The sequence below is a fragment of the Lagenorhynchus albirostris genome, chromosome 21, assembly GCF_949774975.1.
Source record: "Lagenorhynchus albirostris chromosome 21, mLagAlb1.1, whole genome shotgun sequence".
Taxonomy (NCBI): Eukaryota; Metazoa; Chordata; class Mammalia; order Artiodactyla; family Delphinidae; genus Lagenorhynchus; species Lagenorhynchus albirostris.
This window is the reverse complement of record NC_083115.1, coordinates 17,956,911-18,202,094: the sequence shown is the minus strand read 5'-3', so window position 1 is coordinate 18,202,094 and position 245,184 is coordinate 17,956,911. Positions and strand designations below refer to the sequence as shown.

General features: G+C 41.5%; 3 protein-coding genes, 2 long non-coding RNA genes and 1 other non-coding gene across 7 annotated transcripts; 2 read left to right on the top strand and 4 right to left on the bottom strand.

Annotated features, from left to right (window-relative positions):
* Positions 1-30,988: 30,988 nt before the first annotated feature.
* LOC132512804 (basic proline-rich protein-like) lies at positions 30,989-49,475 on the bottom strand. The gene is made up of 3 exons (XM_060136722.1): positions 49,350-49,475; positions 31,206-32,796; positions 30,989-31,043 (listed from the first exon to the last, which is right to left on the bottom strand). Exons 1-2 carry the CDS (start codon positions 49,473-49,475, stop codon positions 31,837-31,839), a joined length of 1,086 nt encoding a protein of 361 aa, XP_059992705.1. The 3' UTR covers positions 30,989-31,043; positions 31,206-31,836.
* Positions 32,002-192,008, top strand: MTUS1 (microtubule associated scaffold protein 1). Its single transcript, XM_060136618.1, is given in 16 exon segments — positions 32,002-32,091; positions 85,199-87,450; positions 92,808-93,003; positions 114,955-115,116; positions 123,957-124,091; positions 126,405-126,443; positions 155,564-155,778; positions 164,310-164,376; positions 180,203-180,417; positions 181,854-181,959; positions 183,389-183,462; positions 183,617-183,712; positions 186,424-186,540; positions 189,066-189,163; positions 189,712-189,915; positions 189,917-192,008. Coding segments are annotated over 15 exon segments (3,873 nt in total). The 5' UTR covers positions 32,002-32,091; positions 85,199-85,353; the 3' UTR covers positions 189,969-192,008.
* On the bottom strand, positions 147,213-147,332 carry LOC132512838 (U6atac minor spliceosomal RNA). The gene has a single exon (XR_009538357.1). It is a non-coding gene; the product is annotated as a U6atac minor spliceosomal RNA (small nuclear RNA).
* On the bottom strand, positions 184,800-192,240 carry LOC132512751 (uncharacterized). Of its 2 annotated transcripts, none has more exons than XR_009538338.1 (5): positions 190,893-192,240; positions 189,483-190,216; positions 188,861-188,998; positions 188,313-188,732; positions 184,800-185,137 (listed from the first exon to the last, which is right to left on the bottom strand). It is a non-coding gene; the product is annotated as an uncharacterized LOC132512751 (long non-coding RNA). The 2 variants fall into 2 exon arrangements; XR_009538337.1 differs by having other exon boundaries at positions 188,313-188,563; positions 188,665-188,998; positions 190,893-192,237.
* Positions 192,241-192,641: 401 nt separating this feature from the next.
* Positions 192,642-239,179, bottom strand: PDGFRL (platelet derived growth factor receptor like). Its single transcript, XM_060136538.1, has 6 exons — positions 238,980-239,179; positions 230,066-230,363; positions 204,502-204,653; positions 200,004-200,297; positions 194,846-194,985; positions 192,642-193,155 (listed from the first exon to the last, which is right to left on the bottom strand). The coding sequence occupies exons 1-6, from the start codon at positions 239,032-239,034 to the stop codon at positions 192,967-192,969; spliced, it is 1,128 nt and encodes a 375-aa protein (XP_059992521.1). The 5' UTR covers positions 239,035-239,179; the 3' UTR covers positions 192,642-192,966.
* LOC132512700 (uncharacterized) lies at positions 238,678-244,636 on the top strand. The gene is made up of 3 exons (XR_009538280.1): positions 238,678-238,841; positions 243,669-243,817; positions 244,382-244,636. It is a non-coding gene; the product is annotated as an uncharacterized LOC132512700 (long non-coding RNA).
* Positions 244,637-245,184: the final 548 nt, after the last annotated feature.

The following is a 245,184-nucleotide window of genomic DNA, read 5'->3' as shown; positions in this document are numbered from 1 at the left end:
GGGCCTGGGGACGAACTCAGTCCCTGGGAACTGATTGTCCCTCACGTATGTTATCACTTGTATCTTCTCAGGTGTTGCTTCACCAATGCCTCGTAAGATGCTAATAAAGAAGGGCTAGAATATCTTCCCTTCTTCTCAGGTAATGGAAAGGCCCTTCAGTAATCAAACAACAGCTTTATTTATTTGGGGTGTAACTTTTATAATGGGAATTTCTGGACAGAAAGGAAGGGAGCTGTGACTAGATGCACCCTGAATCACCTCAAAGACATGGACACCTACTTTTTCAGCATTCCACATCGCCTCAGTGCACACAGGGCCTCACTGTCGGGAGAACTTGTTTCATCATTTTCTATTAATTATCGCTTGGAAGCATTGCTATCAATGCTAATGTGGAAATTGTATATCAAGTTTGCAAAATCCAATAGAATTTACAGTCTTGGGGTAGCTGTTCCTCTGTGTTCAGTATAGCAGCTGTTACCAAAGAATGTGTATTAACCAAAGACCAAATAAGAAAGGATATGAAGGACATATTAAAAACCCAAACAGCAGAAACATAACCCTAACCTTCCAGGCTCCTATGTTTAGTTTAAGGTCAGAGTCATTGCGATCTCCTGAAAGGCATGCTGTTCTCTAAATAAGTTCTCTTGGTCCAGGCCGTTGGATGTCATGTAACTGCCAAGGCAGCAGAATTCACGGGAACTTCCCAGCATCAGGTTTCCTTGGAACAGGGTTGCTCATGGCTTCAGTCTTCTAAAGCTGATTACTTTGTCACGGTGGGTGCTGACGCTGCATGGTAACCCGTTCATATCTTACATGATGTTTCCAATGGTTGTACAGTTGGAGGCATACATAGGGCATACACTTGGCTAAGCTATTAGGTTTAATAATCCCTTTTCCTGATGTTCACTAGATTTAGGTTATATAACTCTTCATCTAGATGGTTTGGTCTGCAGGCCTCTAGGAAAGGAGATGGGTTTATTAATCTCTGTGGACCTCTTCTATCAAAATTTTCATGTGACTTTATGGTACAATGATCTTTGTTAACTACAGTTACCTTTAAAAAGCACTATAAAGGGATTATGCAACATTTATTCAGTAAACATGTTTTAAGTAACAGATAAGTTATTAGTCACTACAACAAAATGTTGAAAAATTCACGTATGTGGAGTTCATAGTCAAATGCAAGAACACAATAAAATAATTAGAAGAAATTAAAATCAAAACACAATAAAATAATTAGAATACCTTTGCACTGTGTCTTATAATAGAAGTCTATAGAAAATGCTATGGAACCTCCAAAGAATGAGTTGCTAATTAGATCTGTATTGGGACAGTCAGTTGGACAGAATTAATACAATATTATTCACATGAGTGATGTAGCTACCAAAATTAAGCTAATATGATCTTGGGATCCATTTGTAGAAGTATAACATCTAGAATGTAGAATAGTAAATATAGGTAATAACTACTTTGGACTTACCCAGCTATATATGGAATATTGGGTTCAATTTGGGACCAAAGTTAAAAGGATATTAAGAAACTATAAGTTCATGCAGAAAAGACTGTCTACAATGAACAAAATTAGTAATATTTAGCTCAACAGGGGATACTCAGAGAGAACCCCAGGAGAAACATGTGAACAGTCGGCAAATATCCGAAATATTTTTATGGAAATATGTATTATATTTATTCCCTAAGAACTCAAGAGTAAACTAAATAAATACAAGTATGCTAATTTTGACTAAAGTTAGGAAAAATCTCCCAAGATTCAAAGCTACCTAAAAGATAATATAAGCTGCCTCTTGAGTTGATAAGATTATCATCACAGGATTTAATTGAAGCTGGAATTTTTGTGGAGAATATTGCGAATGCACACAAGCATCAGCTGGGTAGTAAATGAGTGATCTTTTTGGTCTCTCCCAAATCTTAGCTTTTGGAGTTGTGGTTGTAATGTTACACATTATTTCCAAAACATAACAAAGTAGATGAGCGTTCTTTTAATCTGTGCCTTTCGATTGTCTTATGACCAGTGCATGACAGTAGTGGGTAATAAATGAATCACTTAGCAAGTGACGGTCTTTACACTTATACCAAGCTCTTGGTAGTTAATAATAAAGGTCATTCTCTACCACCTGGGGAATCTTATGATTCAAAACCACTGGGGGAAATCTACACCAAGAAATAAACAAACAAATGAAGTCACCGTGTTAATGTAGAGTGAAGGCTAGAGTTAAGCCTAGGAGAGAAGCAGCATCAGGAAGAAGCAAATCATCGGGCAAAAGGTACAAGAAAATCCCTCAGCAAGAACAGGAGTAAAGCTGACACTTAACGTGGTGTTTAAGCAAGTGTCGGATGCTGTTCTTGGTGCTTCATCTCTGCTTATCAATCCTCTCAACAGCCCTCTGAGCTAGGCTTTATAAAAATGATTCCCTTTCGATGAATGAAGAAACATAGACACAGAGAGGTTGAGTAATAATGCCTAAGATCACACAGCTAGCCGGCATTGAGTTGGGATTTGAACCCGAGCGCCCTAGCTCTAGAATTCACACTCTTAACACCTAACACCTATGTGTCTAAGCTCAGGAGAAAGAAATGAGTCATAGAGGAAGAAAGTACGTGTGTAAAGAAAACAACTAAAGAAAAATGGACTAACAATTTCAATTCTCTAAATTCTACTTTTTAAAAAAAGGTTAAGTAACCATTATCCATGAATTTTTAATTTAAAATTAGGAAAAATGGCGACTTCCCTGGTGGCGCAGTGGTTGGGAATCCGCCTGTCAATGCAGGGAACACGGGTTTGAGCCGTGGTCTGGGATGATGCCACATGCCGCACAGCAAATAAGCCCATGCACCACAACTACTGAGCCTGAGCTCTAGAGCCCGTGAGCCACAACTACTGAGCCTGTGTGCCACAACTACTGAAGCCCACACGCCTAGAGCCCATGCTCCGCAGGAAAAGAAGCCACCACAATAAGAAGCCGGCACACTGCAACGAAGAGTAGCCCCTGCTCACCACAACTAGAGAAAGCCCGCGCACAGCAACGAAGACCCAACACAGCCAAAAATAAATAAATAGATAGATAGATAAATAAATAAATAAAATTAGGAAAAACGGAAATATTTTCTTAATACATTTCTAATTCTCCTCGTTAGAAATCATTTTAACAAACTGGCTTTTGAATGTATTTTAGCTACATGGCATTTGTGCCTGTGGATCTGACCTAACCCCCAATGATAAAAGCTGGAAAGGATCCCCTTTGCAACCATCTACAAGGACAAAGGAAAAAAATCATGTCTTTTCAATCGTTGTTTCTGTATCAAAGCCCAAACTAGGGCATGATGAAGGAGGATTCAGACACCCTCAGGCTCAGAGCAATTAGAAAATACTATGTATTTCATGTATTTCACCTGGTTGATGGAGGTGAGCAGTGGAAGAATATTTACAATTTCAAAATGATGTTCCACCATGGAAGCATTCATCTGCACCCGATGCTATAGGCCAAGATTACCTAATGCTCAGTCCTTCCTCTGGATCCTAGAAATCTCTCTCCCCCTAATTTGATAGAGTTGAGTGGGGGAAGAGCTTACAAATATTCTTTATTATGCCTTAATCCACGCTGCTATGCAGAAACTTCAGCTTCAGCTTCTGCCTACCTGGCAGGATGTATCCTTGAACCTGAGGGTAGGAGCTCACTGAGTCTTATCTTAACCAGTTGCCTTTGATATGTTACAGGTTAACTTCACAGAATGAAACACATGATACACCAATGTATTGTCAATATTCATAGAGACATCACAAAATTTTGACATTGGTAGATGGGACCTTTCAAGCAATTTTTAAGAGTTTGTTAATTGAAATCCTGTGGGCTGTATACTAATCAAACCCCACCCAGAGCCACTGCAGCAATGGGCAAATGAAAGTCCAGAGTAAAGATCCAGTTGTTGCCTGCTAATTCAAGTCCAAACGCCCAATCTGGGTTACATTATGAAGGAAGGTGGAGAACTAGCCCACAGGGAATCTCAAAAACATCTAAAGGCATCTGTGGGCCTGAAGCATGTGTCATTTATTTATACAACTTGTATTTTAGAATGTGGAAAACCATAAAATCTGACAGAAAACCCCTAATAAGAGTCAAAGCCAAGAATTTGTGGTCAGTAAGGGGCGCCGTGTGGGAGAAAAGGGAGAGAATGATTCCACTCCCTCCTCCTCCGGATTCTGACTCACAAATTCAAAGCAATCTGAGGCAACCATTACTCAACAGAAGGCATATTCATTGCATGTTAGTTATTCAATATTCTCCCCCAAATGTTCCACTGAGGCATTGCATACAATGCCATGGGTAAATTGTAATATTACCATGTCAATTCCATATTTAGCAAAGGTATTCCGATGCATGCTAAAGTTTGGGGAAGATATGCTGCAGAAGGGTTACTGTCTTACCTGTCTGACTATATGATGTAAGTTGATTTATTTATTAATATGTTGAACATCAAATCTCCAAAAACCATGTCAAAGATAACCATTTTATCTGCAGTCATTCAATTTGTTTGTTTGTCTATCTGCTTATTGGACTACATAATGAATATGAATCAAATTTTTGAAACACAGAGACTTCCCTGGTGGGGCTGTGGCTGGGAATCCACTTGCCAATGCAGGGGACACGGGTTCGATCCCTGATCCGGGAGGATCCCACATGCCTAGGAGCAACTAAGCCTGTGTGCTACAACTACTGAGCCTGCGTTCTAGGGCCCGCGTGCCGCAGCTGCTGAATCCATGTGCTGCAACTGATAAAGCCCACGTGCCTTGAGCCCGGGCTCAGCAACGAGAGAAGCCACCACAATGAGAAGCCTGCGCACCACAACAAAGAGCAGCCCCCCCCCCACCGCTCGCCGCAACTAGAGAAGGCCTGCGCACAGCAACAAAGACCCAACGCAGCCAAAAAGAAATTAAAAAAAAAAATTAGACAACAAAAAAATTTTTTAAAACACAAAACGGCATACAAAGAAATTTCTCCCCTTTACTCCTGTGTCCTGGAGGCAAAGCAAGATTAAGTTTGTTTCGTATCCTTCCAGGATTATTTTATACATATACCAGCAAATAGGTGTATTCTTTTTTCACTTTTTTTCTATACAAAATGTGGCACACCCTACTCACTGTTCAAATGTACTCAATGGATATGACTCCACCATTAAGTTTTGTGGCCTTTTCCAAGTTTTGCAAAAGAAGGTATGCTTTCTAGAAACTTCTTAAAGTAGGGATTTGTTTTGCATTTAAATGCTTCCATTTAAAAAATTCTAATGCTGTGTACTAACAAAGTTTTTACTTGATTTTCAAATACCCCATTTAATTGACCAAATAGAGTTATCATCATCACCAGGTACTGTTTCGTTTACATCATGCCCCCAAAGCTCAGCTTTCTACAAATGTCAAGGTTTCATCACCTGTAGCTGATTGGGTTTTCAGATTAAGATTTGAACCATGTGTTATTCATTCAATAATACTGAAATGTATTCCAAATTATCCTGGAGGCCACTTGCTTTTAGCCTCCCATCAGGAGTTATATTGAAACTCCTTTTTGAATTTACTTCTATTCTGTTCTCCCACACTTGGCATGATGTCAGCTCACTTTCGGCTGAAAGGCACAGCCATATTCTCCTTCTTTATTCTTTTAGCAATATTGCAATCCTGACACTTGATCTCTGCAAACAATTATCTGGTTTCTTCAATTCTCCTTTTAATATTCTTTAAAGGAGTTGAAATATTTAAAATAGCCCTTTGGTCTGTGCCAAAACGTTCCCAGCTGTCTCAAAATATGAACCAAATTATACCAAGGGGCTTATCTTTTTAAAATAAAGTTTTACAAGAGTGATTCTAAATTCCCTAACTTAGAATTCATGGCCTGCAATATTCTGCTTTTTTCCAGAGATATCTCCCTTAATTGAGCTTTCAGCTCAATAGATTATGTTGTTTTTAGTTTCCTGTATCTTTGTGGTGTATTTCTCCTTCCATGACCTCATGAAGGCCATTACCCATGCTAGCCTTTTGACTTTTTTGCAACTCATATATCAAGGTTTCACCATGCCACTGAGATGCCCTGAACTCTTTTTTTTTAAATAAATTTATTTATCTTCTTTTTGGCTGCGTTGGGTCTTCGTTGCTGCGTGCGGGCTTTCTCTAGTTGCGGCGAGCAGGGGGCTACTCTTTGTTGCGGTGTGCAGGCTTCTCATTGCAGTGGCTTCTCTTGTTGAGCACGGGCTCTAGGCATGTGGGCTTCAGTAGCTGTGGCGTGCAGCCTTAGTAGTTGTGGCTCGCGGGCTCTAGAGCGCAGGCTCAGCAGTTGTGACGCACGGGCTTCGTTGCTCCGTGGCATGGGAGATCTTCCTGTACCAGGGCTCAAACCCATGTTCCCTGCATTGGCAGGCGGATTCTTAACCACTGTGCCACTAGGCAAGTCCCCTGCCCTGATATCTTAATGATGCTATTTCTTATTTGTAAGTGGGCATATTTTATCTTCTTGAACTTTACAACCGCCCTCTGAGATAAAAGGTGTGAGCATCGTTACCCTGTGTTACAAATGAGGAAATTGAGGCTTAGAGGGCTTAATCCTTCTTCTGAACTATTCTGCACTAACAAGGTTCTCCACTCACTTGGCACTCACTCTTTACTACCTCCTAATGTTATCTTTTTACATGTGTATGACTTGTTATGACAGCTTAACCTCCTTAAAAGCAGATGGTTTATCTGTTTCTTGTATTCTCCCCCTGTGACTTGAACAGGAAAGGAACTCAGTAAATATTAGTTGTTTGATGAGATACAATTAGAGAATCATAAAACTTTGAGCAAAAAGGGAGCCTTATAGATCACTTAATGAGTGCTTGTGTCTCTTGGAACTTCCCTGGTGGCACAGTGGTTAAGATTCTGCACTCGCAATGCCAAGGGTACAGGTTTTTTTTTTCCGGTACGCGGGCCTCTCACTGTTGTGGAGCACAGGCTCCGGACGCGCAGGCTCAGCTGCCATGGCTCACGGGCCCAGCCGCTCCGCGGCATGTGGGATCTTCCCAGACCGGGGCACGAACCCGTGTCCCCTGCATCAGCAGGCGGACTCTCAACCACTGTGCCACCAGGAAAGCCCAGGGCCCAGGTTTGACCCTTGGTCAAGGAACTAGAGCCTACGTGCATGCCTCAACTAAGGAGCCTGCCTGCCACAACTAAGGAGCCCCTGAACCACAACTAAGGAGTCCACCTGCTGCCTGCCACCACTAAAAGAGCCCACATGCTGCAACTAAGGAGCCCGGCTTCCACAACTAAGACCCGACGCAACTAGATAAAAATAAATAGATAGGGGGACTTCCTAGTTCCCCAACCAGGGATCAAACCTGTGCCCCCTGCAGTGGAAGTGTGGAATCTCAACCACTGGACTGCCACAGAAGTCCTGGCAATGGCTTTTATGGGAGGGTTTTTAAAAGGCAACATTTGGAGTGAGGGTTGCAGCTCATGGACTTTCTTCTGATTGGTTTCTGGTGAGGCAACAAGGTGGTGTTTCAGGAATCTTAATCATCAGCCTTTTGGTTCTAACCAGTCTGGGGTCTATGTGCTTGTCAGAATGTAGTCACCATTTGCCACCTGGAGTGGGGGTGGTCTTAGTTTCTGCAGAATAACTCAAAGATAAGTGTCATATTGTTATGTATTATCCCTTGAGAAGGGACTAGAACTCTGTTTTACCTGCTGACTATTGTTTAAGGTAACATTACTTTTCTTGCTTAACTACCTTTCCTTCGCTTCTGCATTTCGTCACTTCCCTAATTAGTAACTGTTTGAGTCTGTTTTTTGGAACTCAGGGAAGGCCCAGGAAACTAAAGCCTCTTTCTACAAACAAGAAGTGGTGGACATGGAAGGGCTTTTGTACCTGGAAGGGCCCCTCAGGGTCCTGCTTGGTTTCAAAACTTCAAAGAATCTTCAGAGATATATCAGAACTATAATTGGATGCTTCAGGCTACCCCAAACTTCTAGGTGTAATTTTTTTTTTTCTCTTCCGCAGTTGGTGCTATCTATTGAAAAAGTTGAGAAGCATAAATTGCAATGCTAGTTAAGGCCTGGAGAGGCTAAGCAAATTGCCTCAAATCACACATTAATTCAATCAATATTGATTCAGCATTTGCTGCTAATTGTGCAAACACCAGGGCTAAAACAATGAGCACAACACATAAGGCCACTGACCTTATAAAGTTTATATGCAAGTGGGGGTGAGGAGAGGAGAGAGTTGTTAAGTTAATCTTCAATATGTGTAACCCATATAAACCAGCCACCATCTTGGTGAGTCTAGAAGAACATATTAAATAAAAGCAACTCAAAACTTTATTGCAGACTCTGCAGAAAATACCCAAGGGTGGGTCCATCCTTATTGCACAATAAAATATCTTTTATTTCCTTTATCTTAAATTCTCAATATGGCACCCAGCCACTAGTACCTGACCAAAATAGATTTTCCCAAAGTTCTTCCTGACCCTCAGCTTGAAGAGCTCCTAGCTTCTTGGCCTCCCACCCTCTCTTTTTCTATCTAGTCTATCCTCAGTACAAATGAAGTTAGCTTCTGGCAAGAGATTTCAGTGATAATGGTAGAAAAAAATCTCATGAATAGATTTTTGTACTTTTCTTTTTCCTTTCCACAGTCATGCAAATGTAAAAGTGCAGAGTACTTGACCTAGGCTGAGGGATTAAGGCAGAACTCTTTGAGAAAGGGTCCTATTAAGCTGAGACCAGACTGTTAAATAAGTATTAACCAAGAAAAGGAGGTGCTGACTAGAAAAAAAAAAAGCACAACCTAAAAGTTGAGAATTATATTTTATTCAAGGACATTACTGAGGACTATAGCCTGTGAGGACAGCCTCTCATATAGCTCTGAGGAACTGTTCCAAAGAAGTAAGGGAAGAGCCAGGGTATATAGGAGCTTTTGCTAAAAGCAAACAAAAAAAACCCAAAAACAACCCCCAAAACCCATAACACATGTAGTTGAACATCAAAAGACTAATGCTAATCACAAAAAACAGACATCTCAAGTCAATGATTTTAGTGCTTTTCAACTTTTTATTTTATATTGGAGTATAGTTGATTAACAATGTTGTGTTAGTTCCAGATATACAGCAAAGTGATTCAGTTATACATATACATGTGTCTATTGTTCTTCAAATTCTTTTCCCAATTAGGTTGTTATATAATATTGAGCAGAGTTCCCTGTGCGATACAGTAGGTCCTTGTTGGTTATCCATTTTAAATGTAGCAGTGTGTACATGTCAATCCCAAACTCCCTAACTATCCCTCCTCCCATCCTTCACCCCCTGGTAACTACAAGTTTGTTCTCTAAGTCTGTGAGTCTGTTTCTGTTTTGTAAATAAGTTCAAAACATTATTTTTTTCCAGATCATGCATATAAGCAATATCATAGGATACTTCTTTTTCTCTGTCTGACTGATCACTCAGGATGACAGTCTCTAGGTCCATCCATGTGGCTGCAAATGACATTATTTCATAGGAAGATGCAAGAGTCTGGGCTCATTGAAATTATTCCTTTGATATGTGTCTTAACTATCTAGGGCCAATATCCTGTTTTTCTTCATCCTGAATCCCCCTCAGGGCACACTGTGCAAAGATTTGGTGGGGACTAGAGATTTGGGAGATTTGGGGAGAACTTCTAAGTAGACTTCTGTTGAATTGAGATAGGGTCAGAGGAGATGGAAAGAAGAGTGAAAATTCAGAAGCTATTTGGTAAGAAATGGTCAGGACTTAGTGACTGACTGGATATGGGTGCTGAAGGAGAGGTCAAGGATAATGCCCAAGCTTCTGGCTTAAGCCACTGAGTGGATAAGAATGATAGACATGGAGACAGGAAATTCTAGAAGAAGACCAGATTGTGGAGGAATTTTGAAGGTTAAAATGCCCTAAAAATGAGACAGAGAAAAAAAAAAAAAAGAATAGTGATTTTGGTCCAGCAGGTCATGATGCTTCAGAATTTTTAATCTCTTCTTGCTTTAATTATTTCCTTTTATTCTTTTTTCTCATCAGTGAGAAGCACATACAAAGTATTTTGAGTTTACTTGGCTATTTTTTTCATTGATTTTAAAGAATGACACACACAGTATCATTTTGCTTGGTAAAATTGATAAGAAGCAGATTTCATTCTAATTTTCATATATTGTATAGTGAAATGTAAGTATAAATTTTATCTATGTTCATAAAATGAGTTGATAAAAGATGTTCATGTTATGTCTCTGTATAATAAGTCACTCTAAAACTCAGTGGCTTAAAACAACTCTATTATTTTGTTTCTATTCCTCATGATTCTGGGGGTTGGTTGGAAGAATGGAATTATTCTTTAAAGCTTCCTTAGTCTTTTGCCTGCCCGTATCATTGGGCTTTTGCCTGGAATACCAACATGATGGAACACATGATCCTCTCCATGTGCCTGAGCTCCCTCATATTATGGGAGTTGGGTTCCAAGAGTGATCTTCCCAAGAGAATGGGGCAGATTCTGTTTTGACTTTTATGACCTAACCTCAGATAGCAAAACTACTACACTCACAGGCCTGCCTAGATTCAGAACAAGGGAATATAATGGGAAGAGTGACAACTTTACACTGTAAGATGAGCAGGTAGGGTTGGAGACTTTGTTGTAACTATCTTGGGAAACACAATCTGCAACAGAAGATAAACGCAGATGGAAAAAGACTCTTCTCCTCTGGCCAATGTCTACAACAGTACTGTACATGGCACTCAATAAGTATTTGTTCAATAAATCAATAGGTAATTAGAATAAGATATGCTATCTTCTAAAATGGGTTCATGTTTATTATTTTTCATGATAAACTACTCTTTATAATCTTAAGTGTAGAGAGAACTGAATTAATGGAAAAAATAAGATTAATATTATAAAAGTGATCATTATAAATTTAGCTTTGACAGTTTTCTTAAAGATTCTAATTTATAAGAAATAAATTAATTCACATTAAGAGTAAAAGCATAGGCCTAAATTATTATAATTCCAAATTATTCCTAAATTATATAAATATTCCCAAATTAAGTTCCTAAATTATTAAAATTCCAAGTATTTCATTTAATTTTGTGGTGGACAGAGATGGAATAGTTAATCAATGTTTTAGGTTTAATAATGCCCCCCCAAAATGTCCATGTTGTAATCCTCAGAACATATGAATTTACCTTATATAGAAAGAAACTTTGCAGATGTGATTGAGGTAAGGATTTGGGGATGAGGCAATTACCTTGAATTATCTCAATAGACCCTAAATGCAACTGCAAGAGTCCTTACAAGAAGGAGGCAGAGGAACATTTTGAACTTCAGTAGAGGAGAAGTCCATGCCACTGAGATTAGAGTGATGGGGCAAGGACACGAGGAATGCAGGCATGGAAGGGAATCTCTCCTGGAGCCTCCAGATGGAACCAGCCCTGATGACACATTGACTTTAGCTCCTTAAGACTTATTTTACACTTCTGCCCTTCAGACTGTTAGAGAATAAATTTGTGTTGTTTTAAGCCTTTCAGTTTGTGATGATTTGTTACAGCAGCACCAGAAAACTAATACAATCAATAGAATGATGAAATCAAAGAAAAAAGTTTGCATTTCACATAATTCAAAGCTGTATGTTCTTCTGCTGACATAAAGAGGAGATTGATATGGTGAATAAAAATGCTGAATAAAGATTATAGGTATTAAAGTGAGTATATACGTTTATAAAACCCTATGTAATCTATGTTACAAAAATTTCCCTTTTGAGGTCTGCAGTACAGTAATTAGTCTTCATCTCTTTCAAGTTACAAGTCCCTGCCTTTTAAATCTTAGTTATAGCTTTTGTGAAGTCTTGCCTATGTTCCAGCTCTAAGACCAAGATACAGGGGCCCAAGGGTTATTACATAAATTTAGATGACCACTTTTTGCATAATGTTTTATTTTGATCTAATTCCGAACTTATAGAATAGTGGCAAGAATAATACAAGAAACTTCTGTAATCCTTTACCCACGTTCACCATTGCACTTTGCATCATTTACACACATGCTCTCCCTCTCTCTACACACACACGCACACACACACACACACACACACACACACACACACACACACACACTAGATTTCTGAAAAATTTGAGAGAGTTGGAGACATTTTTTTCTCTTTACCCCAAATACTCATGTATATTTCCTAAGAATATGGATATTCTCTTGCATAACTACAGTATTAATTTCAAAAAACAATTAAACTTTGATAAAATTATCTAACCCCAAAATCCATATTCAAATGTTGACAATTGTCCCCCAAATATCTTATTATCGCTATTTTTTTCTCCCAGTCAAGGATCCAATACAGTAACACTCATGGCATTTAGGTGTCATATCTTTTTAGACTTCTTTCCTGTGCAGTTCCTGGGCCTTTCTTTGTCTTCCCAGTCTTTGACACTTCTGAAGAGTGCAGATTAATTATTGTGTAAAACATCCCTCAGACTGGGTTTGTCTGAGGTTTCTTTCTAGTTCAGTTTTGCATGCTTGCGAGACACATGGCAAAAAGTACATCAAAAAGTGCATCTCAGGGCATCAAATCAGGAGTACTTTGATGTCAGTTTATCTGTGTTGGTGATGATCATTTTGAACACCTACTTAGGGTTATGTATAGGAGGTTTCTCCACAGTCAAGTTATTATTATTATTATTATTTTTTTTTTTTTGCGGTACGTGGGCATCTCACTGTTGTGGCCTCTCCCATCGCAGAGCACAGGCTCCGGACACGCAGGTTCAGAGGCCATGGCTCACGGGCCCAGCCGCTCCGTGGCATGTGGAATCTTCCCAGACCGGGGCACGAACCCGTGTCCCCTGCATCAGCAGGTGGACTCTCAACCACTGAGCCACCAGGGAAGCCCCAAGTTATTATTTTTTTCGCCTCTTAAATGAATAAGAAAGTTGTGGGGAGAAACTTGGAGACTCTGTAAGTATCCTTTTCTCACCCCACTTTCATTCTCAGCATGATGATTTTCTAATTCCACCATTCCCTCAATATTTATTAGTCGGCACAGTAGAAAGCATTTCCTTTTTCTCTTTCTTCCTTTGTTTCTTTCATATATATCAGTGTGGACTCATACTTTGTGTCTACCTTCTTTCTTTCACTCAGCATAATGTCTGAGATTCATCCCTGGTATGGGAAGTATCAGTAGTTCTTTCCTTCTGGAGAATTTCCCACTGTTTGAATATACCACAATTTGCTTTTCCATTCACCTGTTAATGAGCATTTGGGTTGTTTTCAGTTTTTGATGCCTGTGAATGTTCTCATGCCTTTTTGTAGATGTATATTTTCTTTCCTCTTTGGTAAATATTTAGGAGTAGAATTTCTGAGTCATAAGGTAGATGTATGTTTAACTTTGTAAGAAATTGCTGCAATGTATGGGAGTTTCATTTCTTCCACGTCTTGGCCAATATTGGGTATTTTCAGTATTTTTCATTTTAGCCATTCTAGTTGGGTATGGAGTAGTATCTCATCATAGTTTTGGTTTTTTTTGCTGCACGGCTTGCGGGATCTTAGTTCCCTGACCAGGGATCAAACCGGGCCCACAGCAGTGAGAACACTGAGTCCTAATCACTGGACTGCCAGGGAATTCCCTCATTGCAGTTTTAATTTGTGTTTCCCTGTTGACTAATCATACTGAGTTCTTTATTGTGTGCTTACTGGACGTTCATAAAGCTTCTTTTGCCATGTGTCTCAAAGTTTTTTATCACCTTTTCTTCTTGGATTGGTATCTTTTATTATTGAGTTATAGCAGTTATTTTTTCATTTTGGGTACAAGTCCATTTTCCAGTCTGTGGTTTCCTATTCACATTCTTAAGTGATTTTTTTTTTTTTTTTTTTTTTTTTTTTTTTGCGGTACGTGGGCATCTCACTGTTGTGGCCTCTCCCCTTGCGGAGCACAGGCTCCGGACGCGCAGGCTCAGCGGCCATGGCTCACGGGTCCAGCCGCTCCGCGGCATGTGGGATCTTCCCGGACCGGGGCACGAACCCGTGTCCCCTGCATCGGCAGGCGGACTCCCAACCACTGTGCCACCAGGGAAGCCCCCTTAAGTGATTTTTGATGAGAAGTTTTTTAATTTTGAGGAAGTTTAATTTATCAATTTTTTTTCTTCTATGGTTGTTTTCTCTCTCTGTTCTAAGAAATCTTTGCCTTTTCCCAGGTTTTGACAATATACTGATATTTTTCCTTTAGACTCTCTAGAGTTTTAGCCTTTACATTTAGGTCTATGATTTCTCTTGAATTAATGAGGTAGAAGTCACAGTTCTTTTGTTTCCACATGAATATCCAGTTTTCCAGTATAATTTATTAAAGACTTTTGTTTCCTCATTGAATTGCTTTGGTACCTTTGTTACCTTTGTTTGAAATCTAGAAGTGTGATAACTCCAGCTTTGCTGTTTTATCTTAGGATTGCTTTTGTTTTTCCAGGTCTTTTGTGGTTCCATAGAAATATTAGGATTGTTTCTTCTATTTCTGTGAGTTGGCGTCTTTGCCCAAAATGAAATAAACATATAGGTGTTGGCCTATTTCTGCTCTTTATTCTGTTCCATTGATCTATGTGTCTATTCTGTTGCCAGTATTATGCATCTTGATTACTATAATTTTATATTTTAGGTCAGAAACTACATTTTATACTTTGATTTATACTTTGTACAGTGGATACTTTAGAGTATCTGCACATGCTAAAACACAGAGAACATAACATCCATTTAGTAAATATCTTTGGATTAGCTATAATAAAAAGCAAATGACACACCTTAAAGTTACAAACATTATATCCATTATATCTCAATAAAGCTGGGGAAAAAAAAGAAAATAACTATTATATGTATCCATGTATATTTTCCATTATAATTGACCCTTCTTAAGTATTTACCATGTCAAATATATAATGAACATAAAATAAAACTATTTTATTTAAATCCACTTTATGGAAGATAAGACATCGCACACTCAAACCAAAGAGGGGTCTCATAAGAACCTGGATAAATATGTGATAAGTATCCTGTAAAAAGGCACTGAGGCTGCTTGGAAGGATTCTATAAAGCACAAGCTCAGGTTTAAACCAGTTTTAAGTAAATCTTGATAAAGGGCCTTCTCAGTTAAATAAAACTATTTAGTTCTTCCCCAAAGAAGGAAAAAATATACCTGAAGCCTTTAACTTCAGGGCTCTCTGAAGGCACCATTCTTCACTGTTTGTATAACTTCCTTTTAAAACAATTGAAATCATGTCTGGAAGCGTGCAAAGTGGTCCTGTTTCCTATTTTAATATTTTTGTAAGTAGATACAGTTCATTTACAGTTCAGTATCATTTAAGGTCTTCATTAATAATGAGAGTATAGACAAGATGAAAAAATAAAGATCTAAGTTCTCAGATTCCATTTTTGAAGTAAGAAGAAAGAAATATATTTGCCAATCACGGAGTAAACCTAAATATCTTTCAAAACTATTGAACCTACTGAAAGCTTTTCCTAAGGACAACCCAGGCAGGAATCAATACAAAGCAGTAAAGTGACTGCTTTGCTTGCCTTCCAAAAAGTGCTGTAGAAAATGAATATTTAATGATAGACAAACCAATATGCTGAATGGAAGGAATAATGGCTTGGATAGAAGGATATTGTTACACTGGAGGATCAAGTGAATTACAATTAGTCTAATGATGAAACTTTTAAGTCTTTGCTTTATGGCTGTTGTCCTGAAATACTAGTCATGGGTCTGTTATAAATCCTACTTTCATGGTCCACAGAGCTTTACCACATGCATACAGATAATTCATCCTTATAATTATCTACAAGGGGTCCATGAACTTAAATTTACCTATTTCTTTTCCTTGGCTTAGCATTTTTACCTGATAAAACAGAAGACATATCAACAGTCTACAATGTTTTTAAAAAGCCATTTCAAAGATCTCTTAGTTTCCGGTTCACCTTGGTCTCTCAAAGATAAGGAATAATTCCATCCAGCAGCAACAAAGATGTCTGACAAGTCAGGCTTACCTGGGAAGAGTCAACCTACAACAAGGTTTGAAATCAAACTAATTGGGAAAATTTCCCCCTTTTAAAGCGATGGATTTGTTAGTCCATTTCCAGAGAGATGAAATGGCCAGTCCTTTTATTCCATGAGGATTTTTTTTCTGGAGGTACTAAACTTTTTCTCAGAGGGAGCCACTTGATTTTCTCAAAGCCTTAGAATTGTTGGGGTCCATTGGGTGTGTCTGTGCAAGTTATTGAGTCAGAGAATGAAGAGGGAGATGACTGTGGGGGTGGGGTGGGGGTGGGGAGGTGGTTATAGAAAAGTCTCTCTTTTGAATCCCAGAATATGTTTACTATATCATTTTTATTTTTACCTCCCTAAATAAACTCTTTTGGGATATGGTTCTATTTTCTCCTTTCCAGTTCTATATTCAAAAATTCATTGTTTCGACTTACTGGAATAGTCTTGAGATTTTCAGTTCTTAATGAATGGGGTTATTGACAAGAGATGGAAGGCCCAAAATTTGGGGGCAAGTTAAAGCGATCAGCTAATAGAAGTCGTCTAAACTCTTCTTAAGACACTGTCATTTTGGAACAACTAAGCAAAGCTGTATAACCTAGAGTAAATTATTTGACTACTCTGTGCCTCAAATTCTTCATCCATAAAATGGAACTTAAAAATAGTACTAAGCACATAGGGTTGTTACAAACATCAAATAAAATTATTACATGGGAAAATACTTAGAACAATGCCTAGCACATAGCAAGTATTCTACAAATGTTACACGTCATTATTATAATTGCATTTTCTTTAAAAAAAAAAGAAATCTAATGAACCATCTTGTGCCATTTATATCAGTCAAAGTCCTTTTCTGATCTAGATCAATTATATTCATACATTTCTATATAATTTTGTAATATAATCATGGGTTCAAGTTGTTTTATTTTACTTTATTTCATGTAAATGTATTCACTATTACATCCTCCACTTGTCATTTTAATTTGTATATGACAATATATTGCAGTTTACTTACTTATTTAAATACTTTGGGGCATTTGAACTGCTGCTAATTTTCCCTATTGTAGGTAATGCTGCTCTGACAATTTCAATGTAAATTAGTTTTCCTCCCTCGAAGAGAAAGAATGCGTAATGGGTCAAATAGCATGTTACAGATTATCCTCCAGAAAGATCTAACCATTTTACCATGCATTTCTACCATTAATGTATAAAGTATACCTTCTGCCTCTCCCCAGAGACTAGTCAAGATAGGGTTTTACAACTTTTAAATTTCTTCCAGTTTAATATGTCTGTAAGGGAGACATGAAGTTGGCTGGATTTGCCTTTTCTTTTTCACTTTTAATACCACTGTGATTTTTTTTAAAAAACGTGATGATTTAGTCTACATTTTCTTGACTGTATACTTTTTGACCATTTATCAAGTGGAAAGTAGTTATTGACTTACATAATCATTTATTTCCTCATATATTTTTGGGAGAAATCTATAATCAGGTTATGTTTATAACATATCTATTCTATATTAGAAATTTTCTCTTATAATACTTTAATTTTATATTTTGTTACATGAAAATTAAAAGTTTTAAAAGCATATTCAATTAATCTATTTTATTCCTGGTAACAACCTTCATTTTTCCAGTGGTTAGAAGTACATGTTCTCTCCACATCTGGGATAAATAAGCTACTCTTCAGTTTTTAAAAAATTCTTTTACTCTTTGATACAGCTGGAATTTATTGTAGTGTTTGGGTCTCATGCGTTTATCTGAGTTGATTCTTTCCAACTTGTTAGCCAACTATTTGAAAGACAATGTATTAAGAGGTTATCCCTTGTCCAATATTTGTTTTGTCTCTGTTATAGGTCATATTTCAAACTACATTAACTCAATACCATGATTTTGATCACTGTGGCAGTGAGTTCAGTTTTCCAAATCTGCTAGGCTGAATCCATCCTTATTACCTGTGAAAATGTTGATATTGTCATTCATTTATTTTTCACTACTAGTTCTCTCAGGAATTTCACTTTTACTGCAATAAATCTATATATTAAAATAAAAAATATTGATGTCTTTATTTAGTCTCTCTGAAAAAACACATGGCCCAATTCTTTAGTTATGTTTTTAATTTTTTTCCCATTAGGATTTAAGCATAAAAAAACATGTTTCAATTAAATTACTTCCAGGTATCTAATGCATTTGTTGATATGATGAACTCTGTTTTCTAGTTGTGTATAATAACTAATTTTTATTTGCCTCCATTGAAATTTTAAGCGTGCAGCCATGCAATATGCAAATGTATATTTGTTTACACTATCTATTTAATGATGTGGTAGCAGAATTACCTCCTTATGTTTCTGTTTTTTAAGTAAATTGACTAAGGTGTGACCTGACTCTAGTGTTTCCTCACTAAGAGATCTTTAACAACAGATTATACAATTATTCCTGATCCTTTCATTTAAAACTTACAGTTAGTTTTAAGTTGTGTATTACTTTTGAGCTATAGATCTGGGGTTGGAGCACAAAAGTAAATCTAATGGAGAATTATGAAGAGTTATAAAGTACAGTTGTTTGGTGCTTGGAGGTCAGATTGACCTGGGTTTCCATCCTAATCCTGTTATTTATTAGCTGTGTGACACTGGGCATATTTCTAACCAAACCGGGTTTCAATTTTTCATTTATAAAATGGGTAAAATAATACCTACTTAATAGGGTTGCTGTGAGTAATTAAATAACATATATAAACTATAAAATGCCTATAACAGTGCATGGCACACAATCAAGGTTTGGTATTATTATTTTTATAATCATAATTAACCTTAATGACTCAGAATTTTAACCAAGAAATTCTTGAATCCATGCTACCTATCAAGCTACCATTTTACTGCTGTTTAATCAGTAACTTCTCAAGTGTATGTTTCTTTATTTTCTTTTTAAATTTTTTATTGAAGTATAGTTGGTTTACAGTGCTGTGCCAACTTTCCTATATTTTCTGAATTGCCTGCATTGATAGGAGTATCTCTGTTATTAAATCCACTCTTTTTACATCTTAGTAAACATATTTTTCCTATGCTTTTTAATTTAAGTTATGTCATCCTTTGCATTTAAAAGATTTTCATAATCTTACTTCAAGATTCCAACCAAACAACATAGTTTTGACTAAAACAAAAGGATCCTCCAAAATTCTCTCATGCTGAAGCAGCTATCTCTACTGTCGCATTTTAATCAATTCTTATTCCTTCACAGAGATTACATTTCTCATAATTACAAGTGAAATGAACATAGGGCTTATGAAGACCTGGGTTTAAATTCTATTTCAGAAGATCGTGGTGATGATTAGATTAAAGCAAATGGAAATAACAGATGTGGAAACCACTAGCAAAATGCCTGGCACATAGTAGACTTCAAGTAAAAGCCCGTTGCCTTCTACTCTTTCCCTTTGATTTCTCTATGGATCCCTTTTAGCATCCACAGGGGCTTCTGCCAACCTGTCTGAACATATCATTCTCTGTGCTGTCAAGAAGTGTCCACCATACAGGGTTTGTGGTGACCAAGAGCTTCTATTTGATAGTCACTGTATCTGCAAGATAGAGGGTCATCAATCTCCTCATAAAAACAGCAGACCACGGGTAGCAAAATCAAAACCCGTGGATAGCACCTATAACAGGTTTGTTATAGGTGATAAGGTATTTGCATGAACCCCAAGATATGAGTAATTGAGGAAAAGTACAGCCACAGGAACTGGATGGTAGCTGCAGCTGTACAGTAAAAGCAGAGGGAAACAGTGAGGCATTCATAGATCTGAGAGTCTCAAAACAGCCCAAAAATGCTTACTAGAAAGCTTGCTGGTTCATTTTGAGAATCGTAGCTAAAACTGGAAGAAATTTTGCCCACACTGATGGCAGGGGTGTGCAAAGTGTCTGGAGAGGCTCAATGAATGTTCAAAAATAATCAGACAAATTTCAACTCCAGGACAAGCACAGCACAGAAGAGAAACTTCTGGGAAAATAATGCTGAGTATAACGGGGACAATAGAGACAAAGAAAAGAGAGAGTCCAATAAGTGAGGAAGGAGAACAGCTAAAAGATCTCAGAAAGTAAGCTGCTGTATTTTTAAACATTACACAAAACAACAAAAAAGAGAGTAATAGAGCTGTGAAATTGGAAAAGCTATCTCAAATCCTGGCCTCCTTCTAAAAGTTCAGGAAAACATAAAATGAGAAAAAAAATTATCAAGGTTAAATTCCGTATAAAATCACTGTAAGAAAAAAGAAAATATGAAACTGAATAACATCCATACAGACAATAACAAAAATGCCTGCCTACCAAAAAGATAAAACCATTACCTACTTTTTCAATATGAGCTAAAAACATTACAGAAATCATACAAGATACTTCAAAAACAAACAAACACATAAACTCACAGAAGAAAAAGATCAGATTTGTGGTTACCAGAGGTGGGGGTTAGTGAGAGTGGGAATCAGATGAAGGGGATCAAAAGTTATAAAATTATGCTTACAAGAAAAATACATTTATCTTATTTAATAAATACATGTATGTGCAACATGATTAATATAATTAACACTGCTGTATGTTATATAAGACAGTTGTTAAGAGAGTAACACCTAAGAGTTCTCATCACAAGGAAAAAATAGATTTTTTTCAATTTCTTTAGTTTTGTATCTATATAAGATTATGGATGTTCACTAAACGTATTGTGGTAATCATTTCATGATGTATGTAACTTAAATCTTTATGCTGTCCACCTTAAACTTATACTGTGCTGTATGTCAATTATAGCCCAATAAAACTGGAAGAATATAAAAAATAAAAAATTCTAAATAGTTTTGAAATTAAAGAATAATAAAAAGACAATAACAAAAATGAGAACTAGAAAACCTCAGAAATGAGGTGATAAAACTCAGGAAAAAGTTAGAAACAGAAACAAAATCAATTCAGAAATGAAGAGTAAACTAAAAGTAACTGAAGAATTAGTAAACACAAATGGGACTTCCCTTGTGGTCCAGTGGTTAAGAATCTGCCTTCCAATGTAGGGGATGTGAGTTCGATCCTTGGTTGGGGAATTAAGATCCCACATTCTACAGGGAAACTAAGCTCACATGCCACAACTACTGAGCCTACACGCTCTAGAGCTTACGTGCTGCAACTAGAGAGAAGCCCGTGCACCACAACTAGAGAAACCCGCATGCTGCAATGAAGAGCCCGTACGCCACAACGAAAGATCCTGTGTGCCACAACTAAGACCCAGTACAGCCAAATAAATATATTAGTTAAAAAAAATTAGTAAACACAAGAGATGTGAATTAAGAAAAATAGAAGATGAAAGAGAAAAAAATTACAAGAAAAAAAAGAATTGAAGGAAAGATACTGAAAGAATTTGAAAGAGACATATTTAGAAATAGTCAAAGAAGCTATAACAAATGTTTAATGGGAGTCCCTAAAGCAGAAAACCAAAGCAAGGGACAGAATAACTACAAGAAAACATGATCAAGGACACTTTCTTAAATTTAAAAATATATATATTTGAAACTACATATTGAAAAGTTATACTATATACCTGTAAAAATTGACCCAGAACTAGCAAAATCAATACATATTATAGTAAAATTACTAGATTTTAAAGAACAATATTCTTATGGACTTCCCTGGAAGTTCAGTGGTTAAGACTCTGCGATTCCAATGCAAGGGGCACGGGTTCGATCCCTGGTCAGTGAACTAGGATCCCACATGCTGTGTGGCATGGCAAAGAAAAAAAGAGAAAAAAGAACAATATTCTTTTGGGCATCCAGGCAAAAAGTCTACTCATAAAGGAAAAAAATCAGATTTGTCATCAAACTTTTTGACAGCAATGATTTAGACAGAACCAAATGGTATAACATACTTAAGATATTCAAAGTAATCAAATGTGAATCGGGGGCTCTTAAGCATAAAGGCTGCATACAAAATGTTATCACTGTGGTGCAAAACTCAGGGAATGTTGTTCCCAGGAGCACTTCCTAAGGAATCTATTTGAGAACCAGCTTCAGACAACCATAATGACAAGAGACATTGGCATATGGACTGGCATAAGCATTAAATACACACATGCACATATGCATATATTTGTATGTATGTATATGTGTATTTGTACTTACGCTAGGACAAATAAGACTAAATAAGGATGTGTGAGGCTACAATCTGAAGTGGCAATACACTTGACAATGTAGATAAAATACAGCTATAAAACATGAAAAGATAGTGGGGATAGCAAATACAAAAAAATTTTTAGAAGGAACCAAGATGGCAGAGTAGAAGGACGTGCTCTCACTCCCTCTTGTGAGAATGCCAGAGTCACGGCTAGCTGCTGGACAATCATTGACAGGAGGACACTGGGGCTCACCAGAAACGGTACCCCACATCCAAAGACAAAGGAGAAGCCACAATGAGATGGTAGGAGGGGTGCAATCACAGTAAAATCAAATCCCATAACTGCTGGGTGGGTGACTCACAGACTGGAGAACACTTATACCACAGAAATCCACCCACGGGAGAGAAGGTTCTGAGCCCCACATCAGGCTTCCCAACTTGGGGTCCAGCAACTGGAGAAGAAATTCCTAGAGAATCAGACTTTGAAGCCTAGTGAGATTTGATTGCAGGACTTTGAAAGGACTGGGGCAAACATAGACTCCACTCTTGGAGGGGACACACAAAATAGTGTGCGCATCAGGAACCAGGGGAAGGAGAAGTGACCCCAGGGGAGACTGAGCCAGACCTACCTGCTAGTGTTGGAGGGTCTCCTGCAGAGGCAGGGGGTGGCTGTGGCTCACCGTGGGGACAAGGAAACTGGTGGCAGAGGTTCTGGGGAGTGATCCTTGGCATGAGCCCTCCCAGAGTCTGTCATTGGTCCCACCAATGAGCCCAGGTAGGCTCCAGTGTTGGGTTGCCTCAGGCCAAAGAACCAACAGGGAGGGAACCCAGCCCCACCCATCAACAGTCAAGCAGATTAAACTTTTACTGAGCTCTGCCCACCAGAGCAACAGTCAGCTCTACCGACCACCAGTAGATCAAGCCTCAGTAAATTTAAGAAAATTGAAATCGTATCAAGCATCTTTTCTGACCACAATGCTATGAGATTAGAAATGAATTACAGGGGAAAAAGTGTAAAAAACACAAACACATGGAGGCTAAACAATACGTTACTAAATAACCAAGAGATCACTGAAGAAATCAAAGAGGAAATTAAAAAATACCTAGAGACAAATGACAACGAAAACATGATGATCCAAAACCTATGGGATGCAGCAAAAGCAGTTCTAAGAGGAAAGTTTATAGCTATAAACTTATATATGAAAACAAAACCAGAGACCTATATGGTTACCTTTGTAGGATTCCAGGGAAATAGCTCATTGTTTTATTAAAGGTGGTAAATATAGGGAAAGAACTGAGAATTTTCCCCAATTTTTCCTATATTACCTATTTCACTGGGTAATGAAATATTAGTGGAGAATTATGTTTCTTTTTGTAGAAATATTCCAACCAATATGTGAGGATGGAACCGTTGAATTAGAATATCATTTGTTTTTGCAACCTCTGATGAATTAATGGATGAAGGCTTTGAGCATCCATGGCTGCTAACATCACAAAAAGTGAGTCAACCAGTCATTTTATGCCTCCTGGTGAAAGAACACAATACCATCGATGAGGCATTCTTCCCTCAATCATGATCAAACCTGAATCTGATCAAGCCTGTAGGCCCAACCATCTGGAGATAGAACAAAGGAACAGGGATGCATCAGCAAAATCCAGACAGTGGGGAATTGTACAAGTCAAAGGATCCCATTTCTTCAGCAAATATATTGCAAAGAGAATGGGGGAGCGGGAGGGAGATAGAGAGAAAGAGAACATGCAGATTAAAATAAATATTTAAAAGAACAGGCAAAACTAAACTTTATTCTTTCGGAATAGAAAAATAGATGATAAAATTACAAAGAAAAGCAAGGAAGTGATTATCATAAAAATCAAGATGTGTTTACCATTAGGGCTGAAGGAGGGGTCATGATTAGAATGGGTGCTTGGCAACATTCTATTTCTTTCCTATTTTTTTTCTTTTTCTGGCAACAATCTAAAGCCTAATATTTTTTTCCTTCCAGTTTTATTGAGATATAATTACATACAGCACTGTGTAAGTTGAAGATGTATTTACACATAATGATTTGACTTACATATATTATAAAATGATTATCACAATAAGTTAGTGAACATCATCTTCTCATTTAGATACAAAATAAAAGAAAAAAATTATTTTTCCTTGTGATGAGAACTCAGGATTCACGCTCTTAACATTCATATATAACGTACAGCAGTGTTAATTATATTTATCATGTTGGACATTACATCCCTAGTATTTATTTATCTTATAACTGGAAATTTGTACCTTTTAATTACCTTCATCCAATTCCCCCTCCCCGTCCCCCTCCATTTATTTCTTGACCGAGGTAGTGGTTTAAATGATGTGTATTTTATAAAATGTATTGTTATGAATTTGTTTCATGCGGTTTTCTGTGTCTGTTATATTTTACAATTAGACTGTGGTGTAATAAGAATTGTACTAGGTCTTTGATCTGGATCCTGGCACAAAGCTCCTTAAAACTCTTGGAATTTCTCAGATAGGAATACCTTCTGTCATTCATAAGGTTGGTGAATGCGTCCAGGTCCTGGGAGGGTGGTGCATCCCACTTGCACAGGGGCAGGAATTCCTGTGCTCTGGATCCTTCTGGACCGCGCTCTATGTACCTCTTCATCTGGCTCTTCTTCCTGTTCTTTACAATATCCTTTATAATAAACTGATAAATGTAAGTCAGTGTTCTTCTGAGTTCTGTGAACCTCTCTTGCAAATTAATCAAACCCAAGGAGGGAGTCATGGGAACCTCCAGTTTATAGGCAGTTGGTCAGAAGCACAGGTAACAACCTCGACTTGAGTCTGGCATCTGAACTGGGGAAGTCTTGTGAGACTGAACCCTTAAACTGTGGGATCTGATGCTATCAAAGAACTGAGTTAAATTTGTAAGACACCCAGTCAGTGTTCGCAGAGAATTAAATTCCTTTTGTTGGAAAAAATACAATGGAGAAGGTTAAACAAATTCACCCGTATCTTTCTGGATACAAGCTTTGAACTAGTTAAATTCATATTTAAAGGGTTTCTTCCAGGTACATTCAATTTAATGGAAACCTGTTGGAGTTTACCTAGAATGCCAAACTGTTAAAAGAGGCAACTCTGGGTATTTACACTAAAAGTGGTGCTTAGTTTTGCCTTTTAACTTGTCAGCAATGGAAAATTCTCCACACTAAAGACCATTAAGAGGAATGGGATTGTTTCTTGGCACCAGAGGGTACTTCGTGGGGTATGGAAAGAAAACATGAGAACTTTTATCTAGCTATCTGCCTATTTTTTTTTGAAAGAAAATATTTTGATTTCTTTATTGTATATGTAAGGACATCTTTTCAGACTGGGATCTATCTTGTCTATTTTTAAATCTTATCCTTTTCTATTTTTGTGTGTAGCTTATTGTGTATATATCGGTACTCTAATGCCATATATAATTTATAAATAAATAAATGTTAGGCATGCATACTCAGTATAAAATAAACATCATTTAAACAAGGAATGGTGTTGGGGAAGGTAAGTCTTTCCTTAGCCTCAAGTTCACAGGCCAGTGGGAAGGGAAATGAGTGATATCCAATTCCAAACATGAGCTCACACGAAAATCGTAAGTACACGAATAATAATATCCTATATTTTGTCCTCACAACAATCCCATGAGATCTAAGGAACTAATTTTATAGAAGAGACACAGATCTCAACAGGTCAAATCAATTAAAACATATCTAGGTGTCAAAACTAAGTCCAGTTTTGTCCTCGGTTTTGGAGGGATAATGGTATTTTTATTTTTTATCCATGCCGCATGGCGTGTGGGAGCTCAGTTCCCTGACCAGGGATTGAACCAGTGTTCCCTGCAGTGGAAGCACAGAGTCTTAATCACTGAACAGCCACGGAAGTCCCAGTGGTATTTTTTGTTGTTTGTAGTAGATTTATTCTCCTATTTAAGATTTGCGGACAATAAATTTTTTTTCCCTGGGTTAAATAACAAACACATATATATATATACGTGTGTATACATATATATATATGTATATATACATATATATATATATGATATTTGGATTGTAAATTAGGGAAAATTAACCATAATTTTGTAGGTACTCAAAAAGAGATCAGAAATATACTTATCCAAAATAGATAAATCTTTGGTGGTGTTACATTACCACCCTGGATTATCAACCTGACTTCTCAATGTCCTAGAAACCCAAAGTTAAGATTGTCTTACTTTCTGGTAACTAACCAGGTGCTGACTTGACAATGTTGGCACAGGGCAATGAGACTTAGGCCCACATGATGCTAGTGAGTACACTGTATGGATAAAATAATGATGCTAATATTTCCAGTGGCTGTTTCCTGAATTGCCAGCCTATGTTTAGAAAGGTGATTATATTTTGAGGAACGCTTATGTAACAGCATGAGGGCTGATGTCTGTTGTTCATTGAGTATAGGGCTGTTCCGACATCATTATGATTTTCAAACATTTGTTAGAACTTAGAGCACTAGGCCCACTTGACTGCATATCATTTGCAAGGAGGGAGATCTCAGTGTCAAGTATGGATCAGGAACTCTGAATCAAGACCAAAAGGTGCAAAAGAATTGAAGCAAAAATCAATCAGTAGGTGAGGCCTGGACACAGGGTATCGGTCACAATGAAGCAACACTGAACCCATTAAGCTCCATGGTTTGCACGCTTTGCACTCTTTTTAGGTGATCACTGATCAATTAGAAAGGCCCAAGGGAAACAGAGGTGAGTTGGAAGGCTGCCCCCAGCTCTCTAAGGGTTTGCATTTGGCCAAGAGCATAAGGCCAGAGGCATAAATTAAAAGCAAATTCAAAAAGTCCAAGTAGACTGTGATAGTCTCAAAGATATGAGACTTCAGAGCTACATACTTACTATATTTGTCATGAAGCAGTAAATACTTTGAAATTGAAAATACATCCACTTTTTAAGGGAAGACTCTGTCAGATCAGAGCAAAGGCTAACCAGGTCCAAGTGTGACACAGTTATGTTTGTCAAGAGCAGATTATGAAGAACAGTAGTTTCTTTAGTCATGACATTTTAAGCAGTCAAAGTAAACATTTTCAAAATGGTTTCATAACAAACTGATGGTGCTATATATTTTTTAATTTCTTCCTAACATGAAGTGGTCAAAAGCAGAATTACAGAACCCCTTGTTTGTGTGTGAGCTAAAATAATTTTAGCATCATGCTATAAGAATGATTCCTTCTACAGAGTCTATAAATGGAATAAAAGGACCATTGAAGATGCCTTCCATGTTATGGGAGGATGGAAAATTTCTCGGATGTTCTCATGTCATTTTGATAAGAGAAAGCTATATTTCCTTATTATTGCTACTGCTCTGGACTTAACAAGAAACTTTTTTCTTTCTTGAGATACTTATTAATCTGCAGACTTCTACCCAAGAACAACCCTACTCTGAGAGTCACCTTCCGGAACATTGAGAGAAGCGTCCACTTGAATCTCCAAGTCCATTAAGAAGAAAAATGGATACTTAGGAAGCCAAGAATTATTTGTAAATAAATCAAGACCATTCGCTGCTCTGATGCTGTTTTCTTGTTGTGCAATCACTGCTACAGCTGGTCAGTGTACACATTTGACCATGCATGTGTCATCATCTTGGGATACAAGTAACCAAAGTCATGTGGCAATTTGTAATGTACATTTTTCTCTTAACAAAGATAGGAAAAAAGTCATCCACAGTACCACAGAATTCCAGCATTCTGGGTCTCTATCACTTCCAATAATTCTTTATCAAGTGGCCAACTAGAAAATTTCTGGAATGTTGTATAAAGCAACTATGTCTATCTCTGAGGTGAGGGATGTGTGGAGATGTTAGAATTTGACTGTGAGCATATTTGATTTTCTGAAGCATATATGAAGGAACTGCTATCCATGCACATCTATTTACAGTCAATCCTTGATCGCAGTAGGCTGTTAAAAGGTTTGATTGACATTGGCCTGGTCCCTGATTGGGTAAATATCTTTAAGTTGAGTTTTATTATACTTTGGGTTTTATTCAAAGTCACTATAAAAAAATAACCATATAAAGTTCCTTACAGTATTATCAACAATATATTGTTGTTTTCCATTCAGTAGTCTTGATTGGAAACATGAGTGAGAAAAATTTTTCTTTGAATTCAGTGCTAGGAAAAGCTTTGCTTCCACTGAGGAACTATCAGTCCCTTTTGAAAAATGGTGATTATGTAACTGGCTGGGGCACTTGGCTACCAAGAAGCTCACTGGTTTACTCACTTGTTACTCAGTGGCATGTTTACCCTTACCTGTGTGCTTTTCCTTGGATTCTATTTTATACTTATAAATATTTATTTAAAAATTTTACTGCGCCTGTCTTTGTGAGTTGTTCAAATCCCTCGTTCAGTGAAGTGGTGGTATAAGTAAATATAAATTAATACCAAATTTTTAAAAAGAGATCAAGTTTGGGAATAAAATAAATGACTCCATGGAATTCCCATGGAATTACTTCCTCCCTACTCAAATCAATGGTACTAGAGTTTCCCTCTTGGGAATTAAGGCTGGAATCCTTTTTCCATTTCTGATTGAATGTGACTTTGGGAAAATTAGCTGGAAGCTCTACCCCAGGGAGACGTCAATGTTAATAAAATTCTAAGGTATTTGCTAACTCATCATTTTCACCATAATCACAGCATGTTAGAACTTTATGTACTAAAGTTTTCCTTTTTAGATAAACTAGAGAACAAATAGTTTGAAAGCATCTATTGAGCATTTTGCTTTTTTCCCCCATTCATGCATGAGAAATTTGATCATTTATTTTATCTCTAAGTGAAATTAGTAGGGAGGGAATATGAGCCATTCCTGATGGCAAAACCTGAGGTGGTGAAAAATTTTAAGTTTTAGAATGGGTACTATTATTTACATGGTTCAAAATTCAGAAAATACAAAATTATGTCTAGTTCAGTTTATCTTCAAACCCTGCCTTCCAGTTGTCTAGCTCCCTTCCCAAGAAGCAACCAATCTTATCAGTTTCTGGTCTATCTTTTCAGAGACATATTATGCTTCTACAAACAAACAACTGTATACAATTTCCCCTTTTTAATAGAAAATAACGTACTATTACATAATTGTTTTGCATTTAAAAATTTGTGCACATAATGTATTTTGGAGATCATTTCATGAAAGTTCAAAGAGCCTTCTCATTCATTTTTTTTAAGCCTTCATAGGATGTCATTTTCTGGCTATATCATAATTTACCAGTCTTTTATTAATGAATGTACTTTAAAAACTCTTTTGTTATTAAAAATGCTGAAATGGACAAGCTTATATACACCTGCCATTTCTCATGTGTGTTGTAAGATAAATTCTTATAGGTAGACTTACTGGCTCAAAGGATATGTGCCTTTAATTTTGTAAGGTATTGTGAATTGCCCTTGACAGAGATCTTTCTAATTTACATTCATAATCTGCATTGTGACTACTTGTTTCTCCACACTTCTGTCAACACACAGTGGTTATTAAACTTTCTAATCTTTGTTAATCTGAGCAGTGAAAAAATGGTTTCTCAGTATAGTTTTAATTTGCAGTTTTCTAATGGAGAAAAAAAATGCTAACTTTTTTTTTTTTTTTTAGGACAAAGGACCACAAAGTTATGTGGGGTTATTATCACCCTTAGTATTGTTCCTGGAGTCTGTAGCAGGTCAACATTAGAGTTCAGAGATCAAGAACATGGCAACATGCCCAGAACTGAGATGGAAAAAAGTCAGCAGGCCCCATTTCAAGCATATTTGCCTTGACAGCGTCCCAGATGATGTCCCTAGAAGGTAACTTCTGTTTTTATGTGGATGCAATTAGAAGCTAAGTTTCAGATTCCCCAATGGCCCCAAAAGCTGATTCTAAGTACTTAGGAGAAGGTTTTGTTTGTTTTTTCCCTTCAATCTATACCATGGAAAAATGAAGTAAAACAGGTTCTATATTTATAGATATAACTAAGCCACACAATAGAACTGTGGGGGGTTGGACCAAGTCACCTGGGTCACATGAGGGTTATAAAGATTAAATGGTATGTTTAACACCCCAGTTATTCTGCTTAGGGAGGAGGCATGTTGCTAAGTAGCATATTTGCCTGGTGACTTGCAGAAACACTGTCAGTGCTTTGTTTTATTTTGGGTTTTTTTTGGTGCTTTTGCATAAGAGAGAACCATTCAAAGGTGTTTAATGCTGTACCACTTTAAAAATAATCACAAAGGACTGTCATCATGTAATGGAATTAAAAGATTAGGAGTTAGGTTAGCTGGGTTTGTGCTTGCCCCTCACTAGCTGTGTGACCTTGAGCAAATCGCTTCACCTTTATGAGCTTCCATTTCCTCACTTGAAAAATGGAGGTAATAATCTGACCTATATACCACTGGATCTTGCTGAAGAACTAATGGAACACTGTGCACATGAAAAGGCTTTATAACAGTAAATGGCACTACATCTGTTAGTTGATCTGATATTGATAGTATAGAAAACTTGTCAATTACAGTATCCTCAGCTTAACTCTCAGAAAAAAACTTACTTCTCTTAAAAATCTTTTGGCAAATCCAAACCAGGTAATTAAACATTTAAAAAAAATTTCGACTCAAGTTCCCCGACATTTAATGGTTCAATAATGTTACATCCCTCGTAGGTGGACTAGCCCCTTTGGAAAAGCTTGGTATTAAAAATATGCCGATAGATGAAAATATTTTATGGGCCAAATAGACAGCTATGGTTGAAATTTGTTCAGTTTAGCAAAAAGGACGTAATTTGTGTTTAGAGAAAAGTGGGTCGGGCTTCGTTTCTGCCCCTGGTGTTCTAGTCTCCTTTCCACTTTTTTTTTTTTTTTTTTTTTTTTTTTTTAAGGATTGCTTTTTTTTTTTAACATCTTTATTGGAGTATAATTGCTTTACAATGGTATGTTAGCTTCAGCTTCACAACAAAATGAATCAGTTATATACATACATATATTCCCATATCTCTTCCCGCGTCCACTTTTTTTTTTTTTTTTCGCGGTGCGCGGGCCTCTCACTGTTGTGGCCTCTCCCGTTGCGGAGCACAGGCTCCGGACGCGCAGGCTCAGCGGCCATGGCTCACGGGCCCAGCCGCTCCGCGGCATGTGAGATCTTCCCGGACCAGGGCACGAACCCGGTGTCCCCTGCATTGGCAGGCGGACTCTCAACCACTGCGCCACCAGGGAAGCCCTCCTTTCCACTTTTTATTCGAAGATCTAACAGCTGGAGCTCATGGCTTTAACCTTTAATAGGTGTTTGCTGGTAAACCTCTTAAAAGCACGAAGATAGTACAGAGCGGGAGTCAGACACTCTGAAGAGACAATCACTGCTGGTTCCTTGCAAACCTCCACCCAGATAATTCTGCCACCTTCCCACTCCCTATCCCCACCCTGTCCTCCCCTCGCGGCCCTGCCCCATGCCGAGCGGGAAGCCAGGGAGCTGGCATGGAAAACACAGGTGGCAAGAGGGGGAGTAGGAGGCAAGATCCACTCGGCAGCAGGCCAGGTTTGGGGCCCCAGCTCCGGGCACGGCTGAGCCCCGGTCGCCCGCGGGGACCTGCGTGGTTTCGGACCTGTGGGGTCTCGGGCCTCTGTGGTCTCCGACCTGCGCTTCTACCAGGTGCGCAGGCAGCAGCCCGGGGCGCCGCGTCTTGCGTGGCAACAGGTGCATCGCGTCCAGGAACAGACGCCGCAGGCGTGGGGCGGGTCGGCACTTAGCCCGGGAGCGCGCGCGGCTCCGGGATTGGGACCCGGGAGCGCGAGAGGAGGGAGGGAGCTGGCGGGCGGGCCAGGCCCGCCTACCTGCGGAGCGGAGCCCAGCCGAGCGGAGCGGAGCGCGGCGGGAGCCTCCAGGGCCGGTGTCTCGAGGTACAGCCCCACGCGTCTTTCAAGTTTCTTGGGGCGCAGCGCCCTTGGCTGCCGCCTGGCCTTTGTCTCCAGCTGCGAGGCGCAGGCTGGGGCCGCCTGGAAGGGGCGGCGGCGGGCGTGGGGGGCAGAGGGGGCCGAGTTTTGCCATTTACAAGTTTCCCGAGCTCCCAGCCCTGGCTCCACCCCCGGCGGCCGGAGAGGCGGGGAGGCTGGGGCGCCCCGGACTCCGGGTTCCCGCCTGGCAGTTGCAGCGGCTGGTGGGGGCGGGAGTTGGCGACAAGTCGTGGGTCCCCAGGTGCAGGCGCTGCCCGCTGGGCACTGGTGGCACCCGGGCCTCCCGGGTGGGCCTGGCGCGACTCCGCCGAGGGTCCAAAGGGCGCCCGGGCTCGGAGTGCTGGTCTCCCGGCTCCCCGGGGGCTCGGGGTTGGCTCGGGGTTGGCTCGAGGCGCTGCGGGTAAGTGCGGAGTTGCGTCGATTGCCCAGCCGGTGCGCAGTGGGGAATCTCGGGAGAGTGTGGAGAGCGGACGCCCTGAACGCGACCGTCACAGGGTGCCGGACTGGCTCCGAGGGAGGGGGCGGGTATACTGGGACCTTGGGTGCCAAAGTTGGGGGAAAGATGGGGAGGCTGTGGAGGGCTGGTCTCACGGCGGGGAGGAGGGGGGAGCAGCGCAGCTCGTGCGGAAGGGACGGATGCGGATTACGTAGCTGTCACCTTGAAAGTGACCGAAGGCGTTTACTTTAGAGTTAGTTACGCAGACTGACAAGCCCGCAGCCGGAAGCCGCCCACCAGACACTTGACCCGCCTGGGCCCGTCCGGACCCCCCTGGGCCTGGCACTCAGTCTTCCTGCCGGGCGGTTCGCTTGGGCCCATTCTCAGCATAAGCAATCAGGGCTGAAAAGATGGCATTAATGAGGTTGCTGCAATTCCCAAGGTCCTCTCGCCTGTGTCTTATTACTTCCTGCGGTTCACATGTGCTTTTGTAGCTCTTTAGAAAAATGCACTCTTAACTAAGGTCACCTGATTGACTACAGTAATTAGTGGAATTAGGTGTTTACCTACCTTAAATAAATCTGTCCTTTTTTTTTTTTTGTCAGACATAAACTCTTTTCTACTAAGTTATTTATTGATTCTGACTTGGACTAATTTATTTTGGAGTAAGAATGGAGAGATTAATTCTTCATTTAGCCTGCAAAAGTTTCACATGCCCCATTAACTACTATTTGTTTCAAGTAGTCAGTGTACTAAGAAATCCAGTGTGTTTTGTTTTCTTTGTTTGAATAAAGTCTTAGGCGAAACGGGAGATGAAAGCATTTGTGTTTTGCCAGGTGATAGGAATTCAATCATCTTCACATTAAACCTTGAGCCCTTGCGCTGGAGGGTGAGCCTGGAGGGAAAGAGGCAGACCATCTAGGAGGCATGGGAATTAAAAAAAATGAGAGTAGCTCCTTCCTGGGAACCTATGACCTCCTTAGGGAGTTTAGATACACTTAGAAAACAGTGTGTGGTTAACCCTGAAAGGAATTGCATAGTTGGAATTGCAGTTCTGTAGGCAAACCTATTTTTCAGGGATAATTAGGGCAGGAAATGATGGGCAATTTAAATTGAACCAATGATGTCCTGTTTGTATAATGCTTTACAATGTATAAAGTGCTTTTATTGATTTTTTTTTTTCTCCCCTCAAGTACAAAATTCCCTAAGGAAAGTTAGGCTCTAGAGCACAGGCTCAGTAGTTGTGGCGCACAGGCTTAGTTGCTCCGCGGCCTGTGGGATCATCCTGGATCAGGGCTCGAACCCGTGTCCCCTACATTGGCAGGTGGATTCTTAACCACTACACCACCAGGGAAGTCCCACAGTATTTTCTTTATACTTGCTAACTATAGCAGATTTACTTATTACAGTATATAGTTTATATAAAACTATAACTGTAGTTAATAGTGTTGCATGATGTTTTCTTTTCTGCTTAACATATCATGAGAAACTTCCCATGTCATTACAGTTCTACATAATATTAGTGGCTACATAATACTACACTGTATAGATGTAACAATTTATTTAACCATTTCCTTATAGCTGAACTTTTCATTTATTTCCAATTACTATTATTAAATATATACTGATGCAACAAATATCCTTTATAAAACTTTATATATCTCCTGTATTTCCTTAGGGTGGAGTCCTGTGGAATACAGTTGATGGCTCAAAGATCTATTGATACAGAGTGACCACTGCTTCCAAAAAAAAAATGTTTTACCAAAGTTTGTTCCCACCAGTTCCCATTCTATGAGAGTACTTGTGTTACTGTATTTTGTTAATATGGAGACTCATCCTGCAAAGGAAAAATAATTATTGCCAGCCTTATAGGTGAACAGTGCTATCTCAATATTTAAATTTCATTTTTTTGATTCCAAATGATGTTGAATATAAAAAATCTCTAGTTATTTTCCATTTTTATTCCCTTTTAATTGAATGTAGTGCCCAGTTTTTCTCCTGGAGATACTAGTATGTTTCTAGTAATTCATAAGAGCCTTTGATAGTAAACTTTTGCCTTTCGTCGTGCAGATATTCGCCCCCCTCCAATTTTGTCTTTGTTTTATAAAGACAAACACTTAGCACATGTTTATAGTAGTTTTGACTTATAGAAGTTCTGTACTTTAATGTAGCCAAATCTGTTGACTTTCTCGAAAACAAAAATTTTAACTCTTCTGAATCATAGCCCAAGAATGATGTATGACAGTGGCACAAGATAACTTTTACAAGAATTCTCCAGAATTCTGAATTGGATTTTTTTCAAATCCATTAGGAGAATCTCCCTGTCTTGGAGTAGAGACTGTTGCAAAACAGATTGCTCTGTTGATGAGAGATAATTGTGCATGGTATGTAACATTAGGAACAACATTCTTTGAAATCTGAGAAGAAAGTTTTAAATCCCAGGGAATGAGCTTTCAGATCTGTTCTGTGATTATGTAAACTGGGCTCACAATCCATTTATCTTCAGTAGTTCATTTATAGTATTATCTTGTCACAATTCTTCTTTTTCTATTCATTATTGTAGTTTCATACTGAATTGTTTTTTTAAAAATGTTAACACTTTTTAAAAAATTTATTTTATTTTTTATTTTTTGGCTGTGTTGGGTCTTCGTTGCTGTGTGCGGGCTTTCTCTAGTTGCGGCTAGCCAGGGCTGCTCTTGGTTGATGCGTGTGGGCTTCTCATTGCGGGGGCTTTTCTTGGGGCAGCATGGGTTCTAGGCGCGCCAGCTTCAGTAGTTGCAGCATGCGGGCTCAGTAGTTGTGGCTCACAGGCTCTAGAGCGCAGGCTCCGTAGTTGTGGCACACGGGCTTAGTTGCTCTGCAGCATGTGGGATCTTCCTGGACCAGGGCTCAAACCCGTGTCCCCTGCATTGGCAGGCGGATTCTTTTTTTTTTTTTCCACACACACACACTGTATTTTATTTTTACAAGAGATAAATAAACCGACACCAAGCATTGCAAATGGATGACCACAATAAAAGCAACAATGATTGCAATTACCAAACACGAAACACACTCATACTACGTCATAATATTGACAATCCTCCACTGTAACAGCTCCTTTACTTTGCAGTGAAAATTGATTTGTATATTTTTTGCCTCTGAGTCCTTGTGGGATTTTGTTTTTTATTCAAACAGAAAGTCACAAAAATTATAATCATCCTCATCAGTTCACTCAGTCCCATGTAATTTTTTTTTCATCTTGATCTTTTGTTAGCACTTTTATGAATTCATCAGTTTTCCATTAGACTTCTGAAAATGTTTATTCATTCAGCAGTATAGTCAGTTATCAGAAACCTGTACTTGTCAGAGTCTTTTCCATGAATTCCTTGAAGCTGAAACCCTTTTATAGGAACATTTTTGCAAAAGCATCAGAGTACACCCAGAACTGTCTGTAAATGACAAAAGACTTAAAAATGACCAGGGTTAAAGTTTTGATGAAAGTTCATAATAATGCAATTGACAAGGAAATTTAGTTATTTCTGAGATATACATTTTAAAGTAATAACTAGAATTATGACTTATAACATTATACCAGAACATATAAGATTTTTAGAAATTTCATGTTATGTCTGAAGCATTTATATTAACATATTTCCATACAAATAACCCAAAGAAAGTTTTGTATTAGTTTTTTTTTTGTTTGTTTTTTTATATTGCAGGTTCTTATTAGTCATCAGTTTTATACACATTAGTGTATACATGTCAATCCCAATTGCCCAGTTCAGTACACCACCATCCCCACCCCACCATGGTTTTCCCCCCTTAGTGTGCATACGTTTGTTCTCTACATCTGTGGCTCAACTTCTGCCCTGCAAACCAGTTCATCTGTACCATTTTTCTAGCAGTAACCACTGCTCCAGCAGGGAAGCCCCATACTGAATTGTTGATATGAGTCTTTTTTTTTTTTCTTGTGAATTATGACTATTTATTTCACATGCCCCCCCCTTTGAACAACCACAACATAGACATTCAAGAAAAAGAAGAAAACAGTCTTCAGCTGATTCAAACCAGTGATACCAAAAGACTCACTATCTATTTATACACAGGATAACTATATTCTTAAGTAACCAGAGTTACTCCTACACCTTTCGTTTTCTTTTCCTTACCCATCCTCATCTCTATTTTTTTTGAACATCTTTATTGCAGTATAATTGCTTTACAATGGTGTGTTAGTTTCTGCTGTATAACAAAGTGAATCAGCTATATGTATACAAACATCCCCATATTTCCTCCCTCTTGCGTCTCCCTCCCACCCTCCCTATCCCACCCCTCTAAGTGGTCACAAAGCACCGAGCTGATCTCCCTGTGCTAGTAGCTGCTTCCCGCTAGCTATTTTACATTTGGTAGTGTATATATGTCCATGCCACTCTCTTCGTCCCAGCTTACCCTTCCCCCTCCCCGTGTCCTCAAGTCCATTCTCTAAGTCTGCGTCTTTATTCCTGTCCTGCCCCTAGGGTTTTCAGAACCTTTTTTTTTTTTTAGATTCCATATATTTGTGTTAGCATACGGTATTTGCTTTTCTCTTTCTGACTTACTTCACTCTGTATGACAGACTCTAGGTCCATCCACCTCACTACAGATAACTCAATTTAATTTCTTTTTATGGCTGAGTAATATTACATTGTATATATGTGCCACATCTTCTTTATCCATTCATCTGTTGATGGACACTTAGGTTGCTTCCATGTCCTGGCTATTGTAAATAGAGCTGCAATGAGCATTGTGGTACATGACTCTTTTTGAATGATGGTTTTCTCAGGGTATATGCCCAGTAGTGGGATTGCTGGGTCGTACGGTGGTTCTTTTTTTTTTTTAATAAATTTGTTTGTTTTATTTATTTATTTTTGGCTGTGTTGGGTCTTTGTTGCTGTGCACAGGCTTTCTCTAGTTGCGGCGAGCGGGAGCCACTCTTGTTTTCAGTGCGCAGGCTTCTTGTTGTGGTGGCTTCTCTTGTCGCAGAGCACGGGCTCCAGGCGCATGGGCCTCAGTAGTTGTAGCTTGCAGGCTCTAGAGCGCAGGCTCAGTAGTTGTGGCTCACGAGCTTAGTTGCTTCGCAGCATGTGGAATCCTCCCGGACCAGGGCTCGAACCTGTGTCCCCTGTGTTGGCAGGCAGGTTCTTAACCACTGCGCCACCAGGGAAGCCCCGTATGGTAGTTCTTTTTTTTTTAAGTTTTATTTTATTTATTTTTTTATACAGCAGGTTCTTATTAGTTACCCATTTTATACATATTACTGTATACATGTCAATCCCAATCTCTCAATTCATCCCACCCCCCCACTTTCCCCTCTTGGTGTCCATACATTTGTTCTCTACATCTGTGTCTCTATTTCTGCCCTGCAAACTGGTTCATCTGTACCATTTTTCTAGGTTCCACATGTATGCGTTAATATACGTTATTTGTTTTTCTCTTTCTGACTTACTTCATTCTGTATGATAGTCTCTAGATCCATCCATGTCTCTACAAATGACCCAATTTCGTTCCTTTTTATGGTTGAGTAGTATTCCATTGTATATATGTGCCACATCTTCTTTATCCATTCATGTGTCGATGGGCATTTAGGTTGCTTCCATGACCTGGCTATTGTAAATAGTGCTGCAATGAACATTGAGATGCATGTGTCTTTTTGAATGATGGTTTTCTCTGGGTATATGCCCAGCAGTGGGATTGCTGGGTCATATGGTAATTCTATTTTTAGTTTTTTAAGGAACCAGTATGAGTCTTTTCTTGATGTCTGATAAGATGTATATGTAATTTAAAATGTTTTCCAAATTAATTTTTAACAATACTCATAAACTATTGATTTGAAGGGGGAAAAAAAAAAGCGTTCCAGATTTCTCAAACTTGGGTTATCTTTCCATACATGGAAGCTTAAATATACCCTGAGGATGTCTAAAGACCTCACTAAGAGTGCACTCTCCGTAGGAGGCTGAGTTCCTGCCTTTCCCTCCCCATCTTTTTGAGCCTAACAATAAGCCATAGGCCCATATATGAGCTGTGAAGATGAGGTTGGTATGTGGTGTGTGTTTGGAGGTACTTAGAAATGGGCCCAGACTCTCTGGAGGTAGGTGAACCTAGGAGGAAGTGACCATCAGCACTTAGCTGGCAGCAGTGGCTTGTGGCCGCCGCAGGAGATAAAGAGTGACCAAGAATGAGTGATCCTGACCTGCAGGAAAAGAAGGATTAAATGGTTTGGCATGACATTAGCCAGCCTGAAATGTGGTACAGAAAAGCATGCTTTGATCAGGATTCTCTACACTTGGCTTGGGACAGTCCAATGTAACTAGGAACTGAGTTTGCCAACTTCTAACAATTTACTTCTAAACAAGTTTTATAAAAGATTGCCCTAATGGTAGTTTCCTTTTTTTTTTTTTTTTGGCCGCATCAGGCAGCATTCGAGATCTTAGTTCCTCGACCAGGGATCAAATCCGTGCCCCCTGCAGTGGAAGCGGGAGACCTAACCACTGGACTGCTAGGGAAGTCCCTGGTAGTTTCCTTTTTAAAATGACCTCAGTATTCTTTGAAATCAGCAGTTATTACTCTTCTGTGTGGGTGGTTATTCATGATATTAATGCATGACTTTTTCTTGTTCACTTGGCTCCAGATGAAAAAGACGTTTCCATTTTGGGGATGACAGATTTGGGGACTAATCTTTACTGTGTAGATAGATACAATAAAACTTCATTTTCATATACCATAAGTAACTTTGCAAGTTGTGATTGCCCTGATGTCTAACTTTTACACAATCAAGGAAGAAATGGTTTGCTCCACAAATTTAGAGTGTAAACAAGGTTGAACCTAGCGATATTTTACTTAGGTAAATAGCTTTCGAGCATTTTAGAAGTACATATTTGCATACAAGTCTGATTCCCAAACAGCTTTGTTTGTTCATTAAAGCTAGTAGGTTTTCCTTAGCCTTGTGTTTAAGTCCCATACTGAAGAGAAGTAAAAATGTATTTACTTAAAGATAAACTGTATTTAGGTCTTGCGAGTAGGCCCAGATCTAAATTAATAAATGTTTTTGTGTACACATTACTTACATGAGTAAAAGAAAAACCACACATCCTGCCTGTAGTCTAACCTAAAATTTTATTTCATTTTGAATTTGTAAAACTACAGATAGTTTTAAAGGCAGTTAAAGTTTCTTCTAAGGAAACGTTTACCTCTTTAGTAGGGTTGAATAGATTCTTCTTGAGCAGTGAAGGAAGATGAAGAGTGGGCCATAAGTTCCTCAAGCTAGCTAGAAAGGGCAGAGTGGTTGCGAGGAAATTTCTTCAGGTATTGTCATTTCGTTTGAAATTGTACTGATTTCACGTTTCAGTAAGAGCTGTGCTGAGCTGAAGGGCAGGCCTGGCCAGCCCCTTACTGTGTGCACACAGCAAAAGGAAGAGCCGAGACTAGGAAGAAAACAGCCAGGAACGAATCGGTCTTCTAGGTAAGGTGCCATGGAGAGAGGGTTTTAAAGCCATTAAATTACCTTATCATTCTTTTAATTCATGCCTTGTCAATTTATATTTAAGTTCAATGCAAAGAAAAGAAAATCAGTGTTTAGTTTGAGGGCGAGTCATTCATAATCACCCTGATCTTCTGCAGTTAACCAAAACATTTCAGGACATTTTGTGTCCTCAGTTGGCACTGAGGAAGGAGCCCCTCTGGGAGAGAGTCACACGTATCAAAAGAGTAGGAAGGAGAGGTGAAAAAATATATTCTTGTGTGAATAAACATATAGCATGACTAATGTTGATGGCAGTGTTCACGTTTGACTGTTGGTTGTTAACTCATCTTCTATGCTTTTTCTGCATTAGAAACTTGGTAATATTTAACTCGGGCATTATTTACATACACCACAATTCTGAAGGAAAAGTCAATATTTCTTCATCTTATTTCAGATAAGCAGGTCATATAATGTGTTCAGTGTTCAGTGACAAATGAGAAATTCCCTTTTATATTTGTCTTGTGGATGGTCTTGATGGCTGGTAACAATTAATGATATCCAGTTGAAACTGCATCTTTTAAAAACATAGTTCCCTTGTCTAGCTTCATGGAACAAAAATAGAAGGCAGTATAGATATAAGCAGTCTAAGATATGACATCCACACATGGACTCACCCCCTTTTCCCAAACTCTGTGTCAAGTTGATTGAGTTGTATTTACCAGAAGAGCTACCAGTTAAACCTCCCTGTGCTATAAAAAGTCTTTTTTCTTGTACAGTAAACTGCTACACTATAGTCATCTTATTCCTGGGCAGATTATAGAGTTGAACCATGTTTGCACACTTCTACTAACCTAATAGTCTATAATTCAAATGAGGATTTCAGATGTCTTGGTGGTGAGAGAGTAAGAAAGATGGGAGAAATGGGTTACAGAGGGTAAATTTTTTTATTAACCAAGAAAAATATGCTTGTTTTGTTGGTCTTCGATCTAGACCCCATTTTTTTTTTTTTTTTTTTTTTTTTTTTGCTGTACGCGGGCATCTAACTGTTGTGGCCTCTCCCACTGCGGAGCACAGGCTCCGGACGCGCAGGCTCAGCGGCCATGGCTCACGGGCCCAGCCGCTCCGCGGCATGTGGGATCTTCCTGGACCGGGGCACGAACCCGTGTCCCCTGCATCGGCAGGCAGACTCTCAACCACTGCGCCACCAGGGTAGCCCGAGGATTATGTTTTTATGTTAAGTGATGAATAAAAGGCATGAGTAACAGTCCTTGCTGTTGGAATCTTAAGTTTGATTTTCATCTGCCTCAAACCATGATTTGAGCACGTTCTACGGGCCAAAGACTGTGCAGGGTAGATATGGGGGAAAAAAAGGAAAACTGCTTCAGTTCTCAGAGGAGTCAGCCAGAAGAGCCTCCGCCATTGGGAAAAGGGCAGTTTGGGACAGTTAGTGTGTCCAGGTTACTAGACATATCCTCTTGAGTCGTTACCATTGTGTCATACATTGGAAATTCTGCTTACTACATTGACCAAATTTTGGTAGACATAAAGTTTTTTTTGACATTTTTGGTTATCTAAAGACTTCTGATCCTTAATCACTCTTATTCTTTTCCTTCTCACCAAATGATACTTAGCACTACAGTCTGTGGTTTCACTTACTTTCTCTGGATAAGCTTTTTAGTGACTTTTTCCCATGTCTTTTTATTACTTCTTATGAGCTTCTTGAGGATAGGGTTTAGACCTTACGATGCTGGGTAAGATTGTACTTTGAATAATTATTCGTACCAGATGTAGCCTGGAATAAATCATCTAGAGCTCTGAGCTCTGATGGCATGGAAGTTTGAAATTCTTTCTTCAGTTAGTCACAGCTACTAGAGGTCTTTTAAGCCTGAGATATTAATTTCCTCACTGCTTTTCTCGACTTTTCTCCTTGTCCTCTCTTGGTGCCTCTCCCCTCCATCCACCGTGATACACTCAGCAAGCAGCTCAGCCTGTCACTTCATGTCCCTCTGGAAGACAGTACCGTTAGGAGTTAGGGTCCCATAGAGCTGGAAGGCATGAGGCTCCCATTCCTTTGCAGTTATAATTCTGTTTTATTATGAGGTGCCATTCTCAGAACATCTGGCAAACCCACGTGCAAATGTACAGAATTAACTCCACTTGTGATCATTTAATTCCGCTCTCCATTTAGGCAGACAGTCACATGTTGACAGTTTCTCGTGAATAGAGACTTGGGCTGTTTCTTGTCTGGGGAAATATGTATTTACATTTTAAAGGGGGATTTAGATGAATTTTCAGTCTGGGATTGTTTCTCTTAATACCTTTAATATGATTTGTTTCAGAGTAGTTTTGCGTTTCTGTAGAACTTTTTGATGATTCACTAGAATTGCTGGTTATTGAATTTGATGTAGTTCTCAAGTATTGAATTTTGTGTTTAACGCTTAAAAAGTTCTGATGTGGCTTTACGGAAATATTAAATGACAACTATGCAGAGTGATTTACTAATTCATTTTAATGCCAGTGTAAGAAGAATGGGTCCAGTCAATGAAAAGGGAATGGAGATGGGAAAAATCCTGCATTTCTCTTTTTATGAAAAATACTTTAAGTGATTTTATATTGCAGATGTGACCATTTTTTCTCTTAGTTGTGACTATTATGTTAGAAAATGTTGGTTACATCTTGTTACGCTGAACATTTAAAATTTATAACTGTATAGGTACATAATCAAATAAAAATTGTTTTCTACTTATATGGTATATGTGGAAGCCTCCAGGGCTGATTATTGTTTTTTTGTCTCTGCTTGCTCTTGTTTTTATTAAAATTGGAATAATAAAACAAATAGAGGTATTTCAACCTTGAGCTAGATTTTGCTCACCCTGATGTCCATTATGAAACCTTGGGGGCATACTGTGTTATAGAACTGGAAAAAATGTTACTGGTATCCAGAACATTTGGCACAAGGATGTACTAGAGAGCGCACAGACTTTGAAGTTAGACCAAATAGGGTTCGTGTCTGAGCTCTTCAATGTTAGCTTCGAGGCTTTGGATAAGTTAATTCAATGCCTTTGTGCCCAGCTGCCTCTTCAGGACAGTGGGGATAATACCTGTCTCCTGGAGTTATTCTACCACAGTGCCCAATATATGAAAGGTATAAATGCTAATAATTTTCCTTTGTTTCTTGTTTTAAACCTCTTCTTATTCATGGATAGGAAGTTTCATTAATTTTCTCCACTCAATTTTGGGGGTGTTGCTTGGATCCTCTGGTGCTCTCTGTAGGGAATTAAATTCCAGGAACAGGAGCCTGATAACTTTCCTCTTCCTTAAAAAGAATTGGTTTATACCACTACCAGTTGAGATTATTCATTATTTATTCTTCAACTCCACCTTTGTTACCTCTTGGTTTTCTTGGAAGTTTGTGTTTAGTGGAGTTGCTGATTTTTGTTTTTATATTTGAGCTGTATTTTTTTTAATTAAAGTAGATACTTTCATCTTTGCTAAAATCTGTAAATTATGTTGCCAGTTTGCTGTCAGCACATTCTAAAAGCTCTCAGAATTGAATCATCACTTTGAACCAGTAAAGCGCTTGTGGATTGTAAAGTACTGCCATCCTCTGTTCTAATTTTTAACCTGTAACTTAGTCCAACAACATTCATATTTAAGAGTTTTGGTTTTAAAATGTTACCATTAATATATATAATTATTGAGGTAATGCTGAATTTTCATCTTTTGGACAAAGTGAAATAAAACAACACCATATGTTTTTGGAAAGTAACTTGTAAGTACGACATTAAGGACGTTTTCATTCAATTATCACATCAGCCCTATGAGGTAAACAGGGCAGGTTGTGAGAGCTCTGTTTTATACATGAGGAAATTGAGAAGCAGAACTCTTTGGATAAATGTTTTGTATTATGATGAGTAAGTTATGGAACCAGGACTAGGACCGAGATCTTCCCTCCTGGTCCATTCCCCACTCCAAATATGATACTGTTACTTGACCACTTCTAATGCCATAAGAAGTAATAAATCACTGTTGCTAGGATTTTCTTCATATTGCTGCTGCAATGGGATCAAAGGCACATGGTAGTTTGGAAATGTAAAATTTCAGATGACATAGCTTAGAATTATGGTTTGTTGTTTTTCCATTTTCTAGCCCCAGAACATAAAACAGAATGTTAAATCTTGTAAGCCATTATGATTAGTAGCAGAAATGGAAAATTGACAGTTACAGATCATTACAACAGTATATTACATTTCTATAAGAATTTATAGTTTTCAGACTGCTTTTTCAAAAAGAACCTAATTAGATTCCTTTGAACGATCATCTGAATCATTTGATTATACAACAATACATTGTAAAGTATACCCATTTTACAGATAGTAATGCAGGGTCATGCATGTTGAATAGCGACTAATATTTTTGTGAAACATTTTTTTTTCCTATGGAAGCTTTGAATCCTATTTCCTTATTTTAAGCTACATAGAGGCAGGTAATTCTTGGGCAGATGGAGTTAATCCCAGGTAGAAATTTAAATAGGAGGTGAGGCCTGTTGTTAACCAGAACTGGGAAGAGAATGTCCCATAAAACCACAGTTACGCCTTGGGTATCAACCATGGTTTCTAGCCCTAAAGGTCAACAGTTCTTATTACCAAAGTGACTTCGAAGGAATGTCTGCTGTTAGGACTTGGAAAGGAGGCCCCTTCAGGGAGGTTGGCTCTTCTTGGGCTGCCCCTGTGAGTTACATATGTACATACATTGACCTTCTGTTCAGGCACTCATATTGGCCAGTGGAAAGCCCAACACAGATAATCATTCTCAAGTAAAGGCTACAGGAAGTCGATGTTTAATGAAGGTTGCGAGATAAAATGTGAGGTGTTGACTTGTGTAACTGCACCCACACATAATGACACACACACGCACACACAGTGACATTTTTCAATTGGTCTTGGAGTGATTCAAATGGAAAATTATTTCCTTTTCGCCAAGTGGATTTTGAAGGGATATGGCAAGTGTCTGAAAGAGTCTAAACATGTCCCTGTTCATGATCATTTAACACTTTCAGGAAAAGATTTTATTTTAGCTTTGAACTCTACCCTGTGCACCTGGTCTGTCTTATTTCCCTCAAACAGCCTGGGCTATTTTTTGGATAATTTCTTTAAGTAGCTGTACATAATTCAGAAATGAAAAGGATGCACAGTTTTTACATCAAATCATTTCTTTAGCCCAGTTGTACAAAGCTTGACAGTGGCCTTTGATAGGCACTGTGTGTAAATGGTGGTTAGGTTTTAGTGATTTTACTTTCATAAAGACAGTCCCTTCTGTGTTGTCTCAGTACTATCCTGAGACTTTGTCTTATTGTTTTAACTCATTCTTTTTACTGATTTTCATGAAAAGGCTTACTTTTTGATGGGATTCTGAAAATTATCTACAGCATGATGTAATATCCACAAAAGTAAGAATTTAATTTTGTTTGCCTCCCTTATCAGGAATACTTAGAAGAGTGCTTTATATTTAGTTGACCCAAAAAATGTTGAAGAAATGCTGACTTAGACTGAGAGAGAATATTTTAGATTCTTGGGGGTCTGTTGGTTTGGTTATAGGCACCTGGTACATGATCCTGCTGACCTGCTTTTCAAGGCGACTGTTTAGGTCTGAAGCTGTAGTGCCCTATAGGGTCATGGCCAGAGACTTACTCCTCTAGGAGGGTCAAGGTGAATATGTTACAGTAAAATGTAAAAATCTCCATAAGTAGAGCAGGTTTGATGTCCATAAGATCAAAGGTGGTAGTGGGCATAGTCAGCCTTCAAGGTTTCAGTTGAGTAGGAAGGGTGAGTTGGAATGTAGATTATAGAACAAGAACCAGGAAAAACATCTCTCCCCGCACCCTCATGGAAAGGCATTTTATTTTAAATATAGCAGTGAGTACATGTCAATCCCAAACTCCCAATCTATCCCTCCCTCCACCCTTCCCCCCTGGTAACCATAAGTTCATTCTCTAAGTCTGAATCTGTTTCTGTTTTGTAAAGTCATTTGTATCACTTTTTTTTTTTTTTAGATTCCACATATGAGTGATATCATATGATATTTGTCTTTCTCTGTCCGACTGACTTCACTTAGTATGATGATCTCCAGGTCCATCCATGTTGCTGCAAATGACATTATTTCATGGCTGAATAGTATTCCATTGTATACCATATCTTCTTTATCCATTCATCTGTCAATGGACGTTTAGGTTGCTTCCATATCTTGGCTATTGTAAACAGTGCTGCAATGAACATTGGGGTGCATGTATCCTTTGGAACCATGTTTTTCTCTTTCTCTGGATATATGCCAAGAGTGGGATTGCTGGATCATATGGTAGCTCTATTTTTAGATTTTTAAGGAACCTCCATACTGTTCTCCATAGTGACTGTATCAGTTTACATTCCCACCAACAGTGTAGGAGGGTTCCCTTTTCTCCACACCCTCTCCAGCATTCGTAGATTTTTTGATGATGGCCATTCTGACTGGTGTGAGGTAATATCTCATTATAGTTTTGATTTGCATTTCTCTAATAATTACTGATGTTGAGATCTTTTCACGTGCCTCTTGGCCATCTGTATGTCTTCTTTGGAGAAATGTCTCTTTAGGTCTTCTGCCCATTTTTTGATTGGGTTGTTTGCTTTTTTGATATTGAGCTGCATGAGATGTTTGTAAATTTTGGAGACTAATCCCTTGTCGGTCTCATTGTTTGCAAATATTTTCTTCCAATCTGTGGGTTGTCTTTTCATTTTGTTTATGGTTTCCTTTGCTCTGCAAAAGCTTTTGAGTTTAATTAGGCCCCATTTGCTTGTTTTTGTTTTTATTTCCATTACTCTAGGAAGTGGATCAAAAAAGGTCTTGCTGCAATTTGTATCAGAGAGTGTTCTGCCTATGTTTTCCTTTAAGAGTTTTATAGTATCCGGTCTTACATTTAGGTCTTTAATCCATTTTGAGTTTATTTTTGTGTATGGTGTTAAAGAATGTTCTAATTTCATTTTTTTTTTTTTTTTTTTTTTTACATGTAGCTGCATAAGTAGAGCAGGTTTGATGTCCATGAGATCAGGCAAAAATGGTAGTGGGCATAGTCGGCATTCAGGTTTTCAGTTGAGTAGGAAGGATTAGTTGGAAAGTGGATAGTAGAACAAGAACCAGGAAAAATATCTTTATGTTCCAACCTGAATTAATGGATGTGTTCTGGAATACACAGTGCTGTTTATTAGCCATGTGATCTGTGAAAAAAATTTTTTTTAATTGAAGTAAAATTAAGTAACCTGAAATATGCTTAGCTTAAGTACACAATTATGAGTTTGGACAAATATGCACCTGTGTAACCAACACAGTAATCGAGGTATAGAACGTGTCCATCACTCCCAGAAAGTTCTTTCAACCATGCGAGCAAGTTGCTAGGCTTTGGTCATCAGTAAAGTGAGGATTATAATAACGCTTGCTTTACAAGGTTGTTGCCATTATAACAGTAGCAGCTAACAATTGTGTGTGAGTCAGAAAGTTTCCAAAAATTTCATGTAACTCTTAATCCTATGGGATGGAATGTTACTGTTATTTCAGTTTTTACAGATGAGGAAAATGAGGCCAAGATTATTTTTGGCTTGATCAAGGTGGGTAACCCAGTTACCGAGTAAATGTGGGAACTCTCCATGAGTAATGCCTGCCCTCCGTGTCTAGGCAGCTGTGGGTCTGTAGCTGTATAGAGCTACCAAATGTTAGTTGATTTTATTTCTGTGAAAAGGCGAGTTTGGAAAGAGATCAAGAGTACACATTTGAACTGAGTTTAATATCCATTGCTATTTATTAACTGTTTCTTGGGCAAGGTACTAAATGTCTGGAAACATCAGGTTTAACGTCCAGAAGGGGTGGAGGGATGGGAAGGAGGTGACTGTCATGGGACCTGTGTGTCCCACTGGGCTGTCAGCTGAGAGGGTGACTGTGAGAACACTCGGAGGACTTTCAAGTGCTACACGCTCCTGCCGTTGTCCTTATCCGTGGAAGAGGGAGCTGCCTGCTCCCCCATACTGGCCCCACACACTGGCTGACTGTGGGCGGACAAGTAGGACTTGACAATGTGTCAGGGAGAGGCAGTTCCCACTTGTCAGTTTCTCGGTGCCATGAATACTGTGTTTACACAGGATTTTCTGTCTCAGGCCTTTCTGACACTCAAAAGCCTCAGACAGTTTTTTCAGCTATTAGGTCAGCCTCACTCCACAATACTTGTCATTTTATTTGGAAAGCGTCTTTAAAGAGAATTCTATTTTGATTTTCTTTCTGAAAAGTATACCCTTGGTACAAAACAGTATGCGTTGGTTTGACGTGGGTGAATCCCTAAGTAATCCGAAGGACTGCAGGATGTGTTCTGGCCTGAACAGATTCTCTGGTGCGTGCTTCCATATTCCTGAAGATGAGCCTTTCCCATCATGTGTTTAAATGCCAGTGATTAAACATAGCCCTTAACTTCAGGATTTAAATTTGGTCAGTTCAAACATCCTCTTCAAGGCTGTTCTCTTAAGGATTGTTTTCCGCCCTCCCCAGTACACCCACTCCTGGGATGGTTCTTAATCCTGGAGGAGCGTTATAGCATCATAACATCACAGCAACGGGTGAGGGTCGTCTGGTCCAGGTGCTTCCTTTCAAGCTCTTGGCCTCTGCAGAGGCAGCTCATCATGGTTGGTCTTTAGGTGCCTCTGTCCGTGTGTATCCCATGGGGCTTTTTTGTGTGCTGGCTTCTTGGTCTCTGTTTTGACTTCCAGTGGAGGGGTAGAGCATACACTCACCCTTCCGTGAGCTGTCCAAGGCCTTTCTGATCCATTGGCCGTCTCAGCACTTCCTTTTGTGTGGGTCTTTCTGGTCCTCCCCTTCGATCTTCCTGGAGAGGGGGAAATAGCTCCTTGTAGCCCATCCGGCATCCTCCCTACTCTGCCCACCCTCCTCTTCCTCACTGCCCTTTTCATCTGACTCAGAGGTTCCTCGTGAGATGTTATGAACCAGGTGTGCTTGGTGACAAAATGTCTACCATGATATACTGAAGTGGAAAAGAACTGCAATGTACTAAGATTTTCATCAAGCCAATTTATATGATCTAAACTGAAAGAATGTTCTTTACTCTGCAATTATGTACTCCCTTCATTTCTGTGTTAAAATGTCCTTTTATAATGTGTTGGTAGTAGTAAAAAGTTATTTTGTCTGAAGTATCTTTAGTGACAGAATTAAAAGCTGGCTTCCCCAGGTTGTCTCTCTAGATTTTTGGAGGGGAAATTTTACTTGTCCATAAAGTCGGAAAGGCTGAGACACACTCATTGGCCTGTTGCTCATCTTCAGCCCAAGCTTCATCTCCTCCAGGGAGCTATGCTTAATCATGCCCTCCAGATCCGCAGCAGTGGGGTCCATCCTCTGGGTTCCCTTAGGCTGTGTCACTTCTACTTTTTTTTTTTAATATTTATTTAATTAATTTATTTTTTTGGTTGCGCCGGGTTTTAATTGTGGCTTGAGGGCTCCTTAGTTGCGGCACGCAACTCTTAGTTGCAGCATGCATGTGGGATCTAGTTCTCTGACCAGGGATCGAACCTGAGCCCCCTGCATTGGGAGCGCGAGTCTTAACCATTGCGCCACCAGGGAAGTCCCTGTCACTTCTACTTTTGCAGTTTTTGTAATTATTTATTTGTACTTTCTTGCCTTAACTGAACTACAGGCTCTTTGAAAACAGGGACTGTCTTCACCATTGTGTCCCTAGCAGAGCTGCTGGCACATGGTAGGTGAATAATGAATTTTGTTGAATGAATGGCAGCTCTTTTAGTAAAAGGGCACTTTATAGCAGGGATGAGGAAACAGGCAGGGTGGTGTGTGAAGTAACTGACCCTCACTTAGCTTCTTGGGACTGTTCTAGTGCTCTTGTATGGGTTTTTTTTTTTTTAGCTAATTGGAAGCTTTGAATATAATAAAAATCACATAAGGATTATTTCATGCCTTGAAAGTCTCTAGAATTAGGAGAATAGTTCTAAGGAAATTGGTACGGTTTAGATGGCTAACTAAAACATCTTACATTTATATGTTGCGGGGAACAGAGTTATTCTCAGCTGTAAATATGGATTAAGTGAAACCACACTGCCCTCTTGCTTGTAACAGCTAAGCTAGGAAGTTAGTATCCCAAAAGAATGATGTTATGTTATATATTCTGATTAAAATATTTTGTACAGGGGTTACAGCCATGCAGAGAAAGGCATGAATGGATACCGGAATTCTTCACTTAAAAAAATAAAACTGGGCTATTGAATTTCACAAATTATTTTGTGAAGCAGTCCTTTCCTGTTTTTAAGTACAGATCTTCATTGCATCCATCTCTGCTTTTAAACTCCAAGCCGGCCTGTCTTTGCCATCAGGGCCACAGGTCTGTGTAAAGGGAAGCAGTGGTCCTGGCCTCAGTCAGTTTGGAATTTGTTGACCACAACTGGGCTGCAGGTTGACGTTGAGGCTGGAGTCTTATTATTGAATTATTTCTGCTGAGAATTTATAGCTGAAGGTAATTATTTAGAGGTTTCTGTCTCAAAATTGACTTTCATGTACCAATGATTTTAAAGGCTGTCACAGGCTGTCATTTGATTGGGAGCCAGATTTGGACCACTTTCACGGAGCTAAAAACTTGGCATTAAACACGTTCACTTTAGAAATATAAAGCTAAACAGAGCCCAGCTTGTGAATTTCCAAGTTCTTCTATAGCACAACAATCTGCATATTAAAAGTCTTTTTTTTTTTTTAATTTCACTGTCCATTCTTCCAAGTCTCTGGAGGACAGAGTCTAAGATCCCATAGGCTCATTCTTCCTACACCCCTATTTGAGAAATGTAAAAAGTAGCCAATTTTGAAGCAATGACCTTTTGTCCTGCTTATGAGGGTAAAGGAGGAGACGTGGCTGGGTTTCTCACTTCCTGAGGTCCATGTTGTATTCCTTTGTTCTCCTGGCACATTTCCATACATAGCTGTCCTGGAACTCCGGAGTACATGGAGGGGAGGATACCTGACAGAGGGATACTCACCTTCAGGGCTGGAGACCCCAATAAGATGCTAAACGCCACAGCCAGGACCAGTGAGTGAAACTCCTTTATTCCTTGGATCTGCAGCTCTGGGTCAAGCCTATCTGTCTTTTTCTCAAATACTAGAGCCTATGTGTTGTTCTTAACGTTTTCATGAGGTCTCCATTTAATGTTGTCAGTAGAAGTCTGGAGAGCAAATATTTGACACTGTAAACTTGTGGGTTCAGAAAACATGTACAATTCTTTATAACATCCAAGTTGGGGATGAATGAAAGAGATAAATTTTGATATGGCATGATGTTGTTGAAGGAGAGGTACAAGGTGAAATACATAAACGTATTTTCCCTATTTTTTTTGTATGTTCTCCCTTGAAATTTCAGTTGTTAAAACATTCAAACCTAATTTGAGGTTCTTATGCTTCATTTTAGCAGTGAGAATGGAAAAACCAAACATTTAACTTGACATTCATGTTACCATAGCTGTATTTTATAGAGGTGTAGCAATAGATGGTGCAGACTTTTTTTTTTTAACATCTTTATTGGGGTATAATTGCTTTACAATGGTGTGTTAGTTTCTGCTTTGTAACAAAGTGAATCAGTTATACATTTGTTCCCATATCTCTTCCCGCTTGCGTCTCCCTCCCTCCCACCTCCCCTATCCCACCCCTCCAGGTGGTCACAAAGCACCTAGCTGATCTCCCTGTGCTATGCGGCTGCTTCCCACTAGTTACCTACCTTACGTTTGGTAGTATATATATGTCCATGCCTCTCTCTCGCTTTGTCACATGGCGCAGACTTTTAACACCAGATATATTTAGTATTTCTGGTAGGCCTGTTCCAATTACAGAGTTATAGTATATGGTTATTTTTATAAATAGCGCAAGGGGATATTTAACTTACTATGCCGTCTTGGTATGCTATTCTGTTTTTGAAAGGTGACTAAAATTTTCTTTGAATATTTTTATCAATACCTACCTCTTCCCAAGGCTGTTATACAAATCTGAAATCTCAAGGTTGCTGCTGGACATGATACTTCAGGGAAAAAACCCTCATCACTGAGTTGTTTAAAATTTCCTGGTACATGGGTTAACATTCTCACAAGAGCAGGAAATCTTTCAGCCTTTTTTTTTTTTTTTTTAACCCCGATGAAATCATGGGCACTACTGGTTGCATGTTTGGAATGGGAGCACAGCCTTGGTCAGGCCAACTGAGGGCAGTGTGTGTGTGGTGGTGGGGGGTTGCGCTATAAAGGTCATGACCCTGCTATCCTTGGAGGACATTCGCCTTTGCAGCCCTTAAGAGATTCTTGCTGTGTTAGCAGAGGAGTGTAGCTAATCCTACTGAGACTTGCCTGGCTTCTGAAGAGTTTATCTCTAAGGACATGATGATCTAGGGCCAAGTTCAGAATCAGAGAGGGGCTGCTGGCCTAAAAATAGTCACAGTTTAGGAGGAGGGCCTGATGGCACAGAGCCACTTCTGCCTTCCTGCTGCCAGAAGATGACCCGGAAAGGAGGCAGTCAAGTGGGGAGGCTGTGTGTCTGCAGACAAGTGTGAAAAGTGTAGGGGAGAGGAGTGTTCTCTTCCTGGCTGGTGTCCGGGGAGGTAAGAGTTTCAGTGATTGACTTTTTAAAAACCCCAGAAAAAATAAAAGTAAACATTGGAGGTTATTCTTTTTATGAGGCTGGGTTTGGTGAGGTGTATTTCTAGTTGTTTCTAATTTGCAAGAAAATATTTTGTATTTAATGTTAGTCATAGTATGTTTGAGGAATGGAAACAGTAACGTGCCTTGTTTCCTATACTGCCTGGGAACACAAAGTGAAGCATTGTTTGAAAACTTGCAGACAACAGGTCATTTAAACAAAGACCTATACATTTTAAATTGAATTTTCTGGGAGGATTATTTAGCACACTTACTCATAACTCTTTTCAATACATATGGTGCACGTTTTATGTTGAAGTCACGTGGGCTTGAAGAAAGTTCAGTCTCCAAGTGAGACACAAAAGAATCTTTTCAGAAAGGTAGCTGTTTTTGTTTGGGTATAACATATTCAAAACTTCATATTTATTTTAGAGACTTTTTTTTTGTTATTTAAGGTGAAACCAGATCACTTTAGAACTTAATCAGTGGTCAGAAGGCCAAGAACACCCTTTTCCCTCCCAGCCTTCAGGTAATTGTGGAGGTCTGAGTGGTGAAGAGGTGGAAAGTATTTTGTTTGAACACATACCTATTGATTTAGGAATGGATGGTCGTTTATTTTCAAGGACTCTTCCACTGTATCTTAGAGTTGACTATTAAATATAAGCAATATCATCAGATTTGGGGGCCACAGCGAGGACTCCCTTGCCTTTGAAGATATTCCTTGTCACCTTTAGCACAAAGACTAATCTGTTGCTAATTGGTGTTCTAGATCTGTGGGTCTGTTTTTTCTCATAAGTGTGATGAGAGACCATAGAGGGCTTTGGGAGGGGATTTGCATGAGCTCGCAAATTCAGAAGGATCATTCTGGTCGCTGTGTGGAAAATATATTGTAAGGAGACAAGAGGCTAATGATTTGCTCAATTAGTTCTTCAGGAGAGGGACAGCAGTGGCTTGGACCTGGGGTAATGGTGAAGGTGAGAAATGGCCGCGTTTGGGATGTATTTTGAAGGTAGCCCCTATTTAGGAGTGGCTATTGGGGTAAGAGGGAAAGAGAGGAATGAAGACTGACAACTGGGTTTTCGGCATGATCAACTTGGGTACCTAGTGGTATAGATATTCTCTTTCAGGGAGAATAAGGAACACTGGGGCAAAAAGGAAGCTGGGGGTGTCCAGAAGCCCAGAGTTCTCTTTTAGATGCAGGACGTGTGAGATACCTATTAGACAAGCAAATGTAGGTGTTGACTGGACAGTTAGGCATTAAAATCTGGAGCTTTAGGGAAGATCAGGGCTAGAGATACGCTCCTGGGAGTTGTTATTCCAACAGAATGTATTTGTAATAAAACCACGCGTTAGGAAGAGAAGAGGTTAAGCGTCTGAGCCCCGCCTCACTCCCAACATTGGAAGGTTGGTCAGAGAAAAATCCAGCAGAGGCGTTTGCCAAGAAGCAGCCTGCGCGTTTCAGAGGATAAAGATAGAGTCGTGCCTTTGAAGCCATGTGAAGAAGGTGTCTTGGACTGGAACCCTGTAGGGTGGGTGAAGAATTTTGTTCACCAGAGAACACTTTTGTTCACTCTTTGGTAAGTGTGTGTGTTCACTTTTTGTTAAGTGTGTGTGTGTGTGTAACTGTCATTTAGAATCTTTGATAAGCTTGAGGAAACCATGGTAGAATTCAGCCCAAGGTAAAAACAAGCACAACCGATTTCTTTAAAACACCAGAATGCGAGATTTAGTTACCCTTAGGCAACCTCATTTCAGAGAAGTGTATACATTCTGTTAATCATTTTTGAAATATTGACTGTGGATGGAGGAACCATAATGCTCTTTGAGGGCCCCTAAGGTCCAAAAACACTTCTTTATATCTGGCCACTGCCCCTGGTGCTGTTTTAAGACCTGGGTTTGTCTGGGCTCTTACTTCAGAGGCCCCATTCCACATCACATTAAAATATAACCACACTTGATATATTTAAACAGTCGAGTTGCTGTTGACTGCTATAAAACACTACATTTAAAACCTTTCTGTTCCTCGCCTCCTTGCCTGGTACTTACAATACTTTTCAGGTCTCAGCTGCGCATGTGACTTGCACAGAGACCCCCCCCCTTCCACTCCTGTAATAGCAGCCAGAATGCCCCTGCCTTTCTTCATTGACTACAATTTCTGTTTGAACAGTTGTGTTATTTATTTTTTTGTCTATTTTGTTCACCCTGTAGTAACACGTAGCAGCATGTTTGGTGTACAGCGAGCACCCGACAGATTGGACGAGTGAATGTCGTCTAGAAAACAGATCTCTTCGAGGTGCCTCCGTAGCTTTGGTTTCCAAGCTCAGTGTCTTCTTTATTTTAAAGTTAGACTTACTGAGGTATAATTTATATACAGCATACGTTGCCATTTTTAGTGGGTAGTTCATTGAATTGGGATAAACATAGAGTTGTATAACCACCAACCACAATTTAAAAAAAATAGAAATTTCCATTATCCCCCAAAGTTTCCTTATACCCCTTTCAGTGCTTTCCCCTTACTCTCAGGCAAACACTGACCTCAGTCCTGTCCTCATGGTTTTGCCTTCCAGATAGTATATAAATGGATTTATATACTTTTGGGGTCTGGGATCTTTCCATTTAGCGTATGTGTTTGAGATACCTTTCTATTATTTGTTATTTTTTAAATTAATTGATTAATTTATTTTTGTCTGCGTTGGGTCTTCGTTGCTGCACTCAGGCTTTCTCTAATTGTGGCGAGCCGGGGCTGCTCTTCATTGCAGTGCACGGGCTTCTCATTGCAGTGGCTTCTCTTGTTGCTTTGGTAGTTGTGGCTCGCAGGCTCTAGAGCGCATGCTCAGTAGTTGTGGTGCATGGGCTTAGTTGCTCCATGGCATGTGGGATCTTCCCGGACCAGGGTTTGAACCCATGTCCCCTGCATTAGCAGGCAGATTCTTAACCACTGTGCCACCAGGGAAGTCCTCTTTCTATTGTTTGAATCAGTGGTTTACCTTTTTATTGCTGAGTGCTATTTCATTACATTGAATATACTGCAAATTTTTTATTCATCCACTAGTGATGGACATTTGTGTTTACTTCTAGTTTTGAGAAATTATTAGATTTTTCTTCCTGGTTTTAATTAGTAACACAGACAGGGTATTAAACCAGCATCAACAGCCCATAGCCCTGTATCCCCTTTCACATCTAATGTATTCACTTTCTCATGTTCTTCTACTATATATTTTTCATGATTGTAATCATAAAACACAAACATTTTTCCTAGTTGTTTTGTACGCATAGTTTTATATGGTTGTATTTCATTGTTACTCTACTGTAATCTTCTAATCAGCCCCTTGTTGGTCACATTTAGATAGTTTTCTAAGACAGTTGTAGAAAATATGCCAAAAAGCCTCAAGTCTCTCCTGTGACAAATTCTTGGCCACAGTTTACTTAAGACTCTTAATTTAGAAGTGATAGAAATCAATCCAAGCGAACTGAGGCCAAAACCAGATAGGCGTTATAAGCATATGGAAAATTGCTCAGAACCCAAGTGTCAAGGAAGTTGTTAGGAACCAAGTCTGGTCAGTCATTTCGCCTCATTGTTTTCACTTCTGCTTCTCTTGGGACATTGGTAGCTGCCTCTTTCTGGAGACACTTGCTGCCTCCACTTCTGGGCACGTGGAAGAAGGGGGTTACCTCTACAGGGCTTGGACTGATAGGATTTTCAGTCCTAGGGAATTCCGTGGATACACTCTGCCTGACTGTCTCTTTCAAATCCAAGCGCTTGTTCGGAAGAGAGGATCTGACCTCGTTTGATGTAGGTGTCTACACCAGGGCCAGTTCATCTAGTGGACCCACCTCGGGAGTAAAGGGGCTGTTGGCAGAGAAAGGGGGTTGTTGTGACCTGAGCCCACCCTCCAAGTTTTCCATCTCACGTAAGATTACATACAAGTCATTTTTATGACTGTTGAAGTTGCTTTCCCAAAGAGCAATAACAATTAGGTCTTAAAAGAGGAGGGATAGTCGGGGTTATTGTATGTATCTATTGTTTTGTATTTGTGTTTAGATATTAAAAATAGTTGTTTACCACTTCTTAGTTTTGATGCATTACCTGTGAGAGATGTGTAAATCTAACAGAATCTGATTTACAGGCAACCTTTACTGAATGCTTACTTTATGTAAGTATTGTGCCCGAGACATCTGTAAAATACGGGTAATTTATTGGAAGCGCTTATTCTCTGAACCGTGAAATCAAGTTGAGATTTGTTTAACCCTGGAGAAGGAGTTTCTTATTAAGTGGGCCTTGAATGGGAGTGTTCCACATAACGGTAGTTGTGTCAGCCTCGGTCTGGAAATGATATCACCAGTGGTGCTGGGAATTCCCTGGTGGTCCAGTGGTTAAGAATCCACGCTTTCACTGCCGTGGGCCCGGGTTCCATCCCTGGTCGGGGAACTAAGATCCCGCAAGCTTCGTGGGGCTGGCAAAACAAAGCCGAAACAAAAACACCCACAAAAAACAGTGGTGCTGAATGGTTTGGAGGCTCAGTAAGAAGCTAAGCACCTCGATTGAACTCTGAAATGCCTGCCTAGAAGCCTGTTCCTAAGCTGTGTGATCAGTGTTGGGTTGTGTGTCTTGTGCTCACTTTTTTTTTTTTTTTTTTTTTTGCAAACAGAGCTCTTTTTTTTTTTTGAAGATGTTGGGGGTAGGAGTTTATTAATTTATTTATTTTTGCTGTGTTGGGTCTTCGTTTCTGTGCAAGGGCTTTCTCTAGTTGTGGCAAGCGGGGGCCACTCTTCATCGCGGTGCGCAGGCCTCTCACTATCGCGGCCTCTCTTGTTGCGGAGCACAGGCTCCAGACGCGCAGGCTCAGTAGTTGTGGCTCACGGGCTCAGCCGCTCTGTGGTATGTGGGATCTTCCCGGACCAGGGCACGAACCCGTGTCCCCTGCATCGGCAGGCGGACTCTCAACCACTGCGCCACCAGGGAAGCCCTTGTGCTCACTTTTTAGTTTTTTGCGGTACGCGGACCTCTCACTGTTGTGGCCTCTCTTGTCGCGGAGCACAGGCTCCGGACGCGCAGGCTCAGCATCCATGGCTCACGGGCCCAGCCGCTCCATGGCATGTGGGATCTTCCCGGACCGGGGCACGAACCTGTGTCCCCTGCATCGGCAGGCGGACTCCCAACCACTGCGCCACCAGGGAAGCCCCCTCTTGTGCTCACTTTGAGCTTGAGGCCCTGGCTGGGTCCCCTAGGCTGGCCGTGCCGCTTCTCCTGAGGTCCCCACCCAAGCTCTCCAGCGACCAGCCCCGTGTATTGGCCGCGGGTCCAGATGCTCATCCTCCTGCCTCCTCATCTCAAGTAACCTCGTCTAAAGATCTTTGTCAGCAAACGTGCCCTGGTTGCTCTCATAATTTTACTCTTCTCTGAAATCATGTATCCCTTTTATGACTCTTATGTTGATAGAGTGAGAATTTAAATGAAGATTTTAAACAACAAAACTTGCACACTTACAGGTGTCTGTTCATATGTACAAACGGATTCTTTCAATGTGACTGTCTAGCTCAGAAGAGCTTCTACCTGGTAGCTGTGTGGTACCACAGTGGTCCGTATGGTGCTGTAGTGTAGACCCTTCCCATCGTGGATTGAACATTTGAGATCTCAGATGTTCATGAGACAGCCCAACGTTCTAAGATACGTGATATAGTATTTTTCTCCTGTTTTGTAGATTGGGAAAGTTGAGATAGCAGTGAAATTAAGCCGTCAGTTCTAGTTCTTCTAGTTTGTGGTCTTGTCTTTTTTTAAATTATTGTGGTAAAATATACGTAACAATTTACCATTTTAACTGTTCTTAAGTATACGATTCGGTGGCACAAAGTACATTCACAATATTGTGTAACCATCACCACTCTCTAGTTCCAGAATTCATTATCCCAAACAGAAACTTTGAAGTCATTAAGGAATAATTTCCCATTCAACTTTTTCACCAGCCCCTGGTAACCTCTATTCTACCTTCTGTCTCTATGAATTTGCCTATTCTACGTGCCTCGTGTAAGAGGAGTCATACATATTTGTCCTTTTCTGTCTGTTTTTTTCATATAGCATGTTTTCAAGGTCCATCTATTTGTAGCACTATTAAAATTTCATTTCTTTTTACAGCCTGATAATATTCCATTGTATTTATCTACCACATTTAGTTTATCCATTTACCTATTGATGGATCCTTGGGTTGCTTCCACCTTTTGGTTACTAGGAATAATACTGATGTGAACAAGGGTGTACAAATCTCTGTTCAAGTCCCTGCTTTTGGTCCTTTTGAGTATATGCCTAGGAGTGGAACGCAAGATAATTCTGTGTTTAACTTTTTGAAGAACCACCAAACTGTTTTCCACAACCGCTGGAGCATTTTACATACCCCCAAGCAGGGCAAGGGGGTTCTAATTTCTTCACATCCTTGCCAACATTTTGATAATGGCCATGCTAGTGGGTATGATGTGATATCTCATGGTTTTGATTTGTGTTTCCCCAAAGACTAATAATGTTAAGCATCTTTTCATTGGTTATTTGCATATCTTCTTTGGAGATATGCCTCTTCCAAGTCCTTTGCTCACATGGCATTACACTTTGAATTAAATTTTCTGCTCCTTAATTAATTTTTGGCTGTGTTGGGTCCTCGTTGCTGTGTGTGGGCTTTCTCTAGTTGCAGTGAGCAGGGGCTACTCTTCGTTGCGGTGCATGGGCTTCTCATTGAGGTGGCTTTTCTTGTTGCTGAGCACAGGCTCTAGGCATGTGGGCTTCAGTAGGTGCAGCACGCGGGCTCAGTAGTTGCTACTCGTGGGCTGTAGAGCACAGGCTCAGTAGTTGTGACGCACGGGCTTAGTTGCTCTGCGGCATGTGGGATATTCCTGGACCAGGGCTCGAACCCGTGTCCCCTGTGTTGGCAGGCGGATTCTTAACCACTGCACCACCAGGGAAGTCCCACCTGCTGGGTTTTGATACTACATCAAAGTGCAGCATCTTATCCTAAGTCTCCTTTGTGCACAGAGGCCACCCTGGACTTTCTGAATGGCTTGCAGCAACTCCAGAGCATCTCTGTCTCTACTGACCGTGTGCTGGCATGGCTCTTGCAGACTCTTCCCCACTGCCACACTTGAGTTTAGTGGTCTGAGGCATCACAAAATGTTTTAAAAGTTTGACTCAGAGACATTAATTTCCAGTGATGTTTAATTCATTATTTTTTCCCTTGGGATCTGATTTCTAGTCTTTCTGTATAATTTTCAAGGAGGAATAAATTTTCTTCTACCCTTCTACATTCTTCTGGCTGTTCTAAGAATTAAATTGACATGAGACAGATTAACAGGAGAAAGTCACACAGAAGTTTAATAACATGTATGAATGGGAGGCACCCAGGAAAACTGAGTAACTCACCAAAATAGTGGAAATCCTCACCTTAGACACCATCAGCTGAAGACAAAAAAGGATGCTGGGAGTAATGGTTTGGGACCTCAAAGGGGAGGAAGGCAATTGACATGAAGACGGAAAAGTGAATGTTTGGTAAATAAATGTGTGCTGGGCCCTGCAGAGACAGTGGGACACAGAGAGGAATTTTACAAGCCGACTTTCCTAGGTTCCTCCCTCTCTACACACCTGGTTCATACTAGGTTATCTAAGGTGATGCTCCCTTCCTGGAACAGGTCCTCTATCTACATTCTTTAGACAATCGGTGGGGGAGGGTAAGGTCAAAGTTTCTTCCTGAGTCTTTTGGGCTTTGATTGTTTTCAACTTGAAATAACCTGCATGTCGAAGAGATATTTTGGGGTGGCAAATTTTGTTCCCCTATAACTGTACACCTTTATTCCTCTTGGAGCCTGACTGCTGTCTCAGAAAATGAAAAGAACTAGTTCTCAGCCTAAGTAAATTTTTCAAATCAAGTAGGGGAAAGGAGGGAAAATTATGTGTGCATGTTTGTCGCACATGCTTGGAACCTGACAGGATGATTTAGTTTCTAGTAGGTAGTTTTCTCTTTCTTAGGAACATATCTTGGGAGGTTTAATCTCTTTTTGATTGATTCTCTTATATGGATTAAATAATCTTTTATATAATCTTCACGAAGTTCCTAAGCCACTACTTTTTCATAGACTTGTGTCCATTTCATTTCTCCCTACCTCTTATCCCTCTGTTTCTGTGTGATGCATCATGGGTAGTTGTGTAGTTTCAGAAATTGGAAGACCCACTCTGGTCATTCAGTAAATAATGATCTGAAATGTTTCTACTTAGGGCCTAGATCTTCTTTATCATTGAGTGATACTGGATTACAAAACAGGTTGAATGTACGGTGTTTAGTTTTTGGCCTAGTTTCTCTTTGTAGAAAAATTTAATCTGTTTTGAGAACAGTACTAAATGTACTGGTTTTCTTATCTTCATTGGCATCAGTGGTTGTAGCTGAAAGTACTTCCTTGTTATGACATCAGTACAGATGAAGCTGGCCTCTTGTACTAGGAAGCAGGACCAGATAATTTTGTTGTAGCAGATGTGCATGACAGTCATAATTAAGACTCTCTATTCATCTCCTCTTTGTAGTCAGTGGGAGACTGAGAATGATAGGGATTCAGGTTTGGATAATACAAGTGAAATATTTACTCTTGCTTTCACCTGTAGCTTTAGGACACTGACTGTTTATTTAATATGTTACACTGGTGTAGACCATCTTTAGTATTTCTTAAAAATTGTTTTATTCTTTAGCCTGATGTCTAGTTTCTGCAGGCTTTTTTTTTCTTTGAAGTGTGTTTGATGTTCTTAATGCAGGATTAGTTTGTGGTACTCATGCTATTTCCCCTAAGGTGGTTAAATGCATAGTGTTAAAGAGGATAAAAATTTAGGATAGGGTTTTATCCTAAATACACCATTAAATTTTCCTCTTGCCTCGCCACCCCCCTGCCCATACTTTGATGTGGCAGGATGGTGGTGGGCCAAAGGGTCTAGAGATAAGAGTATCTAATCTTTCTTTTTTTAATATTTACTTATTTGGTTGCACCATGTCTTAGTTGCAGCAGGAGGGCTCCTTAGTTGTGGCATGCGAACTCTTAGTTGCAGCAGGCATGTGGGATCTAGTTCCCTGACCAGGGATCGAACCCAGCCCCCTGCATTGGGAGCGCAGAGCCTTCACCATTGCGCCACCAGGGAAGTCCCAGGAGTATCTAATCTTGATTTTGTCTCTAAATAGTTGTATGAACTTGGAAGTCGTCAGCGCTGCCTCCTTGCATGGTTCTTGAGGCTCCATTACCATCATCTTTAATGTAACTAGTACCCCTAGGGTTTCTTTTTCACAGAATATGGTGTGAATGGTGACTCCTAAAGTCATGCAATAGAGACACCGCTAGAAGCCATAACTTATTCTCTCTAGACCACAGTCTTCTTGCATATAGAATAAGTAGATTGGATTCAGTGAACTCGGATACTTGAGCCAATCATTAGTGTTAGTCAGCCCCTCTTCCGTGAATGGGCCCTGCTTACAGAAGAATAGTAAAATTATCTTTGTTAATAAGAGTAGTGTTTTATTTCAAGAGAAGTTCATCCGTTGTAGTGTTTGACTTCATGTGTAGACTGCCTGCTACAGACTTCTTGGAAAGTGTTTCTGTTGTCTGAATTGGACGGTCTGTTGTTGGAATTTGAAAGACATTTATTTAGGGACTACATTGACTGTTTTGTAAAGTACAGATGTTCCTTGACTTACAGTGGTTCTACTTGATGGTGCTATAAAGTGTTATGCTTTCAGTAGAAACCGTATTTTGAATTTTTAACTTTTCCCTGGGATGTGCTCCTCTCTCATGATGCTGGGCAGTGGCAGCCACAGCTCCCATCAGCTACGTGATCACGAGGGTAAACAACCGGACACTCACAGCCTTTCTGTACCCAGACAACCATTCTGTTTTTCACTTTCAGTACAGTATTCGATCATTTACATGAGATATCACTTTATTATAAGCTAGGTTTTGTGTTAGATGATTTTGCTCAACTGTAGGCTAACGGAAGTGTTCTGAGCAGTTTAAGGTACGCTAGGTAAACTATGATGTTTGGTAGGTTGGGTGTATTAAGTGCATTTTCAACTTATGCTGCTTTCAACTTATGATGGGTCTATTAGGACATAACTCCATCATAAGTCAAGGAAGATCTATAACAGCTTTAATGACACTAGTTATTCATGTTGCAAAGAGCAGATATGCTCTCCCAAGATTCTGAATAAGTGACCTCCAAATCTTTTAATTTAAGTTTCTATGAAAAAAATGTTGATCAAAGATGTAGCCTGGGGCTTCCCTGGTGACGCAGAGGTTAAGAATCCACCTGCCAATGCAGGGGACACGGGTTTAATCCCTGGTCTGGGAAGATCCCACATGCCATGGAACAGCTAACCCCATGTGCCACAACTACTGAGTCTGTGCTCTAGAGCCCGCAGGCCACACTAGTGAGCCCACGTGCCACAATTACTGAAGCCCATGGGCCTAGAGCCCATGGTCTGCAACAAGAGAAGCGACCACAGTGGAGAAGCCCGCTCGCCGCACCTAGAGAAAGACCACGCACAGCAACGAAGACCCAACGCAGCTAAAAATAAATTAATTAAAAAAAATACAGTCTGTAAAGAATTTGTTTTATTCCATTGGAGCATAAATATGTCTTAATATTGAATATTTTGGTATTTAAATAAGATTCTAAAAGTAATTATAAATATTTAAATAATAAAAGAAATGTATAACGCAAGTGTATAATGTGCAGATCTCTCCTACACCCCCTGCCCCAACCTAAGGGGATGGTGATGAACTATTGTAATGGTATGGTACTTATCTTTCTAGAACTTTCTCTTACACAAATGTTACTAAGTTGAGAATTTCTGAATATTCACTTTAAGTTTAAAGGATATGAAATGCCTAAGAATTTATTAGTATAGGAAATGAGAAGTAAAATTGTAGATAGGTTAATAAGGATTATACCTTAAATCTTAGTTTTCCTATTGTGGTATAGATGCTTACTTACCATCTTTCCTTCAAAATTTTTTTTATCCAAGTCACTGGAATATTCTGGTTTCTTTAATCCAGAAGCAGTCACCCAGCAACGGTGAATGCTGATTTAATCTGACAAGTGAAAGTAACTCCTGTTTTCAGAGATGGTCTGGATAGACCAGGAAGTTTCTTACTTTACAGAACATGCTTCGTTTTTGTTTTGTTTTTAGTCTTACTGTTAGTGATGTACAGTATAACTAAGAAACACACAAGTTTTCCATCTGTAAGACTTAGAAAGATCCTTGATGTTTTGTTGGCAGAGAGTCCAAGGGAAATTCTTTACTTTGGAAAAAAGTAAAGTCATTACACTTAGCCGTATTATTGCTGCAAGGCCGAGCTGGTCTTTGAATAACCACGGTCTCTTGAGAGGATTCATTGTACGGTCTGGTGTTTGGATTTCTTTTCGTCTGGTTGTAGTTTCTGCATTGCTGTATGAAGAAGACAATCCCTAAGGCACAACCAAGTATGTTTTTGTTTGTTTGTTTTTGACAAATAACTTGAATAAGACATCACTTGCTTATATTGATAGCTGTTGATTTCTGAGAAATGTAGGTAAGTTACCTTGACATAGTTGATTTGGGGCATTAAGTTAAGCAAAAATGCTAGAGTTAATTATGTTTTAGAAGTGGTACTTTTTAGAAGAAAGCTGCTTTTTAAGTCGTATACACGTTTTCATCTTATATTTGTGATATTTATTGTATTAAAATATTCCTACTTCAGGATAAATTCTAGAATGTGTGAAAATGGAAAGATTATTATGAACAAATGTGAATATACTCTGACCACTTTTTAGAGAGGAAAAGAGATCAATGTGGTGCTGTGTTTTGCTTTTAAGTTGTTAAGTAAAATTTTCACGTGTTGCCTAGTCAGTTTTTTATATAATGTATATAATTTTATATATTGTAAATTTTCTATATTATCACACATGGTCATTTTATGGTTTTTCTACACCTACAATAGCATAGAATATGGTAGGAAATGATTCCATATATAAACATTATCATCTGAAGTGCCTAGCTCCTTGGTTATTTAGTCAACTTTGCATTGTGATTCTGGTTATAGCTCTGAGCCCGTGTGTGTGTGTGTGTGTGTGTGTGTGTGTGTGTGTGTGTGTGAGAGAGAGAGAGAGAGCCTGTGTGTAAACAAAGAAGGGTGGGAGGGAGGGAGGAAGGAAGGGGTGGAAGAAAGCTAGAACTACTGGAATATTTATGATTTAAAATGCTCTGAGCATGTTTAACCTGGCAATTTGACTTTCACACTATCTTAGCGACAAGATAGGAGAATTGTGGGAACACAACTTTGTTATTTATGCTGTTTTATGATATGTTTAAAGAATATATATATATATATATATATATATATATATATATAGGATGTCCTGAAACATAGTTATTTGTAAAAGGAAAACATTAAAACATTTTACTTAGTGGAATTACTAAGCTTTCAGGAATGAGGTTTTAAGAGTTGGTGAGCATGTGGGGTCTTCCACATGCTGGTTTTGAGGTTTTAGGAAATTCTTAAGCCAGAAGGTGTTGGAATAAAAGTATATTTTTGGAATAAAGTCCAGGGATCCGAATTCTTGAAGTTCAGGAGGTTGTTAACGGACTTTGTGTCGCATCTTCTAGCAGCTTCTGCCTCAGTGGTGGTGACCTTATTCTAGTCAGCCAGGGCTCCACTCTCTCTGCCCCCTTGAAAGGCTTTTAACTGCAAGTGTGATTTTTCTAAAGAAGACTAACTATGCCGTGGTCCCTCCATATCCATGGGGGATTGGTTTCAGGACCCTGCAGACATCAAAATCCATGGAGGCTCAAGTCCCTTATATAAAATGGTGTAGTATTTGCATATAACATGCACATGCTCCCATATACTTCACATCATCTCTAGATTATGTATAATACCTAATACAATGTAAATGCTATGTAAATAGTTGTAAATAGAATATTAATGCTATGTACAAAGTTGCTGGTATGCAGCACATTCAAGTTTTGCTTTTTTGGAACTTTCTGGAATTTTTTCCAATATTTATCTGCTGTTGATTGACTCCATGGATTTAGAACCCACAGATATGGAGGGCTGACTGTACTGTTATAATAATAAGTATAGAATAAGTCAGTTTTCAAATGTCAATTCTCATTAAGATGCGACCATAGGTTTAAAATTATTTAACCACGAGGCTCAAACAGAATATCAGTTAATTGTTTAGTCTTTATTTATTAGTGTAAAAATGGTTTTTTCCTTACGATGTGTCTTTTATTTTTCTGGTGTGTTTTACGTCAGTTTTGTGTACTTTGGGATGCCATCTGTTCACCACTGCTGTTACCTACTGATAGTCTGGAAATGGGTTATTTGAGGGGTCTTCTTTTAGGGCACTTGGGAATACTAGATTTTTTCTATAAACATATTCTAATCAGTGAAATACAGGGTCTTAAATACAAACCTCATGTGGTTTTGGGCATGGGTGGGGAATAGAGGTGATATATTTTTGTTGAGATCGTTTTAATTGTTTTGTCATGGCATGAACAAAGTTTCTCTGATAGCATTTATTGTTGAGTGGTATTTTCACTTAAAAACTCTAAAGTTGGGGTGTTTTTAAAGAAAGAAGTGAATTACTTTTCCTTGGGTGATTAAACAGTATGGCTCTATGCTTGATATTATTCATTTTAACTTAGATCTTTTATTCATTCTTTGAATCTCTCCTTTATTTGTTGCTTGGAATTGTTAAAAAGCCTTTTAGCACTTATTGCACCCAGAATAAGCATCCTAAACTCATATATTAGTTTATTTAAAGAAAAAAGAGAATATTATAAAACTCTTATACTTTATACTAGAAGCTTAGTTCTTTTTTAATAGCTACACAGTATGTGATTATTTGTGCAGCTTTTCTATACTATTTGCTGTAGCTTCCATCTTAAAATGTTAATATAAATGAAGTAGCCTTTTAAAATAACGTTTATTTCTAGAGTCACGTGTTGGGCACTTATTGTGCGCCAAGCTCTCTGTTGCTCGGTGCAGAAAACAGAGAGATGAACTTTTTAAAGCTTCATCTGGCTTTTAATTTCCTTTCCATCTTGACACCGCTGTGTTAGTTCAGATCCATCCTGATAATTTCCTGCTGTCTGTCTTTCCTCACTGGGACATCTTCCACACTCCAGCCAAACCAGTATGTTAGTATCCTCTTAACAGCTTTGGCAGACTTGCACTGTTCCCAGAATAGAATCCAAACTCTGAGCGTACCCGGAGGCTGCCCTTTACCCCGTCCGTGGCCACTTTGAGCTTCTTACTCTTTCTAGTCATTCCAATCCCTTCACACTTTAGAGCCAGTGGGATTCCTTCTGGCTGCATTGCCTGTCTTTCCATTTCTACTTGATATTTTCTCCCGACTTTGCTAGGCAAACGAATCTCTCAACTGTGGTCTGTTCATTACTTCTGTTGTATATTGATCTTTTCTCTAGGAAGGCACTTATCTCATTGTTATGTCTCATATCCTACACAGGCTCCCTTAATCCAGTCTATAGAGCCCTGGAATTTAACTGTGCCCAGCACATGGTAGACAGGAAATGCATATTTTTGTGATTTTAGTAGTCTACAACTTTTTTTTTTTTTTTTGTGGTACGCGGGCCTCTCACTGTTGTGGCCTCTCCCGTTGCGGAGCACAGGCTCCGGACGCGCAGGCTCAGCGGCCATGGCTCACGGGCCCAACCGCTCCGCGGCATGTGGGATCTTCCCGGACCGGGGCACGAACCTGCGTCCCCTGCATCAGCAGGCAGACTCTCAACCACTGCGCCACCAGGGAAGCCCAGTAGACTACAACTTTTGATTGAATACAGATTTTAGTCCAAGATCCAAAAGCACAACTGCCATGAATCACAATTAAGAAGTGGACCATTCAAGGGGTTCGATTCATTGAAAAGCAAAACCAGACCGAAAGTTAACTTGATAGACCATCTTTATGAAAAGAAACTAAAATTTTCAGTTATATCAGAATACTTCAAAGTGATCCACAAACTTAAGGTCTACAGGCCCACCTCCGTAGTTGTCAGAACTATCACATCTGTGTCATAACGGTGAAGGGACCATCTCTCTCCAAGATCTTCTCCCCTGAGTCTAGCAAGGTACTTTCAGAAAGGACCTGAGTTTAAGGCCTCCTGGCTTCTAGAAAACATGGAGGTCTACGTACAAACCTATTCTCTTGTTAGTGAAGGGCAGTGCTGTGTGGAGTAGAGCACTGGGTCTGTGGTTAAGTGTGGCCGAGATGGCTCTTTGTCCCTGACTCTCTACTTCTCCCCTCTTCTGTGTTTATAGGATTTTTAGTCAGGTGTGGGTAGCCTGTATTGGTGTCCATGTCCCAGCCTGCCTTGTAGGCAGGTGTGGCCGTGTGATCAGGCATCAGTGTGGTGCGTTATATTATATGGAGGTAGCTTCCATCTTCGTTGCCTCTTGACCCGTCTACCCTGTTCAAGGAAACACAGATAATGCCATTTGGGGCCATAGGTTGAGGTCATGCACAGCAAAGGAACGAGAAAGTTGGAGCCCAGGTCCCTGACAGCTGGGTCCCTTAATTCTGAACAACCCAGACCTTTGCACGAGACAGAAATAAACTTGTCTTTTGCCACTTATCTGAGGTTTTCTGTCTCCTGTGGCTAGAGTTTGAATCCCAAATACTATCATATACTTTATGGCTCTGGACAGGGAGTATTTAGACAGGGGAGGTAGGAACTGCCAAGAACCATTGTACTTTCTCTGGAGGGGCGGGGATTTGGTCGATTACAGTCTGCGATGATTTAAATGTCAGATTAGTGTTAAGATTCCATAGATCTCTTTTGAGGTCTCTTCTAACCCTGAGAGTCAGTGACTTTGAAATGTTGAGCTTTGCTTTAATAAATTATGGTATTTCATCATTTGTAAGGCACACGTTTTCACATTTTAATGTTTCTGATACAAGCATGTATTTTACAAGACAGCCTCTTAGCTTTGACATGTAATTAGAGCAGAATTTGACATTTGACCTTGATGGTCCATAGGTATCCTTCACAGTGGCTGGTGTTAGCAGGAAAATGTTGAAGCATGAATACTGGCTTAAAGTGAGCAGGGTCGCTACCAGGATAGAGCAGCAGCTGAATAAGTCACTAGTTTTAGGTTCAGGAAAAGGCCCCTTGCAGCTCAAGTTTGTGTTTCTTCATGAAGCCTGTCTGTAGTCTTACTGGCTTCTCCCAAGGCTCAGCCTCAGAAGAGCTAAGCTGTTGAGGGTTTTAAAAGGAACTAAGACAACAGCCTCATTTGATAAGAGGCTTCTTAATGGAAGCAGAAAACAAGATAAATAGAAAAGGTTCAAAGTAATCCTTTTACATAATTCCCTAATTTTTATCATGTTCAGAGTTTAAGAAGATAAGTAGCGCTAAAAGGATTATATGAAAGAACAGCCCACTCTGTTCTCAGAGGCAATCACGTTTCTTCCCTCTTCTCTATTTCTTTTATTTACTTCCGTCTTTTAAATCAAAATATGACTATGAATAATATCTCTGTGATCCAAGTGGTATGTTATGATGTTTCTTTCTTGTGCAACTATTTTTTCTGTTTACTTTTTTAAAATATCTGGCAGAAACAACTCACATCCTTCAAAAGCACTCTCCGATTTCTCTCAGTTCAGTTTTTCAGTTGGTTAAAACTTCCCAATATTGATTAGCTCTGTGTGTTTTCCTGGAGACATCCTCGTTGGACTTCTGACTTCCTGCTGCCATCCAGGTGTAGGACACAGCCGTCACCCAGGCATTTCTGGGGATTCCTTTCTCTTTTCTCCTGTTTCTCTGTTTCCTAGATAATAATCCTCCTTGGTTTCTTTCCTCACCTTGGCAGTGTTCGTAGATTCCCAAGAAAGCACGTAGGAGAGGTAAGTGTGACGCTTTCCGTGCCTAAGAACCCCTTTACCCCCACTCATGTTTGATTCATGGTTTGGCAGGATTGGAATTCCAGTTTGAAAATTTCTCTCAGAAGTTTGAAGATATCGCTTCACTTGTCTTCTGGCTCTCAGTATTAATATAATAAAGTCTGTCATTCTGATACTTGATCTTTTGTAAGTCCTTGTTTTAGTGTAGGAGTGAAAAGGTGGGCACGACACCAGACTGCTTAGCGCTGCTACCTTCTAACTACATGACCACAGCAAGTTTTTTAACTCTCTGTGCCTCAGTTTCTTCGTGTGTGAAATGAGGATAATAGTACTTTATGCCTCTGAATGTTCGTTTGGTGGATTGTACGAGAAGTCATGTAAATCGAGACCTCTAGTGTCAGTTTCTGTAGGTCTTGTCTCTGGACTTTGTTTCTGCAAAGAAAGATCCTTTCATCGTTTGCACGGGGCCTCTAAGCCTGGTGATTATAAGCTTCTGTGGAGCTGAGCACAGGAAGTGGGCTGGTAGTCCCACCACTCAACTGGAAGAATTCCACTGTTTGCACCCGCATGCCTCACCCGCAGCCGATTCTGGGTCTGCTAGCTCTAGATTTGGAGTGTGTCACCAGTTTCTTCTAAGATTATATGGCTGTTTCCAGAGTCGGGATAGTTGTCTGAATGGATAGGGTACAGGTAGGTACCTGGGGGAAGGAGGTGTTTAGTGGATCCTTATAGAGAATTACGAGCCCCCCCCTTTCTGTCGTTTGTCTAATTCCTGGGTCACTCTGGGCTTCTACAGCCTGTCCTGCCCTGCACCCTGCGGTATGTTCTCTGAAACCTTGTTTGACCTCTCGGTGCTCTAGTAAGTCGTTTCTGCCTTCAGATATTGAGGTTTGTGATTAAAGTGTCACATAATAGTGATTTTTTGTTGTTGTTCTCATTTTCTTCTATGACTATGTTAGTTCCTGTTACACAGCATAGTGATTCAGAATTCCTGTACATTTCAAAATGATCACCACGGTAAGTCTAGTTACCGTGCAAACACAATAAATCCTAAGGACCCAGGTCACCTATTGATGTTCTTAGATTCCGTGGAAAATCAGGGCCTCTATGACTGCCTTAAACCTGTCAGAATTTGTCCCTGAGCTGGGATGGCATCTTTTCCTAAGTTATATGGGACAAGGTGAACATCAGTACAAACTGAGGGTTCTGCTGGCAGGGAAGAAGGGCAGGATGAATAGTGGGTAAGCCCCTACTATAACTAGTAGTTACAGACACAGGAGCCCAGGAAAGGCTGGAGCAGCAGGGAGAGACCCAGTGAAGGGATGGGACTAATATGTGGCCTTTGGGATGGGTGGGATTGATACATTTTCCCATTTCTTCAGAGTCTAATCAAGGATGGTGGTGGTACTCTGTGGACATTTAATTACCAGATTTCTGATCTTGTCCTGAAACTTGCCTTGATACTGATAGGATTCGTTTTGGCCAATAGAATGTGCTTTCAGATTTATTGTCTTTGACAGCTATGTCAAACTTGAACTTGTGGACAGAAATTCACTACATGGGCACCCAGTGTCAACTAGTCTTAAAATGTCCCTCAAGTCACAATTAATTCGATTTTTAATTTTTTTCACAAAGGTAAACTAATGCTAGCATGACGATCTCTTAATTTATGCTATAGGATAACTTTATCGTGATAATTTATGTGAAAATTGATAAGATTTGTGAAAACCAGGAGGCACTTTTTGGTGATATTTTCTTACGTCTTTCATTAGGTAATTTAGGAGCCCTGTGGTGCCTGCTTTTGTGAATGTTTTTATCAAGATAAATATTAACTGGTTGTACCCAGAGAGTTAAGACTATACTGTCCTTGTGATCGGTAACCTTGCTGAGTCAAGAAATAAAAATGAAACCAAAAGCAATAGATTTTTAAATGACGTTATATGGCAAATGACAGCTAGTGCCGAGTATTTGAGAATGGACTAGTTCAGGGTCAGCACAGTGCAGCCTGAAGGCCAAATCTGACCTCTCCCTGTTTCTGTGAGTTTTTTTATTGGGATGTGGCCACACTTATTCACTTATATAATGTTCTACAGCAACTGAGTTGAATAAATGCACCAGAGAGTGTATGGGCTGTAATGCCCAACACACTGTTTGGCCCTTGACAAAAGTAGTTTGCCAACCCTTGTACTAGATTAACGTCTGAAGACTTCTTGGAAGAAGCAAACGCAGTAGGATTTAAGGAAGAAAACAGAACAGGGACGTGCATTATTGTAAACTATTTTTTGATGGGTATAATTTTCTTCCATCAAATGCAAGTACACAGAAATTACCTTTTTTCCTGGCCATCGTTAGATGCTATTAGCTTGGATGTCTGAATATTATCAGTGGGTGAGAAGACAGGGCAAATGGAATCAGCTACCCTATTTGTGTCCCCAACAATTTGTAGATCATATGGTTTTTTCATATTCGGCAAGTGCTGATTATAATATTTTTTTGTTTTGACAAAAGATGACTAAAATGATACAGTTCTTCATGATTACTCCCTTCTTTCCAAGTAGTTACAGTATTATTTAAGAATGTAATTTGCTGCCCACACCCCCCCCCCCAAATAAAACCTGAAAAACAGTCAGGTTCAAATATAATTCTAGTTTAATTCTTGCTGTCTTGAAGTCCAGAATGGGTATTTGACTGGGTGGGCAGTAATCCTCCCAGCCATGATTTAGGGGTGCAGGCTTCTTCCATCCTGTGGTCCCACCATCTTTAACACATTTCAGCATGTGGCTTCCTTTGTTCATCTGCACAAGCCATGTATGGAAGAGAGCATGAAGGATCACACAGGAGTTTTACAGTCCAGGCTTAGAAGTGGTCCATATAGTGTCTGCTCACATTCTGTTGACAAGAATACATGGCATTTCCCCGCAAGAGCGGTAGGGAAATACTGTCTGACTGTGTGCCAGAAAGAAAAAGGAAATGGGCTTCATGACCAGCCCATCTCTGCCAGTTGCTGGTTATTAAAACCCCTTTATGTGTTTTGTTTTGTTTTTGTTTTTTTTTTTGCGGTACGCGGGCCTCTCACTGTTGCGGCCTCTCCCGTTGCGGAGCACAGGCTCCGGACGCGCAGGCTCAGCGGCCATGGCTCACGGGCCCAGCCGCTCCGCGGCATGTGGGATCTTCCCGGACCGGGGCACGAACCCGCGTCCCCTGCATCGGCAGGCGGACTCTCAACCACTGCACCACCCTGGTGCACCACCAGGGTGCACCACCACCACTTTATGTTTTGAGAACCATCAGATGTTGGTGACAGACAGAGGCCCTCACTTCTCATCTTTTCTTCCTTTGTCTTCCCTGAGAGCTGTGAATCACTCATCTTGGCTGAAAGGGAATAATTTGGGTAGAGGCGCTCATGGCTGATTTTAATGAAGGTCCTACCTTAATGCTTTGCGCAAGTGTTTCCATTTCTCCCACTCCTGGGCAAATGGTAAGGTGGTAGTTCCCAGCTGTCCTGAGGTTGAGGGTTGTCCTGTGGTCTGCTTTGGCGAAATGTGAGCGGGAGGGAAGGCAGGAGCTTTAAGAGTGAGTGGCCGCTTTGCGGTGGTTCTTTCCCAGTGTCTGGTGGTTGTGGAAGTTTTTCCTGAGATGAAGCCTCAGTCAGCCTGGATCCCTGGCTGACGGTGGATATGAGCAGAGCTCCCTTCCAACACCCTGGACACTTGTGTTAAACCACTGACTGACATTCTGGGTTGTTATTTTTGTAGCAAAACTGACCCCGTCAGTTTTGGGGTATAGAGCAGGTCTTTATGCTCCATGGTCTTTACCCCTGTAGTGTTGAAGTTTTCAAGCTACCATCATATTTATAATAAAAAGGTAAATCTCTTTCCACTTTTTTTTTTTTTTTTTTTTTTTGGCCATCCTACACTGCTTATGGGATCTTAGTCCCCGACCAGGGATTGAACCCATGCCCCCTGCAGTGGAAGCACAGAGTCCTAACCACTGGACCGCCAGGGAATTTCCTCTTTCCATTGTTTCTAATAGTGCTAAGCACTTGAACTGTTAGCTGCTACCTGGGTAGGCTTCACCTCAAGGTAAAGATACTTTTGGATTAAAACCAAGATCTTTACCTCAAATAATTTTTTTTTTTCTTCACTGCGACTCATCCTTGAAATGAAGGACTGTTTAAACTTTTGCTGCCTTTACAAGTAGGGAGAGAAACCTCTGGAGGGAATCTAATCTTTCTTGTCACTGCCTGTGCACCTGGGGTACAGGCATGGGGGAGGACAGCAAGGACAGAGACCCTGACACCATCTGGGCAACAGAGAGCACGAAATCACTCTCTTTGGATGGGTGAAGAGTCCTTAGCGTCTCCACTGCCCGTTAAAGAGAAGAGAGGAGGTATAGTTCTTCTCTATACCCATATCCTGTGGCTATGGCAAAGGGTATGTGTTGCTCATATTCAGGGCCCCATGTGCAATGCTGGCTGCATTTCCCATAATTCTGGGGGGAAACAGAACTGTTGGGCAATACTCACGCTCCATTACGGGTTACAATGTCATCGATAGGCTGCCTGGGAACCTAATCATTGTTTATGTGTGTGTGTTTTTCTTAATAACGGCAACTGTGTTCTGAATTCCAAACAACCAATCTGTAAAAGGACTTGAGCGATGCACTGATTTTCTAGAAGGGAGTTGTACTAGTCTGTAACAAAGCGACACAAACTGGTTGGCTTAAAACAACAGACATTTATTCTCATGGTTCTGAATGCTAGAAATCCGAATTCAGGGTGTCAGCAGGGCCGTGCTTGCTCTGAAGCTTTTGCGGGAGGATGCTTCCTTGCCTCTTCCTAGCTCTGGGTAGCCCTGCTTGTTCATTCAGCATGACTGCAGTCTCTGCCTCTATTTTCACATGGCCACTCACTATGGCTGTCTTCTCCCTGGGTCTCCCTGTGTCTTTACATGGCGTTTCTCTTTCTCTGCGTGTTCCTTCTCTTATAAGGACACTAGTCATGTTGAATTAAGGCCCACCCTAATGACTTTAACCTTAACTTGATTACATTTGTGAAGACCCTATTTCCGAATAAAGCCCACTCATAAGTACTGGGTGTGAGGACTTCAGCATATCTTTTTGAGACACACGGTTCATCCTGTAACAGGAGTTTAAAATATATACCCGCTGCAGCATACTAAGTCAGTCATGCTTCCCAGAGAAGTAGAAAATACTCTCCTAAATCATATGATTTTAAAAAGTGGACTAACTCAACAACAGCAATATCAAAAATACCAATTAAAAAATGAACAAAGGACTTGAATAGACATTTCTCTAAAGAAGGTATACAAATGACCAATATGCGTGTGAAAAGGTGCTCAAAATTACGAGTCGTTAGGCAAATGCAGTGCAATTCAAAGCCACTATATCACTTCACACCCAACAGGATCGCTATTACATATTTTTAAAAAATGAATACAAGTAACAAGCATTGAAGATGTAAATCGGAAGTCTGTGCATTGCTGATAATGTGAAATGGTACAGATGTTGTGGAAAACGATTTTATAATTCCTCAAAAAAATGAAACATAGGGTTACCGTAGGATGCAGCAATTCCACTTCGTATATACCCAATAGAATTGCAAGCAGGGTCTCAGAGAAGAGATATCTGTACACCATGTTCATAGCAACATTGTCCACAGTAGCCAAAGGGTGGAAGCAACCCAAGTGTCCATCAGTGGATGCCTGGATAAATAAAATGTGGCCTATAAGTACAATGGAATATTATTCAGCCTTAAAAAGGAAGGGAATTTTGACACATGCTGTAACAGGGATGAATCCTGAAGACATTGTGCTAAGTGAAATAAGCCAGACACAGACAAATACCGTGTGATTCCTCTTATATGAGGTCCCCAGAGTAGCCAAATTCATAGAGACAGAGAGGAGAACCGTGGTTGCCAGGGGCGGGAGAGGAGAATGGGGAGTTAGTGTTTAATGGATACAGAGTTTCGGTTGGGAAAGATGAAAAAATTCTGCAGAGGGGTGGGGGTGATGTTTGCACAGTCCTGTGAGTCTACTTAATGCCGTATAACTGTACAATTAAGAATGATAAATCTTACACATATTTTACCACAGTTCTAAAAAGTGGACTTCTAGAAGTCAGATTTAAGCTAGGAATTAAAGAAAAATGAAACTATGTAATATTCACTGAAGTGTCCAATAAGTAACACCCCTGTTCTTGATCTGGGTTTTGGACCAATGGAGAAGTATGACAGAGTAAGATAACTGGCCTTTGAGCGATCAAAACATCCCTGTTAAAGGCTCCTGGGAGGCTGCTTTCCAGGGTGACAGACAAAGAGCTCCTAACAGCCCACCCCAGAATTCGGTTCTCCTAGTCATGGCCAGGCTGCTCCTGAAGTGTGGGGTCCTGTGCTCCCCGCAGGCCGACGCACTCTCAGAAGACAGTGGGCAGACGTCAGCCAAGCCTGCCCTGTCTGCTCTTCCCCATTTCCCTAGGCGGATATGGTCCTGTACTTCCTCGGGGCAGGATGAAAGTAAAGGGTCAGATTGAAGCCAAGAAGCATAGACTAATGGGGCTCCCACATGAAAGGAGCCATGAGGGACGGCAAGCAGCTTCACCCCTGGCATCCCTGCTTCTGGTCTTGAACTTAGAAGTTAGCCCATGGTTAACCAGTGCCTCGCTCATACCTTCAGGGGGCTGCTCCCCAGTGAAAGCACTGTCCCTTTGGGTACTTTCCTAGCACGTCTGGGCAGGTGACAGTTTGAAGGCTCTGACGGGTGTGTTAATTATATCAACTCTGGCCACTCTGTGCCCAGGGCTTAATTTTACTTTCCTCGTTGTGATCTCAGATGATATACAGCCGTGTTGTCCCACAAAGTACAATGAGATCCAATGACAAAGTTAAGTTGCCAATAACATAGTGATGCCTAAATATAAACATAAACCTCTACCACTGTCATGTTCCCAGGGGAAAATTATAGGACTGCCTAACCTTGCAAGTGAAAATCCAGATATGTTAAAGTCCAAGATCAAATTCTCTTGGCCCTTTCATACATTCACTAATTCAACAACTGTTTATTAAAAAACCACTCTGTGTACTCTTCCAAGTGTTGGCGATATTTTGGAAAATAAACCAGACCAGAGGGGGAGAAAAAATCCTGCCCTTCTGGAGCTGACTTTCTACAGACTTCGAGTGAAAAGGCCAGGATTAAGTTTCAGTAGGCATCCTTACTGGTGTCTTAGTCTGGTCCTGTCAGGCTAGAGTGATCTTGAAACCTAGGCGGAGTTCATGTTCTCTCGGCGGCCACAGTCTGGGCCGCTTCACGGGAAGAGGTGTCATTACTGCAAAATTGTGCTGATTCAGCAGCCAGTGTGTGACGAGCACACCGGCGGGCACAGAACTATCTTGTTTCCTATTTTCCTCGCTCTTCCCAAACTACCACATTTTGAAAACAGCCCAATCCCCTAACCCTGAAATAGTAGTGCAGGGAATGTTATATCTGAACAGTAGTTTCTAAAACAGTTTTCCGTGTTTCCAAAGGTCATCGTGCTGCACCCGGAGGCCCGGTCTAGGACACACCTTTCCCTCTCTTACAAGCAGTCATTTTCACGTTTGTGTCATAGAGCTATTTCTACTGTCTCTTTCTCTGGATTTACTTAAATCTAAGAAGCCTGAGTCTTAGGGAAGACTTACCCCTAGTATTTAATTATCCAATCAAGTGCTAATTGGAAACACTTTGTTTTGGGGGGGTGTGACTTGAGGCTGTGGAAAAGCCACGTGGATTCCAGCTCACCGCATCCACTTTCCGCCCCCCCCCCCCGTCTTTGAATACAGAGTGGAATTCGGGATAATTTGTATCACCTACCAGATCTGTTGTTAACAGTTGAAAGCTGGAAACATTCTAGGAACACAGGAACACACAGGAACCTCCTGCTTTGCCATTCTAAAGCCGTGAATGTGCTCCGTGGACCACCAGTGTCTGAAAGGGCCTGTCGCGACTCTCTTCCCTGCGGTTGTAGTTGAGCCTCACCCGAGCTGCTGGTCGGCCCGCTGCGGCCTTGCTGTGCCCTCCGAAGCCTCTGCTTTCTGCACACGCCCGCCAGGGGTGGCTCAAGGTGCAGCTGTGCGCCTTGCACAGGAAGGTGGCCTGCTAACAGCCCGCCCTGGTGCCGAGACTCCAGTGGCTTTGCTGCAGATGTGCGTCCCAGGCCTCGTTTTCCTCAGGCTGCAGACCTGGGCAGACCCCTTCCATGGAGACAGCCACACACCCAAGGACGGTGCTGCTGTGCGCTGGAGTTTCTCACTCAGCTCAAAAGAATGTATGGTCTTAGGCTTAACGCCTCTCCCCCAGTCTGTGTTATTTTAAAACCAACATCCCAGCTGAAAAAGTGAGCTGGATTACGGGATACAGGCTGCGAGCCACCAGTGCGAACCTCTGGCCGATGGCTTGAACCTAAGCACGTCCACCTTGGCCACGGTGGAAGCCCCAGTTACCCCACGTGTGTTTTGTTCCTGCACACTTTACCCCTTGTTTGTTTCTCATGGTCTGTTGCCTAGTGTAACATATTTACAGCTTTGAGGGGCCCAGTAAATACTACCTTGTTCCGGCGACTGCTCTTCACAGTGGCAGAGCTGGCGGTTACAGTGTGCACGTCCTCCTGCAGTGGTGGGTGCAGAGCCGCAGCCCAAAGCCCCACGAGCTTCCTTGGGTTGCCGCAGCAACGGTAGCTCTTCCTGGGGAATTCTGTGGTCCCTCCCACCCTCCGATTCAGCAACTGAAGGTAAATGTCTGGCTCTCAGGGGCCTGGCCTCCTGGACTTTGTTCCAGAGTGTGGCCGACACGTGGTCAGGATGGGCTGTTGATTCTTGGGTATTATTCTTGCCTTCCTCCCCTCTCTGGTTATGAACCATTTAAGAAATAAGAAACAGAGTAAGGTGGATAGATGATTATAGATGAATTATAATTACAGACTATAATTATAGAATTTCATCTGTAATTATAGATCAGTTACAGATGAAAGTGAGTTTGAGGAACAGAACTGCGTTTGAGAGACACTTCCCCACGGGTCACTATGGTGCAGATAACAGGGCAGGCCTCTCCCACCCTCCCTGTCCCCTTTCCACTATAGGGACAGGGCCTGTTCCTGGTAGGGGTGGGGAACAGAAGAGAGCTTGTGTTCTCTGTGGGCAGCGGGGCTGGGACTAGGGTGAAGAGAGTGAGGCCAGCAAAACCTTAGTGCTTTAAATGTTGTTTACCTCGATCACTGTTTTTTTTTTTTTTTTTTTTGGCGGTATGTGGGCCTCTCACTGCTGTGACCTCTCCCGTAGCGGAGCACAGGCTCCGGATGTGCAGGCTCAGCAGGCATGGCTCACGGGCCCAGCCGCTCTGAGGCAAGTGGGATCCTCCCAGACCGGGGCACGAACCCATGTCCCCTGCATCGGCAGGCGGACTCTCAACCACTGTGCCACCAGGGAAGCCCCGATCACTGTTTTTAAAAATCAGAATTCATGTAAAAAAAATCCACGATGAATAAAATCTCAAAAATTTAAAGGAGAGACAGGGTCAGTATTACTGACTTTTCCCTTGCCTCAGGCTCCGGGGGGACTGTTACTGAGACTGTCTTATATTTAGTGCCCAAGGCAAATGGTACCCTCACCTTATCCTAGTCCTTGCCCAGCTAGTTCTTCCTGAATTTACAGAATCCATTTAAGTCACTTTCTTGCTTCTGGATGGAGTGAGTAAAAGGACAGAAAAAAGGCAGGAATGTTACACTCACTGAACTCCCTCCACATGGAAGGAATAAACTCAAGTAGGATTTAGAAGCAACATCTTCCATGACTATAAAAATTTTCAGTTATTTTCCATAGAGGGAGTATTAGCTATCTGAGAGGAAAGTGCAAAAGCATAAATTAAGGGTTCAAAAGTAAGGGACGTCTGTTTCCAGTTAGAGAACATATTATAAAGTTGGATGTGAGGGTAACTAGCTCTGACAGTACAGTTATTGTGTTGATCTAGTTGGCTAGGTGCGCAATCTTTTCTCAGAGTTCTCTGCTACATCCTTGCTACTCCAGGGATGGTCCATGGACCAAAAGCTTCAGCATCACCAGGGAGCTGGATAGAAATGCAGAATCTCAGGCCCCACCCGTGACCTACTGACTCAATCTGCATTTTTTCAGAAGCAGCCAGTTGATTTGTACTTGTTTTGTAAATGATTTAAAGTTCAACTTTGTTGTGGAACGTCCATAGCCTTCATTTATAAATTCATTAAACCAACTCTAGATTTCCCCCTACTTAAATGGCTTCACTGGAAATCATTATGCTCTTAGGAAACCAGTGACTAGGTATGCTTGTACCAGTACTTTGTTCCTAGGTGTAAGATGTACTTTACTAAGCTCAGTGCTTGAGGAAGTTGAGTTTGTCAAAAGGTAGGTTGCAGGAGCTAATTTAGGACTTTAACCCTGAATTGTGAAAAAAGTAATATGATGAGGCTTAAGGGGTAAAATTATTAGCCACCTTGAATGGTTTTAACAGGAGGTAGAACTTTATGAATATACTAGTAACACATGCCGGTGACTTTTTGTTCAACTGCTTTGTTTTTGACTTTAGAATAAAATTTGTAGTTTAGGTATTGTGCATGTGTCTTTTTGTTTTACAGTACATTGAAGATTAGGTAATATTTTGGGTTTTAAAGCCTCGAGAGCTGAACTACGGTTGTGATTAGTGAGTTCTTAAAAACTTAAGACGACTGACATGATTCTGTGATTTAAAGCTGTAAGTTATAATTGTATTATACAACTGGTATGCCATATATTGACACAAATAAGGAGTAAAATTAAAGTTGTTTATGGCTTCAGAGAAATGTGACTTGAAACAAATTCTTTTATTTCATAATTAGCATATGGGATAGCAAGTTTAGCTGTGTTAAGTTCAAATTACTGTGTTAGACATTGCGTGTAATAGGAAGATGTAGAAAATACCTACTGATGGTGTAAGCCTCTACTGGGTTTATAGTTCAGTTGACAAATAAGGCACATAACTATTGTATAATCTAACAGTAAGCTGCCATTAGCAACTAATTTGGTCCAGCCATGGAGTTTATTTCTTAGAAGTGGTTTCCTCATTTGTAAAATGAGGAAATTTGAATTGGAGCTCTAAAATGTCTTTCCGTATTAATGACAATGTTAATGTATTCAATTATATGATAATGGATTTTTATCTGTGGGGAACAATCATTCTTCTTAAGCTAAGATTTAGAACCTAACCTTATTTTTTCCCAAAGGTGTTGAAATAGCTCAAATCTTGCACTAGTAGTGCTTTGCATTGACCATTTCTTTTAGTACGTATCTATCAGTTTTTAACCTTACACATCATTATAGAAATACATATTCTGCTAATCTTTTTATTCAAGAGGAGCTACCCTCTCATATTCCCACATCTTAATAAGTAGGGAAATTGTTCTCTCTCGTACAAATTGTTCTCTGAAAAAGATCTCTTTATTTTCCCAAATGGCTCTCTTAAAAAGGAAATTTAATCATTCTACTTTGTTCTGATAGATAATGCTACTGAACGACAACTTGAGAAATTAACCCTTTGGGTGAGAATGATTTAGTCCAACCTTTCCTCTTTTTCTCTTTTTAAAACATCTTTGATTTTGCTTTAGTATAAAACGTTCCCAAGATGGTAACTTTGAAGGCTTTACAAATTACATTGTAACATAGAAATATAAAGACATTGCGTCATGGGTCAGGTGAGATTAAGTCAAAGAATAGGAGTCCAGCAAGTGGTAGAAATTTAGGTACTATTCTTATATCAGGAAAGGAGTGAGATTGGCCATAAGACAACAAGGCTAACTTTTAATTTTTTGGACAAAATCCCTGAGGGAAGCCTGGTCATCCCTTTCCTGCCCATGGCTTTGTCTGTAGTGATGAGATGGAGACTTGAAGCTGTTTTTTTTTCCTTAGTGAATGTTGAGGTTGATCTTCCAACTAATCCTGGAACTGATAAGCTTAACTTCAGAATTTGTTTGGTATCCAAATCTCTGTACCTCTAATTCTTTACTCTTATCTACAAAAGTAGAAAAGACTTCAGTAAATTTATTTCATACCAAAATTCTCCTTAAGTATTTCTTCAGAATACATTTTGTTTTTGTGGGGTTTTTTTGTTGTTGTTGTTAGCTTTGCTCACCGAGTTTGGGATTTTTTTTTTTTCTTGGATGTGTGAATTTAAAAAAATTATAAACACAAGGGTGCTAAGCAGTCGTATGAAGGCTGATGGCTTCTTTACTTTCCTATTACTCTTTGTAATCTACTGAATTATTTAAAAAAATTTTTTTAATATTTGTTTTTATTTATTTGGCTGCATCGGGTCTTAGTTGTGGCACACGGGCTCTTTAGTTGTGGTGCACGGGCTTAGTTTGCCCCGTGGCATGTGGGATCTTAGTTCCCGGACCAGGGGTCAAACCTGCATCCCCTGCATTGGAAGGCGGATTCTTAACTGGACCCCCGGGGAAGTCCCAATCTACTGACTTATAAATCTAAAACATTTAACCTTAACTTTAGTGGAATTTCACAGTTGTTAGAAATGTTTTTGTATTACAGTAGCTTGGGAAAGTTCTTGGGAGACAACGCTGAACAAAATGCACAAGCTTTAAAAGAAAACTCAGGTTATATACGTTTATTAATACATACATTGTTAACAATCCTGCCTTTTTATTCTATTAATGATTTGACAAACTATTTTAAGAGCCTTCAAAAATCATCATTTGACTCAGTAATGCTTTTATTTCCAGGAAGTTTTTCCAAAGGCAACAATCAGAGGTAGTCAAAGATTGCAAAGATATTTAGTGCAGTGCTGTTTATTAATAAATAATATTTAATAATAAATAAATCTAGAAACAACCTAAACATAGAAGGACATGGAACTGGTGGTGTAAATTATCCTATTATACATTTATTTAAAAAATTACTTGAGGTGCTTTGACATACGAACCATTTTCTTTACTTTTTTCAGTTTTTTTAAAATCATATTTTGTATACTCTGAAAGGGGGAGCTCAGGAAGTAAAGCTCCATCAGTTGAATTTAATGCCTCTCTTTATCGAGGCAAATAACTTCTGTGATTTCTGTTAAATGCTTCTGTTTGCAGTGCTCCTATCTGTTTATCCCAGGATCTCGTAAATGAGTATTGGCCTTATGGAAACATAAAGGTGTAGCATATTTCATGCTTTGTGAAATTATACGCCCCCCACGTAACTCCAAAAAATTAATAAATCGACTTCCTGATTTAAACATTTAGCTCTAACCTGTTTTATACCCGAGGATTAAAAATATAATTTGTGTTTCATAAAAACTTTTATTAAGGTGCTAGCCAAAATCTGTTATTTCAGTGATTTCTTTATTACCTAAAGAGCTATGGTGGGGAAAAAGAGACTCATTTAAATTTTCTACCAGCATACAAATCCTATAGCACTTATTTTGGGATCAGAATCTCTTGTATGCATGTGCCTGCGTGCTGCTGACATAAACATTGCAGCCTTTCTTCTTGCCCCTGGTAAAAGCTGGTTTCAGGATGCATGGCTGGAAATCCGGAGCACTGTTAGCAAAGATACTGATCCTTTCAGTTCTTCTATCGTTCCTATTCTCCTCATTGTATTTAGGTCACTGAAGTATGTTTGAATACAGAGAAAAGATTGCAAAATAGAAAAATGAGATCTACTCTTAATTTACAAATTTCTAGGTTACAGAATGTCATTTTTTTCCTCATGGATATTTTATTTCTTCAGAACAGAACCATGATACCTGGTTGGCATTAAATACCAAGATTAGAAAGTCAGTTCAAGCGAATGTATATCTATATGAGGTATTTGCAGTCCTAGCTTGAATATGTGGGCCTTTCTTAAGCACTTCAGTATAATCAAAAGAGTAATAAAATTTTAGTTTTTTGCAAAAATCCTTGGATTTGAAAGCTTTCGTGGGTTTTTTTTTTTTTAATATTGACAAATGTCGTGAATTTTTAAATTTATTTATTTTTGCTCTGTTGGGTCTTAGTTTCTGTGCGAGGGCTTTCTCCAGTTGCGGCAAGCGGGGGCCACTCTTCATAGCGGTGCACGGGTCTTTCACTATCGCGGCCTCTCTTGTTGCGGAGCACAGGCTCCAGACGCGCAGGCTCAGTAGTTGTGGCTCACGGGCCCAGTTGCTCCGCGGCATGTGGGATCCTCCCAGACCAGGGCTCGAACCCGTGTCCCCTGCATTGGCAGGCAGATTCTCAACCACTGCGCCACCAGGGAAGCCCCTCATGGGTTGTTTTTAATGATTTTTTAAAAGTGTACAATTCAATAGTTTTAGTATATTTACAGCTCTGTGCAACCATCACCATAATCATAACCCTTAGAGCATTTTTATTACCCTCAAAATAAACACATTCCAATCAGCAGTCACTCCTCATTCCCTTCCCTCGCGCCCCTTCTCAGCCCTAGAGAACCACCCATCTGCTTTCTATAGATTTGCCTATTCTGGACATTTCATGTAAATAGTATCCCAAAATATGTTGTCTTTTGTGACTGGCTTCTTTTACTTATATATTCTTTTACTTTTGCTTATACTATTCTTTTATTTATATTTTAAGTCATAACGTTGTATCCATGTTGTAGCATGCATCAATACTCCATTCGTTTCTCTTGCTGAAAAATATATTCCGTTGTATGGGTACACAACATTTTGTTATCTGTTTACCAGTTAGTGGACATTTGGGTTGCTTCCACTTTGCGGCTGTTATGAATAATGCTTCTATTACAAATCATGTACATCTTTTTTTCTTGGTGGCCCGTAGGGCGGACTGAACCATGTACATTGGTGTACAAATTTTTGGATGTATTCCTTTCATTTTAGTAGATACCTAAGTGGAGAATTGCTGTGTCGTACAGGAACTCTGTTCAACATTTTTAGGTACTTTCAATAGAATACCACTTTAACTCTGAAGAATCAACAGCTTTTCTTTTTTTCAACTTTGAAATGGAGTGTGTTTGAGAAAGGCAGTGAAAATGGGAAAGAGAAACGCTAGGGCCCTAAATCTTCATTGATCTTTAGCTTATGTGCTGTGCCTGCTTAATCTGTCTGGAAATCATTCTTCATGGAAACAATAGGGGACTTTTCTGAAAATGAAAAGGGCATTATTTCTAATTATGTTGGGACAACAGGCATAAATTGGGACCGTCCTAGGTAAATTAGGACCAGTAGTCACTCTGTCAACCAAAAAGAAGGAAAGGCTATTGTCAGATTTAGCCTCCTTCTCTATTATGGTGAGTGAGGGCAGAGGCATCTCAGATGGGAGGGGGCAGTTTTAGCAGCCCATTCTGCCCATTTCCTCAAATGAAAAAGTATGTTTGAAAAGAGGGTGATTCTTTAGCTAATATCTTAATCACCCCTGTCCATAGTTGTAGGTTCTTTAAATGTAAAAAGAAAGCAATTGAAATTAATCAAGTGCTGACTTGTTAATTTTCTAATATTTACTTGAGTGAAACATTTTATTTCTTCCAGGGAACAACAAATCATTTCAAGTTCAAGACAGCTTAGACTAAGAAACTTTCAACTGTGCTGAAAAACTTAGGAGATGGACACATTTTCCTTCCCTCTCATTTAAACGGTTTTAAAGAAGAAATAAAATGGCAGAGGTTTAAAGTTAATATTTCAGGATGAATGATGATAATTCAGATGACAAGACAGAAGATGAACTGCAGTCCTTATTTATCAGTGATAAAAATGGAAACACATATGCATACAACCAAAAATCACCATGTACCCAGAACTCTTCAACCAATAATGTGAGTTGGAATTCTGCCAACCCAGATGACATGGTGGTTGATTATGAAACCAACTCTGCTGTGGCCTTTGGTGAAAATATTTCTTTAAACCCTCAGTGTGTTGAAGTACTTGAACACCAAAAGTCTTCAAGTGATTTTGTTAGTAAGGAGATGTTAGATATGCACAAGGATTCCACATGTCTGTCTTTTGCACATGTTGTAAATACAGAGGAACCCAAAGATTTGCGTAACAGTTGTCATTCCCTAGAATCATTTCAGGACCAGAGCGTTGAGACATCTCTGCCTTTTGTGTGGAATCCTAACGATGATGATTTGAACTGTACAGGAAACCCTACTGCCTTGGCGTTAAACCAGACATTTGACATGAAAGTGGATAATGTTAACTGTACCTTCATAACACATGACACCACTGGAAAGAGTCAGTCTTTGCCTACCACTGCAAGCCTACAGCCAACCAGCATGAGAAGTAGAAATACATCTTCATCCTGTTGCATTCCTCCATCTTCCCATTCTGATAAGATATATGTGAGAGAAATGAGTTATGATAGAGACAGCTTCGAAAACCCTCAAGCTACAGCATCACAGGCCCAAGACACAACTTACACAGCATTTTCTGACATGGTGATGCAAACTGATGTGGTTCTTCCAGATACGGAAAATCACTGTCACTGTTCTTCGGGAAAGGTCACCAGTGAGTACCCAGATGGGGCACAGCAAAGACTAGGCGGAGAAAAGGAGATACAAGCTCTAACACCAGTTTCTGATGGCATGGATGTTCCCAGTGGGTCTGTATTACAAGAGTTCTTTTGTTCATCTAAAGATGAACCAAATAGTGAGAGACATTCACAGAGCTCATATGGGCAAAAGGAAATGGGCCAAAATGTAAGAGAAACAGTGTCCAATTGTCTTATAGATGATGAATGCCCTTTACTGGTGCCAGCTTTTGATAAAAGCAAAACCCAAGTGCTGGACCCAGAACATCAAGTCACTGTGGCTAAAGACACACCAGTTGCCTCTAATGAAAAGGATTTGGGAACCCGGAATCATACCATAGAATTGATACCGAATAGCCCGCCGGGACAGAAGGTGGCTTCATCATTTGAACTGACTTGGGATGCAGATGATATGGTCATTAGTACAAATAACATAGTTTGCATGTCCACGCCAGTCCTAGAACCCGCAAACGCAACCTTTTCTCTCTCACCTATTGAAGCGACGGAGAAATGGAGTAAAGTGCAGAAGAGTAATCGAGAGCTTAGACGTTTACCAAACTTGAAGGGGGCACCGATGAACATGTCTAAACCTAATCTAGGAAAATCAACCACCAAAACGAATAGCCCCCTAGGCAGCAAAGTTAGAAAAACTGAAATTATAAGTTACCCAAGACCAAACTTCAAGAATGTCAAAGCAAAAGTTGTATCCAGACCAGTGCTACCGTCCAAGGACCCTGCTCTATCAAAGGCTGCACCCCGACCTCAGTTAACTGGGGCCTCATCACCCTCATCAGTGTCTTCCTCAAGACCGTCGACAGCTTTGAGAAAAACACCAACGTCTGACTTGAATGCGGACACAAAAGCAGAAATCCTAAATAACAAGACACATAAGCAGCAATTTAACAAACTCATTACGAGCCAGGCTGTGCATGTTAGAACTCATTCTAAAAATGCTTCACACAAAGTTGTAAGAACAACACCTGCTGTGAAATCGAATCAGGAAGATGTTGACAAAGCAAGTTCTTCCAATTCAGCATGTGAGACCGGGTCCGTGGCTGCCGTTTTCCAGAAGATCAAAGGTGAACTCCCTATTAAAATGGAAAGCACAGAATGTTTGCAGATGTCCTATACTTCCAACATCGATAGGATTAGCCCTGAAAACAAGGGTGAAAAAGAAAATGGGACACCGATGGCAAAACAAGAGCTAAAAAAGGAAATTATGAATGAGACCTTTGACTATGGTTCTCTGTTTTTGGTAAGTGAAATTTTTGCCCGCTTCAGGAAATGGTGGTGGAAACGGAGAGATGTATTAGCAATTGCTTATCCACTAATAGTCAGTAATATTGCTGAACTAGGTGTGCAGATTTGCTTTCAGGTATTGCTATGTTATTCAGTAATTCTGCGTCTTGTCAGTACATTTTAGAATGTTAATTGGTTACCTGCATATCGAAAAAAAAAAAACCCAAAAAACCTCAAGTCCAGTATTTTGTATTGAGTATCAACATCCCTTTTAATAGTCAGCTGAAAGAACAGGTTACTTTAATATTTTAGTGTAATTAGTTATTTGAAGTTAAATATCTGATTATATTTTATATTTATGAAAAAATAAACGTTTTGTTTATGAACTTACAAATGTATTGGGCCACATTTGAGAAATGGCTAGGCAGTGCTGGTAAACAGTATCAACGTAAAAATAATTCCTGGTCTCCTGTAGAGGAAGCTGCCCCAGGTAGTGGAGCCCTGTCCTGTGAACAGGAGGATTCTGGATTCTGCCTCTGATTAGCTAAGGTGACTCTGGGCAAGTAACCTTTTGAGACGCAGTGGCGGAAGGATTGGCTAGTAGATGTCTGAGGTCTCTTGCAGTCCTAATGTATTGATTCCCCGTACTAAAATAAAACCTATTTTATTCATGTATAGTGAAAAGGTAGTATGTTTTATACAGTACCTGGCAGATGTTTGGGGGTTCCATTTAAACAAGAATTCACATGCAGTTCAAAGATTTTTTTTTTTTTTCCAGCATGGATATAGTTTTGACTCTAGCTGAAGAAACTAGCTTTCTGAGTGTTGGAAGCATTTGGGAGGCCTCTCTGGGCTTTGTGTGTTCATCCTCAGTGCTGTTTCGGCAGTGGGGACTTGCATGCATCTCCAGCCCCACATAGGCTTTTCCTGGGCGTCTGTCCTCTGGGCCAGGAGTGGAGGTCGGTGCCAGGGTAGGAAGGCAGATGGGAGTTATCTGTGTGGAGGGCTCATGTCTGAGAGGAACGACACGTGTAGTTTGGTGAAGTGTTAAAGGGCTGTTTTAAGTGTCTTGAGGGTGCATAGGGAATTGTTAGGTCCTTTTAGGAAGATATTCTTGAGCTAGTTCAGTTTAGAGATGCTTTGGCGTTTATAGTAAATCTTCCTTTTAGGAAGAATGGCCCACCGCAGTGATGTCTAAGCTACTGAGACTGTCCATTATTTCAAAACTCAGATTTTTTTTTCTTTTTTTTTAAATTGAGTATATAAATGGTCCTTCACTGTAACTTTTATTCTGCTCCCTGCTTTTCTTCTCTTTATGCTATACCACTGAGAGCTCTTTAATTAATTAATTTATTTTTGCTGTGTTGGGTCTTCGTTTCTGTGTGAGGGCTTTCTCTAGTTGCGGCAAGTGGGGGCCACTCTTCATCGCGGTGCGCGGGCCTCTCACTATCGCGGCCTCTCTTGTTGCGGAGCACAGGCTCCAGACGCGCAGGCTCAGTAGTTGTGGCTCATGGGCCTAGTCGCTCCGCGGCATGTGGGATCCTCCCAGACCAGGGTCCGAACCCACGTCCCCTGCATTGGCAGGCAGACTCCCAACCACTGCGCCACCAGGGAAGCCCCAAAACTCAGATTTTTATTTTTAAGTCCTTTTGAAGTCAGACTTAGGAAACTCATTTTATACAATTTTTCATTAGATACTTTGTTAAATTAAATGACAACCTCTGGTAATTTGAAGCAACATTCTTAGTTTGGTGTTTATAGATACATATACATGAAAACAATACATTTATTCCTCCTTGATTTATGGGAGACTTTTATTGTGCACTGATCTCCAACTCCCAGAAAACCTAGCATAAAGTTTCTTTAAATAACATTTGCCTTGCATATCAATTGGTTGTGTAATTTTGAAATTAAAACTTTTTCTGATATGTGCATTGAGAGTACGTCTTAGCTTTCTATTTCCCATGTGCGGAATGAAAGCCTGTCTTTCAGGCTTATGGTGTGATGCTGAAGTAAGGTGACAGAATCATCACATTGAAGTGGATCCCAGTACTGGAGAAAGAAGCACTTTGCATCTTAGGAATCTTGCAGTTAGGATTTCCATATTTTCAGTACTGACACTTTTACTTGTTGATGAGTATTAAAAACTCATTTTTCCCCATGATCATGTTTCATGTGCAATTCCCTCTAATATCACTATTCACCTCTTGACACATTTCCGTGTATCATGGGGAAGGGGCCCAGCAAACCGTCACTGGCCACAGGCATCGTATTTATTGTAGAGAGTTGAATGAATGAGCCTTTGCGTCGTGTTGTAGGCAAATCCCTATGTTTCTTAGTCATTTCAGCAGCACCCGGAGGCTCTGAATCTGCCCTGGTTTTGTGATGAGATAGTGCTGGAGAAATGTGCATTTTCAATGTGCTCTGTTGGTCTTGAGACAAATTAGGCCTTGAGTTCACTGAATCCTTAGGTTGCCTGCAACCTCCCAGCTGTTTGGTCAGGGTTTACCTGAAACTTCAGAAAGCTTCTGTTGGAAAAGGAATTTGACTTTAACTTGATGCAGGTTGAGTATACTCCCCGTTATAGAGGTTATATATTGGTGATAGTATGTTAGATAAAAGGGGTGGTGAATTATCTAAATGGAAAGAAATGAATATTTTTTTCGATGACTGCTCTTGGCCAAACCCTTTGCTCAGGTGCTTTATGTATATTATATCATTTAATTTTCTCAGAAATGTTCAGGTGCTTTATACACTGTCATTTACTCTTGCCAGTAACAACAGGAAATTTGTTAGCTACAGTTTAAAGCTTCCTAAGTGGTTACTTAACCCACACACATAGCTGGTAAGTTGTAAAATTGAGATTCAAACTCAGGTCCCCTGACTTGAATCCTGGCCCTTTCTGCTCCACACACTGCAGGCTTTCAAAATTCTATGGAATGTTTTTTCTGAAAGGCAGAACAAATCTGATTTGTTAAAAATTCACTTTGTAAGTTGGTTAAAAGTTTGGTTTACTTTTTAAAAGGTTTTTCTGGGGCATTACCTTAGCCAGTTTTATGGTAGAGGGAGAAGATCTTTGTGTCCATCGCCTGCTTTTTTTGGCCAATTTTATGTTGCTTTCCAGTGTTCTCTTAGGATATGGCCCTATTTAATTTAGTTTTTAATCCACCTAGTGTATGTCATCAACATGGGGCTTTACGTATCTCTAAGGGAAATTATCCACTTATGACTTTTTACTAAATTTACTTATTTATTTTTGGCTACATTGGGTCTTCGTTGCTGCACGTGGGCTTTTCTCTAGTTGCGGAGAGCCAGGGCTACTCTTTGTTGCGGTGCACGGGCTTCTCCTTGTGGTGGCTTCTCTTGTTGTAGAGCACGGGCTCTAGGCACGCGGGCCTCAGTAGTTGTGGCTTGTGGGCTCAGTAGTTGTGGCTGGTGGGCTCTAGAGCACAGGCTCAGTAGTTGTGGTGCATGGGCTTAGTTGCTCTGCGGCATGTGGAATCTTCCCGGACCAGGGCTCGAACCCGTGTCCCCTGCATTGGCAGGCGGATTCTTAACCACTGCGCCACCAGGGAAGTCCTGCACTTATGACTTATTAAGCAAAGAAAGAATGGTCCTGGTGGGGAATAGTCAACGTACAGGTTAGGAGCATCGATTTTGGAGTTTGATGTGGTTTCACATTGTAGCTCCGTCCATTCATTGGCAAAATAACCTCAGGCAAGTTACTTAGTCTCTGTGAGGCTCAATTTTTCTTTAATGGGAGAATACAAATTATAGCTTATGGTGTTGAACTTTGTTCTTTGAGCACATCTCAGGCTCTCATTTCCTACACGTAGAATGAGAACCTTTATTGGGTGCCTACTTTGTGCTCTATATGACCGTGATGGTTGGGATTTAGAGAAGGAAAGACACAGCCCCTGGCCAAACCTAGTGCCTAGTACAGTGGGTAGTATTAGAAGGTAAACAAAAAGGGCCTGTTAGGTCCTCAGTTGGGAGTGTGTATAGACTCCCTATCCTGCTCATGGCAGAGTAGGGTGGTGGCGATGGGGAGAATTGTCGAGGAAGAAAAGGCTTCTAGGGGAGAGAGCATGTTAGTCACTAGCTGAAGCTTAAAGATCAAGGATGAATGCAAGGGTATTTTGGGTGGAAGGAATAACATGTACAAAGATGAAGAAACATTCTCATTTAGGGGACGCAGGGTAGTGAGTATCATGGGAGCTGGGGGTGCAGAACCATGAACAGTAAGGAGCAAGCTGAAGAGGGTGGCAGGGCGGCCACATCCAAAAGGCGTTATTTGGAAGAGTCGACTTTATCTGGGAGACGGAGGGAAGCCTCCTTGGACTTGAGAGAGATCGCCTTAGCAGCGGACTGGGAGGTGAATTGGATATGGTTCCAGGCATCCCAGAAATGATGCAACCTGTACTAAGGCTGATGGAGAAGGGTGAGAATGACATCCAGAGGGGCTTAGGAGGTAAGAAAGGAAGCCCCTAGAAATAGCTTTCATTGTGTAAGTTGGGTGCCTGGGCACATGGTGGTGAATATGAGAAGAGCTAAGTTTTGAGATGGACGGGTAAAATTAATCTGAGTTTTAGAAACTGCTTCATGTTCTTCTGCTGTGAATTGCAGTATGATGAAAGTATCAACCTTGTAGGGTTATTAGGATTAAATGAATTGATATGTGCATTTCAAACTTATTTTTCATTCTGTAAGGTCTGTAGGTTGATCAGTAAAAATAACAATAATATTATTGTCAACATTGTTAGGTCGAGGTGCCTGATGGATGCTAAGTGAAGCAGAGGAAGAAAGAAACTGAATATGTGGGGAACTCGGGAGAGAGTGTTGGCTTGGACATGAGGACTTGGGATAAAGCGGTGTTTAGGTGGCAGTGGAAAGAGTGGACAAGATCATGTGGGGAGAGTATATGGTGAGAAAGGGCCAAGTTGAGGACCCTTGTGATGACCAGCATTTGAAGGTATAGAAGAGCAGGACCCAGAAATGGAATAACCAGACAGATAGAAGGGAAACCAGGAGAGAGCTCTGTGAGAGAAACCAAAGAAAGATGATGCAATCATCGGCGTTGGAGACCATGTAGAGGGCCTCTACAGAAGGGACTGAATGCCGTAGCTTGAATTTAATTTGTGGCATTAGTCACCTTGGGAACAGTTTCCCTGATGGGGACAAAAGGCAGATCATGACGAATCAAAGAGTAAACTATGAAGAGTTTAAGTTTCTTTATAGTAAAAATGAAAACTAAATGTCCATCTGGCATATCTGCTTAGACAGAAATTGTGTTTTTCTGCATACCTATCCCCACCAGGAGGTGGTGTGGGGAAGGTATGATCTGGACTGAAACCTTCATTATTTTTTCCACAGGGTTCTGCTTCAAAAACTGCAACCATCTCAGGTAGGAGTCTGGCCAAGCCCAACTGCTCCATTTTGAGGAAAACACCTGGTCCGAAAGCCAAAGTGGGACCTTCTGTTTCATGTTTGAGGCGGAATAGTGACAGTAGAAATCTCAACTCTGATCGAGCCGTATCTCCCCAGAGGATAAGGCGTGTGTCCAGTTCTGGTAAGCATAAAATAATTCAGTTGTGTTTTATAGCAGCTTATGAATTATTTGAATGTAAAATTAGTCCTATCAGGCAGCAGAGAGACTGGTTTTGGTTATAGAGCTCTAATGCATTGTGTCAGTAAAGCATTTAGCCTTTTGTGGACCAGCATCTTGCACAGGGAAGACTGAAAAAGAAGTCTAAGACACAGCCCTGATCCTTGAGTAACGTACAGGCTAGTTGGGGAGAGAGAGATGTGCATAAAGCAACGTAAAAGCTATTCAGAAGCATGCAAACACACACACACACACACACACACACACACACACACGATTGGGCACTGGTTATACACGAGTCATTTCACTTTTTTCTTTTTTTTTTAGTTATTTCTGAGATATACATTTTAAAGTAATAACTACAATGATGACTTATAACATTATACCAGAACATATAAGATTTTTAGAAATTTCACGTAATGTCTGTCATTTCACTTTTAAATGTTTTACAAATGGTTAACTGCTTAATAATACTGGTGTGATATACTAGTTTCATAATGTGCCCACATCATGTATGAAGAGACTAGTTTTTTTCTTGAATTTTACGGAAAGATGTATTATAAAATCTTCAGGGATGTGAGGGTGACTAAGAAGTTAAACTTTTCTACTACGAACTTTGATTTATGTTGGTTTGTATATTAGAAGTAGTAAAGTCATGTTCGATTTATAAAATCTGAGAGCTTCCAAAGTTGCTGTTAAATGTCTTCCTAAATTGGCAGAGGTTTGCATTTCTCTGTGTTAAAATAAGAACCGGAAATGGGAAAGGCAGCCCTTTTCATAGGGACTAAAACAAAAAGCCTGCTGGCCGTTCCAGTTGACCAGAACACGGCAGGGAATACCCCTCGTCTGAGCAGGTACAACACTGAGCAAATGAAAGGCATGGCAGATAGATTTAGAAGTAAGTTCCCTTATAAAAATAGTGACTGCTGTTGAATGGTCTGGGGAAAAAGTGCCTCAAGATTTACGTGTTCACACATGTGAGAACATTTTGCAGAAACTAACAAAACCAACCAAATCCTCAGGGGATCTCTTTACCTGTCTACACCTTAGTATTTTTAGGTTTTATTGTCCAATCCTGTTACGAAGCTGTCGTGTGAGAAGCTTATAACACGCAGACGTGTTTTAAGTGTGATTTACTTAGGTTCAGGCCTAAATAAATCAGGCCTTGTGCACCAAGGTCTTGAGGGTCCTGGGGAGCAAACCCAGGAAGAGGTATGGCTGGCAGAAGAGGGATTTGCACACATTTCCATTTCCATCCCCAGAGGAACTGAGTGGGAAGGAGGAATTTGTCAGCTCGAAGTGTTCATCCTTTGGGAGGAAAACAGAAGAGGCACTGAAGACATTGGGAGAAGCAACAATCCTCATTTTGGATGTTGCCACAGTTTGGGGAGTTGGGCATAAGTGAGATCAAAGCTTTGGTTCTTACTGTTGCTGCCATACAAGGCTTGTGGATTTTCCAGAGGACGGGGAGCCCCTTCCCACTCGGGTGTCAGCAGCACCTGTGGCGTGGCGGCCCAGAGGGCCCTGGCCGCTGGCATCCTGGCCTGTTGTTAGAAGCGCTGCGTTCTAGCACCGCCATGGCCTCAGGGAGCTGCATGAGCTAGTCGTTTCCGCTCCCTGGGCTTCTGTGAAGTAGGAGGGTTGGAGAATGTCAGGCTCCGTCAGCTTTTGCAGTCCTTATCTTTCTAGGGACAATTTGGAGCTCACCTAGTTTTCTGAGTAGTGGCTGCTACTAGTGTGATTCTCTGGACCACATGGTGCTCGAATCCCAGAAAACCTGAAGCGCACACTTTTAAGAAATTAGGCCAGTACCCAGGATGTATTGTAAATGATGGGATTCTTTTATGTAGATGATCCCACCAAGGAGTGACACAGTTTTGAAGTCCCTTTACTTTAGGCTACATAATGCCATGCCTTAAAGAGGGAAAACTAGGTCTGCTTCGTCTTACTGAAAAGACAGAAAATTTATTGAGCTTTTATTAACCTGTATAAATAAGCTTAATAACTAAGCTATGCATTCAGAGTTTTCAATCCAAGTTAAAAACTAAATTATCTCTTACCTGGTGATTTTCCATATATAAATGGAAAAAAAATCAGTGTAAACAGAAATTTTGTGGATTTGCATTTGAGTTTTTTTATTTTAATGGTTGGAAGACTAACTTGATTATATTGTGTTATGTTTTTAAAATATTACTAGCAACTAACTTGTTTGGACGCTCACAGTAGATTGAGAGGTGTTTTGTCGTGGAGAACAGGAAACTTAATCGTCACAGAGTTAAAAGTAGAACAAAATCAAGAAGCAAAAACAATGTGCTTTTGGATCATTGAGCGCATATTGCCATTTACTGTACAATGAAGTGTTTGTGTCTTAGAAAATTGAAACCAAATGGATATCCTCTGTGCTCATACAAAGTTAGTCTCCTGAAAGGTAACCAGCAGAAATGTTCCAGCCAACTTGGGGTTTTCAATAAATCCTTTCAGAGAACTAAGTAGAAAACCAGACGTGGAGTTGAAATTGCCATTTTCTTGAAGCTTTGAAATGAATATGAGAAAGAATTGTAATTAAACCCAATGGCACTTTTCCATTTCACTTGTCAAAGTCTGGCAGTTCTAGTGTAGAGCATGATGACTGTAGTTACCTCTGCTGTGTAATATATAGGAAAGTTGTTAAGAGAGTAGGTCCTAAGAGTAAATCTCATTATGAGGGGAAAAAAAGTTTTCTAATTGCATCTAAATGAGGTGATGGATGTTAACTAAACTTACTGCGGTAATCCACTTCACAATACACCTTAAGTCAAATCATTATGCTGTACACCTTAAACTTACACAGTGATGTATGTCAATCATCTCATTAAAACTGGAAAAAAAAAAAAAAACTGGAAATAAAAAAGTACCTTAAAAAAATCTGGAAGTTTGGGGCTTCCCTGGTGGTGCAGTAGTTGAGAGTCCGCCTGCCGATGCAGGGGACACGGGTTCGTGCCCCGGTCTGGGAGGATCCCACATGCCGCGGAGCGGCTGGGCCCGTGAGCCATGTCCGCTGAGCCTGCGCGTCCGGAGCCTGTGCTCTGCGACGGGAGAGGCCGCAACAGTGAGAGGCCCGCGTACCGCGGGAAAAAAAAAAAATCTGGAAGTTTATCTGAAACCAGATTATAAGTGATTACAACAAACCAGATCTAAACTATCTTTGTTTCTTTGGAGTCTGTATGTGTTTCAACCACTTAATTAAATAAGATGAGGTAAGCAAGGAAAACTATTTCTAATAATAATTATAATGCCAGTGATAGAAGCTCACACTTATTAAATGCTTACCGAGTTCCAGGCTTTGTCTTTATCATTTCACCTATAAATTCATTTAATCCTCATAAGAGTTCTGTGAGGCTTATCTGCACTTTATAGAAGAGGAAGCCATCACAGTGAGGCTAAATAATTTGTCAAGGTTATGCAGCTAGAAAGTGGCAGAGGTAGTACATTCAGACCAGGTGACAGGACTCTGGAGTCCATGCTCGTAACCGTCACGTTATTAGTCTAAAGAAACACTTTCAGTCTGATCGTGAGTTTTGGAAAAATTCAAATTCTTACGCTCAGCTGGATACTTCGGAAACTGTGGCATTTCTCTTGTCGAGCTCTTGACTTAACGTTAGATACCAGTTTACCATGATGTAAATGATTTCACATGGTCATTGCAGATTCACGCTGCTGAATAAATAACTGCTTAGGAAATACTTTGAGATCCAGTCAGGCACCTTCAGAGAGCGCCTGCCACCCTCTTTCAGAGGTAATACCAGTTCTTACCAGGTTTTAGATTATAAATATGTGTGTTCCTTCATACACACATGTAATTGACCTGCCAGTGACCAGCCTGAGCCAGGTAGGATTACGGAAATAGAACAAAATATACCCTCCCAACCCCCGCCCTGGGGCTCCTTTAAACTGCCTGGGGAGGGTGAATGCATGTTCCTGCAGCAACCAGCGAGCAGCACAAAGGGATCTGTAAGGCGTGTGGAAAAGGCCCTTAAGCGCTTTAGGATTTGGAGGAAAAGAATGTTCAGGGGCCCATCTGATCATAGCAGAGCCTGAAGAAAGGCCTCATGAAAGAGATGTTTCTCTAGAAGAAAACTGAAGACCATTTCAAAAGGGTAAACCTTCCTGTTAATTCATTTTATTGTCGGTTAGTAAAATAAACATCCCAAACCTGTAATGACTTGCCTACCCTTATAGGTTTCTCTTCTTTCCTGCTCAGTTGTTTTTGTGAACTGATTTCTTGTTCATTTAGTGTTAGATTGATTTTAAAATCATTTCAATTTACTTTTGTATCATTTTGGCCTTTCTAGGCAAGAGTTTGAGAGATAGCAAGCGAAAGTATGAGAAACTTCACGCTTTGCATACGAAAGTATGCAAACTTCACGCAAGTATGCAAACTTCACGCTTGCAGAAGTTAATTAGTAAAACCCAGAAATGATCATATAATAACTATTTCTAAAAGCCAACTTTAATGTGTTGCTTATAGATGTTTCTGTATTTGGATGTAGTTAAACCACGTTTTAAAGAACGTATCTCAATGTTTCTTGCCATAAGAAAAGTAATACTAGTAAGGTGTTTTGAATGCTAATGAAAGCTGTTCTAAGATTTCTGAATGGATAATTCTCATAACTCATGAAGTATACGTACTGTGATTACTCCCATTCTACAAATGAGGATTTTGAGGTTTTGCAAGTTTAAGCAACTTGCCCAAAGTTACAAAGTTAATAATTGGTGGAGACGGGGATGAGGCCCGACAGCCTGGTCCCAGGGTCTACGCTTCTGACCTCTGTCCGTTGCGTACACGCAGTAGTTCTGACACACTCACTTCGTCATTTAACAAGGATCTATTCAGTGCCTGCTTGTGCTGGGAACTGTTCTAAGTGCTGGGCATGAAGAGGTGCACAAAAGAGACAAATTCTTGCCCCTGTGGAGCTTAAATTCTGGTTGGAAAATCAAACACGTGGACAAAATGTTTAGTGTGTAAGATAAATGCTAAGGAGAAAAACAAAGCAGGGAAGGGAGTTAGATCTTTAAATAGGGTGACATTTGAGCCAACACATGGAGGTGAAGGAGGGCAATATTTGGCTATTGTGGAGGGAACAGCAAGTGCGAAGATCAAGGTGAGGAAGTGGAGGGTGGAGCCTGAGGACCAGTGAGCTGCTGTGTGTGTGTGCGGGCGGGGGCAGCTGGCCAGGGACTAGGCATGAGGCCAACCAGGGAGGGTCTTAGAGGCACCTGGGAGACAAGCGTCTTCTCTCTTCTTCCTCATTTACATCGTCACTGTGAATTCTTGATCGTTTTGCAGACGTTCCACACAATTCTGCTCACTTGGCAAGTAATTCTGAGAAGACTGTTCCAGATATGGAATGACTCATAAACTGTGCAGTCTGTCTTATTTGTCCATTCGAGAAATGCTTTGAGCGCCTGCTGTGTGCTGGGCAGCCTACTAGATCCTGAGAACATAAACATGATTTATAGGTCCTTTTAATGCACTCACTGGTTGGAGGGTGAGGTGAAAGGCGGGTGGTTTCAGAAAACCATTTGAGGGCAACCTCTTCATTCTTCAAACCCCAGCTGAACTGTCCTGTTCTCTGTGATACTTTGCATTTATTACACTGTGCTATAATTATTTCCTTCCATATCTGGAAGATATCCATAAGGATAGAGCCCAGGTCTTAGTTATTTTTATATTTTCCAGCTCTCAGCACAGTGTACCTCTTACACAACAGGTGTAAAATGTTGTCTGGCTTGATTTGAATGGAAACTTCTATGAAGTACTATGTGTCCACAGTAAAGGGAACACCACTAACTCAGCCCAAGGGAAGGCTGGAGAAGGGTGGTGACATTGAACTGGCCTTGGAATGTGCGCATAGGGATTTGCCAGGCATGGAAGGTTGCTGGCTTTCCCTGGGGTGCAAATGTAGCCTTATGAAGGACCTGGAGTGTTGGGGGAACATGGTGGAGGGCAGGGTCAACATGCCTTGAGTAGGCTGTGTGTTGGGTAGGTGAACCTCAAGGAAGGTCGAGGCAGATTAGTTCTAATAGTTTAGGCACAAACTTGTAAGAGTTACACCAGTATTTGGTAATAGAAAGCAGAGTGAGGGACTTCCCTGGTGGCACAGTGGTTGAGGCTCCGCGCTCCCAGTGCAGGGGGCCCAGGTTCGATCCCTGGTCTGGGAACTAGATCCCACATGCATGCCGCAACTAAGAGTTAGCATGCCACGACTAAAGAGCTGGCGAGCCGCAACTATGGAGCCCGCCTGCTGCAACTAAGACCCGACACACCCAAGTAAATAAATATTTTTAAAAAAGAAAAAAAGAAAGCAGAGTGAAAATATTAAAAATGTTTTGGAGGACAGGGGTCCGGTCAGCTTCGCTGGTGGTGAAGAGTCCCAAGTGTCTCCTCAGCTTTCTTGTCTGGGTGGCCATGGGGTGAAACAGGGACTAGAGCAGCAAGAAGAAATTGTCAGAAAGAGAATGATGGGTTAGTTTGGGGCATGTTGAACTTGAAGAGACTGAAGACTTGAGAAAGCACCTCAAAGGCGTGTGTGCATGTTTGAGGCTTAAGACTGTAAAAACATGTGGAGGGTGAGGAAGCCTGTGGGAAAAGAGCTGGTAAAGAGATGAAGGACGGGGATGAGGGACAGCCAGGCGATGGCAGCATCCAGGTGTGTCCAGGGCACAGGCAAGGTAGTCTTTGAAATAGAGACGGGGGTGCAGAGGGTGTAGATATAAATCCATTTGGAGATTAATAGTGGGAGTTAAGAGTGCAGATTCAGACTAGCACCTGTGGAGAATGGACAGCTTCCTCCTTCAGATTTTCTGGCTCATTTTTATGAGGTTAGGTGATTTCTTTCAGGGGAGTTCGTGCAGATTTTATTGATTTATTTTTGTAGCCCTAGAAAGGGAAATAAACTGAAGACAGGGTTCAGTTTTGAGTCACAATGACCTCGTCGTTCAAAGTAGCTCCGCTCATGAACCTTGGCTTCTAATGAGACAGGAGGCTCCCCAGGTGCCCACCTCGGTTCATATTAGGAGTTTTCAGTGTGAGTGCCAGGTGAGCTCACTCACGACCAGGTCAGTACATTTGCCGGTGAACATGTGAAGAACCTTGCTTATCTTCGTGGTACCTGGGAAAGGGTGCAACCTGTCTAAGCCTTTGACTTACTACACCCTTAGTTGCGGGACACATATTCCCAGGCCCGTGACTCAGGAAGTTATTTTTGTTTAATCTCTACCTGAAGCAGCAGACACCTTGTGAACATACTTGCAGAAACAGGTACTGACAGTATCACCATGAACACTATGCTTCTGTGTAATTCGAGTCATCATGAGAACCTTGTTTTGTGGGATGTTCTTTTTTCTCTGTCAAATTACTGCCCTCTTAAGAGAGACTTGCTGTGTTTCTCTTGTGACTCACCTGTACTGCTATGACTTTATCTTTTGAGTTTACTCTCGAATCTAAGCAAATGGTGATGGTTATGCAGAGTACAGTTTCTTGTACCCTACTGATACAATATTGCCTTAGCTAACTCAAGAATGTGACTAAAGTCACATTTTGCAATATATAAATGTGAATACATACTACTGAAATTCTGCATTTTGGAAGGTAATTTGTTTCCTTGGCAGACTGAAAGTGTAAACTGTGCAAGCCATACTCCAGAGCCTGAGGAATCGTGGGATAAGTAAGACATGATTCGTGGCCTCAAGGTACCAGCCAAGATGGGGCAATGGCAAGTTCATCCCTCAGCACATCTGTCCTTATAGTACTATAAAAAAAGAGCTGTAGGATTTCAGAAGAGGGTAAGATTACAAATATCAAATTTTGTTGAAATTCTTCCTTGGAATAATAATATAGGTAATTCTGTAATATAATAGAGGTATACCTTTATATTACAGAAGGGCCAGTCTTGGTTTAGTATTGATGCTCTCTGCTGTTTAATTTTTGACACTGAAACCCCAGAATTAAAAATGAGAAGAATACATATGGATTGGGTTGTTTTTCAGGACGTGGCTGGTACACTAGGAAGTAGAAATGAAGGCACAGTTGGGGTTCAGAGTATGGAATATAAAGATTGAGGACAGTCAGTACAGAATGTGTGGACATACGGAGGAGGGCAGGTGGGCAATTAGGATGTGATGCACTGGTGTGCAGGCATTCAGCAAAAAGAAGAGGTTCCGACAGAGCCCAGGTCTGTCTGTGTCGAGAAAGGAATGTGGGAGGCATTGTCCTAAGCAAGGTGAACCTTACTCTGCCCCTCTCTTATCTTGAATTTAACCAGTTAATTTGAATGTCACATCAGGTTTCCAATGTCCCCTTCCCAGCAGGCTATTTAAAAAGTGTAGCACTTTAGAAGTGGGAAGGGGTGGGCGGGGAGAGAACATCCTTAATCTCATCAATGCCCAATAGTCTCTAACTTCACAATTTATAGCTATTCAATGCCTTTTCTTTTTACATATTCTCATGCACATATGCTTACGTATTTCTAATGGGGACAAACAGTTCCTACTGTTTAAAAACCCCATGCATAACAGTCAGTAGGCACTTCCTTAGTTGATTTAATTTTCTTTTTCATTTTAAAAGGTGTGGTGCCTATTTTCCTAGATTCTTAAAATTTTAAATATTCTTTAAAATTATGTTTTAAAAGGACTGTAGTCATCATCTCAATGTGCTGTGATTTATTTCTTCAGACTTCTTTGAACATTAGGTTGTTTCCAGTGTTTTTCAGTATGTTAAACAACTCTACACTGAAGAACTTTGTATATCAGTACTTAACGCTGTTCAGGTAAATTACTGAGATACATTCCTTTAGGTGGAATCAGAGGGTGTGAGCATTTTTAAGACTTCTGATACACGTTGCCAAGTTGCTCTTCAAAAATAGCGTGCAAGTCTGTGCTCCCACTCCGAGTATATAAGCATGTTTCCCAACACCCTAGCCAATGTGTATTTTTTTAATTTCTTTTTTTTAATTGAAGTATAGTTGCTGTACAATATTATATAAGTTACAGGTGTATAATATAATGATTCACAGTTTTTAAAGGTTATACTCCATTTATAGTTTTTTATAAAATATTGGCTATATTCCCTGCGTTGACATTTCTAACACCCTTGCCAAATATTCACTGTTTAGGAAAGTGCAAAATGGTATCTTATTTTAATTGGAATATGCTTGGCACTCAAATACTTGTTGGATAAATGTAGATACAAGGGTCGCAGTGCTGAGGTACAGAAGTGAATGCAAGATGAAAACGTGCCCTCTGTGAAGTTACATTCTGCTGGGAGAAACAGGCTATTCATAAGTACATAAGGTATAAAGGATGTTTGACAGCGTACAGTACTAAAGAGAGAAAAACTACTAATGCAGAATGGGGGGTGTGAAATGTTGAGGTGTATGGGCATGGGAAAGAGAGAGAGAGAGGTAGCTTTTGAGTAAAGGCCTGCGGGGAGCCAGCTGTGTGAACATCTGGAAGAAAAATCACACCAGTCAGAGGAAAGAGCCAGTGGAAAGCCCCTGAGGTGGAGCTTAACTGACAGCTCTTAGGAGTAGCAAGGGATGAAGTAAGGAGAAGTGAAATAGGAGATGAGGTGTGACAGGTAGTGGAGAGCCAGGTCATGTATAGTCTTGAAAATCATAAGGACTTTGGCTCTTAACCAAAGTGACTTTAATTTTAACAGAATCATTGTTACAGCTGTGTAGAGAATACACTGTGTGGGAGTGAGAGACTCAGCAGAAACATCCATGAGGAAGCAAGGCTATAATCATGGCAGGAGGCTCTGGCTCCGTAGGGTTGTGGAAGGGCTGGGTGGGGGGATGAGAGGGGGCCAGGTTTAGATATACGTGTTGAAAATAAAGACAACAGGATTTGCTCTTGGAATGAGGGTTGAGAGTAAAAGAGAGGAATCAGAGATAACCCTCAACACTTCGGTGTGAGCCGTGGCAGGATGCTGCTGCCGTGAACTGAGATGGGGAAGGATGATGGAGACACGGATGTTGGGAGGTGGGTGTTGGGATCTCAGTTGTACCGACGTCACGTTGAGAAAAATAATAGGTACATACGTGAAGGTGTAGAGTAGAAAGTTGGATTTACAAGTCTAGGGTGCACGGGAGAAGTCTGGTCGAGGGAGATCAGTGTGGGATTCATCAACAGTTAGCTGGTATGTAAAGCCACTCGACTAGATGAGATTGCCCAGAGGGGAAGTACAGAAAGAGAACAGGTCAAGGGCACCTTTGGGGAATTGCATGGAGTCTCTGAAGTACCTCTGGGGTCCTCTTCAGCTCTAAAGGGCTAGAGAGTGGAGGAGGAATCACAAAGGAGACCAAGAAGGAACAGCCGGGAAGGTAGGAGGGAAGTCAGTGGAGAGTGGTGTCCTGGAGGCCAAGTAAAGAAAGCCTTTTACGGAGAGAGGCCGAGTCAACTGCACCAAATGCTGTGGACAGGAGCATGTGTACGACACAGATCGTTTTAAACCAGAAGGCTGTGCGTTTACTTAACAGGAAGCTAGAGGTGGGCAGTTCCTGGGTTGGTGGTTCAATAATGTCATCTTGGGGCTTCCCTGGTGGCGCAGTGGTTGAGGGTCCGCCTGCCGATGCAGGGGACATGGGTTCGTGCCCCGGTCCGGGAAGATCCCACATGCCGCGGAGCGGCTGGGCCCGTGAGCCATGGCCGCTGAGCCTGCGCGTCCGGAGCCTGTGCTGCGCAACGCGAGAGGCCACAACAGTGAGAGGCCCGCGTACTGCAAAAAAACAAAAAAAATAATGTCATCTTTCTGTCCTTCCACTCGTCCTGCCTCAGCACTCGTCCTGCTTTTGTCTGTGACTTTTCAGTTTAAAGTATGGTCGCTAAGAGTTCCAAGCGCTAAGTCCCCCAGCTGCTATGCGCAAAGGCTGGGAGCGAAGGACCTTTCTCCTGACGTGCCTGCCTAACTTTATCAGGGCGGGCAAGTCTTACCCAGCACCTTGCCCTCTGGCGCTCTTATCTTTAAGTCTTATTGGCACAAACCGGATCACACCCCTAATTTGAAGAAAGGTTAGGACTGCAAGTATTTGGCTTTTTAAACCCTCCTATAGAATGTGAGCAAAGGAAATGGAGATTAGGAGTGACAGTCGGGGAGCCAGGAAAGAAGTGAGCCACGATAAGGTTAAATTGAAAAGAAACTGTATTGACTGTTTTAATTTATTCTTGTTTAGAGCTTTTGCTTACTTACACTGTTGGGGTCTGTGATTCTTCATTATTGATATGATATCTGTTGTCCTTTGTCCTGTGTTTTACTGTATGACTTTTTATTTTGTATACAGTGATTTAAAGATTTTTCCATTTTTATAGTCATATACATCTTTTAAGTTTTCCTATATTTTTATGCTTCCCAAAACCTCTACTAAAAGAGAAGATTGATCTGTATTTAATTATCTTAATTTGTATGCTTTTGGTTTCCTTTTTAATCCAATTTTAATATCTTCTTGGTGTAGATGAGAGCTAGTAGCTAATATTTATATGTCATATTTATATGACATATTTTATATCACTTACTATGTGCCAGGTGCTGTTCTAAGCATTTAAAAATACACTCATTTAACTCTCACACGCACCTATGACGTAAGTACCACTATAATCACCCCCATTCTTACATATGAGGACAAAAAAAAAAAAGGTCATGAAGAACCTAGGGGCAGGACGGGAATAAAGGTGCGGATGTAGAGAATGGACTTGAAGATACAGGGAGGGAGAAGGGGAAGCTGGGACGAAGTGAGAGAGTGGCATGGACATATATACACTACCAAACGTAAAATAGATAGCTAGTGGGAAGCAGCCACATAGCACAGGGAGATCAGCTCGGTGCTTTGTGACCACCTAGAGGGGTGGGATAGGGAGGGTGGGAGGGAGGGAGACACAAGAGGGAGGAGATATGGGGATATATGTATATGTATAGCTGATTCACTTTGTTAGAAAGCAGAAACTAACACACCACTGTAAAGCAATTATACTCCAATAAAGATGTTAAAAAAAAAAAAAGAATAGAATCCTTTCAAAAAAAAAAAGAAGGCTGCCCCCAGCCTGTGTGTTGGGAGGGCTGGGTTTAAACCTAGGCAGTCTGGCTCTAGATTGTTGACTTTTAACCGCTACACCATGCTGCTTCTCACATTTTAATTTTTTAGAATATTCAAATATCTTATCACAAATAAATGTCTTCACTGATGGGAAATATCTCCACTATCTTATTCTGAATTTTTGTATTTCTGAGATTGATATACCAGTTTATTAATCTGTCAGTATAATGTTTTACCATTAATAGACTGTTTTACTATTTTATAATGTACTATAATAACTAGTAGCACAAATTCCTAACTTTTTAAACTTTAAAAAATTGTAGTAAAATATATATTACATAAAATGTACCCTTTTCACAACTTAAACCTACAGTTCAGTGGTATGAAGTCCACTCCCATTGTTGTACAGCCCATACCAGCATCCCGTATCCAGAACTTTTCATCTTCTCCACCTGAAACTGTCCACTGAACACTGACTCCTTACTGCCCCCTTCCCTCAACTCCTGGCAACCACCATTCTATTCTTCTCTTTCTATGAATTTGACCACTGTAGGTAACCTATATAAGAGGAGTCGTACAATATTTGTCCTTTTGTGACCGGCTTACTACACTTAGCATAATGTCTTTAGGTCCATCTATATTGTAGCCTGTGTCAGAATTCCTTCTTTTTTAAAGGCTGAATAAATATTTCATGGTATGTATATGCCACGTTTTGTTTATCCAGGCATCTACTGATGGGCACTTCAGTTGCTTCCACCCTTTGGCTATTATAAATAATGATGCTGTGAACCTGGTATTCAGATATCTCTTGAAGATCCTGCTTTCATTTTTTTTGGGTGAATACCCAGAAGTTGAATTGCTGGATCATAAGGTAGTTCTATTTTTAATTTTTTTTTTTTTTTTTTTTTTTTTGCGGTACGTGGGCCTCTCACTGCTGTGGCCTCTCACGTTGTGGAGCACAGGCTCCGGACGCGCAGGCTCAGCGGCCATAGCTCACGGGCCCAGCCGCTCTGCGGCATGTGGGATCTTCCCGGACCGGGGCATGAACTTGTGTCCCCTGCATCGGCAGGCGGACTCTCAACCACTGCACCACCAGGGAAGCCCTATTTTTAATTTTTTGAGGAACCCAGCATACCATTTTCCACAGCAGCTACACCATTTTACTATTCTTGCACCAATGCACAGTGTTCTGATTTCATCACGTTCTTGCTGACACTTAATTCTTTTCTGTCTTGTTTTTATAATAGCCATCCTAATAGATGTGAAGTGGTATCTTATTGTGATTTTGATTCGCATTTCCCTAATGACTAATGATGTGGAGCAATTTTTCATGTGCTTCTTGACCATTGTATATCTTCTTTGGGGAAAGTTCTATTCAGGTCCTGTGCCCATTTTTTTTTTTAAGTCTTTATTGAATTTGTTAAAATATTGCTTCTGTTTTATGTTTTGGCTTTTTGGCCCTGAGGCATGTGGGATCTTAGCTCTCTGACCAGGGATCGAACCTGCACTCCCTGCATTGGAAGGCGAAATCTTAACCACTCGACTGCCAGGGAAGCCCCTTTGCCTATTTTTAAATCATTTTTTGTTGTTGCTCTTGGTGTTGAGTTATAATCCTCATTTTTATGTTCTAAAATTTTTTGACTCTTCTTACTTATTCTAGACTAGTTTAAATTGTTTTTTAAAAAAACTCTCCCAATTTCCCCTTTAAAAATAATCACATATGATTTAGATAGGAATAGTAATCAATTAATATGTTAATTCAGGGAAGAATGAACATGTATGTCCCACTTATTCAAATCTTTTATGCCCCCATTTTTGTAATTTATCATCATACTAGCACTATTTGATACATTTATTCATAGAAATAGTGTGTGTGCATGTCTGTGTGTGCAACTACTTTTTGTTGCTAAAGCAAAGGATGTTTTTCCTTTTTTTTCCTGGTCCATCAGAAAGCTGTCGATTATTGCACAGTATTTATTTTGTAAGCAGCTTATCAGGTCTGTTTAAATAATTTTTAGACAACAGTACTCTACCATTGAAGCAAAATTTTTAAACATCTACATTAGTGTTAGCGAGAGAATTTGGTCCTTCCAGGTTGAGAGTGAACCTGCAGCCACAGTTTCATATGTGTAGGATTTATTTCTCCCGTAACTTATTGTTGATTTTTTTTTAATCCCTTGGGGGAGCTTTACTTTTGTTTCATAATAATAATTCATAGTTACCATAGATACTCCAAAGGTCACTTCCTCTATATAGTTGTATTTAAAGAGTTATAATTATATTGGGTTGGCCAAAAAGTCCCTTTTTGGTTTTTAAGTAAAAATAAAAGACACATTTTTCGTTTTCACCAAGAACTTTATTGAACGATGTATTCACCCTTTTGTTCCACTACCTTCTGCCATTTTTCAGGCAACTTCATTAATTCCATCTTCCCCAAACTTTTTTATCTTTTTGGGCAAAGAACTGTCCCAGGTGCCTTTTATGGTCTTCCAGGGAATTGAAATTTTTTCCATTAAGAGAATTTTGTAAAGACCTAAATAGATGGAAATCCGAAGATGCAATGTCTGATGAATACAGCAAGTGAATCGGAACTTTCCAAGTTGTAACAGTTTTTGCCTGGTCGTCAAAGAAACATGCAGTCTTGCGTTATCCTGATGGAAGATTATGTGTTTTCTGTTGACTAATTCTGGATGCTTTTTGTCGAGTGCTGCTTTCAGTTGGTCTAACTGGGAGCAGTACTTGTTGGAATTAATCATTTGGTTTTCAGAAGGAGCTCATAATAGAGGACTCTCTTCCAATCCCACCGTATACACATCACCTTCTTTGGATGAAGACCGGCCTTTGGTGTGGTTGGTGGTGGTTTATTTCACTTGCTCCACGATCTCTTCCGTTCCACAGTATTGCACAGTATCCACTTTTCATCACTTGTCACAATTTGTTTTATTTATTTTTAAAATAAATTTATTTAGTTATTTTTAAAATTTATTTATTTATTTATTTTTGGCTGCATTGGGTCTTCGTTGCTGTGCACCGGCTTTCTCTAGTTGCAGCGAGCAGGGGCTGCTCTTCGTTGCGGTGCGCGGGCTTCTCATCGCAGTGGCTTCTCTTGTTGCGGAGCCCGGGCTCTAGGCAAGCGGGTTTCAGTAGTTGTGGCTCACGGGCTCAGTAGTTGTGGCTCGCGGGCTCTAGAGCGCAGGCTCAGTAGTTGTGGCACACGGGCTTAGTTGTTCTGCAGCATGTGGGATCTTCCCAGACCAGGGATTGAGCCCGTGTCCCCTGCCTTGGCAGGTGGATTCTTAACCACTGTGCCACCAGGGAGGCCCCACAATTTGTTTTAAAAACGGAACATTTTTGTTACGTTTAAGTAGAGACTCACCTGCAGAAATATAGTCAAGAAGTTTTTTTTCGCTGAACTTATGTGGAACCCAAACATCAAAGCAATTAATATAACCAAGCTGGTACAAATGATTTTCAGCGCTTGATTTGGAATTTTGAGTATGTTGGCTATCTCCCGCATGGTAAAACGTTGATTGTTCTCAATTAACGTCTTGATTTGATCACTATCAACTTCAACTGGCCTACCTGACCGTGGAGCATTGTCCAGCGAGAAATCTCCAGCACGAAACTTTGAAAACCACTTTTGACACATTCAGTCAGTCACAGCGCCTTCTCCATACACTGCACAAATCTTATTTTTGTGTTTTGGTTGCATTTTTACCTTTGTTGAAATAATAAAGCATAATATGCTGAAAATGTTGCTTTTTTCTTCCATCTTCAGTATTAAAATGGCTACACAAAAATTTACCAATTTTGATTGTTTAAAAATGCATGCTGATATGACAGTTGTCACATACAATCTAATGAAGTAGTCTTGAAGTTAAAGACAACTAAGTGATACTAGAGCCATCTTATGGAAAAAACTGAATGAAACCTTTTGGCCAACCCAATAGCTTTAAACGTATTCTTATTTTCTGTATTTTAACTATCTATGTTGTTTATTTGGCGTTTTCTCTTCCTGGCTCTAGTAGTTAATGGCACTTGCCTTCTTAAGAATATTTGTTACATTTTATATAATAATTTATATTTTAAATTGCATATATTAATATGTAGCTTATTTATTCAGACTGACCTCAGTAATCTCCTTTTCATTGTCTAGTTAAAAGCCCCATCGCCTCTAGCCCTGGCAGGTGCACTAGCCTCCTAAGTGTTCCCCTGATTTTTTTTTTAAATAAATTTATTTGTTTTATTCATCTATCTTTGACTGCATTGGGTCCTCATTGCTGCGTGTGGGCTTTCTTTAGTTGCGGCGAGCAGGGCTACTCTTCATTGTGGTGCGCGGGCTTCTCATTGCTGTGTGTTCTGTTGCAGAGCATGGGCTCTAGGTTCGCGGGCTTGTAGTAGTTGCGGCACGTGAGCTCAGTATTTGGGGCTCACAGACTCTGGAGCTCAGGCTCAGTAGTTGTGGCGCACGGGCTTAGTTGCTCCATGGCACATGGGACCTTCTCAGACCAGGGACTGAACCCATGTCCCCTGCATTGGCAGGTGGATTCTTAACCACTGCACCACCAGGGAAGTCCTGTTCCCCTGATTTAAAACTCTTCCCTTTGGTCAGCTCTTCATAGTGCTGCCACGTGATCAAGTTCTGATGCAAGTGCTCAGGAAGCTGCAGTGCCCCTCCCTCTCCATCCTCCCACCACACCCCTACCCCAACAATTAGGGTCTAAAGTTCTTACACTCCATTCCCAGGAGGGCTCTGGGAGCTTTCTCCTGGAGAATGCGTCATTTAATGTAGGTGTCAGAGCAAAGGAGGCGCCATTCAGTTCATTCTTTGGCTTTAATTTCCAGTCCAAGGAGACACACCATTATGGTATCGTGAAGAATTTTCCAGCAGTAAAGTGACTTTTCATCATGGCCATATAAAAGTATCAATTTAAGGCATTGACTTCTTTTTTCTTTTTCTTAGTAAAATTAAAATCATTAAAGAATACCTAATGCTTACAGATGCATAGGAATAAGAATATTAGAATCTACTTACTTTAATTATTGATCCAGTTTATCTGTTTTTAGTTTTTTAATCTGTTTTGTCTTGAGTATCTTTTATCTGATTAAATGTTTGACCACATTGACTTTAATAATATTTTTTAGTTTTTATTATAAAAAATAGGCTTATCGTTAAAAAAAAATTCACATGGAGTGATATGTAAGTATATAAAGTAAGAAGGGAAAATTCCCCCTTTCTGTCCCTTTCCTTCTCTTTTCCCCCATGTCCCACTGTGCTCTATCCTATAAGGGGCCCATAAAAAATTTGCTATATCCTTCTGGAATTTTTCAATATATAGATAAGTATAAACTTAAAGAGATAGGGTAATATTAACATTGTCCTTTTTTTTTTTCACTTTATCTTTCTTATGGATTTTCAGTTTTGTAAGGTGTTCCTTAATGATTTTTTGTTGTTGAATAACAGTGCATTTAATCGGATTTTCCAAGGTGGTTTTCCGAGTAAATTGTTGGGTGAAGGTATGCTTCAAATCCAGTAGAATCTCTGTGTTACTATATAAGGCAAAGTGAAGATGTTATTCTTGCCAGATTTTTCCCTAGACAAAAGATGGTTATAATTATAGGATCAGAACAAATGTGTTGTCTATATGTAGGGTGATGCTAACAGCATGAGCTTAAAATAAACCACTAAGGTCAATACTGTCTCTGCAGGTAGATCTTAAACGGTTATGATTCACATCTGGGATAAGTTACGCGGTGTGAAGTAAACTGGTAAATGTCATCTCTTCAGAACTTGTAAGAGCAGTCCTGTATTGATTTCATTGTTGAAGAATGCTGTGTTTAGGTTTCTCAGAGGTGCTCAGCCCAGGGTTGCAATGTCTTACTTTTAATACTGCTTATGATGTGTATGTTTTACTGCTTCTTTATATAAAGTCCAGTCACAGGTACCTTAGGTCAACTCTGCTACTAAGTTAAACATTAGGACCGTTGGGGAAGCAGCTAAGTTCCTTTGTTGTGGTCCCACAGTTTTAGCATTCACTACAGGAGCACCTTCCTAGCAAGAGGGGTTCAGGCTGGCCCCCAAGCCTGGCACGTCTGTCCACGGCACAGTCGAGGGAACAGTGGGCAGGTGGTAAGTTACCTGCATTCTAGGCCCTTCTGTCACTGGTTATAGGTGTGCGACCTAAGTAAGCCGTTTAACCACTTAAGTAGGTTGCTCATCTGTAAACTGGGGATGGGGATAGTAATGCACTGTTAGGATTCGTCTCCGTTTCAAAGGAGTAATCCTTCAGTGAAGTAGGCATCATTCTGTGTCCTCAGTGACCGCTCGTCAAGAGTGATGGAAGAACAGGGAGGACTTTGGCTGGGACACAAATTGCCATTAGATGGAAGGGGTGGGGCTGGATTGGGGTGACAGTGAGGCTTGTGAAAATGGGAGGGGCCAGTTCAGGGGAATGATAATTGGGCTTGGGGTAAGTGCCAGGCTGTGTGTTGGAATCAGAGAGGGTACAGGTGTGTAGTAATTCTGAGGCACACTGAGAAATGTCTGTAAACCTACAATGCTTTCAGAAACAAAGCCATGAGATATCCCTTTCTGAAAAAAAGTTAATTTTCCAAACGTACTGAGCCTTGGCTGCCTTGTGGCTCTGACACAGAAATTTTCATCCGTCCCTTACCCAGCCTTGCTTATTGTTTCCAATAATGATGACTCATCAGAATGTTTTTGCCAAAGGAGCAGCAATTTGGTAAATTTAAATTCTAAAAATCTGTTTATCCCTCCAAGAGCAGGTAAAACCAGTGGCCAAATATAAATTAAAAATCAAATGGCTACTTGAATATTGGTTATTTGCTAATTATTATAAGGAAGGTAAAGAACAGTGTCTCCCTTTAATTGATAGACTGAAGAGTCTATTAACAAAGGACAAATAAGCTTGTAAAAATTGGTTAAGTGTCGAATGCTTCAATGTAGATGATGAGAGAAAACTATCAGAATTTGTCCTTCACTCTTGGCCTTTAAAATTTTTTTAAATAGCTCTATTACTGTTATTATAATTCTGTGTATATTTTTTGTTTTCATTGAGGTATAATTGACAATTGTAAGATATTTGGTTTATTTACATATACATTGTGAAAGGATTTACACCATCTAGTTAATAAACACGTTATCACCTCACATATTTATCGTGTGTATGTAAGAACATTTAAGTTCTACTCTTATAGCAAATTTCAATACAGTGATAACGCTGTGTATCACCTCTAGTTACCGTGTCTTACATTATCCTCAGACCTTATGCATCTGAGAGCTGACAGTCTATACCCTTTTCCAACCTCTTCTTATTTCCCCCATCCTACTTTCGGCCTCAAAAGAAAAATTAATTCATTCAGCAAACATTAAGTCTTACACCACGCTAGACACTTTGCTGGGTCCTCAGGGATGGAATTGAATCAGGTTCTTTTCCTGTTCTCAGGGGCTGTAGAGACTAGTCTGAGAGGCGTATTGAAACAGATGCCATGACAGAAGGAAGTATGGGTCTGAGCATAAAAGAAGGTGTGGTCCATGGCACTCAGCAGGGAATGTCCTGGAAGGAAAGGCTTTACAAAGAGGTTGGGATTCTCAGCTGTACTTCTCAGACTTAATGTGTATTTAAATTACCAGGGGATCTTGTTAAAAGGGAGACTGTGATTCAGTAAACCTGGGGTGACGCAGCGAGGATTTAAAAGAGAATCATCAACTCACTTTGTATTCACTGGGCAGAGTTCGAGGACTGGAGGGAAAGAAGGCCATTGCATTCACAGGGTTGGGCAGAGCAGAAGAATAGAGTAAAACATCCTGGAAAAATAAAAAGAAGGGTTGTGTGTGTGTGTGTGTACGCACAGAGAGGTAGGGGCATGACGAAGCATAAGGGGGAAGAATTGGGTAGGAATCAACCAACCCTAGGACTGCCTTTTATGTCTTTAAAATTAAATATTAATTAAGAGGCTTAAAAATAATGTCATCCTGCAGCTAATGGGGAATCACAGATTATAGATTGGGTCATGACCTTAGTTTTCACATTCAGGAGATCAACACCATGGAGCTGGAAAGGATCGAAGGAAAGAACTTAGGGGTCTAATACAGTTATTCAGGCAACATGTAAGAGAGTAAATAAGGATTTGTAGCATTTGAATTGAGGGGAGGAACACCTCTTTGAAAAGAAATGATGTGGGCTTCCCTGGTGGGGCAGTGGTTAGGAATCCGCCTGCCAATGCAGGGGACACGGGTTTGAGCCCTGGTCCGGGAAGATCCACATGCCACGGAGCAACTAAGCCCATGCACCACAACGACTGAGCCTGTGTTCTAGAGCCCGTGAGCCACAACTGCTGAGCCCACGTGCCACAACTGCTGAACCCGGGAGCCTAGAGCCCACGCTCCGCAACAAGAGATGCCACCACAATGAGAAACCCGCGCACCGCAACGAAGAGTAGCCCTTGCTCACCGCAACTAGAGAAAGCCCGCGCGCAGCAACAAAGACCCAACGCAGCCACAAATAAATTAATTAAATAAATAAATTGTTTTAAAAAAAGAAAGGAAAGGAAAGAAATGATGTGCCTTGTGAATTGGAATAGCACATCCTGGTGTCAGGGAGAAAAAGAGAAAACGGGTGATTGGAGCAGCGCTCGCTCTGCTGTACAAGATTCAGTACAGGGTGAGGCTGCAGACAGGAGAACTTCAGATGCCAGGCCTAAGGCACTTCAGCTCTTTTTCTCTATTACGATGAGATTTTTATAAGTGAAATAACTGGGACAAAGAAGTGAGCATTACTTTTTGGAAAACCTACTTTACTCCCTTAGGGTGCCATTAGTAATATGTGACACTGTCATTTGCAGGTAAGGTCCTTTTCAACTCTTGATATTCTTCAGTTATATGATCCAGGTAGCATTGAGAAATTTAACGTTAGATTAAGTGAAACTCTGATGGGGGAAGAAAGATGATTCCAATGTTTTGGGGCTGGGGAAAAAGGAAAATTTAATTATGGTTAGCATAAGCAGGTAGGAGGTTGTCTAATTGTCCGAGTTGGAAAGGTTCAACAAGAAATTGAAAATGTGAGTGGCATTGGGATTCAGGAAGACAGAGCTGCAGATGAGAATTTGGGATTCATCCATATAAGGCAATGGTTAGAGTAAAGTCGATAAAATAGAGTCTCCTGGAGAGATGGATATGAAGAAAGTAGGAGCAAAGGCGTGGACTTGCGAAATGCCCATGTTCAGGCGCGAGCGTCAGAATGGTGTGGTTTCAAAGATGCCAGGGAAGGGGAAGCGTCCATACATATTTTGCTGTTAAGTGGCAACACTTTTGCTGCCAGTAAGAGTTAGGAGTTTGAGTGAGGACCCTTTAAGTTTGGCAAATAAAGAGTAAAGATGAAAAGGTAAGATGAAAAAGATGCTAATAATATAGCACCACCTGCTGTTAGGCATTAGGCATTTTAAAATTGTTTTTCTCAAGTTGACTTTTTCTTCCTTCCTGTTTTGGTTGTTTTTTAATTTTCATCTATGTTTTATATGGTAGCTCAGTGTGTGAATGCACTAATGTGTTTACTTTTTAATCAATGATATGGGGGGAAGTCATGTCAGTTTGTTTATTCCTTGATTTCAACTTTGCTAAAAGCTTCTGTCTCCAATGGCTCTTCTGGTCTCTGTGTCACAGAAGACGTGAGTTAACTACTTCAGGATTACAGGGACCCCTCCTGTGGGATTCTGAATATTCATTTTACGTTTTGACTCACTCGTTCATGTAGGAGTTCAGGTTTACGAGCTTAAAGTTTTTGGAGTGAATAGCAGTGGAAACTTTTTTTTTTTTTTAACCCCCAAGGAAAACCTGCATCCTTGAAAACTGCACAGCCGTCTTGGGTGAATTCGCCTAGACCACTTCCTAAATCCAAAGCATCTCTGAAAAGTTCTGCGCTGCGGAGGGCGGGAAGCACCTCCTCTGTTGCCAGCACCCACACCGATCTGAGCACTTACAGCAATAACTGTAAGTCCGTCTTATTTCAGACTTTGGGGCTTGTTGAAACTGTAGTTGTAAGAGAAATCTTATGTGCTACAAATTATCAGAATTTTTGGTTCTGTGATTTAGGGGAAAATATGCATCTTGCTTCTCCCTTGGAATTGCTCTAAAAGCTTAGCAGGAAAAACAAATTCTTTCAACGACATTCTCTTTTGATGAATGTGCTATGAAACACAGAAATATTTATCTGTTGAAGGCATCTGGTATTTTTTTGCATGAAGGATTCTAAAGTGTATAATTTGAAGAGGGTGGGTTTCTTTTGGCTTGTTTAAGGAAAGAAAGCAATCTTTCTGGCTTTTGGAACCCAACTGGAAATCAGAAAAAAAGATAACTTCAGTTTCATTTATTTTGTAAGTGGCTATATTTTGTAGATGTGTTTTTTCTAATCTTAAACTTTGGATGCTAGATTCAGTGTATTAAGAGTAGTATATTATAACTTCAAGCCTAGTTTTAAGTAATTTAAACAGAATATATTTTGGGGGTTTTCAGTTAGTATGAATTCAGTTCGCTGTGTATAAAATGAGTGAATTGAGTTATCCCTTTCGTTCAAAAGATGTATTTGGCCTTAGTGTTTATTTGCTCATTTCCTTTTTAATTTCTTTCACAGAATTTATGGGTTAACTAATTTGAGCAATTTTGGAGGGCCTGCTGTGTACAGGCACCACTGTAGATGCTGTGAAGGATATGAGATATCAAAGAAATGGTCCCTATTCTCAAAGGTAGTTGAGGAAGAAGATATTTACGTGGATAACTAGAATATCAGATAAAACAAGATATAAGGGAGTGGTGGGGAAGAGGGAAGTTCTCTCTGCTTTAAGGGGAGGATCTGTTTCTTCTTTCCGGTGAGGGGACAGGGACAAAGTGTAGTCATGGTTATGAACCTTCTGGGTGTGGAGCAATGTGTAGGGTTACCATACATTCTTTCTTTCGTTTCCTCTCAAATAACTTCTGTTACCCTTTTTCTATATGCAAGGTAATTGAGGCCCAGAGAGGTTGTCGCTGGTCCAAGGGCATTCAGCCAACATGTGACAGAATTGAGAATGTGTTTGTGGAGGGTAAGGCACTGAATTCATGACCAAATTAATGAGCACGTTTCCGAGAGGGCATGTAGCAGCAGGAGTCGGTCTCCTATGAGAGTCAGTAGCTGTATACTGGACCTTTAGGAACACTGGAATTTGTTACTTGAAATTAAACGGGACAGTTATCCGCTTACGATTTGAATTTTGAAGTTGTGGCATAAGATCAGAAGGGTTTGCATGTATCCGTTGATTCTTGATGGTTTGAAAAGGTAATTCACACGTGTATTCTTTTAAGGTCATTTCACTTGCAGTGCTCCCTGTTTGTAATGGGAAGTTTTGAAAACATTCTGCCAAGATGGAAGCACCAAGGTGTTCTCGGGGGCTGGAGGGTTGTGTAGCGCTGGTACTCGTGGCCCTGGCAGGAGGCACGTCCCGTGGAGCCCCGCTGCCCAGCGTCCCTGCCGACGGCCATGTTGCGGTGGCCCCGTTCAGGACCGTGTCTGACACTCCTAAGGAGGGTGTCAAATGCTTTTGTCCATTCCTTTTTGTCTTTTAACAAAGGGGCTTCCCGTGTACCCACAGAGCCTGTCTAGGGGCTGTGTCTCTGTCGCAGATGAAGCATTCAAATCAATGTCTCTTTCTTAGTTGGATTTGCTAGCTGGTTTAATCTGTTCTGTGTAGTGCCTTGGAGCTTACAGATTTTTTTCCTTCTCCATTCTAATTCACTAAGAGCAAGCATGAGGGATAGGAGAGTGAACATGGCTGCAGTTTTTCCTGCCTAAGCTTGCTTTGATCCTTTTAAATGACTATACCAGGAGGATTTCGCAGTTGTACAGAAACGGATACTTCTTCGAAAATATTTATCAATTCTACACTCACCCCACCGACTGGCTCAGAGAGGCACTATGATGCTACCTTATTGACACTGCTGGTTCTGGGATCCTACAGCCTTTGTATAGTTCCTTTGTTAGCCACGTTTACTGGGAAAAGAAGTAGGTCGACGATTTCTGGTTTGATTCTTTCTTTGTAAGCATGTTTAAATTTTATTCAATAAATTGATTTAGCATCTCTTGATTGCTATTTTTATAACTTGTAATTTGTTAATTGTATTTCTTGGGCATGTTTATATTTAAGTTGTGAATGATTCTGTCTACCAGTTTATTGTGTATTTTATGTGTTTTGAGACTCGGACTAAATATAATTCAGCAGCATTGTCGAAGTTCATTGCACGTGAAATTATTTTATAAGACTAGTTAATGGTCTCATTTTTGATTAAATAACTGGTTGTTTTTGTGTGTGTACCTAATCGTTGTACGAGGATGGAAGAATGCTTTCCTAGAATTAAAATGAAAACATCACATTTTATTTTACTCATATTATATCTAAAAATATTTAAAATGTGCACTTTTTAAAGATTACCTTAAAACATGAAAAAAATCATTTTGAGCTGCAGTTTTCCTATTTCTGACAATGATGGGTCATATTAGGAAATAACTTAATCTTTTGATCAGTGTTTTAAATTCATATTGGGTTAAGCCTTTGAACGATTTTAAAGCTTCTTTTCTTGTTTTGTCCATTCCTTTCTTTGTGACGCGATGCTGTCAGTGCAATCACTTTTGAGACTGCAGAGTGCTGTTGTAAAATTAGCATCTGGTTCTCCGTGCTTAGGGCTGTTATAGAAATAACATGACCAAGTTTTAAAGTGACTGAATCAGGATCTATAAGACAATAAATCTTTCTTATTTGCGGGTTTCAGCAGGTTCTTTGTGTGTGTTCTTTTCAGCATAGAAAATTTTAAAGTTACAGTATTGATTTTTTTTAATATTAGCATGAAACATTGCAAGTAGTTTCTGTATCAAATATGCTCATTTTTAGAGGTTAATTGTTGTAAGCTCTTCCAGACTCAGATAGCTAAGTTCCAGTTTTTAAGATCATTGGATAAAAATGTTGTATATATATATATATGTGTATATATATATATGTGTGTGTGTGTGTGTGTGTGTGTGTATATATGTGTGTGTGTGTGTGTGTGTGTGTGTGTTGAAAAGAGTTGAAGGTTTGAGGACCTTTGTGTGAGTGTAGAAAAAGGTCTCAGGAGAGCTTGTAATTTTGCCGTATTAGCAAATATGAAGTCCAAGCGCTTCCTACTCCTACCAGTTTGGCCACAAAATCCTAAGCACATTTATTTTTGAGAGACAGGTGGTGAGGGGAAATAAAAGGATGCACACCAAAGCTCCTTGCACTGTCTGAGAGATCGAACAGGCGGAGGTTAACTGAAGAAACGGAGCTTTCTCTTCCCTCACCTTCACGGCCAGCCCTGGCATCAACAGTGTGATACAATAGAAAAGGGTGTTCAACTCGGACTCAGTCCTAGTCAGTCTTACTAAGTCACTGAAGTTGGACAGTCTTACACTCTCTTAGCCTCAGTGTTCGCACCTGATGAACAGGCAGGGAGGCTTAGATCATCTTCAGAATCCTAGCAGCAGCAAAGGTTTCTGACCACCTTTATTTTCTTCACAACAATAAGTTGGTGCCTCACAGTTTGGAAGGAGGGTGTTTTGGGTCAAAGGGATCAAGGTGATAGAAGGATTAGTCTTATTCACCTTCAGTCCCATCCTCATTGCAGGATGGCAAGTAGGTATTGTGTCGCCTGTCAGCACTGGTCAGTTGGTGAGAATCTCCTGGAGAACAGTGTTGAAAGGTTTTCTGGCTGCTTCCAGGTTCAGAGCAAAAATGTGTGCTTGACTAGTGAGGCCCGCGGGGGGTGAGGAAGGGGTGAAAGACAGGCGGTACATACTCTGACCCCGTATTGCAAACCATGCTCAATCCTTACGCACGTCTGAATGGACTATTTAAAAAGAAAATGCTATTATCCAGACTGGTATTAATTTCGTTTTCATTCTTTTAATGCTTTTCTAGGATATATATGCGACATTCTTATTATTACAAGGTTGGGTAATTTTGCTTTTGGAATTTGAAAGCTTAGACTTAAGTAGTGATTTGACTGTAAGCCGGTGGCGGACCATCTGGCACAGTGGGGGTGTTAAGCTGATTCACGGAAGGTTCAGGAAATGAGCAGGATGTTGGGTCTGTGTGTGTATATACATATTTGTTAAACACAACAAAAACCAGCTAGGTGCTAGAGTGTAGTGTGAAATGTTAGTTTGCAAATAAGGGTCTGGAACAATGAGAAGCCTTTCTCTAACAGGAAAGCCTTTTCTCCTGCTTGGGCTGCTCTGAGCATCTCTCTTCATTTTCTCTGTAGACTCAGTCATCTATCATTTCACTTGAACCGCATTTTGACCATATGGGGAAATGAAAAAGAAGGATTCCGGAGCACCTATTATTCTGGCTTAATCGAGGCAGCTAGGACCAAGCACAACAACAGCATGGGGGCAGTTTGAAAACTGTCTGTTAGAATTGGCTGAGACGTGGGCAGCCACTTGTGGGATTTCACATGTTGGTTGTGCACACCAGCCATCATGGAGTGCTTGTACCTCCTGAACCACTGGGTTTAGGAGAATTCTGAGTGTGTGTTCGGCCTCAGTGGGACCAAGCACCATAATCAGTGAGTGGGGACCCTGTGACACCGTATGCACTGTCTGTTTCCACACTTGGTGTTCAGACCCTCTCATACATAGAGAAGTGAGGTGATTCAGCACAGCTAGGCAGTGGCCCAGTCAGGACCAGAACTCACATATTATAGGTTCCATTCCATTCCATTCCTTGAAACTAATGTGCTTCTCTTATTATATTGGAGCTTGTGCCACTGAAGAGTTTATCATTTGCATATAATAACTCTAGAATAGAGAACATTTAGATATCGTCAGGATACCCAACCGGCTGCCCCATTAGGAACTGAAATAGAGGGCAGGAGAAATACTTTAAGGGCATCACGCCTCGTAGCAAAGTACATCCTTCAAGTTATGGTCAGCCTAGAGGAGAGCCTTTAGAAAACCGAAGGATATGAAAGTATTGGTCATAAAACTGTGTGCTGTTTTGTCTCCACCATAAAACTGTGTGCTGTTTGGTCTCCACACTTTGTCTCCACCATTAGTAATGTGGGGAAGAGTGAAGGGGGGAGTGTGTATAGTAGATGATCAGAGAGAGAGAGTGTGTGTGTGTGTGTGTGTGTGTGTGTGTTTATATAAGCGTGTGCACATGTGTGTATATATATATGTCACATATAAATGTAAATGTATGTGTGTGTTTGTACCCTGGGTCAAACTCATTTTATCCTTGAAATATGGATTTTGACCCTCGCGTGTAACAAATTGATGCGAGAAGGGTGGCAGTGAGACAGTTTGTTTCCAGGACAGCACCTCCGTTCTGAGTGTGACAGAGCAAACAAGACAGGAATATTGTGCCTCATGAGAAATGTGTCTTTTGTCTTAGCGAGAAGTCCTTTCACCTGAGTCCTTTGGAAACTGAAGGTCTTTGTGTTTAAAGCTTAGAAATGAAAAGCGTGGATTTAGGATCGTACAGATTCATAATAGGTCTGTAAATTAAGCTCAATTCAGTTTTTCAAAATATGTAGGTGACTTATTTGCTGCTGAGTATAATTTTTAAAATATGTCAAGAAAAGTAAGACTCAAATCCAGATTGTTATTTTATTTTATTTATAAGTTTTTTAAAATAAGTTTATTTATTATTTATTTTTGGCTGCGTTGTGTCTTAGTTGCTGCGCATGGACTTTCTCTAGTTGCGGCAAGTGGGGGCTACTCTTTGTTGTGGTGCATGGGCTTCTCATTGCGGTGGCTTCTCTTGTTGCGGAGCCCAGGCTCTAGGCACGCAGGCTCAGTAGTTGTGACTCGCAGGCTCTAGAGTGCAGACTCAGTAGTTGTGGCACGCGGGCTTAGTTGCTCTGCGGCATGTGGGATCTTCCCAGACGAGGGCTTGAACCCGTGTCCCCTGCATTGGCAGGCAGATTCTTAACCTCTGCGCCACCAGGGAAGTCCCCAGGTTGTTATAATACATGGTTGAGACTAATAACATCATTTACTTCCCTTCTTGGATTTTGATTTAGCATAAGTTGAAATGTTGATTGAAACCCACTACCATTTTACATGAACATCTAAAAAACCTGCTCTGTGACATTTTGGTTCCATTTCTTTAAGACTCTGAAATCATTCCCCATCCATCCTTTGAAAAGTTATGTTGAATTTTATAGTAGTAGTATCTTAAGTATTTATCATTTACATTAGCTCCCTGTCAACTTGGGAGGAACCAAGTTTCCAGGTTCTGGGGAAAGAGGGAATTGGAAAAAAAGGATAGGAAGTTGACAGAAACTTGTTGGAAAAACCAAGTCTCCAGGTTCTGGGGAAAGAGGGAATTGGAAAGAAGGATAGGAAATTGACAGAAACTTGTCAGTAGGAGGGAAGGCTCTGTGTTGATTTGGCCTAATATGGGAAGTGTTATCTGTGCACAGGAAGAACAAATACGTGGCTCCTTGTAGGGGGACTTGACGTAGATCAGGGGAGAATGACCGCATGTCTTTACAAGGTTTAAATGTGACATCTGTAAGCACTGTTGTAGGAGTTGGGACCGTTTAGCCTAGAGAAAAATTTCTAGCTGTCTTCAAATTTATAAATATTTGTAAATAATGTTGACAACTCACCCCTTTCTAGAAATGTGAGGTGAAGGAAGGGATCAAGGTTGGTAATAAAGAAATTTGTGATTATAAGTGTTGATTATTAGAATGGAATTGGATGGTTAGAATTGGGTGTTGAAGATTATTTAGAAAATAATTATAAAAAATCCAATCTGGGTTGGTGGCGGGGCAATTAAGCCTGGAAACCAGGTAGTGAATGAATGAACCTCCAGATTTCCCTCTGGCCCAGTAAGTATATGGTGACATAAACATACTAGTGGTTTGTGTGGTTAGCAGGGGGAGACAGATAAAAAGGTTAACTTTTATGGGAATAGAGAACCATAAAACTTTCAAAGTATTTTTGTTAGGATTTTTTCCTCCTGAGTTATGGAGAGAAAAGGGCAAAGTGCTGTGTTTACACTCTTGAGTGTTGTGTATAACATGATAATCTCTTAGGAAGAGCCAAGCAGTGCTGTTAAAATTCCTTGTAGGAGCCGAGCTTCTGGACACTGTACTTTTTCAAAGATTACTCAGTTATGGAGAATTAAAAGGAGAAGTTTAGAATGATAAGGAAATACCGATTTTTTTCATCCTTAATTAGATCACTGCTGCTGCTCTCCTCACCCTCCTTTTTTGTTACCACTAAATAAAATTTGAAACGGCTTTGTATGTTGTTATCTTTACATGCGGGTACTATTTTTGACTTTTCAAGCCTTTCGTTTAAGGTTTTTGACCCTTAGGAGATTTTAAAATGTAGATACCCTCAGCCGAAAACAGTGCAATAAGTGATGGTGATGCTGGTTAAATTCCTAATACGGAATCCTCTCAACTGTACCAGAGCCAGGAACGCTATTTCATAGGACCTTGTTATGGACCTGATACACCTTTAGCAAAAATATAATGTGAAAATGCATTCTCATTTTGAATTCAGAGCGCAGGACACAGGCCCTGCTCTTTCTTTTCCCTCTGCCTTTCCCCTGTCCCATACAAATCTTAAGGATACAGTAGAAGAATTGGGTTATTTTTTTTTTAAATCCAATGAGAAGCCATAAATGTGAAAAGGAAATTCACAGTTTACAAAGAACCTGTATAAACATATATAGGTTTATATAGTCTACATAGTTGTCTTATGCAACTGAAAGATACTGAGTTTTTTGATGCCGAGGGCTTCAGTCATTATTGGACAAAAGAATAAACAAGAGTAAGCAAGACATCTACTGGAGGCTTTGTCTAAATGTTTCTCCGTGGTTTCAAATTTTCATTCTGGTAGAAAATCAACAAGTTACAAATTATCACTATTTTTTTAAAGCTGTGTTCTTTATTTCAAAGTGTCACTGTCTTTTGATATGCTAGGATTGTCTTTAGAGTCCCAGTGAAGAAAGAGAAGCAAAATCAGAGACTAGCAAAGTAGCAGATGCCCTTTCCAGGACCCGTTGACATATTATACCTAAAATATAGTATTTGCTCACCTTCACTCTGACCTTTTCCCAGGAAATAGTATAGGTCTGCTTCTTTGGGAGCCCCCTTTGCCTAGTTAACTGTCGTGAACTCAGAATTATACCACAGCCTAAGCACAATTGTCTAGTGCCTCAAACTTTCTCCAGAAGTCCTTCCTTCAATTCTTTTAGTGCCTGGAAACTCCCCCCCCCCCGCCACCCCAGAGATGATTTCTGTGTGAGTGAGAGAGGAAAGGTTTACGTGTAATATAAAAGATGGTTTTTATTATTTAGGTGGAATTCTCTTTTATATTTTAGCTTTAGGGCTTAGGTGCCTTTGTTCTAGGGCAGATGTTGGAGTTTCAGCTTCTTGCAGTGGCACAGAAGGATCAGAACCAGATCTCACCTTTGCAGCTACCAAGGAGCTTGTACATTATAGTCGTCCCTTGGTATCCACAGGGGATTGGTTCCAGGACCCCCAAGGATACCGAAATATCTCCCAACTTTTATCTGGGATGAAAGCTGCCCTGGAAAAGAGGCATAAACTTGGGCTGTGCCAAGATGTAAGGTCACCCTGGTTACCGTTCACCCTGCATCCCTGAGGCTAGGAACTACCTGTTATCTGTCTTTGTATTCCCAACATACAGTAACGCCTGTAGGTGCTTAGTGAGCACTTGTTGATTTAAAGAGGAAAGATAGGTCGTGGAAGACTCATACTGTGTTTATCTTTAAAATAAAATGTACTTTTCTGTTTTATTCCAGCTGGTAATAACGCTGTCATCAAATACGAGGAAAAACCTCCGAAACCAGCATTTCAAAATGGCTCCTCAGGATCCTTATATTTGAAGCCTTTGGTACCCCGAGCTCACGTGCACTTACTAAAAACGCCTCCAAAAGGTATGGACCTCACTGTGGAGAGAAGAGGAGGGCAAGGCTTTTTAAGTCCTTGGCTTACAGGAGGTTAAATTTTGGCATTTAGGTTCATGGTATATTGAATATTTATTTACAAAAAGTCTGGTGAATAAAGACATAATACATTTTTACACTGATGGAGCTGTTCTTGTTCTGAGAGTCTGTAGGTTCTATAGCTAAAACTTGATACATATAAATCAGCAGATAGAACAAAGGTATAAGGTGAAAATAAATGAAACTTCTAGAGTTAAATTATGCGAAGGTGGGGATCTAGAATAATGAGATAGAAATGCACGGTTTACTTCACACTTCTGGTCCAACCATGTCCCCCCGCGCCCCACCCCCATGTTCTTTATCTCTTCTTCTCTGTGTCGCTCACTTCATGACTGCTACAGCTATGAAGGTTAACTTTCAAGTTTACAACATATGTGGTATATACTTCATATGGAATGTTTTCGTGCAGCTTTATCACAGTGGAGCTGAAGCACATGAGCAGTTGTTGCTTAGTGAATTGAAAGATTGCTTAACTGAAAGAATAATTGTGAATGAGAAGCTTGAGCTGTAATATGTGATGCATATTTATATTAGAGGGTTTAAAATGCACAGAAATGTACAGCATCCTCCTTCATCCCGTCAACCATGAATAACTGTTGCCTTTCCTCCTTTTCTTTCCCTCTGCATATATAATAGCTTTGTTTTTGTTTCAAGAAAACTCAGGGCATAATATGTACATTCTCTTGTGTCTTGCTTTTTATTAATTTAACAGTATATCATGAGAGTGTCTTCATTTTAAATGGCCATGAAATAGTCTCCTGTTTTCCAATTCCCTGGTTCCTGGACATTTTCCGTCTTTCACTATGGCACGTGATACTGAGATGAACATCTCTGAATGTGAATACTATTCATTGCTTCAGGTTCTAGTTACTTCTGTGGGATATTCCTAAAAGAGGAACCACTGGGTTAAACTGTGTGAATCTTTGTGAAATTGTTATCATATTACTAAATAACTTTCCAGAAATGTGTTAATCTCTCAAAGCAGTGTGTGTCTGTTGCTCTGTGTCCTTCTCAATGTTTGTGTGTGTGTGTGTTACATTAGGTAAAGGATCACGTGGTAACTTGAGGTTAATTACCTAGTGAATGTTTATCAACACTTTCTTTTCTACTGAATTCAAGAGAGAATAGGCATAGATATTGGCAAAAAGATTCTCTGGGTACCAGCAGGTTCTCATCTTCCAGGGTTTTGAACAAATTTCTGATGCATCAAATTACCCCTCGGTGGGATGACATCAGTATATGAATCTATGGTTTGTATTGATGATGATAAAGCCCTGTCATCTACACATACACCAGTAACTGGAAAGAAATGTCGAACTTTGATACTCAGATAACTTTCAGAGAGTTAGAATGGCATGATTTCTCTGATACGTTTGCAGAACAGAGAACCTCAGTATTCTAAAATGTCCTGCCATTGAATTTGTAAGCTTTTGTATCACAGAGGTTTTACTTGACTGGGAATCAATGCTGTCCATTTATAACAGCCACATATTTTAAGAGATTGTCATCTCTGTAAAATTCCACAGAATGCGGCAGCTGTTTTAACTAAATAATCTGCAGGTGACTTGCCTAGAAATGACTGTCACATCAGGAAGACGCGCACGTAGTCGTCTAGTGACTTATCTTTGTAGCTCTGTACCTGTTACCACTCCTGGTTGAATTTATTTTTCAGCTTTATTGATGTATAATTGACAGTTAAAATTATATTTGATTTAATACACATATACATTGTGAAATAATTCCCCTGGTTGTATTTTATATTGTATCAGTTTGGAGGAAAAGCTTAAGTATGTTTTCCTCCATAGCTGAATAGCAAGAGAACTGGATTTAATACTTGGCAATTTTAGAAATCACACCCTAGTAGCTGTGTTTTGTAGTCTGGGCCTTTTTGCTCTATCAGCAGTGGAATAGCATCAAGTGTGTAATACATGTATAAATTTAGTACTGTTAAAATTTGAATTTCAGCAGTTCTTGAACTGAAAAAATATCGTAGTTTGTCCTAGCATGTTTAATTTTGACAATGAATAATATCACCCTTAAACTACTATTTTGATGTTATTTGAAATATTTTATCCTTAGATATTCTAAGTATAAACTCAATAAAGTTGATTAAATCTCAGTGGAATTTCCCATCAGGAACCTAAAATTTAGGTGTTAATGGATTGTTTTTGGAAAAAAACTTAGTTTTTAAATGGTTTAGTTTTTTATGATATTTTCTATAAAACATAAATATTTCCATTTTAGGTCCTTCAAGAAAAGGTCTATATACAGCTTTGAATGCGGGTAAGTGACACCTTAAATATGGATGGAGAAAAAGAGTTTTTTTGTAAAGTTATATTATCATTACAAGTATTCAAGTGTATTTGCAGTGATTTTTTCACTAATATGCTTATAAATATAATTTCAGGTTTGTGGCATAAACATAACTGCTTGTGACCTTGATCAGCATAGGGTTAAAACTTGGTGAGCACAATTGCCAAGCCATCTGATGCAGAAGGACGTTTTATTAATCACAGATAATTTGTTTTTTAAATAATGATATTTTTTCAGATGTGGAGCATATTTAATATTTAAAATGTGGAGATGTAGAGAATGTACTTTTTTTTTTTACAAGAAATAAGCTATTTTAAAATTGGATAGTCTTTAATTGCTAAATACTCTCAAGATCAGGTTTTAACACCTTTAATAGTTCAGCCATTTAACATTTTTCTTTTCTTTTTTATGCTTCTATTGAACAAAGTCACATCCATCTCTAAGACAGCCTGCAGCCTCACTCACTGAACCTTTGAACGTCAACTGGAAATCAAAAAGCTTTGTCTCTTGAGAAGCCATAGAAGATTCATTATAATATAGAAGTTTCTATCTTTTCTCTATAGCTGATTAGGTCCCCATCCACTACTTGAATTCTCTTCTTTAGTATGCAGTTATAGGACAGTTGTATGGCTTCTAAGTCCACCGAGGATTAGAACAGCAAATCAAAGGGGAGAAGGGTATTATTATAACACACTGACTACAGATTATCGTGCATCGTGACAGTGTTGGCTGCTAAGGATATAAAGGTTTGCCCAAAACGAGCAAGGACCTTGTCTCAGAAAGCTTACAGAAAAGTCAAAGGACTGCACAAAAAAATATAAAATCACAAGGAGGGTTACTTGTTCCAGTGAGAGGCCTGGTTAAAGGCTATGATCTAGTGAGGGAAGCCTGGGCAGGAAGTATAAATTTGTGACCCCCTGTATATAGATAGTAATTAAAGAAATTGGGGTGGGTAACCTTAAATATGGAATAATATCTTTGAGGCTCCCAAGACATGTTTGGTTTCCTTAGCTTAATAAGGCAGGGAAGTGTGACCTATTATACGCTCTTAAAGCTAGAGAGGGCCCAGCCATGCAGAGCGATTTAAATTCTAAAGGTTCGCAAGAGCCTGAGTTTGAACATATATGTTTACCAAACTAATTTTAAAAGCCAAAAGAACTATTCTGCACACTGAGATTTTCATTTTCTTTCATTTTAAATTTCCAGCGCATCCTAATATTTAGGAGAAAAGGATAGCTAGTATGCTATAAACGACTGTATGTTAGAAAATCAGGTAACCTTTATCTGAAAGCTAGATGATACGATAATTCTGTGTTTAACTGAGAAACTTCTAGAGTGTTTTCCAAAGCGGCTGCACCATTTTACATTTCCACCAGCAATGTATGAGGGGTCTAGTTTCTCCACATTCTTGTCAACACTTGCTTTTGTCTGCCTTTTTCATTATAGCCATTCTAATGGGTATGAAGTGGTATCTCATTGTGGTTTCAGTTTACATTTCTCTGATGGCTCATCAGATGTTGAGCAACTTTCAGAAGCTTATTGGCCATTTGTATACCTTCTTTGGGGCAACATTTATTCAAATCCTTTGCCTATTTTAAAATAATTTGTATTATTGTTGAATTATAGGAGTTCTTTATATATTCTGAATATTAGGCCCTTATCACATATGATTTGCAAATAATTTTCTCCCATTCTGTAGGCTGTCTTTTCACTTTTTGATAGTACCCTTTAAGGCATATTTTTAATTTTCATGAGATCCAGTTTATCTATTTTTTTCTTATGTTGTGTATCTATTTGGCATTATATCTAAGAAGCCATTGCTTAGATACAAGGTCATAAAGACTTATGCCTATGTTTTCTTCTAAGAGTTTTATACTTTTAGCTCTTACACTTGGGTCTTTGATCCATTTTTGAGTTAATTTTTGCATTTGTTGTGAAGTAGGGGATCCAATTTAATTCTTCTGCATGTAGCTTTCCTGCTGTCCCAGTACCATTTGTTGAAAACACTATTCTTTCTTCCATTGGAATGTCTTGTCACTTTTGTTAAAAACAGTTGGCTGTAAATGTGAGGCTATGGTTCTGGACTCTCTTTTCATGGATCTATGTGTCAATGCCACATTGTTTTGATTACTGTGGTGTAATAAGTTCTAAAATCAGGAAGTGTGAGTCCTCTAACTTGTTCTTCTTTTTCAAGATTGTTTTGGCTATTCTGAGTCCCTTGAATTTCCACATGAACTTTAGGGTCAACTTGTCAATTTCCATAGAAAAGTCAGCTAGGACTTTGATAGAAATCACATTGAATCTGTAGATGAATTTCTGGAGTATTGCCATCTTTACAATATGAAGTATTTTGATTCATGAGTATAGGATGGCTTCCTTTTTAGTTAGGTCTCCTTTAATTTCTTGTAACAATTTTTTTGTAGTTTTCAAAATACAAGTTTTGCAGTTTTGGGGGGAAGTATTTGTGTGTGACATTTCTGTGCTTTGGAAGCTGCCATTGATATTGGTCACAGTAAAGGGGCTGGTTAAATAAGTCTAATATGCCTGTTTTATGAAACTTGGAAAGGCAGTCTTAATTCATGTCTCAAGTCTATGATTATAGGAAATATTGTAAAGGATATTTGTTTTCACAGGCATAGTACAAATAGTCTCCAATATATATCTTCTTTCTACACACGGGAACACTATTAGCATTAGGTATTTTCCTTTGGCACATTGTGGGACTGACATGATATCTTGTTTCCAAAGCCTACCACTGACCCTCAACATATCAGTGACCCTTGATAGGTCAGGTTACCAGAATGGCAAGTTAGCAACTGACTGAGAAAAGAAATGAGCAGTATGAATCACGCAGTGGTTTTGCTGGGCAAAGCCTCTAACCATGGGGTAGAAATGGGGCATATGATGGAGTTTGAGAATGCCTCCCTTCAATTCACCCTGAGTGATCAGTGCTCTAATAATTGCAGTGGAAAACGATGTATTTTAAGGGGGTCAGCATAGTGATTTAATCTAGATTGCGGGGTATGAACATGTATTTTCCAAAAATCATAAACGTCTAGCTGATGGTTAGTTATCATCACTTAAGACTAACGTAGTGTTATGACGAGCCTGCCGAGGAAAAGTCACAGTGTGTTGCCCTTCGGAGGAACAGCTCGGATGCTGAGAAGTGGTGTCCAAGCAGCCAATGACTTTGTGGGTCACGTAACCTCTTAGTATTAGCTTTCTTTTCTGTGTAATTGCAATGATTGATCACTAAGGTTTCTCCCCGCTCTGATAGCCTATGACTGCAAAGCACCTTGGCTTTCTTTATATTCTGCTTGCAACAGTCATCCTTTAGATCGTACAGAAGACATTGCCTCCACATACAGACATGTTCCTCTGAGCATTAAATTTTATGGCTTTCAGATAGGTTTTTTTGGTTTGTTTAAGCAACAAACTGGTGGAGATTAAAGTGGACCAACTTCATATGTTTTCACTAGAGTGCAATAATCACTTTTTAGCGATGTGCTAAGTTCTAAAAAGTTTAACATGTAGAGGTTTAGAAATCACCCTTTAGTTTTTTTAAATTTGTGATTTTAAATAAAATTCAGATAACTTTATATCCTGTTGTCACTTAACGTAAGTAATCACTCTTTAATGACTATTACATTTAGCATATGCAGCAGCATTTAACTACTCTGTAATATTTGGGGTGCTTCTGTATTGCATTCACAAATGATTCTCTGACGAACATCTTTACAGTTATCGCCTTCAAAGTTTAGGGAAGTTTTTTTGTGATAGATTCTTAAAAGTAGTATAAACAAATCAAAACATATGCATATTTATAGCCACTTCAGTCAACCAAGTTGCCTTCCAGAAGCTTCATATCCATTTATACAATGACTGACAACATAAAAGAGTGCTGGCATCACCGTACTCTGGTCGACGTTGGGTATTATTATTTTTTTTTTAATTTGGCTAGTTTAATAGTTGAAAATTCTGTATCATTATTTTAGTTTTAACCTTTAATCAGTAATTTCAAAGACAGTTCCATTATCTCGTAAGACAATGAAGAGGAACAGAAAGAGAATGAACTTTTCAGGCATTGACTATTGGTTGAAATCTTGGGATTGCCGCATTCCACTTGTGTCCTGACCTTGGGCTAGTTGCTAAGCCTCTCCAAAGCCTCAAATTTCTCATTTGGAAACGTGAGAATATTTTGGGAAAAAATCCCAGTATAGAAGTAACTTTGACGTCACAGAGTTATATAAAAAACTCTCAGATGATAGCTGCCTCTGCTACTAGGGACAGTGACGAGGATAATCCTTTTCATTGTTCTTATGGTTCTAGTGGCTGTACTTTTAGAGCTCTATTCCAGGAGGTTGAATTATTTTAAATCCTTCAAGCAGGAAAAACCGGTGAAAGTCAAGAACCATCCTCATGGGGTCTAGCTGTTGTAATTTATTTAAAGATTATGGTGCTGTAAGAGTCTAGCCAACATTGGCTCTAAATAAAACTTGGTTTACTGTTTATAAGGAAGATGCCACACATACCACTACTGTTATTGCCATGGTTCTACCACACATGAAAGCTCTTAGGAATACCAGAGCACCAGAGTTGTACTTATCCTGCCCCTTGGTTCTTTTACACAAGATCATCAGTCTCAGGTGCCGTGGTGTCTGCCCTGGAAAGTAGGAACTGCACTGCGCCTTCCATCCCCACCACTAAATCCAGCACAGGAGGATAGGGTTGCTTTCTGTACCCCCTCTTCCAAGTGTTGGGAGATGGTTGAGAGTTGCACACCTGCTCTGAAGAGGTAATACCGGTGTGACCAGCGCTTTCTCCGGTGAGAGCAGGGATGAGGCTGTCTTTCTTTCTTTTTTTTTTTTTTTTTTCTTTTTTTGCTGTACGCGGGCCTCTCACTGCTGCTGCCTCTCCCGCTGCGGAGCACAGGCTCCGGACGCGCAGGCTCAGCGGCCATGGCTCACGGGCCCAGCCGCTCCGCGGCACGTGGGATCCTCCCGGACCGGGGCTCAAACCCGCGTCCCCTGCATCGGCAGGCGGACTCTTAACCACTGCGCCACCAGGGAAGCCCGAGGCTGTCTTTCTGTATTGGTTTATGATTATAACTCTCCTCTCACACTTAAAGAGCAAATGCTATTTTGGCATGTGTTAAATTTAGTGTTCAAATCAGGGAAAAGTATGGATTGTTCAGTAAATCTTGTTGGAACAAGGACTATCATTTTATCAGGAGCTAGAGCCCTACTTCATATACTACATGCAAATATATTCCAGACTGAAGTTTTGTTTGTTTGTTTGTTTTTTGTTTTTTGCGGTACGCAGGCCTCTCACTGTTGTGGCCTCTCCCGTTGTGAAGCACAGGCTCTGGACGCGCAGGCTCAGCGGCCATGGCTCACTGGCCCAGCCGCTCCGCGGCATGTGGGATCTTCCCGGACCGGGGCACGAACCCGTGTCCCCTGCATTGGCAGGCGGACTCCCAACCACTGCGCCACCAGGGAAGCCCCAGACTGAAGTTTTAAACAAAAATTAGAATGATAAGAGCACTGAGAGTATACACTTGTATAGAAAAGGCCTTTCCACGAATGTCACAATGAAAGAATGGGTAACTAGTTATGACAACAAAAGTTTTAGACCTCCTGTTTGTCAAAAACATTCTAAGCATGGTGATAAATGTTAATTAACTATAACTAGACTTGTTGTGATCATTTCACAATATAGACAAATACAGGCATACGTCAGAGATACTGTGGATTCAGTTCCAGACCACCACAGTAAAGCGAGTCACATGAATTTTTGGCTTCCCAGTACATATAAAAGTTATGTTTACACTATAATGTAGTCTGTTAACTGTGCAATAGTAGCATTATGTCTAAAAAAGGTACATATCTTAATTTAAAAATACAAAACAAAAAACAATTACAGTAGTAACAGCAAAGATCACCAGTCACCATAACAAATATAATAATAATGAAAACGTTTGAAATATTGCAAGAATTACCAAAATGTGACATAGACACATGAAGTGAGCAAATGCTGTTGGAAAAATGGTGACATAGACTTGCTCAACACAAGGTTGCCACAACCTTCAATTTGTAAAAATACAGTATCTATGAAGCGCAATAAAATGAGGTTATGCTTGTATCGAATCCAAAAAAGACAAATACTGTGGAATCTAAAAGATAGAATGAATGAATATAACAAAACAGAAACAGACTCACAGATAACAAACTAGTGGTTACCAGTGGGGAGAGGACAGGGAAGAGGGACAATATCGTAGAAGGGGAGTAAGAGGTACAAACTCTTAGGTATAAAATAAGATACAAGGATGTAATTAACGTACAGCACAGGGAGTATAGCCAATATTTTATAATAATTTAAAATGGAGTTTATAAAATATGAAATCATATTTTGTACACTTGAAACTAACATAACATTGCAAATCAACTATACTTCATTAAAAGGGAAAAGAAAAAAATTAGACACAAAAAAGAAATATGAGGGACTAAGAAACATGAAAAAAGTTTGCGAACATCAATTAAAATGATGTGCTGTCAGTTCTTGTCTATTTTTAAGAGTAATACCCACTATTGGTGAATGTGAGGACCAGGTGCCTTGTACATGCCACTGGAGGGGTATAAATTACTACAGCCTTTCTGGACAGAGACACTTTGGTGACATATAACAAAAACCTTCTACCCTGGAATTCCATTTTTCAGAATTGATTCTAGGAAAATAGTTGATTGACTTATTTATTGCTTTTCAGAAATGTTTAGAAGGGGGAAAATTGGAAACAGTATGAATGGTTTAAACAACAGGTGGTGTTTATGTTCACCGACATTTTAATGAATTAAATGTCGCAAATGCTATTTTGGCATGTGTTAAATTTAGTGTTCAAATCAGGGAAAAGTATGGATTGTTCAGTAAATCTTGTTGGAACAAGGACTATCATTTTATCACCGACATTTTAATGAATTAAATGTTAATTAAATGAATTAAATTTAATGAATTAAATTAAATGTTAAATTAAATAACATTAAAATAACAACATAGAGGATTATTTAATGCCATGGAAAGATAAATGTGAAATTGTTAAGTTTAAGGAAACTGGTTACAGAGCACTGTGATGTACAGATCATTTAACTTTTTTAAAATAATCTTTTAAGTTTGTTTTTATTTTTGGCTGTGTTGGGTCCTCGTTGCTATGTGTGGGCTTTCTCTAGTTGCGGCGAGCAGGGGCTACTCTTCGTTGCGCTGTGCGGGCTTCTCATTGTGGTGGCTTCTCGTTGTGGAGCACGGGCTCTAGGCACGTGGGTTTCCGTAGTTGTGGCACACGGGCTCAGTAGTTGTGGCTTGCGGGCTCTAGAGCACAGGCTCAGTAGTTGTGGCGCACGGGCTTAGTTGCTCTGTGACATGTGGGATCTTCCAGGCCAGGGGTCGAACCCGTGTCCCCTGCATTGGCAGGCGGATTCTTAACCACTGTGCCACCAAGGAAGCCCCTAATTTAACTTTTATTTTTTAAAAAATTATACATTGAACATGTTTTTTCCCTTAGTTTTTAAAAACAAACATTGTACATGGATAAAACATTACTGCTCTTATTTTGGGAGACCAAAGAAATAAAAGGCAGTGCCACTGATCTTGAAAAACTTATAATCTTAAGGGTGGGTGGAGGTTGACATTTTTTCTAATTGCTTTATGTGAATTTTTGGACAGTCATTCACGATATAGCTTAGACATTCTTTTCCCTACTAAGGAAGAGGACATTATGGAAATATTGGTCTCTCTTTTTTTTTTTTTTTTTTTTTGTGGTACGCGGGCCTCTCACTGTTGTGGCCTCACCCGTTACGGAGCACAGGCTCCGGACGCGCAGGCTCAGCGGCCATGGCTCACGGCATGTGGGATCTTCCCGGACCGGGGCACGAACCCATGTCCCCTGCATCGGCAGGCGGACTCTCAACCACTGCGCCACCAGGGAAGCCCTGGGTACTTCTATATTTAGTATAACTAAAGAAACCACTGTGTGCACACAAGTGGTAACAGCTGATCAAATAAGTAATCAAGGAAACGTTTTGAGCCAGTTTTAAAATCTGTGCTTCCCCAAGCCCCTAAAGTATATATATTATAAAAGTAATTGGAACTATACAATAATTTCTTTTGCGATTATTTAAAAGAGTGCATACATATAAAGTGTTTAGGAGTGTGCTTGGTATGTAGTATATTGTATGAGTTGGCTGTTAAGGCCCCTTTTGTTTTGGTGCACTTGTACTCAACTGCCACCAGGGGGCAGACTGTGTTTGGGAAAGAATGGAAACCCAGCTTGAGCTGTTCTTAGTCATTCATCTCAAACATCTTTTTCTGTGTGTGTGTGTGTGTGTGTGTGTGTGTGTGTGTGTGTGTGTGTGTGTGTGTGTGTGTGTGTGTGTACACTTTGCTGTACAAACAAGAACTACTCCTCTGACTTTTGACTTTTCCTTCTGACTGGCACTGCTTCTCTTTATTCTTGTAGTTCCTTGCTGTGCTGGTTTTTTTTTTTTTTTTCTTTGTTTTTTGCCTTTGAAGGAAGAGTTCCCCAGAGGATGGGAGACACTGCAGGCCACAGCCACACAGGGCCACGTAGGGTCACTCACAGGGAGAAGCAGGGAGCCTTGCTGTGCTGTTTACAAAGATCGTTAGCAACATTACTGTTAACTCTGTGTGGTGTAGCTTAGGGTAGTTCAAGTAGACTTTCTAATGAGTATGAAAAATTGGTGGCATGTTGCTAATTTCTTCTTTTGGGTAGTCTAGGCTAAAGGATTTCCCCGTTAACCAGGATACGTTAGAGTTTACTGTTACTTAACTAACAAAACTAAACAAACAAAAAAACTTAACTAAACAAAACAGAAAACATCCTATGGGGGTGGTGTCCTATCTTTAATAATATCAGTGTTCAGTCTTCTGTTTATAATTTTAATGCTGTTTTTTGTTTGTTTGTTTGTTTGTTTTTGCGGTACGCGGGCCTCTCACTGTTGTGGCCTCTCCCGTTGCGGAGCACAGGCTCCGGACGCGCAGGCTCAGCGGCCATGGCTCACGGGCCCAGCCGCTCCGCGGCATGTGGGATCTTCCCGGAGCGGGGCACGAACCCGTGTCCCCTGCATCAGCAGGCGGACTCTCAACCACTGTGCCACCAGGGAAGCCCTTTAATGCTGATTTGTATCTTAGTTTTTTAAAAACTTTTTATGGGGGTGTAGTTGTTTTACAGTGTTGTGTTTATCTTAGTTTTTTACAAGCTTTTTTTCTTTTCTTGGTGCGGGCTGGGAGGAGAGGTGCTTTATGGCAAATTAATTTGCGGAATCCAGGAAAAAGGTTGCGGTTTAATAATAACAAATTGTGATAGAGTGAAAAAGCACCACCTAAATGTAGCTTTTCTAGACTTCAATTCCTTGATTATTTGTGCTTGCATGGCCGTGGGTGCAATGTTTACAAGACGCCTTGTCTGTGCAGGAACAGGTTGTAATTTTCCCGCACCTAACCCCCGGCAGGTTGTTGGGTTGGTCTCTCGACAACCTCTGAAGTGGCAGGCTGTGGGGCGAGTGAAAAGGGAGAAGGAATTACTCAAAATTTCCTTTCCTGCCTGTCTCCTTCCCTCTTCACACCCTAAATGCTCTACAGAATTTCTTGAAGAGTAACTCCTTCCTGCACATTCTCATAGCACTTAATAGTCATTTATGGTTAACAGTTAACTACATTTATTTCTGTTACTGAGTCTTGGAAATCTTGGAAACACACATCGATCATTTTTCACACATTGTTTTCTTGTGCTTTTTAAAATTAAAAGAGTTGGACTCTTCCTGGTTTAATAATATTAGCTTTACTTAAGTGAGCATTTTGCAGGTGCAGTTTTCTTATGTCCATGCCTTTATCTTTTCAACCTCTTTTGGTTTTTTTGCCACCATATTTTAATGTGCTTTAACAAAGGACTCTATTCAAACATTTACCAGATCTCAGTTCTTACTGATAAACAATAATCACACCTTCCTGATGTTCCTAGTCTCAAAACATCACTATCTTGAGAGGTCACCTGATTTTGTATAATTAGTCAAGCAATAATTGGAGTCCTTAGAATACTCACTAATTTTTATTCCTCTGCAACTATTGTTACCTCTGGTAGAGAAATTGCATTAACCCTTTATTGCTGACTCTTAGTGAAGTCCTCAGGATATGAGTGTTAGAGTTGAATTTTAACCTTTTATCAACCCGTCATTAGTATATTATAGTAAAAACATTTTTTTGAAGTATAATTGACCTACAACACTATGTTAGTTCCAGGTGTTACAGTAGGAATTTAATTTAAAATTGTAATTGAGAACATTTCTTGCTTGAAGCCATTAAAATTTTTTTGTCCAGGGTCTCAGGTTTATATATAGGTTTACATGTAAAATATCTGAAAAAAATGCCCAGTGCTACTGGGCATATTCACACTAGTAGTGTGAATATAATTACAATTAAAAACATCAGAACACAGATTACTTTAATGAAGTCTTAATTTTTTATAATTACTAAATAAATATTAGGCACTCCTCGAAGTAGTTATTTCCCCTTAAGGATCCTCCAACTCATTACAGAACCTGTGACATTATTGGTTGTTATATAAAGTGCCTAAGACCACCCACTTTCTCCTCCCCTTCACCATCTCTGATGAAAACCATAATAAGCCCATAAGCATGTTTGGTGTGATGTCATTCAGAGGCTGCTGACTGCTGGGTCTGCTAGGAGGAGATTTTATTCAGAGGAAGAGCGTTGTTTTGGCAACATCTGGGAGTAGAGACGGAAGCCAGAAGCACTTGGATAGCTCTGGGGTTTTTCTTTTGTGCATGTACGGTGCAGTGACGTCTGGCATGTAGGCATGTTTCCTCTCGCTGTATTTCTTGGCCTCGAAGAAGGGTGCTGAGTTTAAAAAGACAGTATGTGAGAATCCACGGAGCTGGTTCTTCTGTGAAGTCTTTCCACCTGCTCTGAAGACATGTTGTTGTCTCCCAAGTTCTCCCTGTCCACCATTCACGTTCGACTCACTGCCAAAGGATTGCTTCGAAATCTTCGACTCCCTTCAGGGTTTAGGAAAAGTACTGTCATTTTCCACACAGGTTTGTCTTGCGCAGATCTCTCTTTACCGTTACACGGGGGGCGTCTTGATTAACTTGCAGGTGTTTATCAGAAATTTTCTAAGGGGATAGATAACTGGCGAAAGAAAGCTCTAATGAGAGAACGAGGCATAATTTGTAAAAATAAGCGGTTTTCTCTTATGTTTCAGCACATGTGTATGGTATTTTTACTGTCTGCAAGCTGATGTGTGCTCGGTTTGTTTGTTGAAAGCAGAACTGTTGCCTGGGTGCGCCCAGCTCTTTGCTCTGACACCAGCCAAATCTGGAAAAATCAACACCTGTTCAATTACATTTTATTTCACATGATTTTGGAAATAGGACACAGGTAAATTAAGACAAACAGTTCTCTTTCCTTTAAAGAAGGAGATGAAATGAGAGGGTTTCTGGAGGTTTTCATTACGTAGTTCCTCATTGAGATTGGACTAGGCTGGTTTGGTATGCTAAAAGATTTCCACGTTCTAAACATTTCTGAAATAAAACATCGTAATGGCTGTGGAGAGGTAGGAAATGAACCACAAATTAAGTTTTCCAAGCTTCATGGTGGAAACGTTTGCAATCACAAAAGACTGCCTCTGATCTTTAATGCTTGTATCTGCTTTTTACTTTCTGTGCCTGAGATGGAAATAAATGTAGGGTATATTTTAGGCACGTGTAAACCTGTGTGTCCACTTTTAGAGGATTCAATTGCCTACTGTGGCTACCTCTTGTTTAGATATAATTGCAACTGTGGGAAATTAAGTTGATTTTATGCTATAAAAACTGGAGTGCTATTATATTGAATTCGGGCTGGTTAGTGGTATCTGGGCTAGAATCATGAGTATGTAAATAGATGATTTGTTGTTTCCTGTGAACGCCAGCCCTTCTGGGTCTTGTTTTCTGTCTCTGTCCCCAGTGATTTTTTTCAGCTGACTGCTTTCAGTTTTCCCAGGGGCATCTCCCTGCTCTGTGGGATGACTCTTCCTCATGTTTCATAACTCGCCTTGACCTGTCACTGGAGTCTGCCAGCCTTTCCCTCTCGATCTGAGCTGACAACTGAAGGTAAATGGATAAGTCAGGAGGGAAACAGTGGCTCTGTCTCTCCCAGCCTAAATGCCACTGTCACTTTTTCAACCTTAAAGAATAAAAAGGTGAAAAATAAAAATAAAAGGGTGCCCTATATTTGCAATAATTTGTGTAATCTAAAATAGCTCCAAATGGCTTTTAACTTTTTTTGACTTTAAAAATTATATTTCTGTGTTTTAATCAAAACCAGTAACACATTCAGTTAGATTTTATATTCATATATTTGTTTTCCATTAACGAGAATTTTAAAAATCTTGCAAGACACATAAGTTTTGTTTAAATGGAATAATGGAGAAGCCTCTGGTGGTTCTTGACCCACGGCACTTTAAAATATTCATACAAAGTTATCCAGCATTTAGTCATGGCTTTTAATTGTAACTTAAGAAAAAAAATCAATCCACACTCCAAGTTCAAAAGAGAATCAAACAGTACAGAAGGTTGTACAATTCCAAGTGAGCCTCTTTCTTACCCAGGCCCTGCACCCTTCCACAGATGAAGCACCCTTCCACTCTCATGGGTGCTTGTTTGTCCTTCCGGTAATTTTCTAGTCATATATAAGCCTATGCAGGTTCTTTTAAATCCCTTTTTGTTTTACAGAAATGGAAGCTTACCATATATACTCTTCTATAGCTTACTTTTAAACATTAATATATCTTCGATTTTCAGGTTAACACACTTATCTACCACATTCTTTTTAGTAGTCTTACAACATCCCGTTGTTGGATGAGCCATGGGTTATTTAACCAGTCTTCCATTAGTGAACGTTTTAGGTTGTTTGTACCATTTTTGTGGAGCAGATAGCTTTCCAAGGCAACTTAAGCAAAAGGCACAAGGCTTTTATTACCAGAGTTTGACTAACTAATAGTGATATTTTGGGTACTCTTTATTTTTTTAATTTACATAAAAATATTTTGAAACGTTCATTTGATTGCAGTTGTAATTTTTAGGGCTAGAGTGTACTTAGTGGTGCTCTAGTTTACCTGATTTTACACCAGGAAGTCGGAGGCCCAGAGAAGTGAATTAACTTGCCCAAGGGCACACAGTCAGTGGCAGGGATGGGACTAAAACCTGGGGCCTCTGTTAAGAATTTTTGGGTTTTTTAGATTTTTCCAGCTGTGAATTTTGCTGTAATTCTGTTAGATCTAGTGAATAGCAGTGATGGAAAAAAAAGTTTTGTGTGTGGGACGCATTTTAAAATTATGTGAAGAATATAATTCTACTTACCCCAGTAAGAATCTTTTGTGAGTTTATCCATATTACATAACTTGAGGGTCTGAGAAATCTTCCAATAAAATATATTGAAGTTATCGCATTTCTTCTTATCCACATGGGCTGTGAGCAGTAGCTTGTGTTTGTATTCTTTTTTTTGGTTTTTATTTTATTTTATTTTATTTTTGCGGTATGCGGGCGCCTCACTGTTGTGGCCTCTCCCGTTGCGGAGCACAGGCTCCGGACGTGCAGGCTCAGCGGCCATGGCTCACGGGCCCAACCGCTCCGCGGCATGTGGGATCTTCCCGGACCGGGGCACGAACCCGCGTCCCCTGCATCGGCAGGCGGACTCTCAACCACTGCGCCACCAGGGGCGCCCTTGTGTTTGTATTCTTAATAAAAGAAGTGGTGTTGGTGGCTGCAGTGGCAGTGGAGTTGGCCTGGATACCAAGAGCCCGGGGCTGTGTAGCCTTGGTTCTGCTAGTAACCAAGTCATTGACCTTGATCACATAACCAAACAAGGCTACAAAATGAAGGAATCAGATGAAATGATTTCCAAGGTCTCTTCAACCTCAAATTCTGTGAATTTTCTGGCTACAGATTAAAAAACCCTGGATGTGTTACTGAAAATTCTTCTTATCTAAACTAATTCTCTCCTTATTTCCCAAACTCAGCGAATACTCCTGATTTTTTCTCTTCACGACACCACTGTTTGCCCCCTGTTCTGTCCTCACACCTCAGTACCCTTTGAATTATTGTTCTTCCTCATTTACCCACAATTAATTGGTTGCAAGAATCTAAGACTCTATCCTTTGAAATCACTGTTGTTTTTACCCTCTGCCTGCTGTCGTTCAGGCTTTATTTTTAGATTGAAGAATTTGAAAATGCTCTTCTTAGAGGTAGAAAATGGTCAAATGTTGACAGTTGCATATCACCCAATCTAATACTTTGAGACTTTTTGAAGGATTTTATATTTTTGGTCTTTGCCACCAACCAGTCTTTCCCTTGCTTCCAAACTGACTTTCACATTGCAGGATTAAGTCATTCGTCTCATAAACAAATATGTATTAGACATGTACTGTGTGGCAGGTGCAGTGCTAGGTGCTGACAATGTAGCCAGGACTGAGCCACACGTGGCCTCCTGCCTTCACACAGCCCACAATTTTTAAACTTTGGCCGTACCACATGGCTGGTGGGGTCTTAGTTCCCCAACCAGGTACTGAACCTGGGCCACAACAATGATAGTGCCTACTCGTAGCCCAAGACCACCAGGGAACTCCCCTACGCAGCCCACAGTTTACCAGGGAGACAGGCAGAGAACATGAGGCCGTCGCGGTAGGGCATGGACTAGGTGCTCAGGCAGCGCCCAGCAGGTGAGGCTGACTCTATCCAGGTCCTCCAGGAGCGCCATTTAAGCTGGGACCCCAGGATAGGAGGAAGTAGCCAAGAAACAAAAAGTGTTCCAGGCAGAGAAAACAGCATGTGAAAGCCTGGAGGTGAGGGAGACTTTGGCTCCTTTAAGGAAACGAAAGAATTTTAATATGTCCGAGCATAGAATGTGGAGAGGCACCATCAATAGGATGGTGGTTATGTGGAGCCAGACAGAACGGGCCCTTTGACCGGCCCTCGCACAGGACACTGTGCGCTGTAGTATATTGACAAAGTGTTGTCCCGTCCAGGATGTGATTTCCTCTGTAAATAGGGGCAAGGAAAGAGAGTGGATTTGTCAGGGTTTCGGGTAACGTAGCAGGATGTCAGGCGTGAACGACGATCTCAGCATCAGAAGAGTGCTACATCTTCTAAGAAGTCCAGAAGTGATCTCACTGACTTACCAGAGCTTTCAGTTCAGAATTCTGCCTCATATTCTGAAACCTATTAGTTTCAATTTTATGAGTCAGTGGAGGGAAAAGAATCTTCCACGTAGAACTATTCCTTGCCTCCAGGTTTATTGGAATTCAGGTTTTCTATGAAGCTGGAGATGAGATACTTGTATTAATTATTATGAAAAGTGCCATTTTGAGCCTCAGAGTTAATATTCTCGTTGATTCAAGTGAAGGCAATTCCCTGCACTAAGAGAATTCTTTTTGCTGAGCTAGTAAGATTAAAAGCAATTACTCTAGCAAAGGAGAGGGGTGTATGCACATATATTTTGAGGAAAGGCAGGAGAAGTATTATTAATAGAACAAAATATTTTCATTTACTTGAAGCTGCGCTGAAGAGAACCATTTTGCCTAGATATTTGGTAAGAGTGAGGCAGAATGCAAATAAGTTTGTTTAATTAGAATGAAAGTCATCAAGTTACGTGCTTGGGTTTGGTATTCATTTTTCAGACTGTCAAGTAGAACTGCTTTTAGCTGCAGTTTAAGATACTTTAACTAAGGAGGAGCTTGTCTCTCTTAGAAAGCAGCAGCTCTGATGTTCAGAGGCTCAGTCATGTCAGGATCGACACCTGTGCTGTTTTCTTGGCCTTTTCCTCATGACTTGCCTCATGATGTCACAATGCCTGCTGCAGGCAGGAAAAACAAGACCCAGGGAAGGGGTGGTGCTTACATCTCATTGGCTAAATCTCAGTCACATGGCTGTTTCTACCTTCAAGGGAAGCTGGGAAATTGAGTGTTCGACTTCCCCAATCGCTGTAGTACATGCAGGTATAAGAGGGATGAGAGCCCTATTACAGAGACTGCCACAGAGAAGGCAAAACGGTTATTTCTCAAAAGCTAATACTGGCAGCTTATAAATAAGGGAAGTATATCAGTTAACAAGTTGAATCTTGCAACAGACCTCATTGTTTCTTCTCTTTTATGATATGAATGTTTTTTGGTAATGATTACCTATTTTGTAAATGTGTCAATTAAACACTTTCAAGTCATTTTGTTGTTTGGACGTAGAGGTTAATATTTGATTTTGATCTCGAATTAATTTTTAGTTACAAAATAATGCTTATACTGAGAAAGAATGTTCTCAACCTTATGTGATTTTTTTTTTTTTTTTTTTTTTTTTTGTGGTACGCGGGCCTCTCACTGTTGTGGCCTCTCCCGTTGCGGAGCATAGGCTCCGGACGCGCAGACTCAGCGGCCATGGCTCACGGGCCCAGCCTCTCCGCGGCACGCGGGATCCTCCCAGACCGGGGCACGAACCCGTGTCCCCTGCACCGGCAGGCGGACTCTCAACCACTGCGCCACCAGGGGAGCCCTTATGTGATTTTTATATATTTAAAATGTGTTAACAAAAGATAAATATTAGCAGTGCATTTATGGTGGGGATCCTAGTCATGCATTAAGGTGATGCTAAATAAACCTTAATTTCTCTTGTGTTTCTCACATTGCAAAATATAAAAGCCAGTGAAAGCATTTTAGAAAGGTTTCATAAAAAACTATATATATTAGAATTTTTTTGTAAAAAGTTTTAAAATATTCACTCATTTGTAGAATGCAAAAGACATCAAAAGGACCAAATTCAAGAACACCAGATGAGAGATGTGGCCTTCCACCACCCGTTTGTTATCTCACTGTGAATCCACATTCTTCTTTTTAGCTTCCTTGAAAGCAGTCTTGAAAGTTTCTCTGGCCTCTTGCCACATTGATAAACGTTCACTAAGAACTGGTGTTGTGAACGGCATTATGCTAAAAATGATGATTCTGAGCTCATGTAGCTATGGCAGTCTTACAGCTTCAGCTTTGCTATGTCATTAAAACGTGCCCTTTGGGGCTTCCCTGGTGGCGCAGTGGTTGAGAGTACGCCTGCCGATGCAGGGGACGCGGGTTCGTGCCCTGGTCCGGGAAGATCCCACATGCCGCGGAGCGGCTGGGCCCGTGAGCCATGGCCGCTGAGCCTGTGCATCTGGAGCCTGTGCTCCGCAACGGGAGAGGCCACAACAGTGAGAGGCCCACGTACAGCAAAAAAAAAAAAAAGTGCCCTGTCATAGTTATAGCAGTCTATTTAAGAGAACAGTTATGTGTTAAATGAATTTTCACTCATAATGGATAATATTTTTGATAAGTCTTTAAAAGTTAGGTGTTGAAAGAGAAAGTTAGTATACCTTAATCTCACAAGTTTCAGATAGCTAGTCTTACTGTGCTAAATTGTGTTTTAATGTAGTGTCTATTTTGACACAAACATGGTAAATAAACCATACATTATAGCCTGGAGTTGGATTCAGGATGGGAAGTATAGCAGTGTTTTTCATGAGGAGAAAATGGAGGAATAAGGCAAGTAAAACATATATAGTAAATGCTTATTTAATTAGAACCACTGAAATATTTGGGTTAACTGAGTTTTGGATAGTAGAGAATCACCCTATACATGAAATAGTATAGATTACGATACTTTTTATTAGCTCTAAAGCATGTTTTAGAGCTAAAAGAAGTATTTTATTAATAGCATATGCATATTACTGTTATCTTAGGGAAAAAGATGACAGATGTGGTTTTAAATGTATATAAAATTGAACATCACTTTTCTGTATTTGGCTTAGGTGATACAATAATACTTTGGATTATTTTAGTACGTGAGGGTCCTTTATAAAAGGCATCAATTATATAGCTCTGGGGAAAATTAAGACTCATAGAGCCTTCTTTGGGGTGAGAGACTAGGCTTTTTCCTGTTGTTCCCTGGTGGCCTGAGTTTTAGGCATCTCTCACTCCAATTGCTTTTCCTTAACTGGTTAATGTTTTGAGAATGACATTCTCTTTTTATTTATTGTTTGTGTTATGGAAATTCCTAATGTTGAATGTTTTAATTGGCTATTCTCATTTTTGTTTCTACTGTCTATTAAGGATAGTCTATTGTCTTAAATTTGCAATAAGGACAGTTTTGACCCGCTTTGGTGCATTTTGGGGACTCCCCGCTCCCCCAGGTCTTTTGTCTCCACATGCCTTGTTTCAGCCATGCTGCTCTGCTTGACAAAGAGCATGTGATTGCACATGGCTGCGATGGTGAGGGACACCACCTGTGGCCCACAGGGCCTGGCCTGGCTGGCACAATGGTGACATCCCCTGAGCTGGCTAGCTCATGGTGGAAAAGTCCAGAAGAAACAGCTTTTAAAATTCTAAAATGGTACACGTGCTTGAAGTAGATACTGCAAGAAGGGCCTTGTAGACTTTTTGTTTTTGTTTTGGAATTGGTTCCTAGGGGTGACAGAATGTTATTCTTGGTACTGTGTTCTTCCACGTGGTAAATTAAAAGGGACGTCTTGGTGTATGTCATCATCACTGAAATCAAAAACACTGCTTGGATTTGTGATGCCAGGCATCTTTTTAGGTACCTATTAAATTGGTTAACTCAAAACGATCGTTAAGACAAAAACAAAAATATGTAAGTCCACATGAAGGCCAGCATTTAATATTTTAGGTAACTTGCTTAATAACAAAGGGGAAAAAGCCAGTTCCAGGGCTGCTGTCTTGTGAAACAGCACCTCAGTCACATCAGTGAACTTGGTGGGCATGTGTGTATATATATATATTTTTTTTTTTAATTTTTTGGCTGCATTGGGTCTTCGTTGCTGTACACGGGCTTTCTCTAGTTGCGGCAAGCGGGAGCTACTCTTCGTTGAAGTGCGCAGGCTTCTCATTGCGATGGCTTGTCTTGTTGCGGAGCATGGGCTCTAGGCACATGGGCTTCAGTAGTTGTGGCTCGTGGGCTCAGTAGTTGTGGCTCGTGGGCTCTAGAGCGCAGGCTCAGTAGTTGTGACGCACAGGCTTAGTTGCTCTGAAGCATGTGGGATCTTCCCGGACCAGGTATCGAACCCGTGTCCCCTGCATTGGCAGGTGGATTCTTAACCACTGTGCCACTGGGGAAGCCCCAGTGGGTATATATCTTATCCCTTTCCTTATGCTCTGAGAAAAGACTTATCCAATTTGTTCATATACAGTGTGAACAAGTATAACAAAAGCTACTTTTTCCTATTTTAAGTTGAAGTAAAAATTCAGATTTTTTTCTCTACTAAAATAATGAAAGTTTTGCTTGTTAGATGATGAAAATAAAAATATTTTCATTTGACATCTGTAGAATTTTTAATGATACAGGCATGAAATTGCATTACTTGCAAATTTTTTTAGTATGCTCTTTTAGTCCTGAAACAAATCCGTAAACTATTTTTTTTTGCTCTAATCTATTTGTTTTTTATAATTTATTTATTTATCTTCGGCTGCACTGGGTCTTCATTGCTGCACGAGAGCTTTCTCTAGTTGTCGTGAACGGGGGCTACTCTTCGTTGCAGCACACAGGCTTCTCATTGTGGTGGCTTCTCTTGTTGCAGAGCATGGGCTCTAGGCGTGAGGGCTTCAGTAGTTGTGGTGCACGGACTCAGTAGTTGTGGCTCTTGGGCTCTAGAGCGCAGGCTCAGCAGTTGTGGCGCACGGGCTTAGTTGTGGACCGCAGCATGTGGCATCTTCCTGGACCAGGGCTCGAACCCATGTCCCCTGCATTGGCAGGCGGATTCTTAACCATTGCACCACCAGGGAAGTCCCACAGATCCATAAACTTTTAGCACATTAAGGTGGACTTGTAGATTATTTAGAAAGCCAACAAACTGGCGGATGTTGTACCTTCTTAAAAGTATTTCTGAATGTAATGAATTTCTATTAACTTTTCTTTATAGTTAGTAGTCCATTTTAAGAACATAAGAGATCTGCTTTATTCCCTGCCAGCCACATGGAAAACGTCTACGGTCAATTTTGGATTGTTTTGCAGGAAAAATTGTCTAAGCAATAGTTATCCTGAAATAGGTGTGTTTAATATGAATATGCCTTCTATTCTGTAATCTGCTTTTGAAATTAAGAAAGTAAAACCACTTTATATATAATACAAGTCATTGCAGCACTTCCAAAAATAGAATACTGTAAAATTTTAATAGGTGTCCTACAGTACCCCTCCCCAGCCACCTGCAAAAGAATTAGCTTGGGTAATGTTAACAGTCTAAACACTGTGCTTTGCTGAACTTGAAATGTTCCGTAGTCAGCAAATGCCATACCTACCCAGAAAAAGAAAAATATTAGGGATTCCCTGGTGGCGCAGTGGTTGAGAGTCCGCCTGCCGATGCAGGGGACATGGGTTCGTGCCCCGGTCCGGGAAGATCCCACATGCCGCTGAGCGGCTGGGCCCGTGAGGCATGGCCACTGAGCCTGCGCGTCTGGAGCCTATGCTCCGCAATGGGAGAGGCCACAACAGTGAGAGGCCCGCGTACCGCAAAAAAATACATATATATATTATATATGGCTCCTAATTATGACTATTAACTTTTCTAGAGCAAACACATAATGAAAGGAACCCTGAAAAGGTTTATATAAATTTAAGCTAATAATTGATAACACGAACATGTTCGTTTGTTTGTTTAAAATGATGGTTGGATGCCACAAAGTAGTTCTCAGTGCCTTAACTGTGTGCCTGTTGTCAGGCCTGAGGGCCTCTTCCATCCTTGTCAAGGGGAGTGCTTTCTCCTTTCATACAACACTGAATAATAATTCAGAAAAAGATCTTGGTAAGATTGTCTAGATTTCCGTGGGGGTGCAGTTCAATTGATCAAGCTGGGAAAGTGTGTTAATAGGCTTATGTTAGGGGCTGCATTCAGGACAATGGGAAATAAAGAGCTGATTTGCTCCCCAGGAAAACGCCCCTGCAGATGATTCAATTTGGAAAGCGTGATGGAGCAGGTGAGGCTAGAATAGAGTCTCTTTGGAGAATAAGGAGCAGAGTGTTAGAGAATGTCAGTGCACTTCGCCACCGGGTCCCACGCCACACGCCCCCTCCCTCTGCCCTCTCTCGCATTCCCACACGCTCATCTGCTCCTCTCTGTGCTATCTCTGAGCTGGAAACGGTGACTTATCCTGGGTTCCTCTTGATCCAACTGGTCCAGAAGTCTTCCTGTTCTGCCTCATAAACACATTCATCATTTCCTGCCTGTTCTCACTGCCCTGACCGCCAGTTCCCCTCCCTGGGCCTCCCTCCTGGCCACTCTCCTCACCAGCTCAGATCTTCTTTCACTGTGTCTGCAGACCCCTGCTTGGCACCATTCTGTGTCTCCTACGAGAGAGAGAAAACCTTGTACAGCACACATGTCTCGCCCCTGTTTATGCTTCCAGCCACATCATCTTACTTTAATTTCAGGAAAGCTTTGCTGTCAGCATTGAATACCAGGACCTCCAGGGCCTCCCATACCTCTATGCCTTGGTGTTTTCTGGCCTTTGCTGTTCATCTGTCTGCCAAACATGCAAATGTCCATCCAAACTCTGTCTCTAGAACCCTTTCTTGACAGCCCCAGATCTAGGTGTTTCTCCACCTGTACTCTCACCACACTGTGTACATAATTCTGTTACCTAATTATCAAATCATACGGCCATTGGTGATGGCCTCTTTCTGTCTCTGCTGCATAAAAAAAGTTCCTTGAGAACAAGAACCAATGTGTTAGAAGCACATCCAACAGACATTTACTGAGTGTACAGTGGGTGATCATTTCATCACTGGGCACTCCCTCTTATCAGAACACATATTTCCTAGTAGTTCACGTTTAAGGCTTTCTTGTCATGGAATATCCCAGGGTAAACACCCATAAATACCCATCAAATCCTGAGGAAACACTGACGGAAAGAACTTGTGTAAAGATAGGTGTCCCTAGGAAGGGTTTTAGATGTGTAGGTTCAGATTAAGGCAGAAAGACGGGAATCAGTTGTCTGTCCAGGCTGCTGGTTGAGCCCATTAGCTCATTACTTACATTTTATTAACCCACAAGCATTAGTTTTCAATGCAGTATGTAGTAGAAAGCATATAACAGCCAATGACTGTCACATTCACAGGCAGGTGAATATGTGAGAGTCGAACAGGAAGAGATTAATACCGTAGAAGCAAGGTGTCTTCATGCATCCTTGTAGAGCACCACCTTCTTCTACGTGCCTCCACCTTTTGATAAGTATTTGGCAAGTGAATGAATAATGAGTCAATAGGCACATAGAACACTGGGCAAACATTAGTTACTGAATGCTGTGTATAGTTTTGTGTTTCATTCAGGTTAAGGCAAGCTCTCCTAGTAAGTCTTGTCTCTTACTTGATTTTAATATTCGGAAAGCCAGCGGATTTCCGAATATTAAAGTGGCTTGTTTTGCCTTCGGATGGATGTGTCCTCAGCAGCTAGTAGGTTAGTCCCTGTCTGAATTGTTAAGTCTCTCCCACAAAAACTGTGTTTAGCCTTGAAGTGGGGATCTGTATGCCTGAGTGACTTGAGCCTGAAACATGGGCTTGTTCTTCTTTCCCCAACTATTTTCTTTAAGAGGATGATAAATAACTTCGTTAGGCGAGTTTTAAATTTTATTAAATTGAGGTTTCTGAGTGGAAAGAACAAAGACAGTAAACAGTGTTATCCAGCTATTTTTCAAGTGAGCAGATGTCTTGGATTCAGGACTTTTATTTTCCTGATGGAGGTTTCAGTTTCATTGGAATGAACCTCAGGAAGGTCAGACCAGACATGGCAGTGGTAATTATCTTGTCAACACGCATCCGAATCTATGTAGAAGTTAACACGTAATTTTAAGTTTTCTGAGTAAGTTGATTCTTTGAAATTAGACAGCCTGTTAATAGGTATAATAAATAAAATATTTTATAGTTTTTTTTTTTTTTTGCGGTACGCAGGCCTCTCACTGTTGTGGCCTCTCCCGTTGCGGAGCACGGGCTCCGGACACGCAGTCTCAGCGGCCATGGCTCACGGGCCCAGCCACTCCACAGCACGTGGGATCTTCCCGGAACGGGGCACGAACCCGTGTCCCCTGCATCGGCAGGCGGACTCCCAACCACTGTACCACCAGGGAAGCCCCTATTTTATAGTTTTAAATACAGCTGCATTATCAAAACAGTAACATGTTAATAAATGGAACACAAGGGCAAAGTTTGGTTCATATTAAGCTAATTTCCTATAAATAATGAATTTTGTAGAATTTAAGGGAAACTTGTTTTTTTGGCATTATGAGGTACTCTGTTTATGAGCATTAGGGCTTTGAACATCACTGCAGATTTTTGCCTCATCTGTTCTTCCGTTGGGCCAGGAGTGAGGAGGAAGGGAAAGATGCTCAAACTGGGTCGTCAGCTACCATGTGGTACAATTTTGTCCTCAGGGAGCACAGTATGTGGAGTGGAAGATTGAGGTCACAGTGTGCTTTTCCAGCTCTAGGTAGAGTGCAGTCTGTTTGCTTATTTGCTCTTAGGTTGAAATTTGAAGACATCTAAACCTATTTTAAGAATTCACGGGCTTCCCTGGTGGCGCAGTGGTTGAGAGTCCGCCTGCCGATGCAGGGGGCACGGGTTCGTGCCCCGGTCCGGGAAGATCCCACATGCTGCGGAGCGGCTGGGCCCGTGAGCCATGGCCGTTGAGCCTGCGCGTCCGGAGCCTGTGCTCCGCAACGGGAGAGGCCACAACAGTGCGAGGCCCGCGTACCGCAAAAAAAAAAAAAAAAAAAAAAAAAAAAATTCACATTCAACAGAAGCTGTGTTATTTAGACTTCTGTCCAGATTCCGCATGGAAGAAACATGGATTGACGTATGTTTGCTTGATGGTTAAGTGTTAAAGATTGAAGCTCAGAATTCATTGTAACCATCTTTAAAAAATGTTACGTTTTAATTTTGAACAGGTAATGTATTTACCCTGTGGTTAAAAAATATTTAAAAATGCATTAGAACACCTATATCTATCTGGTTCTTATTTCCTTCTCTGAAAAGGTAAACATTGTTAGTACTTTCATATGTATTATACAATAGTTTTGTTATGAATTTATAAGCAAAAAAATGTGTTTATATTCCCATCATCTTGACACAATGGGGCACATCATCTACATTGTTCTTCACTATGTTTTTTCTTTACCACAGAGAGCTTCCTAGTTCTGTTACAGCTGTAACATTTCACTATATAAGTGTACCATACATTTATTTAACCAGACCTCTACTTATGGACATTTGGGTTTTTTTAATCTTTTCTTTGCAAACAAGTTTGCAATGAAACCCCTTCTGTAGGTGTTATTTTACTCCTGTGTAGGATTCATGATAGAATAAATTCTTGCTTACCAGCTGTGAGTCCAACAGTTTGTGTGAGGGTGTGTTAGAGAAGGCTTATCACCAAATTTTATGTTCTTAAACATCAGTTTGGGTATATGACACTATGCAGACAGACATCATCAGAATTGTTTTAAATGTTTGAATGAGATTCTCCGTGGGCAGCATTGAAAACTGCATCGTGATGTACGTGATGATTTCTGCTGATTTCTATTACTTCCTGAGGCAGAGCGGTGTTTGAGTTCTAGGTGTGGTGTTTGGGGTTTCCATGGCTGGACACTTAGGAACTGATGTTGATGTGTGAGATTCCCCACTCTTGAAATTCCAGTTCTCCAGCTATTAAGAAAGCCTGAGAGACAAAGAAGGTGGTACCGTCTTGAGTCTTCTTGACACCTTGAGTTTTCCTGAAGCAATAGTTTTTTCTCCTCTACTTCTCTAGTTAGATGGAGTTCACACCCTAACACTTAACTGCAAATGATGGTGAAACAGTAACCAGTCAAAGCACAAATGAGAAAGCAGCTAAGAACCAGGAGACATGCATGATTGGAATGCAATCAGACTTGGACAGTTGATGTTTTCCAGGGTGTACCTTAACAAAAAACTGCTTAAGTTCATTCTCGCGTGATCTTAGCAGCGTTCGTAATATAGTATCAGGTCCTAGAGAATTTTCTAAACTTTCAAAAAATAGATATGCCTTGACACAGTTAACAGTTACAAAATGTGAGGAATAGGACTTTTATAAGCACAAATGCCATTTTGTTACCAAAAGCTAAAGCAACCAAAATGTAATAAAGGAAATGTGTAGATACTAACTCACTTGTGGATCTAAGCCATCTGAATTCTCAGCAGCAAACTGGGGAGTAGCTTACACTGTTGCACTGACAGATTTGAAAAAACTAAGTGTTGGTTGGGCCTGGGGGGGACAAGGCATGAAATGGGGGAAGGGGGTCAAAAGGTACAAACTTCTAGTTATAAAATAAATAAGTCATAGGGATGTAATGTACAGCATGGTGATTAAAGCTGATAATTCTGTATAGCATATTTCACAGTAGCTAAGAGAGTATATCTTGTTCGCATCACAAGAATAAAATTTTGTAACTGTTATGGTGACAGATGTTAACTAGACTTATTGTGCTCATTTCACAGTATATACAAATAGTGACTCATGTTGCACACCTGAGACTAATATAATGTTATATGTCAGTTATACTGCAATAAAAACATGTCAAATTACATTTCGGATGGTAAAAAAAAAAAGTTTGTCTTGGGAATTTGAAGCCACAATTGCATAAAAAGAGCCTTTAACTAAATTTATTGAAGTAAAATAAAAACCATCATAATGGTTTCAGAGGACTCATTCAACGCTTATTTTTTACAATTTTTTATACACTTTTTCAAAAAGTATTGACAGATTCTTAACATTTTGTAAATATATTATTTTAAAATCGACTTTATGTCCATGAAGAAACACTAGAGTTAATCTCTCTAAACCAAGAAAAGATAGACATCTTTAAAATAATGTTAGAGGTGGAATTAACCATTCAATAAGAAAAGCAGATAAAGGAAGGTATATTATATACATATAATCAAGGAGTTTAGCCAAACAATATTACTAAGCAAATAATTTCCATAGACTTGTAAATTCAAAAAGTCTTGATAATCCAGTGAAAAAATTTTAGTTTATAAAGGAACCAAACATAAATACTTAGCTGCTGCCCAACTTTGGCATAAGAGATAATTTGAAGGAAAAAAATTTTGGTGTTACAAAAAGAATACCTGTATTCTGAATGTGAGTGTAAGAAACAATGCTTAATGAGTTAATTTACATTTAATTTAATATATTTCCTTAGAAATAACTTATTAGAACATGACTAGTTAATACTAAAATTCATCTGAGAGACTAAGTGGGCAAGAAACTTAAAGAATGACTTCTCCAAAAATGTTAATATAAAAGATTTATTTCTCAGATTTTGTAAATAATTATAACCTGACAGTTTAAAAACTGATATTGTGGTAAATAAGAAAATTGATTAACATAGAAATTCTAGGAAGAGAATGGAAAGTTGTTAAGGATTCAAGAAATGGTAACTTCAGAGCAATGAATAGTAAATGAACACATATGTCAATAAGTATTGGTAGGACATATAGCAGTGATAACGGTCAGGAAAGTGAACCTGTATCTACGTATGTTGCAGGAAATTCTAGATGGTCAAAGAGTTAAAAGATGTTTTTTGCTCTTCTGTTTGTATAAAATCATATAAAACACTATATAAAAGGTAGGTATTTATCCGTAAATATCGGTAGGTATTTATCCGTAAAATTTATCTGTAAATATCCAGTAATATTCATTATTGAAATGAATAGTTAGCAGATAATGGGCTTGGATGAATTAAAGTAACATTTTGTTAAGGTTATTGCATAAATGTTTATTTTTAATTATGTAATATATTACATCCCCACCCCATCTCCACTTTCCAGAATGGGTGGGAACAGAAGCCTAGGTTTTGACTTGGGGTCTGTCCTGTAGAAGCTGTCTATTCCCCGGGCTAGGCCCTTCGCATCCTTGAACTTCACCTTCCTAATGGAGGGTTACTGGGAGGACCACAGAGAGGGAAAGTGAGAAAACACTATAAACAGTAAAACAGTGGAGTTATTATATGTTATATGACAAATATCATCCCTGGGAACATTTTATTTGTTTATTTGTTATTGTTTGTTTATTTTATTTTTTGGCCATGCTGTGCGGCATGTGGGAACTTAATTCCCTGATCAGAGATCGAACCCGCACCCTCTGCAGGGGAAGCGCAGAGTCTTGACCGCTGGACCACCAGGGAAGTCCTTGGGAACATTTAAAATTTTAGAAAATGACATAGAGGAATACTGATCTCAGATATTTGGATAAATTGTAAACTGTTTAGATTATTTTTCATCAGTATGTGACTCTATAAAGTTCTCCTTTCAGGACTTTAATGTTATGACTGAGAAGACTAATGCATACTTTCCCGTCTCTTTAAGTATTTTTAAAACACAATAAATATTTTAGTCATTTTAGAACTGAGAATTATCAAGTATTAATACAAATGTTGAGTTGCTTAACCATGGAACGCTACCATAGAAAATGAGAGCCCTTTTCCTGTTTTGTTTGTTTTTGTTTGTTTGTTTGTTTAACTTAAAGAAGATATTGAGTGTATTTTGCCATTGCTTCTTGGAACATGAATACTGAGGTTTCGTTTTCCTTCAAGAAATCGCTGTTTTCTTCCCTCTAAAAAATTAGAGAAAATTAATTACTGTTTATAAAATTGTCTTAGGTTTGTCACCATAGAATGTGGATGCCACAGGGAATGACTTTGAGAATAAGGAAACATTTATTTTTTTAGTTTCTTGTCTTTTTTCCCCTAGATTTAGATTTGTTTTGGTTATTCAGCCTACTTATTTTAAGAAGCTAAGCAGCTTGTTTCCTGTTTTTCCAATTCTGTTTGACATTTAAAGTGACTGAGACATTTGGAATGGTTCCAAAATGGAACAGTTTTTTCATGTAAAATAGAGTAGAGTAATTCCCAGGGTACCATGAGAGAAAGTGAGAAATCACTTAGCATGGCGTCTTAAATGGATTTGGAGTACTAGCATGTGCTTTAAAATAAAATTTTTTAAGCCGTATTACCGCTTGAAGGGGGAAAAGAAACAACAAAGCTTGTATTTGATAGAAAACGGAAGAGTGTAGTCAAGAGTATAATACTTTTTTTTTTTTTTGTGGTACCCGGGCCTCTCACTGTTGTGGCCTCTCCCGTTGCGGAGCACGGGCTCCAGACGCGCAGGCTCAGCGACCATGGTTCACGGGCCCAGCTGCTCCGCGGCATGTGGGATCTTCCTGGACCAGGGCACGAACCCGTGTCCCCTGCATCGGCAGGCGGACTCTCAACCACTGCGCCACCAGGGAAGCCCCCAGGAGTATAATACTCTTACTGAATCACTTTGCTGTACACCTGAAACTGACACAACATTGTAAATTAACTCTAGTCTAATATAAAATAAAAAAATTTTAAAAAGAATATAATACTCTTAGCAATGAATTTAAAGATCAGGGGTTAAATATGAGTAGATTTTCAATGTATATGTGGTGATTTATCAGGAATTAGGAAGTGATTCATTTAGAGTATAAATCTTTGTAAGGACCAGGCCATCAGCAGGGAGAGGACGGGAAGTTGGTAAGAAACGTATAAGAAGAGGGAAAGGCACTTAAAGTCCAGTCATTCGTGTGTTGTTTTTCAGCCTGTGTGATCAGAATGGACAGTCAGGGTTCTCGTCACAGACAAATTTCTGTACCAATTTACCTGGAAAATTAGAAACTATGAAATCAACATTATTTTGCACGCCATTTTCATGTTTCTGGATTGGTACATCTGTTTGTTTCATGCCCCTAATTCTCTGCCCCGTATATGACTTATGTCAGAATTAAAGCCATCGTCTGTGTTTCTGAGTTCCAGAAATCCTGATATTTGATTAATCCCTGTTCTCATCCATATGCTTTCCTTATGTAAACATAACTTAAGTGCATTTCTGTGGCTTCTCTAGTTGTTTGTGAAGCCAGATGGTGGTGGTTATAAAAAATTAAAGTCACATATTTTCCTACCTATATATTCATTCCTTTTGCAGTTGAAAAGGGCAGACAGAAGAGTCCCAGAAGTTTATGTATCCAGACCCAGACATCTCCAGATGTGCTCTCCTCAGAAAAAACACTTGAGTTGGCTCAGTATAAAACAAAATGTGAAAACCAAAGTGGATTTATCCTGCAGCTCAAGCAGCTTCTTTCCCGTGGTAATACCAAGTTTGAAGCATTAACAGTTGTGATTCAGCACCTCCTGTCTGAGGTAAGGATGTGATGTGTACCCTCTAAACAGCCTTCTCACTAAGGCCGGGGCAGGCAGGGGGATGGGCAATGCTCATGCTCCTGTCTTGTGAATATCTTTAAGTTAATGATGGGTAAGGTCACGTAGAATTCACCCAATTATGCTTTTGTCAACTCATTTGATACCCGAGTCACTCTCTAGAAATCTGGGATTGAAACATTTCTTAGTACTTCTCTTTCTCCTCTGGGGTCTGTTAGACCAACAACAGTGAAAACGTAATTGCCTGTTAAACCTCTATATACCTCTAGACTATATTAGCATTGCCAATTGAAAAAAGTTAATCAGTCGATCTAAAAAAGAAATGCAAAATTTTATTTGAGCCTAATTGAGGATTTTAGCCTGGGAACAGCATCTCAGAAAGCTCTGAGAATGGCTCCACCCCTTAGAAGTCAAGGCACAGTTATGTATAAGTTTTTTGAGACAGAGGGCGACACATTATTGACAGTTTACACAATCCAGATCTGCAAGTACAGAGTGGTTGGTCATGTGACCCCTTACAAGATCTAGAGGGAATGTTATCTTTAAGGAGTTGCCTTGGTGCTGGGAGAGTGTTGCTCTTTATGGTTGAGTAGGTATTTCTCCTGATGGGGGAGGTCTGGTTGATGTATAATGCAGATACACAATGCACAATAGAAGGGAGAGAGGATGCCGAAGGGCAGAGAAAATTTTTTTATGTTTAAATTTTTCTTGCCATAGAATATGAATTTTATTTCACAGCATTAAATTTTTTCACTTAATATTTTATCTAGCCATTTGTAGTTTTCCATATCACACTGAACTTAATCCTTTGAAAAATGAGGTTGATTATATTTATGGGTCAAAGAACACTTTTTTTTTTTTTTTTTTTTGCGGTACGCGGGCCTCTCACTGTTGTGGCCCCTCCGGTCGCGGAGCACAGGCTCAGCAGCCATGGCTCACGGGCCCAGCCGCTCAGCGGCATGTGGGATCCTCCCGGAACAGGGCACGAACCCGTGTCCCCTGCATCGGCAGGCGGACTCTCAACCACTGCACCACCAGGGAAGCCCTAAGAGCCCTTTTGAGGTAACTCCCAGTAGTGGTCTAGAGAGTCTTCAGAATTTCCATCCATTCCTAAAATAGTTTGTGGTACAACAAACATGAAACAGATTTTCTTTGCTTACTTACTCTTCCCTGATATTCTACAAGGATGTTAATTCAGGAATTAGTTAAAATTCATTGAGAAAACCAAGTTTCTATGAACGTATGCTACTGGCATAGCAACAAAAAGTATAATTATTTAAGGGGAAATACTGGGTTGAGAATGTAGCTTGAGCTCGCTAGATATTTTTAAATCACTGTTTTAAAGATGAGGATACCTGACATCTCAAGAAGAATACTGTTCAATCTGCTTGTTCTCTAGTTCAGTTCAAGCCAACAAACCTATACTCATTTCTTACAGAGGCTACTCTGATGTGGTTGCCGTCTGGGGCAAAGGGAGATGCAGGTGAATGAGACTTGGTCTATGCCTTTGACGAGCTGCTAAGCTAGCAGACAGTTTAAATCAGTGTTTGGTGAACAATTTACAGCTTTGTTCAAATGAACTTTTTGGAGGGGGAGATGCAGACATTTACCTAGTTTTTAAATTACAGTAGCATACAGTATTTTTGTTTTTCTTTATTATATGAGAGGAATTTTGAGAGTTGGTTTATGTAACCAAGTAAGCTAAATTGGAAACTACATAACGTCAAATGTAGGGAACAATTAGTTTGTCTATTTAGTGATAAACCAATTATTTATTTTACTGTATCTAGCCTAACAACCCCATGGTCAATTCTTTTCTCTCCTTTATCTCCCACATGAAAGCAATCAAGTATGGTGAGTTCTCATCCCACACTGTTTCTCCCCTTCCTTCATCTCCTCTTTTCTATCTCTACCGATGCCAACCTTGTTCAAGCCCTGGATAACTGTCTCCTGGATTATTTTAATAACTTCTTAACCAGTCTTGAGCCTTGCACCCTCTCCTCTGTAATCCATCCCAATCACTGCATCCCAAAGCATTCCACATTACTGATTACCTTCAGTGGTTCTCCATACTCCACAGCTGATTTTCCCAGTATGGTAGCCACTAGCCTTATGAAGCTGTTGAGCATTTGAAGTGTAGCTAGGCTGGACTGAGATGTGCGGTAAGTGTAGAATACACACAGATTTCAAAGACAATATGAAAAAAGGATGTGAAATATCTCATTCATAACTTTTCTGTTGACTGTATGTTGAAATGATAATTTGGACATACTGGGTTAAATAAAATATATTGTCAGATTAATCTTTAAAAAATGTGGCTACTTGGAAATTAAAATTACATACAGGGCTCACATTATATTTCTCTTGGATGACTCTGGTGTGTAACTTGGAATATAAGACTCTCTGTAACCTGGCACCAACTGCCCCTTTTCACCTTCCGCTCACTGCCGGTGTGCTCCACCTGTATAATCAGGAAGGTAAAGGAGAAGCAAGAGGGGTTTAACATTTGTTGAATATTTACTAAGTACCAGACGTTCTTACTTAATAAAATCCTCTCCAAAATGCAAGTTGGAGTTCACAAATAAGAAAATTGAAGGCTTCCCTGGTGGCGCAGTGATTGAGAGTCTGCCTGCCGATGCAGGGGACACGGGTTCGTGCCCCGGTCCGGGAAGATCCCACATGCCACGGAGCGGCTGGGCCCGTGAGCCATGGACGCTGAGCCTGCGCGTCCGGAGCCTGTGCTCTGCAATGGGAGGGGCCACAACAGTGAGAGGCCCGCATACCGCAAAAAAAAAAAAGTTACTTTCCTTCCATATGACTTGGCCCCTAAACACAAACCAAGCATTTTATCAGGTGATCAACTGGAGAAAGATTAGGTCCAACACTAGAGAAAATATTTCACTGGGTCGGGCACACTGAGAGATGCTTCAGTCCACTGCAGGGCAGACTCTTAATGAGTTTCATGGATTCTTGTATCGCATGTGAATTTCATCTTACACCCAATTTAGATCCTAATGCCCATGTAACTGTGACTCCGTTGAATTTCTTAAAATTCAGCTCAAAAACACCCTCTTTTATGAAGACTTTCCTGGTCCTTCTAGCTCTATGTTTTTTCTACTCTCTGTATTCTAGGAGCACTTAATATTTCTCTGTCACTGGTTACCTAGTAGGTAACCATTTCCAAGTTGTTTTTACTTTTTAAGACAGTCAGCTCGCTGAGAGCTGGACCTGCTTCTGGTGCTTTCTTAGGAAACCACCCCAGGTGCTATGGCAGTGCCTTATACATAAGAGATATGCAGGGCGTATCTCAATGAACAAATGCATCAATAAAGAGGATGGGGGCTTCCCTGGTGGCGCAGTGGTTGAGAGTCCGCCTGCCGATGCAGGGGACACGGGTTCATGCCCCGGTCCGGGAAGATCCCACATGCTGCGGAGCGGCTGGGCCCGTGAGCCATGGCCGCTGAGCCTGTGCTCCGTGGCGGGAGAGGCCACAGTAGTGAGAGGCCCACGTACTGCAAAAAAAAAACAATAAAAAGGACGGAATCCCAGATGTAAGATGAACATATAAAGTCTTTATGTAAATGTTCTTTGCTCTTTTCTAGTTCTTTATAATCAATCAGCAAATATTTACTGATTGCCTAATGTGTACAGGGCACTGTTAAAAAACAGTTGGAAAGGAAAGATATAACCAAGGGAAAAGTTAAGCAATTTTTTCAAACTTTTTACTTAACCCTTTGGTTCTCTCATACCCATTATAGAAGTGATTGATATATAGATATGTAGATAGGTAGATATAGATTGTAGATCTATACTGATCTATATATACATATATATCTCGTTATTGCTAATTTTTCCTAAACCATTTCAGAGCATTAAAATATAGGTAAAAATCGTTGATTATAGGGAATCCTGGAACTGTCACTTATCCTTTTGTTGCAAGTCTATTTAATAACTACAACCTGGGCTTCCCTGGTGGTGCAATGGTTGAGAGTCCGCCTGCCGATGCAGGGGACATGGGTTCGCGCCCCGGTCCGGGAAGATCCCACATGTCGCGGAGCGGCTGGGCCCGTGAGCCATGGCCGCTGAGCCTGCGCGTCCGAAGCCTGTGCTCCACAACGGGAGAGGCCACAACAGTGAGAGGCCCGCGTACCACAAAAAAATAAACAAAAAAAAAACTACAACTTTACCACTTTAGTGGTAGACATCATTCATTACAGAGCAGAAGTTCTAATGCATGTCTCATGAATCTGGAAACCAATACCACACTTTCTGTTTCTCAGAGGACACAATGTTGTTAGTTTTAGTTCTGATTCTTGGTTTATCCTTGAATAGTTGTACAGTGTTCTGTGCAGGCAGACCGAGTGCCAGACAGTGTTGATGTTAGTGATCCCAATTTCTTCATGAAAGTTTCTGGGTACCTCAACCCAACCTCTGACCAGTTATTCAGTGTGCCTCCAATTCTGTTTTTGCTAGTGGAATCTAACCTAAAGTAGCACCTGAACAAAGATGAATTTTGAACGACACTAGCAGTCTATAAATAAAAATGTCTCAGACCAAAAAATTGGACACGATTCATGGTGTGGTAGTGGGGATGGAGGAGGTCAGAGAGAGCATGCATCTGAGCCATCCGACGTGGCTCTTTCCTGCAAAATCCCCTGTGCTTTTGACACTCTCCCAAGCTAGCAAATTGAGGCTCAGTGATGGGATGACAGCCGGAGACTAAGTGCCTGTGTCCCAGGGACTCCTAATCTAATTATGGTGAGTCCATTTTTTTCTTGGAGCACTTCATATATTTAATGTATGAGTATAAAAGCATTTTTCCCAACCAGATTCCCACCTCCCTCTTTTTTTTTTTTCCTTCGCATTGTGTGGAACTCTGCATGTTACAATACAAAGAAAATTAAATAAACTTGTTATCTGGACCATAAAGAGTTTATCATCTAAGACAGAAACACTGATATAGGAGCAGCTAAACAAAAAGAAACAGGCAGTCAGTATCTAAGTGACAAATGCATTTTGTCATCTACAAAGAAAGGGTAAAGGTCTTAAAGGGCAAGCTACCAGGAGAGTCAGGTAGAAAGTAACACTGAGTATGTGCCTATTATGATATGGGCACTGTGGTCGGCATTTCACATAGGATCGTATTTAAAGCCCTTGGTTTTTCCATTGTCCTGTACTGCTTCCGCTCAGATGAGGTCATCTGCCTTGAGTTATTGGGCCTGGATGTCTTAGTTCTACCTACGTCTCAAGCTTCTTGAAGCAGGAGCCATGTCTTAATTTTTTTCCATATTTTCCCCAGCATCTGGAATGGTACTTGGTAAGCTGGTACTGAGTACTAAATTGCCAACCAATTCAGAAGGATAAATGTCCTGTCTAGGTGTGTGGGGGAAGGGAGTAGTATCTATGATTGACAGTTAGTATTCCCTGAAGGCTTATAGAATGGGTCAGGTACAGAACACCAAGCCTTCCAGCTTGTGGAGGTGGGACATGCATGGCAAGCATGACTTGGACAGAAGAGGAGTAGGGTGTCTAAACAGGAGCTGGGTGATTGAGGTTCATGGAAGTGTATTTTTTATGCACTCAATGGAAGACTCTTGTCGAGCAAGGGCATTTATTTGTACCCAGAATATGGGATAAAAATCTACCAATCCTCTGCAAACTAGTGTGGAGGGAGGCTTTCCATAGTTCAGGAGTGGGGTTGGTGAGGATGAGGGCTAGGGTGGAGGCATCACTAATAGAAAAAGTGCAGTGGATTCAAGACACATTAGGAGGGAAGAACTGACTGACTGTGGCACAACCCATTAGACAAGGAAGAGTCCAAAACGATCCCATGTTTTCCTGTTGCTGCCACTGGGATTGACAGAGGTTGGAAGACATCGATGGCTTCTGGGCACTGAGGAAGGCTGAGTGCAGTGCAGCTGGGGGCAGTGTCCCCATGTGTGCAGTCGGCCCTTGGTACCTGTGGGGACTGATTCCAGGACGCCCCCGCCCCAACAGCAGGTACCAGAATCCGTGGATGCTCAAGGCCCTCATATAAAGTGGTGGAGTACAGTTGGTCCTCCACGCCTACATCCCAGGTTCCACATCAGGGATTCAACCAACCTTGGATTTCAACTGTACTGAAATTGCTTGTCCACAAAGTCCCTTTAATAAGCAAAAAGACTGCCTTGTAGATACTTGGTGATAGGATGTAAAAGTTCACAGAATCACTCCTGGAAACTTTACACCAACTTAAGTTTTCAATTTTCCATATTTAAGGATTTCTGTAAATTTGAAAAGTGATTTACCTTCTTGCCAGCTTTTCCTTCTATTAAGGATTTAGCTCTTAGAAAAGAGTGAATTTTAAGCAAGGTCACCGAATGTGTTACAGGACTGCTTGCGTGTATCTAGCAAAACAGTCTTCTGGGTCTCTTGTCACTCGAGTGATAAAACTTGCTGATACTTAACTTGAACTAGATCACAAAGGCTTAAATTTGAGATTAAGAGAAGTATATAGTATATATATTTTTATTCGCTTTTTTCGCCAATTTTATCTGGGCTGGTTTTCCTCAAACTTTAATTTTTACATTAGAAAACTCATTGCTTGTTCACTTAAAAAAAAATGGACTTACTGATTTGTGATTTCAGAACAACCTAATACTACGTTTTAAAAATCAAGCATTTAGAATATCATTAGGGCCAAAATGTACTCATTGAGAAAGTGTTCCTTAAATTCCAGTCACTGTTAAATGTCCAGGACAGTGCTAGTGTATCGTTAACTTCCCTAGCTCTTTCGTGAGAGACTTACAAAGTAAAAGGAAAAACCATAACATATATCTGATCTCCAACTCTCAATTCAGCAGGTCACACTTCTTAAAATGCCAGGGAACCACGTTGTAAGCATTTAAATGAATTTTTCCGGAAAACATCATTCATTTTATAATGTCATGTTAAATTCTCCGTCACAACACACACTTTCACCGTTCCTCACCTCGTCCATAACTCACTTAGCACACAGGTTTTGGAGAATAAATTTCCTTTTTCTATTAGCAAGTATGCTCATCTAATGACCCCTAATTAGAGAGGGGAATAAAAAGGTTCCCAAGTCATTATCCACGCGGAGGCGGCCGGTTTTTCTTTCCCCTGTACCAGCTGATATTTGAAAGTAAGTGGCAATCGATCAGTCTAAGCGCTGGCTCTCGTTTTTCATAAATGAAGGGCTGTGGCTTTAAGCAGTCGCAGGCAGCCTGTGCCAAAGGCAGAAGCTGCAGCCTCAGCTCCTGTGAGGAGAGAGGCGTCCCAGGCACACGCTAACCTGCAGGATGCGAAGTAAGGCCAACCGAAGACCAATGGCGCTCCTCCTGGTGGAGCTTTGAGTGTAGACCGGCCGGACTGGTGGGTGGCTTGCCCACCTGCGCGGGGCCGGGAGGGGGGACTTGGAGAGACAGAAGCTGGAAAATGGGCTGCTCCGGCAGCAAAGTGTGCCTCTATTCTCCATGTGCAGCAACGAGGGTAATTAGTATTTGTTTATAGTGCTTTTCTGAAAGAATGCCAGGGGCGAAGGCAGAGGTGGTCTGGCGTGAGGGGTAAACGCTTTGAGTGACAAGCAACTCTCGCCTGCAAAGGCCGGTCTCATGATCTCCGTCCGCAATGCTGCGACCCAGCTGCGGTGGGAGCTCTGTCTGGGGCGATCCCCGGGAGGGCATTTCCAGAGAGCTTTGAATTCTGCCTTTTCCTTCCTTACACGCTGGTGGGAGGGAATCTGCCTCGTAAGAAACTGTATCTAATTGCTGTGTTTGTACAAGCATGTGTGTCTGTGCGCTTGCGGATGAGTTGCTGGTAACTTAGAAATGGTTCTCCTTGGCAAGATTGATAATTGCTTTTTTGATTCTGAAACAGCTGCCTGGTTTTCTTTGATTCATTTCTCTAACATCTCTTCAGAATGATCGCTGATCCAACATATTATCATCTTTAGAAAATAACGCGTAGCTGAGTAAAATTAATTTCATTTTGTTTTTAAAGGATTATTTTTTTCGCCGTGGCTTTGTAAGAGAAAGTAAAAAATCCTTTTTAGAAGTAAACGATTGGCCTCCTAAGGAAACTTTTCTATTTGCAAATATAGGATAAAGTTCATATAAGTGCCTGTGTTTAGAACATTAAACGTTTATCTTAGACTGATTAGGCCTTTTATTGCCCTTGGAGGAGGAGAATGCATTATGTCTTAAGTATGCCTTAGCTGAAAGGTTCTGGGATCAGCAGTGAAGCATGGCTCAAAGTAAATATTTTTAAACGGGCCATCAGTGCCTCAAATGAATGTTTCACGAGGACCTGAGAAAATACAGATTTTTTGAAATGTGAATTTCCTTAACAACTAAGGGACATCTGTGTTTTTTAACAACACAAACTGTTAGCCTAAATGATTCATATCTTGGCTTCTCAGTTCTGAGTCTCATTTTCCTGGTGATAACAAATGTGTGCTTTACTGAAAGGGACCCTCTTGAAAACATGAGTAACTTGATGTGTGTTTTCCACAGCGGGAGGAAGCATTGAAACAACACAAAACCCTATCTCAAGAACTTGTTAACCTCCGGGGAGAGCTAGGTAAGAGCTTTTTTTTTTTTTTTTTCCTTCTTCCAAGTTTTTCGGGGGGAGGGGAAAATTATCCCAGTTGGTTTTCCTGTCTGCATGGTGTCTCCTGGAGCTGCCTGCTGGCAGTGTCAGCCACTCACTCCAGTATCTGTGCAAACACTGACCATCGACGTTTCTGTTGAATCTTGGCAGTTTGACCTCAAGTTCATGGAATTCTGGGCACTGATCTGACTAAGCCTAGCAGAGTTTCTGATGACCAAAACATTTCTTTTCCTGGAGAGAGGGACGGAATGCTTTTTGTAAGTGTGTGGATTACAGTTAGATAATTCCGTCAGGTTTTTTTCTTTCTGGAACCATCTTTCACATGAAAGAGTGGTGAGGAAATTCCCTCTCCAGTAGCAGTAATGATATTGCACTTCCTTGGGTGCCCTGTGAATAGTGGGTATAGCATTAGAAGGCGCACTCTGTGCTATTCTTCCAGCTGGACTGGCAGTGAGAAGGACCCAGCTCCACAGGAAGCCAGGTGTCTCTCCTGCCTGTGGCACTCACCCCCCAGGGCTGCTCTTTCCAGGCCAAACTCTCTTCTAGTTCTTGTCTTTCCTGGAAGAGCCCTGGGTTCGTGCAGCAGAGACAGTGCTGCCTTTCCTGCCTCAGCCTGCGTGTTAGAGCGAGCTGACTGCCTCGGGAGCCCCATGCACTGTAGGCACCACGGCCCTAGACAGTCAGCTTCCTGCTGTAGCTTCAGCCAGGTCTGGAGCAGTTCATTGAAAGGCTGCCTTCCTTGCCCTTTGCGGTTTTCTGTGTGTGCTGAAAGCGTGTGTAGGTACGTGTATAAATAATGCAAAGGCCGCAGCCAGAGTTGAAAATTATGTTCGTCTAGTTCCAGGAGAAACTGCTCGTTTTTCTTTGGACAACACCAGAGTTGAAATACTGTCAATATAATTTGCTGGACTTGAACCCTCTTAAGTCCCCCTCCCCTACCATGCCCGGGCAAAGATCAAGTAGCCATGAACGTGGGGTGAAGACTTCCGTCTATATTCCTCTTCTCTCTTCACCCCCCGAGGCAGGGCAATGCCAGACTCCTGACTCGCCCGAATACCTCGTCCTGGGCATCATTTTCTCCTGATCTTAGGAAGGACTCTTTTGGGAAGAGTAATTGTGAGACAGATGGAACTTCAGGACCCCAAAGACTTGAGAGTTCTAGGAAAACAGTTCAAGGAAACCACAGATAAGAAACAGCCTGGCTCCCAGGGACGTTTAAGGCTCTCTGCCAGGTTACTGAACGTGACTGGTGTCCTTTTGATTACCCGGATGACCAACTTAACTTGCTTTTGTCTGCACCTTAAGTAATGTAATGGATATAGGGTTAGCAGATCAGAAGAGAGGTCTTTTTGTGTGTGTTTCAGGGTTCGCTCTAACCCGGTAGAGGTGGAGAGGAGCCTCGCTGGGGCTTCACGTTTCAGCCTCCCCCCAAGACGAGGCAGATGCGCCAAGGGAACACTGTTCTCATTCAGGCAGTTTGAATGGGGGAATCCTCTTTCCACCTTTCAGTGGATAGCGCGATTCAGTGACCTCAATGGGACCCAGGGACTCATTACCTCCCGTTAGTTACTTAGCCCGACAGGAAATAGCTGTAGCCATTTGCACCCACTCTCACCTTCCCTGTGATAAGGAGCCGGTGCCCCGGTGTGGCTTTACTGCTGCTCTTGGAGTGTCAGGATGCAGTGTTTGGCCCGTCCATATCATCCGGTCACCCAAGGCTACGCTCTCAGGAAGTGTGGCGTTACTGCCAGTGAATCAGATTGAATTGTTCACATAACAGCGTGGAGCATTTGGGGGAAGATTTTTGGTTCCATGAGGGGAAGGGAGAGAAGCCTTCTTCTGATGGAACAGTCCAGGAAGAATGTTCTCAAAGCTGCCGGTTTGATTGATTGAGCTGCAATAGGAATAAGTTCACACCACAAAGTTTACAGCTCAGTTTTCAAATGTGAGGCAGTGGTACAAAGCTGTTAGACTGTGTGGTCATACTGTCCAGGTTCAGATCTTTGGTAGCTGGGTGACCTCGGGCAGGGGAGACGGAGCACACGCCTTCTGTCCCAACTTCATTCTTTGTAAAATGGCGGTAGTGTCTGCCTCAAGGGTGGCCACGAGAATTACATGAGGTAACTTGTTGCAAAGCGTCTACCACCAAGTATTAACTGCTATCAAGTAGTAGTTGTTAAGATGCATGCGGTTGACAGATGTGTAGTAACGGCATTTGCTATTTTGCGAGGGCAGAGACTCTGCTGCAGAAAGGAATAGTAATTCGACTAAATATTATTAGAAATGCCTCAGGACAGGTTATTTTTGCTCTTCACGTACAAATGGAAAGGTGAGATGTGATGGCTCCCTTCCTGATATGTTAGAGGCGCTTGGGGTGTGGAGTCCACCGTCTGGTTTTTGTGCTTCTAACCGTCCACTCCTGGTTAGAAGTTACCTGGCTTTTTTGAGCACAGTTTCCTCACTGGTGATAGGAAGTTAACATGCATGTTGCTGGATTTTTTTGGAGTTTGAGTAAGGTGGTAGTACATGTGAAGTGACTGGCATAGCGACTGGTCCATCACAGGCAACTCAAGAAAAGAGAGCCACCACCATCAATGCCATCAAAGTACCCACCTTTCCCCTCTGACATAATGGGGCATCTTCCCACTGAGTAGTTTTTCTTTACCTCCTCTATGAAAATTGAGGCAAGGTTCCCAAACTGCTAAGAGCTGCAAAGAATAAAGGACAACTCATAAGTGCAGGGGCCCTGAAACCCAAGTAAAGTCTGCACTTTCGATCTTCAGACCTCACTGCCTCCGATGATCTCCTCCCCTGACTGACTTGCCCACTGTGGTCTCACTTGTGCTCCCAGGTTAACCCAGCTTATTACCTCCAGCACAGCCTGTGTGTATCTGCATCTGAGCCTGCTTTGTGGAACAACATAACATTTGCTTCTGCAAAAAAACTCTTTGAAAACCCCCTCACAGTCTCCTCAGAACCAAAGCGTGCGGCTCCCTTTGCTCCAGAGAGCCCTTGATATTTTGCATTTGTGTATATACTATATCTTGTGTTTTCCTATTGTCTTCAGACAGTAAACTCTTTTTATTGGGGGGGGCGGTCTTTGTTGCTGCGCACGGGCCTTCGCTAATTGCGACGAGCGGGGGCTACTCTTCGTTGCGGTGCACGGGCTTCTCATTGCGGTGGCTTCTCTGGTTGCGGAACACAGGCTCTAGGCACACAGGCTTCAGTAGCTGTGGCACGTGGGCTCAGTAGTTGTGGCTCACAGGCTCTAGAGTGCAGGCTCAGTAGTTGTGGCTCACGGGCTTAGTTGCTCCACGGCATGTGGGATCTCCCGGACCAGGGCTCGAAACCGTGTTCCCTGCATTGGCAGGCGGATTCTTAACCACTGCAACACCAGAGAAGTCCCCAGACAGTAAACTCTTTAATTGCAGAGATCCATTCCTGCTTCCTATGAAGATATATATATATGCTTTCCGTTTTCATGGGTAATTAATAAACATTTATGGGCGTTTTAGGTTTTAAAGTTTCTTTTCTCTCTTTTTTTGGCTGCACCACGTGGCTTGTGGGATCTTAGTTCCCCCACCAGGAATCGAACCTGGGGCCCTGGCAGTGAAAGCATGGGGTCCTAACCACTGGGCCGCCAAGGAATTCCCTAAAGTTTCTTTTTATTTAGGAACAATGTGTGAAAATTGACGAAAATTGTGGAGTGAGGGGTAAATAGCCCATAGCTCCATATTTTGGCATATTCCTTTGTTTATATGAATATATACCACTTTGCACTCTTTTATTATTATTATTATTAAGGTATAATTTACATGCAGCGGGATGCTTATTGTTGCATCAGTTTGACAAACACACACACTCATGTAACCTACACCTTTAGATTACGTTTCCAGTAGACCCTCTTCCCCTAGAAGCAAACACTGACCTTATTTTTATCACTCGAGGTTAGTTTTGTCCATTCTGCAATAGAGTTTCATGTAAATGGAAACACACAATAAATTCTCTTTGTGTCTGGCTTCTTTCACGCCTAATGTTTTTGAGATCCTTCCATGTTATCGTAGATACTCTGATGTTTAAACTTATGTCGAGCACTTTCCCATTTTGCCTCTTGGTCTTCATACGCTCGTGGTTAATGATCACGGTAATGCCTTTTGAGTGGATGTAGCATAATTTCACTTACCCCTTCAATAATGTCATCATAAGGCTTTCATTGTCGGCTGTTTTTCTTACCCATTCCCATGGTTTCAACTACAACCTATAGGGTGATGACTCACAGATTTATCTTTCTAGTCCCCTCCTTCCCCAAGCTGTAAATACTTTTTTCCCAGTGAAGAGCTGCCTCTAGATGAACCAGTCCAGTGTAATCAGACCTTCCTGACTCCCCAGCCCCTTGCTTCCGGAATACTCCACAGTGTCTCCTCATTCAGACCTATGCCTCAAAGTCTGTTCATCATCTTCTACACTGGATTATTATTCACTTACCACCCAGGCTGCCAGCTAAGGTCATAACCCTCTTCCTCCATCCTCCGCATGATACCAGGCTGTGCCCTAAATGTCGCCCAGATCCATCTCTCTTCAGCATTCTGGCTGCTTCTGTCCTAATTTAAGTCCTGTAATTTCTCACCTGCAGTATATCCCAGTGGTCACCTTGCCCCCAGGCCTGCTTCTCTCTTCTCCAAGTGCTACCAGGACTATACTTGTAATAAATCTCATGTGTGTCCTCTACTGGACATCTTTAACAAACATAATTGGCTCCATTTTGGCTTTGGGAAGAAGTCCAAGCATACTGAAGTCACCGTGTATGATGTGTCTGTAACCTTCCGGTGTAGCTTCATGGTGTCTGACCCTCGTTCTCCTCTCTGCATACCTCCTTTTCCCTCCCAAGGTCCCAGGCAGAGGCTCATTCGTGCCTCGTTTGTGCCTCCTCTCTGTTTGAAAGGCTCTCTCCTCTTCCCACTATCTTTCTATTTTTGCCTCTCAAACTCCTTCTTCTTCTCATTACTTATTTTTAAAGTCTTAACTAAAATACCTTGTCTTCAATTCAGTTTCATTCAAATCCTTCAGACAAGTGAACTGCACCTTCTACTATACCCTTCAAGTACCTTGCTCTTATAGGTATTTGTTTATAGACCTCTTTTCACAGCGCAGAGCTGTGAGCACTTCAAGGGCAAGGCCAGTACGTCCTTCATCTTTGTAGCTCTACCAGCTAGTACCTTGGGCCTGGCAGTTAGCACTTCTGATGCTTAGTACTTCAGAGAATGAATGAATGATTTTATTGCTGAGGATGGTAGCTAGGGAAAGTTGGTTTTATCCTTATAATATGCTTATACTTGATGGTTTCTGTACACAGATATTTTCCTATAAACTGTTAAAACTAAGTAATAAAGTAAGATGAGCTATAGTTCTCTTGAAGACATTTTACATGATGCCTGACAATCCCAGTTAATCAGGTCATTTTGAAAATGTCAGCCCTCAAAATAAATTACAGTTCAACTTAATGTTCTACATAATCCACAGCAAACATTTTACCTCTGAGATATGGAATAAATGTGTCATTCTGATTCTTATGGTCATGTTGGTGTAATGGAGCGCCATAATTATGATCTTTTAGGGTTCCTACTGTATTTTTGTATTGATCTTAATCATTGGAATCACATTTTTTCATCTAAATTAATGAAGAAAAAGGTAGTTTGTATTTCACAATTATTTTCTAGCCATCAGAATTAATAGCTAACTCACATCTTTCTATACATTTGTCCTGATTGTTCCTGTGTCATGATACAAATGAGATTTTAACCCTTTATTCACTAAAAATTCCTCGAATTCCATAATAATGGTTCAGAAGACTAGTCAATTTTGCCCTCTGTATGTAAAGATGGTGGGTACGGCAGCAACATTTATTGAGTGCCTACTCTTTCCTAACATCAGTGTTCATCTCTAAGTCTACTGGTTTGCATTGTATAGGAAGGGAGGGAGGGACGGAGGGAAGAATTGAGGCTTAAACGTTAATGTAACTTTCTTAAGGTCAATAGGCCAGAAAAGCAAAGCACCTGGATAAAAACCTAGGCTGGCTAGACCACCAAACTCCCGTTAATTACAAAGAAAGAAACCATGGTGAAACTGTTGGAAAGATGGGGAAATCATTTGATATAAACACTAGTTTGCATTGATAACTACTTTGGGGATCTTTTTATTCAAGTTAAGAGTTCAAGAAGTATTAGATTAAAATATCTTGTTATTATGTACTAGGAAAAAGTGACTTGGCTCTGCCTAAAGCAGTGTACACACTGTCTAATCAACACTTGACTGTGTCTGTGAACTAACCTCCCTTCACACCTTTATGGAATGTGTTAATTCTTTCACTAGTTTTGTGTATAGTTATGGTTTAACAAGGTTGTATATTTAGAGTAATTTTAAAACTCTTTACAGTTAAGCCACTTTTGAGTTGCAGAATTCCAGAAGTGATTTTTGAAGTTGGCTTTAATGAAAAATCTATTAATATGTAATGAAAACCAACCGTATGCCAAAACAATTCTTTATCTCACTGAGTTGATTGAAGAGGGAGTTGATTCCGTCTTAAACTTGGCTCGTTCTTTTTCTATCCTTGTCTGTCTCTTCTAAATTTAGACTTTGGCTGGCTGTCTCTATAAGTGAAAGGTTGGGTTCTTTCACCTGTACAGATGCACAATATTACCAAGCGTGTCTGTTCTTTTTGCTCCGGATGCACAGGCTCAGCGGCCATGGCTCATGGGCGCAGCCGGTCCGCAACATGTGGGATCTTCCCTGACCGGGGCACGAACCTGGGTCCCCTGCATCAGCAAGTGGACTCTCAACCACTGCGCCACCAGGGAAGCCCAAGCGTGTCTATTCCGAAAGCCTATTGAGTCTTCTTCCTTGTCCTGGTCTTTTCCCTCACTTGTCCTTGTCCAGTTTTGATATGTTCAGTTTTTCCTGATTTAACGTAATTTGTCGGTGGTTTTCAAACTTCACTGTGTAATAAAATAGGCCAGATTAAAACTGCAGATTCCCGGTTCTGACTCGGGTGGCTTGGGATGGAGGAGTCCACTTGTAATGATCATCCAGGTGACTCTGATGCAGGTGCTCCCTGGGCACACTAGCTGTCCAGAATGTTGTTCACTTAATGTAAAAAATGTATGTATGTAAGACTTAAGTGGGCAGAGCAAGAGAATAATACCAAATAGCTCTAACTGAACTGAATCCATTCTTGTACATAGGCTTCCAAATCATATGCATACCAGTAACTTTGGGGTTTTTTTGTTGTTGTTTTGTTTTGTTTTAATTCTAGGTGGCTTTTTAAAATTAATTAATTTGGTTGCATCAGGTCTTAGTTGTGGCTCTAGGGCTCCTTAGTTGTGGCTCACCGGCTCCTTAGTTGCAGCTCGCCGGCTCCTTAGTTGTGGCATGCAAACTCTTGCGGCATGCATGTGGGATCTAGTTCCTGGATGGATCAAACCGGGGCCCCCTACATTGGGAGCGCGGAGTCTTATCCACTGCACCACCAAGGAAGTCTCTGCCTACCGGTAACTTTGACCTGCCCTTTTGAACCTTGCCCCCTAAGCATGAATCATCAGGGAGGAGACACAGAATAGTATCAGACTCACCTGTTCATTAATATTAAATTTATTCTCTCGATTGCAATGTGATTTCCTTAAAGTGTTAACTTACTTTCCTCAGGCCTGAAGCTTAGAACATTTATGCCGGTTATTCAGCCAGGCTTTTGACTCAGATCCACTTTCCAGCCTAAGTGTTTTGATTGGTCCATGGAACGCTTGCTGTTGTGACTATGAGAGCATCTGTTTTGCAGCATGTTGTTGGCCAGTGACTAAGCTGAAAAACAGCAAAGCCTTTGCAGACTTTTATTGGCAGGGAGAACCCGGGGCTCTGTGGAGGCCCAGCTGGTACCTCTGTACTAAGATCTGTGACTGGGCCAGACCGTCATCCCGCATGTGAATAAGATTTCATCAGGACTAATCAGTGTAGGGAGAAAAAAGATGGTTTTTTTACCTGCCTTACTTTGCAGTCTCTCTAGCTTGCACAAGATAATTAAGCCCTGTTATTCTGAGGTGTCCATTGTATGAATGCGTGAACTTCTCTCTTAATGCATCTCAAGTTGAGAAAACAGCCACTTGGATCAGGTTGTTCCGTGTTCTGTGCTATAGAACCTGCACTGAGAAGGGCTGAGCGGATTGAGTTCTAGACCCGGTTCTGCCACGTCCGTTCCCCCTACAGTCTAGTAAAGTGAGATTTAAGATAATACCTACGTTATTAACTCAAGACATGACTATGTTCTATTACATGGAATAATAAATATGAGAGCACTTTGTAAAGTATGAACTGAGCTTTAAAGGGAAGGTGGTATTATTTATGGGAGAATGGATTTGACCTTGCGGGAGGTTTGTGAAAGTAAATTCCCAGTAAGATGTGATTAGTGGAAGGCTTTTGAAATCAGTTCTTGTCAATTCGTATAATGCCCAAGAGCAATCTGAAAGCTATGTGTAGCTAATTTCGAAATTCAGAAAGAGACCTTTGTCTCTCTCACATGTCTGCCAAATTTCTTGGTCTTGTGAAAAAGCAGGACCTTTGGGGAGCAAAACCTGGGGCTTTTATGAGTAGATGATCATTCCACAGACTGTGAAGAGTCTGTGAAGACTCACTCTACAAAATAGAGCACTCTTTCACTTTATCCTCACCAAACTGTAAGGTTAGCAGAGCAGGTGATATTTAGTCCTACCTGGCGTATCAGGAAACTGATCTGCAGAGTTGGAAATGCTTGTAGTTGATAGTCTAGGTCCCTGCCCTTCTGTTGTTCTTTGGGTACCAGCCTCTCCACAAAGTAGCATTTTACTTTTTAAAAAGGGCTTCTTGGTTACTTTGTTCAGGTGTGTTATTTCCAATTTGAAGCAGATTAGACCCCAGTTTAAGAGAGTAACCAACACGGTCACTTGCCCTGGAAGTGTGTCATGAGCAGATTTCCCTTCAGAGAATAATACTATGAAACAATTGTGCTACTATGATAGAAGGTTATGTCGCCATTTATGGTTCTGGGGCTGGGGTACAGGAGAAGTAATGTAAGATAGATATTTGTTTCCCCTTCCTTTTATACACAGGTGGCAGAGTATTATACATGCTGTTCTGCACCTTGTTTTCTGCTTAGCATTTCTTAAAGATCAGTACACAGAGAACTTTCTCAATATGTTTTTAAACAGCTGTAAAATTATTTTTTGGAAACGATTCCATTATATAGATATACCATAATTAATTTAATCAGTTTCTTCACAGTGGACATTCGGTTGTTTGTAATGTTTTGCTCTTACAAAATATGCTCTAGTGAATAGCTTCGTATGTCCCTCATTTTATATGTGTGGGAGTATGTCCCACACATATATTCTTAATGGTGGAATTCCTGGGTCAGAGGAGTATGCAGAGAAAATGTCAGACAAACCCAAATTGAGGGACATTCTGCAAAATGCCTGACTTCAAAATTGACAAGATGATGAAGAGCAAGGAAAGACACATTCACAGATTAGAGAAGATGAGGGAAATGTGATGAGTAAATGCAGGTCGCTTTCTTGGGTTGGAGCCTAGAACAGAAAGGACAAAGCTTGGAGTTTAGTTAATAATTGCCAGTAAAATTATTTCTTAGTTTCGACGAATGTCCTGTCATAATATATGATATCAGCATTGGGGGAAACTGGGAGAGAGGTATCCGGGAACTATTCTATCCTTATGAGTTTTATGAAAATCTAAAATTATTCCTAAAAAGTTTATTCTTAAAAAAGCGGGGGGGGGGACATTAGTAGAAAAACTGGTGAAATTGGAATAAAGTCTGTAGTAGAGCTAATAGTATTGCTTCAACGTTAAAACCTTCATATTGAAAAATGTCCTGGCTTTACATAAGATGGTAACATCTGGGGAACCTAGGTGAAGGGTATACGGGAGCTCTTGGTACTGTCTCTTTGTACCTTTTCTATCAATCTAATAAAATTATTCCACAATTATAAGTTGTTTTTTTTTTAAAAGCATGTCTGCCCTGAGAAGTGTGTGCTGTTAAAGGAGTGGAGGGGTGCCCAGAAATAAAAGCAGGTGAGGTGGCCGGAGAGAGAGACTGAGAGAGACCCAGAGGAGGCAGGAGAGGCTGGACCAGACACCCACCTCATTGCCCTCCTGGATGGTGCGGAGAAGGGAACCGTGCTCAAGGAAGGGCTGGCACTCACAGCAGGCCTGCTGGAAGCGTCTAGGGAGAGTGTGGGTGTACAGCTGGGGAATGAAGTCATCTTGCTTTCCTGTTTGTCTCTCCTTTCGGTCACGAACTCTTGTATGGCATCGTGAAACTTTGCATGAGCTTCTGAGGGACCTTACCTCCCTAGTTTTCTTGTTCTTTTTTCTCTTCCATATTTTATGTCTAATTTAGATAAAATTACCTAAAAGTTGGAGAAATTCTATTGCATATAATGCCAAGAACAGTAGTATTAGAAAGTGAAGCTTTGGGGTGGATGTGTACCCTGTCCTCGTGTGTGTGTGTGTGTGTGTGTGTGTGTGTTTACCTTCTTTGAATACTAGACAAGCAGTGCATCTTTGTAACTGTCACACTGTGTCATGGACACCCCTCACCGCCAAGCATGTCTTTGAGGACTCTTCAGACACATTTGAATCGGTGAACTTTGGCAAAGCGAGCAATAATAGCAGTAACATTTGTTGCATACTTAACTCTGGTCAGGCACTGGCCAAGCGCTTCACATATATTTTATTTAATCCTGCAGTGGAAGGCACTAATATTAGTGCCACTTTAAAAATAAGGAAGTTCAGGCTTAGAAAGCTTAAGTCATTTGCTCAAATCACATAGCAGGTAAGTGGTGTGGCTGAGATTTGAACCTAAGTGTTTAGCTCTATTCTGTTAAGACATTTATTTATGTTCCTGAGAATTAAAGTATTTCTAGTTGTCTCATGACGAAAACTGCTACTCAGATACAAAAATTAAGAAAGCCGTGTATCATTTCAAAAGAATACTAACAATTTAGGGCCATGGTTGTATAATGTTTTTCATTGTAAATAACACATTTATCAGTCACCAAAGGGAAATTGGTCTCCATGAGATGGAAATAATAAAAATCTGACCCTTCCTCTTAGGAAAGGCCACCAGGACCAATGAGGTAATGGCTGTACTTCACTCCTGGGGAAAACTCCTAAAGGACCCAGGACGAAACCAGTTCTCTTCTCAAGGTTATATTTGATTCAGGCATTGGACCTTCTGTAGATGTCATCCAAATAATCGAAAAGGAAAAATTTCAAGCATTTCACCACTTGTGAAATATTTTTTCCTTGCTTAGTTATCCATGTTTTAAACTGTCAGGGGAGTGTCTCTCTGTTTTTCCTGTTCTGTCCTTGGCCTCGAATTCTTCTAAGGCCTGGTTCATCTCAGGTTGAAATGTCAACTTCCAGCTTGTAATGTGGCCTTCTGTTTTAGGGCTGATCTTTTTTTTTTTTTTTTTGCGGTACGCGGGCCTCTCACTGTTGTGGCCTCTCCCGCTGCGGAGCACAGGCTCCGGACGCGCAGGCCCAGCGGCCATGGCTCACAGGCCTAGCCGCCCCGCGGCATGCGGGATCTTCCCGGACCAGGGCACGAACCCGCGTCCCCTGCATCGGCAGGCGGACTCTCAACCACTGCGCCACCAGGGAAGCCCAGGGCTGATCTTGTAAATGAGTTGGTTTCTTTCTTTCGCTTCTTAATTCTGAAAACTCTGTTTCTCATTTTAATTAACAGATTGCTGGAGAGAGCTTCTGTATTTTCCCAATATGGGCACAAAAAGGATAATCCTTCAGTTTTCCTGCAGGCAGTGGTTTCTTTGGTGTGCTTTATCACAGACGTGCTTTAAAAATTGTCTAATAGAATGATTAAAACAGTAAGGACAAAAGGACTACTTTGTAGTCTGTGGATTTTGCATCCGTGCACTAACTTCATGAAAACAGTATCGCCTAACACTGTGCGAAAACTCCTTGCTTAGTCCGAATTCTGAAAGATTCGTGTTTGATTTTGGCTGTCTTGGGTGTTTGATTAATTGACTGAGAGTGAGTGGAATTCTGGAGAATAAGCAAGGAAGAGACAAAACTGAGAACAGGAGTAAGAGCCCGGCTGCATAGAAATCGCTCCTAAATTGAAATAAGTACACGGAAAAGTCCAGGACTGAAGCCCCAGGCTGGCGTCCCCGACTCCCGACGAGTGTGTCCAGCCATCAGGGGTCCTGAGAACCCTTGATACAGCGTTGACATGTGTGTCCTTTAGAAAAGTATTTCACGAGTCTTTATGCCAGATAAGTGCTTCCCCAGGAGCCCAGGCCCGTTAACTCAAAGTAGAGCCATTTGTGTGAGGGATCACTTCAGCCCAGCTGTTCCTGCACAGCTGCAGGCTGATGTCACCACCTGGGGCCGGGCCTGCCTTGGGACTGTTGTCCTAACAGCAGTAACCACCGCTCCCCCGTCCGACCCATTTTTTTTTCCCTGTACCCTTCCTTCCCTCCTGTCCTCCCTTTACCTCTCTGCACAGTGGCCAACAAAATCAAACACTAGTTAAGCGTCTTTTAAAAAAAAAAAAAAAAGAGGAAACACCCTGTCCGGCCGCCAGTGTGAGTGAGAGGACTTCCATCTATCCTTTTTGATTTTAAAGTTATACAGTTACACATTCAGACTGACAGTCTTTGATTACAAGCAGATGTGTTGAAATCTGGCAGGTGCAGCATACTGCTAACTTCTACACGGAAGCTCTTCTAGTTTTTGGTTCACTTAGACATTTTATCTCAGATATGAGCCTTCAGATGAGCTCGAATTTTTTGTTTGTTTTGTTTTTTACTTTGCTGTTGTCTGAAATCCTGAGGCAATTAAGTCAGAAGGCTGTGTGAAATCAAGATTTCTCTGCCTAGAAAAGCTATTGTGATGCCTTTATTGACTGTTCACAAATAGTTTTCTACTGCCTTCTTTCGTATAGAGCTGCAACGTGGAATTCACACAAGGAGGCTTGTGGCCCTATCATTTTATTTGTATTATTTTGGAAAGGCAGTGGAAGCGAATACGTTTACCTCTTTGGCTAACATTTGCCTTCGTGCATCACTTTTTCCTCCTTTGATAAACACGTAGTGATATGAGGAGCATATTCTGTAGCAATCAGCATGGCCATCATCTTTTAATAAATTCTTTTAAGGAAAAAAATCACTTCCCAGACAGAGTCCCAAAGGCCTGAGTTGTTGGTGATGTTGATGACCTCTGTAATCTGGCCTGCACCTGCCTTGCTGAGTCTTCTCTCCAACTTTTCTGCCTTGGGAATGTTCTAGCTCCCAAGGTGCACTGTGCAGGCTCCCCATTGCTCATCGTGGAATACAGTTTTTACCCTCGATATCAGGGTAGTAGTTCTTGCTTTGGTTTTGCCTTTACTGTGAGTTCAGTAAACATTTGTGGGTTTATTTGAATTTTAAGGGTGCTCTTTAGCAGACACTATGCTTGTCATTATTTCAATATGACTTATTTTACTTCTGAAGGAATACTGATATGGGACAAGTAGGGGCTGGTATTTCTACTGCCATGTGGCATATTCCCAAGAAAACAAGTCTACATCATTGCCCGAAATCCATCCCGGGAGCCAGCCAATTTCCCACTACTTAGGTCAGAATAATCATTGATCTAAGCTATCCTCTTCTCCTCCCTAAAACAACCTTTTTCCTTCCACTACTCCACAAATACATATTCCTTACCAAAAGAGACATAAGGATTACTTTATAATAAACAGACTTACCAGTACCCATTTTGCATGAATCCATGGGCACTCTGGGGTGTTGAGAACATGCATCCTCCTTACAGAGTAGCACTCCTTTCCCCCATATCTAACATAAGGACAGGAAGGCTGCAAAAGTCCAAAGTCAGGCTTCCCAAGAAATGATAGAACTCTTTCAGGATTTTTAAAAAATTTTTATTGGCATATAGTTGATTTACAATGTTGTGTTAGTTTCCGGTGTACAGCAAAGTGAATCAGTTATATATATACATATATCCACTCTTCTTTAGATTCATTTCCCATGTAGGCCATTCCAGAGTATTGAGTAGAGTCCCCTGTGCTATACAGCAGGTTCTTATTAGTTACCTATTTTATATATAGTAGTGTGTGTATGTCAGTCCCAGTCTCCCAATTTATCCCTCCCCCACCATCCCCTGATAACCATAGATTTGTTTTCTACATCTGTGACTCTACTTCTATTTTGTAAGTTCATTTGTACCCATTTTTTTTTACATTCCACATATAAGCGATATCATATGATATTTATCTTTGTGTCTGACTTACTTCACTATGACAATCTCTAGGTCCATCCATGTTGCTGCAGATGGCATTATGTCATCCTTTTTTATTGCTGAGTAATATTCCATTGTATATATGTACCACATCTTCTTTATCCATTCATCTGTCGATGGACACTTAGGTTGCTTCCATGACCTGGCTATTGTAAATAGTGCTGCAATGAACATTGGGGTGCATGTATCTTTTTGAATGGTGGTTTTCTCCAGGTATATGCCCAGGAGTGGGATTACTGGGTCATATGGTAGTTCTGTATTTAGGGTTTTTTTTAAAATTAATTTATTTTATTTTTGGCTGCCTTGGGTCTTCATTGCTGCACACGGGCTTTCTTTAGTTGCTGTGAGTGGGGGCTACTCTTTGTTGCGCTGCGCGTGCTTCTCATTGCGGTGGCTTCTCTTGTTGCAGAGCCTGGGCTCTAGGCACATGGGCTTCAGTAGTTGCAGCACACAGGCTCAGTAGTTGTGGCTCACGGGCTTAGTTGCTCCGCGGCATGTGGGATCTTCCCAGACCAGGGGTCAAATCTGTGTCCCCTGCATTGGCAGGCAGATTCTTAACCACTGCGCCACCAGGGAAGTCCCCTTCCGCTCATTTTTTGATTGGGTTATTTGGGTACTTTTGATATTGAGTTGCATGAGCTGTTTGTATATTTTAGAGATTAATCCCTTGTCGGTTGCTTCATTTGCATATATATTCTCCCATTTCTTTCAGGATTTATTATAGTCTGTGTGGGTATGTGTTTATGTGCAAGCTCTGCAAGGTATTGTTAGTACTTCTGGTTTTGGTAGTGGTAGTGAAGAGTTAGGATGCTCTGATTTTATGTTTATCAAATTACTTTGCCTTTTAAAAATGTTAACCTTTCAATATATTTACATTGTATTGTAGCTTCTCAATGTATTTTTCCTGAAGTTTTATGTTCTGGTGATTTGTGTTCAGTATACTCTAGTATTTTGTTTTTATTACTATATTTTTGAAGTAACAAGTTTAAATTGGCTCCAGCTGCATACAAGCTTAACGTCTATTTATTGCTTCTCTCTGGTCTTACCCGCTCCTTCTACATCTCGGCTGCCTCCTCTAGTGGCTGGCCCGCCTTAGAGACGCCTCGGCCAATCAGAGCCTCCTCTCGTTACAGCCCCTGCACTGATTGGTCACCATGTGAAAGGGTGCTCTTCACTTGGGAACCTGGCTCTGCTCAAGGACTTCTCTTACTGCTTGATAGACAGTTGGCTTTTTGCTGCCAGAGACCATTTCCTCTCATTCCCTTTTATCGTTCATTTCTATACTATTATGTTTGAAAATCTGGTCCTGAGAGATTCGAGTACTCTGAGAGCCCTTTGTTTATGCTTCCAGAGTCATCACATCTGTGTGTGAATGTTATGAATTTAGGACATTTAGCAGGTTAAGTGTCATTTTCCCTTTTCTTTTTCCATCTCTTTTCAGTCACTGCTTCAACCACCTGTGAGAAGTTAGAAAAAGCCAGGAATGAGTTGCAAATAGCTTATGAAGGATTTGTCCAGAAGCTAAACCAGCAGCACCAGACTGATCTAACAGAGCTGGAGAATCGGCTTAAAGAATTTTACACCGGGGAGTGTGAAAAGCTTCAGAATATCTACATCGAAGAAGCAGAGAAGTACAAAACTCAGTTACAGGAGCAGGTCTGTGCTTTTAGAACCTGAGCATGTGCTTGGCCGTGGCTATTAATTTGAATTATGACTGTTGTCTGATGATGGCCTTGCTTTGATGACCTTCTCTTTGTTGGACATCCCTTGATGAACTTCTTTAAATTTTAAATAAATGAAAAGTTTTTTAAATTAAATTTTTTATGATCAAAGCAATGTACATATGTTGAGCGAAAGATCAGAAGAAAAAAAGATAAAATTTAAAACAACCCTTTAAAAAATTTTTTTAATTGAAGTATAGCTGTACAAGATTATATGTTACAGGTGTACAGTATAGTGATTCACAATTTTTAAAGATTATCTCTATTTATAGTTATTATAAACTATTGGCTGTGCTTCCCATGTTGTGCAATATCCTTCTAGCTTGTTTTATACCTAATAGTTTGTACCTCTTACTCCTCTACCCCTATCTTGCCCCTCCCCCTTCCCTCTCCACACTGGTAACCACTAGTTTGTTCTCTATATCTGTGAGTCTGCTTCTTTTTTGTTATGTTCACTAGTTTGTTGTATTTTTTAAATTCCACGTATAAGTGGTATCATACAGTATTTGTCTTTCTCTGTCTTATTTCACTTAGCATCATGGCTCTCCATTTTGCTGCAAATGGATAATGTCATTCTTTTTTATGGCTGAGTAGTGGTCCATATACATATATATATATACACACACGCACACATACCTATATATGTGTGTGTGTATATATAGAGAGTGTATCACATTTTCTTTATCCATTCATCCGTTGATGGACATTTAGGTTGTTTCCATATGTTGACCATTATAAATAATGCTGTGAACATTGGGGTGCATGTATCTTTTCAAATTAGTGTTTTTGTTTCTTTTTGGATATATTTTAAAAAATAAAACATCCCTTTATCCTACTACCTAGAAATAATCCCTTTGCAAACATTCTGGTGCTGCTAAAACATTGGCTTGCATTTCTTCTTCTTTTTTAAAATGGCTCTTGTATAATAACTCGTATTTTTCCCTTAATGGTATATCCTAAACCTCTCTTTAATTTCCTTGTTCCCATTTAAAATCAGTTTTTCATTTAGCTGATATTTACACAGTGCCAATATATGCCAGGCACGTGCTAGGGACCGAGAATATAGAGGCCAACATGACAGCTGTAGAGCTTACATGGTCCTGTCACCATGGAAGGTATCCTCGTTCCGTATGGTGGACTCAGCCCTTTCCATCCATGAACCCTGGAGAGCTGCGTGTTGTGTTCCTGAGGCACGGTGGACTGGAGCATAGGGACTGGCAAACCCCAGTTGGGTGGTTCTTTACTTGTGTCTGGTAGGCCTTAGACTTGAATGCAAGCTCGTGTGTCAGATTTCCTAATGCTGCTGCTTATTATTCACCTTAGGACTTTTTATTGATAAACTATTGTTTTGTTTTGGTTTTTTTCTTATAGTTTGACAACTTAAGTGCTGCCCATGAAACCTCAAAGTTGGAAATTGAAGCAAGCCACTCAGAGAAAATAGACTTGCTAAAGAAGGCCTATGAAGCCTCCCTTTCAGGCAAGGATGCTTTTTCTATTGAAATAGAATAAGAGCTAGTGGAACAGCGTGATATGTTTTAAAACGGAAATGATTCAAAACTTGCCCCTCTAGAGAATACCCTGTGGTATTCCGTTTGGAGTGTTTTTTGGTTTCTTTTTGCACTGTTCATTGTGAGGAGATCCCCTTTCCCCTAAGGATGCAAATAATAGTTTGTTATAAATGCCAGCCTTTTAGGAAATACAGTTTTGGGGTTTTTTTTTTAATTTATTTTTTGGCTTTTTTGGGTCTTCATGGCTGCTGGGCCTTCTCTAGTTGCGGCAAGCAGGGGCTACTCTTTGTTGCAGTGTGCGGGCTTTTCCCTGCGGTGGCCTCTCTTGTTGCGGAGCACGGGCTCTAGGTGCATGGGCTCAGTAGTTGTGGCACGCAGGCCCAGTAGTTGTGGCTCGCGGGCTCTAGAGCGCAGGCTCAGTAGTTGTGGTGCACGGGCTCAGTTGCTCCGTAGCATGTGGGATCTTCCCGGACCAGGGCTTGAACCCGTGTCCCCTGCATTGGCAGGCAGATTCTTAACCATTGCGCCGTCAGGGAAGTCCCCCTTTTAGGAACTAGAATGAACTTTTAAGGAACTTCAAGGCCTTTTTGGTAATAGTTGTGCTTGACCACTCCAGATCCTGGGAAGGTGAAAGTGTCAGTTTATATCCTGACCATGGTGAAGGGTCCATGCCAGGCACTTCACACCAGCACTGCTGTGAAATGTAGATGGCATTTGTTGAACAAAAAGATGTGTTTTATTACTTCATTGTGACTGGAAGGGTTGAAATTAAAGGAAAAGAATAAGAAGCCATTTTTTACAGAAGATAAGTGCCCATGTAGCTGAAGTCGTTACACCAAACCCATTGCATCTACAGAGAAACATATGGACCGTGGTGAGAACTGACCCTGTGAACTTTGTCAGGGGCCTTCTCATCAGAAAAACAGACTTGTTGTGTGAGGTCAGAGATGAGAACATGTAAAAGTGACTGGCCCAGGGTAGATGTTGGGTAAACATTGTTTTTCTTCCTTCCTGCTGGAGATGGGTTTAATTTGAGACTTCTGTTTGGTTCGTGAAGGGCAACTGGAACAGAGCACAGGGCCTCCTGACCAGGAGTCTGAAGGCCAGTGTTTGACCGCCCCCACCCCCATTGCCCCCAGGCTTGCTCTTTGTTCCCTGAGGTCTTTTGGCCTCTCTGGGCCTCTGTGTTCTCATTCATAAAATGGGAATTATCTGCCCTACTCACCTCATGGGCTAATTTGAGAACAAGTCGTTTAATTTCTACAACAGTGCCATACAAATATAAAGTAATGTAGGCGCAGCGCCTCACAATCAACTGTTGCATCCATGTGCTATAGTGACTGTAGAATACAGTGATCTCGTAGGATGTTATTGACTCAAAAAAAATATCACTTCCAGAGATCAAGAAAAGCCATGAAATGGAAAAGAAATCACTTGAGGATTTGCTTTACGAGAAGCAGGAGTCACTAGAGGTAGGTAAATCTCCATCACCACCACCTCTCCTGCCCACCTTCCCATCATCATTCTTGACGCTTGTATGGTTTGGGTACGTTTCTGTGCACATTTGCAGTGTTCCTGGTGCCCGCTTGTTTACTTACGTTCCACATTTCACTGTTTGTGTTTTAGAAACAAATCAATGGTTTGAAGAGTGAAAATGACACTTTAAATGAAAAGTTGAAATCAGAAGAACAAAAAAGAATATCAAGAGAGAAAGCAAATTTAGTAAGTTGCATATGCTCCCCCATCACTAATGAATTTTTCTTCTGCTTAGCTGTCTTTTAGAGTCAGTTAAGTGTTCAGCAGCTAGAGAAATAGTATGGGTTTGGAATCTTTTTCATATCTTGCAGTATGATTTTTAAACTGTATAAAGTGGCTGCTTTGGTTACTGGTGTCTTTTTAATTCTAAAAACTGACATAACAGCTGAAATCCAATATATTGCAAGTGATCTAAGCTAATACCTATAGGAAGGCAGGAAAACTATCAATTAGGGTCAGGGTTTTATGTAAAGACTTCATTTTTTAATTAACTTGCTATATTGCGATATAATTTACATACCACAATATTCACCCTTCTAAAATATACAATTCAGCAGTTCACAAGTTATACCTTGGTCACCAGGATCTAATTACAGAACACTTTTATCACCCGCCCCCAAAAGACACCCTGCACTTTAGCAGTCATTCCCCATTTCCCCCCCAAACTCCCTAGCCCTACGGGATCACCATTCTCCTTTCTGTTTCTATCCATGTACCTGTTCTAGAGATTTCATTGACGTGAAATTGTGCTATATGCAGCTTTTTGTGTCAGCTTCTTTCCCTTAGCTTATGTTCTCAAGGTTCGTGCATATTGTAGCAGGTACAGACATTTCATTCCTTTTTATGGCTGAACAATATTTCATTGTATGGATAATCCTCACTTTTTAAAAAAGTTATTTATTTACGGATGGCTGTGTTGGGTCTTAGTTGCTGTGCGCGGGCTTTCTCTAGTTGCGGCGAGCGGGGGCTACTCTTCCTTGCCTTGCGCGGCCTTCTCATTGCGGTGGCGTCTCTTGTTGCGGAGCATGGGCTCTAGGCGCACAGGCTTCAGTAGTTGTGGCATGCGGGCTCAGTAGTTGTGGGCTAAGCGCACGGGCTTAGTTGCTCCGTGGCATGTGGGATCTTCCTGGACCAGGTATCGAACCCGTGTCCCCTGCATTGGAAGGCGGATTCTTAACCACTGCACCATCAGGGAAGTCCAGTCCTCACTTTTGAAAACTACAAATTTCTCTGGTAAACTCAACTTTCTCTTGCAGCTTGTATCCCCCCAACATTTTTGCGGGGGGCGGGTGCTGCTTCTGTCTTTTCATTCCACGTATTTGTGTCTGGGGCTGCAGAAGCAGAGCTTTTGTGCCACTTAAGACCTGTCGCAACTCTCGAAGTACCTGGCTCCCTCAGTGAGCTCTTCTGCTATGTCAGTGAGAGACCCTCTAGACATTTGAATGCAATTGGATGAGGTCCTATTCAATGAAATTTCAAAGCTATTTATTCTGGAAGATTCTTAGAAAAATTCGATTGCAAAAGAAAGCTGTAGACTTCACACGCAGGGTGTAAATCTTATGAGTGGTTCAGGGAACGCTTTTAAAGAGCTTCCTGATCCTGCAGCAGTTCCTGAAAAAGTTCAGAAGGGAAACAGGTTGAGGAAAGCAGGACTATCTCATGCCTTACCCCGCCTAAGCCTGCCCAGGGTGTGGGAAAAGAGCGTGTATGAGAGTGAGGGTGAAAGGGCCAGGTGGCAGAGAAGTAGGAAAGGTGCAGTGGGAACGAGGCTGCATGCACTCTGACTTTAAAAACCAGCAACATGGGATTTGCTCTCTTTATGGTTTAAAAAAATCATGTGTAAAAGGATAACAGTATATGAAATGTAGGAAGTTTCTGGAAGGGCCCTGGAGTTGAGGATCGGGGGTTGGTCCCCACCCCAGCACTTTTGGGCCCTGAGCAGGTAGGTCACTTGAGCTGTGCAATTCTGTCTCCTTCTGCGAAGTGAGGGGTTTAAGTGATCCCCAAGGGCACCTTCCCTGATTCTCCCTAAGGGTTGCTGCAGAGCATTAACCACTGTCCAGGAGGATAGGTTTGATGATCGACACCACTGACTCTTGTCTGAGAAATTCCCTCGCTGAACACCAGATCAATAGATTTTGTGCCTTTAACTTGTGTCGTGCATTTTGGAAGGTTCACTTGAATTTCAATAATTAAAGCAAGGAGTTGGGGAATCCACCCTGGTCTCGTGCTCTCAGAGGATGATCTCCCCTTAAATAGTGTTTATCTTGCATAGAATTTTCGCAGTGCACGTGCTCTATGCCATGTAGGTGTTCGGGTGTCACAAAATGATGGGGTGTTAATCCTGCTCTAAAAGTACGGCCAGGCTAACCTAGTCTCGTCATAGCGAACGTCCAAAAGATTCAGCATGTGATTGCCATTCCTCGTTTTCCAGAGAGCCCAATAAACACGCTGCCTGTTCATTCCTCATGAGTTACTGACTTTGGTTAGAGAGAACTATTGTTCCCTTTCTCCCCCCAGACACCTGGCCAGGACTTGGAATTGCGTACTCTCTAGCCAGAGTTCTGTTTTGTGTTGTAAGCTGTGGTTTTTATCTTACTTCCAGTAAAATATTTGGTGCTACCAATGTTTTTTCCATGTTAAGTTACTGATACGTGAGTGAAGTGTTTGTTTTCAAATGTGAAATGTTTTATTTCATTCTTAAGACCAAAGACTTTGAAGTTAAAGATGTCTTAACCCTTCTTTTCACCTTTCTTTGAAACTGCCATAAGAAGGTTGATGTCTCTTGCTACTTGTTTAATTTCTAAATCTAATCAAATGTCTTTATATTAAGAGTTTGAACCATGTGATTGTGTTAAATGATCAGTCACAGCCATATCCTGCTGTGTGTTTTCCAGAAAAACCCTCAGATCATGTATCTGGAGCAAGAGTTAGAAAGCCTGAAAGCTGTTTTAGACATCAAGAATGAGAAGTTGCACCAACAGGACATCAAGTTAATGAAAATGGAGAAACTGGTACATTTCATTCAGAACCTTAAACGGGGTAATACCTGAGGCACAGGGACTGGCCTCTGAACTAGACCTGTGGAATTGTCTTAATTGCTATTTAAAGATAGGAGAGGTAGAAGAGGTTAAATCTTCTTTTCCATGTCAGCTTAAGGCTTATTCATTGCTACCTTCTAGAACATTTTTTTCAAGGAACGTATAAAAGGTAGCATTCAGTGTTTGGAAAAATGACAACTCGCGAGTGTCTCCTGTTTCAGTGGTCTGGGAATATCCACCTGCATAAGAAGAATTTTTAAATAATGTAAAAGCTATCCTTTAATACACTACCACCTCTGGGTGGGTTTCTTTTGCTCAAAACTGTTGAGTACATAAATTAATTCCATCAGAGCAATTGAATCTTGCTATCTAAATTCTTCATCTTCATGTGAATTAGACTGTGATAAAAGAATTGCCCTTTTATAAAATTAATCTGGTTGTACAAGTAGCCAGCACTATGCAAAATATGGATAAAGTTTAGTTTACGGCCTTTAGGGCAGAACGGACGTTAGCACGTGACGAGTCCATCCAGGACTGCGTGTGTGAGCAGTGAGCCCAGTGCCGTGTGAGCCCTGGTCCAGCCCTGGAACACGACTGCTAAGAGCCAGGAGTCTAGCCAAGCCTGCAGGATTTGCCGCGGCAGCATAGGTGTTCCCAGCCAGTGCTGTACTTTGTACACCACTTTTGACTGTGCCAGGCCCCTCGCACTGCTTTGTCCCTTCTCCCCCTAATTATGGGCAACTCAGTGTTGAGTAAGTACCTCAATTCAAACCCAAACCAGCCCTGGACAGTAGGGAGCATGGAAGTCACTCATCATTAGTTTGTTTGTTTGTTTTTTGGTGTTTGGTTTTCTTCTAGAGACTATTACCTATCAAGGGAGGTAAGAGCTAAGCCCCCAGGTGGATAGATGGGCACTTTGAATGACCAGGAAGTTTTGTTTTTGTAAAGGAAGGAAAGAACTCATGGTCTATTAATGGGCCCAACCTAGTATATACACCAGTTCCTGCCAAAGGTCATCCTGTTGTATCAGGTCTCATGACTGCCAATGTGGCCATCAACAGTGACTCAGGTAATCCTGTTAATGATTGGTTGCCCTATATGCCATGCACACATCAAAACTCTTCAAACCATCATGTGCAGTAAGAACAGGCTCTGCTGTAAAATTACTCATAGGTCTTGATCTTTGTTGATCCACAAGTATTTCTGTCCCTTGCCACGCCCAAGAGATTAGTCAGCATGGCATGGTGTATATGCAGAAGAAGGGGTTAATCCAAGGACAGACAGGTAAACCCACTGTTACCTTGTTTATTTGTAAGCTCCAGGCCTTTATTGAAAATAAGCCACTTAGAAAGCAAGGAGGCTTTCTCAGTGTAAAAACTAGCTCTGCTGATAATTAGCTCTAAGAGTGAAATTCCAGGGCTAGTTTCCTCTCCAGTAAAATGAGGAATTGGATGAGATTAATATTTTAAGGCTAATTCCTACCCACAGTCTTTAATTCCAGATTGTCCCACCTCGTGTTTTTATCTTGAATTCCTTTATACTTCCTGGAAATTCCAATGCCCCCTTTTTCTTACACGCTAGTCACATTTGTTTTGGATATTTCACTTGGTTGGCTTGTCCTAAGCTTTTTCTGGATAATAAGATGTTAAGAACAGTAGGACTGCAAACTAAGAGCCTAGTCACGGGCAGCAGTGACAGGGACTTAGAGCTGTGATGTTGCCTCCGAGCAAGTAATCAAATCTTACCTTTAGAAACTAAGCAGGGATGTAACTGGCAGTTCATCGTGTTAACTGATTCAACGTCTTCTGGGCTTTTATCCTTCACTCTCTCAACTGATCAGCTTGTTTTCCTTGAAAGTTTAGCCTGGGCAAGCCCTAGGCAAACAAACGTATCTTTAGTTCAACCAAGGAGGAATGCTTTCTGTAGTGTCACTTGTTGATTTTAAGGCTCTATAGAGCTTTGTGGATTGCCTTATGTGACCACTCGGAGGTAAGTGCTGAAGAGTAACCGGGAGACCATGATTAAAGTCATATTAAACATTGCCACGAACTGAATTTTCATCAAACGTGGGATTTTTTTTTTTCTTTCAGAATTTACCGTAAGAAGCTGCGGTGCCTCTGATAAAGAAAACGGCCGCTAGGTAGCCAGTGTTTATCACCTTGAACCTGAAAGAGGCACAGCCCCCGAGGGTTGCCGAAGGCAGGGCACCAATTCTTGGGAATTCTGAAACAATGTGAACTTGAACAAATCACGAACCCCCTGGGTTTGTCCATTTTCAAGTGGCCTGGCATACCTTTAAAAAGTAATATCCACGTGCTCTCTTTTGCTGCAGTAGATTCTTTTTGCAGTGCGTCAGTGTAGAGACAGTCAACATACCATTAAACTTTCCCAAATGAAATCTCTCCAGTGTGTGCCGGTGTCAGGAAGGTACCTTAGGGAAATAAGGGGCTTTATGTAATTTTTAATGTATAAATGTTGGTACTCTTGTTGACACCAAGGTGGACAACAACACAGCACTGGTGGACAAACTGAAGCGATTCCAGCAGGAGAATGAAGAATTAAAAGCTCGGATGGACAAGCACATGGCAATTTCAAGGTAAAAATAAAACTCCTATTTTCCCCGAGCTCCTCCCTTCCTGAAACATCGAGTGTTACTTTCTCACCACACTCCACCCATGCCCCTCCTGGAAATGCAACAGCAGCAGGTAGTTAACGAGGTTCTGAGTTCTATCCGGAAAAATACGATTGTAGCGTTTAGTGCCTTTACCACAGTGGCCTGGACCAAAGGCTGAGTCCTCAGCGGGCAAGCCTTCCCTTCCCTTTCAGAGAAGGACCACCACAAGACCAAACAGGAAACAGCCCCACACATAGGAGGGTCTTAAGACATGCAGTATAGCTGTGGGAGCGTCACTCACCGTACTATGAAATTGCCCCAAAGTGCAGCTTTTTCTTTGGCTCTAGGTCACACTTCCCGGGTTTCTCTGCCAGCCCAGTACCCATGCACGGTAGCTCCTTTTATTCCAAAGAGATCATTTGGGGCTCTCAAATTTAAAATAGTAAGATTTTTTTCAACCTTTAAAAAAAAAGAAAGAAGCAATCAGAGTCACAGGATTTCTGGCTTTTTTTGTTGTTGTTGTCTTCCAGGCAACTTTCCACGGAGCAGGCCGTCTTGCAGGAGTCGCTGGAGAAGGAGTCCAAAGTCAACAAGCGCCTCTCCATGGAGAACGAGGAGCTGCTGTGGAAACTGCACAACGGGGACCTGTGCAGCCCCAAGAGGTCCCCCACGTCACCCGCCATCCCCTTCCAGTCGCCGCGGAACTCCGGCTCCTTCCCCAGCCCCAGCATCTCGCCCAGATGACCTTCCTGGGAGCTGGAGACAGACTGCGTTTCTGCAGTACTGACCCACCCACAATCGTGGGGGCAGGGGGCGGGGCTGGGGCCACCTTCGCTGACACGCACAGCCTGTCCTAGAACTGGAAAGTCATGGCCCGAACCGGCCCCTTCCAGACAAGACCAGAACTCTGGAGGAAGCCGTCCGACTGGGTCCAGGAGACTCCTCCCCAAACGATGCTGTCGGAATGGATCTACGTGGACGCTGTTGCACAAAGCACTTACGGAACGAGAAGATCTTGTTCGTTGCCTTTTTCACCTACGCATAGAGGGGAAAACTCTCAGGGGCCTGATAAGATAAAGATTTATATAACCTTTGTAACGTTCTTCACCACAGACACCTTCTTGTGATTTACATTTTGGTCTGACTGGGGATGTGTGAATGAAGTGGATGTAACCGAGTGTCATGTGTCTGATGCTGCCTCCTTTGCTGAGTCTGTCTAGAGATGTGCTAATCAAATAGTCAGTGTATGCATCTCTGCAAAAGCCATAGAAGAAAGAGCAGTAGTTGCTAGAACTAGAATTCTTTACCACCAACCCTGCTCAGCCCTTTGCCATGGGGGGGAGAGGGAGAGACAGAAAGAGCTCTGACTTGCCCACGTCTGTTCATGCTTTGCATCCTTTCAGAGTAACTTGTTGGCAGCCTTTCAGTGTTCAGCCATGTCAGTTGAAACTAGCTAGATTTTTTAAACTTACCCATGTGGACGTAAAATACTACAATCCGTTTTCTCAGGCTATGAGCAAATGCAGAACCCTAATTTTGCTTTTAAAAAATGTGTATAAAGAAAGGGCAGTACCCATGGATTGCTTTCTGCCTTATTTTTATCTTGATCTGAGCTATCCTCAGTGATTTCAACTGGCTGCTTCTCTCCCACTATCCCCATTCCCCCCTCTCCTTTCTCCCCCATCCAGAGCCACAAAAGCAAACCTTCTACCTCCTTCCTACTTTTTCTCTGGGACAAGGAATGTGCTTTTCCAGAGCCAGCTCATCTTCAAGGTGCTGAACCACTTTCCAAATAAACCAAGGCCTGGATCCGACAGTATAAAATTTGGGAAATCCTAGAGAGATTAAAGAATGAAAAGGAGTCATTGGCTCACAGAACTAAGAAAGATAGGACTCAGTGCTTATGGATGAACATGAGCACCTTGATAATAGAACAAAACAGTCTCTGGAGATAATGCTAAACTTCCACGTACCTTTGAGGAGTCCTTCTGTCCTTGGGAAGGTAGCAGAATGACCAGCTGATGAGAGAAGAATGTGGCTTGTACAATTCTTCTCCAATTTGCATTTCAATTTCCTTTCAAAACTTCACTTATTACCTCCCCCACTTCTGAGACTTAGGGGAAGGTGGAAGGAAGAACTGTGGCTTTTTTCTTTCTCCCTGCATGTGTCAAGCTTGTGCTGTATTTACTAATCAGCATTACTGATGTTCGATGGCTGTACAGATAAGCGCTATAGTAAGAACAGATTCAGGCTACTAGAGGTGGACCTTTGAGTTGACATTTACATATACACTACAAAGCAGATTGATATTCGTGATGCATGTTTTTTTGTTTGTTTTTGTTTTACTAGTGATTGTGTCTGAAGTTTTTAACCTCCAACCTCTGATTATGTGTGTAACCTTCCATGTTTGTTTCTGATAAATGGGAACGTAGGTTCACTGCCACCTCCTGGAATCTCTCTGCTCACCTTTCCAAGTTGTTCTCAATGTCCTTAGCCAAAGTTGGGTTTGCCATCCTTTCCCTGCACATGGTCAATCTCGTGCTGTTCCCTGCTGTGCTCCATGCCATTTAGGTGTCTGGGGAAATGATCCTTACACAGTTAATATAAAATGTCTTCAGAGAATGGGAGACAACAGGAGAGAAGATAGGAAACAAAACACGGAACTGTAAAATTATCTTCAAACCAAATGTTATCACTTAGGATGCAAAATGTTGGCACGTCATAAAAAATATGGATGTGTAAACAACTGTAGTTGTGCTCAGTTTGTAGTGATGGAAAGTATTTTACTTTGATCAAATAAATAATGCTGGAATATTCAATAGAAGAATTGCATCCTCTGACATACTTCACCCTCCAAAGTGTTACCCAGTTTATAGCAGCACAGGAATTGACATCGTGTCTCCTTCTTAACCTATTTCCCAGGAATTTCCAGTGCAACAACAAAATTGGTCATGGGCTGAAATTTGGCTCACAGAGCTAGACTTAGAGCTTTTCTTTTCTAAATTCAAAGCTATGTGTATTTGAGAAATAAATTTTTACTGGTTTTAATAATAAGTTCTGCTGTATAAGGTAAGAAAATTGGAACAGCTACAGTCTAAATATTTTTGAAGATGGTAAAAAAAAAAAAGCCTAAACAAAGTTGAATCTTCCTTGATCTGTGCATCTATTTTATATCAAAAGTTAAACTTTTAAAAACACATGCTGTGGTTCTTATAGAATGTCTAATCTAGAACTAGTACTTTTGAGTGCAGTGGTTAAAAAGTTTACATATTTTTTGATACCTTCATATCATACAATAGTTCATGTTGTATAGTTGAACTATATTATTACTCTGTTTTTAGATTCTCATATTTTGTGGTTGTTATATCAAAGAGAATATTAGGTATTGACTCAGACATTGCTGCCCAAAAATCCTTCTGGATGTACTTCAAGCCAACTTAAAAAACGAGCACTTAGCCCATTTTTTGTTTTTTACAAAAACTTGCTCGTTTAATAGAAATGATTATATAAAGTTGTTTACATATATGCCTTCTTAGTATAAACACTAGAAACCCATATATGTAGGTCAGCAGTCAGAATACATGCTTTCTGCTAGAATTAACACTTCTATAATTAGACCGGGTGACTTCCTTTTAGTTTGGAGGTCTGGGTCTGACTCACAAGGCAGGGCCTGGGGTTTGGCGCTCGACATCAGCCTCTGGCAAAGCACTAGTCAAAAGAACCCTGGAGCTGGTTGTGTACACAAGTGGGCTTTCCGTCAATTCATTTATACTTCATCTTCCAAGTCAGGAAAACTCCACAGTGGTAGCTACTGAGGTCTGTCCTCGGAGATTCTGAGCGGTGCAAATGTAATAACCTGCGTCCACCATCTCAAAGTCTTCAACGATCAGGACGCTCTGGGAGATCCTCGTGGTGTGGCCCAGTCCTCTGTGGATCAGCCGCCAAGTGTCTTGAATCGTCACGGGCCTTTCATCCTGTTGAACGACACCCACCGGGGCTGAAGCACAAACCACAACTGCTGTAAACAGCTCCCGTTCATCCTCCGCAAAGTGCAAAACACATGCTTCTAAAAGACTATTTGGTATGCGCAGCTCAACACTGTCTAGTCAGTCTAGGCTGCATTTTTTCCAAGCAGTCTTGAATTTCATTATGCTGTTTGGCTTTCACTTTCTGCCCTTTTTTTTTTTTTTTTTTTTTTTTTGCGGTACGCGCGCCTCTCACTGTTGGGGCCCCTCCCTTTGCGGAGCACAGGCTCCGGACGCGCAGGCTCGGCGGCCATGGCTCACGGGCCCAGCCGCTCCGCAGCATGTGGGATCTTCCCGGACCGGGGCACGAACCCGTGTCCCCTGCATCGGCAGGCGGACTCCCAACCACTGCGCCACCAGGGAAGCCCTCTTTCTGCCCTTTTCATCAATGTTTCTACTTAATATAAATTTTATTCTTTTGGAACTCCAAGAATGTGGGACTGGTATTAGGCATAAGAATACAGATAAAATTTTCCACTGCTCTCCTGTTGACACTCCCCACGTTCACCCCTTGGCACAGTGGTTCTTATTCACAAAACTTAAAGTCAAAAAGAAGCCCGAAGCACTCACCGTGTAAATGAATACGAGCCCCTAATAGTTCAGACTGGGAGAGGGAGACATAAGATTAGTCAGATGTGCCCTAGGACTACAGTGGGAGGGAAGTTGTACCGAGGATGGATAACGGGACACCCTAGGTGACTTAACTTCGTATTTCTAGAAAGTGAGATGGTCACTTTTGAGATGCTTCTTCCAACTTTGGTGATAAGTAGTGTTTTCTGGATTAGTTTAACATAATTGTCATATTTATAGTATTACTAAATTAATACCCTTTCTGCTAATTAGCAACGTAAAAAAGAACCCACCTCTAATGAAAATTATTAATGTCTTCTAAACGGAACAACACTTTTTAAAAACAAGTACCTAGTACTAGAAAAGTACCATTCTGCAGGGGGAGTTATTTTCCACCAGTCACAGCCCTGAAAGCAGAAGTGTATTTGCTACCGAGTGAGTACATCTTAGGAGGCCAAATCTCTTCTGGCAACAAAGGGATTATTCCATGTTGGTAGCAAAGCTGTTTATTTTTGTGAGCAGAAGAGGCCCAGAGGCTACATGTGCTGGAGTTGTTTTTATGGGAAGTCTATTCTAAAAGGATCTCGGCCTCACAGCACCTTTTTGAAGGCCTGGATTTATATGCCAACTTGGTGGTTGTCTACTTAGAGCTCCTTGCTTTGGGGCCCAGCTTTTATAGGGGAGAATACTGAAGGATTCCAGAAGGAGGTTAGATTGGCCTCCAATTGACCCAGACTTAAGATTGAAGATTGAGGTTGCAGGTGAAGGAAGGAGGCCCTCCTTTCCTGTTCATGCCCCGCCCCCTTCCTTAAGGGTCATGAAGAAAAATAACATGAAGAGAGTACATTGACTGAATTGCCTAATGGAACCCAGTCACCTTTTTCCTGTCCTTTAAAAAAGCCATTTGTAAATATACTGAAACATCTTAGGAGAAAACAAGTGAGCCTTAGCCCTGCCATAGCTGCACACGTCTCTCATACGTCTTTAAGTTACAGTCCGTATCAGTGAGTTGGGGGTGGGTAGGGAACAAAACAAGTAAGGCAGCTGGCTGAGGCCGGGGTATGCTTACCTTCTGCCCTGGGTAGATCCACCTGAATTCCACCTCCACATCCGGCTCCCCGAGGACCGTGCAGAGGACGCTGATGTCATCCCCACCCTTCACTTTGTTTGCAGATGCCAAGATGGTTGTTGATGGAGGACCACTGGGAACTGGAAGTGAGCAGGGGACAGGGGACGTGAGATGAAATCCATGGGCCATGGCAGAGACAAACCAACAGACGTGTTCTCTTCTTTGGGCAGGTATGGAACATTCCTGCCTTTCTTCAGCTCCCCACCTAGCATTGGGCCTACCCTCTCCACCACTTCTGGTTTCCTCTAACACCTCCTCTTTCTCTACCTTGGTGGTCCAGAACGGGGTGGTCATCCAGAAGTCCCCAGGTCCAGGCATTACACTTGTAATGAGGAGAAGAGCCCAGAAGGTCTGCCAGGAGCTCACGTGAAGGGAATAAAAAGGTAGAGGGAGAAGAAGGGAATAAAAAGGCAGAGGGAGAAGAGGGGGACTGGGGGCAGAGCAAGTAGAAGGAAGAGAAGGCAGCCTGGAGGGAGAGCCACTGATGGGTGAAGATGGACAGGTGTGCGGCCTTAGGAAGTACAGGAGAGAGTCTGAATCTACCAAAGGGAGAGACATTTGTAGGAAGGGTGCGTGATGTTTCTACTTCACAGCATTTCAGAGACACAATTCTTCATTAGGCTCAGTTCACTCGAGTAAGTTTGACAGCAGCCTTGAGCAAGGCCACGTGCTGGGAGCGGAGGCTATGGCAGCGAACCAGACAGACGTGGTCTCTGAGCTCTGGGGCCTCTATTCTAATGGGAGAGGCAGACACTCAGCAGGTCACTGTGTGGTTGGTTTAGAACCTGAGTTGTGGGAAGAACTTGAAGGAGAAGCCCAGAGTGCTGGGGAGGTTCAGGATGGTCTGAGAAGCAGGAAAGGCTTCCTTAAGGGAGGTTTGAACTAAAATCTGAAGGAAAAAGGGGAGGCACCAGCAGACAGTCCCGGAGGGGAGGTTAGGGAAGCCTGGGAGAGGGCAGAGGCCGGCCATGCAAGAAGACCTTTCAGGTCACGTGGAAGATTCTGCTAGGAAAAGCAGAAGCCCACTGAATGGTTTTAACTGGAGCTATAATCAGCTACAGTGTGGAAGATGGAGAAAGCATGGGCACAGAAGAGAGCAGTTGGAAAGGTATTCATATTGGCTCAAGGAAGAGATGATGGTAGTTGAACTCTTAGCAGTAGGATGGAGAGAAACAGCAGAATTTGGGGGATTTGATGGAATAAGTTAAAAGAACTGGGAGGAGCCGGGAGTGTTTGGGGCTCCTGCACCCTGGAACTGCAGTGCCATCACTGGGAGGAGGAAAGCTGGAGAACCAGACCTGGGAAGAAGGCCCAGAGTCCAAGGAAGGGCCTGTGAAGCATCTCAGCACAGATGTTAGGGAGAGAATTGGATACACGAAGCTTGCACTCCCAGATCCGGGCCACATACATTCCCCTGGGAGTGATTAGTGAATAGATACGCAGCAGAGCATGGCTATGGTTGAGAACACCCAGGAAGAGGATGAGGACAGACAAAGAAGGTGCCTTGGGGAACTCCAACACTTAAAACCTGGGAGAGGCAGCTCATTCTATGAGGCCACCATCACCCTGGTACCAAAACCAGACAAAGATACCACAAAAAAAGAAAATTAGAGGCCAATAACACTGATGAACATAGATGCAAAAATCCTCAACAAAATACCAGCAAACCGAATCCAACAACACATTAAGAGGATCATACACCATGATCAAATGGGATTTATCCCAGGGATGTGAGGATTCTTCAATATGTGCAAAGCAATCAATGTGATATGATATACCACATTAACAAACTGAAGAGTAAAAACCATATGATCATCTCAACAGATGCAGAAAAAGCTTCTGACAAAATTCAACACCCATTTATGATAAACTCTCCAGAAAGTGGGCATAGAGGAAACCTACTGCAATGTAATAAAGGCCATATATGACAAACCCACAGCTAACATCATTCTCAACAGTGAAAAGCTGAAAGCATTTCCTCTAAGATCAGGTACAAGACAAGGATGTCCACTCTTGCCACATTTATTCAGCATAGTTTTGCAAGTGCTAGCCATGGCAATCAGAGAAGAAAAAAGAATCCAAATTGGAAAAGAAGTAAAACTATCACCGTTCGCAGATGACATGATACTATATGCAGAAAATCCTAAAGACGCTGCCAGAAAACTACTAGAGCTCATCAGTGAATTTGGTAAAGTCGCAGGGTACAAAATTTAATACACAGAAATCTCTTGCTTTCCTATATACTAACAACGAAAGATCAGAAAGAGAAATTAAGGAAAAAATCCCATTTACCATCACATCAAAAAGAATAAAATACCTAGGAATAAAACCTACCTAAGGAGGCCAAAGACCTGTACTCAAAAAACTGTAAGATGCTGATGAAAGAAATCAAAGATGACACAAACAGATGGAGAGATATACCATGTCATTGTCAAAATGACTATACTACCCAAAGCAATCTACAGATTCAGTGTAATCCCTATCAAATTACCAATGGCATCTTTCACAGAATTAGAACAAAAAAATTTTACAGTTTGCATGGAAACACAAAAGACCCCAAATAGCCAGAGCAATCTTGAGAAAGAAAACTGGAGCTGGAGGAATCAGGCTCCCTGACTTCAGACTATACTACAAAGCTACAGTAATCAAAACAATATGGTACTGGCACAAAAAACAGAAATATAGATCAATGGAACAGGATAGAAGGTCCAGAGATAAACCCACGCACCTATGGTAACCTAATCTATGACAAAGGAGGCAAGAATATACAATGGAGAAAAGACAGTCTCTTCAATAAGTGGTGCTGGGAAAACTGGACAGCTACATGTAAAAGAGTGAAATTAGAACTCTCCCTAACACCGTACAGAAAAATAAACTCAAAATGGATTAAAGACTTAAATATAAGGCCAGATACTATATAACACTTAGAGGAGAGCGTAGGCAGAACACTCTCTCACATAAATCACAGCAAGATCTTTTCTGATTCACCTCCTAGAGTAATAAAAATAAAAACAGAAATAAGTAAATGGGACCTAATGAAACTTAAAAGCTTTTGCACAGCAAAGGAAACCATAAACAAAATGAAAAAACAACCCACAGAATGGGAGAAAATACTTGTAAACTTATCGACCGATAAGGGATTAATCTCCAAAATATAACAACAGCTCATGCAGCTCAATATCAAAAAACAAAGAACCCAGTCAAAAAATGGTCAGAAGATCTAAATAGACATTTCTCCAAAGAAGACATACAGATGGCCAAAAAGCACATAAAAAGATGCTCAACATCACTAATTATCAGAGAAATGCAAATCGAAACTACCATGAGGTATCAACCTCACACCAGTCAGAATGGCCATCATCAAAAAATCTACAAACAATAAACGCTGGAGAGGGTGTGGAGAAATGGAAACCCTCCTACACTGTTGGTGGGAATGTAAATTGGTACAACCACTGTGGAGAACAATATGGAGGTTACTTAAAAAACTACAGACCTACTGTATGACCCAGCAATCGCACTTCTGGGCACATATCCAGAGAAAACCATAATTCTAAAAGATACACGCACCCCGATGTTCATTGCACCACTATTTACAATAGCCAAGGCATGGAAGCAACATAAGTGTCCATCGACAGAAGAATGGAATATTACTCAGCCATTAAAAGGAATGAAGTAATGCGATTTACAGCAACACGGATCGACCTAGAGATTGTCATGCTGAGTGAAGTAAGTCAGACACAGAAAGACAAATATCATATGATATCACTTATATGTGGAATCTAAAAACTGGGTACAAATGAACTTATTTACAAAACAGAAATAGAATCATAGATGTAAAAAACAAACCTATGGTTACCAGGGGAGAAAGCAGGGGGAGGGATAAATTGGGAGATTGGGATTGAGATATATACACTACTATATATAAAACAGATAACTAATAAGGATCTACTGTATAGTACAGGGAACTCTACTCAAGACGTTGTAATGGCCTATATGGGAAAAGAATCTTAAAAAGAGTGGATACATGTATATGTATAACTAATTCATTTTGCTGTACACCTAAAGCTAACACAACACTGTAAATCAACTACACTCCAATAAAAATTTTTTTAAAAAATTAAAGAGCTGGCAAAGCAGAATGAGAAGGCTGTGGGAAAAGCAGGAAAAAAAATGGGACCAGGGGAGAGAGGGTTTCATGTAGGCAAAGTAGAATCTAGAAGGACAAGGACAGAAACTTGTCTGCTGGACTTAATGGCCTGGGAGGGCCTTTAGCCAAGGCTGCTTTGGTGGAGCTTAGGGGAGAAAGCTAAGGAGCATGTGGGAGGGGAGAGGACGGATGGGTACCGAGAGGGCTCTTTCAGGGAGTTTGGCTGTGATGGAGGAGAGAGATGGCTGCAGCGGAGGGTGGTTAATGGAGGGCTGAGAGGGTTATTTCGTAGCAGAGTGTTGGAGATTGCGGCCTTGTGAATAAGTCTCACGGCTGAGAACAAGGGGCATGAAGGAGCCTAAGTTCTCATCTCAGAGAGCAGCTAGCTCTGGGGCCACTCATCCCATCACAGGGTCCCTGAGCAGGACCCCTCCACCCCACACGCAGACCACTCACCAGGCTCATGTCAGAGTTCCTCGGAGGGAGGAGAGTCATCAGTGAGGGACCACCTCCTCTCCTCCCTCACAGGGCCGGGGAGGGTGCTTTCTCTCCTGCAAGTCGGGGGAGGGAGGCCCGAGAGAACACTTGTCGAGGGACGGGAGGTGACGGGCGGTGCTGCCGTGGGAGAGCTGCTCGCTGGCTGACCGTGTGCCCGAAGCTCGGGCTGCAGAGCACGGGAGGATGACGTGGGGATCTGGGATCCCCACGATCAGTCACACGGAGGCAGGACCAGAGTGAATGCTGCAAGGACGTGAAGAGAAGGGAGTGGGGGGGAGTTGCGTTGGGGTCACGGGCAAGGAGGTAGAACGTTCTAGAAATGGCGGTGCTGCAGAGGAGCCTTTAAGAACAGCATTCTGTGCCTAATTTCCCTCCATAATTGGGAACAGCAGAACCTGATGCTGACCAGCTGGAAGTGACTCACATCTCGGCCCTGGAGGGGAGCGGGCTTACCTTCTGCGTAGAGCAGCTGGTACTTGACAGAGATCTGAGACTTGCCCCCGGCCTCCGCCTTGCAGTAGACCACCCCCTGGTGGTCAGAGTGAGGTTGCAGATACACAAAGCCTCTCTTCATATCATAAACGATGTCCGTTCCGTTGGCCTGGATCTCCTTGGCCGGGAACTCCCTGTGGAGCGTGACTTTGGCCGACAGGACAGTCACTCGACAAGGAACCACAGCCTGTCTGTCCGGGTTCAAGTAGACGACATCAAAGTAACTGGGAGAAGGTACAAAGAGTTCTCCTTTCTCTGCAAAGGGAAAGACACAGCCTCATTTATTCTGGAGAGACAAGGTAAGAGCACTTAAAGGGATTCTTATATTCAGGGCACAAAGATGAGGGTGGGTTGGCAATATACTCGGATAAGGGAGTCCTTATGAATTGAAAAGGCTATTTTTAAAAATACTTTTCCTTTTTTGGAAGAAGGATGTTACCTCCCATCTTCTTAAAGGAAATAAAATAGGTATTAGTTCAAGCCCCAATCAGGCCCATTGGACTGTCCCACTTAGGAAGCAGGGAAGGAGGCCGATTTCCTTGTGTTAAGAGCAGCTTTAACACCTGTGGACAATCTGCTGTGTGTCTAGAGAAGTCAGCCCCACAGCCCTTGCTTAGTATCTGCCCGTTGGGAGGAATCTCCTGGCTCAGCAGAGCCTCTCTGAGACGGGCCCAGTGAGGGTGCTGGTGTCCTCTTAGCCCAGGGGACTCATTCCTGGCAAGGTCAATGGAAAGGGAATCAAGCAGGGATAGATGAGGAACCCGCTGGTCTCAGGTTCTGGGCTCTGCTTGGCTGCCACTGGGCTGGGGACCTGCAGCCATTTGCTTACACTTCTCCTGTTCCCTTTGAAATCGCGCTGCATGTTCTTTAAGCTCTAGATGATGGCATTTGTATCTTACAGAAGTAAGGACTGGTTTATCCATTCATCCCTCAGGACAGTCAAGGGACTCTGGATCGGGTTTGGGGGGTTTTGTTTTGGGCACGGCACATTAAATACTTTGCTTTCTGGATCATTCTGTGAGAGATTACACTAATATCTAAGAGAAATCTTTGAACTGAATCACACTCAACATTTATTCAATTGTCTCCTATGTTTTCCTACAGTATTCCCGAAACAATTATTCTTGGCTTTCTTCACTAGCCTTTGTGCCCCAGTTGTACGATTTTTTTGTTTTTTAGGTTGGGGACAGAATTCCTGGACACAATAGCAAATGTCTCCATGGGCCAAGCGTTCTTTAGCTCTGAGCGCCAGCTTCTGTAACATGGAATCATGGCTTACTGAGTCTCCATCTTTTGCAAGACTTTCCATCAGCCTGGGTGACTTGTGCCACTTCACAATAAACTGACCTTCAGGCTTAGGCGAGGGCACCTTGCTCAACATCGTCCCTAACACCCCTGTGTTCACACAGAATAAGTCCGTGTGGCCTTGAATGTGTCACTTCATCTCTCTGTGCTTCAACAACCCCATTTGTAAAGAGGAGAATCTGGAGCAGATAGTATTAAAGATCTCTTCTTAGCAAACGTATTTAAGGAATGTACGGTTGTCAGATTCAGAAACAACGTTTGTTTTAAGGTTTTATGGAGGAATCTGAACCAACAAGCAAAGCCAGTAGAAGGGGACAATCTGAACTTCAGAACACAAAAATGAGGTCTTACTTCCTGTACTATAATCCATGCTTTGAAAGAAGTGACCACACCCGTTGCTTTAACAAACAGAAAAAAAATATGTATTTGCCAAGTGAATGGAGTAAGAAAGGCTGCAGGAAGAATATATGAATGAGTAAACAAATTATTATCTATGAATTAAACCTGTCAAATTTTCATTTATTCATCACTTGACATTTATTAAGCATGTACTACATAAAATATTTTATTCATTTGATTATTGTAACTTGAAAAATAATACTGAATTTCCTTTAAAATAAAAAAAAATTTGCCATCAGTAGATTCCATCTACCAAAAAAAAGTATGTTCAAGTTTATATTTAAAATTATAGATCACATATGCCCCCCACTCAAAAAACTTAGTTAATAGGCTATAAGCTAAAATCCAAATGATAACAAACTCCACATTTGGTAAAGTGCTTGTTAATGTGGTTTCACTACATCTGTAAACTGGAGCCTATGCCTTTTACTATGAAGAAGCCCTACTGCTGGTAATATCCTCCTCCTTGATCTGGGTAGTGGTTACATATGTACAGTTCCCTTGAGGATCCCCCACTGAGCTGTAGAGTCATGATTTGTGTATTTCCCTTTGTATACATTATCCTTCAATATAAAGTTAGAGAGGGGGGAAAAACCCTCTGAGAGCCTCCTGGATGCAGATTAAATATAACATGTGGCAGTTGCTTCATCAAAAATTGCGCAAATTAACCACAGTCAAAAGAAGCTTCACAGTGTTTGCAATCAAACCGTAGGAAACATAAAAACATAATGAATGCCAGACTTTTCTCTGTGTGGGTGGTAGGGAAGCATATGTTCTGAAAGACTCCAGAGCCAATAGCCTCCATAACAGCCCATCCTGGTTTTCCAAACCCAGCCAGTGGCTGAAAAGACACATCGCTAAACCTTATACCGAAAATCCAACCGGACTTCTAGTGCCGAGGAATAAGAAAACAATACAACGCTTTAGGTCGCGTCCCTGATCCAGTTTTCTTGAAGGTTGAAATAAATATTGATTTTTCTCAGCCTTCCTTTGATGCACAAAAGGGCTTCCGTAAGTTAAGAGGATCTACCTCCAGAACTCAGAGAACCTATGACCCTAGTGAGACAGTCTGCTTGAGGGAGGTCTTCAGTTCAAAACCTCAGCTCCAAAAACCACTATTTGGGGAAGACATGGCAGTGCTAATCACCGCATAGAATTTTCATTCTGCAATTTGAAATGTATCAGTTCTTGTCCAAAACAACAGGCTCTGTTAGTCTTCATTAGTTGCCTTTTCCACTGCTGCTTCCTGGTGTCGTATCATACTAAGGGCACATGGGCACTTCTGGGTGGCACATTCCAGAATGAGACTCAGAAGCGATGGCCCATGAACAACTGTCAGCAATTCTGACGACACCATTTATGCTAGCTTGTGTGTGCCTGTCAATCTGTCCATCACCTTGTCTTAAAAGTGGGTTGAGGCAGTAAGAACATTGGATCCTGGATCAGAAAAACGGGGTTTGACTCTCTACTCCGCCACATGAAGTCATGGAACGTGGAACATGTCACCTTGCCCTGTTGCGTCTCAGCATAAGCATTATTATTTCTAAAACAGATAATTAAGTAGTTTCCACTCACCTCCTCACGGTATTGTGGAAATGGAATGAGAGGCATGTGTTTCCACGACGGCAGAGCACCCTGCTCGTGTATCTGCTTGCCAGAGAGGAGCTCTTTGGGTAGGAGGGGAGAATGTATGAGATTTTGCTAAAGCGTTCATTAAGGGCCAGAGCATAAGGTCATTTGAGTTGTAGACCTAAGTCACTGTGGCAGCCCCTGCCCACTCAGAAAGCCTCCTGGCTTCACCTGAAGTGCCTTGGACCACAGCAGCGCTAGGGCATAGCATTTGAAAGATTCCTGAAAGCTGTTCCTGACCTCTGAGCCTTGTCGGAGAACATCTTCCTCCAAACTCTAGAGTTTAGAGATCTCAGCAGAGGAAGGAGGCTGGCAAGCTACTCTCCAGGGCCCGTTTCTCCAAGTGCAAGTTCCACCTGGCAAACCCAGATCTGACCCTACAGGGGAGAAGATCTGCCTATTTTCAGGCACCTCACTGGGATTCAGGCGTCAGGATTGGAGCCACACAGGCTGCAGCCTTTGGGAACACTGCCCCCAAACCTCAGCTCACGGTACTCGCAAAGACAAACGCGCGGAGGCCTTTAGCCAGGCATCCTATGACTGTGGAGCTTCCGGAAAGGAGCTCATCAGAGATTCTGAGAGCACAGCGACCGAAAGTCTACAGCAACGCTGTGCAATGGAGCTTTCTGTGATGATGGGTGGTCCTCTGTCCCCACCATCCATTAGGACAGCTACAGCCACACGTGTCAGTAGAGCACTTGAAGCACGGCGAGTGCCATCCAGGAACTGAGTCTTTAGCTTTAATTTTAACTAATCCCCATTTACATTTAAAGTCACACATGTCTAGTGGCTACAATATTGGACAATGCGGTACAGACTCTGGAACCAGACAGTTCTGGGTGCAAATCCAGGTTCAGCCATTTACTTGCAGTCTGACCTGAAGGACTTACTTAATCTCTCTAAACCTCAACTTTCCCATTGGAAAAAAAAAATGATATTAGTACTGACCCTGAAGGGTTCTTGTGAGACTTACATGAAATAATTGATGTAAAGCATTGAGCCCAGAGCCTGGCAAACAGTGAGCGCTCTGATTGTACTTATTTGATAATCAGCAGACAGTGGGAACCTATAATATGGACCAGGTCCAGAGGTCTGAAGAGTTCCACTAACGCAGCCAATCTTTTACCTGTAAAAATGATGTACGTGGAGCCCGTTTTGGCCTCGTCCCTCCTGCAGATGTAGCCGTTGCAGAGCTGCCCCCAGCAGCTGAATTCACCCGTGTCGGCCGCGGTGGAGTTGACCAGGGTCAGCTGGCCGTAGCGCTCGTGCTGCTTCACACTGTCAACAAGAGCAAAGCTGGGGCACGGTGGGGCTGGGGCCTCGCGCCCATCTCTCCCTGCTCCATCATCCTCGCAGATAAAGCCCCAGCGGCTCCAGGCAGAGTGCCCTTTCTCAGATGGCACTGACTAATAAAAGAGTGTATTTGGGGAAAAGTGTGTTGGGCGGGGGGGTAGATGGGGGAGGCAGAGAGAAAGGCCTTTCCTAGAAGGAAGTCACATTTTCTAAGGAGAAGACATTCTCTTCAACCTCAGGACTGGGGTTTCCTTAAGCAAAATCACTGGTGCATTGCGACGCAGCCGCACAAGTTCAGCCACAAAGCCTTGGGCAGGCGTCTTGCTTTCAGCTTTTGTTTCTCATGAGTTTATTTAAATAGCAGTCAACAGGAATGAAAGCAAAACCTCTTTGATCAATAAGAATAAGGCTCTGAATACAAGCTTGGAATCCTTGAGGTGCTACATTATTAAAAATAAAAACTTCCCTTTCAGGAAAGGATGCATTTGTTGCTGAGACGCGGAGCCCCTATCATGCACCCACCTCTGGTCAAGTATTTAGAGCTTTTGGGCACTTCTCCTCTGGCCTCACACTATTATTTCTTCTTTTAATTTCTCATTTTTTAATCTCTTGTATTTTTATCTTGTTGCATGTGAATATATTTGCAAACCCCTTCAGGTCCTTTTTGAAATGAGGAGACATAAATATTTACTATTATTAAACACTAATATTAGCCGATTGTCATGGTAATTCATTGTATTATATTATGTTAGGAACCCATATGTGTCATCCTCGGGATGGATGCCCTCCCCCACCGTGGCCTTGGCATGTGAGGATGCCAAAATAAATGGCTTCAACCTGAGGATGCATCTCAAATCCCCTCTGGGATCCACATACTTTTCTGATGTAGGCGAGATTCTCCTGTGATAGGTTGCAGTAACAGCATGGTCACCACTTTAAATTCAGCACGCAGCAGAATGTCTCGCTGGTTGGTCTTCAACACAACCTGTTCTGGTCTCTGCTGAATAGCTGCTTTGCCCACCCGTTCTGCCAGGAGATGCTCTGTACTCCCACTCCCTCAACTGCCTCCTTTCAACTGAACGGAAATCTCTCCTCCTTCAGGAAGCTTCTAATTAGAACCAACTCAGAAATCTCCCTGCTTTCTCCCAGTGATGTAATTGGCTCTGTCCTCTCACCCCTCCGACACCTCTGGCTTCCTGTTATTATGATGGATGGTGAAAACTTTGGGGGCACGAATAGTGCCCTATTTGTTTTATATTCCCTAAGCAACAAATCTGTGCGCAGTATACAGTAAAGTTTCTCTAGAAACAAGGGGATTGAAATGAAATTGAACATCAGTGTTGGAACTGGAAAGAACCTTAAAAAGCAGGAATGAAAAAAAAAAAAAGCAGGAATCCAGTTCCCAATTTTGCATATGAGGAAACTGAGTGTCAGAGCGCAGAAAGGACTCCCCTGAGACCCACAGCTGGAGAACAGCTGAACAAAACTGTCTTCCTTAACTCAATTAAGTATGTACCCAGTACACATTCATTAGATGATAAAATGCATACAAAGTACTTCATGCCATGCCTTGTTCACTGTATTTTCCTAATTATATCTTAATTACATATAACTGCAGGTTAGTAGTAGTTATTGTGAACACTACTACAACAATGAAAACTATGCACACCCAACATTGGGGATGGCTACCACCGCAAATAAAAACCAGTAGCCCAGGACTTCCCTGGTGGCGCAGTGGTTAAAAATCCGCCTGCCAGTACAGGTGACATGGGTTCGAGCCCTGGTTCGGGCAGATCGCACATGCCGTGGAGCAACTAAGTCCGTGCGCCACAACTACTGAGCCTGCGCTCTAGAGCCCACGAGCCACAACTACTGAGCCCACGAGCCACAACTACTGAAGCCCACGCGCCTAGAGCCCGTGCTCTGCAACAAGAGAAGCCACCGCAATGAGAAGCCCGTGCACTTCAACGAAGAGTAGCCCGTGCTCGCTGCAACTAGAGAAAGCCCGTGCACAGCAACGAAGACCCAACACAGCCAAAAATAAATAAATTTATTAAAAACAAAAAAACCAGTAGCCCTCAAGGATATTACAATCCAGCTGGGGAGCTAAAACTAATATACATGAAAAGATCAGAGTGTAACTAAAGCGCTGCTCACAGCAAGAGCAGTAGGAATTCTGAGAAGGAATTCATCACTGCGGGTGGAAGAGGTAGAAGGCAGCTGGAGTTTGAAAGGTGGAGGTGGAGGGACAGCAGGGGCTGAGAGACAGCAAGCTTGCTGGCTCCGGAGAACACAGCCGCAGGGGGCTGGGAGGGACCTGCTCTGCTCATTTCACTGCTGTGTCCCCAGTGCATGGTGGGTAGAAGGCACTCAGTGCTGATTTGGGGATTTAATCCATTAATTACAGAAGGAGGTGGAGGGAGGGGGTTGGAGTCACAGGGCATGTGGTTGAGAACAGCGAGAGGGGTACACATTTCACTCACCAGGCAGCAGGGACCGCCCGGTCTGGGAGGTGGGAAGCACTGGGCCCACCTTAGCCAGGGTACGAGTGGGGAGAACAGGTATGGGAGTGGCAGGGGGAGGAGGGAGAGGGAGAGGCCGTTACTGGGGTGAAGAGCAAGCACTGGGGCCAGGCTGGGTGTTGGCAGTGGAATGGAAGTGAATACAAGGCTTGCTTTCTTGGGGAAGAGTTACGACAGACTGGGTATAAGAGGTGGAAGAAAGACACATGAAGAATGACCACTTGATCTGTATTTCCACGCGGTGGAAAGAATGAGGTTTTAACTAAGATGGAATAGCTGAGAAGAGAAAGGAGATGGGGCTGACCAAATAAGAGATTCACTACTGGAGATTTTGAATTTGTGATAAAATGTGGGCCAGGTAAGTGTGGATGTCGTGTGGTGTCATTGGAAATACAGGCCAGGCACAGAGGAGGTAAAACAGCTCTAGATTTGTATTTGGGGGAATCGTCTGCAGTGGGTAAGGGCAGCAGCTAAGGAATGAATGAACTCAACAAGGAAAAGTGTGGAGAAGAAAGAGAAGGCTGAGGACAAAATCTAGAGCCAAATCGGGGCGAGTAGGAAAAGTAGAGGTGGATGGAGGGGAAAAGTAGAATCAGCAATGAAAGAAGAATCAGGAAAGGGGATCATCAAGGAGAAAGATTCAAGGGCTTCCCTGGTGGCGCAGTGGTTGAGAGTCCGCCTGCCGATGCAGGGGACACGGGTTCGTGCCCCGGTCCGGGAAGATCCCACATGCCGTGGAGCAGCTGGGCCCATGAGCCATGGCCGCTGAGCCTGCGCGTCCGGAGCCTGTGCTCCGCGGCGGGGGAGGCCACGACAGTGAGAGGCCCGCGTACCGCAAAAAAAAAAAAAAAAAAGATTCAAGAAATTGATGGTTAATGCCTTTCAGAGAGATTCATGACCACATACACACACACTTCATCTGGCAGAATGAAAGCCTCTGGCAACCGAGATAGTAATTTCAGTTGTGAGGAGGGAGCTTGATTTCAGCAGATAAAAGCTGCAAAGGCGGACAGACAATGGAGGTGAAAGTCTTCCCAGGTGGAACATAACATCCGGCCACATTCCCTATGGAGCTCAGACCCCAGGGCACGAAATCGGTAAGTGATCAATAAATGTACTGAGCACCCTCTGTGGGCCCAGTATGTCCTAGCACGGGAGTGATAGAAATTGAAAGATGCCATTCCTACCAGGAAAGAAACTGCACATAAAAAGGGAGCACTTGGGGCTCACCCTACCACCATGCTGTATCTTTAGCAGGATTGGGGGTGGAAGGAAGGAAACGCACTGGAAACCATTTCTGGATTTTTCCACCCCCTCTTCTTGTAAACAATGTAAAACAGGAAACAAATTATTTAGCAGGATTACAGTTTAAATGCCTGGATTTAAAATGTCCATTTCTACTGATGGGCTCACATAGTCCAAGCAGCAGGCTACCCAAGGGGTTGGGATGTGACCTCAGGCCTCTGGGGGTAGTCTCCACCAGGAGGTGAAGACGAGGATTCACTGAGTCCTGCAGAGCCCGGTCCCAAGATGCTTCAACCATAGACCCTCCCTCCTCCTGTAACTACTTCACAGATCCCTGGGGATGGAAGAAGTGCAAGATGTGAAGTTTGAGTGGAACTTTTAAAAAGAAAAAGGTGCTGCAACAAAAACAGACTGACAGACATAGAGGACAGACTTGTGGTTGCCAAGGGGGGTGGGTAGGGGAGGGAAGGATTGGGAGTTTGGGATTAGCAGAGGCAAACTATTAGACATAGAATGGATAAACAACAAGGTCCTACTGTATAGCACAGGGAACTATATTCAATATCCTGGAATAAACCATAATGGAAAAGAATATGGAAAAGAATACATATATGTACAACTGAGTCACCTTGCTATACAGAAGAAATTAACACAACATTGTAAATCAACTATACTTCAATAATTTTTTTAAAAAACTAGAGAATCACTCTGAAAAAAAATAAAAATAATAAAAAGAGGTGCTGCAACAAATTGCCCCCCCCCAGAAAAAGCAAAGCAGAATTTACATTAATTGGAGGCAGCTCTGAACACCCCAGCACATCAGCTCACCCCAAACATTTTTATTCCAAACCAGCACTTCCAGACCTGACCCACAGTGAACTCTGATGGACAAGTCCAGGTTTCAAAGAGTATTTGTCCAATATTTAGAATTGTGTGTATGTGTGTCTTCCAATGGGCTACCCTGGCCTTTACATACACAGCATCCATCCCCATCGGTGGAGGCTGGAAACTTCATGTATGTAGCCCAGCCTACTCTTTTCTGGAGGGGACCATGTCATGGGATGGCACAGAGGAGGGGACTGATGGCTCCCAAAGTCAGGGGGAAGTGACCAGGTGACAATGGTGGGGTCATCCACACTCCTGTCCTTCCCCCAGACTCTATAAGACAAGCGTGGGAGGTGAGCCCTGGGTCCCAAGAGAATCAGTTCATTGGTTCCATAAATAGTCAATTAGTGCAAATGAAATGGGAGTATTGGGAGGAGAGAGGCAGGGACACAATGATGTCTGAAGAGTTCCCTGCTCTCAAGTTCCTTCATGCAAAGTGCCCTGGGCATTCCAAGGAGGGTGACCAGGACAAGCTTCAAGACAGAGAGTTTCAACATGCACCAAACAGAGGGTGTATGTTCCCAGGGAAGGAGATCCCTGAAAGGAGACCAAGGCAAGTTCAATTCATAACAGAGAGAGTTGGGCTGGAAGGCAGGTGGCCAGAGGACTGGGGTGACAGGCAGCAGTACATGAGGTATAAGATCATGGACTTTGGCGCCACACTGATAGGATTCAAATCCCAGCTCCACCATGACCTTCAGACTCCTTATCTAGAGCTCACGCCTTCCAGTCCGGCTACACCTACAGACTCCTAGTAACAACAACGATAATATCTAACACTTACGGAGGGCATTAGGCTAAGCTCTTCAAGTTCACTCAAGACTTAGATCAGAGCCTGGCACAGAGTAAGAGCTCAATATATTTTAGACGTTGTTACTGTGACGGGCCTCACGAACGCATCAGGATGGAGGTACTATTTTCCCCCTCTTATGATGAAGACACTGAAACTTACAAAGTACTTTATCCAAAGTCTCCCAACTCTAAGTGGTAGAGCTTCTAACCTAGTGTCATATAGACTCGGGTTACGAATGTTTGTAAATGAAAAGGACATGGATTTCCATCCTACCAAAATGAAATGAACGGAAGGAATTTTGACTGAGAAATGGTGCCTCTATCTAGCTTGTAAATCTTGTTAAATATTGTCACACACACACCCCCCCCCAAAAATTCCTCAAACCTGAAAGATCTGATTAAATTAGCTCAGTATTATTCATGATACCCCCTTTTCTATTTAAATGGACAATTAGCCATTCAGCAAGTGGTTGAAGGAAACAAAGGCAGCAAAACAACCAGTTATTACCATTATAACTGACAGCACCCAAGGTACGCGTTACTCTTTCTCAATCCCATGGGATGGTGATGATGAAACTATGACTCATAATTAAAATCTAAGTGGTGCTTAACACGTGGTAAGTACTGTTTCAAGCCCTTTGCACATTTGGACTGATTTCATCCTCAGAACAGCCCTGAGAGTTAGGTGCTATCATTATACCCATTGTCGTAGGTGAGCAAACTGAGGTTAGGTAACTTTCCCAAGTCAGTGTTGGAGTCCCAGGAGGAGTAGTTGAAGGTCAATTTAAATAACTTTCCTAGGGCCACCCAACTATATGATCCCAGCTATTCTGCCTTGGGAGACTCTGTGATGACTTCATTGCATAAAACAGAAAGGTAAGGAGGAAGGTGAAAAGATGGAATCAAACCTAGAGTCTGTCATACAGAGTGAAGTAAGTCAGAAAGAGAAAAACAAATACCATATGCTAACACATATGTATGGAATCTAAAAACAGAAAGAAAAAAAAATGGTCAGAAGAACCTAGGGGCAAGATGGAAATAAAGATGCAGACCTACTAGAGAATGGACTTGAGGATACGGGGAGGGGGAAGGGTAAGCTGAAACAAAGGGAGATCAGCTCCGTGCTTTGTGACCACCTAGAGGGGTGGGATAGGGAGGGTGGGAGGGAGGGAGATGCAAGAGGGAAGAGATATGGGGACATATGTATATGTATAAGTGATTCACTTTGTTATAAAGCAGAAACTAACACACCAGTGTAAAGAAATTATACTCCAATAAAGATGTTAAAAAAATAAAGATGGCTTCAAAAACAAAAAAGATGTAATCAAATATCCTCCTTATTCAAATAACATTCATTTCAGAATCATAAATTATTTATTAGCTTCTACTACATGCAAGGAACGGTGCCAAGCATCAAGGGAGATAAAGATTAGTGAGTATTTGCTTGTCATGTTTCCAGTGTGTGTACAGGGCCTGTGTTTACTCTAAGGCTCCTTTTAAGAATGTGTCAGAAAATAATTGCTCCACCATGTGCTGGGAATGGAGCCACATCAACAGAGCACAAATCCTGGGTAAAATATATCAAAGCTCCACAGTTATGACCAAAAAAAAAAAAGATGAAAAGAAATATGTATGAGGAGCTAGTAGAGAGCCCAATATGTAAACTGAGGAACTTCAAAGTGAACATAGTTCCAATATCAGAAATTAAGCTGAAATACATCTATCTATCTAGATATCTGTCTGTCTGCATATTTGAATACTGTCCAAGGACGTACTCAAAACCCTGGCAATATAACTACAGTATTTCTATCCCAACAACAGCTTATGTGAATGTATATGAAATGTGACTTGGGTCTTTTCTATTACAATGACTTATGCCAGATTCCTCTGTGCTATTTAAAAAGAAGTTATAGTAGGCATTTTCAACTGGTTCACAGGAGCTCACATTCATGATGTCCCTCCAGCCCTGCCAGCCTCTCTCTCATTCTCCAGCTCCTTTCCTGGACACCCACCCCACTCTGACCGCTGTACTGGAATATTCCCTTTCTCTTCCCACCCCACCTCTTCCAGCCTGCTGGCGGCATCTCTCCTCTTTGCCTCTCTTGCCAACCCATCTGGCTTCTTTACAAAGGAAAAGTTCCTCTTCCTCCTTCAGAGATTTCCAGATCTTAAGAAGACAAGGCATGGATATCCCTTTGACACCACAAGCCCACACCAGGCCTGAAACACCAGAGGTTAACCAAACAGAAAACCCTGTCAGGCCACCTAGAATAATGTGCACAGCCACATGCTATAAAGGCAACACAATATAAAGCTCACCTCCAGACTTTTAAAGTACCAATGAGCCATCCCTGATTATACATTTGCAGAGCGTCCATTCTGCAGTTTTTAAAGCAGTTTAACTTGCTTTGCTTTTCTTACAGTTTTTCTTCTCTTATGACAAAGTAATACGTGCTCATTTAATTTAGAGAGTTAGAAACCCCATGGATCAGTTAAAAAAAAAAGGAAGGTCACTGAAAATCTCAAGACACACTGTCAACACTGTAAGTGGGGAATCTTCCAGTTTTATCTAGATCTTGATGTCAACATCGACTCTACGTCTCTCTTCCATTCCTTACGTTCTATGAGCCTATAAATCGATCCTTCTAGAAGAATGTTTCAGATGCTCTACAAAACCATCAGATTATTTTCCTGAGAACCATTTTATTATCTCCTCCAGCTTTACAACACAAGCAGCTCCCAGTGTGCACAGAATCGAATGCCACCGCCTTTGCCTGGAATCCAAGGCTCCTATGCTCTCCCAACACGTCCATCGTGGACCCTCCTCTCCATCCAGCCCAACTCCTCACCCACCCAGACACATCCGTTGGTTTCCATCCCAGCCCTCCAGCCATCTCTTTACCTCTGAAAGGCTCTCTTCTTTTTCCGTCTGACCTAAACCTCATTATTCTTTCAACTTCTATTCTTAGGAAGACCTTTTATGGTTGGTGGTATTTGTAAAATGATGGTTAAGAGCATGCACTGAGTCAGATTTCCTTGGTTCGATCCTGCCTCCACTACTTACCGGCTCTGTGACCATGAACAAGTTATTTAACTTTACTTGTGCCAATTTCCTCATCTGAGGCAGGGAGATTAATCGTCCTTACCTTCTAGGGTTGTTTTGAGAATTTAGTTAGTTAATAAATGTACAAGCTCCTGGAAAGATGCTGGCGCAGAATAAGTGCTCACAAAGTTTAGGTGCTATTGGGGTTGCCCTAGTACACACTGATCTAAGCTTCTTCTCACACTCTGCACTTGATCCCGTTATCATTATGTGTGTGTGTGTGTATATACACACGCACATACTGCTTAGTATGTAACCTTTTCAACTTCCTATTATATTTCTCTAGTGAAATGATCCTTCTTAAGCAGGAATCAGGAACACGTCTCACGCTTGTCGATGTCACTCACAGCCTTCTACATGGCGTGATGTGATGCAGACAGCAGTTACAGGTGACCATGTGCAGAACAGAATAGAATTCACATGGGTTGAATTCTTGTCCAAGGGTCCTAACTCCTTGGCCCCCATATCATCTAACTCACGTTAGATTAAGTACAAGTTCCAGGGTCATTTTGGAACCAGAAGGGACCTTATAGATCATCTGGTTGAATCCCTCATTTCACAGAGATCCAGTGATTCACCCAAGGTCACAGAGCCAGTAGTCAGAGCTGGGAATGGAATCCTTGGGAAGTCCTGGAAAAGGATCTGCCATGCTTCCCACTGTGCGTTGGAAAGGAAGCATGTGTCTATTATCTCAAATACCTAACCAAATCCTGACCAAATGAGTGACGTAGAGGAAGTGTGCAGTGATGGCAAAAGATAACTTAGCAGATGTGCGTGCTCCATGTAGAGAAACTCATAGAAATAACAAGCAAAGCATTGTTGTCACGTAATTTTGGTGAGGTCAAATTTTAAACCTGGCCCCCATATGATTCTGTGTATGGGGTAATTTATGTTAACAACTTCCATTATTACATTTCTGGTAATTCTAATTTCACTGTGTAGAATAAGGCCATCAGCACTTCTCTGGCGGGAGGTCACATGAAAAGAGATCTTCCCGTTCTGCTGAGCTGAATGCTCGTGGCCACGCCTTCAGGGAAGAATAAGCCCAGGAAGAGGAGTGACAGGAGACAATGGAGCAAGCCTCCACCACCCTTGTCAGGAAAACAAGCTGTGGGTTACTAATGGGCTGGCATTTGGCCACAATGGGCGTATTGTGGCCAAGTTATAATAGTGAATGCAGAGGCTGTGGGCTGACCTCATTCGCACCTGGCACAGTGGATTCACAGCCCAAATCTCCCACCTCGTCAATGTATTCAAGGCGCCCACTCCTCCTGAGGCCACTCGGATGGCATATCTTCTGAGCAAACATCAGAAACGTAAGAAATAGACAGCTTTCTTGGGGTAGAGACTAGAGGGGCCTTGGGAATTAAGTTCAAGTCTAATTTACTTTCACTAAAAGCTGTGCAAACTTGAGAAAGCCCCTAGCCTCTGGGTGTGGGGGCGTCTAACCTAGTCCCTTATAAAATGTAGGGTCCAGGACTTGCCTGGTGGCGCAGTGGTTGAGAGTCCACCTGCCGATGCAGGGGACGCAGGTTCGTGCCCCAGTCTGGGAGGATCCCACATGCTGTGGAGCGGCTGGGCCGGCGTATCCGGAGCCTGTGCTCCGCAACGGGAGAGCCCACACCAGTGAGAGGCCCACATACCACAAAACAAAACAAAACAAAACAAAAAAAAACTGGTCTCCTACAGTTAGGTAACCAATCACTCACTGAGTCAACCTGGCTGTCCAGCCCATGCTGACAGCTGCCTTCTCTCCTCCCATGGGCCCCGCACACTCACACTGGACCACAGGCTGTAACTGTGTCTGGGATGTATGTCATTTATTCCACAAGTTCATAAGCTGCTTGTGGTCAGGGCCACTTCTGGTTTTCTTCTCATATATACCTTCCTGACTTAGTGGACTGTCTTTATGTATAAATTAGTCTAACTATAACTCCGCCTATTACTCTCAAGCTGTGACACACCCTGCAGTCACCCCTTCTGCTTTTATACGGACACTTCCTGTCCTCAACCTCTTCCTCCATGACGCCCACCAGCCGATGCCACATCACAAGCCGTTCTGTGAGTCCCTCTGTAAACGAAGTGCATGAGAGCATGTTCTCTCTTGTATCAACTTTGGTTGGTACCCAGGGTCCATCACCCCTGCCTTGTCCTAGCGACTAAGTCAAGTTCGTAAGGAAGAGCAGGGCTGTTACAGGGAAGGGTGAGCTTGCGCTGTGTGATCTCCCCTCCGCGGCAGGTGGGCCACCGGATGGAAGCTGAGCGCTAAGCGGTGGGTGGGGTTAGGAGCCGGGCTTCGGCAGTAGAGTAGCACGTGCTCTGAAAGGCAGAGTTCAGGGCAAAATTAGGATCCAGTACAAAAGGCAGTCTGAACAGAGGATCTGATCACTAAAGCACCAAACAAGAGGAGAGAGCAGGATCCTGAGGCCCCAGGGCAGAGGGAACAGGTCGGGAACGTGGGATGGGACGTACCGAGCAGATTCCCAAGGGCAGCAACTTCATGCCTGCCTCTGTGGGTGGATGTCTCTGCTAAAGCAGCCAAGCCAGAGACTAGAGGCCAAGCTCTGACATCTTAGTTTTGCTGTTTTTTTCTTTTCCTTATAAAGTACCATTCTCTACAGCTGTATACCAGGGGACATAAAAGTTCCCATAGCTTATCCTTTATTCCTCTTTGCCTGCTTCCTCCTCTGACATACCTCACAAAATGGTTTTATTTACATTTTGCCTATTTAGATGCTTGGCAGAAAATTATCATGCTACGGCAACTTCCACCTTCACTTTGGCGCATTAACCCCTAAACCTCACTCACATCTATACACGTTTTTTAAGGCAGGGTTCACTCGTAACATACATGCCATCACTTCATGGTATACTGTAAACAATGTTGCGTTTGGCAACAGTCTCCAAAATTACCGTGACATATAATGTGTGGTATTCCTGCAGTGTCTTCGGTTTGATGCATTAACTTGACTTTACGATCATCATCGTACTGTATTTTAATGCAGTGCAGCACATCTGGGATCATCAAACCTGGACTTAACCAGAATGCTCAAGAAATTGAATGTTTTGGTGTCTTTTAAAATAAGATCAGAAAACATTTCCCTCCCCAAACTGAATAATGCACTTCAACCCATTTCCCCACCTTGACGACTCATAGACTGAGGACAGCTGGAGTGTCACAGGACCATGCGTCTGGATATGAGTACGCACTCCATGGACGTCTAGAGTTTGTATGAGATTGAAATACATGTCTGAAACAATTTTTAAAAACAAACTTCCTGAAAACCTGGCTGTTTTCTTGTGACTCACCTCCTTTGGGTACAATCTTGTGAATAAAAATAACTCGCTTTATAGAGATGGCTTAGTGTGTGTGCCAATGCTTTACTTGCATGACCTCATTCTATCCTGGCAACTACGAGGCTGGTTCTATTATTGCTCCCCTTCCCACCACTCATGTCTGAATGGAGCAGGCCATGTTTTTCTGCAACCTGAACACTGTTGGAACATCTAGTACGCCTGGAGACATCTTGCATCCTGCCACGCCCACAAATCCACCTCTGGGGAGATGTTGCTGTGTCTGGCGCTGGTGCCACTGAGTCTGGGAAGAGAGGGCTCTGCCTTCAGGGCAGGATAAGTCATTTATTTTGAACCCGACTGTTTTCTGGGGGTAGACATCCATCTGGAGGTAAATATCAGGGTAGACTTTCAATCTCCCACAGCAAACTGGACCCAAAGAGCACCTCCAGGTAAGTAGGAAAGCAAAGGGAGGGTGCTAAGATTTTCATCGAACCTTATCATCTTTGTCTGTCCTGCTCAGATAATGAAGTGAAACGAGCTTTGAAGGAAAGTGAGTTTGAATTAAAAAGACACCTGCACAACAATATGAATGTACACACTGCCACTGAACTGTACACTTAAAAATGGTTAAAATGGTAGAGTCCGTGTTTACCAAACATAAACATCAAATTATGTTTGGCAAACGTTGAATAATAAAATTAAATAAATTGAAGGAAAAAACCAAACTAAAATAAAATAAATTGAAGGGAAAAAATAAAGACCTCTCCCTCAGTACAGCACCAGAGTACGAAAGACAATATTTACCAAAGTCTGCGCAGATTCCTTCTTGACAGTGGGATTTTTCTGTTTACAAACACTTGCTAACATCGTTCTCTTTATCTTTTGAAATGCCCCCAGACCACCCCTCCCGGAGGCAGGATTAGACTGGCCCGGAGCCCACTGTCTGCTTCCTCGGCCCACCCTCCCTTTGTGTTGTGTGTGGGTGGATAAACCATTGCCAACTGTGGCCAAACGAACACCCAGATGCCCTCCCTTCTCTCTAGAAGCTATTTATTGTTTTCAGAGGAACCAGCCATCAAAGAGATCTCCTGTACTCCGTCCACTCCTCCGAACTTCCAGTTCTTGATTGAGAAATGCTAACATCCGACCAGACACCACAGAAACATCCTGAAAGACGATGCCTGGACCTGACTTTCCAGAGAGCAGCCTGGGCTTTCTTTATGAGCACGTCAGCCAGCTTGTCTTCACTGCTGTGACATGGCTAACTGTCTAGCTTCAATCTCCGGCGCCCCCGTTCTTACCCAGCACTGATTTATACTTCAGCCAGCATCCAGGCCCCTAAGTTGCTTCGTCTTTTCTTCCTTGGCTCGATATCGCGCCAAGAATTCCCCTGCTCTAAACTCTGCGCGTGTGTTTTGCTGAGACTGAAGAAGCAAAATGTTTCCAGAGAAGATGGAAATGGATGGTGTTGATCGCTCAACCAGAGGTTGGATCATATAGTCCAGAACATTCTTCTATGAATGTTTTTTATGCTATCAACAAAATGAAAAAATACGTATATGTGGTGAAAAAGTGTTAGGTCCAAGGATATGTCTGTAGACCCCAGTGTGTGGAAAACAGGTACAGGGTGTTTGGAGGGAGATTGGGTCCACCTGCAGCTGGGAAGTGATGCTGTCTTTTCCTAAAGACAGTGAGGACAGAGTAGCAGCCCTCACACTGTGCAGTATAGCCCTCTGTACTTTCTAAGTGTGTCATTTATAAAGGCTTTAAGTCAACGGCTCACAAGTGCCCTTAGATTTCGCACTGAATTCCTCTATGTGGCTGACAAGGCCCTCCCTGGCCAGACGCCTTCCAGCATCCTGTCTCCTTGCTCACCTCCTTTCTCCTCCCCTGCCCAGGGCTACCCTGTTTCCCCACTGCACAACCTCAGTGCTCCAGGGGCTGTACTCTTTCTCAGCTAGAGGAAGCTACTTGGGCTGGTCTCTCCTTCTGCAACTTTCTGATATTCCTTTCCCAGCCCTTTCGTGACCTGGTTAACTCTCAGCTCTCACATATCAGCCTGAGGTTTTTCCTCCTGGATCCTGTACTTCTGCTAGCAAGGCACTCACACAGCTGCATATTAAAATTGCTTATTCAATAGTCTGTCTTCTCATAGAAGTAAAATCTCTGTGGGTACAGTGGTTGTATCTCACTTGCTCACTATCATGTCTCCAGCTTCTGCCTAGCACAGGACCTTGAACATCATAGATGCAAAAAAAAAAAATTGTTGGAAGAGACGAACAAAATTAATTAGGGGAGGACGAGGTGGGAGGATGGATGAAAAGCAGGAGAGCAGGAAGGGGTGAGGCAAAAGTGTCAGAAAGCAGCAAAATGGTAACCACCATCGTCAAAAAAAACCTTTGCTGTTTCTGATCTCAAAAAAAAATGTGATTGGGATGCACTGAGTCAGGAATTAAAATCTGAATCAGTTTCAGCACCTGGAAATACAGAATCTTCAGCACGTTCCTCAAACTCAGATGGACTTAGAGCTGTCAATGCATTTATCCCGGCGTGGGTATATAATTACAAATGCCCACCCCTCTTTTTATTTGTTTGTTGGAAAATTGAATTCTTTATTGTTTAAGATATAACTTGAAACTGTGACTGCTGAGTTGCCTAAAAGGATGAAAGAACTTGTGTGAAAGCACAAAGTGTGCAATTATTTTAACCAATCTGTCCACATTTGAGATGTTTCTTTCACTGGTGAAAGGAAGACAATTGTAGCACAGCTCAAAGCTGCCATCTAGTGGACCTTCCAGTGACCTGGCATCATTGCCCAATAGGAGACCCAGAGGAACACACATCCATCCTCTGGGGAGATCAAAGTCCACGTTTTAGGATGAGGCGTGATTTGCGGTTCTCTGACAGAGTTCTCCTTTCTAAATAGCCCAGTGTAATGTTTTAACATTCTGATATCCAAAAAGTTATCCTAAATCAATGTGAAATTTCAATCACTTTCAATTCGAAGCTATCCCAGCAAGAAATCAATGCACCACTCTGAAAAAGTGTCTCCTTTTCATTTCTGTTTTGAATCTTAACTTTGTAAATCAGATGTGTTAGTCTAGTATCCAAAGAGCTAAAAAAGGAAGGAAGGGAGGAAGGGAGGAAGGGAGGGAGGGAAGGAGGGAAGGAGGGAAGGAGGGAAGGAGGGAAGGAGGGAAGGAGGGAAGGAGGGAAGGAGGGAAGGAGGGAAGGAGGGAAGGAGGGAAGGAGGGAAGGAGGGAGGGAGGGAAGGAGGGAAGGAGGGAGGGAGGGAGGAAGAAAAAGAAACGTAGACAACAAATCTATCTTCCCTGAAGCTACTACTTCATTAAACCAAGAGCGTCCTTCAGTCTAAGTGCTTACCACCACCAGACGTGCCTTGGCGCACTTGAGCAGGGCAACACTTCAACGTCGGGAACCGAGAGGCCAGGGTTTACTCACACTGCCACCCACCACTTTGTTGCTCTGGACCAGCCATCTATCATCTCTGTCCGTTTCCTCATTTGATACAAAGAGAGGCTTAAGCATGATAACCGCTAAGGTCCCTTTGGGCTCTAAAGTTCAGAGCTTGTTCCCAGAGTCGCAGGTCTTGCGATCACAGGGGCCTGACTTGACACCCCCTGTAGGCTCAGCGTCCGCACACCATTCTCTCACTGAAATACTTGTGGAGGAGTTACAGGGTGGCAGGTCCTGAACTGGCTGCTAGGGAAGCAAGAGCAAATACACAGACACGGCCTTTGCCAAGTTTACAGCCTCGCAAGGGACACAAACATAAATCAAATGATCAAGGAAATGGTAACCGCACCACTGGTGAGAAGGGCTCCAGTGAGGATGTGTAACTGGGGCCTAGTGGCAGCGGCTGGGAGCAAGGAGGGCTCCCTGAGGAAGTGACAGGCCTGGATCTGAAGGCTGGTGAGCAGCTAATCCAGCATGTGCATTACAGGCAGAAGGATCCAAACGGGCCAAGGCCCCAGGGAGGAAGGAGTTTGCACAACTGGGGATCAGAAAAAGTCCATGGAGCTTGGAGTGTGGACAACAAGAGAGTGAAGTGAAAGGGCAGGGAAGCAGAGGAAAAACAGGGGCCAGATTATGCACGGGCTTGCGGGCCGTGTTAGGAGTGTCATCTTTATTCTAAGAGCAATGGAATCGCTCTCCTGAAGGGCTTGAAGTAGGAAAGCAACGTGGCCGGATGTGCTTCTGTGAAAGATCCGACTGCTATGTGTAAGACTGAGGTCAAGACTGGGTACACAGAGGCAAGTTGTGTGACTCTTGCTGTAAGTGAGAGACTTGGGGGTGATGCTGCTGTGGCGGGAAGAAGTGGGGAGATTCCAGAAGTAATGAAACAGTAGCATCATTGGGGCACGGAAATTGGTTGGATGTGGAAGTAAAAGGGAAGAGTCCAAGGTGATTCCTAGGCCTCTGGTCAAGGGCAACCGGATGGAATTCATGCAGTTCACTGAACTGAAGGACACAGGAAGATGACCAGGTGTGGAGAAAGACCGGGAGCTCAGTTACAGTTGGTTATGTTTAAGGAAAGGCTCAGGAAACATCCAGGCAGGTGAGCAGGCAGTTGGGGACCCAGAGCTCGGAAGAAAACATGTAATCTAATCTGTGATAAATGAGGGGATCTGGCAGCACGTGGTAAGAAGAGGCACAGCACAAACTTCAAATGTTTGGAAGAACAGAGGATGCAGAGCCGGTGAGGGAAACCCCAAAGAGGGGCCCGTGAGGTGAAAGAAAATGGGCAGAATATGGCATTGAGGAAGCCAAGAGGAGGGCGTTCTCTTCTGCTGGAAGAACATGGTGGGCCAGCCACATGGGGGTTGAAAGGAGAACTCTGGATTGAGCGACCTTGACCTTGGTGATAAAATGCACGTGGAGTCCTCCGCAGGAGTCAGGTGGAGTGGTTGAAGAGTGAACAGCAGAAGAAAGTGGAGAGAGTTGTGTAGAGAGAGGCCCCTCCACGAGGTTTGGCTGCGAAGGTAAGAAGAGAGAGGTGGGCGGCCAGAGGGTACGTGAGGGCCAAGGCGGGCCTTCTCCATCTGGAGACTCAGGGAAAGGAACTCTTCGAGAAGCGGGGTTGAAGACTCAGAACAAGGAGGCAATAACGGAGGTCTTCAGGCTCCTGGAAGGCTTATGTAAGGATGAGATCCAGGGCACAGATGCAGCTTTGGCCTTCGTCAAGAGGAGAGAGCCTTCCCCCACTATAACTGTAAGTGCAGGGAAGGAGGAAATGTGATGAAGACATTAGGGCAATTCTAAGGGCTCCAATTTCTCAGTGAATTCCGTGAGAACTGCACTAGCTGGAAGTGAGAGATGGAGAAGATCAGAGGTTTAGGAAGAGAGAAAACACGAGCTCACTAGAGAAACAGATTCAGCTTTGCCAGGCATGTATGAGGTGACCACAAACGCACAGCACCCGTCAGGCCAGCTGTGCGGTTTCCTCCAGCTGTGCTCAGGGGCCACGTGCCAAGAGAAGGGAGGTGAACAGGTTTGTCTGGGGTTGGAAGTTTCCAAGTGGGAGTGAAGGAAAAACAGAGGGCAAAATAACTTACTTAGGACGCACTCAAGAGTTCAGTAGACATGACAGGTTCTAGATTCTAAGATAAAGAGAGAAGCAAAGACAGAGCGGGCAGGGTGGGTACAGAGGGAGAAGGTAGAGGGGGAAAACTGACTGATGACTCCTGAGGTCAACATGCAACAAATGCCCTGAGGTAACCGGGCTGGATCCCAGTGGCTTGGCGTCCTCAATATAAAATATATTCATGCTTTGTCGTTACCTACCCAGGACAGTGCACACATACAGGACACACATCGGCACTAAGTGTAACGATCTTAATGTTCCAGCATGACTGGAAACTGACCTCTGTCATGCTAAGCCCCTGGGGAAACCAAACAATATTACCTGGTTTCTGGTATATGTCCGGCACCGTTCTAGGTGCTAGGAATCTGATGAACCCATCAGATGTTGTATTTACCCTCAACGGGCTTATGCTTTCATGGGAGAAGAGGAACACAGACCCAGATTTCAAAGAATTGCTTAATTAAATGAAAGTGGCAAAGGGATGTGCAAACCTTCTTGGATCCTCTATATCAGAAGCCATGTTGGCTGTGCACAACTCCCTGATTTATGTGAGTCCTGGTCAGAATGAACTGTCCCCAAAGATCACTTGGGTTATTGTACTTGAGAAATATGCATTGCCTAGGTTCAATTTATTGAACATTTGAACATTTACCATCGGCCAGACAGCATTTACCAAAGATGATAGCATTTCCATATTCCAGACAAGGAAACTGGGTTCAAGGGTAATTATTTGTTAAAGACCTACTTTGCAGGTTAGGATTCCAACCTAGCTGTGCCTCCGCCTAACCTCTCTGTTCCATAACATGCTCCCTCTTCTGGTCAGAAGGTTACATGTGGACAAACGTGGCAGCATACGAACTTACTTCCAGAAAGCTACCCAGATTGGTTAACAGGACCAGGCTTTCAGAAGCCCATCAGCACACTGGAAAGAACTCATTCCATGGGAAAAGAAAACACAGGATGAATACCTCTCTATCCAAAGGCGCCACATTCTGGGAAAGATGTCAAGAATCAATTAGTCGAATCTCTGGTGTCAAAGAAATTGTGATTTTTGTTGTTGTTGTCTGATATAGAGTTATGACTAGATGTTTTTTCACATTTTTCCATAAAGTCCTCAGGGCCCACATCTGTCTTTACTTTCTTATAAAGCCCTAACTGTGCTTTGAAATGACTCCTATTTAATGCCAAGTCAAAACTGTTTTTTTTAGCTCCAGGATATTTCTCTTCGATTCAGATTCATATTTACTTCACTCTGAGTCCTTAAGATATTTTCAAACAGATTTGGGCTAATATAACTTTGAAAATACTCCTGGAAAATATGAAATATTCAAGGGCTAAATCGTCTAGGTTTAGGATTGTTTGTGTAAGTCAAAGACTAACTGTTCAGAATAATTTAAACCAGCTCCATTCTCATTTTTAAAAAGAAGTGTGTAAATTTGACTTTGGTAAATTAAGTCATTTAAAAGGCTAACAGTAGTAAATCTTGCCAGATTTGTTCCAAGCAATAGCTACACACACGTATACACATACACACGTCAAGTATGGAGATGAAAATGGGAAAAACTATCATATTCTCTCACCTTCCACTCCTCATGCAACCCAATAACCCTTCAGAAAAAAACTATACACTATCACGTCACATGAAGCCAGAAAGGTGTCTTCAGAATAAAACGTGAAAGAGGACTTAATACAAGAGGTTAGATGGACAGAGAGATATTTCTTATACGCATATATTATTTATTCTTGAAGGTATGTGTGAGCGAGAAGGGGAAGATAGTTATTCAGTAGATAAAGCTAAATGTGAAGCATTCAGCTAGTCCTGGTGAAAAATACAGATAAAAAAAAAAAAAGGAGTTACAAGTATGTAGAGTGCTCAAAAAAGGATGCACCAGGGACCATGAGGATGCAAATCTAGGGAGGCCTGACACGAGCTTCCCAGAGAAAGTGACCCTGAGGCTGAAGTCAGCCAGGTGAAGAGGGGCCCAGAGTGGTCTAGACCACGAAAGCAGGAAGTTCAAAGCCTCCAAGAGCTTGGTGCATTTGACGATGTCACAGGAACCCAGGCCAATGAAAGCAGACACACTAATCTAGACACCAGGGGTGATCAGGGAGAGTCTCAAAGAGTCACGTGAGGATGTTGAACTTCCTTACCAATGGAGAGCCACTGAGTGTTAAGCAGGGGATTGACACAATCAGACCTGCATTTTTTTTTTTTTTTTTTTTTTTTTGGCAGTACGTGGGCCTCTCACTGTTGTGGCCTCTCCCATTGCAGAGCACAGGCTCCGGATGCGCAGGCTCAGCGGCCATGGCTCACGGGCCCAGCTGCTCCGCGGCATGTGGGATCCTCCTGGACCGGGGCACGAACCCACGTCCCCTGCATCGGCAGGCAGACTCTCAACCACTGCGCCACCAGGGAAGACCAGACCTGCATTTTTTAAGTGTCACTCTAGCTTCATTGAGAAGGATGGAGGAGGACAAGCCTGGGTGTGGTTACTGCAGTACTGGTGGTGATGAGGGGTAACGTGCCTGGGACTGGCGTAGTAACACCAGCGATGGAGAGAGGACAGGTTTATGGCTCTTAAGAAAGTTGAAGTATTTCAAGTATCTTCTCTGACCACAACGGCATGAAACTAGAAATCAACAACAGGAAAATAAATGAGAAAAAACGATTACCTGGAGGCTAAACAACATGCTACTAAAAAACCAATGGGTCAACAAGGATATCAAAAAGGAAATTAAAAAATACCTTGAGACATGGGACCTTCCCTGGTGGTCCAGTGATAAAGAATCCACCTTACAGTGCAGGGGATGCAGGTTCAATCCCTGGTCAGGGAAATAAGATCCCACATGCCGCGGGGCAACTAAGCCCACGTGCCACAACTACTGAGCTCACGTGCCTCAACTAGAGAGCCCACGTGCCACAAACTACAGAGCCCATGCACTCTGGAACCTGCATGCCACAACTACAGAGCCCACATGCCCTGGAGCCTGCTTGCCACAACTAGAGAAGAGAAAAACCTGCATGCCACAACTAGAGAGAAGCCCACATGCTGCAACGAAGAGCCCTCAAACCTCAATGAAAGATCTCGCATGCCACAACTAAGACCCAGCACAGCCAAAAATAAATTAATTAAATAAATAAATAATAAAATAAATCTTAAAAAAAATCTATGGATGCAGCAAAAGCAGTTCTTAGAGGGAAGTTCACAGTGATACAGGCCTTCAAAAAACAAGAAAAATCTCAAATAAACAACCTAAACTACTACTTAAAAGAATTAGAAAAAGAACAAACAAAACCTAAAGTCAGCAGAAGGAAAGAAGTAATAAAGAGCAGGGAGGAAATAAGCAAAATAGAGATTAAAAAAAAAATAGAAAAAAATCAATAAAAATAAGAGCTGGTTTTTTGAAAGGGTAATAAACAAAATTGACAAACCTCTGGCCAGGCTCACCAAGAAGAAAAGAGAGAGAACCCAAATAAACAAAATCAGAAATGAAAAAGGAGAAATCTCAACTGATACTGCAGAAATACAAAAAACCTTAAGAGAATACTACAAACAATTATATGCCAACAAATTTGACAATCTAGAAGAAATGGACAACTTCCTAGAAATATACAGCCCACCCAAATTTAATCAAGAAGAAATAGATAATTTGAACAGAGCAATCACTGTAAGTGAAATGGAATGTGTAATAATAAAAAAAAACTCCCTACATACAAAAGTCCAGGACTAGATGGCTTCACAGGTGAATTCTACAAAAAATACACACACACACAAATACAAAGAACTCATCCCAATTCTTCTCAAACTCTTCCAAAAGACTGAAGAGGATGGAACATTCCCAAAGACATTTTATGAAAACATCATCACCCTGATACCAAAACCAGATAAAGATACCACCAAAAAAGAAAATTACAGGTCAATATCTTTGATGAATATAGATGCAAAAATTCTCAACAAAATATTAGCAAATCAAATCCAACAACACATAGAAAAGATCATACATCACAACTAAGTGGGATTCATCCCAAGTTCACAAGGATGGTTCAACATACACAAATCAATCGATGTAATACACCATATTAACAAAAGAAAAGTCAAAAACCACATGATCGTCTCAATAGATGCAGAAAAACCATTTGACAAAATTCAACATCTTTTTTTTTTTTTTTTTTTTTTTTTTTTTTTTTTCAGTACGCAGGCCTCTCACTGTTGTGGCCTCTCCCATTGCGGAGCACAGGCTCCGGACGCGCAGGCTCAGCGGCCATGGCTCACGGGCCTAGCTGCTCCACGGCATGTGGAATCTTCCTGGACCGGGGCATGAACCTGTGTCCCCTACGTCGGCAGGCAGACTCTCAACCACTGCGCCACCAGGGAAGCCCCAACATCTATTCTTAATAAAAAAAAAATCTCACACCAAAGTGGGTATAGAGGGAACATACCACAACATAATAAAAGCCATTTATGACAAACCCACAGCCAATATAGTACTCAATGGTGAAAAGCTGAAAGCCTTCCTGCTAAAATCTGGAACAAGACAAGGATGCCCACTCTCACCACTTCTATTCAACACAGCAATCAGGCAAGAAAAAGAAATAAAAGCTATCCAAATTGAAAGGGAAGAGGTAAAATTGTCACCATATGCAGATGACATGATATTATACACAGAAAACCCTAAGGACTCCACACAAAAACTGCTAGACCTAATAAATGAATTCAGCAAAGTATCAGGATACAAGATTAACATTCGGAAATCGGTTGCATTTCTTTACACTAACTATGAAATATCAGAAAGGGAATGTAAAAAAACAATACCTTTTAAAATCATACACACACAAAAATAAAATACCTAGGAATTAACCTGACCAAGGAGGTGAAAGACTGAGAACTATAAGACATTAATAAAGGAAATTAAAGAGGATTCAAAGAAATGGAAAGATATCCCATTCTCTTGGATTGGAAGAATTGATATTGTTAAAATAGCAATACTACACAAAGCAATCTACAGATTTAATGTGATCCCCATCAAATTACCCATGCATTTTTCACAGAACTAGAACAAATAATCCAAAAATTTATATGGAACCATAAAAGATCCAGAATTGACAAAACAATCCTAAGGGAAAAAAAAAGCAGGAGGCATAAGTCTCCCAGACTTCAGACAATACTACAAATCTACAGTAATCAAAACAGCGTGGTATTGGTACAAAAACAGACATACAGATCAATGGAAAAGAACAGAGAGCCCAGAAAAAAACCCACACACGTATGGTCAATTAATCTTCAGCAAAGGAGGCAAGAGTATAAAATGGGAAAAAGATAGTCTCTTCAGTAAGTGGTGCTGGGAAGGTTGGACAGCTGCATGTATATCAATTAAGTTAGAACACACCTTCACACCATGCAGAAAAATAAACTCAAAATGGTATAAACACTTAAACATAAGATGACACCATAAAACTCCTAGAAGAGAGCATAGGCAAAACATTCTCTGATATAAATTGTACAAATGTTTTCTTAGGTCAGCCTCCCAAGGCAATATAAATAAAAAGAAAAATAAACAAACGGGACCTAATCAAACATGAGCTTTTGCACAGCAAAGGAAATCATTAAAAAAAAAAGAAAAGAAAAGCCAACCTACAGAGTGGAAGAAAATATTTGCAAGTGATGTGACTAACAAGGGCTTAATCTCCAAAATATACAAGCAGGTCACACAACTCAACAGCAAAAAAACCAAACAACCCAACTGAAAAATGAGCAGAAGACAGTAGACATTTCTCCAAAGAAGACATACAGATGGCCAGTAGGCACATGAAAAGATGCTCAACATCACTAATTATTAGGGAAATGCAAATCAAAACTACAATGGGCATAAACTTATATATACTACCAAATGTAAAATAGATAGCTAGTGGGAAGCAGCTGCATAGCACAGGGAGATCAGCTCAGTGCTTTATGACCACGTAGAGGGGTGGGATAGGGAGGGTGGGAGAGAGAGAGACGCAAGAGGGAGGAGATATGGGGATATGTGTATATGTATAGCTGATTCACTTTGTTATAAAGCAGAAACAAACAACACCGTTGTAAAGCAATTATACTCCAATAAAGATGTTAAAAAAAAAACCTACAATGGGATATCACCTCACACCGGTCAGAATGGCTGTCATTAAAAAGTCTACAAATAACAAATGCTGGAGGGTGCGTGGAGAAAAGGGAACCCTCCTACATTGTTGGTGGGAATGTTAGTGCAGCCACTATGGAAAACAGTATGGAGGTTCCTCAGAAAACTAAAAATAGAATTACCATATGATCCAGCAATCCCACTCCAGGGCATGTACCTGGACAAAACTACAACTCAAAAGATACATGCACCCCTATGTTCATAGCAGCACTATTCACAATAGTCAAAACATGGAAACAACCTAAATGCTTATTGACAGATGAATGGATAAAGAAAATGTGGTACATACATACAATGGAATATTGCTCAGCCATAAAAAATGAAATAATGCCATTTGTAGCAACATGGATGCAACTAGAGATCATACTAAGTGAAGTAAGTCCGAAAGAGAAAGACAAATACCATATGATATCACTTATATGTGGAATCTAAAATATGGCACAAATGAACCTATCTACAAAACAAACAGACTCACAGACATAGAGATCAGACTTAGGGTTGCCAACAGGGAGGGGGGAGAGAGAGGGATGGACTGGGAGTTTGGGGTTGGTAGGTGCAAACTATTACATTTAGAATGGATAAACAACAAGGTCCTACTGTATAGCACAGGAAACTATATCCAATCTCTTGGGATAAACCATAATGGAAAAGAATTTTTAAAAAGAATGTCTCTATGTGTATAACTGAGTCAATTTACTGTACAGCAGAGAGTGGCACAACATTGTAAATCAACTCTACTTCGATAAAAATGGAAGGAAGGGAAATTGAAGTGACTGAACTTGGTGACTGATTGGATGTGGGGAGTGAGGGAGAGAGGAAGAGGCAAGGATGCGCCCCGGTTTTCAGGCTGAGCAGCTGAGTGGATGGTGGTGTCCTTGAGGGAGATGAAGACCCAAGCAGGTGGAGTGTGTGTGGAAATATGAATCTCTTTTGAACATGCAGCATTTGGGATGGATGCCTGAGAGCCACATTCTTTCTTCTCCCCATTCCAATCATCCCAAACAGACGATCTCCGCTGTTTCTCTATCCTGAATCATATGAAGAATATCCTGACCTTTCATAAGAAGAAAGGTCTAGAAAGAAACTTAGGAAGCACACAGACCAATCCCCTTCATTCTTTGCCAGAGGAAACTGAGGGAGGGAGTTTAGGGGGCTTCCCCAAAGATACGCAGGAAAACACCCCCTAATGCCATAGGCCGTTTCTGCCACCCTCTAAAACATGCTCTGCTTCCTTGCCTTTCATAGTTTTCATAATCATCTTAACCACTTTTCCTGAAGGTACTCATTCAAACATGAGAAATCTTTAGCCTTCTTACCAACGGATGCCTCTGAATATAAAAACCATATACTTGGAAAAGTAAAAATAAATCAGAAGAAGTTGAAAAGGTCAAAAGCAATTCACCTCTGGTCAACTTGCTCATAGGAATCTCCCATTAGTCAGTTTTCATTACAATTACTTAAAAAATGACAAAGCATTGAGTCCATTATTTTTAACAGTATGAATTCTTAAATCTCTACCTCTATACCTCACAGTTTTAATTACGGCTGTCATACGGCTTCCTTTAAGAGTTCACTGTTTCAACAATGTTGGTAGGATTTGCAATAATTTTTTTTTAACTGGGTGAAGCAATAAAACCAATGGCTTTTGCTCAATGAGCTTCCATTTTTAGAATCTGCTAGAGTAAAATGGTAGATGTCAGACACAATGTGATATTAAGCAAAGGTACGAAACCAAATCCTTGAGCCAACACAAGTAAAAGAAAAGGCTTACCTGAGGCGGGTGTCCTTAAAGGTGTCAAGGTAGGCGGGATAGCTCCATCTGATCTTACTCCCTTTACATCGAAGCTCTAGAGTTTGCCCTGCCATCAGACTCAGGGTTGCAGCGGGTTTCTGAAAGCGACCTTTATCTGTCATTTGCATCATTATAGACTGTGTCTTTGGTGTTGCATCAGCGGCGTCCCTGTCCTTTATTTTAGGAATTTTGGGTTTCACCTTTTTGTTAGTAGGCTTGATTCTGTTCTCTCCGGGCTCCTTTGGATGCTTGTTCTTGGGAGGATGTTGACCCGTAACTGGTACAAACATGAGGAGAGAACAATGGACTTTGGTGGTTAACATACCCAGAGTCTTCAACCCCTGAAACAGATCGTTTTTAATATCCCTCTCCTCCTATGTCAAAGTTATTTTCAGGAATAATCATTATTTTCTTGGTTCATTCTTTAGCTTTAAACCAATTAGTAACTGAATTTTTCTTGTGGTTCACACTCAGTCTCACCAGCTCTAAGGTGGTACCCAGAATGGTGGACCTGAAGCCTCTCGAGGTCTGTTTCTGGTCCTTGCCATCTCAGTGCTGTCTTTGTTCATTTTGAACCAATTGTTTAAACCCAGGAATATGTAGTCTCCAGGGAGTGGAGACACAGACTACACTGCAAGCACACTCAGAAGATTTCAAACCATCAAAAACTTTCTCCCAAATGAGTACGTACTGTGGTGCCTGTGTGTGTCAGGGCGGACAACATCCATGGAGAATACAAGGCTCAGTAAGAAATAAGTACTAACCCTGTGTTCATTTAAAGCATACATATACATTATTAAAACTCAATGGTAACTTTAGCAAAGGTTTAGAATTTAGCCAACAAAATACACTGGGGGGAGGAGTATTTCATCACCAACATTGTTGAGAATTGCTGGCAAATGGTGGTAAGAACTGATGACCTTTAAGTCCATTTTCTTACCGCTGTTTTTCCCTTCTCTACAGACAATGCTGCCCTGCCCTTGGAATACCTCTGGGTTCCAGAAATCTCAGCTGTCCACCCAGCCCGCACGGCCATATGCTGTATCCACCCAGCAAAGAGGAGGAGACTTAGCAATTCATTTGCCCCACTGTCTGCATCAGCTCCAAGGTGACCTTGCTATAAGCCCACAGAATTATAAAACGTCCAAACTTACAAGATCCTGAGAGATTGTTTAAGGTCCTCATGTTATACATTTTAAAAAATAATAAAGGAGGCCTTAAAAGTTAAATTGCACAAAGCTGGCTAGTGACAGGATGTGAAAGTAAAACTCAGGTCTCCTGACCCCCGTTTCACTACATGAGGATCAACAGCCTGTAGATATTTTGAATAGATAACTACACAAACCTTGGCCAGTTGAGGGAATTACAGGGCATTTGTATAAAATGGAGAAATATGATAAATCAGGAGAAAATTCTTTTCCCTCTTTGATGTTCGTATTTATTTATCTAATGTTACCTTGATGTATAAAGGGCTTGGATGGTCAAGAGTACAGAGACACTGAAATTGGGATCAAGAGACAGAAAAAGGCAGTGTTGCAAGCTCTGTGCAACCACAGACCAGGCTGGTGACAAAATGAGGTGAGCCAGGTGGGCCTGGAGAGGCCACGCCCTCCCGAAGGGACAACTGCCTGGAGGGAGCAAGTGTCCAGGGTTCCAGGATCTGATTTCTCCCAGGATGGCAGAAATGCAGGTTTCCGGATTTATAAATGTTAGAAACTTGATTTTTTAGAAACTTCAGGTCTGAATCTCTGAGGTGAGGAGTCAGGCGGTGGCTTTCCTGCGAGGGTTGGGGATGACCAGGAGGGGACAGGAGAGGGGCTGCCAGGACCGTTGTGTCTTGATCTGGGCTGTTCACTGGTGCGTGTGCAGTTGGTGAGCGCTTCATGGAGCCACAGTCTGATGATTTGTCCCAAAACTCAGCTGACGTGGACTCAACTGTGTAATGATGAACTTGGCTTCTTTGGCGTGTTGCCCTTTGAAACAGGAGCCATTTGGCCTCCACTCTTGGTTCAGCCCTGCTCAGACTCTGGAACCAACCCCACTGTGAGCTCAGTATCAACAGCAAGTCCTTGGCTCGTGGCCTTCTTTGGGTGTGGCTGCGTCGCGCCTGAGCCCCGCAAGCCTTTCCATGACTCCAGGTCCATCTGTGACCTCTCCTTTCCCGGGGTCTGAGTCTCTTCTTTTTTTTTTTTTTTTTTTTGCGGTACGCGGGTCTCTCACTGTCGTGGCCTCTCCCGCTGCGGAGCACAGGCTCCGGACGCGCAGGCTCAGCGGCCATGGCTCACGGGCCCAGCCGCTCCGCGGCGTGTGGGATCTTCCCGGACCGGGGCACGAACCCGTGTCCCCTGCATCGGCAGGCGTACTCCCAACCACTGCACCACCAGGGAAGCCCCTGTGTCTCTTCTTATCTCCCACCCTTCCTCTACTCTGGTTCCTCTGGGTCACGGGCCCTGCTGAGCCTTCTCAGTCCTTCTGGGGAGCGGGACTGTGCCCTTGAGCCCTAGTCTCCAAGGCGAGTCCCAATACCTGCTGCTTGTCAAGACTTCCCCAGACCCTGCACATTTGGTTTATTTATGCCCAGCGTTCTAATGACAGATGGGGGTGGGCAGGGGTGCCCATGCACACATTTCCACAACCTCCCAGAAGGAAGAGCACTGTAATCGTTGGGAACATATTAGACCCACAGAAATATTCTAATCCAGCAACATCAATTGTGAAGCATAAGCCTCACTGCTACAATAGGTAAAAGTCACTGTCTCTTTCTTAAGGCAGAAATTAAAAGCCTACCATGATGCTGTCCAAGTCATCTGTGCCCTGCAAGCATTTCGGTCAAACTATGCCTGTGAGGGCTTCCCTGGTGGCCCAGTGGTTGAGAGTCTGCCTGCCCATGCAGGGGACACGGGTTCGTGCCCCGGTCCAGGAAGATCCCACAAGCCGCGGGGCGGCTGGGCCCGTGAGCCATGGCCGCTGAGCCTGCGCGTCCGGAGCCTGCGCCTCTGCCACGGGAGAAGCCACAACAGTGAGAGGCCCACATACTAAGAGAAAAAAAAAAAAAAAAAACTATGCCTGTGAGAGTCATGGACCTCTGGATTGATGTCTAATTTGGCGTTTTTTCTTCATCATGAACAGGAATTCAAGCTATTGGAAATGACAACAACAGTTTGTAAATCCTAGGGAATTTAGGCAGCCCACGCAGTTTCCCTGATTCTAAGCTCTCAGATCCCGTGTGGTGATGCTACTCAGCAATACTGGATTAACTAGTTATGGGTATTACGCCTTCAAATGTGTTATCATCCCTGAAAAATCATTTGACCTTTTGACCAAATAGGCCCATCAGTCGGTCCAGCTGCCTGGCCATGGAACTGGTCCATGGTTTAACAGTGGCGACACACAGTCCAAGGAGCCGGACCAGTGGTCCCACGGACAAGTCCTAGGACTGAGCGACTCCGCAATCCCATGTCTATCTTTTTCAAAGAATGACTCTTCAGGCTAACTAAGTAAATTAGTTATTTTCCAAAGGTCTAAAAAAATTTAAGCATTCACAATGTAGATATACAAAAGTGAAAGTCCATCACCATTGCATTTTTGAGATTATGGCCCAGTATATTTTAGAGAAATAAATGACAAAAGTCACAAACCATTAAATGTCATTACAGACTTTAGGTCCTGAAGTCATTGTTGACTTACTGTGTGACCTTGGGAAGTTACCCTCTCTCTTCCTTTCCTCATCTGTAGATTGAGAATTATATGGTAATAATGACTATCTCATGGATTGCTGTGGGGATTAAACGAGTTAATATGTTTAAAATGCTGAGACCAGTGTCTGACCCTCAGTAAGTAAGAGCAAGCGAGGTGCTGCTTGTTTTGTGGTTGTCTCGTAAAGTCTCAGGGTGATCTCCATGATAAACTTGTGATGGAGGTAAAGCAGCTCGTTATTTTTCCTAATTTACAGGTGAAAAATTGAGACCACAGATGCCAAGTAGCTCACCCAAGGTTACTAAGGCGGCAGTGAAAAACCAGATCTAGCGTCTCTTCTGGTTCGTCTTGTGGCTTTCAATTCACTCAAGATCAGCATTTTCACTTTATCTGCATGAATCTCAGGCACAGCACCGTTATCTAAGAGGTTTCTTTGTTTGGTAGGTCACGGGCTTTGACAAGGAGTTCCAAGTCAAACAGAACTTGATGCCCGGGATGAGGGCACAACCTTCCTGGAAGGGCTGGAGATGCTTTTCCAAGGCATACATTACAATCCCCAAGTGAAGAGATGCTGGTCAAAAAACGTCTCCAAAATGAATGAGTAAATGCTGCACAACCAGAAGTGCATAGGGCAACGGACTAATTCTTCAGCATCAGCTGAGGATTGATTGCAATCAAAGCTTATTCAATACAGGTGACCTGACTATTAACCTCTCTAATTCTATGAGACTGTGTGGGAGGAGAAAATAAATTCATTAGAAGAATCACTGACAGCTGCTTAGATACGAATTCCCTGTAAACACAGCCATCCACATCAAAGATCTGAAGCGGTTCGCTTTTTTCTCTCCATGGGCAGTTAAGGGGAAAGGTCTGACCTGAGAGCAGCATCTAAATATCCACACTAGAAATTTGCCGGGTAGCTCAGGGGTTCCCCTAACCAGTTGTATAAACTGGGACACCCCACTCTCGTTTTTCCATTCCTCATGAAACACCCCATAGGAACACATATACTTTTCCAAGAACAAATACGAGAAGTTGAGAAAGCAATGACAGTCGGGAGGTAAAAATGTAGGATGATGAGAGCCTCTTTTCCCTACCCGTTCTGGAACGCCACTCCAAAATACCCTTAATATCATTGCTTAAAGTATCATTTTCTTATGAGAGCAGCTTCTAAGATTAGATACTTCTATTTCAGGATAAAGACCTTAGATTGATACTTTTTTTTTTCTAAGCATCCATCAGAACGCAGTTCATCGTGCTTTGTTTTGAGATGTAACTGACAGCTCAACTAACATATTAGTTTCAGGTGAACAACGTAATGATCCCATATTTATATATACTGCAAAATGACCACTCTCTCTTGAAACACTTTATTCGCTTGGCTTCCAGGACATGGCGCTGTCTTGGTTCTCGGTCTGTTAGGCAGCCTTCCTCATCTTCCTTTCCTGCCTGAGTCCAAAGGGCTGAATCCTTGCAACTCCTCAGTCTCTAAGTGGCCTCACCAGTCCCCTTGGCACTAATGGCATTTATACGCTGAGATCTGCCTTGTTCCTGTCCTCACTTTGCCTCTAAATCCAGATCTGAATATTCTGTCGCTTACTCAGTGTCACTTGGAAGGCTAGTGGGCATCTCAAATTGGACGTGTCCACACTGAACTCTAGATGCCCTTTCTTTCTTTTTTTTTTTTTTTTTTGCGGTACGCGGGCCTCTCACTGTTGTGGCCTCTCCCGTTGCGGAGCACAGGCTCCGGACGCGCAGGCTCAGCGGCCATGGCTCACACGCCCAGCCGCTCCACGGCATGTGGGATCTTCCCGAACCCGCGTCCCCTGCATCGGCAGGCGGACTCTCAACCACTGAGCCACCAGGGAAGCCCTAGATGCCCTTTCAAATCAGCTCCTTCCTCGGTGTCCCTTTATCGGCAAATGGCAACTCTATTCACCCAGTTGCTCAGAACATAAACCTGAGTCACACAGGATTCTCTTCTTAACAAAGCCACGTCCAATCCAGCAGCAAACCCTCTTGGCTTTGCCCTCAAAATAGACCCCGAACCCAAGTGACAACAGAGGCAGAGATCGGGGAGATACGGCTGTAAGCAAAGGGACACTGAGAATCGCCGGCCGCCAGCCAAAGCTAGAAAGAGGCAAGGAAGGATTCGGCCCAGGGTCTCAGCAGCAGCATGGCCCTACTGACACCTTGATTTGACTCCTATCCTCCAGGACTGTGTGAGAACTAAGAACTTGTATTATCTTAGTTTGTGCTTGGTTACAGCAGTTCTAGGAAACGAATACATCCTGGTTATTGATTTTTCACGCCGCTTATCAGTTCCTGAAATGTTACCTTTACTTGTTACCTGTCCTCTCCTATGAGAGCACCGCAAGGGCAGGGCTTTATAACCCTGTACAGGGACAGCCATCAATCCTCAGAACTTCTCACTGCTCTGGCTGGCACACTGCCCCAGTCTCTCTGTCGCCCCTAAACTTTTCTCTTTTTCAGCTCTAAGAATCAGAGATGATTTTGTATGTCAAACGTACAGACCAAGATCCTAAATGCTTCAAAACATTCATTATTTGCACTTGTGAACCATGAGAGTTTTTACAATTTTTTCATTATAAGGTTTTCTGAACTAATTTTTATCCTTTATCCAAGGAATAAATTGAGTCACAATAGTGATACCGAGTGCTGGTTAGAGACTCATTTTCAGTGTCACTCCCCTTACCTTCTTAGAGATCAGGCTGTTTTGCCCTCACATCGTAATGAACCTCTTTAGTTTCCCCAGAAAGGGAACCTTCGCAGGACCGAAAATAAGCCCACGTTAGACTGAAGATCAAATTAGTATTGATCAAGGGTGTGGCGTGAGATTGACAAAACAGCAGTAACAAATCAATATTTATACTTCATCATTTGCTCCCAACACTGGGTAAAAATATGTAGATAACAAAAGCTGGTAAGGACCTGCGATGTTGTACTCTTTTATGTAAAAATGGCAGCACCGTATCAACAAACACAGTGGCATGTATTCCATACAAATGCTGAAAATCAGGTGCCGTGAGCCACGTCTGGCTCTAAGTGGCATCTTGGGCCTTCTATTAACCGTTTTCATGCCTCACTTTCATGCCACAGGAGTGGCATGCCCTTCCAACTCCCACTCTTCATAAGAAGAAATAACATTACTTCTAAAAATTTAAAGCATTTTAGAATGAAGCCAGGCAAACTTTGCTGGGTTAGAGCAGATGTACACCCAGTATATGCTTACAGGGAATTCTTTTACTATTAGAAAACCTCTCCTAGAAGTGAGCGGAAAGACTGAAAGGCAGTGGGAGAAGTTGAGTCATGGGCCTGTGTCTGCAGTTTGTGCTTTGGGATGACCCAGGAATGCACCATATTCAGACTTGTTAATCAGGGGCTGGCACTGGAAGGGCACCCCACCTAAGCCACTCTCAGTTCCTGGTCCCAGCCAGCCACATGTTAACTCAAACCTGAGAAAACATTCTTAATAGGCTTAGAAAAACTTTTATACTTTACTGAAGCAGATTTACTTTTCTAATTATGTGTTCAATATTTTATTCACAAATAGTTTATACTATATATTTTACTTTTTACTTTTAAAAACAAAGCCACAGTGCTATTATCACATCTAAAATTTATCAATTATTTCTTATAAAATATTCAGTCTGTGTTCAACTTTCTGTCTCATAAATCTATACCGTTTGTATAAATTACGTTTGACAAACAGATGCTAATTGATTCAGGCAGCTGTTTGTAATCATGGTCTGGGCACACATTAGCTGGGAGAGATTCAGGAGGCAGAGGCGGAGGCTGCCCCCCGAGCCCCTGCGGCAGGCATCTTGGGTGAACTGTGTAACCAAGCAAATGGGCCACTTGAAATTATTTTGTCTGACCGTCTCTTGCCCTATTCAAAAAGTGATACCAAATACTACATTTCCACCACTACAGCGATCACATACGAGGACCTGCCAGGAGCAATTTAATATTGTATTTTACACCGCGAACTCAGGCCAACTGCTTTCTAGGCAAAGAGGACCTGTTCCTCCCCGCCCCTCCCCAGGAGAAGCATTGCCTACACTTTATCCAGCAAGGCTCTAGGCTTAAGGAGCCTCACATTCAACTTCAAGTCCCACAACCATTTTGGACTTTGCAAACCAGAATGTGGTCTTTTTCTGGCCAATGCTTCTAAGTTTCATGGGAAAGAAAGGAACTGGTCAGGACTGAGTAGTGGATGAAAGATGTGAGCCAGGGTGAGCTGGCCCCAGCGGGAGGTTGCATAACAGCAAAAGCTGCTTTTCAACCAAAACCAGCAAAAATAGTGACTGCAGAGCAGAATTCCAAGGGAGATTTCAGGATACCAGGATGTAACAGATGCAAAATATACTGCACGAATAACACCAATCGAAAAATAATGGAGCCAACCAAACAATTAAATGGCAACAGAAATATAGATAATAGACATAGAAATACAACAATACACACACACACACACGCACAATAAAGTCTGGCCCTGTGGTTGTGAGTCTACACAACAGGGTGGGCCCAGGACAGGCACACATTCAAAAAAGTTCAGCGGCACAAGGGCCCCCATATGGTGTACATAAATCCATGTCCTTCATCTTCTCCCCTCCAATCCGATAAGAAGTGTAACAGCTGTGGGTTTTTGAGTCGTTTGGAGAAGGTCTGATACCCAGAAATATCTGGTCTAAGACTTAGGCACATCTCGCAGGATTCAAGCCCACGCTGGTTTAATGAAACGAATCTAGGACTGCAGATGGGGGAGGAGGACTCTTCGAACTTTGCAAAAGGCTGAGTTTATGTGGCACCCGCCCTCAGGAGCAGCGGGGCGAACGCCGCGCGGAGGTGGAAACGATCCGCCGCTCCCAGACAGACACGTTGACACTGGGGGCTGGACCAGGGGCTGCCTGGGGTTGTTCCGTTTGCCGGCTGCCGAGAGCTTTCCAGGAGCGCAGGAGCGCTTCTGGTGGGGATCCTAAGGGTCAGAGCAGCTGCCATCGTCCCAGGGGCTCCGAGGGGAGGTGGAGAGAGGGAGGTAAGGAGACCCTCCTGGGGGGCAGGTGCACGGAGTAGGGAGTGGCTCCAGGGCTGGGCCTCGGAAGGTCTACAGTTAGAAGACCTGGAGGACGACGAGGGCTGGGGGCGCGGGGGCGGGGGTCCGGGATCAACTCACCGTCCTCCAGCGCTTCGTGCACCAGCAGAAGACCCAGCAGCAGCCAGACCTTCATCTTCAGGGCAAGGGGTGGGGCAGAGGTGCGGGGGACAGCAGGTCCGAGGCGCGCGGAAAGCGCAGGGCGAGGGCAGGGGCGCCAGGGGAGGCGGCGGGCGAGGGGCGGGCGCCTGGGACGCCGCAGCTGGAGGATTCGGTTTCATGAGGAAGAACAGATTTGGGGGGAAAGTTTGGGGATTTTCCTTTTTTAAAAAAAATTCTCTGTGTAATGTAACCTCTCCTGCCCCCTGGCGGAGCCATGAAGCGCTGCGCTTTTTCCCGGCGCCGAGGGCGAGGGCGAAATGTCAATTATAGCAGCCACTCATCGAGTTCCCCCAACGCTCGGCGTTTCACGAAATTTACCAACTTCAAGCAGGCCCCGCGCAATCCTGCGGGTACTGATGGGGTCACATTTAACCGCAGCTGTCCAAACGTCACCAGCGCTCTCCCCACCAGCTCAAGTGCAGCTATAATGCTCTGTCTGTAAAAAGCGCCCCTTAAGTATTTCTCTTCATTCCCAGCAGGTCTCTCACTGGCTCTCACTAACAAGACCACTGCCCTCGGTTGTCCCGGCTCTGCACCGAGCCCTGTACCTGCTGGACACGGCGTCTGTCTTGCAGCTGAGACGTGAGAGCCCTGGGGCTTCAGTGCGGAGGCTGCTCTGCCTTCAGAGGGACCCACGGCAGGCCAGCTCCTTCCCCGGTGCCTGGAAGAGGTTTTGGAGAAGTTTCTCCTTCCTCTTTTATTCAGAAGTCCCATTGCCCTACATGCGACTCGGTTAAGCGTTCAGGAGGGACTGTGCCAGAGAACAGATCCCAGCTGGAGCATCAGGGGCCCCTCCGGACTCCGAGAAATTGGCACCTTGGCTTTCCCTCTTGTGCTGGGGCCTGGGGTTCGGTCTGCAGCTCCTGTCCCTCACTCCACACGCCCCCACGTCCTGCGGGCTCGCCCTGCCGGCTATGAGTCAAGGCCGCCGCACTTTGCCATCATCCCTCCCTCCCCGCCCCGGCTCACGGCTCACGATGTTACCGTCTGTCATCAGCAAGGGGTCACAGCCTCCTGGTTGGTCTCCCTGCCCCTCCTTCTTGCGCCTCAATCCATTCTTTCTCCAGCCATTAGACTGATCTTCAAATGCAACTCTCAAAAAACTCTAACCCAACTAAAAACCCTTCCAAGGCTCTCCAGCAAGGCTTCCGCTACAGAGTTCTCCGGCCCCGGGGCTGGGGGGTGGAGGCATCTACAGCTCCCCGGTCCTGCCCTTCACACCAACAGCACGCTCCCAGCGCCCTCGGCCCAGCGCCCGCGGGGGTCCACTGCTCCTGCTGCCCCCTCTGCCGCCAAGAGTCCCCTTCCTCCTTCCACCACCTGCCTGCCCTCTCGCCACCCCGAACCCCTGGCCGAGCTCATCCTACAAGGCTCAGCTCAGACCTCACCTGCTCCGGGCAGGGCTAAGCACTTCCCTAGTACAAATACTTCATGGTAGCAGCTGCAACAAAATGCAGGACTTAGCGGTGAATCTGGTTGTGCTTCTTTCTCCTGCACCCTCCTGAGTTCAAGGGCAAACAATGCGTCTTATTAAATTTTGCATCTACCGCCAGTTTCTGGAAAGTAATACTCATTAATTAGGAACTTACCGTGTTCCACACAGAGCATAAAACCCCCAACATGCATTTCTTGTTCCTTGTATCAACAACAAACCTACAAGGGAGGCTGTGTGGTTAGTTTCGGCCCCACTTTTACGGATGAGGCGGCCCAAAGGCAGACTGGTAGGAAGTCTTAATCCAGGTTTTGTCTGACACCCATGTCTCTGGGTCGAACCCTCACTCTACCGGTTAAAATGAGCTGTTGAAATCACTAGAAGTGAAAGCTTTCCAACAGGGCCCTCCTGACCATAAAGTCACTCCTCAGAAACTCCCAAGACGGGAGGCAAGTCCTTTGTGACTTACCTGATAGGCTTGACAACAGAGAGCTAAGATGGCAAAACAGCCAGGTGGACGGAATTGCAGCCCATTCCACGGAGAGAGGGAACACACAGTCTGTTCCACCCTTTGAAGGAGTCGGGAGGAGTAGGTGGCTGCCATAGAAGTAGCCGTGAAAAGAAAACAGCTAAAATTGTAATGAATCCTTAAAAGCTGAACGCAGGCTGGCGTGAACGTTTCGAATCCTCGGGAGCCTCAGACACAAGGAGAGCCCAGAATCCTTCAGCAGCTCTTTCCCACAAGCCTCTGCTGGTTGTTTATTAGAGAGAGAGAGAGAGAGAGAGAGGAGAGACCAAAAGGCACCACATATGAAGAGAATTGGCATTAATGAGGGTTGCACTCAGCTACTCCACCTGTGTTTCCTTTTATTTCAAAAAGACCTTTTTTTTCAAAATTAATTAATCCATTAAAAAATAGTTTAAACCACCACAGAACTATATAGGACAGGAAATGATAAAAATAATAAACATACCCTTTCATGGCCCCGACCCTTCTAGCTATAAAGTATTTCATGGTAATGATGCACCATAGTTTAAATTTTGCTCCTGTTTATAGATACTTTGGTTGTTTTAAAAAACTCCTTTACAAAAAAATGCTGCAATAACTGTCCTTATCCAGATAGCTTTATGCCCATGAGTATTTCTATAACACAGATACGTAGATAAAAATGAAATTATTCAGCCAAAGCCATGATATTCAGCAATTTTGATTAATGCTGCCAATTCAACAAAGCTGTTCCTATTTACAACCAATTCTACTTTCTTCGGGAGCCCATGAGCCTACGCATTTCTTCCCACCCACCAGTCCTGGACATGACTAATCTATTCAATTTTTACAACCTGGGAGGGGGGATCTCATTATGCTATTTCAATTCCTATTCCTTTATTACTATTGAGGATGGGCATCTTATGTTTTTATTAGCCATTTGTATTTGAAAATTGAGTTCTTTTTCTTATTGCCTTACTATAGTAGAATCTTAATATGTTCTGGATAATAAGCTCTTGGGTGTTATATATACTGCAGACTTTTCTCCTAATCCTTTGCTTGTGTTTTAGTTTTGCTAATGGTGCCTTTCTTTAAGAAATACAACAAATGTTTAGCAATTACATTTTTCAGTAATTTTTTTCATGGCATCTGGGTTTTATATCCCCTTAGATGGACCTTCTCTGCCACAAATCAGCAAATTACGTGTTCTATATTTTCATCTAAAACTTTTATAATTTTGTTGGTCTGTTTAGTCTTTAAATCCATCTGTCATTTTTTGGTTTTAGTTCACAAATTACAAATCTAATTTTATGTTTATGTTTCCAACCGGATGATGAGTGGCACATTATCATTTGTTAAATGATTGGTTCTTTTCCCATTTTTCTGAATTGACTTTTAGTGTGTATTAAATTACACACAAACATGGGTCTGTTTCAGTCTTGTCTATTTTATTCTATTGATCTTTTTATCTATACCTATAGAAACACCACACTGCATTAACTGGTACTGATTTATAGTATGTTTTATTATTTGTTTGGACAAGGGATGCCCCCATCATTGATCTTATGTTAATTATGCTTGTACATTTTCTCTTCCAGATGAAGTTTGAAATCACTTTGTTAACCTTCATAAAAACTTTGTGTTTTGATTACGATTGCATCGAATTTATATTTGGGGGAAGAATGGTCATAGTCACAATGTTAAGTCTTCCTATCCCAGAATGTGTCATAAAGTTATATATATTTCCATTTGTTCAAGTCTATTTTTATGTTCCCATTATATTCTATAATTGGTGAATGCTGGTATTAGGACAACAATTTTGAAATTCTGTAATCCCAAGCCTGCATTCTTAAGTGTATTTTGTGTCAAATACACTTTAGCTAAATTTGGGCTACCTATGTGTGTGTGTGTATGTGTATAGACGTGTGTGTGTAGTTACTAGTTAAGTTATAGTTAAGCACTTATATAGTTATAAACACATAGTTATATTTTTTTCCATGTAAGTCTTATTTGTTAATTGTTAAACTTAGTTCTTATTTTTACTTGCTTATGTATTTGTTTTACTATTATGAATGAAATTTTCCCCCATTATATTTTCAAATTGGTTAACTGGTATATAGAAAATAATTTTGGAATTGTATTTTCCCAAACTTCTGTCACATATACTTTAGCTAAATTTACATGTCTAAACTTATCCTAGGTCTGTGTTATGGTCTGAGTTGAGTCCCCCCACTTCCCCCTAAATTTAAATGTTGAAGTCCCTCACGGACATAGAGAACAGATTTGTGGTTGCCAAGGGGGAGGGAGGTGGGGGAGGGATGGAGTGAGAGTTTGGGATTAGCAGGTGCAAATTATTACATATAGGATGGATAAACAATAGGTCCTACTGTATAACACGGGGAGCTATATTCAATATCCTGGGATAAACCATAGTAGAAAAGAATATAAAAAAGGATGTACATATATATATATAACTGAATCACTTTGCTGTACAGCAGAAATTAACACAACATTGTAAATCAAATATACTGCAATAAAAAAAATCGATGTTGAAGTCCGAACCTCTAGTACTTTAAAATGTGGTAAATTAAAGAGGTAATTAAATAAGAGTAATTAAAGAGGTAATTCAATAAAATGAGGTCATTAGGGAGGATCCTAAACCAGTATCACTGGTATTCTTATTTTTAAGAAGAGGAAACTTGGATATAGACACACACACAGAGGGAAGATCGTGTGAAGATTCTGGGAGAAGACAGCCATCTACAGGCCAAGAATCTGGGCCTCAGGAGACGCCAACCCTGCTGACATCTTAATCTCTGACTTCTAGCTTTCAGAACTGTGAGTAAATACATTTCTGTTGTTAAAGCCGCACAGTCTGTGGTACTTCGTTATGGCAGCCCTAGGAACTAATGCAGTCTGTTGGGATGGGAGCGAGGGTTACAAGAGATATAGGGGCTTTCCAGGATTGTCACAAGGCTTACTATCCTTGAACGAGACAATCACAAGATGCCAAATTTGAAAAATGAAACTGCCAAAGTTGTATTTTTTATAGGTTGTATTTCACTAAAAAATCCATCTGCTTTGTCTCTAGGGTGAGAAGGAATTTTATTATTAGATTCTCTGTTTGCGTTCATCTTCTCCATTCTTTCTCCAACAATTGCTGTAATATTGGCCAATTAAAATAAGCATTGCCTTACAGCTGTAAGTCAAATGCTGCTTGAAGCCTGGTTTCCTAAAGCATGATCACTTTTTGTATGCTTGTGTTTGGTCACCGTAATGGACCCTCTTATTCAGTCTAAATAGTTTTCAGTTGACCTCTTGGGTTTTTAGATAAACAATCATATAACCTGCAACAGGCAGTTTTTCTTTCTTTCTTAACGGATGCCTGTCTGCTCCGTCCAGCACACTCTTACACTGGCCTCTAGTGTTTGCAGTCCACTGACCCCCCCAACCTCATGAAGCGTGGGGTGGCTCAGCGATGGAACAAAGCAGGGGGTCCAAGCCTCCCGTGAATCATCAGCAACTTCCTGATGCTGGAAAAGAGGAGCCTGACGACACAGAACCAGCCTCTTAAAAACAGCCTTTAAGTGTTGAATCATTATGTTGTATACCTGAAACGAACATAATAGTACGTGTCAAAAAAATAAATAATTGAAAATGAAAATAAAACTGTGTCCAGGGAACCACTGTCGTACTTGGGAGGGCACAGCTTTATCCTAGCGACACTGCGTTATCACCTCTCTCCAAAGAGCAAGGGCAGCAGCCCCTGGCATTGGCTTAACAAATGGAGACTTGGAGAGAAAAGGGGAAAATAGCAGAAGGAGAAGCAAAAATCAGGAAATGGGAGAGCGAGATCTCCCGGTGTGATCCAGGGGTGGGGAGCAGGCTGCGCTTATAAACTTATGTCTGTAGAAGCCCATTTCATTTGTGTGTGTGTGTGTGTGTGTGGTACGCGGGCCTCTCACTGCTGTGGCCTCTCCCGCTGCAGAGCACAGGCTCCGGACGTGCAGGCTCAGCGGCCATGGCTCATGGGTCCAGCCGCTCCGCGGCATGTGGGATCTTCCCGGACAGGGGCCCGAACCCGTGTCGCCTGCATCGGCAGGCGGACTCCCAACCACTGCGCCAACAGGGAAGCCCTAAGATGATTTTTTAAATTAGCGTTTTAAGGTTTGAGCAGGCGCTAACTTCAGTGGTTTTAAATATAG

Excerpts from the sequence above, each read along its gene's own strand:
- LOC132512804 (XM_060136722.1), bottom strand. The coding sequence starts at position 49,475 with ATGGACCCCACTGCTGCGGATCTGGAGGGCATGATTAAGCATAGCTCC. Across the intron at positions 32,797-49,349 it reads CTTTCCGACTTTATGGACAA|CTACGTAATCCGCATCCGTC; the intron begins GTAAAATTTCCC and ends TCAAGGTGACAG.
- PDGFRL (XM_060136538.1), bottom strand. The coding sequence starts at position 239,034 with ATGAAGGTCTGGCTGCTGCTGGGTCTTCTGCTGGTGCACGAAGCGCTG. Across the intron at positions 204,654-230,065 it reads TTTAAGGACACCCGCCTCAG|TGTGAAGCAGCACGAGCGCT; the intron begins GTAAGCCTTTTC and ends TCTTGTTGACAG. Across the intron at positions 193,156-194,845 it reads GGATCTACCCAGGGCAGAAG|GATGAAAGGCCCGTGACGAT; the intron begins GTAAGCATACCC and ends GTCGTTCAACAG.